The 257967-nt window shown below is 47.4% G+C and overlaps 7 protein-coding genes and 2 pseudogenes across 15 annotated transcripts; 5 read left to right on the top strand and 4 right to left on the bottom strand.

Moving 5' to 3' along the window:
• Nucleotides 1-6765: 6765 nt before the first annotated feature.
• CCM2L (CCM2 like scaffold protein) lies at nt 6766-28012 on the top strand. The gene is made up of 10 exons (XM_035298158.3): nt 6766-6842; nt 11516-11683; nt 14378-14461; nt 14557-14740; nt 15419-15891; nt 18959-19094; nt 21267-21330; nt 24586-24715; nt 25266-25404; nt 26824-28012. The coding sequence occupies exons 1-10, from the start codon at nt 6813-6815 to the stop codon at nt 27126-27128; spliced, it is 1713 nt and encodes a 570-aa protein (XP_035154049.2). The 5' UTR covers nt 6766-6812; the 3' UTR covers nt 27129-28012.
• A 19641-nt stretch (nt 28013-47653) lies between these two features.
• Nucleotides 47654-96767, top strand: HCK (HCK proto-oncogene, Src family tyrosine kinase). 4 transcript variants are annotated; one of them, XM_035298138.3, is made up of 14 exons: nt 47654-47891; nt 67191-67311; nt 71256-71298; nt 71672-71771; nt 72542-72640; nt 76962-77065; nt 79988-80137; nt 80513-80665; nt 82437-82616; nt 84345-84421; nt 85956-86159; nt 89772-89925; nt 93279-93410; nt 96243-96767. In XM_035298138.3, exons 2-14 carry the CDS (start codon nt 67192-67194, stop codon nt 96443-96445), a joined length of 1719 nt encoding a protein of 572 aa, XP_035154029.3. In that variant the 5' UTR covers nt 47654-47891; nt 67191; the 3' UTR covers nt 96446-96767. The 4 variants fall into 4 exon arrangements, with proteins under 4 accessions (XP_035154029.3, XP_035154028.3, XP_008993809.3 ...); XM_035298137.3 differs by having other exon boundaries at nt 71669-71771; XM_008995561.5 differs by lacking the exon at nt 85956-86159.
• On the bottom strand, nt 49605-64709 carry LOC144582425 (uncharacterized protein C9orf85-like). The gene is made up of 4 exons (XM_078370939.1): nt 64686-64709; nt 57038-57094; nt 56544-56651; nt 49605-49706 (listed from the first exon to the last, which is right to left on the bottom strand). The coding sequence occupies exons 1-4, from the start codon at nt 64707-64709 to the stop codon at nt 49605-49607; spliced, it is 291 nt and encodes a 96-aa protein (XP_078227065.1).
• A 10879-nt stretch (nt 96768-107646) lies between the features above and the next one.
• TM9SF4 (transmembrane 9 superfamily member 4) lies at nt 107647-163081 on the top strand. Of its 3 annotated transcripts, XM_054255139.2 has the most exons (19): nt 107647-107677; nt 115475-115631; nt 130525-130638; nt 133580-133679; nt 138632-138800; nt 138900-139029; nt 140223-140346; nt 142300-142418; nt 142521-142632; nt 143978-144048; nt 146279-146411; nt 147238-147319; nt 147415-147490; nt 151155-151238; nt 153826-154001; nt 154472-154535; nt 156018-156137; nt 157541-157630; nt 161150-163081. In XM_054255139.2, exons 3-19 carry the CDS (start codon nt 130561-130563, stop codon nt 161297-161299), a joined length of 1878 nt encoding a protein of 625 aa, XP_054111114.1. In that variant the 5' UTR covers nt 107647-107677; nt 115475-115631; nt 130525-130560; the 3' UTR covers nt 161300-163081. The 3 variants fall into 3 exon arrangements, with proteins under 3 accessions (XP_054111114.1, XP_002747493.2, XP_008993807.1); XM_002747447.5 differs by lacking the exon at nt 115475-115631; XM_008995559.4 differs by lacking the exon at nt 115475-115631 and having other exon boundaries at nt 107652-107953.
• A 4148-nt stretch (nt 163082-167229) lies between these two features.
• LOC118153529 (putative ribosome biogenesis protein RLP24 pseudogene) lies at nt 167230-168017 on the bottom strand (annotated as a pseudogene).
• Nucleotides 168018-182215: 14198 nt separating this feature from the next.
• Nucleotides 182216-182332, top strand: LOC118154186 (5S ribosomal RNA; annotated as a pseudogene).
• Nucleotides 182333-182553: 221 nt separating this feature from the next.
• LOC100388905 (putative testis-specific Y-encoded-like protein 3) lies at nt 182554-186639 on the bottom strand. The gene has a single exon (XM_008995558.5). It carries the CDS (start codon nt 186588-186590, stop codon nt 185508-185510), a length of 1083 nt encoding a protein of 360 aa, XP_008993806.4. The 5' UTR covers nt 186591-186639; the 3' UTR covers nt 182554-185507.
• A 2219-nt stretch (nt 186640-188858) lies between these two features.
• PLAGL2 (PLAG1 like zinc finger 2) lies at nt 188859-204170 on the bottom strand. Of its 3 annotated transcripts, none has more exons than XM_035298131.3 (3): nt 204073-204170; nt 198099-198489; nt 188859-194012 (listed from the first exon to the last, which is right to left on the bottom strand). In XM_035298131.3, the coding sequence occupies exons 2-3, from the start codon at nt 198356-198358 to the stop codon at nt 192782-192784; spliced, it is 1491 nt and encodes a 496-aa protein (XP_035154022.1). In that variant the 5' UTR covers nt 198359-198489; nt 204073-204170; the 3' UTR covers nt 188859-192781. The 3 variants fall into 3 exon arrangements, with proteins under 3 accessions (XP_035154022.1, XP_002747459.1, XP_054111115.1); XM_002747413.5 differs by having other exon boundaries at nt 198099-198472; XM_054255140.2 differs by lacking the exon at nt 198099-198489.
• A 109-nt stretch (nt 204171-204279) lies between these two features.
• On the top strand, nt 204280-235487 carry POFUT1 (protein O-fucosyltransferase 1). 2 transcript variants are annotated; one of them, XM_035298132.3, is made up of 8 exons: nt 204280-204495; nt 206472-206593; nt 211941-212123; nt 213164-213276; nt 225206-225398; nt 227549-227791; nt 229139-229221; nt 231177-235487. In XM_035298132.3, the coding sequence occupies exons 1-8, from the start codon at nt 204372-204374 to the stop codon at nt 231178-231180; spliced, it is 1065 nt and encodes a 354-aa protein (XP_035154023.1). In that variant the 5' UTR covers nt 204280-204371; the 3' UTR covers nt 231181-235487. The 2 variants fall into 2 exon arrangements, with proteins under 2 accessions (XP_035154023.1, XP_008993805.3); XM_008995557.5 differs by lacking the exon at nt 229139-229221.
• The last annotated feature ends 22480 nt before the right edge of the window (nt 235488-257967 follow it).

Here is a 257967-nt window from a genome sequence, read left to right as displayed (position 1 = left end):
CCTACTCCATGCCAGACAGTTCTAGGCACAGTGAACAAGAAAGATATAAAACAGAAAAGGTCCCTGCCCTCAAGGAGCTTACATCCTATCATAGCGGGTATTGCCTCTAAAATGGCCTCTGTCTCCAGGGCTTCCATCCTGATCCAGTGGTCCTCAAAGTGCATCAGAATCACTTGGGGAAGAGAGGGTATGTTTCCAACACATATTTCTGTCTGCATAACCAGGGAGTAGATTTCCCATGCCTGGAAATCTGCATTTTTAAAGTTCTTCAGGCATGCTTAAAGAACAGCCTGGGAATTCTGCATTCTGGTGCAAGCAGGTCTGAGGACCTGACCTTGAGGATTTTTTTTTTTTTTTTTTTTTTTTTTTCAGAGACAGAGTCTCACTCTGTCACCCAGGCTGGAGTGCAGTAATGCAATCATAGCTCACTGCAGCCTTGAACTCCTAGGTTCAAGCAATCCTTTTGCCTCAGCCTCCAGAGTAGCTGGGACTGCAGGCACATACCACCATGCTCAGCTAATCTTAAAAACATTGTCATAGAAATGAGGGTCTCCCTATGTTGCCCGGGCTGGTCTCGAACTCATAGCCTCAAGCAATCTTCCATCCTCAGCCTCCCAAAGTGGTGGGATTACAGACATGAGCCACTGTACCCAGCCAAGGACCACTACTTTAATGTAACCTCCACAAATATGATCATGGCATTTCCTTGCTTTAGAACCTCCCATGGCTCCCCAGTGACTTCATGATAAAGGTCAAACTCTTCTGCCAGACTCTGGCTTTTTAGAAACTGGGCCTACAACACCTGGAGTCTGGTCTCTGACGTAGCCCACCTGGCCCCCATAGCTTCTCCAAACCACCCATCTTCCTGTTTCTGTGAGACTCTCCTGATTGCCATCCACAGGCTTTCTCACCATGCTTTCATGCAGGTGGAGCCCCAGTTTCCCGAGGGTCCCCCTCCAAAGTGCCCAGGGAATGTAACCCTGACCAGGAGGCATATCATGGTTGACCAAAGACAGTGGTTCCCAAACTGGTCTCCAGGCTAGTAGCACCAGGGAACTTATTATAAATACAGATTCTCAGGCCTCAGACTTGCTAAATCAGCCACCGTGTGGACGGGGCACAGTAATTTGTTTGACAGGTCATCTGGGGGATTCTGATGTATGCCCATGTTTGAGGACCATTGGTCTAAGATAACTCCCCTTACAAGGAATTGATGGGGGCAGGGGCATGTGACCCAATTCTGGTGAGGTAGGGACTGCTAAGTGTTCCCCAGTATCCATGTTCCTCCTTTCCTATAAAGAGTTTTTAGCTAGGCACATAGCCACTCAGAATAAAAGACTACATTTCCCAGCCTCCTTTGCAGCTAGGCCCTGCTTTGAACCAAGTTCTGGCCAAGAAGAAATTTGTGCTACTTACATCATTTTAAAGAGACAGATCATGTTCTCAGCTTTGTTGACCCTGCTGGCTGGACTGCAGCTGGGCAGAGAGAGCCATCTTGCAGTTGACAGCAGAACCAGTGCTTGGTGGAGCAACAGAATAGGAGACATCAAGGTCTGGGACCGAGGGAGCTGCCATACCTGCCCTTGACTGTTATGAGAAGAGAAAAACTCTCCTGTTGAGGTCACTGTTATTTGGTCTTTGACACAGCCAAAATATGTCCTGGTGAATGCATCTGGCCCTTAGGTTCTTAAGGGAGGTCCTCTGAAGATTTCTGGGAAAGATGTTTCTCCACAAAAAAAGGACACACGGCCTTATCCTGGGATGGCATCATGTGCCACTCCCAAGGCTGCTGCAGCATCTCGCTAGCTGTGTGAGTCTGCTCCGGCTGCCATAACAAAATACCACAGACCGGCTGGCTTAAACAAAAGACATCTATTTCCTGACAGTTCCGGAGGCTGGAAGTCCAAGATCAAGCCATTGGCAGAGTTGATTTTGTTATAGGAAAAGGGTCCCGATCCAGACCCCAAGAGAGGGTTCTTGTATCTCACACAAGAAAAACTTCAGGGTGAGTCCATACAGTAAAGTGAAAGCAAGTTTATTAAGAAAGCAGAGGAATAAAAGAATGACTACTCCACATACAGAGCAGCCCCGAGGGCTGCTGGTTGCCCATTTTTATGGTTATATCTTGATGATATGCTAAACAAGGGAGGATTATTCATGCCTCCCCCTTTTAGACCATATAGGGTAGCTTCCTGATGTTGCCATGGCATTTGTAAACTGTCATGGCGCTGGTGGGAGCATAGCAGTGAGGACAACGGAGGTCAGTCTCATGGCTGTCTTGATTTTGGTGGGATTTAGCTGGTTATTTACTGCAACTGTTTTATCAGCAAGGTCTTTATGACCTGTACCTTGTGCTGACCTCCTGTCTCATCCCGTGACTTAGAATGCCTTGACTGTCAGGAAATGCAGCCCAGTAGGTCTCAGCCTCATTCTACTGAGCTTGTATTCAAGATGGAGTTGCTCTAGTTCAAACGCCTCTGACAGTTTCTCCTGAGGGCTCTCTCCATGGCTTGCAGACAGCCGTCTTCCCACCATGTCCTCACATGGCCTTTCCCTGTGCACAAGTGACCCTGCTGTTCTGTGTGTCCAAATTTCCTCTTGTTATAAGGACACCGGGGGGACTGGATTAAGGCCCATCCTAACTACCTTGTTTTAACTTTATCACCCCTTTAAAGACCCTATCTTCAAGGCCGGGCGCGGTGGCTCACGCCTGTAATCCCAGCACTTTGGGAGGCCAAGGCGGGCGGATCATGAGGTCAGGAGATCGACACCATCCTGGCTAACACGGTGAAACACTGTCTCTACTAAAAATTTAGCCAGGCATGGTGGCATGCGCCTGTAGTACCAGCTACTTGGGAGGCTGAGGCAGGATAATGGCTTGAACCCGGGAGATGGAGGTTGTAGTGAGCCGAGATTACATCACTGCACTCCAGCCTGGGTGACAGAGCAAGACTCTGTCTCAAAAAAAAAAAACACCCTATCTTCAAACACTGTTATATTCTGAGGTACTGGGGGTTACAACAAATACATTGGAGGGACACAATAACACCAGCAAAGTAGAAAATATAAAGGAATTTGATGCCAGTGCTGAGCTGCTCAAATAACCTGAAAGCACTCATTATTGGACTTGTTTTAGGAGGAAATAAATTTTCCTTCTTGTCTAAGCTTTACCTTGGCAGGGTTATCTGTTTCTTGCAGCCAGAATGCTGGCGCTATGTTTGCTCAAGCTGTTCCCTCTGCCCAGGGTGACCTTCCTTCCATTCACCCTTCAAGGTTTGGCTTGAATGCCACCGGCTCGGGGAATGGCTCCTGATTCTGCCTTCCCCAAACAAGTTGCTGGCCTGTTATCAGAGTTCTTGGCTTGTATGTCTTTGTCTCTAACCAGATCACAGTCAGTGAGTGCACTGACCACCTGCTGCTACTTTCCCCACTCCTGCCTGTGGCAGGCATTGATAATCAATCCCTTCTTCCCGCTGGGAGTACATCCAGTTTTTATAATCCTCTACGCAGCCCTCCAGGCAGCCCCTGCCAATCAGCTGGAGGTGGCTCCAAAGAGATGAATCCTATCTGCCACAATCATTAAGTCTTTGAGAGCAGGGACTTTGTTTTGCTCATCTCTTCTTTGATTCACAAGCTAATTTTAATAACATATTATCATTGTGCATTTCTGTTCCCATTCAATCCCTGCAGCAGCCTTCCAAGGCAGGTACCGCCATTATCCTGCTTTTGACACATGAGGGCTCTGAGGCTATAAGAGATGAGGTCATGTGTTCAAGGTCATAGACGTCTGAACCTACATCCACCATCTCCAACCACTTCTGCTGCCCTTTACTAAGCACTTCATCTGTTAAGGCCCTGCAGTGAGCACTGCAGGGAATACAGAGACAGTTTTCTAGTTTTAGTCGCATTCAAAACACTTATTGTCCTATTTGAGATTCCCAGCAGTTCAGTGATGTTTGGAGCTAGTCCAGGAATAACGTAAGCTCCCATTTTATAGACAAGGAAATTGAGGCCGACAGAGAGGTGAAGGCTTGCAAAAGCCAGTCATGGAGATCCCAGAGCAAGAGACTTCACCTTTCATGCCCTGCTGCTGCTCTAAGGGTGGGAATTCTGGGCTGGCTCAAGGGGTTAACTTGGAGCTTTCATGTCCAGAGCAGAGTCAGGAATTGGCTAGCACGCCCTGGCCTCTTCCTGTTCGCCTGGCAGGCTGAGTGGAGATCTCACTTCCTGCTGCCCGGAGGTGACCAGCAGGATGCAGGAGAGGGAGCGGCTGTGAGAGTCAGCTCTGAGCAGCCTGGGCTATTTCTCCTCCAAGGGACGGGGAGGAAGAGGAAGGGCTAGTGGCTAGGAGTCTCCTATAGCTTTCGCGCTGAGGAGCTCTGACCCTCCCACCAGGCTTTCAGAAAAAGCCTTTCAGTAGAATCTAATGCACTGGTACCTGTACTTTACAGTTTCCAACTGCTCTCCCATCCATGGCCTGTGACTTTCTGGCCACAGCTCTGACGAGCAGAGCAGGGCTTTGGGGATTTATTGTTCCCTTCAGAAAGATAAGAAAGCTGAGGCCAAGAGAATTTACAATAAGCAACCTGGACCAGGACATATACAGCAAATCAGTTCCAGAGCTTAGGTCTCCAGAACCCAAGTGTCATGGCAAGGTATGGATGGGCCACCTAGAACTTTTCCATCTGTCCTAGATGGGGCATGCAGAATGCATAGGTGGGGCCTATAGAATGCATAGGTCCTAGAGGTAAAGAATGCTAGGCTCAGCTCTAGACCAGCCAGAAATTCCAGGTCCTCCTCTTTTTCACTGACCTCCTTGAACCAGGCTCTACACTTGAGCGTCACTTTAAAAAATCCGTATAATAGCTGGGTGTGATGGCTCACGCCTGTAATCCCAGTACTTTGGGAAGCCGAGGTGGGCAGATCATCTGAGGTCAGGAGTTCAAGACCAGCCTGACCAACATGGTGAAACCCCATCTCTACTAAAAATTAGCTGGGCATGGTGGTGCACGCCTGTAATCCCAGCTACTCGGGAGGCTGAGGCAGGAGAATCACTTGAACCTGGGAGGTAGAGGTTGCAGTGAGCTGAGATGTCGCCATTGCACTCCAGCCTGGGCAACAAGAGCGAAGAAAAAAAAAAGAAAAGAAAACAAAAGTCTGTATAATGGGTACAATCATGGTACTCAACACTTCGAGGAGTGAGAAAAAATATGTAAAGTGCTCATCACAGAGCCACAAAGGGGACATTGCTTCCCTAATACACTCCCAAGAGAGTAAAACAGCTCAAGTCCCTATGAAAGTGGTCAGAATAAAAATGGAGTCACTAATGTTAAGAAAATCTTGACAAATAGAGCTGGGGAAAGCCATAGAGGGTTTTCATGCTTGTATAACAAATAAGACTGATAACAAAACAGATAACAAAAAAGACTGCAAAAATCCCAACCTTGCACAAAGGCCATCGAACCTTGCGCAAGAAATACTTCTGCAAGGACATCTGCCCACCAACTGCTGTCCAACTTTAGCCTGGCATCACTCTTGCTATTGATCTTTGTAGCCAAGGATAATTATTTCAAAAACAATAGCGTAATCCTTATTTTTTTTTTTTGCTTTAAAATTCTTTGTCTTCCTTCACCTCCCTGAGAATGCAGTGTTCCTAAGGGAAATATCTTTTCTTTCAGAGAGTCTCTGTTTGTTCTTTAAGTTGACAACCACTAGGCAGGTTAAACAGTTAATGTTTACTGAGCACTTATTTTTTATACTTTTTGAGACAAAGTCTTGCTCTGTCACCCAGACTGTAGTGCAATGGCGCAATCTCAGCTCACCACAATCTCCACCTCCCAGGTTCAAGCGATTCTCCTGCCTCAGCCTCCTGAATAGCTGGGACTACAGGCATGTGCCACCATGTCCAGCTAATTTTTGTATTTTTAGCAGAGACGGGGTTTCACCATGTTGACCAGGCTGGTCTTGAACTCCTGACCTCAGGTGATCTGCCTGCCTTGGCCTCCCTAAGTACTGGGATTACAGGCATGAGCCACCATGCCCGGCCTTACTGAGTACTTAATATGTGCCAGAAGTTCTTCTAGGTGCATTTAATCCTTCCAGGCTCCCTATGAAGTTAAACTAGTATCATACTCATTTTAAAGATGGGAAAACTGAGGCTCTGGTGGTAAAGAGAACCCTAGTAAGTGCCAAAGCTAGGATTCAAACTCAAGCAGGCTGTCTTCAAAGCCCACACATACTGCCTCCCTTAATAGTAATGATTATTATTTTTAAATCATAACTTGCTTAGCTACAGTATTCTATAGTTTTTAAGGCACTTTCCACCCACTCTTTAATTTCTCACCACAGCAGCCTAGGGAGGGAGAAAAAGTTTACTCCCAATTTATAGAGGGGAGGGGGAAACAGGCTGTGAAAGGGGGAGCTGACTGGCCTTGTCAAGGTCACACAACGAGGTCAGTAGCAGAAGTAGGGCTGGAACTTGGAATTTTCCAAATTAGGACTTCAAATTTGGGGGGCCCTTCTCCAGTCTTGGCCAATTCCCAAGCTCCCCTAGTAACATGCCTTCTGGCTAGAGGCCTTGAGCCTCCCTCCCCAGGTCAGCTGTGCCTGGACTTCCACCCTTCAGCCGCAGGGTCCCAAGGCTGTGTCCTCCATACCACCACCCCCCACCCCCACCCTCCCCATCAGATGGGAGGGGCAGGAACTCCAGGGCTGGTGGAGTTTCCGACTAGGCAGGAAAAAGAACAAAGGAACTGAGGGGGGGTTGGAAGAGATGGCCAGGAGGGTGGCAGGAGTAGAGGGGACACTTCACCATGGAATATGAAGTCAAGAAAGGGAAGAAGGTAGGTGGGAGGTTGGGAGGGACGCAGGGAGAGGAATGTCCCCAAAGCTGGGGAAGGGGGCAGACTGGGGTGGGCGAGGGATCGGTAGTGAGGGCCCTAAGAGGGACCTTCCTTCTCATTTGGAAGTAACTTCCTTCCCACTCTTGGGCAGCCAGACCTTCAGGCTCTAAACTCCCTGTTTCTCCACTCTCAGTGGGCTCTGGCATCCCTAAAATGGACAGACAGGGACCTTCCCAGGAAACCTGGCCAGACAGACTTGCTTTGGGAGATTCTCCACACCTGCTTCCCTGCTATTTCTGGTGGCTCCCTCCTGCAGCCTCCCAGACAGACAGACAGACACCCAGCAGATCCATTCTTCTGCTCACCACAGCCCCAGACAGAAGGACCCAGCCGGGGCAATTCCGGTAGGAGGTCGCCTACCTAGGCTTGAGTCTCCCGCCTGCTTCCCTGCTCCTCCCCACCTTTATAGAAGGGCCTATGCGTAAGGCGTCAGCCAGGAGCCATTCCCCCACCCCCAGATCCTCACCCCTTCTGACTCTGAAAAGATTTCTGGTATGCTTCCCTGGGTGTCTCACCTGGTTGTCTTTGGAGTTCAGGGAGCCACTCTAATTTCAACTTCTATCTCACCCCCATTTCCACACTCCCCTCTCCCCTTCCCACCAGAAATGTGGGTCTGGGCTATTGTGAAAGGTGCCCACATGAACCACAGAGGGCTCAGAAGGGAGCCAACACATATGCGCATGTTTTCTCTTGGTTTGTTCTTTTAACAGATATTTATTGAGTGCCTATTATGCACCAAGCACTTCAGTTTTTAGAAGGCAATGAATAAATTAATGGAAAATTGCATAGGAGGGCTGGATGCAGTGGTTCACACCTGTAATCCCAGCACTTTGGGAGGCCCAGGCAGGCAGATCACCTGAAGTCAGGGTTTGAGACCAGCCTGGCCCACATGGTGAAACCCTGTCTCTACTAAAAATACAAAAATTAGCTGGCTGTGGTGGCACATACCTGTAATCCCAGCGACTAGGGAGGTTAAGGCAGGAGAATCACTTGAATCCAGGAGGCAGAGGTTGCAGTGACCTGAGATCGTGTCACTGCACTCCAGCCTGGGTGACAGAATGAGACTCTGTCTCGAAATAAATAAATAAATAAAAATTTACAGAAAGTCCTATACTCAGTGCTGAAGGACAGAATATTAGGGTACCCAGCCTTAGACTGGTCAGTTTGAGTTGAGAGCTGATGGGTGGAAGGAAAGGGGGTAGGGAAGAGTGTTTGGGGCAGAGGAACAGCATATGCAAAAGCCCCACAGTGGGAAGGAACATAGCACGCTGGAGGGACTGAAGGAGGACTGTAGTGGGGGCCCGGGGGACAAGAGTGAGACAAATGGGACTGGACAGGTGGGCAGAGCTGAGCCATTCAGGGCCACCAACAAAAATACCAACTCCACCCGATCCCCACCACACACACATATGCAAGACAAAGTCCCAGCTCCATAGCTGGCATTGAAGGCCTCTATATATTCATCTCATAATCTAGCCACGCAGACTGACTGCACATGGCTTCTCCAGGCTCACCCTCAACCAGCCTTTGAGGCATCCAGATTTCTGCATATGCCATGCCCTCTGCTTGGCATGTTCTCTCCCAAATAGTTTCCTCTCATTCCTCAGTTTCTACATACCCCATCCAGGTTCTATGATATTGGTTCTACTCTAAGTTAAGCACCCATTAGAATCACCTGAGGGCTTGTTAAAATACAGATCACTGGGTTTTACCCCCAGTTTCTGGGCCAATAGGTCTGGGGTGGGGTTCAAGGAATTGCATTTTTGGCCAGGCACAGTGGCTCATGCCTGTAATCACAACAGTTTGGGAGGCTGAGGCAGGAGGATTGCATGAGCCTAGGAGTTCAAGACCAGACTGGGCAACAGAATGAGACCTCATCTCTTAAAAATATATATATTAGCTAGGTGTGGTGGTGGTGCATGTCTGTGGTCCCAGCTACTGTGAGGCAGAGGGGGGAGGATCGCCTGAGCCAGAAAGAATTTGCAATTCTAACAGCCCCACAGGTTATGCTGATGGTTGTGGGGCTACACTTTGAGAACCACCAGTTTAGATCCTGGCTACTCAAAGTGTGGCGCACAGACCAGTAACATCAGCAACAAATGGGAGCTCGGGAGAAATGCAGAGTCTCAGGCCCCAACCCAATCCTGCTGAATCAAAACTGGAGGGCACATAAAGTTGGAAACTTACTAGTCTAGGTCATTTCTCACAAGCCCTGGAGGCAAGGATGGGGTCCAGGTCTCCACTGAATCCTCAGCACCCAGCACAGGGTCCAGCCATACAGGTGTGAATAAATGTTTACTGAATGAATAAGTAAATGAACAGATGTATGTGTGGACTTGTGTTCTGTTTACCCGAACAAGAATGTGAGCTCCTTGTGGGTGGGGGCGGGGAGGGGAGGGAGGGTTGTCTTACCTTACTCACACCTGACTAGTTACAAGAATTAAGTAATCACACCACACATTGACTCAGCGGTTTTCAGTTGAGCTGCCTTTTGAAATTCCCTAAGGAGGCTTTAAAAAACTTAACAGATTTAAGATTAAGTCCATTAAACCCAATGGCTCACACCTGTAATCCCAGCACTTTGGGAGGCCAAGGTAGGAGAATCATTTGAGCTCAGGAGTTCAAGACCAGCCTGGGCAACACACCAAGACCTCATCTCTACTAAAAATTTTAAAAATTAGCAGGACATGGTGGCACACACCTGTAGTCCCAATTACTTGGAAGGCTGAGGCAGAGGGATTGCTTGAGCCTAAGAGATCGAGGCTGCAGTGAGCTGTGATTGTGCCACTGCACCCCAACCTGGGCAACAGAGCAATACCCTATCTCTGGGTCTTAGTCCAGAATTCTGATTCCATTGGTCTGGAGTGTAACCTGGACATCTGAAGTTCTAGAAGCTCCCCAGGTAGTGTGGGTTTGTTTGCTTGTTTTTTTCGACAAGGTCTCACTCTGTCACCCAGGCTGGAGTGCACTGTTGCAATCTCAGCTCACAGCAGCCTCGACCTCCCAGGCTCAGGTGATCCTCCCACATTAGCCTCCCAAGTAGCTGGGATTACAGGGGCATACCACCACACCACACCTGGCTAATTTTTTTTTTTTGTATATACCTATATCATACATATGTATATATATATTTTTGAGACGGAGTTTTGCTCTTGTTACCCAGGCTGGAGTGCAGTGGCACGATCTTGGCTGACCACAACCTCCGCCTCCCAGGTTCAAGCAACCCTCCTGCCTCAGCCTCCTGAGTAGCTGAGATTACAGGCATACGCCACCACACCCTGCTAATTTTTGTATTTTTAGTAGAGACAGGGTTTCGGCATGTTGGTCAAGCTGGACTCGAACTCCTGACCTCATAATCCTCCCACCTCGGCCTCCCAAAGTGCTGGGATTACAGGCATGAGCTACTGTGTCTGGCTGGTATATTTTTTGTAGAGACAGTTTCACCATGTTGCCAAGGCTGGTCTCGAATTCCTGGGCTCACAGCTCTCCTCCCGCCTCAGCCTCCCAAACTGCTAGGATTACAGGCATGAGCCACCGCACCTGGCCTTCCCCAGGTAGTTCTAAAGGGTATCCAGGGCTGGGAACGGCTGCTCTGAAGTGCAGTCTCACACTTCAGCTTGCATCAGAAGCACCTGGAGAAACCCTAATTGCTGGGCCCTGCTCCCAGAGTTTCTGATTCAGTGGGTCTGGGATGGGACTCGAGAATCTGCATTTCTCTCACTTCCTAGCTGGTGATGTGGCTGCTACTGGTCCAGGAATCTCATATTGAGAAATGCTGTTCTAGATGGAACTCAAACTTTCTTTTGAGATTCGGATGGTTCATCTGGGCTGAGCCCCAGAATTTGCACCTTTAACCTTGATTCAGGCCATTGTTATGCAGGTGTCCCTGAATTCTACTTAAATGTATTTATTGATAATTTCTAACTTTTAGGAAAGCACAGAGACTAGCATAAGAAATAGCTATGCACCCACTACATTGAATCCTAATATATATTATACATACACACACACACACACACACACACACACACACACACACACACATATACCTCTGCCTCTGCCTCTGTCTCCTGGGTTCAAGTGATTCTCCCGCCTCAGCCTCCCAAGTAGCTGGGATTACAGGCTCCTGCCACAATGCCTGGCTAATTTTTGTATTTTTAGTAGAGATGGGTTTCACCGTGTTGGCCAGGCTGGTCTCCAACTCCTGACCTCAAGTGATCCATCCGCCTCGGCCTCCCAAAGGGCTGGGATTACAGGCGTGAGCCACCACGTCCGGCCTTGAATCCTAATATTTTTCTGCATTTGCCTCAGCCTAGACTCATTCCTCGAACCTGGTTGGCAGGAGCTACATTCTCACCTGGGGGTTCAGAAAGAAGGTTTTTGGACCCAGAACGCCCAAGTTGAACTGTTGGTTCCACCACTACTAGCTGGTGACTTTAGCAGCTAGGTCCTCTCTAGGATTTAGTTTCTCCATCTGTCAAATGGGACTTACAGAGGTAGAGGTACCCCTTCTGCAGAGTTTTAGTGAGAGGTAATGTAAGTTAAAGTGAGTACAGTAGGTGCTCAATAAAAGCAGCCACTGTTAGCACTCTCATTCCTCCTCTCCTCCCCAGGGCTTTGTATCCCCCATCCGAAGGCTGGTGTTCCCCAAGGCCGGGCGCCGAGCAGCCTGTAGGAGCAGCGTGAGCCGCCGGCCCTTGCACTCGATGCCCCTTTATCCCCCCGACTACCTCATCGACCCCCAGATTCTGCTGTGTGACTACCTGGAGAAAGAGGTCAAGGTAGGTGCAGAATGAGAAGGGGTGGGAAAAACCTTGGGGTGAGGAGACCCTCCCCTCTCCTTGACACCAAGTTCTGATCAGCCCTGTCTCATACAGGGGAAGTTTCGACTCCTGGGAAAGAGACCTGGGTTCAGGTCAGCCTTGCCCCTGCCCTCGGCAAGTGACTTCCATCTGCTGAGCCTCCTCCAGGTTCCCATCCCCAGGGGAGAGTGGATAGGAGAGTGTTTTATGCACAGAAAAGTCCTGTCTTTGTTAATTGAAATAACAGAAGGGGAGACTCACTAAAAGAAAGTGATGTTTACTCAGGAATAGGCATTGCAGTGGGAATATGGCTGGCATGGTAAACTGTGTGTATGCAGGAGGTAAAGGAAGGCAAAGATTTTTAAAGGAAAAGTGAGGAGGATTACATAATTGTTTTGACATCATTATCCCTGGCTGCAAGGACCAATAACAAGGAAGGCAAGTTGGACAAGCAGTTGCTGTCCTTGCAGGAATCTGTGTGTGGGGTGTGTATGTGTGTGTGTGTGTGTGTGTGTGTGTAAGGTTTCGATGGCCTTTGTGCAAAGCTGTAGTTTTTCCAGTCTTTTTGATAGTTCTTGTTATCAGGCATTCATGCATGGGAATCCTCCCTTCTATTTGTCAGGGCTTTTAACACAAGTGACTCTATTTTGATTGACTTTCACATTTCCCATGAGATTTTACTTCAAAGACCTTGCTGTTACTCAGACAGTGTCCAGATTAACAGCAAGGCACAAAGGGCTTCCACCACTTAGGAGCTGTACTTCTTTTTTTTTTGGTGATGAAATCTTGTTCTGTTACCCAGGCTGGAGTGCAGTGGCACTATCTCGGCTCACTGTAACCTCTGCCTTCTGGGTTCAAGAGATGCTCCTGCCTCAGGCCTCCTGAGCAGCCGGACCACAGATGCACACTACCACATCCAGCTAATTTTTGTTGTTGTTGTTTAGACGGAGTTTCGCTCTTGTTACCCAGACTGGAGTGCAATGGCGTGATCTCGGCTCACCACAACCTCCACTTCCTGGGTTCAGGCAATTCTCCTGCCTCAGCCTCCTGAGTAGCTGGGATTACAGGCACGTGCCACCATGCCCAGCTAATTTTTTGTATTTTTAGTAGAGATGGGGTTTCACCATGTTGACCAGGATGGTCTCGATCTGTTGACCTCGTGATCCACCCGCCTCAGCCTCCCAAAGTGCTGGGATAACAGGCGTGATAATGCAGATGGGAGTTTCACCATGTTGGCCAGGCTGGTCTTGAACTCCTGACCTCAGGTGATCTTCCCACCTTGGCCTCCCAAAGTGCTGGGATTACAGGTGTGAGCCACTGTGCCTGGCCAGGAGCTATACTTCTATTTCATGAACACCATGAAGAGGCAATGATGGGTCTTCATTTAGCCTAAGAAGATTGATATGGGGGTAGAGTTGTCCAAATTGGCAAACAACAAGCCACCTAGTAAAATCTGAATTTCAGATAAGCAAGGAATAGTTTCTTAGCATAAATATGTCCAAAATATTGCAAGGGAGTAAAAATACTAAAAAGAAAAAACTTAAAAATTATTGATTTGAAGTTCAAATTTAACTGGCATCCTATATTTTATCTGGCAACCCTATATAGAGGGAAAACAAATAAATCCACTTAAAAATTGGGGACTGAAATTTCATACAGAATAAAAGAAGAGAAAAGTTTGATTGGTGGTGGATTCACCTAGAAGAATACAACTAAAAATAATGTTTTAAAAGTTGGCTGGGAGTGGTGCCATCCCGGCCCCACCCGCTTGATCCCAGCACTTTGGGAGGCCGAGGCAAGTGTATTACTTGAGACCAGGAGTTTGAGACCAGCCTGGCCAACATGGTGAAACCTGTCTCCACCAAAAATATAAAAATTCACCAGGCATGGTGGCCTGTGCCTGTAATTCCATCTACCCAGAAGGCTGAGGGAGGAGAATCGCTTGAACCCAGGAGGTGGAGCTTGCAGTGAGCCGAGATCTTGCCACTGCACTCCAGCCTGGGTGACAGAGTGAGACTCCATCTCAAAAAAAAAAAAGTTAATTATTATATTGAATACATTTAAGTGCTAACATTAGGCTATAACTAAGAGTGAATGAAAAATTTACTGATTTAGAGCATCATTCATTTTTCTGACAAAATGATATACTAATTCGATCCGACATTTTCCTTTTCCATTTGACTTTTGCAACATGACCATAAGGAAGGCAAGTGATTTGCAATTTGTTTGACAATGACTCTTGGGGTGCAGGCTAGAGGAAATTCACAGGTGGTCAGTTCTTTCAAGCTATTATAATGACTTTTGCTTCTCTGTGGAATCTTATAGCTACATAACTATGTGCTAAGGCAGTATAGGCCAGTAGCTGAGAATGTGGGCTCTGGCATGTGAAGCCCAGTTTGGTCCTCTCTAGCTATCTGATCCTGGGCAAGTTGTTTAGTCAGCCATACCCTGCCTTGGTTTTTTTCATCCTTAGAAAAGATGAATGACCGAATATACAGAGAGTGCTCAGAACTGTGCCTGGCTTCTCTTATGGGCGCAGTAAAAGTTATTATCAGGTTTTATTAATTCAGGTATTTCTATCTCTATCCGCACTGCATCAGTGAGCAGGCCAGGGTTCTTCAAGGCTTCAGGGTGACCTCTCTGTGTTCCTCTCTCACTCCGATTTCCATCCAGTTCCTGGGCCACCTTACTTGGGTGACTTCCTCACTGAACCCCTCCAGTCGGGACGAGCTCCTGCAGCTGCTAGACACCGCCAGGGTGAGACTCTGGGGAGGGAGGAGGGCAGGATCTCGTCCCCTTCTCCGTCTTCTCCCTGCGGACCCCGGGAACTCGAGATCTGCCCCTCCCTGCAGCAGCTGAAGGAGCTGCCGCTGAAGACCACGGCGGAGCAGGACAGCATCCTGAGCCTGTCTGCCCGCTGCCTGCTGCTCACCTGGCGCGACAATGAAGAGCTCATCTTGCGCATCCCTACGCACGAGATCGCCGCCGCCTCCTACCTGCAGGACGACGCGCTGCACCTGCTAGTGCTCAAGACCGGTGCGGCGGGCGGGGGCGGGGCAGGGGCAGAAGGTTTGCGGGTAGAGGAGCGGGACCTGCGGCGGGGCGGGGGCGATGGAAAAGGCCTGTCCATAGTACGCTGAGACTAGGGGCAGGCCAAAGAGGCCCTGGGCAAGCAGACCGGGCCTGAGGTTGAGGATGAAGGTGGGTGACCTGAGCCACTACACCGAGGCTAGGTGGTGGAGCACCGAGAGGGTGGAGAAGCCCAAGACCCGAGGCCAGTGCTAGGCCCGCAGTTACCACCTGGCTCAGAGGCTAGGGTGGACCCTGGGGCTTGGGGCGGGGCCTGAGGAGAGGCGGAGGGTTGGAATCCAAAGGGCCGGTCCCTGAAACCCGGGACTGGTCCCCAGTTAAGGCTCCCTAGGGAGAGGACAGCCTGACCACCACCCTCAGCTTAGAGGGTAGGTCTGAGGCCAGGGGCGCGGGCCGCGTGGGGAGCGTGGAAGCCACCTGGCCACACCAACCCTAGCCCAGGGGTGGAGACTAAGGCCGAGCCGGGCCCGAAAGTGTGGAAGCGGAATGGGCCGGGAACGCGCTAAGTTAAAGCCGGGGGCGAGGCGGCGGTGGGACCCCAGAATCGCGAGGTGCTCCAGCTGGCCTCAGAGGGGGTCTCTGAGCCCCGATCCCCGAGGCTGATGGCCCCCTGGGCTCTCCTAGGTCTGGGCGTGGACCCGGTGCCTGCCGGCGTGGACGCCAGCCCCGGCGGCGCGGGACGCGACCCCGGCCCTCCAGGCGCGGCGCCCGAGAAGCGGCGGGTGGGCAGCGCGGAGCGGCGCCACACCATCTGCAGCCTGGACTGGCGGATGGGGTGGGGCGGGGGCGCCGCGGAGGCCCGGGCCGGGGGAGGCGGCGGCGGCAGCCTGGAGCGCCAGCGCGCAGGGGCGCGGGCGTCGGGCAGCTGGGAGCGGCGGCAGACTTTCAGCGGCAGCTGGGAGCGGCGGCACGGAGGCGGTGGCGGTGGCGGCGGCGGCGGCGCGGGCAAGCCGGGCGGCAGCTGGGAGCGGAGGCAGGCGGGCGGCGGAGGCGGCGGCAGCTGGGAGCGGCGACACCCGGGCCCCAACCCGCTGGACCCGCAGGACCCCAGCCCCGACGCCTACTGCAACCTGGTCATCCTGGCTGTGGCCAACAGGGTGAGCCCGAGGGCAGCCCGGGCGCAAAGCCCGGCTTTCCCCCACCCTGCCCCGCCCCACCCAGCAGGTTCCTGGGCTCTGCCCCTGCCTTTTCCCTGCACCCACCCCGCCTAATCGCTCCTAAACTCCGGACCTGGGCACCTCCGGGGCGCCTCCTCCTGACTCCCTCAATGGGACGAACTCTCACAGTGGCCAAAACAAACTAGATCTCATCTCCAGCCGCGTTCCTTCCTCAACGTTGTCAGTGTTGTCCCCACCACGGTAACATTCACGACGACACGAATCACCAGCATGAATTGAGGGCCCGCTCATGGCAGACACAGGGCTGCATCGACTCATTTAATTGTCACAGCAGCCTCTGAGGGCAAATATTACAACGACTGTATCACCATTCTATAGAGAAGGAAACCGAGATCCATAGGTTCGGTAACATAGGCGAGATCACACGGGAAGCCTCGGTGGTTTTAAGATTCAAATCCAGGAAGTTCAGAGTCAGTACTCTTGATAACTAAGGTGGTCAGCCAAGGCAGAAACCTTCTTGCCATTCTTCCTTCCCCCTCCATCTTCCCCTTTCCCTCCCCCATCCTCTACATTTCCCCTTGCTTTTATTCATCCAACCATGTTTATTGAGTGCCAGCTCTGTGCTAGGCAATGGGCTAGGTGCTATGGATACAGACGTGAAAAAGACATCTGGTGTCCTCCCTCAGGGAGCTCACAGTCTGGCAGACACCTTCAAGTTCTGAGCATTCTAAGCTTTTCCTCTGATCTTGGACCACCAAATCCTTCTGTATAAAAACAGTGGTGAACAAAACATAGTTTCTGTCTAAAGGGCAAGGCATTAATCACCAGTAAACTCAGACACCACAGCTGTCTCTCTCCCCTTGAAACACTTCCTGGCTTGGCTTCCAGCTCTCCACCTTCTCCAGGCTTTTCTCCTACCAAGCTGGTTCCTCCTCTTCTCTCCAGAGGTTGGAGTGCCCCAGACTTCGCCCTTGGTCCTCTTCCCTCCTCCGTCTATCCTACGTCTACCCATTTCTAGGTGATCTCTCGTCTCACGGCTTTTAGAACACTGAACATTCCTCAGGTTTTATTTCTCACCAAATCTCGATGCAGTCTCTCCATCTGAAGATCTAACAGTGGTTTCAAACCAAACACGTCCAAAGCTGAGCTCCAATCTCCTCCCCTAAACCTGCTACTCCCTTGGTTTCCCTGTCACAGTGAATAGCAGCTGCATCCTTACATTGCTCAGGCCAAAACCTTGCAGTGGCCCTTGGCTAGCTCTCACAGTCTCTATCTTTCTCACACACACCCCATATCCACTCTGTCAATAAATTTTGTTGGCTCTTATTTTTAAAACATAATCAAGCTTGTAATCTCAGTACTTTGGGCGGCTGAGGCTGGTGGATTACCTGAGGTCAGGAGTTCAAGACCAGCCTGGACAACATGGTGAAACTCCGCCTCTACTAAAAATACAAAAATTATCCAGGTGTGGCAACAGGTGCCTGTAATCTCAGCTACTCAGGAGGCTGAGGCATGAGAATCGCTTGAACCCAGGAAGTGGAGGTTGCAGTGAGCCAAGATCAAGCCACTGCACTCCAGCCTCAGTGACAGAGCAAGACTCTGTCTCAAAACAACAACAATGAGAACATAATCAAAACCCATTTACTTCTGCTCACCCTCCCCTGTACCCAGCCAGGTCCATGCCTCATTTTCTTTCACCTGAATCGTGTGGTCACCCTCTGACTGGTTCAGCTCTTGCTGACAGTCTCTTCCCCCACACAGAGTGGTTCTGTTAGCATGTAAGTCACATCATGTCACTACTCTACATCTTCCAGTGGCTTCCCATTTCACTCCAAATAAAAGCTAACATCCTTACAGTTGCTTACAAGGCCATTTGTACTCTGGCTACCATGCCTACTTCCTCTGTGGCTGGAAATAGGATTCCAGACAAAGCCAACAGTGTGCCCTGTTCATCCCACTGATCTGTGAGGGCTTTGGGATGCTGAACCCGGCCCAGTGCTGGCCACACAATAGGACCAAATGGGAATTTGCAGAGTGAGTAAATAAATGTAATCCTGACACTTTGGGAGGCTGAGGCAGGCAGATCACTAGAGCCCAGGAGTTCCAGACCAGGCTTGGCAAATGGCAAAACCCCATATCCACTAAAGTTACAAAAAATTGGCTGGGCATGGCGGTGTGTGCCTGTCACCACTCAGGAGGCTGAGGTGGAAGAGTGAAACTCCGTCTTGGAAAAAAAAAAAAAAGAATCCTCTTTGCCTTTATTTATCCTGCCTTCATTTTCTTTTCTTTTTTTCTTAGAGTTTTGCTCTTGTTGCCCAGGCTGGAGTGCAATGGTGTGATCTTGGCTGTCCATAACCTCTGCCTCCCAGGTTCTCCTGCCTCAGCCTCCTGAGTAGCTGGGATTACAGGCATGTTGCCACCACGCCCGGCTAATTTTATATTTTCAGTAGAGACACCGTTTCATCATGTTGGCCAAGCTGGTCTAGAACTCCTGACTTCATGATCTGTCTGCCTCGGCCTCCCAAAGTGCTGGGATTACAGGTGTGAGCCACTGTGCCCGGCCCCTGCTTCCATTTTCACACTGAATGCCAGGAAGCTCATATCTAAAGATGGCTTCCAGTTTTAGTAACTATATTGAGGCTAAAATTCTGATACATTTAATCATCTCTTCTCCCGCTAGGCATTAGGATAACTGGATTCTAATCCTGACTAATCACTTCTTCTCTCTGGGTCTCAGTTTCCATACCTATATATTAAACTAAATCAGGATTTATCTTAGATGGGCATCAAGAAGGCTGATGAATCCTCTAGAAATCTGGGGTACATTTTTCATGGCACAAGAGTCAGATTTGTCACTGAATTCTATAAAGGGGTCCCAAGATCCAGAAAGTAGCCATAAAATTTTGATGGAAAAAGTCTTGAGACCCAGTTTAAAGGGCTCTACAGGTGTGTATCTTTGTGTGCATCTTCACACTGTTTTAGGAAGCAGGGTAACATCCTGGTGGTTGGTGAGGACCTGAACTCTCTCTCCTCCTCTCTGGGCCAGGACGCTGCAGAGGAGTCCTGTGCACTCATCTGTCAGGTCTTCCAGATCATCTACGGGGACCAGAGTATTGAGTGCGTGGACCGGGCTGGCTACCACTACACATCCACGCCCGAACGGCCATGGCTTTGCAGCCGCAGTGAGTACTAGAACTCCTGACCTCCTCTCCTGTGAAACATCCCAAAAAGGCCAGAGGAGGGAAGATGTCCAGAACTCGGGGCTGACGAAGGCATTAGTGTTCCTGATCTCTGCCGTAATTATAGTGTGCCCCCCATTTGTGGGTGAAATGTCAATTTTCATGACAATGTCAAACTTAGCTTCTTCAAAGACATTTGGGCTGCCAAATTCAGAACAAGCCCCCTAGAGTTGAACTCCTCTCTCTCCCTTTTGTTTTTGTGTCCCTGTATTGCAGAAACCTAAGCACATGTACTGTCTGTTTACTGAGCCAGTGGTCTCACTAGGACCCTAAGGCAAAACCAAGATTTCCAGATGGATCCTTGGATACACTCAAGGACTAGAATGAGAATGAGACTAATAGAGGCATTTGTTGAGCACCAATTGTGTGCCAAGCACAGTACCAATGTGCCATGTCCTCATAGCAACCTTGCCTGTCCTCTTCCTCTGTCACTGTATCCCCCGTGGCTACCATGGGACTGGGTACATCAGACACGAAGTATTCTTTGAATGAATGAAAGAACTCTCTGAGGCCTTAGGATTCCAGTTTTACAGATGAGGACATGGAGGCTCAGAGTAGTCAATACATTACTCAAGGTCACACAGCTGGTAAGTAGCAGAGGCAGTGTTCAAACTTAGGTCTGTCTGATTCTGAAGCTCTCTCAGCAACAACCTCACTCCCCGTGCTGCCTTCAGGCCAGGGAGTGAATTCCCACAGCCACTCTCTCCCACAGCATGGTCCCAGCAACAGAGTGCTGGCTCTTTTCTTCCAAAGGCCCTCCCATCTGTGGGAGCTGTGCTTGTTGGGAAGCTGGATTACTTCAACTCTCACAAGGATGATGGGCAAATAAATGAGATAATTCAACAAATATTCCAACAAATTCATTCATTTAGCAAATATTTATTGAGCACCTACCATGTCAGATCCAGTGCTGACCACTAGGTTATTCTGGTGAGCAGAACCAAAGGTGGCCCTGTCTTCATGAAGTTTACTTAGTGGAGGCAGGCTGACGGTAATTGAATAAGGACACAAATAAATATATAACCACAGGCCAGGCACAGTGGCTTATGCCTGTAATCCCACCACGTGGGGAGGTAAAGGCAGGTGGATCACCTGACGTCAGGAGTTTAAGACCAGCCTGGCCAAATGGTGAAACCCCATCTCTACTACAAATGCAACAATTAGCTGGGTGTGGTGGCAGGTACTTGTAATCTCAGCTACTCGGGAGGCTGAGGCAGGAGGGAATCAATCAAACTTGGAGGCAGAGGTTGTAGTGAGCCAAGATCAAGCGCTGCTCTCCAGCCTGGGCAATAAGAGCCAAAATTCCGTCTCAAAATAAATAGATAAATACATAACCACAGACTGTGCTAGGAGAATGTATAATGAGGAACTGGCCCCATCTGGAGGGTAAGGAAGCAACACTGAGTGATTAGAAAGGGTGAGGCTAATACCCAGATAAATGAAACGACAGGACTAGGAAGACAGCAAGTTCTTCGTACATGGTGTTTCTTTGCTCTGAGGGTTTCCTTCACAACTTTCTTTTTTTTTTTTTTTTTTTTTTTTTTTTTCTGAGACAGGGTCTTGCTCTGTCACCCAGCTGGGACTGCAGTGGTGCAATCACAGCTCATTGCAGCCATGACCTCCCAGGCCCAAATAATCCTCCAATGTCAACCTCAAAAGTAGCTGGGACCATGGGCATGCACAACCACACCCAGCTAATTTTTTTGTTGTTGTAGAAATGGGGTCTCTTTAAGTTGTCTAGGCTGGTCTTGAACTCCTGGGCTCAAGCAATCCTCCGGCCTCAGCCTCCCAAAGTGCTGGGATTACAGGCAATGAGCCACTGCATTCAGCTGACACTTTTTTTTTCTTGCCTGAAACCCATAGTTGACAAAATATCCTCTCACATCTTTCCTCATCTGCTGTTCTCAGGGCCCTCATGAGGAAGGCAGGGAGGTGGTATTGTCCCCATGTCAGGGAAGTGGAGGATCAGGAGAGGAGAGGGGAGTTCCCCAGGGTCTGCTGTGTGTTGGTGTCAGAGGCAGGACCAGACTGAGACTGAGGGTGGTGCCTCAGGGAGGAGGGGATGCTGATCCCTGCTTTGCTGCCTCTGACATCGCCTCTGTCTGCTGGTCCCAGGTGAGAGCTGCCGCACAGATGGGACGTACGCCTATGATGCTGACTTCAGCTGCTGCAGTTCCTTGTGAGTACTGCCTGTGTCAGGGACTCCACCCTCCTCCCCTACCCGTGCACAAACAGGGTCACTAGTCTCGACAGGGTGGGAGAAGGTGACTCAACCTTGATGTGTGCTGAGACACTGGGCACTAAGAGGGGGAGGTAAACTGAGCTCCCTGACTCGGGAAACTCACAGGATCCAGACCCCTGAGAGACACAGGAGACACCAGAACTCAGACCTGGGTCTACACAGGCCTGTGTGGTTCTCTCCCAGTCATCCAGGCATAGTGGCCTGCAGAGACCAAAATCACAGCTAAAGGCCAAAAGATAATTTTGGTTTACTTTGATTTTGGTTTCACGTAATAGAAAACCCCAAAAAGAGTATCTTAAACAAAATAGAACTTTTTTCTTATCTCTGACATAAAATAGAGCAATTCAACGTTTCATGGTCATTAGGAGTTTGGGCTTCTCTTTCCTCCCCTACCCTCTTCAGGACTTGCAGCCAAACTCAAGGTCACCTCATGGACCAAGATGGTGGTTGTAGCTCCAGCCATCACAGTAGCATGCCAGGGGCCTCTCTAAAGAGTTTTGCCAGATTCCCACCTGATGACTTCTGCTTATATCTCATAGGCAGGACTTGGTCACATAGCGATCACTAGCTGCAAGCAAAGCTGGAAAATTTAGGATTAAAAATATATATATATATTTCAGGCTGGATGTGGTGGCTCAGACCTGTAATCCCAACACTTTGGGAGGCTGAGGCAGGTGGATTGCTTGAGCCCAGGAGTTCCAAACCACCCTGGGCAACATGGTGAAATCCCATCTCCACCAAAAATACAAAAATTTAGCCAGTCTCATAACCAAGTCTCAAATAAATAATTAATTAAACATTTTTCAGGCCAGTAGCGGTGGCTCATGCCTGTAACCCCAACACTTTGGGAGGTCAAGGCAGGAGGATCACTTGAGCCCACAAGTTTGAGACCAGCTGGGCAGCATAGGGAGACCCTGTCTCTATTTAAATAAATAAATAAACAAATAGGCCGGGTGGGGTGGCTCACGCCTGTAATCCCAGCACTTCGGGAGGCTGAGGCGGGCAGATCACTAGGTCAAGAGATAGAGACCATCCTGGCCAACATGGTGAAACCCTGTCTACTGAAAGTATAAAAAAATTAGCTGGGCGTGGCGGTGCATGCCTGTAGTCCCAGCTACTCAGGAAGCTGAGGCAAGAGAATTGCTTGAAACTGGAAAACGGAAGTTGCAGTGAGCCGGGATTGCACCACTGCACTCCAGCCTGGCGATAGAGCGAGGCTCTGTCTCTAAATAAATAAATAAACAAATAAAATTTTAAACAGTTCAGTTGGGAATATTCCCCAGGGTTCTGTTTAGGGTGACCAGCCATCCCAGTTTGCTCAGGGATGAGAGGTTTCCCAGGATATGAGATTTTCGGCGCTAAAACCAAGAAAGTCCTGGGTAGCCTGCTATGAATTGATCGCCTAGTCGTGTCACTAAGGGCTTGGCTTTGGCATGTAGCAGTCTCTGCCAGTGATACCTGCCTTACTGTTTTTTTCCTTTTTAGTGGCGATAGATTTGCCTTCCTCATACTGTGTGCCCTTAGGCCAATCTTTAAACAACCAGATATCTAGTGGAGAGGGAAAATAATAATAGTGTTTGAACACTGAGCTTGCTGTGTTCTAAGTGCCATTCTATAAAGCACTTTATTTTTTTCATCGACATAGCAACATTACAGCAGCTACTGTTTACTTATTGCCTGTAGTCCATGATTCTGAGTGTTTTACAAATATTAACTCCTCTCATTCTCGTGATCCCACCAATTATTATTATCTCAGATGGAAAAACTGAGAAATAAAATTTAGCTTTCTCAAGGTCAAGCAGCTAGTAAGTTGTAGGTCTGGGATTTGAACACAAGAAGGCTGGCTCCGGAGTCCAGTCCCTTAACCACAAAGCTACACTGCTTCTTTGTAGGTAACAATGGAGGATGGTTCCGGAATAATTTTTAGAGACAAGGAGGCAGGAGCCCAAAGTTGAGTTTTTATTGAGCAATATTTCTTGAGTACCTTCTATGTGCCAGGCACTGTGCTGTGTGCTGGGGATACAGATGGACAAAAGACAGGGGTCAAAACCTGGGCCTGGCACATAGTAGGTGTTCAGCAAATGAAGAAAACCAAGGTTCCCTCCTCTCGTCACGTTTACAATCTAGCATGGGAGGCAACGAAATCATCATTTCACAATAACAATCACTGATGGGGATAAGTGCTAAAGGGAGGCTCGGGGTGCTAAGAGAGGCTGAGGGGGACCCTGACTCAGCTGGGGAGTCAGGAGAACCTCTCAGAGGTGATGGCGCATGAACTGAGGCCTGGAGGATGAAAGGGGGAAGAGTGTTCCAGGTAGAGGGAACAGCAAATGTAAGAATTCTGAATTGGCCCAGCCTGGTGGCTCACTGCTGTAATCCCAGCACTGTGGGAGGCTGAGGTGGGCAGATTGCTTGAGGTGAGGAGTTCGAGAGGAACCTGGGCAACACGGTGAAACCCTGCTCTACTAAAAATACAAAAATTAGCCAGGCATGGTGGCACATGCCTGTAGTCCCAGCCACTGGGGAGGCTGAGGCATGAAAATCACCTGAACCTGGGAGGCGGAGGCTACAGTGAGCTGAGATCTCAGCACTGCATTCCAGCCTAGTGACAGAGTAAGACTCTGTCTCAAAAAAAATTTTTTTTTAAAAAGACTTCTGAACAGGAAAACAGGATAGAGCTTAGTGGGTTTGAGGAGCAGCAGGCGGCCACTGTAGCTGTGGCAGAGGGTGTGAGGGAGAGAGTGGTCACAGAGGATGCTTGGGGGACCTGGAAAGGCCAAGCGTGTCACGAATGAGGCAGCACGTTCGACAGAGTTTCTAACCCAACCTAGGGGAATTAGGGAACACTCTCCTAAGGAGATGACATTTAAGACCATGGGAAGAGTTAGCTGAGCAAAAGGGAGGGGAAATGAGGCATGCCAGGCAGAGGGGACAGCAGGTGCAAACTCCCAGAGGTGAGGAGATAGTAGAGGAAGAAGGAGAAGATGGGTGGGGCACAAAGAGCAAAGGCAAGCACAGTGAGATGAGGCTTGAGAGGTGCCGGGGCCAGGGTACTCGAGGCCTTGGAAGCCAGCGTGTAGTCTAGGATGCGGCCTCAGAACATCAGCAGCTGAGCCCTGCCACCTTCAGCCTGCCTGAGAGCAACGAGCTGGAGGGAGATGAATGAAGGCCCCTTTCTTCCCGCACCTGCAGCAATGGCTCCCAGGACACCTTTGAAGCATGTTACAGTGGCACGTCCACACCTTCTTTCCATGGCTCCCACTGCAGCGGCAGCGACCACAGTGGCCTGGGCTTCGAGCAGTTACAGGATTACTTGGTCACGGTGAGCTGGGGCAGGCGGTGGGAACGGCACAAGCAAAAGCCTGGAGCCTGGAGTCAACATTTTGGGAATTGCACATCATCCTGGATGAAACCAAATCAGAGCTCAGGGCAGGAGATGAGGTTAGGGGAGTAAACTGAGGCCCACTTGTGAAAGACCTTAACTAATGTCAGCTGGCATTAATTGGTGCCTGCTGCATACCAGGCACCATTCTAAGTACCTTCTTTCAATCTTTTCAACAACCCCAAGAGGAAGATTCCATCATTAGCCTCACTTTGCAGATGAGAAAAGCAAGCATCATGGAGGTTGTCACCTACCCAAGATCACGGAGCTGATCCAGTGAAGGGACCAAGATTTGCACTCAGGCAGCTTGAGTCCATATCCTATTCTTAGATGCAGCCTATGGGGTCTGGATGTCCCCAGAGTAGCCCATGGGAGGGTTTTCAGAGGAGAGCTGAGCCAACATGTCCTTAGCGAAGGCTCTGGGCCTTTTGGGCAGGGGTTGGGTGGGGCTGCTCCCTGGGATTGATCTCGAATGGTGTCCCCCACATAGTTGCGGAGTAAGCTGGGGCCGCTGGAGATCCAGCAGTTTGCGCTGCTGCTGCGGGAGTACCGGCTGGGGCTGCCCATCCAGGACTATTGCGCAGGCCTGCTGAAGCTCTACGGAGACCGGCGCAAGTTCCTCCTCCTCGGTGAGCCCCGCCGCACCCCAGAGGTCAGCTAGGGCCCCGACTTGGTCCATGCCATCCCAGTCAGGCACTGCGCTGCAAGTGTTTTCTTATCCTTCAGCCTCTGATCAAGCCCAGATCATGAGATTCGCAGGGCAGATGAGGAGCCCAAGGTGTAGAGTAGGAAGGAACTTGTCAGAGCTGTTGATAAGAAGAAGTAAGCAGTGGTGTGGCCATTTCATCTTCACAGCAAAGCTGGGAGAGGGACTGATTCTTCCCATCTCACCCCACGAGGAAGCTGAGGCTCAGAAAGGCTAAGGCACGTGTCCAAGGTCACACAGCTAGTAAGGAGGACTAATCATAACATGAGGAATAATACGAATAAACTGAGGTGCTTGGTAGTTATCATGTGCTAAGCATCATCTCATTGAATGCCCCCAGTTCTGAGAAGTAGATACTATTATTGGTCCCCATTTTGCAGCAGGTGAGGAAAGTGAGACTCAGAGAAGCAAAGTAGAGGACTGAGGTCGCATAGCCAGTAAGACTGTTTACAAGGTGCTCAGTGTGCGCTGAGTACCTTGCTATTTAATCCTCACATCCCTGCCCAGAAAACAGGTGCAATGATCTCAATTTCTCAGATGAGGAAAATGAAGTTCAACATAATTAATCAATGGGACTGGCCAGGCGCGGTAGCTCACGCCTGTAATCCCAGCAATTTGGGAAGCCGAGGTGGGCGGATCACGAGGTCAGGAGTTCAAGATCAGCCTGACCAACATAGTGAAAACCCCGTCTCTACTAAAAATACAAAAATTAGCCGGGCATGGTGATGGGTGCCTGCAGTCCCAGCTACTTGGGAGGCTGAGGCAGGAGAATGGCTTGAACCTGGGAGGTGGAGGGTGCAGTGAGCTGAGATCGCGCCATTGCACTCCAGCCTGGGCAACACAGTGAGACTCTCTCAAAAATAAATAAATAGGAATACAATGATGGTACTAATAATAAAAACAAAAATAAGCCTGGTGAGGTGGCTCACACCTGTAATCCCAGCACTTTGGGAGGCTGCGGCTGGGGTTTCACTTGAGGTCAGGAGTTCAAGCCCAGCCTGACCAAACCTTGTCTCTACAAAGAATACAAAAATTAGCAGGGCATGGTGTGTGCACCTAGAATCCAAGCTACTTGAGAGGCTGAGGCATGAGAGCCACTTGAACCTGGGAGGCAGAGGTTATCATAATATAAAGTATGGTAACCTAGCATGTAGCAAGCATTCACTGTGTGCTGAGCGCTGTGTCGTTATTCACTGGCTTGGAGAGTTAAGGACTTTGGGCAAGGCCACACAGCCAGTGAGTGACAGCAGGGATTTGAACCCAGATCTGCAGAAAGGACTCTTCCCCTGTGGGAGGGAAAGGGGCTGCGCCCCCGGGACTCACCCCGACCCTCGGCTCACAGGGATGCGGCCCTTCATCCCGGACCAGGACATCGGCTACTTCGAGGGCTTCTTGGAGGGTGTGGGCATCCGCGAGGGCGGCATCCTCACTGACAGCTTCGGCCGCATCAAGCGCAGCATGAGCTCCACATCGGCCTCCGCGGTGCGCAGCTACGACGGCGCGGCCCAGCGGCCCGAGGCACAGGCCTTCCACCGGCTGCTGGCCAACATCACGCACGACATCGAGGCGCTGGCCCCCGACGACGACGACGAGGATGAGGATGAGCCCAGGGGCGAGGACGCCGCTGCTGAAGACAACTACCTGTAGCCTCTGCCCCTGAGGATGGTGTGGCCCCGCAGCCCAACTGAGTCTCAGCCTTACCTGGGGGACCCTATCCCGGGGGTCCCTATCCCCAGGGCCCTCTCATCACACGTGGCGGGGGCGGGGGCATCTTCACTTCAGGGTCTCGGTCCCTGCCCTCGGGGCCCGGCGCCCCGCAGTACCGAGAGTGTCCTGCAGGGGGCGAACGAAGCCGGGCCATAAAGTCCGAGCAGTCACCCGGGGCTCCCGGGCTGCTCTGTCGGGCTGGGGCTGGGCAGCGATCCTGGTTTGTCCCAGAAGCCCAGAGCGCTTGACCCCAGAACACACCCTTCTCCCCGGAACGCCGCAACTTTCTGGAAGCTGAGGAAGGCCCGAAGGGTGGGCTCCACCTGCTGGCAGACAGAGAAAAGAATTTCCGGAACTCTGTCCTATTTTTACAGATTGGGAAAGTGCGGTTCAAAAAGAGAGAAAGAGGCTTGAGGGAAACTCCCAATTCTCCTTATATGACCTCGAACTGAGCATATAAAGTAGCGTGGAAGGTCTTTTTCAGGCTGTAAATGTCAGGGTCCCCCGTCCCCTGATGCCTGACTTGTACAGTCAGTGTGGAGTAAATGGTATCCACTACCCAGGTTTGACTCAGTGGGGTGATCTGGACCCCTTTCTGGCCTTAAGACCCTGAACAAGTTATTTGTTCAGCTCTTGGATTTGGAGCTAGGCCGACATGGGGCCCCTTTCTGGTTCGTGTCTGAACCTCTGTGTCCCTCCATCTGTCCAGTGAGCTCAGCCCCATCTAACTAACCCTGTGGCCACGGGGATTACTGAGAGCTAAGACCTTAGTGCTGGGTCTAGCACATAAGTGCTCAATAAATGTTGTTCCTCTCTACATCAAACATTTTGTGGCTCAGTTTACCTTTCTTGCCTAGTAATGAGCAAAAGATGCCTGGGTGCATCTTACCCCAATTGAGGTGGGGGTGAGATATTCAGAAGACCCTCTGGAGAGCTCACTGTTTGGGATGAAGAAACAGGATTTCTCCTCTTGCGCCCTTATTACAGCCTAGCTCTGTGCTCAATCCCACGTGAGAAATAGCCAAGACTCCATAGGCAGCCATCTGGGAGTCTGGGGTAGTCGAAGAAAGGTGAAGGCAAGGCTGGAGAGGCAGAGAAGTCAGGGTAAGGACAGCACTCAGCACAGCCTGAGTAAAGGCTGGAAAGCTGAAAGGAATGAGGTCTGAGAGGAGGCACTCACATAGGAGAGCCAAAATGTGTTTGTGAAACCTTGCAAAGCCTTCCATGGCCAGACGCATGGTACACACCATAAAATAGGTACTGTTAGCAATTTTCAAGCAATATTATTAGGACTCCAGGTCCAAAGAATTCCATAATTCATACTTGGTTTGTGGTCAATGATCATCCCAACATTGCTGGTCCATGCGGGGCCCTTCTGATGTTTCACTTTATCCCTCTCCCAATCCACATGTTCCCCACACTCCTTCTCCCTCTTTACCATGAGCACCTCACCCTACATGCTGATATATGTCCCTGGGCCTAAACTACACAGTGCTGTGTGTGTGTTTGCATAAATGGTATTATATAAGAGTTTCATTCTATTGCTTCTTTTACTCTGTAATGCTTTCCTAATTTTTTTTTTTTTTTTTGAAACGGAGTCTTGCTCTGTCACCCAGGCTGGAGTGTAGTGGCACAAGGTGGACTTACTGCAACCTCTGTGCCTCAGCCTCCTGAGTAGCTGGGATTACAGGCATGCGCCACCATGCCTGGCTAATTTTTGTATTTTCAGTAGAGATGGGGTTTCACCGTGTTGGCCAGGATGGTCTTGAACTCCTGATCTCGGGTGATCCATCCTCCTCGGTCACCCAAAGTGCTGGGATTACAGGCATGAGCCATCATCCCTGGCCAATACTTTGCATTTCTAACAAGTACCCAGGTGGTGCTGATGGTCCACAGACCTCTCTGAGAATGACTGATCTGTGATAACTTCCACTGAGCAAATTCATTCGATTGAGCCATTCCTTAATTTTGAGGTTGTTGATTTTATTTATTTTCATTTTATGAATGAAGGAACTGGAGCTCAAGAGGTGAAGTGAATACCCCAAGGTCACACAGTGAGCTGGGCTTTGGACTCATGTCTGGCTCACCCAGAGCTCATACCCCTAGCCTCTCTACTGTCCCGTCTCTGAGACTTTGGGATGTAGTGGCCATAGCCTGAGGCCACAGGGAACCTTAGTAAGTTCCTGAGTGAGGCAGATGGAGAGAGAGAAGTTGTTTGGGTAGGGATGGGGCCAAAGATATAGGAGTCCCCTTAAAGGCCTTGGGGCTTTGCAAGAAAAGCTCAGAAACTGCCCAAAGTCCTAGCCAGAGCACAGTGACAGGGGAGCTGAGAGGCACTGGGACAAGCGGTTCTTACCCCACAGCTCCGGGGATGGGGCAACTTCCCTCACACCCCAAGGAAGTCCCCACCCACCCCGGAACTACCTTCTTACAAAAACTGCGTAACCCCTTTGTTCCTGGGGTCTAACGGGCACGGGCTGGGGCAGCCCCGACACTAAGCATGGAGACTCTGACCACACTTCCTCATGTAGCATCCAGAGACCATTACAAGAATTGCTTCCCTTCTTGGTTCAGTTCCTGACATCACAAGAGGGGAAAACCCCCCTAGGGCTGGGCTAGCTGGTTCCCAAGGACTTCCAGGGGTAGTGCAAGTATGGAACTTCCCCACCAGCTGGATCCCCTGGGGATGGTCTTGGCCCAAAGGCAAGTGGTAAAATTGTCTCCAGCTGCCCCTAGATGGATGTCTCTCCCAGGGTGGGGCCCTGAAACTTCCTACCCCCTCGAAACTTCCGCTGGCAACTGCCAGAAGTCCTTCCCAACCATGTGCCAGGGAGAAGAAATCCTGGGGCCATTGTCATTCAGCTGCCAAGCATTTAGAGGGCACTCACCCTGTGCCAGGCATTGCACAAGACACTAGAGAGAGATAAGGCACAGTCTGCCCACTGAGGGGCACACTGATGGGGAAGACAGGTCCCCAGATAATCAGAGCACAAAGTTCTCAATTGTAAAGTCAACAAGTGAGACGCCAGCTCTTTCTGGGGAAGCTGGAAAAGGCTTCACAGGGGAGGTGACCCATGAGTGAGAGCTTGAAGGACAAGGTTTTTGGCAAGTGGACAATAGAAAGGAGAGCCCTCCAGATGGGGACCCAGCATGAGCAAAGGCAGGCGAGCTTGAAGGAACATGGTGCGCTCCAGGACTGGTAACTGGTTAGCAGTGGCGAAGCACTTAGCCTCCCTGGACAGAGAGTCAGAGGGTTTTGAATCTGAACGCTGCCATCTGCTTGTTGGATGACCTTGGGAAAGCCCCTAAAATGTCTCTGGGTCTTGGTTTCCTCATCCGTCAAGTGGGGTTGATAATAGGCTCACCCTCGTAGACCCCATAGATTGTTATGAGTCTTAAAGAATATATTTCACGTGAAAGTATTCGGAGAAAGTGCTCGAAAAGTGACCAGTACGATTGCTGGAGGAACATGGAGCGTGAGGTGGGAGAGAAGGTGGGTGGGCAGCAGTGGCAGGAGAGGAAACCAGGGAAGTGGGTGGATTAGAAGCCCCTGAAGGGCAGGCTAGGAGGTGTAGGCAATGGAGGCGATCTCATGTTTGTTGCTGTCTGAGTCACCTGGGCTGGAGTGCAGAGGCACCATCATAGCTCCCTGCAGCCTCCAACTCCTCAGCTCAAGCCATTCTCCCACGACTGTAATCCCAGCACTTTGGGAGGCCAAGGTGGGCGGATCACGAGGTCAAGACCAGCCTGACCAACGTAGTGAAAAGCCCGTCTCTACTAAAAATACAAAAATTAGCCAAGCATGGTGGCGTGTGCCTGTAATCCCAGCTCCTCAGGAGGCTGAGGCAGGAGAATCGCTTGAAGCTGGGAGACGGAGGTTGCAGTGAGCCAAGATCATGCCATTGTACTCCAGCCTGGGCAACAGAGTGAGACTCTGTCTCAAGAAAGAAAGAAAGAAGGAAAGAAGGAAGGAAGGAAGGGAGGGAGGAAGGGAGGGAAGAAGGGAAGGGAAGGGGAGGGGAGGGGAGGGAAGGGGAGGGGAGGGGAGGGGAGGGGAGGGGAGGGGAGGGGAGGGGAGGGAAGGGAAGGGAAGGGAAGGGAAGGGAAGGGAAGGGAAGGGAAGGGAAGGGAAGAGGTAAGGAGGGTGGAAGGGAGGGAAGAAGGGAAGGGAAAGGGAGGGGAGGGGAGGGGGGAGGGAGGGAGAGGAGGGCAGGGGAGGGGAGGGGGGGAGAGGAGGGGAGAAGGGGAGGGAAGGGGAGGGGAGGGGAGGGTTGAGGGAGGGAGAGGAGGGCAGGGGAGGGGAAGGGGAGGGGGGAGAGGAGGGGAGAAGGGGAGGGGAGGGGAGGGAGGAGGTAGGGAGGGAGGAAGGAAGGAAGGAAATGAAGGAAGGGAGGGAGGAAGGGAGGGAAGAAGGAAAGGGGGGAGGGGAGGGGAGGGGTGAGGGAGGGAGAGGAGGGCAGGGGAGGGGAGGGGGAGGGGGGAGAGGAGGGGAGAAGGGGAGGGGAGGGGAGGGAAGGGAAGGGAGGAGGTAGGGAGGGAGGAAGGAAGGAAGGAAATGAAGGAAGGGAGGGAGGAAGGGAGGGAAGAAGGAAAGGGGAGGGGAGGGGAGGGGGAGGGGGACAGGAGGGGGAGGGGAGAGGAGGGGAGGGAAGGGGAGGGAAGGGAAGGGAAGGGGTAGGGAGGGAGGAAGGAAGGAAGGAAGGAAGGAAGGAAGGAAGGAAGGAAGGAAGGAAGGAAGGAAGGAAGGAAGGAAGGAAGGAATTAGTTCCTAGGAGCTTCCAGATGCAGTAACCACCCTATCAGGCCTACATGGCCAGAAATTGATGACCCTCTTGGTGGGTCCTCCCACTTGACTTGTTTATCCTCAGGTATTTCAGGGTGGGGGGCAGAGGGATCTTAAAGCCAGGCCACCCTGTCTGCCCACTTCCTGCACTAGAGGTCTCTTGTGGCAGCATCTTCCATCCATCACAAGAGCTGACATCCACCTCCTTGTCCTCCCACTCCCAGGGCCCCCTGTCTGGCTTCTAACCTCACCTTTAAGAGCCCTGCACAGTCTTCCTGATGCCTCAGCCACTGCACAGCCCTGCAGCAATGTGCAGAAAATGATGCGACCTGCAGAAACTTCTCATCTGTATCTAAAAGCAGCCTGTTCTCAAAAAAACATTTTTGAAGCCTATCGTGGAGACAAAGAGGTGGTGCATTTGATGTGTAAAGACCTCCAAGTAAATAAGACCAACAGCCTAATAGAAAAACAGGCAAATTATTTATACAGACAGTTCACAGAAAATACAAACGACTCTAAAAGGTATGAAAAGATGTTCAGCCTCACTCATAATAACATAATGCAGATTAACATGCCACCGAGCAACCATTTTTCAATTAAGGGATTGGCAAAATGTGGAAAGTGTGATCACTCACCATGTGGGTGTAGGTGTCAGGAAACAGGCACTCTTACAAGTTCCCGGTGGAAGAGCGAGTTGGTATAAACCCCACTGAGCAATATCTACCAGGATTTCAGATGCATGAGCCCTTTGATGCAACAATTCCACTGCCAAGAATTTCTCCGACATTTATACCCACGTGAGTGGAAACGAAAGTGCAAGGAAAATCACTGCTGCTTTGTCTCTAATAAGAGTTTGGAAATAAACCAAACGTTCAGTGATCGGGCTCTGGTTAAATGAACTGTGGCTCTTGCAGACAATAGAATACCATGCAGCCATAAATAAGAACAAGGTTGCCCTGTGCACTGATGCAGAATTATTTCCGAGATAGAGTAAGTGGGGGGGGGAGGCAAAATACAGAAGAATGCATTTTGAATAGTGCTGTTTTTTGTTTAAGAAGGTGGGAAATGTCTTATAGTGTAGAATAGTTTTGGAAGGTCCACAAAACAAGTTATGGTTGTATCTCTGAGCTGGAGGGGTGTGGCTGCAGAATGAGGAGGGAAGGAGACTTTCTCTACATGATGTGTCTTAAATGTTACGTCATGAATATGAATTACAGCAAAGCAAATTTTTCAAAAACCACTATTCCAGTATCGTGGTATTTACTGAACTCTATAGACACCAGCTGTTTCCATATCTGTCTGACCTCTCCAGCCCCACCCGTACTCCCAACACACACACACACATACATACACATACATACATACACATACACACATATACACACACACGTACACACACATACATACATACACACACACATACACACACGTACACACATACACACACATACATACACACATGCACACACATATACATGCATACACACACATACACATACACACATACACATACACGTACACACATGCATACACACATACACACACGTACACACATACACACATACATACACACATGCACATACATATACATACACACATGCACATACACACATGCATACACATACACACATGCATACACATACACACATACACACATACACATACACGTACACACATGCATACACACATACATACACACACACACACACACACACACACACAGATCGATCTTGGAAGGGGAGGCTGGTTCTGACTCATTCCTACACTCCCTGGAGCTCAGCACAGCACCCAGCTGAGAGCCTCCTGCCAACAGCCATGTGAGTGAACTATCTTGGAAACAGATAATTTCCAAGCCCCAGTCCAGCCTTCTGATGACGTCTCACCAAGCTGACATGTTGACTTCAGCCTCATAAGAGATCTCAAGCCAAAACCACTAAGCTAAGCTACTTCCACATTTCTGACCTACAGAAACTGTGAGATAATAAATGGTGGCCAGGTGCAGCGGCTCACACTTGTAATCTCAGCAATTTGGGAGGCTAAGGTGGGAGAAATGCCTCAGGCCAGGAGTTCGAGATCAGCCCGGGCAACATACTAAGACCCTGTTTCTATTTTTTAAATAGTTGTAATTTTTAAAGTCTCAGTCCCGCTCCTTCTGTATGTTTATACAATTTTAAGTTGCTGAATTTTGGGTCATCTGTTACATGGTGGTATATAACTAATGCAATCAGCACAGGTTTATTTTGTTGTTGTTGTTTTGTTTTTGTTGTTGTTTTGTTTTGAGATCACCTTGTGCTGTCGTCTAGGCTGGAGTGCAGTGGGGTGAACACAGCCCACTGTTACCTCAGCCTCCTGGGCTCATGCAATCCTCCTGCCTCAGCCTCCCATGTAGCTGGAACAATAGGCATGCACCACCATGCCTGGATAATTTTTTTTTTTTTTGGTACATATGGGATCTCACTTTGTTGTGTAGGCTCGCCTCAAACTCCTGGGCTCAAGCAATCCTTCCACCTCAGACTCCCAAAGTACTAGTATTACAGGTGAGAGCCACCCTGCCCAGCCACAATCAACAAGTCTTTATTAAGCATTTGATGTGTACCAATTCCATGGGGATTGCAAAAGAAAAAGACGTGGTCCTGTCCTTAGGTGAGAAGCCGCCTGCACATTCATTCCTAGACTCAGTCCTTCCTTCAACCAACATTATTGAACTCTCTGCTGAGTGTTGGCCCATAGGATGTCAGCAATTAAAATATACCATAGAGGCCTATGGTCCCAGCTACTTGGGAGGCTGAGGTGGGAGGATCACCTGAAACCAGGAATTCAAGGCCGGCCTGGGCAACATAGTGAGACCTGGTCATCAAAAAAAATAAGTGTGTTTATATTATATAGTGGGTCAAGAGGGAACTTTCCAGAGTGATAAAAAGGTATCTCTTAATGGGGTTTAAGTTACACAGATATATATGCTTATGCGTTTGTAAAAACTTAGCAAAAGAACACTTAATCTTTTGCCCTTTGCCTATAAATTTACATTAAAAGAAAACTACTGTAAACAAATATTGAAATTGAATTCGTCAATAATATGTGTGCTGAAGTAATTTTTTAAATGCATTTTAAAAGATGAATTGATGGACAGATAGATGGACAAACATGGTTAAAGCAAATAAACCGTGAATAGTAGAATGTAGGTGGTGAGAGTATGCACTTCGTTGTAAGTCCTTCGAATTTGCTGTCTATTTGGACATTTTCATGATAAATGTCCAGAAGAGGGAAACCTTGATAACCATATACACCAGTTCCCTCATTTATTATCATTATTTTAATTCCATAAATAAAAACAAATGCATTCTAGTTAAAAGAGAAAAAAACAGGGAGGGGAACATCACACACTGGGACCTGTTGGGGGTTGGGGGGCAAGGGGAGAGCATTAGGACAAACACCTAATGCATGTGGGACTTAAACCTAGACCACGGTTGACAGGTGCAGCAAACCACCATGGCGCATGTATACCTATGTAACAAACCTGCACGTTCTGCACACGTGTCCCAGAAATTAAAGTTAAAAAAACAAAAAGACCAGTCAGGCACAGTGGCTCACACCTGGAATCCCAGCACTTTGGGAGGCTGAGGCAGGTGGATCATGAGGTCAGGAGTCCAAGACCAGCCTGGCCAACATGGTGAAACCCCATCTCTACTAAAAAATACAAAAATTAGCAGAGCGTGGTGGCAGGTGCCTGTGATCCCAGCTGCTTGGGTGGCTGAGGCAGGAGAATTACTTGAACCCAGGAGGCAGAGGTTGTAGTGAGCCAAGATCACGCCACCGCACTCCAGCCAGGGTGACAGAGCGAGACTCCTGAAAACAAAAACAAAAAACATAGAAAAAGACCCCCCACCACCAGCAACATCAGTGTTCCCTTCCTCTTCAGTGACAACCTGTTTCGTGTTGACTGTTTAGCTTCCAGACTTTTCTCTATGCATTTACATACATGTATAGGAAAACACAAAACCATGTTATTATTTTTAAAAGGAACGTACTCTCTCTGTGATTCTGAAAGAATGTCTTGGGGATCTCTCCATGTGAATTCATGCACATCACCCCAGTTTCAAATTGCTGAGTAAGGATGTACCTTCCTCTTTGAGATACAGGCTCAGAGAATAGAGAACCTTTGACAGGCACACATGGAAAGTTAGAAAGCTGAGACTCCAACCCATTCTCCTAGTCCCAGGCCTGGGCACACCCTGTCGAATATGTCCACCACTGAATGAGGGGCAGGGCCACACCCAGGTCCTTTTTTTCTTTTCCTGGCAGAATGCAGTAGGCAGGTCCAGCCCCGACCCTGGGAGAAGAGCAGCCTGGGCTTGGGTGCACCCGGACCCAGGAGGAAGTCCGAAATGCGCTTCCTCTTTTCTTAGCCTCCAGAGACACTGGGGGAAGAGGAGAGGAGTGTTGTGAAACTGAACAGTCCCCCAACGCCCCTGGGGGGACCCATCAGCTGGGGGTGGCCATGCAGCTGGGGGCAGATAAACAATTTCATGGAGTCCCCCAGCACCACCCCCTGTCCCCACCCAGTCTCACCCTGCCCCTGAGCAGGAGGTCGGTTCCCTCTAGGATGGTACTTGGGGTAGGAAAGCTTGGAAGGCACCCATAGGCCAGCCCTGTGCAGTCTTGCCCGAGTGCCACATGAGTTAGCCCGGAGCCCACCAGTTGCTGCTGCCTCCTCCAGTCTCCTCTTCCAAAGGCAGTCTCTAGTCTCTGCCTGGGGCTTCAGGCGCCGACAACATGGAAGTGTTTGCAGTTCCTCAAACAGGACAGGCTGTTTCCCGCTCAAGCCTTTGTCAGGGTGTCCCTTTGTCTCGAACACCCTTTGCCCTGATCTTCCACTGGCACCCTTTAAACCTCAAGTCATATCACTTTTTCTCTCTTTTTTTTAAGACAGGGTCTCACTCCATTGCCCAGGCTGGAGTGCAGTGGCTCAATCTCAGCTTATTGCAAACTCTGCCTCCCAGGTTCAAGCAATTCTCCTGCCTCAGCCTCCTGTGTAGCTGGGACTACAGGTGCCCACCATCACCCCATCTCTATTTTTAGTAGAGATGGGATTTCGCCATGCTGGCCAGGCTGGTCTCGAACTCTTGACCTCAGGTGATCTGCCCACTTCAGCCTCCCAAAGTGCTGGGATTACAGGGATGAGCCACGCCCAGCCCATTTCACCTTTTTCAAGACGTCCTTGCTGCGGCCCAGGCTGCACTCAGTGTCCTTTCTACTTGGTCCCACAATATCATGGGCATATCTCTCTCCCTCTCGAGCAGCATTTTCCACTCTGTATCTAAGTTATTGGTTAAATGATTGTTCCCATAATTAGATTGAAAGTTGCTTGAGGGCCAAAGCCCTCTTGTCTATTTTTGTGCTCCCAGACCTCAGCAGAAACGCACATGGTAGGCCCTTAAAACATATTAATGGAATTAATCCAAGAATGAAGGGTTTGCATGCCGGCACTGGCACTGTCACTCACTCACTGTTCCTAAACTCTGAGCTTCACTTTTCCTCTGTAAAATGGGCATGTGAATAGTATCTGCATGAAGCTTGCAACATAGCGGAGGAGACAGAGAATCAACAGCAGCTGAGCATGCAAATATGTACCGTAGTGCCCGGTGGTGACAAATTCTCTGGAGAAAAATAAGGCTGAGTGGGAGTTGAAGATTGGAGGATGGAGGAGCTTTCTGAGGGTCCGGGACCTCCTAGGGGCTGTGGGGATTTCTCTAATTTTCATTTACCCCCTTTTGGAAAAGGTCGGGTAGCAGTGAGCTCCTGCCTGGGAGGGTGTAGCTATGAAATAAATGCTGGCTACTTTGCAAATGAAAGGGGAAATCATGATTGTGGCTCTCCCTCCCATCCCTCAACATGTTTTGAATATAAAACAATCAACAGTGGTCCCAAAGAATTTGAAATATAAAATGCAAATGCCCTCCGGAAATAGGAAAATACATTTTTGAAGGACTCAACCTCTGACCCCCTATAAAGCAAAGCTTACATTGTGTTCTAGCTCCTGACCTCCTTCCAGGAGGGAGCCCTTGGTCCCTTCCTGCACTCTGCATCTCTCTATATACTCCTCAACTTCCTGGGCACAATTACTGCATTTTCCATAATGGTAAAAACACAGCTGTCAGAGGCACACTGGAGGCACATGCACGTGTGTTCTTCAAATCCCAACTCCAGCGCTTATTGGCTGTGTGACCTCAGGCAAGTATCTTTACCTCTCTGAGCAAACCGTTTATAGTCATCCCTACTTATAAGACAGAAAATGAGATAATGGAAGTGAGGGCAACCACCTGGTGCAGGAGGTACTCTTATTCCACTATACAGGGGAGGAAACGGGCAGAGAGGACCTCCCAAATTCCCAGCTAGTTAGTGAGACGTGGTCAGTCCAGACTCTATGCCTTTGCTCCCACACTCTTCCACCTCTGGCCCCACAGTCAAGTGCACACCCAGAACACCTTTCTCGACTCTTCATCCCCTAAAAATCCTAGCCAGCGTCAATTCTATCTCATCCACAAAGTCTCTGATACTATTTTCAACTGACGTTATTTTATTTTGAATAGCTAATATATTCAAGTAGTTCAACATTCAAGAGTACAAAAGATACTATCCAGTTCCCTTCCCTGGAAGAAGCTGCAGGGGCTGTTTGCCATGTGTGCCCTTCTGGACTTGGTCCAGGCATATGCCAGCATGTTTGTTCTGTTGTTCTGCACAAATAGTGAGATACAATAGAAGCTGTCCGACCGACGCCTCCATTTTTTCCCCCCTATTTACAGCTATATTTTTGCATTGTTCTCTACTGATACATAAGGGGCTTCCTCCTTCTTTTGTAAAAAGTGTTTTTATTGCATTATGAATTTACATACTACATAATTCACCTGTTGAAGTTTTACAATGCAATGGTTTCTAGTATATTCAAAGTTTGTGCAACCATCACCACCATCAATTTTCGAACATTTTCATTACCCACCCACTAAAAACACGCCACACCTGTTAGCAGTCACCTCTCGTTTCTCCTCAACCCCCAGCCCAACGCAACCAGTAATCTCCTTTCTTTTTCTTTTTCTTTTTTTTTTAAGTAGAGATGTTGGGGGCGGGATCTCAGTACGATGCCCAGGCTGTTCTTAAATTCCTGGGCTCAAGTGATCCTCCATCTCAGCCTCCAGAGTGGCTGGGACTACAGGCATGTGTCACCGTGCCCAACCTCTTTTCTCTCTCTCTTTCTTTTTGAGATGGGATCTTGCTCTGTTGCCCAGGCTAGAGTACAGTGGCATGATCTCAGCTCACTGTAACCTCTGCCTCCTGGGTTCAAGTGATGCTTCTGCTTCAGCCTCCTGAGTAGCTAGGACTAGAGGCTAGCACCACTACGCCCAGCTAATTTTTGTATTTTCAGTAGAAAAAATTACTACTAAACAATTACAGGGTTTCACCATATTGGCCAGGCTGGTCTCAAACTCCTGACCTCATGATCCATCCACCTTGGCATCCCAAAGTGCTGGGATTACAGGTATGAGCCACTGCGCCCAGCTCCTCCTTTCTGTTTCTATGGATTTGCCTGTTCTGGACATTTCATATAAATTGGATTTTATAATGTGGTATTTTGTGATCAGCTTCTTTCATTTAGCATAAGGTTTTCAAGGTCCACCATATCATAGCCTGTATCTGTACTTCATACCTCCTTATTGCCAAATATTTCATTATTTGGATATGCCACATTTATCCATGGATGGACACTGAAGTTGTTTCCACCTTTTGGCTGTTATGAATAAGGCTGCTATGAAGATCTTGTGTGCAGATCTTTGTAGACATGTTTTCAATTTTCTTGGATATATACGTGGGCGTGGGATTGCTGGGTCATATGGTGATTCTATGTTTAACTTTTTGAGGAACTGCCAGGCTGTTTCCCAAAGCAGCTGCTCCTTTTACATTTCCACCATCATTGTATGAGGTGGAATCTCTCCATATTCTCACCAACAGTTGTGATTATTCATCTTTTTAAATTACAGCCATTCTAATGGATGTGAAGTGGAATCTCATTGTGGGGTTGATTTGCATTTTTCTCATAACTAATGATATCAAGCACCTTTTCTTGTGCTTATTGGCCATTCGTATAGCTTCTTTGGATAAATATCTATTCAGATCTCTCGCCCACTTTTAAATTACGTTTTCCTTTTAATTATTGAGCCATCCTATTTATATATTCAGGACCCCAGTCCCTTTCCAGGTCGGTGATTTGCGAATATTTCCTCTCGTTCTGTGGGTCGTCTTTTCACTTTCACGGTAGTACCACTTGCAGCACAAGTTCTTAATTTCAATGAAGTCCAATTTATCTATTGTTTCTTTTGTCGCTTGTGTCACCTCTGAGAAGAATTTGCCCAGCCCAAGGTCATGAAGATTTACTTCTATGTTTTTTTCTAAGAGTTTTACAGCCTGGGCAACATGGCGAAACCCCATCTTTACCAAAAATACAAAAAATTAGCCAGTGTGGTGGTGTGTGCCTGTGATTCCAACTGCTCAGGAGGCTGAGGTTGGAGGATCGCTTGAGCCTGGAAGGTGGAAGGTTGTAGTGGCCAAGATCGTGCCACTGCCCTCCAACCTGGGTGACAAAGTAAAACCCCATCTCAAAAAAAAAAAAAAAAGAGTTTTATGGTTTTGGTTCATACACCTAGATCTATGATTCAGTTTGGGATCCAACTTCATTCTTTTGCACACGAATATTGAGTTGGTCCAGCACCATTTGATGAAAATACTATTTTTTCCACTATTGAATTGTTTTGGCACTCTTGTTGAAAATCAATTGGCCATAAATGTGAGGGTTCATTTCTCAAGTCTCAGTTCTGTCCCATTGACCTATATTTCTATTCTTATGCCAATACCACACTGTCTTGATTACTGTAGCTTTGTAGTAAGTTTTGGAAATCAGGAAATGTGAGTTCTCCAATTTTCTTGTTCTTTTCAAGATTATTTTGGCTGTTCTAGGTTTCTTGCATTCCATATGAATTTTGGGACCACCTGGTTTATTTCTGCCAAAAAAAAAATGGCAACTGGGGTTCTGACAGGGATTGTGTTGATCAATTCGGGGAGTATTACCATCTTAACAATACTAAGTTTTCCAGTCCATGAACATGAGATGTCTTTCCCAACCCATAGCATGATTCTATTTAGGTCTTAAGTTTCTTTCAAGAATGTTTTCTTGCTTTCAAAGTATATTGTACTCCTTTTATTAAATTTATTCCTAAGTATTTTATTCTTTTGGTGATATTATAAATGAAATTGTTTTCTTAATTTCTTGTTCAGATTGTTTATTACTAGTGTACAGAGATACAATTGTGGTTTTGTTTGTTTTATTTGTTTATATGGAGTTTTGCTCTTGTCGCCCAGGCTGGAATGTAATGGTGCAATCTCAGCTCACTGCAAACTCCACCTCCCAGGTTAAAGCGATTCTCCTGCCTCAGCCTCCCGAGTAGCTGTGATTACGGGCATGCACCACCAAACCGGGCTAATTTTGTATTTTTAGAGATGGGGTTTCTCCATGTTGGTCAGGCTGATCTCAAACTCTCGACCTCACATGATCTGCCTGCCTCAGCCTCCCAAAGTGTTGGGATTATAGGCATGAGCCACCGCGCCAGACTTGCCCTCCCTAGTTTTCTTATAACCCATATCACTCCGAAACACGGAATGAATTTTCAGTATCTGTTTATTATCCATCTTCCCCTCCAGAATGTAAAATCTAAGCAAGCAGGAAGGAATTAATTTTGTCTATCACTGTATCCTCAGCATCAAAAACAGCACGTGGCACATAGTAGGTGCTCCATAAGTGTTTGTTGAGTGAATGAATGATCATGCCACTCCCCTGTTTATAACCATCCAATGGCTTCCCAAGGATGGTAGAATAAAACCTATGCTCCTCACAGAGGCCTACAAGGTCCCGAGTGGCCTGGCCAATTTTAAGGACCTCACCTTGGACCTCCCTCCTCTGCTAGACACAATGGGGTTCTTCAGACACACAAACACCTACCTTCTTTGAGGCCTTTGCATATTGTATTAGTTACCAACAGTGTTTAACAAACCACCCCGGAAGTTTAAAGGCTTAAGACAATAAGAATTTATTGGCTGAGCACAGTGGCTTATGCCTATAATCCCAGCACTTTGGGAGGCTGAGGCAGGTGGATCCCCTGAAGTCAGTTCAAGACCAGCCTGGCCAACACAATGAAACCCCGTCTCTACTAAAATACAAAAAATAGCCAGGCATGGTGGCTTGTGCCTGTAATCTCAGCTCCTTGGGCGGCTGAGGCAGGAAAATCATTTGAACCTGGGAGGTGGAGGTTGCAGTGAGCCCAGATCACGCCACCGCTTTCCAGCCTGGGTGACAAGAGCAAAACTCCATATAAACAACAACAACAACAAAAAAGATGTTGCCTGCTCTGGGGAGCCTTCCCTACCTTCCCCTGTTAACCCCCTGTACAGAGCCCCACCCCCTGATAGGGCTTGTTCCAATTCTAACCTGCCCTTATTGGTACGACCGTCTGTCGAATGCCCTCCAGTAAGTGGAAAACTGCAGGGATTTCAGCTGCCTCATTTTCTGTTGTGTTCCCTAACACTCAACTCAAGACTCATCATCCAGTATGTGCCCGTTATTATGTTTGTTGACCAAGTGAATCAGAGACATTGAATGGCTTGCTCAAGGCTACACATCTAGAAATGGAAGGAGCCCTGGAATCTGGGTCCAGTTACTCCTGATCCAGAATTGGCCTCCTGCCCCAGGACACACTGGGTTCTCCAGACTTTAGTCACCAGCAAAGTCCACCCTCATTCCAGAGTTCCTTTTATTCCATGTTCAAAAGGGTCCACTACCCACAGGGCAATATCTCCTTTTTAAAGTCATATGCTTTCTTTTATCTTTGGAACAAGGCAGAGTGGAACAAAGGTGATTTTCAAATTATGCTTGAATCAGTGCCTAAACAGCAGTTTGAAATCTTAATGATTGGGCTGCACTAACGAAATTAACAGTCTATATACAGCATACCTAAGCCCTGATATTTTATTCTCAAAATGACCCACTGAGGTAAGTAGTACCATTATTCCCATTTGACAGATGAGGAAACTGAGACTCCAAGGGCTGACAGTCAAGTCGCCTCTTTGTACAACATTACCCAGTTGGTAACGGCAGTATCAGGGTTTGAACACTCTAGTCTGACTCCGACAGAGCATTTAGCACCTTTTTTTTTTTTTTTTTTTTTTTTGAGAAGGTGTTTTGCTTTGTTGCCCAGGCTGGAGTGGGCCAATATTGCAGTGGTACAATCTTGGCTGACTGCACCCTCCATCTCCCAGGTTCGAGCAGTTCTGCCTCAGCCTCCGGAGTAGCTGGGATTACAGGCACCTGCTACCACGCCCAGCTAATTTTTATAATTTTAGTAGAGACAGGGTTTCACCATGTTGGCCAGTTTGGTCTCGAACTCCCAACCTCAGGTGGTCTGCCCACCTCAGCCTCCCAAAGTCCTGGGATTACAGGCATGAGCCACTGTGCCCAGCCCTTAGCACCGCTTTTATGGCCAGCTATAGTCTCCATGACAACAAACTAGTGAATAATTGAGTAGACGAAATGTTTGCCTCCCGCAAAGACTGGGAAGGGGATGTTTTAGGACACAATTTGTAATTGTATAAATGTTATTTGATGCAAATATGAGTTAGATGGGAACTTTTTTTAATTGAAAAGAATGACAATGCCAAATGTTGGCAAGTATGTGGAGCAACTGGAAATCATAACTTACCGGTGGGAATGCAAAATGGTGTCATCACTTTAAAAACCAATTTAGGCCAGGCTGGATGGCTCACACCTGTAATCCCAGCACTTTGGGAGGCTGAGGTCGACAAATGACTTGAGCCCAGGAGTTCGAGACCAGCCTGTGCAACATGGTAAGACTGTATCTCTATAAAAAACAAAAAAAAGTGGCTGGGCATGGTGGTGTACCTGTAATCCCCAGATACTCAGGAGGCTGAGGTGGAAGGATCACGTGAGCTCAGGAAGCACAAGTTAAAATGAGCCGAGATTGTGCCATTGCACTCCAGCCTGGATGACAGAGCAAGACCCTGTCTCAAAAAAAAAAAAAAAAAACCAAAAAAAGGAAAAAAGAAAAAGAAAAACAATTTAGCAATTTATGACAAAGTTAGACATACACTTATATAACTCAGCAATTCCAATCCTAAGTATTTACCCAAGAGAAATAAAAATATGTCTAACACAGGCCGGGCACAGTGGCTCATGCCTGTAATCCCAGCACTTTGGGAGGCTGAGGTGGGTGGATTACCTGAGGTAGGGAGTTCGAGACCCGCCTAATCAACATGGAGAAACCCCATCTCTACTAAAAATGCAAAATTAGCCAGATGTGGTGGCGAATGGCTGTGGTCCAAGCTGCTTGGGAGGCTGAGGCAGAAAAATCACTTGAACCCCAGAGGTGGAGATTGCGGTGAGCCGAGATCACGCCATTGTACTCCAGCCTGGGCAACAAGAGTGAAACTTCATCTAAAAAAAAAAAAATGCTTACACAAAAACTTGTAAGTGAATATAGCTTCAAATTGAAAACAACCCAAATGTCTCTCCACAAATAAATGGATAAACAAATCGTGGTACATCTACCATGGAGGACTACTCAGCTGTAAAAATGAACAAACTCCTAGAACGTGCAACAACATGGAAAATCTGAAAAGCAATGTGTGAACAAAAGAAGACAAACACAAAAGAAACATACTGTATGACTGCATTTATGAGAAATTCTAGAAAAGACAAAGCTAACGTATTATGGCCGAAAGCCAATGGGTAGTTACCTAAGGCTACTTAAGTTTGGGAGGAGTTGACTGCAGTAGGACTTAAGGGAACTTTTTGGGGTGATAGAAATGTTCTATATCTTGATTGGGGTTGTGGTTATACCAGTATATATATTTGCCAAAACTCATCAAGCTGAATATTTATGATGGTAGATTTTATTCATGAAATGATGCCACCATCAAGTTGACAGAAGCTCTGGGAACATGCACGAGGATTTTAATTGCAGTGTTAATGTAAGGGCAAAACATTTGGGAAACTGTCCGTGGACAGGAGCGTGTTTCAGCTCTCTGTGGTTCTTTACTATCAGAATGGCAAACTTTTGGAAGGAGATGTAGCTGATGCTAATGTGACCCTCTAATGTGCCCTGGGCCTTTAGTAAGAGCTGAACTTCTCTTCTTGGAGACCCTCTGGTGGCTGAAGCATAATGGTGGAGGCCAAAGTGCTGGAGGATCAGTACCCCTGAAGTACCCCTCATCCGGTGTCCGACAGGAGTTGGTGTGTAAGTGCCCCAGCTCCCTCTCCTGAAGTAACTCTGAAGTGGGTATGTCTCCAAAGATCCACTGCAGAATTGCACTCCATTACCCACAATGGTAACTGGCTTCGTAATTCTCATTTTAACTCGCTTTCCTCCCTTCCCTGTCTCATCCGCCTCCTCCCCTACCAGTGCCTTCTGCATCTCCTAAATAAACTATTTCACTTGAATCCATGTCCAGGGGCTGCTTCTGGCGAACTCAAATTAAGACCAGTGGATAATACCAAGGGTTGGTAAAGATAAGCGGAAATGATGGGAGAGAGAGTGGGGACAACGGTTATTCTGCAAGCATCTGTCATTCTTGGCAAAGCAAGTCCTTACAAAATTCTATTGTAGGACCATTGGGGATGTGTTCGAGGATGCCCACCGTGGCTCTATTTACAGTAGTGGGAAATTGTGTGCCATCTAGGTGTCCACAACTAGGAGGATGGATAAAGAAAATGTGAAGGATGTAAACAGTGACTACATGTTTGGCTGCTACCTTTGGCAACATGGCTGGATATTAACAACAGTGATGGGGTGGCAGGAGGGAATGTACAAAAATGAATAACATTAAACATACATTCAAAACATTATCTGTTTTTATAGAAAGCACATATAGGCTGGGTGCAATGGCTCGTACCTGTAATCCCAGCACTTTGAGAGGCCAAGGCAGTAGGTTCACTTGAGCCCAGGAGTTCAAGACTAGCCTGGGCAATATAGTAAGACTCCATCTCTATTTTTTTTTAAGTTATCTATGCCATAACACACTGAACACATCTCATCCTGTCTGATCTTAGAAGCTAAGCAGGATCAGGCCTGGTTAGTATTTGGATGGGAGACCCCTTTAAAATACTGAGCACTGTAGGCTAAAGAGGAGGGGGAAAGACCCATACAGGTATGTATACAAAAAACATGAGTAAGGTGGTTGTCTTTCTCATTCATAGTTCTTCCCCCCTTCCCCACCAGGAGACACTTTACAAATGTCTGGAGACATCTTGTTGTCATAACTAGGGAGGAGGATGCTATAGGCAACTGGCGGGTAGAGTCCAGGAATGCTGTTCAACATCCTGTCATTCACAGGACAGGCCCCGTGGCCCAAATGTCAATAGTGCCAAGAAGCCCTGCATTCCCCAGCCCCCAGCACAACATTGCTGAATGAATTATGAATGAATGAATAAATGAACGAATGAAGAAATGACGGTGGCCCTGATCAGCTGGTAGCAACTGGAATAGAGAGATGCAGTCGGATTCCTGTACATTTTGGAGGTGCGTTAGACAGAATTTAGGGTGATAGCCCCCGTCTTTTCCAGGAGAGGGTGCGTTTTGTCATTGCTTGGGGCTGGGCACAATTTCATCCATTTAGGGCCCCAGTCACCCTCCAGCCGGACTCCTCACTTCCCCGACCACCTCCCCCAGCTTGGGAGTCCTCTGAGCTGCCCAGAAGCCAGGGTGGTTCCTTCAAGAAAGGAACTTTGCATGGAGTCTGAATGGAGTAGGCCTGAGGAAGGGAAACCACTGACCACAGACGGGCCTAGAAGGCTCGGGCAGCGGCGTTGGGGAGGGCCAGGCCAGAAGGCAGGGGTTGGAGTGGTGGAAGAAAGGGATCATGATTATTTCCGGGGTAGGGTAAGACCTTTCCAGGGTGGGGCTGGAAGACTGTGGCAGGAATCCTTTGGTAGGATCTGGACGTCAGGGTTGGAATCTTTGGACCGGCAGGATAGACCCCTGGGCATTCAGACTCTCAGGCGGAGGGAGGTTGGGGTCGTGCAGGAGCAGGAGCCCTGGGGTTAGTGTTTTAAATCTTTAAGGCACGGTTAGAATCCATTGAAGAGAGAGTTCGAATCCTTTCGTTGGGCGGATTAGAATCTTTGGAGGGAAGTTTAAAATCCTTTGGCGGGCGGGGTTCGGATCTTAGGAGCATGCGAGCAGGTGTTGGGGTTTTTAGACAGGAGGATTCGAATCCCTGGGGGCGGGATTTGGATCCGTTGGAGACCGGGGTAGGACGCTGGGCAGTGGGATTACCTGCCTTGGGGGAGGTGTGAGGGAGAGTGGAGCGGGGAGGGGGCGTTAGCATCCTTGGTGGACGCGTTAGAAGCCTCCGATGGTTGGTGTTAATTTTATTTTATATTTTTCCTTGGTGGCAGGTTTGGGATCCTGCTTGCAGGAGGCGGAGGTTATGACCCTAGAGGAGAGGGTTAGGATCCCGGGTTGGCTTCTGAGTCTTCGGGGCGGCGTTAGGACACGCGGGGCGGGGTTAGCATAGCTCAGGGCGCGGCCAAGGCGCCCAGATGGCCTGCGGGCGCCACCGCGTCCCCGGTACCAGCCCGGGAGCACATCAGAGGCTTAGAGGCGAGTGGGAGGGGACCTAGACGGTGCAGGGCGAGAAAAGCCCGCGGGGGCACCAAAGCCCCTTGGAGCGCCGCCCCCCACCTCTAGTTCTAGAAAGTCAGTTTCCAGGCACTGACACCCAGGAACCCCGGGGACTGCCGAGCTGGGGGGGCGTTCGAGCTGCGAGGATCCGGGCTGCCCGCGAGAGGGGGAGCGGGCGCCCAGGTAAGTGCCACGCACAAGGGACCGGGGACACCCGGCCCTCGAGGGGTCCCAGCCGGCGGAGGGAGCCTAGGGTCCCGAACAGGGCTGGATGTGAGTGCTGCTGGGGGGCAGCAAGGGGAGACGGGGGCGTCGGGGGAGCCGCGGGTAGCCTGTGGCGTGAAGGGTCGACAGCAAGTGGAGGGTGCCCAGGTGAGGGGCGGCACTGCTGCGGACTGCTGGATGCCCGGGGGAGGGGACGCTCTGGCCGGTGCAGTGACTTTATCCACCACTTCTCTGTGTCGTCCAGGTTCCCCTTCTGAGGGGGGGAAAAAAAAATATATATATATATATATATATATATATATATATATATATATATATACATATTTATTTAAAAAAATAAAAAATTTTAAAAAACAAGAAGGAAGGGATGGGGTTTCACAGGGCCTGGGAGGGGAAGGCCCTTACGGTTCCCGGCGGGGGCCGGGTCACGCAGGGTTGGCAGCCAGCTTGGGGAAGGGGGCAGCTGGGCGGAGGCGTGACGTGCGAGCCACACCCAGGCCGGCTGCAGCTGGTCGGCTCTCTGCCCCTCCTCCCACAGCATGTCCAGGTCAAACCCCCAAACCTCCTGGCCAAAGCTGTCACTTTCCTCCTTGTTGGAGGAGTCATTCTCCCGCTCCGAATTCGTTTCCTCATCTGTAAAACGGGGCTATGAAGTCTTTCTTGCAAGGCTGCAAGAAACTGGAGTATGCGAGAGGTGGGGCGTGTGAGAGACAGGCTAGTGGTCAGGGGAGGCGGATTCTAGGCGCAAGCTGCCCGTCGGGCCTGGGGTGGAGGATTTGACCTTTGCCTCCGTTTTCACTACTGCAGGATGGGGAGAGTAATAGCACCTCCTTCACAGGGTTGTTTAGAGGATTAATTGGGTACTGAAGACCCCGGGCCGGGTGACCCATGTCTGCAACCCCAGCCTTTTGGGACTCTGAGGCAGATAGAGCTCCTCAGGTCAGGAGTTTGAGACCAGCCTGACCAACATGGTGAAATCCCGCCTCTACTAAAAGTATAAAAATTAGCCAGGCATGGTGGCGGGCAGCTGTAATCCCAACTACTCGGGAAGCTGAGGCATGAGAATCACTTGAACCTGGGAGGCAGAGGTTGCAGTGAGCCAAGATTGCACCATTGCACTCCACCCTGGGCAACAGAGAGAGATTATTTTAAAAAATAAAAGGTACTGGGCCGGGCGCGGTGGCTCATGCCTGTAGTCCCAGCACTTTGGGAGGCCGAAGCGGATGGATCATGAGGTCAAGAGATCGAGACCATCCTGGTCAACGTGGTGAAACCCCGTCTCTATTTAAAAATACAAAAAGTTAGCTGGGCATGGTGGTGCGTGCCTTATAATCCAAGCTACTCAGGAGGCTGAGGCAGGAGAATCGCTATCACTTAAACTAGGGAGTTGGAGTTTGCAGGGAGCCCAGATCCCACCACTGCATTCCAGCCTGGCAACAGAGGGAGACTGTCTCCAAAATAATAATAATAATAATTTACTAAAAGTAACAGAAAATATTGAAGTCTCCCCACTTCGTATGGCTCTCAGTCCTGTTTCCCTCCCTCCCTAGGGGTAACTGCTGTCATGAATTACAGTCCTTCCAGGTTGTGCTTTTAAAAGTGTATTGTGTAGGCCAGGCACAGTGGCTCATGCCTGTAATCCCAGCACTTTGGGAGGCTGAGGCCGGTGGATCACAAGGTCAGGAGTTCAAGACCAGCCTGGGCAACATGGTGAAACCCTGCCGCTACTAAAAATACAAAAATTAGCTGGGCATGGTGGCACACGCCTGTAATCCCAGCCACTCAGAGGCTGAGGCAAGAGAATCGCTTGAACCTGGGAGGCAAAAGTTGCAGTGAGCCAAGATCACACCATTGCTCTCCAGCCTGGGCGATGGAGTGAGACTCTGTTTGAAAAAAAAGGATTGTGTGTGTGTATGTATACATATAAACAACACGTAGGACTGTTTTGTGTACTTTAAAAATTCTATCTATGCAGTTGCTCATGCCTGTAATCCCAGCTACTTGGGAGGCTGAGGCAGTAGAATCGCTTATACCTGGGAAGCAGAGGTTGCAGTGAGCCGAGATTGAGCTATTGCACCCCAGCCTGAGCAAGAAGAGCAAAACTCCATCTCAAAAAAAAAAAAAAAAATGCTATCTAACTATGAGAGCTTTCTGCAATTCTAAGAGGATAGCAGAGGAGCATATTTCCCCCTTCTTATCATTAAGTTGTCAAAATCTATCCAGGATGAGAAATAGAAAATAGAGGCCTAATTCATTCCTTCCAGCTGCTGTGGAATATCCCAGCAGGTGACCACGCTATATTAATTCTCATTCCTCTGGATGAATACTGAGGTTGTTTCTAGGCGTGCACTACAGCAAGCAATATTGCCAGGAGTATCCTGGATGTGTAGCCTTCGGCCTACGTACAGATGTTTCTTGAGAAAAACATCAAAAGCCTGGATGGCTCCCCAGGGAGGGCACCTGTCACCCTCCCCTTTGTGTGAGAGGAGTACTGAAGCCTGGAAGGGTCACCCAGGGACTCTGGGGCAGAGAATAGAGAAGAATGTTGCTCTGCTGACCTCCCAGCTGTCTCTAAACCAATGGCCCTTCTTCCAGGCTCATGTTCTCTGCTGTAAGGCGCTTCATTTGCCTTACTCACTGTCCCTGGCACTTAGTAGGTGTTCAAAAAAATGGAAGCATGAATCTTTTGAGGGAACAATAACCAATATTTTCATATATCTTTATGTAGTCTTTTCTATGCACTTTTAAATTAACATAATTGGTATAATGCTGCACATAGATTATTTGTATCCTACTCATTTGCTTAGTATTACATTGTAGCATTTTCCAGGTTATTAGAATGTCCTTAAATTTTTAGTGGCTGCTTAGTATTCCACTGTTTGCATGTATTATAATTTGTTTACTCTTTCTAGCATAGCAATCTTTTATATAGTTTGAAATTTTGGAAATATTTTAATTGAGGTGAAATTCACATAACTTTATAAAATTATATGATTTTAAAATGAACCAGTCCACGGCATTTGGTATATTCACAGTGTTGTACAACCACTACCTCTCAGTAGCTCCTAAACATTTCCATCACCCCTGAAAAAGGAAACTTGGCACCCATTAAGCAATTATCCCCATTCACCCATCCCCCTAGCCCCTGGCAACCACCAATCTGCTCTTTGTCTCTATGGATTAATTTATTCAGAATATTTCATATAAATAGAAGCATACAAAACAGTATGTAACTTTTTGTGCCTGGCTTCTTAATTTTTTTTTTTTTTTTTTTTTGAGTCGGAGTCTTGTGTTTGTCACCCAGGCTGGAGTGCAGTGGCACAATCTCGGCTCACTGCAATCCCCTCCTCCCCGGTTCAAGAGATTCTCTTGCTTCAGCCTCACAAGTATCTGGGATTACAGGCACCCGCCACCATGCCCGGCTAATTTTTGTATTTTTAGTAGAGATGGGGTTTCGCCACATTGGCCAGGCTGGTCTCAAACTCCTGACCTCCGCTGATCCAACCACCTTGGCCTCCCAAAGGGCTGGGATTACAGGGTGAGCCACTGTGCCTGGCCATGTCTGGCTTCTTTTACTTAACATGATGTTTTCCAAGCTTCATCCACATGGTGGCAAATATTAGTACTTTATTCCTTTTGTGGCCAAATAATATTCCATTGTATGAATATTCCACAATGTATGTACCCATTTGTCTGTAGATGGAAATTTGGGTTGTTTCCTCATTTTGACTATTGCAAATAACACCGGGATGAACACGCATGTGCCTCCATGTATTTGTTTGAGCCTGTTTTCAATTCCCTTGGGTATAGACCTAGGAGTAGAATTACTGGGTCATATAAAAGTTCTATCTTTAACTTTTTGAGAAATTACTACGCTGTTTTCCACCATTTGACATTCCCACCAGTAATATAGAAGGGTCTCCATTGGTCTCACATCATTGCCAATGCCTACTCTGTTTATGTTTCATTATTATTATTGCCATTCTGATGGGTACGGAAAGCATGAATCTTAATCTCGTGCCAGGCTGCCCTCTTGGGACTCCTACCCCAGAAAGTAAGGAGAAAGGTGTACATATTCTAAGGACCGGCCAGGGCTTGGACTTAAACACTTCTAGAAAGTAAATTCTATAAGAGCACAAACATGTTTGTCTCATAAACCACTGTATCTTCTTACACCTGGCACCTGGCACATAGTAGGGCTTCAAAAAACACTTAATGGACAAATGTAATGAATGTTGGACAACCCCTTCCTTCCCTTGCCTGAGATATTTCAGCTGCCCTCCCCCAGCCTCCCCCACCCACAGTGATTATTTTTAATTAGTTGCTAACATTTAAACTCAGGAGAGCTCACATAATCTGGATTTCTGTCTCCTAAAAAATCAGAAGAGTTGGCAGCCCTGAGACTAGAACCTGCGACTCCAGTGCTCCTCAGACAACCTCAGTGGAGCTGTGGATTGCCCTAGGTGCTGGACCCGGGCTTCCCAGCTTGCATGGCCCTTGCCAGGCCCACTTTCCTCATGGGTAGAACCCTCCAGGTCCCTAGAGTCATTCGAGTTTTCATACCCCACCCTTCGGGTCGTGACAAGGCTTCCTTTTTTATAGAAAAGGAATATTGAAGGGCTGGGCACACTGGCTCACGCCTGTAATCCCAGCACTTTGGGAGGCCGAGGCAAGTGGATTACGTGAGCTCAGGAGTTCGAGACCAGCCTGGGTAACATGGCAAAACCCTATCTCTACAAAAAATACAAAAATTAGCTGGGCATTGTGGCACACGCCTGTGGTCCCAGCTACTTGGGAGGCTGAGGTAGGAGGATTGTCTGAGCCCAGAAGGTGAAGGTTGCAGTAAGCTGAGATTATACCACTGCATTCCAGCCTAGGTGACAGAGCAAGATCCAATCACCAAAATAAAAAGGAAGAAAAAAGAAAGAAAAAGAAAAGGAATGTGAAGCCTACAGAGGGTGACTTTTCCAAAGTCACACAGCAAGTTAGTGGCACAATCTCTCTCAGCTGCTATCTTTCTTTCTTAAATCTTTTTTTTAAGTTTAGTTTTCTTTGTATATACCACAAGTCATCAAACAATCAGCTTCTGCCTTTCTAAACAAACCCCCAGCACACGAGGGTCCCCATCCCATTTCTCCAGTTTCCTCCCCCACAGGACTGGGAATTTGGAGGTACTTTCAGAGGCATGGGTAATGAGGCAGAAGCAGCCCTGTTGAGTGTAAAATGTGCCTGGTCTCAGCCCATGGCTGTGGTCCTGTGTGCTGCATTCTCTGGATGCCACTGAGCTGGGACGTCCACCTCTGACTCTCCCCTCAAGCTGCCTGCCTGAGTTCCAGGCATCACCCTAAAATCCTTTGGCCCAGGAGTTATAAGTGCAGCCAAGAGAACAGGAGTCCCAGCTTCATCTCTACCAGAGAAATGAAGAACAGTAGACAGAGCACAGTAGACGACACTGAGTCTGAGCGCCAGCTCTGCCAAAGACAGGTTGTGATGCGATGGGCAAATCCCTTCCCTCTCTGAGCCTCAGTTTCCACATCCAAAAAATGGAACTGAGAAGGATACTACCTCATGATTCCTGCCACGCAGTTTCTTTTATGTCGACACACACACACACACACACACACACACACACACACACGCCCCATAGTTCATCATGGCATATATGTCCTAGTTTGAGTTTTTCCAGAAGCAGACCTAGGCATGGCTTCAAAAGCAAATAGTTTGTTTGAGAGCTGATTCCAGAGATCCTTCTAGGGGAGTAAGGAAGTGAGGCAGGGAACAGAAGGCAGACAGTAAAGGTGTCTTCTCAGTCCAGTTACCACTTCTCAGTCCAGTTACCACTGACTGAGTTCCAGGTGGAACTCAATCCCACTGAGGAGCTCTGGGAGCCAGGGTAGAACATGCTGCAGGGGTGAGAGAACCGGCGTGTTTGTCCACCCACTCCTGTCTTTGGTTGAAAACTACTCCTGGAGACGTGATAATTCTCTAGCACTTTTGGCTTGCCGAGCTCACAGGCCGGGCAGGCACCAGTAGTCACAGAGAAATCTCTCAGGCAAAGAGATGCAGGAGCCAGCCATTGGAAGTCCAGCCAGAATGTCGGAAACGGTAACGGGCAGAGTGGTACAGGCAGGGCACTGACAGCCTCTGCTTCAACATACATGTGTGTAAATGCAGAGGCAGAGGCCAGTAGCTGGGACCACGGGCATGTGCCACCACACCCAGCTAATTAAAAAAAAAAATCTTGTAGAGATGGGATCTCGCCATGTTGCCCAGGCTGGTCTTAAATTCCTGGGCTCAAATGATCCTCCTGCCTTGACCTCCCAAAGTGCTGGTATTACAGATGTGAGCCACCATGCCTGGACCATAATGGTTTAATTTTTAAAAAGAAGGATGTATTAATGTTTTATTAGGTGACAAAAGATCATTTTAAAAATAAAATACATACTCTTCAAAAAATAAAAGAAACTGAGACCTGGAGCTTTGTCGATTATAAAAAAAAAAAATGTAAAAGGACCAGAGTGTGTTTTACTGTGGCTTTGAGGATTCCATTTGTGGAGGACAGGTTTGGGGGCAGCTGGCCCCTCAGTATCGCAGCAGGTTAGAGTAAATGTTGCCCTGATGGTGAGCTGGCCACTGTGTTCTGTCTGCAGGGGGAACTTCCACTCAGCGGCAGCCAAGGAAAGACTGCTCCTCTCCCAGCAGAAGCCAGCAAAACGCACATCGCCCCTCTCAGTTTAAACATATATTTATAGCTACTGGGTTTTCTGTTTGTTTGCTTGTTTGTTTGTCTTGAGATAGGGTCTCACTCTGTCGCCCAGGCTGGAGTGCAGTGGTGCAATCTTGGCTCACTGCAAACCTCCACCTCCTGGGTTCAAGCAATTCTCCTGCCTCAGCCTCCTGAGTAGCTGGAATTACAGGTGCCCACTACCACACCCTGCTAATTTTTGTATTTCAGTAGAGACGGGGTTTCACCATGTTGGCCAGGCTGGTCTCAAATTCCTGACCTCAGGTGATCTCCCCGCCTGAGCCCCCCAAAGTGCTGGGATTACAGGCATGACTCACTGCACCTGGCCTATAACTGCTATTGTTTAGACAATCTGGGGGCATCCAGCAGGCTAAAGCAGACTTCATTCAATCAGAATTTATTGAGCACATGCAGTGTTCTAGTTTTACATGCTGAGGATAGGGGGACAGAGCAGTGAACACCACAAGTCCTCACTCTCATATATCTCACATCCTAATGGTCAGATAGATAATAAGCAAATCAATAGGTCATACATTAGATGTGCTAGTCCAGGTCCTTTTATGTTTTTTCTTTTCTTTTTCTTTTTCTACTTAACTTCAGCATACCCTGAATAGCTCAGGTCCTTTGAGAAGCAGACTCCCATAGCATTATATGTGGAAGAAATTTATTAGAGGAAACGGCTATGAGAGAAAATGGGGAGAAACCAGGAAAGGGCAGGTGAGTCATCAGATAGTCAGGCATCTCTGCCACTAATGAAGAAGAAAAGGAAGGAAGAAAAGTAAGAAGAAAGAAATAAAAGGAGGACATGCCTTGGGCTGCCATGCTGTTCCAAGGAAAGTCTGGCAAGGCTGTTAAGGAATCTTTGGCCAGGCGGGCAGATCACCCGAGATCGGGAGTTCGAGACCAGCCTGACCAACGTGGAGAAATCCCGTCTCTACTAAAAATACAAAATTAGCCAGGTGGTGGTGCATGCCTGTAATCCCAGCTACTCAGGAGGCTGAGGCAGGAGAATCGCTTGAACCCAGGAGGCAGAGGTTGCAGTGAGCCAAGATCACGCCATTGCACTCCAGCCTGGGCAACAAGAGTGAAACTTCATCTCAAAAAAAAAAAAAAGGTCAGTCTCTTGTCAGTCTCCCTGCCGTGCTCAGTCATTGGCTGGGAGCAGCCCATGAGAACAGTGATGGACTTCAGAGCACAGCAGCTGAGCCATTGATCAATCATCTCCAATCATACTCCTGCAGTTGGAGATCTGAGAGGTGCATCCTCATGACCACCACTTTGAAGAGGTGGTTAGGGGCTTGAAGACTATAACCGGGAACAGGCTAGACAGTGATGGGAGCTGGAGGCAGAGGTTCCTGTCTTCACCAGGATGATGAGGGAAGGTTGCTCTGGGATGGTCCAATCATTACAGAGATTGAAGGAAGTGATGGAGGCTTTCTGGGTGAAGAATATTCCAGAAACAGAACATGAGATGGCCCAGAGATGGAAGCACAGTTGGTGAGTTGAAGGAGAGCAAGGAGGGTGATGTGGCTGCAGTGGAATGATTAAGGGACAGCTGGAAGGAGACAGATCCAAGAGGCTGAGGAGGGGGTCAGATCATGGAGGTCTTACCCACCGTGGAGGGGACTTAGGCTTTTACTCCAAGTGAGGTGGAAACCCTGGGGGGTTTTGAGCAGCGGAGGAATGCAACCTGACTTACATTTTAAAAGGCTCACGCCTGTAATCCCAGCACTTTGGGAGGCCTAGGCGTGCAGATTACGAGGTCAGGAGATCGAGACCATCCTGGCTAACACGGTGACACCCCATCTCTATTGAAAATACAAAAATTAGCCGGGCATGGTGTCAACATCTTTAGTACCAGCCACTCGGGAGGCTGAGGCAGAACAATCACTTGAACCTGGGAGGCGGAGGTTGCAGTGAGCTGAGATCACACCACTGCACTCCAGCCTGAGCAACAGAGCACAAGACTCCATCTCAAACAGAAAAAAAGGCTCACTTATTTGTAAGAGGCAGAATGAGGATTCAAACCCAGGCCTATCTGACTTCAAATCTCATCCTATATTTTCCAAACTGCCCTGCCTCCTGCCTACCTTAGCGATAAAACCATTCCAAGGAAGTTCACAGCTGCTCTGGAATTCTGAAACTGACCAAGTACCCAAGAGTAACATTGAACATGCTATGAGTTTAATATGTGGTGGAACACATGGTCGGCTCTCACACGCATCTGAGAGCCATCCCTGTGGCTGAGCCAGGCAAACGACCAAAGGCCCCAAGTTCTCCTTCAGCGTGTTGCTCTGCTGCTGGCCATAGTTCGAGCCAGGGCCCACACAGCCTCTTGGGGCTGTTACTCCACCTGTACAGCGAAGACGTTGATCTCCCAAGTTTCTTCCTGTTTGCAAAATCGAAGTTTTGAGCTCTATGCAAAAGAAGCTGATGCTCAGAAAAGGGAAGAGGTGACAAGTCAGGAGTGACCCCAAAATGTCTATTAGGGACAAAAGTCACTCAGGGATAAGGACAGTTCATTCAGAAGGCAGTTGGAACCCAAGGAGAGGGAGCTGCTGGGCTCTGCGCCCTGCGCCCCCAAGGGACTGCTTAGGAATCGGTTTCTGTTGGAGAAAGACTTTTCCCCACCCCCATGGCTGAGCTGTTCTGAGAAGGGAAAGTTCCCGTAACTGAACAACCTTAAACCCCAGCGGTCTTCCTTCTCGACAGTTCTGTTTGGGTTCCTCATTCTCCCCTTCCTCTTCATCGCCCACAGCCTCTGGGGCTGACCTCAGTGGATGGCGAGAGGCAGGAGAGCTGGGTGCTAGTTGGACCTGCCACTGACTAGCTGGGGGTCCCACTCTTCCTCAGGCTTCCATTTCTCTATCTGAAAAAGAGCTTCTTAATTTTGGTCTGTTGACTTTAGCCAACCATGATGAGGCCCATAGAGAGTAGAATGTAATAATTCCATTCCACAAATGTGTATGGAGGGCCTGTTAGATGCCAGGAGCTTCTTTTTTGAGGCAGTCTGGCTCTGTAGCCCAGGCTGGAGTGCAGTGGCATGACTACAACTCACTGCAGCCTCAACCTCCCAGGCTCAAATGACCCTCCCACTTCAGTCTCCCAAGTAACTGGGACTACAGGCACTGCCACCAGGCCTGGCTAATTTTTTTTTTTTTTCTTTTTTGGTAGAGACAGGGTCTCGCGATGTTTTCAGGACAGGCCTCGGACTCCTGGGCTCAAAGCAATCCTCCCACATTAGCCTCCCAAAGTGCCGGGATTACAGGCATGAGCCCCTGCACCCAGCCTCTGTAACCAGGCTCTTTTAAGGCATGGCTTCAGTGCCATCAGCTTAATGAGGTCCGTATTCCTTCCATCCTCACCTACACTAATGGATCTAGGACCAACTTAACTTCTCTTCTATCAAAACCTGGTATCAGGGAGGTCTTTGCCATCAGCCATTTACACTTGAGTGTGAATCACAATCCCTTATAAGAATTCGCTCTGCACTGGGCAAGACTCTGTGATGTTTAAGAGGGAAGAAATCCAACTAAAAACTGCTCAAGCAGAAGGAGGTTACTGGAAAACCCCTGAGATACCAGCCTCACGTAAGGCTTAACCCAAGGCTGGGAGTCTGTATTTCCCTATTTCTTGGCTTTGTCTTGCTGCTGGTGGTCTTTTTTTTCCAGCCAGAAACCAAGGGCTGGCTCTCATTGGCCAGAATCAAATCACATGCCCATCTCTGCTGCTTCTTCCATTTTTTTTTTTTTTTTTTTTTTTTTGAGGCAGAGTCTCTGTCGTCCAGGCTGGAATGCAATAACACAATCTCAGCTCACTGCAACCTCCATCTCTCAGGTTTGAGCAATTCTCCTGCCTCAGCCTCCCAAGTAACCGGGGTTACAGACGACCGCCACCATGCCTGGCTAATTTTTTGTATATTTAATAGGGACGGGGTTTCGTCATGTTGGCCAGGCTGGTCTCTAACTCCTGACTTCAGGTGACCCACCTGCCTCCGCCTCCCAAAGTGCTGGGATTACAGGCATGAGCCACTGCATCCGGCCACCCATCTCTTGCTTCCATTACTGCAACTCTCATTGGCTAGACTTGATCACAGACTTACCTCTACAGCCGGGGGTTGGAGTCAATTCTATCCCAATCCACAAGCTGAGACCAGGGGAGGAGTAATTTCAAAGGAAAATTGCAGAACTGTTGTTAGAAGGGCGAGTGGATTCTACGCAGGAAAGAACTGCAGCTTCCCTGTCAGAGACATCTCATTTCACATTTGGAGAAACTGAGGCTCAGAGACAAGTTGAGACTTGCCTGGGGTCACATATGAGCTTATGGCAGAGATGGGACCACAGTTCAGGGCTTCACACCGCTAGTCCTTGCAGGCTTATGTGTAAGCATAGAAGCTCCCAGAAAACCATCCGCGGCCCACTGCATGGATGCTCAGGCAGGCCCCGGCCTCTGCTCCTTGAGCTTGGCCCTGAGAGCACAGGCTGAGTCTCTGGGGCCTCCACGGCCAGCATGGTGACTGTGGGAAGCAGCCAGGCACAAGCAAGCTGACTTCTCTCGTTTCCCTCAGCAGAGGTGAAGGAGGTTGAGGAGCAGGTTTCAGGTTCCCAGCATTGGCAGTGGCCTGAGGAAGTGTCTTTACCAGGGATCAGCAGTTCTGAGTGGGTGTGTGACCAGGCAAGCTACTTCTGCTCTCAGAGGCTGCTTCTGAAGCACATTAGATGAGAAATTCGTATGCAGAAGATTTACGAAGTCCTTCACATCCCTAGTCACACAGGGCCTCAGGCCAAACCTGAGAAGCAAGGCCTCCTATTTAGCAGGAAAAACAAAAAACAAGGCCGGGCTCGGTGGCTCAAGCCTGTAATCCCAGCACTTTGGGAGGCCAAGGTGGGTGGATCACGAGGGCAAGAGATCGAGACCATCCTGGTCAATATGGTGAAACCCCGTCTCTACTAAAAATACAAAAAATTAGCTGGGCATGGTGGCGTGTGCCTGTAATCCCAGCTACTCAGGAGGCAGGAGAATTGCCTGAACCCAGAAGGCGGAGGTTGCAGTGAGCGGAGATCACGCCATTGCACTCCAGCCAGGGTAACAAGAGCGAAACTCCGTCTCAAAAAAAAAAAAAAAAAAAAAACGCAATTCTCAAAAAGGGCAAATGACTTCCTCAGGGTCACATACCCAGTCAGCAGCAGAACTGCGATGCAAACTCAAATATTCTGACTCTCAAGTTCTGCTGCATTGGTGGATCTCAAATTTTAGTGTATATATGAATTTTCTGTAGAATTGTTAGAAATACAGATTCCAGGTCCTCACTCCCAGACACTGGTTCATTCAATCCAGAGTGTAACCCAAGAATATGCAAGATTCAGTGAAGACTTTTTGAGCTCAAATGGCAGAAACCCAACTCAAATTGGCTTAGGCAAAATTGAGAATTTATTTGCTCATGCACTGGAAAAATCCTGAGGTGCATGGGCTTCAGGCATAGCTGGATCCAGGTGCTCAATTTATCTTCAGAAATTACTTTATCTCCATCCCTCAGCTCTGTTGTCCTCTCTGGTGGCTTCCCTCTAAAGCAGCTTTTACCTTGCTGATGTTGAGATGGCTTCCAAGAACTCCAGGTTCCTACATCCCATCAACCCTTATAGAAAGAGAGTGCTTTTCCCTTAATTTTTCTATCAAAATACCAGGGCAGACTGCCTCAGTGAGGAGAACATATATGCCTATAGCTGAAGCAATCTCTGTACCCAGGGGGCCAGGAGATATGGATTCTCTGATTGGCCAGGCCTGTGTCAAGTTGCCAATCCCTGAAGGCAAGGGTGGGATGGGCCCTACCAAACGTCATGCACTACGTGGGAGAAGGCTGGTTCCCCAAAGGAAAATCCAGGTGCTATTATCTGAAGAGGGACAGATCTGAGGAGGCAAGAGCAAAAGAGGTTCTCTAGTCTTCTGGGCTGCAATGTTCACATGAATCATCTGGGAACCTTGTTAAAATGTACGTTCTGATTTGGGAAGTGGGGCCTGAGATTCTGCATTTCTTACAGCTTCCGTGTGAGGTTAAGCCTGCTGGTTCTCACGCTCGCCACACTCTGAGCACTGTATTGTATGTCTAAACTCACTCAAGCCACTTTGTCATAAGGCACTCTGCAGAGAGGCCCTGGGCTACATAAACCTCTTCCATCATTCTCTCCCCACCTTCACTCCATCCCCTGCTCCCAAACCCACCCGAATAATATCAGTGCCATCTGTTTGGGAACCACATGCCAACACACTGTAGATTCTGCTGACAAATCACAGTTGGAGGAATTGTCCATTGTGCCTTCCAGTGACCTTTTGTTTTTGTTTTTGTTTCTTTTTTTCTGTGACAGAGTCTCACTCTGTCACACAGGCTGGAGTGGCAACCTGGGAGGCAGAGGTTGCAGTGAACCAAGATTCTCCTGCCTCAGCCTCCCAAGTAGCTAAGATTACAGTTGCATGCCACCATACCTGGCTAATTTTTTATGTTTTTGGTAGAGTCAGAGTTTTACCATATTGGCCATGCTGGTCTCAAACTCCTGACCTCAAGTGATCCACCTGCCTAGGCCTCCTAAAGTGCTGGGATTACAGGCATGAGCCACTGCTCCCAGCCCCGGTGACCTTTTTATGAGGATCCACAGAACAAATTCTCCTTCAAATTTAGTACTTAAAAAATATCGTTTCTGTCAACAGACAAATTGCTGTGCTTCCTGGGATCTTATGGTGACATTGTACAAGTTTCCATTTTTATCTTGGCTACTAGGAAGCTCAGAGATAAATCTAGTACTCAATGGCAATAGCAGTCTGACCTTGGGCTTCTGGTTCAATAATCTTTCCCTTCTATATGGTGTAGAGTAACCCTTTTTGCAGTGCTCTGTATATGGTTTAACATCATAAGCTCCCTCAAATCCTTTTGGAAGTCGGTTCTTCTTTGGAATATTCTTGACTTTCCCCCAATCTTTATCCATTCAGATCCTCCCTCTTCTTCAAAACCCAACTCATTATCTTGCTGCTCAATTATTATTATAAGCAGGTTGTTATTTATACGAACACACTAACATACACATAGCCACATAAAGTCGTTTTACAAGAGTGGTTTGATGTTGTACGTTTGCAGTTTGTGTCTTTCACCCAGTAAGTTTTTCGGCAATCTTTGCATGGTCCCTACTATCTTTACCACTCCCTCGTAGCTTCTTTTTCTTTCCTTCTTAAAACTATGGCAAAATACACATAACAAATTTACCACCCCAATTATTTGTAAGTGTACACTTCAGTGGAATTCAATACATTCATAATGCTATGCGACCATCACCACCATCCGCCTCCATAACTCATTTCGTCTGAAATTCTATACTCATTGAACACTCACTCCTCATTCTCCTTCCCCCAGCCCCTGGCAGCCACCATTCTACTTTCTGTGTCTCCTAATAGCTTCTTCGTATGTGGTTTCGGAATGTAATTCGGTGTCCAGTCTCCCCTTCTCACCGGGTCATAGAGCAGGAACCATGTCCCGATGCTTTTACTTACTTTCTTTTTTTTCTACCCCGTCTTATGGTACTGACAGATGCTTTACTTCCTACTGCGTAAAGCATGGCACTCCAGGCATGCAGTCATTCACTCACTGTGCATGACACTCCTACTGTGTGCCAGGAGGCTCCAGGCTAAGCCCTGAGGAACACAGGCGTGAGCACCAGTCTTTACGGTACTGCACTGATGAAAACGTTCTGTCTCTGCATATTTGGATGCGGTAGCTCTGAGCCACAGATGAGCACCGAGGGAATCATAGCTGAGATGTGTTCTACAAGTAAAGTGCAAACCGAGATGTGAAGGCTTAGTGCAAAAATATATATATAAAGTATCGGCCGGGTGCAGTGGCTCACGCCTGTAATCCCAGCACTTTGGGAGGGCGAGGCGGGTGGATCACAAGGTCAAGAGATCGAGACCATCCTGGTTCAACATGGTGAAACCCCGTCTCTACTAAAAATACAAAAAATTAGCTGGGCACGGTGGCATGTGCCTGTAATCCCAGCTACTCAGGAGACTGAGGCAAGAGAATTGCCTGAACCCAGGAGGTGGAGGTAGCGGTGAGCCGAGATTGTGCCATTGCACTCCAGCCTGAGTAACAAGAGCGAAACTCTGTCTCAAAAAAAGAAAAAAGAAAAAAAAATGTAAAGTATCTCATTAATAATGTTTTTGTTTTGTTTTTCCCAAGACAGAGTTTTGCTCTTGTCACCCAGGCTGGAGTGCAGTGCCGCGATCTCAACTCGCAGCAACTTCTGCCTCCTGGGTTTAAGCGATTCTCCTGCCTCAGCCTCCAGAGTAGCTGGGATTACAAGTGCACGCCACCATGCCCAGCTAATTTTTGTATTTTTAGTAGAGATAGGGTTTCACCATGTTGGCCAGGCTGGTCTCAAACTCCTGACTTCAGGCAATCTGCCCACCTTGGCCTCCCAAAGTGCTGGGATTATAGGCGTGAGCCACTGCACCCGGCCAATAATTTTTATTTTTATTATACGTTAATAATTTTAATATATTGGATAAAATAAATACATCTTAAAATTAATTCACTTGTTTTTTTCTTTTAAAAACCTGACTGTAAAAATTTTTTTTAAATAAAAAATAGCCAGGCGCGGTGGCTCACACCTGTAATCCCAGCACTTTGGGAGGCCAAGATGGACAGATCATCTGAAGTCAGGAGTCTGAGATCAGCCTGACTAACATGGTAAAACCCCATCTAGTAAAAATACAAAAATTAGCCAGGTGTGGTGGCAGGTGCCTGTAATCCCAGCTACTTGGGAGGCTGATGCAGGAGAGTGGCTTGAACCTGGAAGATGGAGGTTGCGGTGAGCCAAGATCACACCATTGCACTCCAGCCTGGACAACAAGAGCGAAATTCCATCTCAAAAATAATAATAATAATAAAAATAAATTTAAAAGGAAAATAAAAATGAAACTTTTTTAAGAAAATAAAAAATAATATAAAATTTTAATTTTAAGAAACCTGGTTGTAAGAAAACTTTAACTTATATTTGTGGCCCACATGACATTTCTGGGCCTAGTGACCATGAAAATGGGCATTCCAAATGCCCAGTTCATACCAGGCAGTAGACATGGCTCTCTGGTTTAGGGGGATAATCACATTTTACACAAATTTGACTTCTGCCAGTGTATCACTTTTGGAAAAGTCACACTTTCAGCTGGGCATGGAGCCTCATATCTGTAATCCTAGCACTTTGGGAGGCCAAGTAGTAGGATCACTTGGGGCCAGGAGTTCGAGGCCAGCCTGAGCAACATTGTGAGCCCTGCCCCCTTCTCCAACCCCTGTCTCTACAGAAAATAAATTTTAAATTAGGCCGGGCACAGTGGCTCACGCCTGTAATCCCAGCACTTTGGGAGGTGAAGCCGACGGATCACAAGGTCAGGAGATCGAGACCAGCCTGGCCAACATGGCAAAAACCCTGTCTCTACTAAAAATACAAAAATTAGCTGGGCCTAATGGCGGGCACCTGTAATCCCAGCTACTCGGGAGGCTGAGGCAGGAGAATCGCTTGACTCCAGGAGGCAGAGGTTGTGGTGAGCCGAGGCCGCACCACTGCACTCCAGCCTGGTGACAGAGAAAGACTCCCTGTCTCAAAAATAAATAAAAAACAAACAAACAAAAGATGAGCCAGGCACGGTAGTTTGTGCCCGTAGTCCCAACTACTCAGAAGGCTGAGGTGGGAGGATCACTTGAGCCTGGGAGGTCAAGACTGCAGTCAACTGTGTTCGCACCACTGCACTCCAGCCTGGGTGACAGAGCGAGACCGTCTCTGAGAGAGCAAATCACACTTTATCGTGCGAAAATGGAACTCATGGGAATTCCCTGTTTTGAAAAGAGCGAACCTCTCCGGTATTGCAGTACCTCTAGGCTTGTGGGCCAAAGGAACTGCAAACTGGGCTTGCTTCCTGCCCCGGGCAGTGCCACGTCTGCCAGTACAGGGATGGTTGCGGTTACTTACCGCACGCTGGGCCTTGCGACTCATTCACTCGCTCAGTGCTCACGGCAACCCTGTGAGGCAGAACCTTCGCCATCCTTTCTCAGAGACGGCCTTGGCCTGTGAATGAACGGTCTTCCGAGACCCCTCCCCCAGGACCCTGTGGCCATCTTGAATGTGTACATTGATAATGAAAGTGATGCACGTGAGTTGCTCAGTGTGTGGATTGAGAATCAAAACACTCCCAGCCGCAGATCAGTGGGTGCCCAGAGAGGTGGAGGGAGCTGCCCTACCTCACACAGCACTGCTCCTCTCAGAACATCTTTATGCTGACCAAAACATAGGAAATGTGATGGAATTGTGTATCATACATGTTGCACAAGACGCCTGTTTAATTTCCCAGAACTGTGATACACATTGATTGCAAATTAAAGAGAGATGCTGGTTTCAGTTTTAAATGCATGCAAGTACATTATAAATCGGTGATTAATTGTGATAATTTTTCAAATGAATGATCCAGCACTCCAAGAGTCTGAATGTGTTCCTTTATTTCCAAAACACAAATAAAACGAAAACTGCTCAAGAAGTCTTGAGGTGGTAAATCTTTCCCAATTCCCACCAGGACAGGCAAATCCTTGTAAATAAAAGGAATCTTTTTTTGTTTTTAAAAGCAACTCATCAAAGCCTAGGAATTTGGGGGTTTTTTTCCCCCTTAAATCACAAACACGTGTTTATTTTTACAAGGTAAGTATAACAGTTCTAACTGACTCAGAAGAAAACGGCAATTTGTGCAGAGATGAGAAAAGCACACACCTCCTTATGTGGCTGTCACAGCCCGCCTTCTCAGCAAATGTGTGTGCACATTTTGAGAAAAGAAATGAAATATTTCTTCCATTTTTACAATTACATTTGGAGTCTACTCAGAGTAAATGTATTTTTTAAAAAGCATCTTTTAATTAATTGAATACAGCAGGAAAGTTTGCAAGCTCCACCTCCAAAATGTCCCCCAGATCTGTCCCATGCTTACCTCGTCTCTGGCCACCCCCTGGGCCAGGCCACCCTCATCGCATCCTTGAAGAATTGCAGCAGACTCCTCACAGGGTTCCCTCCCCTGTCCCTTACTGTCCACACCTCACTCAACCACCGGTGGGATTATTTAAAGTGCAAATTGAATCCCATCATTCTCTTGCCAGAAACTTTCTGTCATCCTTAGAATAAAATCCAAAGGCCTCACTGGCCCTACAAGATGTGGTGACCTCATCACAACCACCCTCCCCCTGCCCATGAGCTTCGCTCACTCTCCTGCTTTCAGCCCCTCCACATTCTCTCCAAGCATGTGCCAGGCTCAGGGCCTTTGCACTTGCTGTTCTCTCTGCCTGGGACATCTTCCCTCAGAGTGTCCCCTAATTGGCTCCTTTGTGTCATTTAGACCCCAGGTTCAACATCCCCTCCTCGGAGAGGCCTTTTCCAAACGCCCTGCCTAAGAGGGCCAGACCTGTTGTTCCCCCATAGCACCCGCTCTTATTGTCCTCACCCTTTTCACTAACTCCATTTGTCCTGCTATTTGTTCGTTGACCTGTTTATTGTCTGTGTCTCCCATTCAGCTGCAGTTGAGTTCCTGAGGGCATGAACTTGCTTCTCTTGTTCACAGTTTAGAAAGTACCCAGTAAATGTTGGCTGTGTAAATGGGTGAATGAATGGTCACATAAATCAGAGAGAGACAAAGAGAGGCAGAGGCGGAGGAGGAAGAGGAAGAAGAGGAGGAGGAAGGAGGGAAGGAAGGAAGGAAGGAAGGAAGGAAGGAAGGAAGGAAGGAAGGAAGGAAGGAAGGAAGGAAGCAAATGAGTTATATCCCATTTATAAAATGATACCAGAATACAGTGCCTTGACCATTATGAAACTAGATTCTTTGAGCCATGTTATGTGACCTTGTCTTATCATTTAATATAAAAATGGCAATTTATCATCTGACAATACTATAGTTTTTCTGTACTGTTTACTCTGAGCCTGACACTGTGCTGGAGTATTTCCCCATCGTAGGTTTTATTATTGTCCCCATTTTGCCAGTGAGGACCTGAGAGGTTGCTAGGGGGCAGGAAAGGGGTTAGTGAGGTGCTGGTGGGGTGGAGGGGCCAAGGATCAGCTGAGGCTTTCTGACTTGAGAGCTGGCAGTGCCCACCACCCACTCCCCACTCTGCCCCCCAACAGGTCTACTTGTTACATTTCTGTTATCCTCATGCCATCCTCTGAATAAACTCCCATCATGCTGGTCCTTGGTACCCATGACAATGACAGCTTGTCAGCTCTGGGCCAGTGCTGTGGCACATGGACATGGGGAAGCCTGGAGGTGGCAAGGATGAGTGGGCTCCATGTGGGGAGGGTGGGGTGCGTGGAGCTGGCAGGGGAGTTAAGAATGGGACAGCCAGTGGGAGCCAGCCTGGGGGCAGGGGACACGGAACACCAGCATCAGAAACTTCCCTGCATGGGGCTCTGGGTAACCGGGGCTCACCTCCCTTCTGTCTGCTGCAGGATGGGGTGCGTGAAGTCCAAGTTCCTCCGGGCCGGAGACAATACATTCTCAAAAACTGAACCCAGCGCCAATCCGCGCTGCCCTGTGTACGTGCCGGATCCCACATCTACCATCAAGCCGGTGAGTAGGGGAGGTCCCAGTTTCCCTGGGGGCTGCTAGATGCTGCCCCAACATTGCCCTGACTGCCTCCTGTCTTTCCAAGACTGGACAGGGTGAGCTTGGGGTGAAATGAAGCTGACTGGCCACCCACAGTGCTCTGACTCTCTGGATGCAGCGCCAGGATGCACAGGAGCAAGGAAGTCACCTCTCCTTGTCCTGCAGCCTGGGCTTGGCCCGACAGCCTGGGCTCCTCCAAACAGGTGTGCACGAGCATCTGAGGCCTCGGGCCTGGGCGGAAGCAAAAGCAGTGCTGAGGGTCGTGAGTGACCAGCAGTGACAACAGCAGCTGAAGTGAGGACGTAGTGGTAGTATCAGCAGCATTGCGAAAATAAGTAACAATTGTCAGAGTAATAGTACCAACCCTAACTGCACGAGGATAACAGCCAGAGCAGTAGCAGAAACCACAGCAGGAGTTGTAAAAAGAGAAGCAGTCATGCTCAGAGCAGTATTCCCAACTTATTTTATGCGTATACGGAGCTGACTAGGAACCAAGCACTGTTCTGAGCCTTTATGGCTGTTAGCACCCCAGTCCTCTCAGTAATCCTATCGTAGGTAACCGTTTTCATTATACCCATTTTATGGATGAGGCTGTAGGCCATTTTATAATTTGGGGTAATAATTCCTAAAATGGGGATGATAATAACCTCTGATGGGGAAATAGTGCAGTGTCAGCTCAGAGCAAACAGGACAGAGAAGCGATTCTATTGTTAGAGAAGGGGGTGGCCTCATTGTTCTGTTGTCGTTGTGGTTGTTGTTTTTAATTGAGATGGAGTCTCACTGCGTTGCCCAGGCTGGAGTGCAGTGGCGCCATCTCAGCTCACTGCAATCTTCGCTGCAAGGTTCAAGCAATTATTGTCTCAAGCTCCCGAGTAGCTGGGACTACAGGCACAAGCCACCATACCTGGCTAATTTTTTTTGTATTTTTAGTAGAGATAGTGTTTCACCATGTTGGCCAGGCTGGTCTCAAACTCCTGACCTCAGGCGATCCACCAGCCTTCTCCTCCCAGAGTGCTGGGATTACAGGCGTGAGCCACTGCACTGGCCCATTTTTATATTAAATGACGAAGATGAGGTCACATAACATGGCTCAAACAACATGTTAAATAACAGTCAAGGCACTGTATTCCTGGTGTTATTTTCTAATTGGCTCAACTTTTTTTTTTTTTTTTGAGACAGAGTCTCACTCTGTCACTAGGCTAGAGTGCAATGGTGCAATCTCGGCTCACTGCAACCTCCACCTCGGGTTCAAGTGATACTCCTGCCTAGCCTCCCAAGTAGCTGGGACTACAGGCACATGTCATTACACCCATCTAATTTTTGTGTTTTTAGTAGAGATGGAGTTTCACCATGTTGGTCAGGATGGTCTCGATCTCTTGACCTCGTGATCCACCTGCCTCAGTCTCCCAAAGTGCTGGGATTACAGGTGTGGGCCACTGTGCCCAGCAAGTTGGCTTAATATTTTACAGAGTTCAGATAATTTACCTAAAGCCACATGATAGTAAGCCGTGGAGCCAGTATTCAAACTTGGGCAGGGCAGGGCAAAGTAACAGGCAGAAGCCCAATGCAACCAAAGGGACAGCAGTAATGGTGATGGTGGCCGTGGTAATGGCGGCCGTGGTAATGGTGGCAGGAGCTGTAGTGGCAGCCATGGTCGTAGCTTCTCTAGCATTGGTGTTTGTGACAGTAAGGCCCATGGGAGCAGTAATAGTTAGTAATAAAGTAATAGTGCCAGCACTGGGACGGTGATGACAGCACTACCAGCAGCAGGATCAGCTGGAATGATCACTGCTGTTCTTTGAACACCTACTGTGTTCCAGGCACTGGACGGAGGTGTTCCTATTCATTAATCTTCACCAAAAGCTGAGGGGCAGGAGTTCTGCCACTGTACAGGATGACAAAGGCTCAAAGGGGTTAAATGGCCCCCAGGGTCCCCTGGCTGGAAAGTGGTAGAGTCAGGTCTCTCCGACCCTAAACCTGGAGTTCTCTCTCCTCTGTGGCTCTTGAGTCCATCTCTTATCTGTAGTTTTCTCTTGGAGCTCAGTCCGCGTTTGATGTTTCCTGAGGTGAGGTGCAGTCCTTCCTTGGGTGACCCCTTAGAAAGTTCTTCCTTATATTAAAGAAAGACCTATTACCCTCATAACACTCATTCCTTGATCAAAACACATCCACTCCCTTTGCCCCATAACAGCTTACAGAGATTGAAGGCAGAGATCATATCCCAACCCATGCATCCCTTCCAAACCATCTTTCATAGGACAAGGGTTCCTGGCCCCTTTCCATCCTGCTTGCCCTTCTCTAGGCATTATACCTAGAATAGGACTAATTCTGGAAATGGGAAAATGATGGAATAGTCACCTCCCTCCTTCTGACACTTGACCTCTATTAATACAGCCTGAAATTACACATTCTTCTCACTCTGGTGATGTCCTGAGCTGACCTCCGACTATAAAACCTAAGTCACTCCCATGTACACTTCTCTCCTGACCTGTGTGGCCCTGGGGCCTTTCTTGGTGAGGGCTCCAGGTTCTCAGGTTCTCTGAGGCCCTCCAGCTTGTCATCAGCAGGAAGTAGAGGGTTTCCCACCAGTTTCTGGTTGTCCTGTTTGAGCATCAGATCTGAGCGATGCAGTTGCCAGGTGGCATTCATGGTTCTCCTGCAGCAGTTATCAAGGTATTTCCTACTCCCCTCCCGCAGGGCTTTAGTTCAGTGTAAATCAGTTAAGGATTAATTGTTACCTACACAGGATTATTTCAGGATAGGGTGTCAATAATCATCAGAGAAAGGGCTCTGGGGCCAAAGCAGTTTGGAAAACACTGAGTGAAACAGGCTCCCTCCCTGCCAGACTGCTCGGAGCCTTTGTGAATCTTCGTAATGGGCTTTGCAAAGCTCCCAAAAATAGGATGTAGTGTTCAGTGTTTCCCAAACTTGTTTCTGCATATTAATGTTTACTTACAGGTGCGACACACAAATATGTTCCTTTTGAAAATAAAAACACAGGCTAGGTGCAGTGGCTCACACCTATACTCCCAGCATTTTGGGAGGCTGAGGCGGGAGGACTGCTTGAACCCAGGAGTTCGAGACTGCGTGAGCTATGATCACACCACTGCACTCCAGCCTGGCAACACAGGGAGACCCTGTCTCTTAAAAAAAAAAAAAGCCTGCTTAGAACACCACAGTTTAGGTGCCACTTCGCCTTTGGATGGACATTTAGATTGTTTCACATACATAATGGAGCCTCTATTTATGGAATATAAATCATTGGTGGACCTATGATTTCTTCAAACTTAGTCAGAAAACACCGGTCTGGACCAACCCCCTCACTGTGTGTTGAGGGGAAGGGTCAAGCAGTATCCCTGGTATGTCTGAGACCGAAGGCCGAGGCCACAACTCAAGAAACCTGGATCCTGGCTGGGCACAGGGGCTCACGCCTGTAATCCTAGCACTTTGGGAGGCCGAGGTGGGCAGATCACCTGAGGTCAGGAATTTAAGACCAGCCTGGCCAGCATGGTGAAAACCCATCTCTACTAAAAGTACAAAATTAGCTAGGCATGCAGGCGTGTGCCTGTAACCCCAGATACTCAGGGGGCTGAGACAGGAGAATCACTTGAACCCAGGAGGCAGAGGTTGCAGTGAGCTGAGATCGTGCTACTGCACTCCAGCCTGGCTGACAGAGTGAGACACCATGTCAAAAAACAAAACAACAAAAAAAAACCTTGGATCATTTTGCTAGCTCTGCCCCTAATGTGCTGTGTGGTGCCAGGCATGTCCCCTGCCCTATATGGGCCTCCTCCCGTGACGTGGAGGACTAGGGTAAGATGCTCTTGGGTATCCTTCTCAACACAGACCTTCCACAGATCCCCGCACACTGGTCGGATTCATTCCCTTCCCCCATTTCTTCCCCACAGGGGCCTAATAGCAACAACAGCAGCCCACCAGGAATCGGGGAGGGTAAGTATCTCTGAGCAGATGCAGTGGAGTCACGTGTCCTGCAGAGAATTCCGCTAGGTTCCCACTCAGAGCTTGAGTCAAAAATCTCAAACAGCCAAACCCCTCTTGAGAATACCAGAAATTTCCTCTGAGGTACTTTGCATGGGCTATTGTGTTTCTAGAATGCTGTTTAGTACCATGAACAAAACACGTTTAGCTTTAAACCTGAGAATCATACCCAGCTTATTCTGGAATAAGCTGGTGAGACACCCGCTTATACTAGGAGCCACCAAGCAATGGGCCCGGAGCTGTGCCAGGTGCTGGGTGAGGGTCACCCAGGGCTGTGGATGCACTTAGACGAAACCCCACCTTCCTGTGTCTCCCTTCCCAGCAGGCTCAGAGGACATCGTCGTGGTTGCCCTGTATGATTACGAGGCCATTCACCACGAAGACCTCAGCTTCCAGAAGGGGGACCAGATGGTGGTCCTGGAGGAGTGAGTCCCCATCCCACTCCCCCTAAGACAGACCTGCCTCTTCTACCCAACTATGTGCTCTTCTGTGGCCCCATAAAGAAGCTGATAGAGGGGCTATCTTGTCCTGGGTATACATGGCTAACGAGGAGCTGATCACAACAGTCAAGTGTTTGCTGCCAACCTGGATGAAGGGGACTGTGCATTTACTAAGAGTGCACGTCCAGCCTGGGGTGAACAGGTGACACTTTCTTGTGATTAAGCTACCGGCTTACCTGTGGACCAGGCTCATCGAGGTGACCTTGCATTTGGAAATCCTCGGATCTCTGAGTTTGCCACACCTGATCCCCTACAGCCGTCACCGTCCGTGGGTATAGTGTCCAGGAGGTGCTGAAGCCTGAGGATGGGAGTGGTCGTGCCTGGTCAGACCCCCAAGCCCACTCTCCCCTATTCAGCCCCAGCTGAACCGTCCTGAGTCTCTCATGGGCACAGGGCCCTGCCATGGGAATGGGTAATAAGGCCAAAGCTGCAAGTCCAGGGAACAGGAGTGGAGCCAGAGACCCAGGGCTGTGGGCTGTGGACAGGATGATTCCAGACCCTCAGATGCCCAGCGGGAACCGTTGTAAGGATCCCTGCCCTAATCATGGGCACATGCTGACATAGTCACAGCCCTGTCCCTCACCCTACTGGCTTTCTGGAGGCAGGGGGTTTTCTAGGTCAAGGCTGGAGAGCTTGAGGGGACTGGAGAATGATCCTTCTGCCCCCTAACACCTTCACTCCCTCCTGTCCCTCAGATCTGGGGAGTGGTGGAAGGCTCAATCCCTGGCCACCCGGAAAGAGGGCTACATCCCAAGCAACTATGTCGCCCGTGTTGACTCTCTGGAGACAGAGGAGTAAGTATTCCATTTCCTGCCTTCCAGAAGGGGCGTGAGCAAAGCCAGCCTCTTTCACATCTCAAGACCTCTGCACGCACCGTCCCCTGCCTGGCACACACTCTTCCCAGGGCTCATGGGTTTGGCTGGCTCCTTCTCTTTCTTCGGGGTTCATCCTCCTGCCAGGGAAGAGACACTAAAGTGGGTCCCTGCTGTGACTCTGTCTTGTGGAAATCTTGTTTTATTCCCTTCTGACCATGTCATACTAGCGAAAGGACCTTGTTTCTTTGGTTGGTCACGTGTGCATTTTCGGCCTGCCCTGCAAGGAAGAGAGCTGGTGAGAGTGGGAACTTGGTCTGCGGCTGCATCCTCAGCACAGGCTGGCATGCAGTTGGTGCTCAGTAAATATTGTTGAATGAAGCACATGGTCATGCCAAGAAGGGTCTCTGGAGAGGCGAGACAGCTCACATCTGGCCAGTCATCCCTCATCTGTTTTGTTTTCAGAGAAGGTCTCAGGCTGTAATCCAGGCTGGAATGCAGTAGCACCATCACAGCTCACTGCAGCCTCAACCTCCCCAGGCTCAGGTGATCCTCTCATCTCAGCCTCCCGAATAGCTGGGACTGCAGGTGCGCACCACCATGCCCAGCTAATTTTTTTTCTTTTTTGTATATTCTGTAGAGATAGGGGTTCTCCCTATGTTGCCCAGGATGGTCTTGAACTCCTGGGCTTAAGTGATCCTCTCGCCTCAGCCTCCCAAAGTGCTGGGATCACAGGCCTGAGCCACTGCACTTGGCTCATTTGATTCATTTGACAAACACATGCGCATGACTCTTTGAGTCCCGTGCCAGGCTACGGGACTGTGAGAACAAATAAGACATATCCCTATCCTCAAGGAGCTCCCTGTAACCCTTCATCCTTGGCTGTGGGTTCTTCGTGTCTAGCTTGACTCTGAAAGTATATTTCGATCATCCCTCCCTCTCTCCCTCCATCCCTCCGTCCCTCCAACCATCCATCCATCATCCAGCAGATACCTGTTGATTCCCTACTGTATATGTGGCCCCATTCCAGGGATACAAGATGACTCAGATAGGGCTGCCTGCTGGAGATGTTCCCTGTATGGTGGGTGAGGCTGATGAGTAAAAATAAGACTACACTGTGGGGTGACAGTACATCCAATTAAAAACCAGACAAAAAGTTGAAAGATGACAGTCCCCACTGTGTTGTCTCTTCTGTCTCCTCTTTCTAGCTAGATGGTACCATGCGTTTGGGATGCTTGCCTGTTGAAAATGAAAACATTTAAGCTTTTCCCATCACCCCCTTCTGGCTGGGCATGGTGGCTCACACCTGTAATCCCAGCACTTTGGAAGGCCAAGGCGGGAGGATCACCTGAGGTCAGGAGTTTGAGACCAGCCTGACCAACATGGTGAAACCCCATCTCTACTAAAAATACAAAAAAATTAGCCGAGCGTGGTGGTGCACACCTGTAGTCTCAGCTACTCAGGGGGCTGAGGCAGAAGAATCACTTGAACCCGGGAGCAGAGGTTGCAGTGAGCCGAGATCATGCCACTGCACTCCAGCCTGGGGGACAAAAGCAATATTTGTCTTAAAACAAACAAACAAAAAATAAGGCCACCCTATTTTAATGTTCATGGAACTGGGGGCTCTTAGCAGCTTCTCTGTCCTGCTTCTGGGCTTTTCCCTGGGTCATCTCATGCTCTGTTTCTGCACTCCAAAACCTGAATGTTTACAGAATCCCTCATGCAGTCCTTGCAGCAATCTTGGAGGAGGCATGGCTGGTATTACTTCTCAAAGGCAACACAATTGCTGAGTGGAAAAGGCAGGGTGTAGACAACATGATTGGGGGTTGTCATTGCAAACCAAGGCAATAACCTCAGACCTGAGCCACACAAGCATCACCTGGATTGGGGCTAACAAGTGATTTCTGAGCCCCACTGTCTGATTCCAAATGTGCATTTCTAACAGGTTCTCGGGTGAGGCGGCAGCAGCTGCTGCTGCTCCAGGGACCCATCTTGGGAACCACTGATCTAAATACATATATCTGGCCGGCGGTGGTGGTTCACACCTGTAGTCCCAGCACTTTGGGAGGCTAAGGCGGGCGAATCACTTGGGGTCAGGAGTTCCAGACCAGCCTGGCCAACATGGTGAAACCCCGTCTCTACTAAAAATACAAAATTAGCTAGGTGTGATGGCAGGTGCCTGTAGTCCCAGCTACTCAGGAGGCTGAGACGAGATTCTCTTGAGCTGGAAGGCAGAGGTTGCAGTGAGCCGAGATCACGCCACTGCGCTCCAGCCTGGACAACAGAGCGAGACTCTGTCTCAAAAATAAATACACTTATCTGTCCCTTTCAGTGCACTCAGGGGCCCTCGTGTCTAAATCAAGAAAATCCCAACAGATGTTGCCTCTAGGGAGCGCAACTGGGACCTTGGGAATGGGGCAGGTTGGAATCTTAGTTTCTCTCACTCCCCCTTGAAATAGGAAAGAGGCAATACTTCCAAATGATTCAAATACAAATGTGGGGAAGCCTGCAGAAGAGAGCGTGAAAAGTCTTCCTCCCACCCTGTCTCCAACCAGCCACTTCCCCTCCTCAAAAGCAACCAGTTTCTCACAAGTCCTCACAGATGCTTCCTCCTTGTATAAGAAAAGACAGCTCTTTGCGCTTATCTCACCCAAGTGGTAGACACCACACACACTGTTCCGTACTCTTGTTTGGACCGTCCACTGCACACCTCCTTCCTTTTTATACCAGAGGGCATCTGTCCTGTAGATGTCCAACAACCATTTAACCTCTGTCCGATGCAGTGGACACAAGTCATTTCCAGTCATGTACTGGAGCCAATCTCCTGGGGGATACGTCACTTCTTCCTTGTGCAAGGTCTATGGGATAACTTCCTAGGAGCAGAATTGTCAGGGATACAGTTCTTACTCTTACATTGTTGAATATTTTACCGTGGCACAAGTCACTTTACAACATAAAAGCACAGAAGGTAGACGGGCCACATAGGATGGTGATTAAGAGCTTTGGTTCTGGAGTTAGGCTGCCTAGCTTCAAATCCTGCCTCTACAACTTCCCAGCTGTGTGACTCTGGGCAAGTTACTTGCCCTCTCTGTTCCTCAATTTCATCATCTATCAAATGGGGCCGGGTGCAGTGGCTTATGCCTGTAACCCCAGTACTTAGGGAGGCTGAGGCTGGGGGATCACTTGAGGTCAGGAGTTCGAGACCAGCCTGGCCAACATGGTAAAATCCCGTGTCTACTAAAAATTCAAAAATTAGCTGGGTGCAGTGGTGCGTGCCTGTAATTCCAGCTACCCAGGAGGCTGAGGCAGGAGAATTGCTTGAACCCGAGAGGCAGAGGTTGCAGTGAGCCAAGATCACACCACTGCACTACAGCCTGGGTAACAGAGCGAGACTCTGTCTCAAAGAAAAAGAAAAAACGGGAATAGTAAAGGTGACAACTCCATAGAGTAGTTGGATGGATTACCAGATAGATGTTCACTTCCTTGCCAGTCAATAACAGAAGAACCAAAGGCCCAAAGAGGAAGGCCGCTTGCTCAAAGTCACACTGCAGGTCTGTGGCAGGGTCAGGGCAGGCTCAGCTCAGGTCTGCGGCTTTTTTCCAACTGCTCCTCACCCTAGTGAAGGTGGGAGTGGATTCGGCTAATGCTGCTTGAACTTTTCCACCCAATACCTCCAATATTCAGGAAGAATGAAGACAAGATCCCAGGGCATGATCCTAAGTATAAAGTTCTTTCCGATCTCACCTTGTAGCTTAGAAGTTCATGCCAATTTTACTTAGATTCAACTCAGTATATGCAGAGGAGGATCCATTGCAAAGCTAACGAAACCCAGGCCCTTCACAGGCTTCCAAGGCCCCAAGAGAGATCTTCAAGAGGTCTTATATGCTTGTGAAATCTGCAAAAGTAAGACATGGACCACAGTTGGTTAAGACTCCTGTCTCTTTCCCCTCTGTCTTCCTGTCCATCTCCCTGTCCTTCACAGCTAGAGGCACTAGAATGACCCATCAGCTCTTTGTACTTGTAATGCGGTATTATTTTTCCTAAAGCAAGTTCCCCCAAATTGCATAGGCTTCAGTCTCAGCAGACAGGATTCACCTCTGGTAAAATGTCTATTTTGATATCAAAAGAATGGCTCCTTTCCCCTCTCTCCCAAAAAAATCCTTGAGTAAAACTGATGCTGCGGGAAGCCAGGCCCTCTGTATCCTAACTTCCCCTGGGTCCCGCATGGCCACAGGCACCCTGTGTAGGCAGGACAGGACTGCCTGTCCTCACGTTCACATCTGTGTCCTCCCTTTTCCGTCAGGTGGTTCTTCAAGGGCATCAGCCGGAAGGACGCAGAGCGCCAGCTCCTGGCTCCCGGCAACATGCTTGGCTCCTTCATGATCCGGGATAGCGAGACCACGAAAGGTGACTTCAGCCTTCCCCGCCTTGTCCTCCCTGCAGAGGTGTGCCAGGTGGGATTGGCCACCACCCTTCCCTTGGAAGATGCCCTGGGAAAGGCTGAACAACCCAGCCGGGTGCTGCAGTGGCCAAGTTTCTCCTGCTCTTGGCTACCCGAGCCCGGAGGGTTGAGGCTCTGTGCCTGGCTTCACCTTTCTTATCCCCCATAGCTGCCAGCTTAAGTCAGTGGAATGAGTGCCATGTGGCTTAGGCCCCGAAAACAAAGAAACATCTGGCTGAAGCTTGATCTTCACTAACTTATTTCTCATTTGTTTTTGTTCTTGTTTTGTTTTGCTTCCTTTGAGACAGGGTCTCACTCTGTTGCCCAGGCTGGAGTGCAGTGGTGCAGTCCCAGCTCACGGCAGCTCTGCATCCTGGGCTCAAACGGTCCTCCCATCTCAGTCTCCCAAGTAGCTGGGACTACAGGCACATGCCACCATGCTGGCTAATCCTTCCTTCCCTCCTTTCTTTCTTTCTTTCTTTTTTTCTTTCTCCTTTCCTTTCTTTTTTGTAGAGATGGGTTTTTGCCATATTGCCTAGGCTAGTCTTGAACTCCTGGGCTCAAGCAATCTGCCTGCCTCAGCCTTCCAAAGGGTTAGGATTACAGGTATGAGCCACCACACCTGGCCTTGTTTTTTTTTGTTTGTTTGTTTTTTTGGGTTTTCTTAATACCCATAATAGATCAAGTGTGGGAGGCCAAGGCAGGAGGATCACTTAAGCCCAGAAGTTCGAGACCAGCCTGGGCAACACAGTGAGACCCATCACTACAAAAAATTTTAAAAATTAGCCAAGCGTGGTGGCTCATACATGTACTCCCCAATACTCGGAAGGGTGAGGCCAGAGGATCGCTTGAGTCCGGTAGTTCAAGGGCCATAAAGGAGCCGCTGCACTCCAGTCTGGGCACCAGAGCAAGACCCTGTCTCTAAAAAAATGAAATAAAATGTCCATTACAATATATCTTATCCACAAGCCTCATTCCTCCTTCCCTCCCTCCATAAGGAAATGAGGTAGGATGAGGTCACCAGAAGAGACTCAAGCCAGCCTTCTCTGGGACCCTGCTGAAAATGCTCCTGGGAAGCTTTTGGAAGTTTTGATGTCAGGTGATCTGCTTCCTGGAACATCTGTGCTGCAAGGGTGGATTCATGCTGGTTGGACGCACAGATGGCAAGACCAGAGCTGGAAAACATCACGTAGCTCAGACTGGCGTCGATTGAGGCTCATTGCCCCAAAGAAATGAACATCAGTAGGATTCTTGTGATATCGGGTTTCATGCTCTGACTGCAACTTTACTAATCATTTAGCTTCACAACTGCTTGACTCAAATAAACCAAGTACATTGTATAAAGTGTGACCTCAGGCCAGGCGCGGTGGCTCACACCTGTAATCCCTGCACTTCGGGAGGCCGAGGCGGGTGGATCACCTGAGATCAGGAGTTGGAGATCAGTCTGGCCAACGTGGCAAAACCCCATCTCTACTAAAAATACAAAAATTAGCTGGGCATGGTGGCAGGCACCTATAATCCCAGCTACTTGGGAGGCTAAGGTAGGAGAAACCCTTGAACCTGGGAGGCAGCGGTTGCAGTGAGTCAAGATTTCATCACTGCACGCCAACCTGGGTGACAGAGTGAGACTCTGCCCCACCCCCCAAAAAAACCAGTTCAACCCCTACCAAATCCTATGACTTTGTACTATTATGGTAGAGAAAACTGAGACAGAGGGGCTAATAACTTGCCCAAGGGCACATAGCTCACAAATGGCAAAACGGTGGTCATGAACTGAAAGACTTAACGTTTTCCTGCTCTGTGATAGTATAGGGTGGTGCAAAAGTAATCTCAGTTTTTGCCACTACTTTCTATGGCAAAAACTGCAATTATTTTGCACCAGCCTAATACGAATGTTAGGGTCCTATTGCTGCTGTAACAAATTAACACAAATTTACGGCTTAAAGCAACACACGTCTGTTCTCAGAATTGTTAGTTCTGGGGTCAGTAGTCTGACCTCACTGGTCTCAAGACGGCAGCAGGGCTGGCTGGTTCCTTCTGGAGGCTTCAGGGGAGAATTCATTTTCTTGCTTTTTTTAGCTTCCAGGAGGCTACAGCATTCCTTGGCTCATGGCCCCTTCCTGGCATCTCTCCAAGCTCTTGTTTCCATCTTCACCTCTCCCACTTTGACCTTCCTACCTCCCTCTAACAAGGATGCAAGTGATTACATTGAGTCTACCTGGATCATCTGGGATAATCCCCCCATCTCCAGACCCTTATCTGAATCACATCTCTAAAGTCCCTTTTACCATGTAAGGTGTCATATTCCCAGGTTCCAGGGTTTAGGGCATGGACATCTCGAGAGACCATTATTCAGCCTACAACAGCACGTTCACATTTCAATAAGGGAACTGGACCTCTGGATTTTTTTCCAGAAAAGTCATAGCCTGAGTTTTTAAGAAAAAGTAAAAAGTATAGTATAGTCTCTTGGCATTTGTGGGATAGATGATAGAAAGATAGACTGATAGAGCAGGAATAATGAAGATGACGATGACAGCCAACATCTGCCGAGTGTTCCAATTCCAACTTGTTTACAGACACGACTTCTTTTAATCCCCAGGCAACGGGATCAGGTAGGGAGGCATGAGAACTATTCCCATTTGACAGATAAGGAAACAGAGGCATAGAGAGGTGACATAGTCACGTGGCCAAGGTCTCACAGGTGAATGAGGTAATGCCTGGATGCGAACCCAGGATGCCTGGCTGCCACAGCCCACTCAGACCCTCGTGCACTTCTGCCCAGGTGACAGGACGGCACCAGCAGTAGCCTTATGAGGTGTCAGAATGCTGACATGAGGTGGCAGGCCCCCAAGATGCCATTCTGAGGGGTTTCTCTTTGGCCAATTCAGGAAGCTACTCTTTGTCCGTGCGAGACTACGACCCTCGGCAGGGAGATACCGTGAAACATTACAAGATCCGGACCCTGGACAATGGGGGCTTCTACATATCCCCCCGAAGCACCTTCACCACCCTACAGGAGCTGGTGGTCCACTACAAGAGTGAGTCCCACCCCAGGGGTTGCATCCACCCCCCACCCCGAGATGGGCCCAGAGGCCCCTAGTTGCAGATGCACTGCGGCCCGAGACCTGCTGTGCCCTTCCTGGCCCTCCCCCAGACAGATAGTTGCTTTGGATGCTTCTGAAGGCTTAGGACTGTTGAGCAGGAGAGTGGGGTGGCCAGGATGTCGAGGTGGCACCCTGTCACACTCTGCTTGCTTGGGAATGTCTCCGATGGTGGCAACCAGGTGGAACTCTGGACAGATACAGGGGGCCGGGCATGGAGGGCTCCGAGGGACAAGTCAAGGGGGCTCTGAGGGGCAACCTCTGGCTGGCTCGGAGCTTGTTGCCCTCAGCTGACCGAGGACTCTCTTCCAGAGGGGAGCGATGGGCTCTGCCAGAAACTGTCGGTGCCCTGCGTGTCTTCCAAGCCCCAGAAGCCTTGGGAGAAAGATGCCTGGGAGATCCCCCGGGAATCCCTCAAGCTGGAGAAGAAACTTGGAGCTGGGCAGTTTGGGGAAGTCTGGATGGGTAAGAACTCAGGGCCAGAGCCCACAGGGCCAGAGGGTGGAGGAGCAGGGAGAGGGAGGTCACTTGCTTCCAGGAACACCTTATGGCAAAGTGGAAATGCTACCCAAGACAGAAGGGGAGACTTAAATCATAACCGGAAAGAGGGAGTTCCCTGATAACAAACCAAATTGTCTTGTTGTGCAAACACTGATTTGCCTTTGAGACCAGTCCTGTAGGGGTCAAAAACTTCCTTATGGGAAGCAGGTGTCATGGATGAGGAGGCCCGCCCTCATATAGAGTGGGGACTGTCCAGCAGTTTGGGATTGAGATAACCAGAGACCTCTTTGGATGATGAAAAGTAAAAATGGGGAAACGAAGCTTGGAGATTTCCAGGCGACTGATGAACAGGATATTCTGAGCACCTACTATGTGCCCAGCACTATGTTAAGATCTTGTGGGAAAACCAGAAAGGCATATCTCACCCCTCCTGATTTTCCCCAAGAACTTAAGAACAACATTGCCTGCTTTGCAGGGGTGTGGGGTAGATGCAGTGCCCAGCCCGGTGTGGGGCACCCTGCTGTGTGAATACTTCACTGCATTCCAAATGGGAGCGAAGACAGCTTACAGGGATGCAAACAATGCAGCCAGATAAAAATTAGTTTAAAAACCATGTATTTCAACTGTATTTACTGAGATACTGCTATGTGCAAGGCTGGGCAATCCCCTCCGGTGGCTCATGCCTGTAATCCCAGCACTTTGGGAAGCCGAAGGGAGTGGATCACTTGAGGTCAGCTGTTCAAGACAAACCTGGCCAATATGGTGAAGTCCTGTCTCTACTAAAAATACAAAAATTAGCTGGGTGTGGTGGCGGGAACCTGTTATCCCAGGTACTTGGGAGGCTGAGGCAGGAGAATCGCTTGAACCCGGGAGATGGAGGTTGCAAGCAGCTGAGATCACATCACTGCACTCCAGCCTGGGGGATAGAGTGAGACTCTATCTGAGAAATAATAATAACATCAAAAAGAATTTGGCAAAAGGGGAAATATGGAGAGGAAGGTAAGACAGATCTGAGTGCTGAGATTAGAAAGCCAAAAATATCATATAAGGCCCTAGACTCCTACTACCGGAAGCCCACAGTTCTGGATTGGAGCTTCCTGGAAGCCAAGGCAAAATGGAAAGCCAAGCCATTATGAAATTGACAAGACCCACCAAATGAAGCAGGGTGGGATGAGGTGAGGGAACAGCATGTGCCAAATCCCTGTGGTGGGAGGGGACTTGGGTGCTTGAGGGACTGGGTGACCTGGAGGGTGACTGGCACATAAAAGGCAAGTCGAGCTTAGTGGCTGATGAGGCTGGGGAGGTGGATGAGGCTGGGCCATGCAGGGCCGGGGGATCATCGTAAGTCTGGCATTTATTTAAGAGCAGTGTTAAGATGAAAGTGGGTAGTGTATGTGTGTGACATAACCTGAGTGGCATTGTAAAGTTATTTTTAAATCCTTGCAAAAGCACTTCAAAGGCAGGGCTTACCATTTCCACTTTGCAGATGAGGAAGCCACAGCTCAGAGAGGTTAAGTGACTTGCCCTAGTGTGCACAGCTGGGAAGTGGTGAACCTGCCTTTCAACCCACATTTGTCTGAGGCCTAAGCGCATGCATGACTTCACTTCCCTCTCTGAGAGTTGAGATGAGCAGGAAAGGCTTTCTGGAGGAGGCGGGTCTGCAGCTGGGCCTTCTCGGATGGTACGGGAGACCAGTGAGCTCTGACCACCTTCCCTGCTCTCTGTTCCCCTCCAGCCATCTACAACAAGCACACCAAGGTGGCAGTGAAGACGATGAAGCCAGGGAGCATGTCGGTGGAGGCCTTCCTGGCAGAGGCCAATGTGATGAAAACTCTGCAGCATGACAAGCTGGTCAAACTTCATGCGGTGGTCACCACGGAGCCCATCTACATCATCACGGAGTTCATGGCCAAAGGTGCTGCATGCTGGGGCTGCGGGTGCAGGCTATGGCCTATACTGGTCAATTCTGTGAGTTCAAGGGCTGCTTGGACATGGTTCTTGCCCTTGAGATGGCCCCACTCTGGCCAGGAGTACTCAAGTACTCATTGAGATTCTATGTGCAACCATCCAGCCCTCCTGGTTAGTGGGGTGAGATCATGTTAAGGGGCCACCAAGGGGAACGGGGAACATGGGGCTCCCAGGAAAAGGGAATGGGGCCAGAATACTCCTGGGTGATGGGAGAGGGGGCTTGTGGTTCACAATGAGCCTTAGAGGCCTGGGTGGCACTCTCCCACATCAGCCACCTTCCCCATACGTGCCAACGCCCTGGGAGAGGGAAGCTGGCAAAGCAGCAGTTCTGCCCCCACCCCGCCCTGCCACAACTCAGGATTTCTTGAGGAATTTTTTTAGGCCACCGTTTCACAACCGTTTTCAAACCCTGACCATTTTTTGTTTGTTTTTTAGGGACAGGGTCTTGCTCTGTCACTCAGGCTGGAGTGCAATGGCGCAATCATAACTCCCGGGTTCAAGTGATCCTCCCATCCCAACCCCCCAAGCAGCTGGGACCACAGGCCCATGCCACCACACCCGGCTAATTTTATTTATTTATTTACTTATTTATTCTTAGAGAGAGGGTTGCCCTCTGCCTGCCCAGGCTGGAGTGCAGTGGCGTGATCATAGTTCACTGCAGCCTCAAACTCTGAGGCTCCAGGGATCCTCCTGACTTAGTCTCCCCAGTAGCTGGGACTACAGGCATGCACTACCGCACCTAGCTAATTTCTAAAATTTTTTTCTGGAGACAGGGTCTTGCCATCTTACCCCAGTTGGTCTCAAACTCCTGGGCTCAAGTAATCCTCCCAAAGCTCTGGGATTACAAGCATGAACCACTGAGCCTGGCCTAACATACGTATTTATAAATTTCTTCTAGTGATTTGGTCTTGCTATGTTGCCCAGGCTGGCCTCAAACTCTTGGCCTCAGGTGATCCTCTCACCTCAGCCTCTTAAAGTACTGGGATTACAGGCATGAGCCCCATGCCTAGCCACTCTGCCCATTTTTGGATAAACAGAATCATCTCATACAATCCCATTTAGTCTGATTTGAAACCTCCAGCCTTTATCATTTCAACTATGCAATTATGCCAGTCCTGTGAAGCATGATCCCAGCCATCCAGGCTCAGGGGCTGTCTCAGTCACAGAACCCATCTAGCAATCAAAAACTCAAATTCTCTTTCTCAAACACTAGAAATTGCAAACAAAAAAAAATTTTTTTTTTTTTTTTTGAGACAGAGTTTTGCTCTTGTTGCCCAGGCTGGAGTGCAGTGGTGCAGTCTCAGCTCACTGTAACCTCCATCTCCTGGGTTCAGGTGATTCTCCCGCCTCAGCCTCCCGAGTAGCTGGGTTTACAGGCATGCGCCATGATACCTGGCTAATTTTGTATTTTTAGTAGAGATGTGGCTTCTCCATACTGGTCAGGCTGGTCTCGAACTCCCAACTTCAGGTGATCGACCCGCCTCATCCTCCCAAAATGCTGGGATTACAAGCATGAGCCACTGCACCCGGCCACAAACAAATAATTTTTATTTAAATCTACTACTATGAAAAATCTTGACCACTCGCTAAAGTATTAGATTGGTGCAAAAGTAATTGTGTCTTTTGCCATTAAATAATAAGAGTAGCAAACCTTCCTCCTCTCTCCCCCATATAGGAAGCCTGCTGGATTTTCTGAAAAGTGATGAGGGCAGCAAGCAGCCCTTGCCAAAACTCATTGACTTCTCAGCCCAGGTGAGAGCCTCATGAGGAAACGGGGAAGGGAGACAGGGATTCAAGTTTTTATTTGCCAAATGTTTACTGACCATGTGCTATGATGATAGCAGTAATCATAATGGGTAAAATGTATTGAGTGCTCAGTATTAAACTATGCTTTCTGCATGTATATAATTACACGTGCACTCATTCATTTAATCACCATGTAAGCTTTATAGGCTGGGATTCTTGTTATCTATTTTGGTGTAACAAACCATCCCAAGTCCTACTAGCTTGAAACAACAGCAATTATTATTTTTCATGATCCTGTGGGTTGCCTGGGTTCAGCTGGTCGGTTCTTCTGCTCGTTGTTGTAAAGTGAGGTGCGGATGCATCCTGTTGGCACTTGCCCAGGCTAGAATGTCCAAGACATGGCTCAGCCTCCACATGGCCCCTCACCACCCAATCACCCAGGCTGAGCTTCTTCATGGCGCAGCAGCTTGGTTCCAAAATGAAGCGGGACAAGGGCCAAGCCCTCATGAGCAGATTCTCATTAAGCCTCTGGCTGCATCAGGCTTGCTAATGGCCCATTGGCCAAGTCACATGGCTATGCCCAGAATCAGTGTGGGAGGGGAATGACCAAGAGCACAAATCCCAGGGACCCCCCCCCCAATGTAACAGTCTGATCATAGGGAGGTAATTATCATCCCATTTTACAGAATAGAAAATTGAGGCATAGAGCAGAAGTAAAGTACAGATGAGGAAACTGAGGCCCAGTGTGGTTAAGTGGCTTGCATAAGTTACTGTGCTAATTATGGGGGATATAGCAGGGAACAAAATGAAAATGTTCCTGTCCTAATAGAATTCACAGTCCAGATGGGAAGAAAGGTATTAAATAACCGAATCTCTTAGGGAGCATGACCTGAGGGGCCTTGACTGAGTCAGACAATTACAGTATCCAACACAGTAAATAATGTTTGCAAATCGCAGAAACACTGCTCAAAACCTCATTTTCTTTCTCATGTTTCCCTCGCCCCTTGCAGCTCCTCTCATCCCCAGCCTGAGCAGATTTTTTGACTTCTGTCCTCTCTCATGTTCTCTCCAATGTGTGGGAAAACAGAGTGTGAGGACGGGGTGTTATTGGAGTGCATAGTTAGAGCATTTAGCAATCACAGAATGCTTCCTGGAGGAAGTGGCCTTTAGGCTGAGTCTGAGGGATGAGTAGAAGTTCAGTAGATGAAGAGAAAAGGGAAGGGTCTTCTAGACAAAAGAAACAGCCTATGCAAAAGTAGGTAAAGGAGTTTAGCCTACTTGGCAGGAGCCCAGGGGGTGGTGGGAGTTGAGTGAGACCCAGCCTGGGCCTTAGCTGGGCCTCCTGCAGATGCCAAGGGCAGGGCTCATTTGAGTATGTAAATTCCAGGGGCCCAGAGGACACCACAAGGTGTAACAAAAGACTACTTTCAGAGCCTGGAATGCCAGAGGGATATGGAAATATGTTTTCACTCCAGTGGGCCCAGTCTCCTGGGAGACAATAGACTGATCTGTTGCTAAATTATCATCTCCAAACTCGCAGAAACCCTGCTGGGCAGCAGTCACGGACCAGGGCAAGAGCCACTCTCCCTGTTTCACAAAAGGGAAACAAACCAAGGAAGGAAAGAGGTTCTGGGCCTTCATCTGTCCAGAAGCAGAGGTAGACTCAGAGCCCAGGGGAAGAAAGGAGCCCACCTGGGGCCTTGGTCCTCACCTCCAGACTCGGAGAGGCAGCTTGGAGCAGCAGGTGGGTTCCCCAGCCTGTCACCACCAACTGGCTATTGACGTCCAACCCACTTTGGGTCTCAGTCTCCCCATTTGTCAAATGAGGGAACTGGACCACAATGTGGGTTTTTTGTTTTTTTTTTTTTTTGGTAGTCACAGCTGCGTTGGCCAAATGAAATGGTGTGCAGTAACTGAGTAAATACAAACAGGCCAAAACAGGGCTGCTCTGACCAAAGCAGGGTGAGGGGCTTATCTGTGGCCTTTCTTTTGTCTCCCCCGCCCCCATATAACCTTGAGGCATCCATAGGATTCATTTTGAAGAGCTCTACAGGTCTTTCCAGGTCTGATGCTGTGACACCCCGATACTCTTGGAAGCAAACCCAGTTCCAATGCCCAACCTCATGGCACCCTGTCTGGGGATCATTAAAATCTCACCACCTTATCAACCCCCAGTGCTGACACCTGGGCTCAATAAACCTACTCATTACTCATTCAGTCAGCAAACCCTTGAGAGGCAGCACTACTAACATCTGGGCTTAGGAGTCACATTGAGTTTTGTTTTGATCTCAGCTCTGCCTGTGTAGCTTCGAGCAAGTAGCTTAACCTCTCTGAGTGCCACTTTCCCCCACTGAGAGCACCAGGAGCCACTATTGAAATATATACTTCACTATGTGCTAGACACTCCACTAAGCCCTTGATGTAGGCTTAGGGGATTAATCTTCACTTGACCCCTTGGAACCGGGTGCTATTACAGAGAAGAAAGTGAGGTACAGAGAGATGACACAATTTGCTTGACATCACAGAGCTGCAGCACGCAAGCTGAGCTGGTCCAGCTCCAGAGCCATTTAGTCAATACCCTCTGCTGTCTCCTGAGTGGGGTGTCAGCCCCAGTCCATTGAGCTCCTGTGAAAATCAGTGGTATGAGCATCTGCCAGTGGGGATCAAACAGCGGTAACTCCTGGCATTAGAGCTTGTTCCAGAAGAAAAGCCAGGCAAAAGGGTTGGGCAGAGTAACAGGCCAGTGCACAGACCCCAGGCGGCGCTTTTGGAGTTTCAGCCCGGGCTCCGCAACTTGCAAGCTGTGTAAGCTGGGGCCACTTACCTATTTCTCTGGGCTTCAGTTTTCTTATCTGTGGAAAGGGGGCTGACAGCAAAAGTGCCTCCTCCAAAGCACAAGGTACATGTCACTTAAGTATTTAAGTATCATCCTGTAAACAAGCTATGATGTCTGTTAATCGTTCGTCTAAGGACTCATAAATTTCCCACACTCCCAGGATCAAGATTCTGTCTCTCACTTCCTCCTGGCAACCTCATCCCTATCTCGTCCCTACCTCCTACGACTCCAAACAAAATCAGTCTCTTCCAAGCTTTTACTGAAAAGTCTGGGTCTCCCTTAGAGACCCAGGGAGGCTCAGGCCTGTAATCCCAGCGCTTCGGGAGGCTGCGGTGAGAGGACCGTTTGAGCTCAGCCTGGGCAACACAGGGGCCCAGGAGGCAGAGATTGCAATGAGCTGTGATCCCACCACTGCACTCCAACCTAGGTGACAGAGCAAGAGCCAGTCAAAAAAAAAAAAAAAAAAAGCCTGGATCTCCATTCTAACTGCCTCAGGTGCCCCCTGCTGTCCACTCCCTGCAAGTGCGCCACTCACTTGACTCAGTCGCTGGGAGGCCAGCTGGTGGTGCTTTGATTGGTCTGTCTAGTCTAGTCAGACGCTCTCGCTTCCAGAGTAATTTCATCAAACTGCACCCAGCTGCAGTCCGACTGGAGTGCTGGGTTATTTAGAGGCAACAGGAAGCACTAGATTGGGAATGCTCAGACTGGCTTGAGCCTGACATTCAGAATGTTTCTGGTGGTGTGAGCTGGAACGAGTGTTTCCATGTCTGTAAAACAGAGATCAGATCATGATCATTCCTGCCTCAAATTGCTTGTCGCCCAGTTTGTCAGCCAAAAGTGCTGCTTTCTGGGCATCTGAGGGTTCATCTTCAACCTCTTTTGTCCACACCCTTGTAAGTAAAAATGACTGTGAGATATAATCCCTGTGTTTTCATCAAAGGCTTCTAGGGCCCCCAGTGTGAATAAGAATCCTCCATGCAGTCTGTTTCACTCGGCAGCCATGGTGATCTTTAAATGTACATCAGAACATGTCACACTCCTGCCTGAAGGCCTCGAATATCTCCCCATCACGCTCAGAATAAAATCCACCCTCCTGTCCTGGCCGACAAGGCTGTTCATGATTATGGCCTCCCTTCCAACTTCAGCTCTCCCCACTTTCTCTGTGGCATCTTCTGCTCGCCACACTGGCCTCTGTGCTGTTCCACAAACACCCAAGCTCTTTCCTACCTCTAGGCCTTTGCACCTGATGTTCTCTCTGCCTAGAATATTCTTATGTGACACACTTATTATTATCATCATTCCTATCTTTGCTAAAATCTCACCCCCTCAAAGCAGGTTTCCCTGAACACCCAATCTGAAAAAGCCCTCTACGGGTCATCTTTTGTTACTCTGTTTTATCTTTTTTTTTTTCTTTTTTGAGACAGAGTCTTGTTCTGTCACCCAAGCTGCAGTGGCATGATCTCGGCTCACTGCAGCCTCTGCCTCCCAGGTTCAAGCAATTCTCATGCCTCCACCTCCTGAGCAGCTGGGATTAGAGGCGTGCACCACCACGCTCATCTTCCTTTTGAATTTTTAGTAGAGACAGGTTTTGTCATATTAGCCAGGCTGGTCTTGAACTCCCGGCCTCAAGTGGTCTACCCACTTCGTCCTCCCAAAGTGCTGGGATTACAGGTGTGAGCCACCACGCCCGGCCTGTTTTATCTTTTCTTTATGGGACTTTCTACCTGCAGCAGTTTTGCCTGGCTCACCACCTGTTCAAGCAACATGTCTGGCACCCACAAGACAATCAGTAGATTTCTGTTGAGTAAATAAGTGAATTTTCCCTACCCAGGGCTGGGGCATGAGAAAGATATAAGAGGTATAGCAGAATATGACATGAGCCTAGATAGTCCCCAGAAAGAGGGTTGAAGATGAAAGCTCTTCATAGTGTTCTAGAATTTGTGTGTGTGTGTCTGTGTGTGTGCGTGTGTGTGTGTCTGTGTGTGTGTCTGTGTGTGTGTGCGTGTGTGTGTGTCTGTGTGTGTGTCTGTGTGTGTGCGTGTGTGCGTGTGTCTGTGTGTGTGCGTGTGTGTGCGTGTGTCTGTGTGTGTGCGCGTGTGTGCGCGCGTGTGTGTCTGTGTGTGTGTCTGTGAGTGTGTGTGTCTGTGTGTGTGTGTCTGTGTGCGTGTGTGTGTCTGTGTGTGTGTGCATGTGTGTGTGTGTGTGTGTGTGTGTGTGTGTGTGTGTTCCTGGAGGAATAGGTCCTGGAGAAATAGTCCCATTGCTTTTTCCTTGAGAACACTTCAAAGTGCTCTCTGGAAGTCTTGGAAATCTAGGGAATCCCCCAAAGTGACCCAGGCCTTAGGGATCCCCACAACCTGAATGCCAGCCTGAGCCCCAGGGCCCTCCCAACAAAAGAGTGAGGGCTGGTGCAGACATTTCCCATTTTCTTCCACTTGAACACCTCTCTGCTGCTTTTGGGTGGGGCCCTCTTGGCATAGGCGAGGTCTGAGGACAAAAGAGTCTCTGTTTGGGGTGCAGATTGCAGAAGGCATGGCCTTCATCGAGCAGAGGAACTACATCCACCGAGACCTCCGAGCCGCCAACATCTTGGTGTCTGCCTCCCTGGTGTGTAAGATTGCCGACTTTGGCCTGGCCCGGATCATCGAGGACAATGAGTACACGGCTCGGGAAGGTAGGGACGCTGCCAAGCAGGCCCACATTGCCCATTTGGATGGTTGTGACTGTTGAGAGTTGATATGTGTGAGAGTGATTGGCAAAACGCAAGGGTCTGCCCCAGTCTTAGCTGTGCGTTCTTGAGCTCGGTGGATACTTCTGGATAGTGTCCTGGACTTCAGAGTCTCACCCAGAGACTTTGAGAAGGAGATTTTAGATCAGATGGAGAAGTACTGAGAGATTTTAGAGGGAGTTAGGCAATATATGTTGAAATTAAGGGTAAGAGCAGCTTTGTGCATAACAGACAAAAATAGGGCCGATATCCAAATGTCCATAGCGGGAGGATGGATGTATACATTGTGGTTTATTCACAAAATATAATACCATGCAGTGATGCAAAAGTACAAACCGGCCAGGCTCAGTGACTCGTGCCTGTAATCCCAGCCCTTTAGGAGGCAGGAGGATTGCTTGAGCCCAGGAGCTCAAAACCAGCCTGGGCAACACAGGAGACCTAGTCTCTACAAAAATTTTAAAAATTAGCCAGGCATGGTGGCACGTGCCTATGGTCATAGCTACTCAGGGGGTTAGGGTGAGAGAGTTATTTGAGTCTAGAAAGTTGAGGCTGCAGTAAGCTGTGATTGTGCCACTGTACCCAGCTTGGTGGACAGAGCAAGACATTGTCTTAAAAAAAAAAAAAAAAGAGACTGGGCACGGTGGCTCACGCCTGTAATCCCAGCACTTTGGGAGGTCAAGGCAGGCAGATCATGAGGTCAGGAGTTCCAGACTAGCCTGACCAACATAGTGAAACTCTGTCTCTACTAAAAATACAAAAATTAGCCTGGTGCCTTAAAGAAAGAAACAAAAAAAAAGCACAAACCAATGCTAAATGCACCAAAATGGGTAATTCTCACCGGTATATCAAAATGAAAGAAATTAGACCAAAAAAGAGAAGATGCCAATTGGTTTCATTTTTGTAAAATTCAAAAAGAGACAAAACTTGTATATGGACGTTCATGGAAGCATTCTTCCTAATAGCCAAAAGATGGAAACAACCCTCTTTAATGTCCACAGACTGATGGATGAACAGATAAACAAAATGTGGTATATTCATACAATAGAATATTATCTGGCCACAAAATAGAATGAAATGCTATGTCAGGCTGGCACACAGATGACCCTTGAAAACATTATGTTAAGGGAAAGCCAACATGAAGACCACATACTGTTTAATTCCTCTTCTGTGAAATGTCCAGAACAGGCCATCTTTTTTTTTTTTTTTTTTTTTTTGAGACATAGTCTTGATCTGTCACCCAGGCTGGAGTGTATTAGCATGATCTCAGCTCACTATAACCTCTGCCTCCCAGGTTCAATTCTTGTGCCTCAACCTCCTGAGTAGTTGGGATTACAGGCACATATCACCACACCTAGCTAATTTTTGTATTTTTAGTAGAGACGAGGTTTCACCACGTTGGCCAGGCTGGCCTCAAACTCCTGACGTCAAGCCTCCCAAAGTGCTAGGATTACAGGCGTGAGCCACCACGCCCAGCCCAAAACAGACAAATCTAAAGAGAGAGAAAGTAGACGAGTGGTGGCTACAGCTGGTGGTGGGGAATAAGGAGAAATGGGGAGTGACTTCTGTGGGATTTTTGCAGGGAAATGTGATGAAAATATTCTGAAATCCATAACTTTGTGACTATTCTAAAAGCCATGGAATTATGCACTTTAAATGGGTGAAATGTATGGTCTGTGAATTCTAGCTCAATCACGCTGTTAAAGAAACGGGCAAAATGTATTTATAGCACAGAGGTCAGAATCGCAGTCACCTTTATTTTCTGTTAGCTTACTTTTTATTTACTTATTTTTTTGAGACAGTCTTGCTCTGTTTCCCAGGCTGGAGTGCATTGGCTTGATCTCGGCTCACTGCAAACTCCACCTCCTGGGTTCAAGCAACTGTCCTGCCTCAGCCTCCTAAGCAGGTGGGATCATAATCACACTCCATTATGCCTGGCTAGTTTTTATTTCTAGCAGAGAGGGGTTTTCACTATGTTGGCCAGGCTGGTCTCAAACTCCTGACCTCAAGTGATCCACCTGCTTGGGCCTCCTGAAGTGCTGGGATTACAGGCATGAGCCACCACACCAGGCCTATTTATTTTTTGAAGAGACAGGTGCTTGCTCTGTGCCCAGGCTGTAGTGGAGGAGTATGATCATAGCTCACTGAAGCCTCTGACTCCTGGTCTCAAGCAATCCTCCAGCCTCAGCCTCCTGTGTGCCTGAAACTACACCCACCTCGGTCTCCCAAAGTGCTGGGATTACAGGTAAGAGCCAGGGTGCCCAGCCCTTCATATTCCTTTTCTATAAAAAAGGAAGTCCTTGGCTCATGCCTGTAATCCCAGCACTTTGGGAGGCCGAAGTGGGTGGATCACGAGGTCAAGAGATCGAGACCATCCTGGTCAACATGGTGAAACCCCGTCTCTACTAAAAATACAAAAAATTAGCTGGACATGGTGGCGCGTGCCTGTAATCCCAGCTACTCAAGAGGCTGAGGCAGGAGAATTGCCTGAACCCAGGAGGCGGAGGTTACGGTGAGCCGAGATCGTTCCATTGCACTGCAGCCTGGGTAACAAGAGTGAAACTCCGTCTCAAAAAAAAAAAAAGGAAGCCTTGTCATGACCCACTGGTCAAAAAAGCCTGGCCAGGTTTTTTGTTTGTTTTTGTTTTGAAATTAGCTGGGCATAGTGGTGCACACCTCTAGCCCCAGCTGCTTGAGAGGCTGAGGCAGGAGGATAGCTTGAGGCCAGGAATTCAAGGCTGTAGTGACCTATGATTGTGCCACTGTGCTCCAGCCTGGGCAATAGAGTAAGACCCTGTCTCTAAAAGAAAAAAAAATTGAAAAGGCTAACTAAACCCGTGTCAGATTATGTGGGAGGAGGGAAGTGGGAGACACACAGTGACTGGTGGGAACCTCATGGGCTGAAAGTCAGAATCCTCCTTCCCCTATCGCCCGGGGTCAGAGGACTGAGGCATTGGACTCAGGATCCCCTGAAGTCCTTCTGTCCACTAAGATCTGTGACCTCTGGGACTCCACTCTTCGGAGTTGTAGTTTCCTGGGGTATCAGCTGATCAACAAGGAGGGCTCTAGAGAGTGAACTTCCACGCCACACCCCAGATCCCTCTCGCACTCCTCCTTGTCTAGCCATCTGTCCTCAGGATGGATGTCCCTTGCTTCCAGGGAGGCCACCTAACAGGGAAATTGCAGTTTTGCAGGGGCAGATGTTGGCAGCTGTTGCCTTTGCCTGTTCCCCCACCTTAGCAGGGTCCCAAACCTCACTGCTCCCCAGCCTTCCCCTGACTCGGCTCTGCTCCATCCTACAGGGGCCAAGTTCCCCATCAAATGGACAGCTCCTGAGGCCATCAACTTTGGCTCCTTCACCATCAAGTCAGACGTCTGGTCCTTTGGTGTCCTGCTGATGGAGATTGTCACCTATGGCCGGATCCCTTACCCAGGTAGGGAAGGGGCATCAGCTCGGGGCTGCTTTCAGGGCCCAGCCTGGCAATGGGTTCATCTCATCAATGTGCCCATTCAAATTGAGTTCTTGATCCTCACCCACAACTTTACCTCACCTTTCCTGTCTTAGTTAAAGGCACCACCATCCATTCAGTGTCTTAAGCCTGAAATCTGGGGGCTTCCTTGGCCCTTCCTTCTCTCTCACCCCTGTTACTTTTCTTTTTTTTTTCTTTTTTGAGACAGAGTCTCACCCTTGTTGCCCAGGCTGGAATGCAATGGCACAATCTCAGCTCACTGCAACCTCTGCCTTCTTGGTTCAAACGACTCTCCTGCCTCAGCCTCCTGAGTAACTGGGATTATAGGTGCCCACCACCATGCCCAGCTAATTTTTCTGTTTTTAGTAGAGACAGGGTTTCACCATGTTGGCCAGGCTGGTCTCGAACTCCTGACCTCAGGTGATCCACCTGCCTCAGCCTCCCAAAGTGCTGGGATTACAGGCATGAGCCACCATGCCTGGCTTCACCCCTATGACATCTGAGCAGCCACGAGGTTTTGGCTACTTGACTCCAAAACATATCCCAAGTCTCACCACTTTGAACCCCGAGTCTCCACTGCATCCAGGCCAGCATCGTCTCCCATGGATGGCACAGCGGCCTCCTCATCAGTCTCACTGCTTTCTCCCCACTCATCCTACAGCCTATTCTCCACTTGCAGCCAGAAGGATAATTCTAAACTGTGAATCAGATCTTGTCCTTTCTCCACGCTCTTTTTTCTTTCTTTCTTTTTCAGACAAGGTCTCACTCTGTCGCCCAGGCTGGAGTGCAGCAGTGCAATCATAGCTCACTGCAGCCTCAACTTCCTAGGCTCAAGTGATCCTCCCTCTTCAGCCTCCCGAGTATCTGGGACCACTGGCACAAGCCACCATGCCTGGCTATTTGTTTTATATGTATTTTTTGTAAAGACTTGGTCTCACTATGTTGCCCAGCCTGGTCTCAAACTTCCAGGCTCAAACAATCCTCCAGCCTTGGCCTCCCAAAATGCTGGGATTATACACAGACACACACCCCACCATGCCCAGCTAATTTTTTAAATTTTTTGAGAGACGAGGTGTTGCTATTTTGCTGGGCTGGTGATTTCCATTTTTAAGTGATGCTTTAGCTCAGCGTGAAGCGTGAATGGGAAGGAAGGGGAACAGGGTGGCAGCCCATGAGGAGGCCACAGCAGCGGCCCAGGCATAGGATGGTGGATTCGTGACAAGCATACATTGAAGAACTGGTGCTACGTTTCAAAAGAAGGAAAGATCTGATTTGCTGACTTAGGAGGTGAGGGAGAGAGAATCAAAGATGATTACCCTGGCTTTGCACCACAGGGTGGGTGATGGTCTAGGGATAGAAATTTGGGAGATCTGGCAGGGTGCGGTGGCTGATGTCTATAATCCCAGCACTTTGGGAGGCCGAGGCGGGTGGATCACGAAGTCAGAAGTTCAAGACCAGACTGGCCAACATGGTGAAACCCCGACTCTACTTTAAAAAAAACACAAAAATTAGCTGGGCATGGTGGCTCGTGCCTGTAATTCCAGCTACTTGGGAGGCTGAGATAGGAGAATTGCTTGAACCAGGACCCGGGAGGCGGATGTTGCAGTGAGCCGAGATTGCACCACTGCACTCCAGCCTGGGCTACAGAGCAAGATTCCATCTCAAAAAAATAAAAGAAAAGAAAGAAATTGGAGAGCTCCATTTTAACCCTCTTAAATTTGAGATGACTTAAGTATAGAGACATACAAGTAAAGGAAGCACTTGAGTTCATTTATTTACAGCAGTAGGGGTCAGAATTGCAGTCACCTTTATTTTCTGATGCTTTGCTTTTTATTTATTTATTTATTTGAGATGGAGTCTTGCTCTGTTGCCCAGGCTGGAGTATACTGGCATGATCTCAGCTCATTGCAACCTCCACCTCCTGGGTTCAAGTGACTGTCCTGCCTCAGCCTCCGGAGCAGCTGGGATTACAAGTGTGCACCATCACACGTGGCTAGTTTTTGTATTTTTAGTAGAGAGGGGGTTTCACTATGTTGGCCAGGCTGGTCTTGAACTCCTGATCTCAAGTGATCCACACAGCTGGGCCTCCTGAGTTTGGAGTTTGAAACTAATAATATAAAATTGGGGATCATGGACATTGAATAGCTATTCTTATGAATAATAAAAACTTAAATTGAACAAGAAAATGGTCCCACCCACAGGGTGACACTGAATCTGGCCACCTGACTGCTTTGTCCTGAGAGGGCACTAGGCAGAACCAGACAACACACTGTAGATGCCAAATCCAGAAGGATGTGTTCTGCTACAAGCCACAAAATGACAGACTAAGAGTAACTGAAACAGAGCAAGCTATTACTCCCCCTCTGGCACTGGTGACTGGTTAGTTCAGCGGCTCAGCAGGACTGAGTCGGGACTCTGGGTTCCTGTCTCTGTGTTGATGTTCTCCGTGTGGTAAGATGGTGGTTGCAGCTCCGAGTATCATAAGTATCTCACAGTGTCCAAAGGAAGAGACGAAGGGTGTGTTCTCTAAAGACTGTCCTCTAAGTGGGAGGAAAACCTTTCCTGGCCTCTCCCAGCAGACCTCCCTGTCAGCTCCCATTGGCCAAAACCATGTCCCGGGCCCATGTCCTAGCTGCAAGTGAAGCTGGAGGAGGAAGTCTCTGGCTTCACAGTGGGAGGGGCTCAGCTTGCAAGGTGAGGTGGGGAGTGACAGCTGCTGGCGAGGCCACAGGGCCTGGCACCTCTGGGATCTCGTTTCCAAACTGCTTCCTTTTTACTTCCATGTCTCCTTTTCAGGGATGTCAAACCCTGAAGTGATCCGAGCTCTGGAGCGTGGATACCGGATGCCCCGCCCAGAGCACTGCCCAGAGGAGCTCTACAGCATCATGACGCGCTGCTGGAAGAACCGTCCGGAGGAGCGGCCGACCTTTGAATACATCCAGAGTGTGCTGGATGACTTCTACACGGCCACAGAGAGCCAGTACCAACAGCAGCCATGATGGGCAGGACCAGGGCAGGGCCAGGCACCCAGGTGGTGGCTGCAAGGTGGCTCCAGCACCACCCACCAGGGCCCAGGCTCCCTTCCTACTCCCAGACACCCACCCTTGCTTCAGCCACAGTTTCCTCATCTGTCCAGTGGGTAGGTTGGACTGGAAAATCTCTTCTTGACTCTAGCAATCCATAATCTGACATTGTCAGGAAGCCCCACACTTGATATTTCTGTTTCCTGGAATGGTTGGATTTCAGTTACAGCTGTGGTTTGGATGGGAAACTTTCAAAATAGTGAAATGAATATTTAAATAAAAGATATAAATGCCAAAATCTTTACCCAAAGGTTGGTTTTCCTGTCCTTCCAATTCCTAAATATCTATGTGCCTTCTTGCTGTATGACAAGTCAGAAAGTGTGAAGGACTCTCCCAGGGACCAGAAGTACAAAGGCAAGTGGGGTTCAGGCTGGGTGCTGTGGCTCTGACCTGTAACACCAGTGCTTTGGGACACCGAGTTGCTGGGGGGTGCTTGAGCCCAGGAGGTCGAGGCTGCAGTGAACTCTGATCGTGCCACTGCACTCCAGCCTGAGTGACAGAGTGAGACCCTGTTTCAAAAACAAAAAAAAGAAAGAAAGAGAAAAAGGAGAGAAAACTGGGGTTCAATGTGTGAAGTTTTCTAACTGCCCTAAAATAGTTGCTGGCTGGTATTAGTTTCCTCTTGTTCCTGTAACGAATTACCACACACTTGGTAGCTTAAGGCAACACAAATGTATAACCTTACTGGGCCGGGCACAGTGGCTCATGCCTGTAATACCAGCACGTTGGGAGACTGAGGCAGGCGGATTATTTGAGGTCAGGAGTTCGAGACCAGCCTGGTCAACATGGTGAAACCCAGTCTTTACTAAAAATACAAAAATTAGCCAGGCATGTTGGTAGGTGACTGTAATCCCAGCTACTGGGTAGGCGGAGGCACAAGAATTGCTTGAACCTGGGAGGTGGAGGTTGCAGTGAGCCGAGATTGTGCCACTGCACTGCAGCCTAGGTGACAGAGCAAGACGCTGTCTCAATAGATGAATGAATGAATGGATGAATGGATGGATGGATGGATGGATGGCTGGATGGATGGATGGATGAATGGATGGATGGATGGATGGATGGATGGATAACCTTACTGTTCCAGAAGTCAGAGGGACTGAATGGGTTGGCAGGGCTGCATTTCTTTTGGAGCCTCTAGGGCAGAATTTGTTTCCTTGCCTTTCCCAGCTTCTAGTGGTTGCTCCCATCCCTTCACTCATCAGTCTGTTTCATTCATTCCTCCAAACTTTGCTTTCGTCCTCATTTCTTCTCTGACTCTGAGTCTTCTTCCCCTCTTTAATTTGTAAGAACCCCTTAGATCCACCTGGATGATTCAGAATAATCTTTTCATCTCAGGATTCTTAATCAGCTTTGCAAAGTCCCTTTTGCCATGCAAGGTAACATTTTCACAGGCTCTGAGGGTCAGGACGTGAACATCTTTCAGTAGAAGGAGCATTATTCTGCCTTCTCCGCTGGTCTCCAGATGCTGGATGGGTTTTGCCTCCAAGGAGCTGGGTCTTCCAGGATGGTTTCTCATGATCTGGGATCCTGACTTTCCTGTTAGGCCACATTGCTACAAGAGCTGGTCAGTTGTCAGCTCCCCAGAGCTGGGGATTGCCCCCAGACCTAATATTTCCCATGGCCAAGCAGCCATCATACTTGTTGAGATGGTATTTACTGTTGCAGGAATCCTGGTCTGGAGATATGGCTGCTGAGAAGTGTTTAGTACCCTACAGGGGAAGCTCTCAGCAGAAGGGTGGGAGCCCTGTGTAGGAAGCAGAGAAGACCAAGTGCTGGGGGCTTCTTGAATATTGCCTCAGCTGAAAGTCCCTGGCAGCTAGGTTTTTAGTTTTTTTATCATAGAGAGAAAGACAAAAAGAAGTGGACAATGAGTGAAAAGCAAACATTGCCTTTCTATATTATTGCACCCCCCGAAGGTTCTACATCACATCACCCTCCAGGGTCCCACGAAATCCTACACAAACTTGATTCTGTACCCCTGAGTAGTGTGGGGTTCTGACCTTGGGAACTGAATATAAGAACAGTGGAAAATAAATCTAGTAGTATTTCAACTTACCTAGTTGCTCATTTAATTACTTTCTTGCTTTCTAGTTTGTGTCTTGGGTACCTGAAAGCAGAGCCCAGGGTCTTATGATGGAAATTTGCCCTTATGATATGTGATAATAATCCAAGGGGAGGAGAACACTTCCCTGCTCTGTCAGTGTTGAACTTGACCATGAGACTTGCTTTAGCCAATGGGATGTTAGCAGATGTGATGCAAGCAGAGGCTTGAGACGTGCTTGTGGGGCTGGGCTTGCCTTCCAGCCTTCTGCCCTGAAAAGAACATGGTCCAAGAAGATGACTGACAGATGGAGCAGACCTAGATGAACCTGCAGGCCTGAGCCCAGCCGAGATCAACTGAACTCCATCTCAGCTGCAGACATGTGAGAGGGAAATAGATGCTTATTCTGACAAGCCTTTGCATTCCAAGGTTGTTTTGTTTCATTGAAGTATGATAGCCACAGCGACTAAGGCACGGTATCAGGAGTTGGAATCTATCGCTTCCAACAACAAGGTCAAGGGATCAATTTCTGCACTCCTGCACTTTCAGTTTATATTGCCCAAACCAACACTGATTTGTCTCTCTGGTCACCAAAAAGGTAAAAACATGGGGAGAGATACAACACCAAAAGCATGATCCACAAAAGAAAAAAAAGATAAATTGTACTTCTTTAAAATTAAAAACTCTGCTCTGCATCTGACCCTATTAAGAAAATAAAAACATGGCCGAGCATGGTGGCTCATGTCTGTAATTCCAGAACTTTGGGAGGTCAGGGCAGGTGAATCACTTGACCCCAGGAGTTTGAGACCAGCCTGGCCAACATGGCAAAATCCTGTCTTAACTAAAAATACAAAAATTAGCTGGGTGTGGTGGCAGGTGCCTGTAATCCCAGCTACTCAGGAGGCTGAGGCAGGAGAATTGCTTGAACCCAGGAGGTGGAGGTTGCAGTGAGGCAAGATCACACCATTATACTCCAGCCTGGGCAACAATATGGAAACAAGAATGAGAGAGAGAAAGAAAGAGGGAAAGAGAAAGAGAGAAGGAAAGAAAGAGGGAAAGAGAGAACGAAAGAGAGAGAGGGAGGAAGAAGGACAGAGAAAAGAAAAACATGAGTCCCAAGCATGGAGAAAATATTTGCAAAAGGTATATCTGATGAAGGACTGGTATCCGCAATATATAAAGAACTTTTAAAACCCAACAATAAAAGAAAAACTCAATTTAAAAACATATGAAAGATCTAAGCAGACGCCTTACCAGGGAAGACATACAGATAGCAAATAAGCATGTGAAACAATGCTCCATATCATATGTTATTAGGGAAATGCAAATAAAATAATAAGACACCACTGCACATCTGCTAAAATGGCTGAGATTCAAAACACTGATGACACCAAATGCTGATGAGGATGTGGAGCAACAGGAACTCTCATTCTTTGCTGGTGGGAATGCACAATGGTCCAGCCACTTTGGAAGGTATTTACCAAACTAAGTATATACTACCACACAATCCAGCAATCGTGCTCCCATGTGAGTTGAAAATTTATGTCTATACACACACACACACACACGCAAGCACACATGCACATGGATTTTTATAGCAGCTTTATTCATAAATGCCAAAACTTGGAAACAATCAAGATGTCCTTCAATAGGTGAATGGATAAACAAATTTCAGTATATTCATATAATGGGATATTATTCAGCACTAAGAAAATAATCCCAGCACTTCGGGAGGCTAAGGTGGGAGGACTGTTTGAACCCAGAAGTTTGAGACTAGCTTGGGCAACAAGTGGGACCCCGATCTCTGCATAGAGTTTAAAATGTATCTGGCTGTGGTGGCATGCAACTGTGGTTCCAGCTCTACACAGAATGCTGAAGCAGGAGGATTGAGGCACGATAATCACTTGAACCTGGGAGGCAGAAGTTGCAGTCAGCCGAGATGGCGCTACTGCACTCCAGCCTGGGCGACAGAGTGAAACTCTGTCTCAAAAGGAACATTTAAAAATAGGCCGCATGCCGGGCGCAGTGGCTCACACCTGTAATCCTAGCACTTTGGAGGCCAAGATAGGCGGATCATGAGGTCAGGAGTTCAAGACGAGCCTGGCCAACATGGTGAAACCCCGTCTCAAAAAAAAAAAAAAGGCCGGGCACAGTGGCTCACACCTGTAATCCCAGCACTTTGGGAGGCCACGGAGGGTGGATCAACTGAGGTCAGGAGTTCGAAACCAGCTTGGCCAACATGGCAAAACTCTGTGTCTACTAAAAATACAATACTGGGTGCCTGTAATTCCAGCTGCTCGGGAGGCTGAGGCAGGAGAATCACTTGAATCTGGGAGGTGGAGGTTGCAGTGAACCGAGATTGTGCCATTGTACTCCAGCCTGGGTAAAAGAGTGAGACTCCATCTCAAAAATAAATAAATAAATAAATCTTTCTTTAAAAGTGCTGTCAAACCATAAAAAGACATGAAGGAAGCTTAAATATAGATTGCTAAGAAAGAATCCAATCTGAAAAGGCTTCATGCTGTACGATTCCAACTATATGACATTCTGGAAAAGCAAAACTATGGAGGCAGCAGCAAAGTCGGTGGTTACCAGGGGTTTGGTGTGGCGGGGAGGGAGAGAGGAATAGGTGGAACACAGGGTTTTTAGGGCCTTGAAACTATTCTACATGAAACTGTGATGGCGTATACATGTCACTATACATCTGCCCAAACTCACAGAGTTGCAACATGAGAAATGATCCCATATGTACGGGGTGGACTTTAGTTAATAATGTATCAACGCCAGATCATTGATTGTAACAAATGTATCACACTAACACAAGATGTTAATAATGAGGGAAACTGGGGGCAAGCTGAAGGGGCATACGAGAACTCTGTGCTTTCTAATCATTTTTCTGTATACCTAAATCTGCTTTTAAAATTTTGTCAGCTGGGCACAGTGCCTCACACCTGTAATCCCTGTATTTTGGGAAGTTGAGGTGGGAGTATCACATGAGCCCACGAGTATCAGACTGTAGGCACTCCAGCCTAGGCAAGAGTGAGACTCTGTCTCTAGGGGGTAAAAAAGTCTATTAATTAGTGTGCTATGATCACGTCACTGCACCCCAGCCTAGGCAGCAGAGTGAGATTCTGTCTCTAGGGAAAAAAAAACTTTATTAATTAAACAAACAAAAACATGGGGATGAATTTTGTGACACCAATTCTGCATGCAGTCTTCCCCCAGAAGGTGACAAAAGAAGGCAAGGGTAACATGCTCCTTTCTAAGGCACTAATGACTTGTTTCAGTCTAGCCACTAGTTGTGGCTTGAGTTCAAATATATATAAAGCTTTTGTTTCATTTTCCCCCTGTAATATGGAAGAAAGCTACTGCCTCATTCCCCTAATTGGACCCTTGATTTGATCATGTATCTGTCCCCATCACATTATATTCTGACCATAAGACTATATTAATTTGCACTCCATTTGTAGCCTTTCCTTTTTTTTGAGACAGAATTTCTCTCTTGTCCCCAAGGCTGGAGTGCAGTGGCGCAATCTCGGCTCACTGCAACCTCCGCCTCCTAGGTTCAAGTGATTCTCCTGCCTCAGTCTCCCAAGTAGCTGGGATTACAGGTGCCCACCACTACGCCCAGATAATTTTTGTATTTTTAATAGAGACAGGTTTTTGCCATGTTGGCCAGGCTGGTCTCAAACTCCTGACCTCAGGCAATCCACCTGTCTCGGGCTCCCACCTCGCTGGGATTACAGGCATGAACAACCATGCTCGGCCCAACCCTTCCACTGTAGAGGCTGGCAATGACTGCTAGTTGTCCCCATAGCCATGCTCCCCCTTCTTCTTTTACCCACCCCCCAGATCTGATGAGAGCTCCTCCTTCTTCTAGAGAAACAGAATTTTTATCAGGAACATATGACCACACAGAATGAAGGCCACACTCTACCTCCCCCTTGTAACAAAGTGGGACTAAGTCCTGATCAACGGGTTGTAGGTGGAGAGTGGAAGTATGGTGTAGCAGCTTCCGGGGACCTTTTGTTTTTTGTGTTTATTTGTTTGTTTGTTTTGAGACAGGGTCTCACTCTGTTGCCCAGGCTGGAGTGCAGTGGTGCAATAGTGGCTCAGTGCAGCCTCGAACTCCCAGGCTTCATCCAGTGGATTCTCCTGCCTCAGCCTCCTGAGTAGCTGGGACCACAGGTGCATGCTCGAATAATTTTTAAATTTTTTGTAGAGACAGTGTCTCACCATGTTGGCCAGCTCATCTCAAACTCCTCTAGGTTCAAGCGATCCTCCCACCTTGGCCCCCCAAAGTGCTGGGATTACAGGCATGAACCTCGGCACCTGGCCCAGGGACCTTTCTTAAAAGACAAGTGGTATAGGATCTTTGCCCCTTCAGATAGATAGATAAATGATAGATAGATAAGACAGATAGAGATTAGATATAGATATATGTATAGTTATATTAGCCAGGTGTGGTGGTGTGTGACACAGTATACGTGTGTGTGTTAAGGGGGTTACCTGCAGTTCCATGTAGTGTCCATTATTTTTTATCTCTTCCCCTATCTTGCTGCCTAGAATGTACATGTGAAGGCTGGAGCTGTAGCTGCCATCTTGGACCCTGAGGAAGATAAACAAACTCTAAAGATGGCAACGCTGGATGAAACCTGGATCCCTGGGGACACTTTACAGCACGACCACCACATTGACCAGGACAATCATCCTCCAGACTCTCACCTCCAAGGGTGCAGCACTGCCAGTGCCCGGCTCGTATCTCTTAGAGTGGGCTGGACTTTTCAGGGGCCATTATCCTGCATCACTGTTTCTGAGGATTTTTTTTCCTAAAACTGCAAAAAGCCCCAGCTGTCAGTGTTCCCAGAAGGCTGACAGTGCCAAGGAATTAACACCCCCTGGGAACAGTACTCAACTAAAGACTTCTGGGAGTTGGTGTATAAATAGCCTTGCTTCCTTGCCCCGGGGTAGGGTAACTCTAAGGTGTGTGGTTTGCATCATTTCCCAGAGCTTCTCCACGGGATTAAGCTTCAGTTGCTCACAGTGCTAACTTCCTTGACAACGTACCCTTTCCCAGCATAGTGCCAACATGAATGTGGGTTGATAGTTTTGGTCATATTCATGAATACGGTGAAAGTGAAATAAAGAAGACATGTATCAGAACTTGACCTAGTCAATGATATGAGCAAATTCTTTGTTCAACAGGGAGTTTCAAATAAAGTCACATTTTTGTGCCAGTCACAATGTAACAGCTATAGACACTACACACTGTTAAAGTTAATCTGAAATGTTAGCATTTTTCTCCATCACTTTTAAGTCTAGACCAGGGTTTGGCAAACTACACTTTATTGGAACACAGCCATGTTTATGACTTACGTAACATTTGTGGATGCTTTGGCGCTAAGATGGCAGAGTTGAGTAGTTGTAACACAACCATATGGTTGGCAAAGCCCCAAATATTTACTAATCTGGCCCGTCACAGAAAAAAAATGTTGCTAGCAGAACAAAAATTCAAGCCCTGATTAGTAGCACTTCCTGATTTTTGTCCTGTAAACATTCCCACCATGGCCAATTTCAAGCTACCAGCCAGAGCTGCATGGTGACTTTCATGGGCACTTCTGCCTTTGTGGAACTTTTCCTCCAGAACATATATACTTTTTATATTTATAAATAGAAATAATATATAGTTATAAACATATTTCTATTAAATAGAAATTATAGTTTACAGCTATAATTTGTAACAGTGTGCGGTGTCTATAGTGTTACATTGTGACTAGCACAAAAACTATATATATTACCGCACCCTCTGAGGTGAAAGTCTAGAGGAAGATTGTCCCGTTCTATAGGGCACTGCATGGAACTGCAGTGTTTCCCTATCTTGGCAATGATGAATAATGCTGTAATAAACTTGGGGCGCAGGCATTGATATCATTCCCTTTTGGATACACTCAGAAGTGGGATTGCTGCATCACATGGTAGTTCTATTTTTCATTTTAATTTTGATGAACATCCACACTGTTTTCTGTAGTGACCATACCAATTTACACTCTACCAACTGCACACAAGAGTCCCCTTTCTCTGAATCCTCGTCAATACTTGCTCTTATGTTTCGTTTCAGTATAACGATTCTAAGAGATGTGAGATGATTTCTCATTGTGATTTCAATTTACATTTCCCTGATGATCAAGGATGTTGAGCACCTTTCCATTTACCTGCTGGCCATTTGTCTATCTCCTGAGAAATGTCTATTTAGATCTCTTGCCCGTTTTTAAACCTGGTTATTTGGGATTTTTTTGCTATTGAGTTGTTTGAGCTCCTTATATATTTTGGATATTAGCCCCCTATCAGGTTGTATTCGATGGGTAAATGTTTTCTTCGGTTCTGGCATTCGCCTTTTTACTCTGTTGTTTCTTTTGCTGTGCAGAGCTTTTTAGTTTGATACAATCCCACCTGTGTATTTTTGCTTTTGTTTCCTGTGCTTTTGGTGTCATATCCAAAAAAAAACATTGCCCAGGCCAGTGTCAAGTTTTCTGTATGTCTTCCATTTTGAATTGATTTTTGTATATGATGTGAGATAAAGGTCCAGTTTCATTCTTTTGCATGTGGATATCCGGCTTGGGGGATCATGAAAATGTTCTGGAGATGGATGATAATGATTGACAACATTGTGAATGTAGTTGCTGACACTGAATTGTGCACTTAAGAACCATTAAAATAGTCAATATGTTGTCATCCATATTTTACAACAATGAAGAAAATTTAGGCTGGGTTCAGTGGCTCATATCTGTAATCCCAGCACCTTGGGAGGCCAAGGTGGGCAGATCACTTGAGGTCAGTAATTCTAGACCAACCTGGCCAACACGGCAAAACCCCACCTCTACTAAAAATACAAAAACTTAGCCGGGCTTGGTGGCGTGCACCTGTAATCCAAGCTACTCAGTAGGCTGAGGCAAGAGATTCATTTGAAACCGGGAGTCAGAGGTTGCAGTGAGCTGAGATCATGCCACTGCACTGTATCCTGGGAAACAGAGTGAGACTCCATCTAAAAAAAAAAAAAAAATGCAAGAAAACAAAAAAGAAACTTCCCCATTTATGGAGCTAGTGGTGGAAATGGGCTCTGAACCCAGGCAGTCGAGTCCTAGGATTCTGGCTTATGTCACCAAAAGAGATTTGGGATATGAAAGCCCTTTATGGAAAAATACAAAGCATGAGAAGAAAAAAAAAGTAAATACTAAACATAATAGACTATTTATGGAGCTTTGCTCCTTACCGTTATCCTTCTTCAGGCTAGAAATGGTGGGAAACACCCAGGATTGAAGCTCCAGGAAAACTGGTTTCAAGTCTGGAATCTAGTCTTACAATCTGTGAGACTGCAGCAAATCTATCCTAGTCTCTCAAGCTTCTTCCTCCTTGGGGTTAATAGCCAACCTACCAATCTTCAGGATGATTGTGCAGGCCACAAGAGTTAATAGGTGTGTGTTTCAATAATCAATTACTGAAATGACCTATAATAAACCACCCCAATCTAAAACAGCTGGGCTCAGCCGGGCAGTTCTTTTGGTCCACATGGTGTTCATGAGGTTATTCATGTAGCTGCATTCTGCTAGTAGCTCAGTGGGGATGGGAATGTCCAAGATGCCTTCAATCACATATTATAGTGCTCAGCTGGAGTTTCTAGAATGTCTTGAGAGGTTGGTTGGGCCTTTCTCTCTCTCCAGGTACCTTTCCAGTGGAGTAGCTACACTTCCTCATACCCAAGAAGGTAGAATCAGACGTTTTCAATACTCTTAAGGCCTAGATTCAGTACTGACAAAATCACTTGTGGCACATCTTATTGGTCAAAGCAACTGACATGACCAGCCAGATTCAACAGGAGGTAAAATAGAGTCTATGTCTTGAGGAGAGAAACCATATGCTCATCATGCAAGGATGGACAGAACTAGATGGCCACTATCTTTGCAGAAAATCCACCATAGTGGTGCCCATAGGTGGGGAATCACAGTTCAACTGCCTCTTGCCCCCTAGAATTAGATAAAAAAGAGTCTTAGAAATTGTTTTAGCATAATGCTAAGTGCTGCAGCACACCCCAAATGCTCAGTAAATGCTGATTATTATTAATCATTGTTATGATTTTTAAATCATGTTTTAATAGCTTTTTGAAACAGTCTAAGATAGCACTGGTACTCTATTCAGTTTAAAGTGTTATACGTGGACCAAATGAACTTTGAGTTCATTTTCTAATCTTAATACCATGATTCTTTGAGTCTCTTTACAGATTTGGAAACTGAGGCGTAGGAAGATTAGGTAACTTGTCTCGAGTCACACACTAAGCTAGTGCATGACATCCACATTCAAAGATGTCTCCCCCCACTGAATATGCTGCTTTTCATTCATTCATTTAAAAAATTATGTATTGGGCACCTACCACAAGCCAAAGGAGTATACTTAAGTATATACTGACAATTATTTATCGAATACATCCTATGTAATATCGGGTCACTGAATCCTCATCACAAGCCTATGATGAAGGTATAAAATCCCCCTCCCATTTTACAGATGGGAATGTGGCAGAACAAGCTTCAAAAAAAAAAAGAAAAACCAGGGTCTACCCTCATAGGCATTACAGTTTACTACAGAGGCTATGGGCTAGTCAAACAAATAATTAAATATATAATTACAAATTATTCTTGGAGACGGACTGCTCTTGGATCCCGAGTGTCCACCCTTTCCCTTAAATCAAGATCTCAGATAACCCTGGCAATGGGTCGTCCTGCCAGTAGTAAAGATGGCACCGAGAACACGAGCGCATTTTCACACACCCCTATTACCCACAATGCAGCGGGGGTGGGGGGGCTAAGTTTCTGCCAGGAGCTAATATGGCTTCCAGAGTGACACCGTTCTGTCTTTTCACCTAATCAGCGACCTGACTTTCCTAGACCAGACTGCCGAGCAGAAGCTAAGACTCCTTTTCCCCCCTCCGCTGACTGCCACTACAGGAGCGGTTGAAGCCAGGCGACCACCTTGCGGAGTTAAATTCCGTTATGAGGACCACCACTTCCGCTGACGTCATCACGGCGACACGTGGATCCAAGATGGCGACGGCGATGGTGAGTGAAGGAGACTCCGGGAGCGGGAGCAGGAGCGGGGCCGTCCGGGGTATCCCAGTCTTCCAGCACCCCATGCCTGGCCCTGAGCCACCTCCGGGACCCCTGACTCAGGCCTGAGGGCTACGTCTGACTGGGCTCGTCTCCCCCGAAATCCATCTCCCCGGCCTTGCACCTGCAGTCAGGCTTGTCAGGCCCCGAATTTAAGGCGCCGTTTCGGAGGGAGACCTCGGCTGCTGCCTTCGCCGGTTCCCATTCTACTTTTGGTCTCCGCCCACTGTGAGCCCCATTTTCCAGTTTTCACCTCCCAGCCCTGACTCCTCTGAAGAGCCCCCCTTATTCTCATTCTTGCTTCTCCCCGTTATTTCCAGACCCTGCTCTCCCCGCCTCCCCACCATCCTAACCGGTCCGCAGATGCGACCTCTCCTCTGACCACCCTCCCAGCCCAAACCCTGCCTCAGATCCTTTTCAGAGTCCTGTCTTCGCTTACACTCTTAGCTGTCCCCATCGCGCACCCCTGTTGACTGCTGCTACCCCAGAGCATGCCTTCACCTATTCCACACCCATCTTTCATCCCTAGACGCTTCCCTACCCATCCTGTCTTCTCAGTCAACTCCCTGCTTCTCTCCTAGGGACCTTTTACCCTGTTGGTTCTCAAACTTTACTGTGCATAAGAATCTCGGGGTGTATAGGGGGAGGCGTGTTAAAAATGCAGTTTCCTGAGCAACCCCACTCCCAAAGATTCTAATTCCATAGGGCTAGGTGATGCCCAAGAATCTGCCCTTTTATAAGCACTCCAGTGATTATGGTGGAGGTGGTCTGTGAACTTCGTTTTGAAAAACACTGATAGCTTCACCTCACTGCTCCCCTTCTCATTCCCCAGCATGGCCACACAGCTCGTTAGGGATGAAGGCTCATTATGATGAAGCTATATGTTAGGAGGAAGTCTCTGTGTGGATGAGGGTGGAGGTAAAAGAGCCATGCTTGGAAGTTGGGTCAGAGCTTGCTGGCTCCTGGTGCAGAACCCTGGAAGTAGATCTTTGAAGGACTGGCCCTTCTTCCAAAAGTTTAGATCAAATTCTGCTTTTCAAGATACCAGAACTAAAATTGGAGTCACTTAGTCCAGAATGTTTTTCTGGATCTTCCTGCATACTGACTGCTTCCTCAGCAGATAATTTCATCCTGGGAGTGAATGACAAGGAACACAAAGAGAAAAAGAAATAATTTGACTTTAACAAAGGAAGATTCTGGCTTAAATAATTTGATGTTGGTTTTCTCCAAACGGGTATATTACCGACTTGTAGTTTTCCCTCCTTCTGTTAGCTGACTGAGAACTTACCTTTTGTTGAATGAGGGATTCCTTATTTAGAACTTCAGAGGGAAGGTAAAAAGATTTTAGGGACTTAACTGGTTTCTGTGGTCTCAGACCAGTCTGAACCACGAATGGGGCAAATCCTAAAAGTAATATGTTGAAACCTATACATACGTATATTCCAGTACCACATTCAGAACAAAGATGGTATAAGAACGTAACAGGAACTCACACCCTCTCTTGCTATAAGGAAAACATTGAATAAAGTGGTATTTCCAGCAGCACTGTAAATCCCTACCTTGTTTAGAGACTTTTTTTAAGAGATTATAAGCTAGCAATACATATATGTGGCACACATCTATTTAGTCAACAAATATTTGAGTACCTATTTTGTGCCAGTAACTAGGGGTGTAGTTGTGAATTAGAGGGTCAAGGTCCCTACACTTATGGAGCCTTTCTGGATTGAGGAGACAGGCAGTGAACAAGTAAATACGTGAACAAAATAATGTCGCCGGTAAATGCTGTGAAGACAGCAAAATGAAGTGATAGCAACTAGGGGTGACTGGTGACTACTTTGGATTGAGTGGTCAGAAAGAAGTCTTCTCAGAGGAGGTGACTTGAGTTGAAATGTAATTAACAAGAAGGAACCAGCCAGACAAAGAATGTTTCAAGCAAAGGAAATGGCAAGTGTAAGGGACCGAGGTGGGAGGGAGCTTGGTGTTTTTGAGGAACACACAGAAGGCTGGAGGGGCTGAAGCATGGTGAGGGTTGGGGTAAGAGAGAATGATACAGAGATGAAACTGGAGGGAAGCAAGAGAACCTGTTTTGAGAAGCATGCCTGGAATTGGGATGGACTGCAGTCTACATTTTGTCGTCTTTGGATTGCATTTTGAATTCGACTGTTGTATTAGACTGCTTCTCCTTCCCATCCCATTCAGGTCAGTACTTGAAGGGAGCCAGCTTGTTCTCAGTTGGCCCAGAGGCTGTGGAAAGGAGCTTGGATTTTTAGTCTGAGCACAGTGGAAAGGACAGTGATTTTGCCCAGCATGGTAACTCACACCTGTAATCCCAGCACTCAGGGAGACCGAAGTGGGCAGGTCACTTGAGCTCAGGAGTTTGAGACCAGCTTGGGCAAAATGACAAAACCCTATCTCTACAAAAAAATACAAAAAGAAAAAATTAGCTGGGCTTGGTGGTGTGCAACTGTAGTATTAGCTACTCGGGAAGGTGAGGTGGGAGGATCACTTGAACCTGGGAGATTGATACCAAGGATATAGTGAGCCCTGATCACAGTTCTCCACTCCAGCCTTGGCAACAGAGCGAGACCCTGTCTTGAGAAACAACAGGCCAGTGGCTCACACCTGTAATCTCAGCACTGTAGGAGGGCAAAGCAGGCGGATCAGTCAAGGCCAGGAGTTCGACATCAGCCTGGCCAAAATGACAAAACCCTGTCTCTACTAAAAATATAAAAATTAGCCGGGTGTGGTGGCACACACCTGTAATCCTAGCTATTTGGGAGGCTGGGGCACAAGAATCACTTGAACCCGGGAGGCAGAGGGTACAGTGAGCCAAGATCGTGCCACTGCACTCCAGCCTGGGCGACAGAGTGAGACCGTGTCTCAAGAAAAACCAAAACAAAACTAAAAACACCACCACCAACAAAACCCTGAAAGTACGGTGATTTAGTGTCTGTTGTGCCACCTGGGAGTATTGTACTGAAAACAGTAACTGATTTAAAGTAACTCAGTTACTGAGTATTTAACATACGCAGTGACCCACAGAGGTCAGTTTTTAAAGGGTGCATATGGAGAAACTTCACATCTGGTGCAATAGTGAAAAGGTGTGGAAGCAAATTTATTACAGGGGTATGTGAGTAAGGGGCAAAATGGAGTCACAGACTTGAGTTTCATTGTGTCAGCACTTCATTACACGGAAGTCAATAGTCCCCACACCCTCATACACACCCTCATTTCATAACCATGGGGAGGATGCAGTAGATCTACTTTATGGTGTATGGGTTTCTGAGGTGAGTCATACAGCCAAAGAGGAACTGAACTAGTGGATTCAGGGGTCATGGGAACAGCTGGGTTTTTGGTTTGTCCTTTGTTTTGAAAGTTAGGGTTGTGGGTGCAAGTTTCAAGTGTCGCGTGAGCATTTCCCTTTCTCTCTTTCCTTGGCGGATGGCTCTTCTTCCCCAAGGGTTGGGCTGCCATCTCCCACAACAATGTTAGTATAGTGGGTGTTTCCTGAACCTGCAGGGCAAGACTTAGAAGACAGCTGGTGTAAACTGAAGTTCTCTTCGATTTTCCCGTCTGCTTCCATCCTTAGATGTAGAGTACTCTGTGAAGTTACAGGATACAGAGTTGATTTAGCTAGGTCTGAATTTAGAGGCAGGCTCATGTCTCACTCTTTATGGAAAACGGTTCTTGGGAATATTATTTCATTGGAACTTGGGAAATGTCCATTGAGTACATTTCTGGACGTCACAGGAGTCTGGAAACTTCAGTTTGGAGAATAAAACTCTGTACTTCTCTCACATCATTCATTCATACCGTTTTGGTTTTTATTATAATCTTTTTTATGGATGTAATTCATATGCCATAAAATTTGCCCTTTTCAAGTGTACAATTGAGTGGGTTTTGGTGTATTCCCAGGTTGTGCATACACTAAATGTGATGGTTGTCACCACTGTGTAATTCGGAACATTTCATCACCCCAAAAGGAGAGTCACTCCCTACTCTTGCCTCCCCACAGTCCTAGGCAACTACTAATTTACCTTCTGTCCCTATGGATTTGCCTATCCTGGACATTTCATATAAAGAGAATTCTATATGTGATCTTTTGTGTCTGGCTTCTTAGCATACTGTTTTCCAAGTTGTCCATGTTGTATCATGTATCAGTAGTATCGCATCCCTTTTTATGGCTGAATATTATTCCCTTTTGTGGGTGTACCGCAGCTTGTTTATCCAGTCATCAGTTGATGGACAATGAGATTGCTTTCATTTAATGCTGCTGTGAACGTTCAGGGTCAGTTTTTGTGTGAACATATGTTTTCAGTTTCCTTCGGTGTATAGGAGTGTAATCACTGTGTCAGTTCACACTGTTCTGAAGCTACTTGGGTTTGATCCAGTACAGAAACAGAGGAATGGAATGAATGACATCAAGCTTCCTTTGTGCTAATGGAGGCAATGTTAGTATTCCCTTCAGCCCCAGTCAAAGGCACAGAAACTGGTTTTGTTGTTTGTTATTATTAACTCTGTCGTCCAGGCTGGAGTGCAGTGGTATGATCATAATTCACTGCAGCTTCTACTTCCCAGGCTCAGTTGATCATCCTGCCTTAGCCGTCTGAGTAGCTAGGACTACAAGCAAGCACCACATCCAGCTAATTTTTAATTATATTTTTCCTAGAGATGGGGTTTCGCTATGTTGCCCGGGCTGGTCTTGAACTCCTGGCCTCAAGCAGTCCTCCCGTCTTGACCTCCCAAAGTGCTGGTATTACAGGCATTATTCACCATGCCCAGCCAAAGCTGTTTTTAACAGTGGAATATGGTGCTAATCAAGTTGGATGGTGGAGTCCTGGAACAGAAGGCCAGAGGCCTGAACTCTGCCATCAGTCTTATATGCAGGAAGTTGCTGTCTCTTCTGGACCCCATGTGCAGGTAGACATCAGCTGATTGAAGAAGGAATAGTGGAGCAGGAGTCAGCAGCCTGGGCTTGGTCCCAGCACTGCCACTGATGCATTGTGTGGCTCGGGGCAAATTACTTTGGCTTTGTTAGTTTGCCGTCCACCTACGTCATATGTGAAATTCAGGTTTGGACTTGATGATTTCTAAATTTCAAGTTAAAAATTTTGTAGTTTCGAATACTTGCATTTAAGGTGAGTTTTGCTAATATGCTGTAAAATCAGACTTATTTTGTTTTTTCCATGTTGATGGTCCCTGTGATCTCTCCAGGCTGTTGTGTTGGTTGTATCGACTGTCTCATCGTTCAGGTTTCCCACCTGGCTCGTGTTCTGCAGGAGCTACTGTGTCCTTGAAGCTGAGGTACTGACATCAGGCCTTGGTTAAATGTGCTTCTCTGAGGGGGTCGCTTTAAAGGATTGCCCTTCATCCCCCTCAGGAAGTACAGAGGAGGTCGGGATCACATTAATATTGCCTCTTGGGTTTCTATTTTACAACTTGGACAAACGTCTCCCTTTGATCTTGGCATTAATGAAGCAGGTCACAGAATGTTGGAGAGTGTTGAGTTTTGATCTCTGGGGACTGACAAGAAGGTGGGAAGGACCCAGGATGAGCAGGGCCATCTGGCCACAAATGAATAATGGGAGCCACCTACCACCTCCCAAGTCTGCTTTGATCCCTGAACCATTTGCTGACACTAGAGTTTTCCAAATGGGGCACGGATAGGGATACCCAGGACTTCTCAGCTCCATCTCATTCCTCTTCATTGCTTCCTTCTCTCCCTTCCTAACATGGTTTCTCACCTATGCCTGTTGCATTAAACCGACAGACCTCCCAGGGTTTGAAATCCTGATCTTATGCTTGGTCTGAGAATCTAGGCTAGACTCCCAGCTCTGACACTGTAATTACTTTTGTGACTTTAGACTGGTTATGTGATTTTGGAAAAACTGTTTGCCCTTTTAAGCCTCAACTACCCTATGTTAAAATTTTTTATTGTGGTAAAATATACGTAAGAAAATCTACCACTTTAAGCATTTTCAAGTGTGTGGTTCAGTGGCATTAAGGACATTCCCACGGATGGTGCAGCTGTTAGCACCATTTGTCTCCAGAACTTTTTCATAGTCTCAGTTTTTAAACAAGGATGATACTCTCCTCAAGGGATTGTTGTGATGATTAAATGAAGCATGAGATGAAAGTGCCTAGTACAGAGAGGGCGCTCTGTAACTTTACTCCAAGGTTTGAAGTCCTCCTGAGGTGAGCTGTCTAAGCCTGCTGCTTGGGCTAGCTGAGTTCTTTTATAAATACCCAAGGTGGGGACAGAAGAGCAGTACATTTCTTCACTTTCTGGCCTCAAGTTTGAAGTCCAGTTGCCTTTTGCTTTTTGAGGGTGGTTATTAGTTTCACCTGGACTTCCGCAGCCTGCTGTGCTTTTTTTCCCTAGTCCCAAATTCCAGCTTTGAGTCTTCCATGTCTCTGCTCAACAGCTACGTGTCTGTGGGCTCTGAAATAAAGGCTATATTTTCAGTTTCCTGTGGCTAATTCATTTTTTGTTTTGTTTTGGGTTTTTTCTTTTTTTTTTCTTTTTTTTTTTTCTTGCTCTGTGAGTTCCTTGGTTCCATGGCCCTGCTTGTCAAGTAGTCTCTAGCTGTCATAAGTCTTCATTCACATGCGGTTGGATTCTTGTTAAACTTTAACTGATTGGGTACTTGATTTCAGTTAACTGTTGGCAAACTCTGCCCAAAGCCTTTTGCTTTCTTTCTTTCTCTCTCTTTCTCTCTCTCTTTTTTTTTTTTTTTTTTTTGCTTAATCTGAGGGAACAGTTATTGACATGGTCTTAAATTGGTGACTGTTGCTGGGTGCGGTGCTCACATCTGTAATTCCAACATTTTGGGATGCTGAGGTGGGCAGGTCACTTGAGGTCAGAAGTTCAAGACCAGTCTGGACAACATGGTGAAACCCCATCTCTACAAAATATACAAAAAAAATTTGCTGGGTGTGGTGTCAGGCACCTATCATCCCAGCTACTCAGGAGGCTGAGGCAGGAGAATCACTTGAACCCAGGAGGTGGAGGTTGCAGTGAGCTGAGATCCCACCACTGCACTCCAGCCTAGGTAGCAGAGTGAAGCTTTGTTTCAAAAAAAAATGGTGACTGTCTTTTAGAAAGAGAAGAATGTAGTCTATTAAGGAAAATGCTGCTTTTGCAGTAGGAAAGGCATGGAACAGGAACCAAAAAGGCTCTTCAGATTGGCCAGATGTATTGTTGCTAGTTGATGCTATTTATGGGAAAGGAGATTGCAAGACAGAGGGCTTCAGAAAAGGTCGACTTCTGCTTACAGAGAAATGTGAGTCAATGAAATAATTTTTAGTTCTCAGGGAAACTTCCAATTTTCTGTGGAAGATGTTAATTGTTCACACCTTTTAAACTGGGTGGGGTGAATTTGGAGTGGTTAGGGGTACTTTTTAGTCCTAGCAGCCCTTCATTAGACAGCTGTTTGGGGCAGATGTTTCTGAGAGCCCAACCCTCCCCACCTCCAAGAATACAACAGGGAGGGAAAGACCTTGATTCTTGGTTCTCTTGAGCTTTATAATGTTGCAGGTCACCTGTATCTTTGCCAGTGATGGAGTGTTAGATTACAGCACAAAAGGCTTCTAGATTGCCATCACCTTGTTCCTTTGCGGTCTCATGACTTGCAAATCAAGAAGCAAAAGCAAAATGATGTTGAATGGGCTGGTTCACATCTCTTAGGACTCCTTGCATGGCGGGGAACATGCAGAAGATCATTACTAAATTTTTAATTGACTTTTCAGACTGAACCTCACATGGGAGTTAATGAGACGGAGATGATCAATTAAAAATTAAAAGAAGATTTAAAGGAATTTCCTAAGAAGCAGGTACTTTGCTGCTACTTTGCAGAAAAGAACTGCAGACCAAACATCCTCTGTCAGGCTGTCAGGAATATAGAAGGTGAGGAAGTCGGAATCATAAAAAGTTGGAAGGGTATCCAGGGGTTTTACCAGAGGCCCATGAACTTCTAGTCCTTGATTCTCTCTGTATTGGAATATTTTTTCTGAGAGCAATATCTGTAGCTTTATTAAGTTTCTCAGAGGGATTTGTGACACCCTCTCCAAGATTAAAAATCGCTGATCTATCTGCTTACCCACAATCCTGGTGCCAGAACCCCCCCTCATAATTCTTACCTTAGATATCCCGCTCTCTGCACATCTTCAGTGGAACTCATCCAGGTATTTTCAGAGGCAACTCATTTCCTTCGCTTCTTAAAATACAAATGAATAGATATCTTTATTTTTATTTTTTTAATTTTTTTAGAGACAGGGTCTCACCCTGTCCTCCAGGCTGGAGTGCAGTGGTAGAATCATAGCTAACTCTAATTGCAGCCTCAGACTGGTGGACTCAAGTGATTCTCCCACTTACAGACATTAGCTACTATGCCCAGCCTAAATGTTTTTTTTTTTTAATTTTATTTATTTATTTATTCATTATTTTGAGACAAGGTCTCACTCTGTTGCCCAGGCTGGAGTGCAGTGGCGTGATCTCTGCTCACTGCAGCCTCTGCCTCCCCAGCTCAAGTGAACCTCCCATCTCAGCCTCCAGAGTAGCTGGGACTACAGGCGAGCACCACTGTTCCTCACTAATTTTTTGTATTTTTTTGTAGATACGAGGTTTTGCCATGTTGCTCAGGCTGGTCTCAAACTCTTGGGCTCAAGTAATCCACCTGCCTTAGCCTCACAGAATGCTGGGATTACAGTCGTGAGCTACTGTGCCCGTAAATGTATTTATTTTTAATAAGGTGTATCCATGTACATAGAAAAAAGTATTAAAAAGCCATAAAAGTATTAAAACATTAATGGTGTACGCCATAAATATATTCAGTTTTTATTTGTCAGTCTTTTAAAAGCTATAAAATGGACCAGACACAGTGGCTCATACTTGTAATCCCAGCACTTTGGGAGACTGTATTGCTATAAAGGAGTACTTGAGGCTGGGTAATTTATAAAGAAAAAAGGTTTATTTGGCCGGGTGTGGTGGCTCATGCTTGTAATGCCAGCACTTTGGGAAGCTGAGGCGGGTGGATTACTTGAGCCCAGGAGTTCAAGACCAGCCTGAGCAACATCACGAAACTCACTCTCTACTAAAAGTACAAAAATTTGCTGGGCATGGTGGTACACACCTGTAGTCCCAGCTTCTTGGGAGGCTGAGATGGGAAGGTCACTTGAGCCTGGGAAGTTGAGATTGCAGTGAGCATCACTGTACTTCAACCTGGGTGAGACCCTGTCTCAAAAAAAAAAGACCCTGTCTCAAGTAAAAAGAGGTTTATTTGGTTCATGCTTCGTCAGGGTGTGCACAAAGCATAGTGCTGGCCTCTGCTTCTGGTGGCAGAAGGCAAAGGGGAGCTAGCATGTCACATGGCAGTGGGGTGGCCAATGGAGAATATGAGCACATGTGGATGTTCGCCAGGCTCTTTTAGACAATCAGCTCTTACATGAACTCAGTGAGTGAGAACTCACTCAATACTGAGAGGGCAATACCAAGCCATTCATGAGGGATCTACCCCTGTGACCCAGGCACCTCCCACCGGGCCCTACCTCCAACATTGGGGATTACGTTACAACATGAGATTTGGAAGGGACAAACATCCAAACTATATCAGTGACTACCATTTTATATCCCTGCCAACGATATATGAGAGTTTCCTTTTTCTCCACATTCTGGTCCACACTTCTCTGTGTTTTGAGTTTAGCCATTCTAGCAGGTATGTGGTGGTACCCCACTGTGGTTTTGGTTTATATTTCCCTATTGACAAATTATATTAAATATCTCATATGCTTATTAGCCATTCATATATCTTCTTTGGTGAATGTCTATACAAATCTCTTGTCCATTTTTTAATTAGATTGTCCTTTTTTTGTTAAGTTTTAAGTGTTCTTTGTATATTCTGGATACAAATTCCTTATCAGATAATGTGATTTGCAGAGAATTTTCCCCTAATCTCTAGCGCCTCTTTTCATTTTCTTAGTGGTATCTTTGGAAGTGTAAAAGTTTTTAATGTAATTTTATTTTTTTTACCTATCAAATCTCAATTTTCCTATTTATTTTTGCATTTTAGGTTTTGGGGTACATGAGAAGAACATGCAAGGTAGTTGCATAGGTACACATGTGGCAGTGTGATTTGCTGCCTTCCTCCCCTTCACCTATATCTGGCATTTCTCCCCATGCTATCTCTCCCCAACTCCCCACTCCCCCCGCTGTCCCCCACTATTCTCCCCAACCGACCCCTGTGTGTGATGCTCCCCTCCATGTGTCCATGTGTTCTCATTGTTCAACATCCGCCTATGAGTGAGAATATGCGGTATTTCATTTTCTGTTCTTGTGTCAGTTTGCTGAGAATGATGTTCTCCAGGTTCATCCATGTCCCTACAAAGGACACGAACTCGTCGCTTTTGATTGCTGCATAATATTCCATGGTGTATATGTGCCACATTTTCCCTGTCCAGTCTATCATCAATGGGCATTTGGGTTGGTTCCAGGTCTTTGCTATTGTAAACAGTGCTGCAGTGAACATTCGTGTGCATGTGTCCTTATAGTAGAATGATTTATAGTCCTTTGGATATATACCCAGTAATGGGATTGCTGGGTCAAATGGAATTTCTATTTCTAGGTCCTTGAGGAATCACCACACTGTCTTCCACAATGGTTGAACTAATTTGCACTCCCACCAGCAGTGTAAAAGTGTTCCTATTTCTCCACATCCTCTCCAGCATCTGTTGTCTCCAGATTTTTTAATAGTCATCATTCTAATTGGCGTGAGATAGTATCTCAATGTAGTTTTGATTTGCATTTCTCTAATGACCAGTGATTATGAGCAAAGTTTTTTAATTTTTATGAAATCTAATTTATTTTATATATCTGCTCACCGCAACCTCCGCCTCCTGGGTTCAGGCAATTCTCCTGCCTCAGCCTCTCCAGTAGCTGGGATTACAGGCACGCGCCACCATGCGCAGCTAATTTTTTGTATTTTTAGTAGAGACGGGGTTTCACCATGTTGACCAGGACGGTCTCGATCTCTTGACCTCGTGATCCACCTGCCTCGGCCTCCCAAAGTGCTGGGATTACAGGCGTGAGCCACCGCGCCTGGCCTATTATAATTTTTTAATGGATTCTGGTTTTGGTGTTGTATCTAAGACATCTTTGCATAACCCAAGATCACAATGATTTCTTATTTTTCCTTCTAGAGGTTTTTTAGTTTTAGCTTTTTTGTTTAGTTCTGTGATCCATTTTGACTTAATTTTTGGGTGTATGTTCTGAGATTCCATGTGCATATGGCTACCCAATTGTCCAAGCATTATTTTTTGAAAAGACTTATTGTTTTTCTATTGAATTTGCTTTGGCAGCGTTGTTGAAAATCAATTTACAGCTGGGCGCGATGGCTCACGTCTGTAATCACAGCACTTTGGGAGGCCAAAGTGGGTGGATCACCTGAAATTGGGAGTTCGAGACTAGCCTGACCAACATGGAGAAACCCCATCTCTACTAAAAAATACAAAATAAACCAGGTGTGGTAGCCCATGCCTATAATCCCAGCTACTTGGGAGGCTGAGGTGGGAGAATTGCTTAAATCTGGGAGGCAGAGGTTGCCGTGAGCTTAGATCAAGCCATTGCACTTCAGCCTGGGCAGTAAGAGTGAAACTCCATCTCAAAAAGAAAGAAAGAAAATCAATTTACTACAAATGTGAAGATTTATTTCTAGACTTTTAATTCTGTTCCACTGAGCTATATGCATATTCTTACCACACTGTCTTGATATTTTAGCTTTATAATAAGTTTAGAAATTATGAGTGTAAGTCCTCCAATTATGTTTTTAAGGTTGTTTTAGATGTTCTGGGTCCTTTGTATTTTTATATAAATTTTAGGATCAGCTTGTCAGTTTCTACAGAAAAACCTGCTGGAATTTTGGTAAGGATTGCATTGAATCTATAGATCAATCTGGGGAGAACTGACATCCTAACAATACTGAGTCTTCCGGTCTATGAACATGGAATATCTCCCCGATTATCTTCTTTCATTTCTCTTGGCAATTTCAGAATTTTCAATATGCAAGTCCTTTTAAAATATATATTCCTAAATATTTTATTCTCTTTGATACTAAACGGAGATTTGTTTTTAGTTTTATTTTTGGATTGTTGTTGCTAGTATGTGGAAATACAATTAATTTTTATATATTGATCTTGTGTCTGTCCTTGCTCAACTTGCTCCCCTCCCCTCCCCTCCCCTCCCCTCCCTTCTTTTCCCTTCCTTTTATTAGATCTAGTAGTTGTTTTGTGTAGTCCTTCTGATTTTCTAGATACACGATCATGTGATCTGAAATTAAAAGCACTTTTTGCTTATTTCTTTTAATTTTTTTTCCCCTATGCTTCTTCAGGGAGGCCCTTCATTATTAATATATTTGTTTTAGTGCACTGGCTTGTATATAGTGTTGAATGGAAATGGCAAGAGTAGGCATCCTTGCCTTGTTCCTGATCTTAGGGGAAATAATTCAGCTTTTCACTACTGAGTGTGATGTTGGCTGTGGATTTTCATAGCTGCCCTTTATCTGATTGAGGAAGTTCCTTTCTAGTCCTAATTTGTTGAGAGTTTTAATGATGAATATGTTGGATTTTGTCGAGGGCTTTTTCTGCATCTATTATAATGATCATATGGTTTTTGTCCTTTATTCTATTTAGCTGGTATATTACATTAATTGATTTTCAAATATTAAGCCAACCTGGGATAAACACCACTTGGTCATGATATATAAACCTGGATTCAATCTTCTAATATTTTGTTAACAATTTTTTCATCTGTTCATCATAGTCATGAACACACAGGATAGGTGTCTGTAGTTTTGTTTTCTTGTGATGTCTTTGCCTGGCTTTGGTACATGGTTCTTAAAAATTTATTTAGACTCTTCAGGGACCAGGAGAAGCCTGGAGAAAAAAAATAATAGAAAAAAAAAATCTTTAGCCAAGTGAGACAAGGCTATACACAAACCATAACCCTACTGTGCCTCTTTTTTTCCTACGTAATAGCTTATGGTGGCAGTCCCTCAGTAACAGTTCGACCTTCTGTTTAAGTATGTGTTGCTAAATTACCCTCCCTAAAGACTGTACCAGTTTACCTACATCTAGAGCAATCATGCTTTTTGAAGCTTTATAATGTTGATAAGCAAAAAATGAGATGTCATTAATTTGACTGACAGTTCTTAAATTATGAATGATGCTGAGCTTCTTTTTGTGTTTGGCCATTTGAAGTTTTTTTTTTTAACTGTCCATTCATATTTCTTTTGGATTATTTGTCCTGTATCAGTTTCTAAGTGCTCTTATGTATTGAAGAAAGTATTTCCTGGTCAAGTGTGTTAAATGTTTTTACCTAAACTGTCTTTTTCTTTCTCTTTGGTGTATTTTTAAAATTTTCCTTATATATTTATATATCCTTTTTTTTACATAGCTTCTGGATTTTGCTTCATTCTTAGGAAACTTTCCACAAGATTATTGAAAAACATATCCATATTTTCTTCTAATACTTCTATTTTAATTATACTTGTAAGTCTTTATGTTCTTTCTACTGGTATCAAACAGTCTGGATAGCTCTTTAGCTCATGCCTTTTCTCTCTCTGTGTGTGTGTGTGTGTGTTTTTAAGAGAGGGTCTCCCTCTGTCATCTAGGCTAGAGTGCAGTGGCACGATCATAGCTCACTGCAACCTCAAACTCCTGGACTCAAGCAATCCTCCTGCCTCAGCCTCCCAAGTAGCTAGGTCTGCAAGCACACTTCACTGTACTCGACTTTTAAATATTTTGTAGACAGGGTCTCACTATTTTGTCCAGGCTGTTCTCAAACTCCTGTCCTCAAGTGATTCTCCTGGCAAAGTGCTGGGATTGCAGGTGTGAGCCACCATGCCTGGCCTGTAAGCTCTATATTTTAATGTGTAGTAGAACTAGTCTGCCTTCATTATTCCTCTTTTCAAAATCATCCCAAAGTATAGGGCAAATACCAGATTGACTACAATGGTTTGTTAAAAGAAAGGCATTGAATTCGGGGAGAGACAAGGGAGATGAACAATCAGGGAGGAAAAGAATTGGAGAGGGATGGTCAAAGGAGAAAAGTAAACAGTTCATCTGTGGCAGTACAGTTCTTCTTGAACACCACAAATCGTGACCCCAAACTGTCTCTAAGCATGGCTCCCAGCCTGGTGACAGACCTCTGATCACTTGGCTATGCCAATTTGGGTACAGCTGGACTTACTTCACTCTGCAGATAACTTGCTGTGTGACTGTGGGTCTGTCACTTTCCCTCTCTGGTCTCCTGGATTATATGACTCCTGAAGTTCTTTTAAAAACTTTTTTTTTTTTTTTTGAGACAAAAAATCTCTGTCACCCATGCTGGAGTGCAATGGTATGATCTCGGCTCACTGCAACCTCTGCCTGTCAGGTTCAAGCAATTCTCCTGCCTCAGCCACCCCAGTAGCTGGGATTACAGGTGCTTACTACCACACCCAACTAATTTTTGTATTTTTAATAGAGATGGGGTTTCACCATGTTGGCCAGACTGGTCTCGAACTCCTGACCTCAGGTGATCCACCCACCTCAGCTCCCAAAGTGCTGGGATTACAGGCATAAGCCACCACACCTGGACCTAAAAATTGTCTTTTTGACTCTATCAAACCCAATTTGGAATGGAACTTTGCCCTGTTTGTTCTACTTTTGAGTTACTTGGGTTGATAAAATGTTGAATATTTCCGAGGAAATTGTGAACTTCTTGAGCTTCAAGGGAGGTCATGAGACTTCTGATTCACTCTGTTAATCAGGGCAGAGACCTCCTCTGCCACCTCCTCCCATGGTCACTCAGCTCTCAGTGACAGCTTTTCGCTGGCTACATGGCTCTCCTGTTAGAAGAGCCCTTAGAGCAGACCTGCATCTCCCTTGCAGTGTCCTCCTCGATTCTGCTTTCTTATACAACCCAAAACAAGGCCGCCCTACCTTAGCAAGCATCTACTATGGGCCAAGTGCTCTGTGAACTTTATTTAATCTTTACCACCATCACCCTACCATGAGGTTCGTAGTATTTTCCTGTTTTACAGATCAAAAACCAAGACTCAAAAGAGTTTTTAAAACTTACCCAAAGTCACGCAGCTAGAAAGTGCTAGGTGTGGGATTTGAAGTCATACCTGTATGGCCCTCAAAGCTTGTGCTTCTTCCAGTACACCAGTGGTTTTCAAAGTGTGATTTCGAGAGCAGCAGGATCTCCTGGGAACTTGGTAGAAGTGCACATTCTCAGGTCCTGCCCCGATTCAGGTGTGTTAGTAAGCCCTTCTGGTAATTTCCAGGTATGCTCAAGTTTCACCACTGCATGCCATGGCATTCTGCTTCTGCACCTGGCTGCTGCTTCTCTTCACATATGACCAAGAATTTATAAGCAATTTCTCTTTTCTTTTCCTTTCTTTTCTTTCTTTCTCATTCTTTCTTTTCTTTCTCTTCCTTTCTCTTTCCTTCCTTCCTTTCTCTTTTCTTTTTTTTTTTGAGACAGAGTTTTACTCTGTCACCCAGGCTGGAGGGCAGTAGTGTGATCATGGCTTACTAACTCAGGTGATTCTCCCACCTCAGCCTCCCTAGTGGCTGAGACTACAAGCACGTGCCACCACGCCCAGCTAACTTTTTGTATTGTTGGTAGAGATGGGGTTTCAGCATGTTGCCAAGGCTGGTCTCAAACTCCTGGGCTCAAGCAGTCCATTCACCTCTGCCTCCCAAGGTGCTGGGATTATAGGCATGAGTCAGCCTCCGCACTGGGCTAGATGATTTCATTTATCCTCATTAGGTATCAGATCTAGGACTGGACATTACTATGTCTCCAGAGCGGAAGCGTGCTCTGCAGCACCCTTACACACACACACAGTAGTCAGAGTGATCTTTGAAACTGCAGATGTGATTTATTCCTTTTCTACTTAAAATTCCTCAGAGTCTCCTCACTGCACTGAGAACAAAGCCCAACACTTGCTACTCATAGGATGGTCCGTGAACCAAAAGTGTCATCATCACCTAGGAGCTTGTTAGAAATGCAGAGTCTCAGGCCACGCACAGACCTGCTGAATCAGAATCTTCATTTTAACAAGGTCACCTAGTGATTTAAATGTATATTAAACTTTGAGAAGCACCAGCCTATACATTATCTGTCAAAAGCTCATAGTTGCCACCAGGCCTGAGAGCCTGTGTTTTGCTCTTCCTGGAACCCTTCTCTCCCCACCCTTCAGGTCTCAGGGTAGACTTGAGTTCTTAGATTTGCACTCCTTCCCTGCCCCAAGACTGGGTATATTGCTGCTCCCATGTACTCCCCAATATACTGTTCTTAGCCAACCTGCTGAGAGCATCTGGGACCTAGTGTTGTGATTGGCTGATGGCTCGTCTTGTGTCCTCCCACCTAGATAAAAAGCCTGAAAGTTCCATGTGGGCATGTATTCTTTGAGGCTGGCACAGTGTTTGACACATAATAGGTGCTCAGTAGATAGTTGGTGAACTAATTTCTGTACTGGTTTGAACATGGGCTTTGGGCTTTGCTGGAGTATGAACCCTGACCCAGATACTAAATCCTGGTTAATCTTAATACTAATCAGTGGTCAATGCTAATCCAGAGAACCTGTCTGACTCTCAGTTTCCTCATCTGTGAAATGGGAATAAGAGTCCTTACCTCAGAGGATTGTTTTCATTGAGTTATTCCATGGAAAGGACTAGAACTGTGCTTAGCACATATCAGCATTCAGTAAATGTTAACTGCCGTCGTTGCAGTCTCATCATTTGTAATGCAAGTCATCTGCCTGAAAAGAGCATCCTTGTTCCCCCACATTCTGGCTGGATGTCCTTGGGCAAGTTACTTAATCTCTGGGTCTTAGATTAACACCATCTACTAAATGGTGACCAGAATCTCCAGGTAGCTGTAGTTGTGAGGATAGCATAAATCAGTGTTTGTCAGTGCTTAGCAGGGTGCAGGGACTTGTGCAGTGAGTTACCCTTAGCAGGGTAAGTGGAAAGAAGGGACCAGGTTTGTCACAATGCCTTGGACTCAGGAGGTGCTCAGTGACTCTGGCTTCTTGTTTTTTTGGTGGTGTTTTCCTGCTAGGGTATTCTCGTTGTGCCTTTTTGGTTTTGTTTTTTCTGTGTGGACTTGCTCCATTGGTTCGAGACTGAAACAAAAGTGTACTAAGTCTTTCAGGATTTGCTTTTCATTCCTCTGCAACCTGAGCTTCGCGGAGAGCCCTTGAGTTCCCTAGGGTGGTGTCTCTCAACCAAACCTGGAGGATTCTGTTTCGAAAGAAGGTAGAACTGCTTAGACTTAATTGGCTTGATAACCAGAGGAGATTGTGATCCCCTGCACTGGTTTCAAATCGCATATCAGATGAGACAAAAAGGTCTGGTGTCCAGCTTCTAAGGAGAAGGCATTCAGAACACAGGTTATTGATGAACAAGAAGTAATGATAATCATACCTTACATATAAGGGTTGTGGTTACTGGTTATTAAATGCTTTCAAATCCATGTTCTTTTTTGAACTCCACTTCTACATGAATGAATCCATTCTACATGAATCCATCCTAGTAAATGAGGACACAGCCTAGCAAAGTTGAAGTTCATTGCCCAGTGCTGCACAGCTGAGGGGAGGATATAACTCCCTGTCTTTATTTTGGGGCTCCAGGCTCAGTGCTTTCCCTAGCATATGACAGCCACCCTATTATTGGTTGTCAAGATGCAGGGGTTTGGTTTTGGTTTTTGTTTTTCATTTTTTGTTTTTTTGTTTTGTTTTGTTTTTTTGAGATGGAGTCTCACTCTGTCACCAGGCTGGAGTGCAGTGGCACAATTTTGGCACACTGCAACCTCCACCTCCCAGGTTGAAGCAATTCTCCTGCCTCAGCCTCCTGAGTAGCTGGGATTACAGGCGCCCGCCACCATGTCAGGCTAATTTTTATTTTTATTTTTGTATTTTAAGTAGAGACAGGGTTTCACCATGTTGGTCAGGCTGGTCTCGAACTCCTGAACTCGTGATCCACCTGCCTTGGCCTCCCAAAGTGCTGGGATTATGGGCATGAGCCACTGCACCTGGCCTAATGCAGTTTTAAATCTAGTCAAAGAGAAATACCGCTACATCCCTTCTAAGAGGTTTATATCATCTGGGATAGACACTTCTACCTAAGCAGTGGTTTTTGGCCCTGACTGCACTTTAGGATGACCTAGAGCAGTGCTGCTTAAACTTTAACTTGGGAACTTGCGAAATGCAGATTCTTATTCATTAGTTCTAGGGTAGGGCCTGAGATTCTACATTTCTTTTCTTTTTTTAAATAAAATTTAGGGGGTACCAAGTGCAGCTTTGTTACATGGGTAGATTGGGTAGTGGTGAAGTCTGGGCTTTTAGGTAACCATCACCTGAATAATGTACATTGTATCCAGTAAGTAATTTCTCATCTCTCACCACCCCCACCCTTCAGAGTCTCCAATGTCTATTCCATACTGTATGTCAATGTGTACACATTATTTAGCTCCCACTTATAAGTGAGAACTCACAGTATTTGACTTCCTGTTTCTGAGTTGTTTCACTTAATGGTCTCCAGTTTCAACCATGTTAATGCAAAAGACATGATTTTATTCTTTTTTATGGCTAAAGAGTATTCCAGTGTGTGTGTGTGTGTGTGTGTGTACATATATATAGTATCCCAAGCCCTAGGTCTCCCTGGAGACTCAGAAAAAGTGGGAGGTGCTGCTGGAAAGGCACTGGGGCCGGCAATTGCAAGTTCCTCCATACCAAGCTAGGATTACTCTAACCTCAGTGTTCAGAACAGTGATGTTTTCTTTCCCCTCATTTATTATTTAAGTGGTATAAATACTATATAATCGTCTCAGAAAATTAGAAAATATAGATACACAAAAAAGGAAAAAAGTTTATCACTAAGATAATACATTTTGCCTTCTATTTTTCCAAAGATAACTTTAAAAAAGGAATCCTGCCATATACTGTTATAGCCCCTGCTTTTACTATGTAAATTTAAAGTTTGAACATTCTTACTCAAGAAACTTATTGGCTGGGTACAGTATATCCCAGCACTTTGGGAGGTCGAGGCAGGATTGCTTGAGCCCAGGAATTTGAGACAAGCCTGGGTAATATAGGGAGATGCCATCTTTACAAAAAATTAAAACATTTGTAAATTTTTGGTGGCATGTGCCTGTGGGCCCAGCTACTTGGGAGGTTGAGATGGGAGGATCCCTTGAGCACAAGAGGTCAAGCCTGCAATGAGCGGTGATTGCACCACCGCCCTTCACCCTGGGCAACAGAATGAGACCCTGTCTTAAAAAAAAGAAACATATCATTTTCAGGGACTATGTAAACGGACATATAATAATTTAACCTCTTCCACTAACATTTCTTATTTTACTATTGTTAAGTAATGAACTTTTTTTTTTTTTTTTTGAGATCGAATCTCACTTGGTCACCCAGGATGGAGTACAGTGGTGTGATCTCAGCACACAGCAACTTCTGCCTCCTGGGTTTAAGCAATTCTGCCTTAGCCTCCTGAGCTGGGGTTACTGGCATGTGCCACCACACCTGGCTAATTTTGTATTTTTGGTAGAGATGAGGTTTCACCATGTTGTCCAGGCTGGTCTCAAACTCCTGACTGAGCTCAGGTGATTTGCCCACTTTGGCCTCTCAAAGTGCTGGGATTACAGGCGTGAGTCACTGCACCCAGTCAGTAGTGAACTATTTTAAAGAATACTGTTGGTGAACACCCTTTCATGTACACATTTTGGCATACTTAACATATTTTTCTTGACATGCCTAGAAGCAGAATTACAGAGTCACAGAGTATGTACTTGGGGGACGTTTAGATACAGAGTGCCAGATAAACCCGCTGAAGCGTTCCAGTTTATAATCCCTACAGCTATGTGAAAATGCCAAGACACTGACATTTTAGTACCTAAAACAGTGTCATTGGATACAGTCGTTAGTTCTAAGTTGACCTTCTGAATTGCTTTTGGTTGCCAACTTAAGCATTATATTCAGATTCTACCATGTTACAAAACATGTTTTTCATCTCTTGATCACTGTAAGATAAATTGGTTTGTGGTTTGTTGATACTATCTTTGTGTAAGGATTGTCTTTCTACGTTGTTTTTCAAAAGTTCAAGGTTGAGGTTTTTGTTTTGTTTTGTTTTTTAGCAACTTTTGGGTGGCAGTTTATGCCCACAATACAGGATTTGCCTTCTTTATATTTTGGTTAACTGGAATTCAGGCACAGGGGAATTAGAGGAAAAAAGAGGGCAGGGTTTCTTTCAATCACATGACACACATGCATTCTAACCAATGACACATGAGGGCTGGCAGAGGGTTTCAACGAGGAAAGGCCAGAATCTTCATAAGGCTGGTCAGGTGGAGGAGATCCTCTGACACAGAGGAAATCAGGTGCTGTACCCGGCCTGCAGTTGGTAGGCTCTCCATCACTACTCAGAGAAAGAAGAAAGATCGATTTGTTTTTGTATTCAAGCCAATCCATACTATGAAACCCTCCCTTTGTATTTGCATAAAATGTCTCTAGAGGGATTTTCAAGGAACTGGTGATAGCAGTTGTCCGTCGGGACATGGAGTGGGAGGAAGATTTACTTTTCATGGCATACCCATTTGTACTGCTCGAATTATTTACTGTAATTTACTTTTTCAAAAAAATATTCACACTAGTGGCTTTTAAAAATCCTTATTCATTTATGGTTCTGCAAGATGTTAGCATTAGGGGAAACTGGGTGAAGAATGTATGGGAACTCTCCATAGCATCTCTGTGACTCTTCTGTTCATCTAAATTTACTTAAAAATAAAAAGCTTTTTTTAAAAAAGGACGGGGGAAAAAATACTGTCTTCCTATCCAGAATCCTGCCCCATGAGGCAATTTACCTACTAGTCTTGTCATTTAAAGATTTTCCTGCTCTCCAATTCATCTGGCCTCCTGATTGCCAAATATAATACACGTGTCTTAACCTCGGCACTGTGTTTATTGGGGTCAGACTTTCATAATGAACGTCGTCTGGCAGATACTTGTAAACATTCACAACAAATCAGAGGAAGAACTCCATGAATATATTGCTTAAAAGACTGACCAAGCTGTGTGTCTACAAAAAGTGTACTGAATTCAGAACCTTGTACAAATTCAGAAACTCGTAAAGCCATTTTTTTCCTCAACTTGTAGTTCAGGTAAAAGTACAGGTCAGTGTACATTTTTGGCAAGCCCCCGCCCTCAGTGATTGTGATTTCCTATAAAGCTGAGTTTCACAGAGTCATCAGAGAGAGAGAGTGAGTGTGTGTGTGTGTGTGTGTGTGTGTGTGTGTGTGTAGACAGGTGATCAAGAGGCTGTGGCCAGTGTCCAGGTGGGAGGAAATAAGCATCTGAAATGCAGCAGCAGTGAAAGGCTGGGGAGAGCCTTTCACAGTCAAATGCAGAAACTGACTTGAGTTGGTGATTCAGACATGTGGAAGACAAAAGTTCCTTGTTCAGACCAGAGAGAGGGAAGAAAGTCCGGCAGCTCTTCTAGTTCCTTGCAGGGGTGAAGCACTATTATTAAGGGAAAGAGATGCAATGGACCTTTCTTGCCTATGATTCCCAGGTGCCTATGCTGCATGCAGATATTTCCTGAGTGCCCATGCTGTGCCAGGCACTGTTCATGGTGCTGCTCCCACAGAGATCACATTAAAGTGGAGGGGACATGCAATACACAAACAAACAAATAGATATAGTTCATATCAAATAGATAAGTCCATGAGGAGAAATAGATAAGGGGCTAGAGAAATGGATAATGGGAGCCCTGAGGTTATCCTTTAGATAGAATGGTCAGTGCAGACTTCTCTGAGGAAGTGATATTTGAGAGAGACCTGAATAAAATAAGAAGGAGATGTGCCGTTTGGCATGGTGGCTCACACTTGTAATCCCAGCACTTTGGGAGGCTGAGGTGGGCAGATTACCTTAGGTCAGGAGTTCAAGACCAGCCTGGCAAACATGGTGAAACCCCATCTCTTCTAAAAGCACAAAAATTAGCTAAGTGTGGTGGCAGGCACCTGTAGTCCCAGCTACTCGGTAGGCTGAGGCAGGAGAATCACTTGAACCTGGGAGGTAGAGGTTGCAGTGACCCAAGATCATGCCATTGCATTCCAACCTGGGTGACAAGAGCAAAACTCTGTCTCAAAAAAAAAAAAAAGAAAGAAAAAGATGTGCCATGTAGGTGCCTATGGGAAGGGCATTTCAGCAGAAGCACAGTAAAGGCGAAGGCCCTGAGGGGTGCAGAAGGATTTGTGTCAGGACAACAAGGAGCCCCATGTGGCAGAGGAGGGTGGTAGGTGACAGAGGCCAGCATGGTTTTGAAGAAGCTTGTACAAACATCTCTTGGTAACGTAGGAGCTTTTTGACAACTTGAGCCAGTTGCTATACAGAGAAATGGGAATTAGTTAAATGTCCTGGAGCTTTATTTCCTGCTAGCTATCCTGAGAGTTACACACTGCAAATGGTTAAAAGAACATTGATCCAGAAGTGGGGAGATGTGGCTCCTGTGTGACAGTCTTCCCTTTTACCCAGATGTTAATTACTCTGTGGCTCACTCCTGGAAGTGCAGAGTCATTGTCTTGTGGCACTCTTGGGGGCACTTGGGAGAAACATTTACAAGGTCTTCAGGCTTCATGGGCCAGGGGTGGTGACCCAGGGTCAGTTAAAGAAAGATGAAGGTGGTATGACTTGATTTGCCTCAGGATGTTCTTCACTTCTCCCCAATCCAACCGTGGCCTCTCTTCTGAGCAGGACTGGTTGCCGTGGTCTTTACTGCTTCTCTCCCTGATGTGTGAAACAAGCGCCTTCTATGTCCCTGGGGTTGCACCAATCAACTTCCACCAGAACGATCCTGTAGAAATTAAGGTAAGTGTGTTCCTGGGTTTTTAGAGCCTCTGTGCTAGAAAGCCTGGCTGAACCATGGTGAGCTGTTCATGCCCATCCTGTGGCTGCAGAGAACAAAGAATAGTGCAGTTACCTCGGGAAGAAAAGGGTTCACTGCATACTGCACTGCACAGCCCTACAGTTCCAGGAACTCTGCCTCTCCCTCTCCCTGCACGGTTCTTTCTGTGTCTCTGTCACTGTGTATGCTTACGTATATATGCATCTCTGTCTCTTTCGCACTCTCACTTTTGCTCTCAAGCATTCTGTCTCTGTCATGTGTGTGTCCATCTCTTTTTACGCCTTGGGCTTGCTCCACCTGCCTCTTTGGCATCTCTGCCTTCTTGTCTCACCTGCTCCATCATCTCTGTTACCAGCTTTGTCTGCAGACTCCTAGCATCTGCTCATATTGTTCATATATTGTGAGCATCTCTCTTCCTTGGCAGTCAGACTTGTAACTTGCAGGAACAGTCATTAAAATAACATTTATTGGGGGTTATTTACATGCCAGGCATTATGCATGGCTTAGCTCGTGATGCCCCTCAAGAACCCACTGGGGCTAAGTCCATATGTTACACAGATTTCCTATTCATTTTACAGATGGGGAAACTGAGGCCTGGGGAGGAAAATTAACATGCTCAAGGTCACTTAGTGAGGAAGACATAGGGTTAGTTCAAACCTCATCTCTTGTTGGAGGAGGCATGGTCTTTCTCTGTTGCCTGTGCTGGAGTGCACTGACATGAGCATAGCTCACTGCAGCCTTGACCTCTCAGGCTAAAACGATCCTCCCGCCTCAGCCTGCCAAATAGTAAAATTTTATTTTTTATAACATGGGACTACGGGTATATACCACCGTGCCTGGCTAACTTTTTTTTTTTTTTTAAATTAGAGATGAGGTCTCACTATGTTACACAGGCTGCTCTTGAACTCCTGGGCTCAAACAGTCCTCATGCCTCAGCCTCATGCTGGGATTATCAGGCATAAGCCGCCACACCCAGCCCCAGACTCTATCTCTTAACTCCTGCAGTACCTTCTTCCCACTACCTCTGCCAAAAGCTCCCTCCAGAGCAGAGTAGTGGCCTGGGGGTACCAGGGCTGCTCTGGCTTCCATTCCCATATAGCTGCGTACATGAGGGTGGACACCTTGGGTGGGAAGAGAGGGAGTGGGAGACAACATAAAGGGGGACGAATTGCTCTGTAATGTGCATTCTAGAGTGCTAAGAAACGCAAAATTGTTGCAACAGGCAGTAATTTTTTGTCCATTTTTCCTTAAGCAATTTGTGAAGTGCTTAATAGAGGTCCTTAATCCCTGTGGTCTCACATCCAGAAAGCTCTGAAACTCAGTTTTTCCAAACTCATTGAAGGCAAGAACTGACGAGAACTGAACACGAAGCTGTTGATTGACTTTATCCCATTTAATACGAGTATTTTTGCATTTCTCTGCACAAATAGTCATTGAATATGAGGTACTGGTCAGATCCAGCTTGGAGGTGTTAGGAAACCTATGGTTTGTACACCGCATTGCCTTCTAAAATCTGGAAATTTTTCTTTTTCTTTCTTTTTTTGTTTTTTGAGATGGAGTCTTGCTCCGTCACCCAGACTGGAGTGCAATCTCAGCTCACTGCAACCTCTGCCTCCTGGGTTCAAGCAATTCTCCTGCCTCAGCCTCCCGAGTAGCTGGGATTATAGGTGTGCACCACCACGCCTGACTGATTTTTGTATTTCTGTTAGAGAAGGGGTTTCATCATGTTGGCCAGGCTGGTCTCAAACTCCTGACTTCAGGTGATCTGACCACATTGGCCTCCCAAAGTGCTGGGATTACAGGGAATCCAGAAAGTTTCTGATCCCAAAAAAGAGTTGAAAAAAGATTATACACCTGTATTCCAAAAATCCTTTATACTTTTAGATGGTATATGAGGAATGGTCAAGAGTTCCTAAATAGTAAAGGTAATTTTAATTACATTTGGATTAAAATTTTATTTTCTGTAACATTTTGATGGGTTCTGTTTTGTCTGTGGTTTCCAGAGCTATATTCTGTGTGCTTGTAGCATTTCCTAAACATTCTCCCTCATTGTCTTAAACCTTATTTTTTATGGCTTTACCATATTTAATTGAAAGAATATATCATGGTTTATTGATCAGTTTCCCATTGCAGGAGCTTTTAGTTGAAGTTGTTGTTCATTTTTCCTCTCTTCTCTCATTCAGCAAACATTTAGTGAGCACCTACTTTGTGCCTAGCTCTAAAGCACTGGCGTTACAGAGGTGACCAAGGCACAGGTGGTCCTTGTCCTTAAAGAGCTTAAATCTTAGATGCTAGTGGGAGAAACTGATTTTTAAAAAAATAGGGAAACAAAATAATTAACATTTTATCAGCCATGCTGTGAAGTAAACAGAATACTGGCAGCCAGTGGATGTTGGGGAGTTCCTTTAGATATCTTGGTGAGGGAAGGACTCACAGGCAAGGGGAGAGCTGAGACATAAAAATGAGGAGAGGCCAGGCATGCACAGACTGGAGAGCATGAGGCCAGAGTGTGCTCGACTGACTTGAGGAGCTGAAGGAAGAAGATCACTATGGTTATGAATGAGGAGTGGACTTCTTTGCTCCTAAAGGCTTTTTTTCCTTATTTGAAGTTATTTCCTTAGGAAAGAGGTCCAAAAGTATAGCATATTCAAGACTCTCACTACATATTAAACTTGGTTGTGATTTTCAACTAAATCTGTAACGTAGCCTAAAATGAATGAAATGTGAAATAATTCAGAATTGTGGACAGTACATTGTATAGTGTACTGCTGTCTTTTCTGCTAATTCATCTGCCTATTGGATAATATTACCAAGTGTACTAAAGGTATATGGGTACCAGGGAGAATCATTGGCCATCGTGGTTACTGCTGGATTGCAGAACAGCAGCTTCTCTTTTCCCATCAGGCCGTGAAGCTCACCAGCTCTCGAACCCAGCTACCTTATGAATACTATTCACTGCCCTTCTGCCAGCCCCGCAAGATAACCTACAAGGCAGAGAACCTGGGTAAGTTCTTCTCCCTCACTGCTGTCAGCTTGTCCCCAGGTGGAACCCGTCATGATTTTTATAATGATAACAATAGTTCACTTTGATATATGCTAGACACTGGTCTACACTGTTTGCATACCTATTAGCTTAAACCTCATAACATTAAAAAAGGAAAACAAACAAACAAAAGAACCTCATAACAGCCCCAGGGAAACAGTTGCTGTGTTTATTCCCATTTTGCAGGTTAAGTGACATGTCTTTGCTTATACTGTGGACCAAGGCCTCTGTTTTCTTCACAAAACAGCCAAAGTGATCTTTGCTTTGGATCCGTAGTCAGTCTGCAGACGTGGAGCACTCGACTTTTACTTACACCGCCTCTTCTTGATTTCTAGATACCTCCTCTCTCGTGGCTTCATCACCTCCTCTGCTTTAAATGGAAAGAGAGAGTGAGTGCCTCTGTCCTGAAAGCAATCAGAGATGCCACCACAGTTCTTGCTAAGCTCTGCAAGACTCACCTCAAATAATGTGTGAAGCACCCAGTGCAGTGTCTGACACAAGTATTCCATAACTAGTAGCCATTTTATTCTAATTTAAATAATTCTCCATTTGGCAGAATTTCAGGTGTAGAGGCATCTATTCATGATACAGTTATTAGTGCTTCCTCTATGACTGTGTTAGGTCCTGGAGATAAGAGCATGCAAAGATGCTCTCCCTGACCTCAGGGAACTTAAGAGACTTTCTTTTCTTACACCTTAGAACTGGTTCTTGAGCAGAACCCTGAAAGGGCCGCCTTCTCCATCAGGGCTACCCATGGCTCAGATGCTTCTGGAACCCCTAGCTGACAAATTTATCTACTGCCAGGTATTGGGGGTCCCAGACCAGCTGGAGGCAAGCCTTGGAGCCAGTTTAACCAAAATTGGGTATTACCACCTCCCCCTAATACCAACTGTGCCTAGTCTTGCCTTGTAGCATTGAACAGAGGTTGGCCTCAGAGCCTGAGCTGGCCTCCACTGACTGACTGCAGTGGTGTAGCTCATAGCCCTGCCACTTACCATCTGTGGACCAGTGCCTGCCTGCTATTGCCCTTCTTTCTTCTCTACACCATGCCATTCTCCAGCCACCTAGCCTGTGTCCAGGAAGCCTGACCCACTTGGTCCTCCAGGGTCCTGATATCAGGCCCCTCCCAACTGTACCTCCCTTCTCCTGGGAGCTGCTGTGGACCCTTTGGCAGCCCAAGGCTCCCCACTGAGGCACTCTTAGTGTGATCCTGGGTGACGTTCACTTCTCTGAACCTCCGCCACATCTTTGTGAAGCTGGGGAAAGTTTGTGCTTCATAGCAATGGAGATTTCTGTATGCAAAGGTTTTCTTGCCATATTACATCTCATTCTGTCTTTGTATAGTGCCTGCCTTCATGGCCTAGGGTCTCTTTGCCTGGAGGAATTGTGTCTCACATTCCCATCTCTTCTCAGCTTCTACCCCAATGCCTGTCACAGAGTAGGCATTCGGTAAATGTTAGTGTCCTGCCTGAGTGCAGCAAAACATTGCTCCATTGTTGATTGCGTGCCTGTCAGATTGTAGGCTGTTGACATCATCATCCTCATCCTTATTATCATCATTAATACTTGGAGGGCTCATCCTATGAGCTGGGCACTGTTCTAAGCATTCCTGTGCCTTAACTTAATTCTCACAACAACTCTGACTTATTAATTCTCACAGTAAGGCGTAGATTCTCTTACTCTCTTCTTATTATAAATAAGGGAAGTGAGGCACAAGGAGGTGAAGTCACTCACCTAGTAAGTAGCAGAACTCCAGGAACTCTGGCTCCAGAATCCGTGCCCATAAGCCCCACACTCTGTACAGCAGGTTCCGTGACTGATAGTAACTCTGTAAGCTGAATATTTTGTAATAAGAGGGAACAGCAGTCTCAAGGGTTTGAAAGACTTATTCAGAGTCACATGGCCAATAGGTAGAGAAATTGAAATTTTTAACTCAGGTTTTTTTACTCTAAAGCCAGAGTTCTTTCTGCTGTCCCAGGCTGCCTTCTCCAGAAAGGCCCGTAGGGCTGTCTGAGGGCCATACCCTTGGCTGTCACATTGATGGAGATCCATGGCATGGTGTATGCATTGGAGCAGCTTTGGCAGGTGTTCCAGATAGAACCTTGGACTCTTTGGGAAGCTCCATGTTCATGGCTTACTGCTCCTTGCTAAAAGGAGTACTTCAGTGTTAGAAATGAACCATTTCCTGGCCTGGCACGGTGACTCATGCCTGTAATCCCACCACTTTGGGAGGCCAAGGCAGGCAGATCACCTGAGGTCTGGAGTTTGAGACCAGCCTGGACAACATACCAAAATACAAAATTATTTAAAAAATTGTAAATCTCTACTAAAAATACAAAAATTAGCCAGGCGTGGTAGTGCCTATAATCCCAGCTACTTGAGAGGTTGAGGCAGGAGAATCGCTTAAACCCAGGAGGCAGAGGTTACAGTGAGCCGAGATTGCAACATTGCACTCCAGCCTGGGCGACAGAGCAAGACTCTTTCCAAAAAAAAAGAGCCATTTCCTGACCATTATGTCCTCTTTCCTGGCTTAAACTTAATTTTTAAATTTCAAGAAGCGATTCCACCTTAATTGGTCTGCAGCCCTGTTCTCTCTATAGCTCTTTCTCTCCTCAAGCAAGATCCTCGTTGACAGAAGAAATAGGCAGTAGGAAATGATATAGAGGAAAGAGCCCAGGGGTTTAGCATTACCACCAACCCCTCGTATCACCATGAGCGGGTTACTGTCCCTCTCTGATCCTCAGCTTATTGTCTATAAAATGCCACTTCAGCAGTGGGCTCTGCAGATGTCTTACTATGTCCTCGCTCCTCACTGGCCAGTCTGTCCCTGGGTTTTGCAGGTTCACCTGCATTGCCAGCCTTCCAGAACAGGGTGGAGGGGGTGAGGTCTTCATCCAGGCCCCTCCGCACCCTCTCCCTCTCCTGGGTGCCTCCTCCACACTCAAAGCATTGCTTGCCAGAGCCGCTGCTTTGCACAGCAGAGTGCTGCCCTCTGCAGCGGTGTAGCTCACGGCCCTGCCATTTACCATCTGGGCTGATAACCCCCAGTTTCCATCTGTGTCCTGACCTTTCCTCTGTGCCTGAGATCTTGATATTTAAGTGCCCACTTGATATATCCAAACTGAAAATGCCTTTGATGTAAATTTGCTGTTTTCCCACCTAGAACCTGGTTGTAGAAACCTCAGAGTCTTCCTAATATGCACCACGCCACACGCATGCCTGTATACAGTCAGCACCAGTTCCCCTGGATTTCACCTTCTCAGGAGCTCTTGAATCTGTATACTCTTCTCCACCCTGACCAGCGCCTGTTCCAGCCACCAGTGTCACTCATGTATGGCTGAGTGCCATTGCCTCCCCGCTCCCGCTGCAATCCTCTGTTTTCTTCACAAAACAGCCAGAGTGATGTTTCTGGAACCAGACTCAGATAACGTCTTTCTCTACCCTGTTAGAAACCCTTCACTGGATTTTGTTACTTTCTAGATAAAGATCAAACTGTGTGTGGCCCACAGCCCTGCTGGGGTCTAGCTCTGGCCCATCTCTGCAGCTCCTCCAAGCTTTCTGCATTGTAGCCACACAGGCCTCTCATGTTCACTGCTTCACCCCAAAGGGGCCTTTGCACATGCTGTCCTGTCTGGAATATTCTTCCCCGATTTCTTTGCTTAGTTAACTTCTCTCTTCCTTTCAAGTACCACTTCCTTGGGGAAGCTGTCCTAGACCCACTCCCCCGTGTCTGCAGCAAGTATATTCTCATTTTGCTGATTATTCAGCAAAGTCTAGCTTCCTGCTAGGCCGTACTCCCTGTGAGTACGTCTATTCAACTTGGTATCTTTAGGGCCTGGCACGTAGCCAGTACCCAGTACACATGGATGAATGAATGAATGACTAAATGACTGGGCAGGGTGCCCTATCAAGCACATCCGCACTGGTGGGAAAGTGCTAGACCAAGTGCATGTGGATGTGTTAGTCTTCATCTTATTCGTTTCACATCCTCACAGTAGAATCAATTGTTAACCACTAGAATGAAAGCATCATGGGATTTGCTTGACGGTTGCTAACTTCTCAGTGCCTGTTAGGGTGACATCTGGCAGCAGGTTCCTCTGAGGCAAAAGGCACACAAGGGGTGCCACTTCATTGTGTCAAAAGATGTTTTGGCTAAAAATCTCAGGTATCAGTACGTTGTGTGAAGTAAATCCTTGACATAGGAATTGGCGCTGATGATAAAAGAGCATTTGGAGCCTACCTTCTCTGTGCCTGGTACTCTATTGGATTGACTTCCTTTAATTCTCACTGTAACACTGTGAGGTGAGTGCTGTTCCTATCCCATTTCTGGTACTTTGTTGGATTAACTCCTTTATTTCTCACTGTGACCTTGTGAGGTGGCTACTATTATTATCCCATTTTATGGATGAGGACATTGAGGCTCAGTGAGGTGGAGTGACTTACCAAGACTGCTAAGGCAGGCAGCCTGGAGTCAGAGCCATCTCTCCACTCCACAATGCTGCCTCCACACGGAGGGCAATCAGGGAAGAGAGTGACGAGCTTGTCCTGAAGGTTAGGAAGGGCTTCCCAGAGAGAGTGAAATGGAAACAGGGCTCCTGGGAAGGCCAGGAGCATGGTGCAGGGAACGCACTCCAGGTAAAGGAAGCAACTGAGGTCCAGAGGCATGGAACAATATGATGCTTGATGAGTGCTAAGGGATCTGGTGGCGCTAGAGCCCTAAGGATGACGGTGGTGGGTGGGGGTTAGCTGGGCCAGCGAGTCATGAACCGATAGGGAAGGGCCTTGCTGCCAGCCTGTGGCACTGCTGAAGTCCTTAGAAGCCCATTTTTTGCAGTCCTATGTCTCTGTGACTCTGCTGACCTCAGCAACCTCAGGGCTGAAGCTCTGAGCTCGATCTGTCTCTCTTACGGCAGGAGAGGTGCTGAGAGGGGACCGGATTGTCAACACCCCTTTCCAGGTTCTCATGAACAGCGAGAAGAAGTGTGAGGTTCTGTGCAGCCAGTCCAACAAGCCAGTGACCCTGACAGTGGAGCAGAGCCGGCTCGTGGCTGAACGGATCACAGAAGACTACTACGTCCACCTGTAAGTCGTCCTCAGCTCCCTGCTGCTCAGGCTCACACCAGGGAGGGCACGGATGGGAGAGGCAGTCGAGAGGGACTGAGCAGGGCCTTCGCTTTTCAGCATTGCTGACAACCTGCCTGTGGCCACCCGGCTGGAGCTCTACTCCAACCGAGACAGCGATGACAAGAGGAAGGAAAAAGACGTGCAGTTTGAACATGGCTATCGGCTTGGCTTCACAGATGTCAACAAGGTAGAGTGTCTTAGGTGTGTTCACAGGGCCGGGAGACACACCTTAGGAGTCTCGAGCACTTGGGGCCACAGAAAAGGTGGGGCTCAGCCACAGCAAGTTTCCCCGGGTTCCTTGGGCATGACGGTCTATCAGCGGTCCGAGGGCTCCGGGCAAGGCCCTGGGAGATGCTAGGGAGGTGAAAGCACAGTTCTTAAGAAGTTAGCTTCCATTTTCATAAGATTAAAACAACAACAACAACAAAACGTGGAACTTCATGAGTATGCAGGAGAGAGGGCTAAGTAAGTAGTGGCCAAGCACGTGTGGGCTTCCTCAGTCTGAATCCTGCCTCCCTCACTTAGTCTCAGTGACCATGAGTCTGGTTCTTGGCTGTGAAATGTATGCAGCAGCAGTGACGGGGTAAATTAGCACATTTGTATGAGCACTTTCCAGCATGGCCCCTGAGAATAAGCTAATAATGGAATGATTATAGTCATGATTCTCTTTCTTTCTAAACTGAAAGATAGTCAGGGAATAAATGACAAAAACATTTCTTTTGAGGTGCAGCCGTGTCCCCAAAGGGCGTCTATCCTAACTGAGAAAAGAACCGACAGTTGGAGGCTCTAGGCCTCAAGTCCCAGCTGCCTTTCACTGACTGTTCGTGGCAAGGAAGGTTAGAGGGAGTTCGTTTAACACCCAGGTTGTTACAGAGGAGGTGCACCATGATTAGTAGGTGGGCTTTTGTTGAGTGAAGTTGGGGGTGACATTGTGATTGGAGTGAATGAATGCCACGAACAGAGATGCAGGGTTCATGAGGCAGTGGGCACAGGGGAGACCAGGTGAACTGATGTGACTTAGATGATCACAGCCAGTTGTATCGGGGTCAGATGAGAGAAGGCCTTGAATGCCAAGCAGAGAGAATTGGGCTTTTGTCTGATAAGCCCCAGGGAGCCCTTGGAGAGCTTCTGAGTAGGGGATGATGAGAATAGTGTTTTAGGAAGGCTGGTACAGTCAGGCACGCTGGGCCAGACGAGAGGCCTAGTGCCTGGGGAGCGCCCCTGAGCGCTGTTCTGTCTGGCTCTCTCCCCTGAGCGCTGTTCTGTCTGGCTCTCTCCCCTGAGCGCTGTTCTGTCTGGCTCTCTCCCCTGAGCGCTGTTCTGTCTGGCTCTCTCCCCTGAGCGCTGTTCTGTCTGGCTCTCTCCGTCGCTGCGTTTCAGATCTACCTGCACAACCACCTCTCGTTCATCCTTTACTACCACCGGGAGGACATGGAAGAGGACCAGGAGCACACGTACCGTGTCGTCCGCTTCGAGGTGATTCCCCAGAGCATCAGGCTGGAGGGTGAGTGGGGAGGTGTGGCCGGAAGGGCAGGGCTGGATGGGCCTGGGCTTCTCCACCCAGGGTCTTCGCACTCTTCTCCCTCCTGAGCTGGCTGATGGGCTCAGGTGTGGCGTGTGGCTCCAGCCAAGGTAGGGTCATGGTTTTCCCATTGGAGAAGGTGGGGTTGGGGGAGAGCTGACAGCTGTGGGCTGACACCTCACTAGTTTGCCCCTTCCCAGCAACCTCAGGAGGTACTGGTGATTACAGATGAGGAACTAGAGGCTCAAAAGGGGCTAGTGACTTGGCCAAAACCAAACAGTAAGATGGGGCTTTCTTGGGCTTCCTCACAAGAACCAGCTAGCTCATCTTGGGTTGAGAACAAGGGGCCAGGATATAGACAAAGCTGGCAGGCAGCGGGTTTCTTCATTCCTCTCCCTCTGTGTGAGTGATTGGCATAGACTAAACTTTGCTCAGTATCCACAGGTGTGCGGGAGTTTGCGAGCCCAGCACAGTCCTGATGGGCCTCATAGGAGCTGGTTCAGCTTTGGCTCACCTCTTGGCCCTTGATCACCATAGTATGCTTTTCAGTTAAGCAGCATGCCCAGCCTTTTGACCATGTTGGTGGTATTTGGATTTTTTTTTTTTAAACTACGGAACTTAGTGTTTAAACAAAATTAGACACAGAAGTCCCAAACATAGGCTAGGCACAGTGGCTCATGCCTGTGATTTCAGCACTTTGGGAGGCCAAGGTGGGTGGCTTACCTGAGGTCAGAAGTTTGTGACCAGCCTGACCAACGTGGAGAAACCCCATCTCTGCTAAAAATACAAAATTAGCCAGGTGTGGTGGTACATGCCTGTAGTCCCAGCTACTCGGGAGGCTAAGGCAGGAGAATCACTTGAACCTGGGAGGTAGAGGCTGTAGTGAGCCAAGATCACGCCATTGCACTCCAGCCTGGGCAATAAGAGTGAAACTCCATCTCAAAAAAAAAAAAAAAAAAAGCCCCATATAGATCTTGCCCTTCAAGAGCTCCGTAGCACATCTCCTGCTGGGAGCGTCCCAAGTGCAGTTCTGTGTTTGTGTATGTGATAGTTTTGAGGCCATCTGCTCCCCTACTGGCTCTTCAAGCTTAAGAGTCTCCTTGTCCCCTTTTCTATTTTATCTTATGCACCCAGCACAGTACCTGGCCCATAGTTGGTGCTTATTGTAAGTTTGTTGGTTGAATGAGTGGATGGATAACAGGATGAACAAATGAGCAAAGGGATGGAGGAAACATCTGAATGATTGATTACAAAAGCGCCAGGACTTCAGAGATAGACTGAATGAATGACTAGGCACTATGGAATGAATCAAGGTTTGTGTTGAATGGGACTGGCTGAATAGTAGGTGAATGTTTGAGTGAAGGAACACTGACTCAGGGAGGAACTCCAAACTTGGACCCTCTCACCCCCATGCACAGGCCTCTCTGCAGCCCCTAAGGACCTTTGAAAAGTCAGGGCTCTGAGGAATAATTTTCAAAAACCATCGTTGGCCAGGCATGGTGGCTAATACCTGATCCCAGTGCTTTGGGAGGCCAAGACAGAAGGATTGCATCAGGCCAGGGGTTCGAGACCAGCCTGGGAAACATAGCAGGACCTTTTTCCTATAAAAAATTAGCCAGGTGTGGTGATACATGCCTGTAGTCCCAGCTACTCAGGAGGCTGAGGCAGAAGGATCGCTTGAGCCTGGGAAGTTGAGGCTGCAGTGAGCTATGATTGCCATTGCCTGCGTGACAGAACAAGACACTGTCTCTAAAAAAATAAGGTTTAAAAATAAAAAATTTTAAAACCCATTTTTGCCCATTGTGCTTCCAATCTCCACTCAGACCCTGGTGGCTGGGTCCCCACAACAGGCAGCCTCAAGGGCTGCCCCTGGAATAGCCTCTGGGCAGTGGCACTGGCCACCGCAGGAACAAACTGAGTCTCTGTGTCTCTCAGACCTCAAAGCAGATGAGAAGAGCTCATGCACTCTACCCGAGGGTACCAACTCCTCACCCCAAGAAATTGACCCTACCAAGGAGAATCAGCTGTACTTCACCTACTCTGTCCACTGGGAGGTGAGAAGGGGCTGGAGCTCATGGGCAGGGGAGGAGGGCTCTGGTCTGTGCCAGGTTCTCCAGCAGGATGCCTGACTCTGAGTGCTTCCTCCCACCTGCCAGGAAAGTGACATCAAGTGGGCCTCTCGCTGGGACACTTACCTGACCATGAGCGATGTCCAGATCCACTGGTTCTCTATCATTAACTCCGTTGTTGTGGTCTTCTTCCTGTCAGGTGAGAGATCTGTGGGTTGAAGGAAAGGGGACAGGGGTTGGGGTTGAGGGACTGACATAACATCATGTATGGTGGACTTACATGGTGTTCTCAGGGCCAAGTATAGGTCAAAAACAGATATCAGGGCTCTGCTAAGCATCAGGTGTACCTAGGTGAACAAGACTCAACTCTAAAGAGCCCTAGAACTCTGGAGAGCTCATTCGTGAAGGACAGACACACCAGATCCTCCACACATTCATTGATTCATTCAATAAGACGTTGCTGCTCATTCTGTGCCAGGCACTTTCCCAGATGCTGGGGATAATGGTGTGAACAAGCCCGACCCAGTCTCTGCTCTGACAGTGTATATTCTAGTGGTGAGAGAGAAACAAAAAGCAAATAAGTGGTGGAATTCCAGATAATGATACATTCTATGAAGCAAATAAACAGGGTGGCCAAATACACAACAGCTGAGGAAAGTATGAAGGCTCTTTGGGGAAGACCTGTCTTTACGAAGAAAAGGAGCCAGTCAGAGACCCAGGAAAAGTCTGTGCCAGCAAGGATCATTGTCCTGCAGTGAGAGAGAAGCTTAGCAAGAAGCCGGGTGGTGAGAGGGTGGCAGGCAGGGTAGAGTGACACTGATGGTTTTGCTATAATGAGAAGCACAGATAATGCTAAGTACTGTTTATTAAACATTTACTAAAGGGCCAACTGCTGAACCAAGCACTTTATAAACATTTCAATCCCTGAAGCCCTGTGAACGAGCCTGAAGATGTTAAGTGAACTCAAGGTCATATGGTTTGTTCTTTTAACCACTCCAGTGCTGCCTAGACGGGGAAACAGGAAAGTACAAGTGAGGCCGGGGTAGCTGTCTACTGATCAGGGTGCTGGGAGGGGAAAATGCCCAGGGTGAGTCTTGAAGCATGAGTAGGAGTCAGTCAGGGCAGGCCGGGCCATTCTGGGCAAAGAGGATAGCCTGAAGAAAGGCACGCAGGTGAGGTTACAGTGAGACTGGGAACCATAACTGAAGCAGCAGATAGCTAGAGGTGGAGCCACAGGTGGGCCTGGGAGAGACAAGCTGAGAAGTTGGTAGGACCACACCATGGAAGAGCTGGGATGCTTCTCTCCCCAGGATGTCCCTACCCATCCCAGCAGCCCTTTCCTCCCCACCTCCGCGCTCTATGCTGTCCTCCCCCGGTAGCTGGAGTGGAGCTCCCGAGAAGAGGCCCTGAGGTGGCTGCATAGCCAGTTCATAATGGAGCAAGCCATGCATGCCAGCTGTGGCATAGTAAAACACCATGTCCAGGAGGCATAGAGCATGGGTTTGCTGGCAGCACCTACTTCTCATCATACCCGTCTGTTTCAGGTATCCTGAGCATGATAATCATTCGAACTCTCCGGAAGGACATCGCCAACTACAACAAGGAGGATGACATTGTACGAGGTCTTGGCTGGGGCGGGATGAAGTTGGACAGGGAGGGCAGTCTAGCAAGAGGACCGTGTGTGTGCATGGGTGCATGCGTGTGCATATGTATTATCACTCATAGCGGAAACCTCAAAATACTAAAAGTTTAGTATACAATTTAATACTAAAAAAGTAAGGAAAAAAGTTTTACTCACCCAAAGTGATAGGAATGCCCTTTCTAATTTTGAAGCATAAAAACAGTGGAAGAAATCACAGAAAGAATAGTTGATTGATTTGACATTAAAAATTGTGAAACTATTCTACATGTCAGATACATAAACAAAACAGAAGGCCACAGCAGCAAAACAGTATCTGCAACAAACTTGAAAAAGTGGCTCAGTTCAACATTTTAAAGAATTGATTCTTTAAAATCATAAAATAATTCTTTATATGATTTTAAAGAATTCACATAAAATCTCTTCATTTAAAAAAAAACTAGGTCAGGGCCGGGCGTGGTGGCTCACACCTGTAATCCTAGCACTTTGAGGGGCTGAGGCAGGTGGATCACCTGAGGTCAGGAATTCAAGACCCACCTGGCCAACATGGGGAAACCCCATCTCTAATAAAAATACAAAAGTTAGATGGGTGTGGTGGCGTGCACCTATAATCCCAGCTACTCGGGAAACTGAGGCAGGAGAATCACTTGAACCTGGAAGGCGGAGGTTGCAGTGAGCCAAGAACGCCCCACTGTACCACTATACTCCAGCCTGGGCAACAAAGTAAGACTCTGTCTCAAAAAAAAAACTAGGTCGAGCACAGTAGATAACTTGAGGTTAGGAGTTCTAGACCAGCCTGACCAATATGGTGAAAACCTATGTCTACTAAAAATAAAAATATTAGCTGGGCATGGTGGCGGGAGCCTGTAATCCCAGCTACTTGGATTACAATTCTCCTGCTGAGGCGAATTTTTTTTTCTTTTGTTAGATAGTACTAATTGTTGCAGGGTTAACATGAGGCAAGCACCTTCCAATACCACCCATGGAAGTGTAAGTTGGTAGTTTTCTGAAAAGTAATTAACAGTGAATATCAAGAACTGGAAAATAGGCTGAGCATGGTGGCTCACACCTGTAATCTCAGCACTTCGAGAGGCCAAGGCAGGAGGATTACTTGAGCCCAGGAGTTCAAGACCAGCTGGGCAGCATAGGGAGACCCTGTCTCAACAAAAACAAAAAAGAACTAAAACAGGCAACTTGCTTTGCACAGCAGTTATTTTATAATTTTTCTAAGGCAAGATTCAAAACACCAATACTTGGTCTAGAAATAAAATGTCAAAGAGCATTTACTGACATGAGGAAATGTTCACAAATACCATCTGAAAATAAAGTACATAGTATCCCAGTGTTACTGTTTAAAACATACATGTACACATTATATATACATAAGAGAATAAGGAAATTATATCAAAACAGTGTTACTGAGTGAGAGTATCAATCATTTTATTTTGATACCTTTCTGTTTAAATTTTCTATAATATGTATTACTTTTTATTCATTTGAATTTCATGCTACATAACAAATTTTTACTTTTTTTATTACACAAATAAGAGTATATATTTCTTTCTTTTTTTATTTGAGACAAGAGTCTTGCTCTGTTGCCCAGGCTGGAGTACAGAGGCTCAATCTCAGCTCACTGCAACCTCCGCCTCCCAGACTGAAGAGATTCCCCTGCCTCAGCCTCCTGAATAGCTGGGACTGCAGGCATGCACCACCATGCCCAGCTAATTTTTTGTATTTTAGTAGGGATGGGGTTTCACCATGTTGGCCAGGATGGTCTCAATCTCCTGACCTTGTGATCTACCCACCTCGGCCTCCCAAAGTGCTGGGATTACAGGTGTGAGCCACCATGCCCGACCAAGAGTATATATTTCTTTTATAATCAGAAAAAAAAATAAATAAATTGATTCCAAATCTCACCACCCAAGACCTATTACAGTTAACATTTTAAAGAGTTGAAGTATTTACATTATTTTCCCACAAGCAAGGTTTGTGGAATTTGGGGAGCTTTTCCTTTTATGCAGCTACAGGCATCAGGTTTGTGGCCTCCTTTTCATGTGACAGTTTCAGATAAGCACTTTCTCCTATCACTTACTCTCCTGTGTCAGAGCAGTGCTGGTTGACACTAAGGGTGTCAGGTGTCACCCTGGCGGTGGTCCCTGCAAGAGCTGCCTGCGACAACCAGCCTCATTCTGGCCCTTCACTACAGGAAGACACCATGGAGGAGTCTGGGTGGAAGCTGGTACATGGTGACGTCTTCAGGCCCCCCCAGTACCCCATGATCCTCAGCTCCCTGCTGGGCTCAGGAATTCAGCTCTTCTGTATGATCCTCATCGTTATCTGTGAGTGGGCCCAGCAGGGCTGGGCATGGGTGGCATGGCCTCCTCTTCCATGTGCCTCAAGGAGAGAAGGGTGGGCTTCCCTCCCTGGAGAAAGGGAGCCAACCTCTTGTTACCAAGTGGGCATGTCAGTATCTCTGGGCCAGAAGGGCCATCTGTTTCAGCAACAGCCTCAGCCCAGGACTGGTGATTCACCTCACAGCCATTTACAGAACTCACCATGTCTCTTCCTCAGTGAAGCCACACATCCCTGCTATCAAATTGGCTTCCTTTTGTAGTTAGAGGCTGAGTGACTTACCCAAAATCAGTACCAGGATCAAGATTGAAATCAAGTATTTTTTTCTTTAACAAGAAACCTCACTAATATATAGTAGTTTCAGACAGCTTTGGAGTCAGTCAGCCTAGACTTGCATCTCAGCCTCATGCCTGTAAGCTTTGTGACCTTGGACAGGCCACGTGACCTCTGTGAGCCTCAGTTTCCTTATCTGAGAAATGGGGAAAGTAATCACCCTGCAGAGTTGACAAGCTACGTTCAGAGAACTGGCATTTGTGGTGCCCTCAGCCCAGCACCTGACTCACTGCAAGTGCTCTATGGACTGGAAGCTGCAGTTAAGATTTGGCCAACCAAGGCCCAGCAGCTGCTGCACCCCTCTGAACCCCAGCTAAGACCCAGTCCTGTAGAGGGCAGGGGAATATGCTGTTGAGAAGACAAGGGAGAGGAGCCTCATCTGCTCAGGGGTCCTCCTGTCAGCCTGTCCAAGATGGGGCTGGGGCTAGGGGGCCTGGTGATCAGCCACCCTGCCTTTTTCTGCCCTCCCTCCCTCCACAGTCGTGGCCATGCTTGGGATGCTGTCGCCCTCCAGCCGGGGAGCTCTCATGACCACAGCCTGCTTCCTCTTCATGTTCATGGGGTAGGTGTGTCTGAGTGGGCTCCCAGGGCAGCACAGGCCTCCTCCACGCCAGCTGATGGGTCCCCTCGGTGTGGATTCTTGCCATTTTCCCACAGGGTGTTTGGCGGATTTTCTGCAGGCCGTTTGTACCGTACTCTAAAAGGCCATCGGTGGAAGAAAGGAGCCTTCTGTGTGAGTGTCCTAAACCTTCTCTGGTGGTTGGTGGGAAGCTGAGAAGCTTCTTCCTGGGCTCCTCAGGAGGAGGTAGGCAGGCCCTGGTGGGGATTTTTTGGGCAGAAGCTGAGCAGCAGCAAGAGGTAGCAGAAGGAGCGTAGACCCAGGGGCAGGAATCCTGGGCTCTTCCCCACAGGCTCGCAGCAGCACCTCCTAGGGCCTCCACTGCCCCATCTGTAATATGAGGGATTTGAACTTAGATAATTTTTAGCCTACATTGTCTGATGGCTCAAGCAAGAGAAGAAACAGGATTTAGAATAGCAGGGCAGCCGAGAGAACACCCTGGCCAGCAGAGTAAAGAGGGAGTTAACAATCTAGGCCAGAAGAGGCCAGGCCCAAGTTCCTGTCAGCCTGTTTTCCAGACCGCTGCCTGTGTTTCTCTTCAGTGAGGGCTCCTGCTTTTCTCTGGCCTCCTGGAGGTGAGGAGAGTTCTTGGCAGCAGAAAAGACCATAGAAACCAGAGGGGGTCTGGAGATTGACCTTGCCTCCCAGAAGCCCCAAGCCCCTTCTCCCAGAGCGGGTGAGTCCCTTAGAGGACTGAGAAGACTCTTGGGTGCCCACACTCGGAGAAGTCTCTGGGCCCAGCATTCTGAAACCACTCTCACCGCTGTCAAAAGCTAAAGGAGAGTTCAGGCTGTATCAGCTCTGGCTGCCACACCTCTGTACAAAGTAAGCCCTCAGTAAAGAAAAGCTGTGACTGTGACTATTTGGGAAGGATCAGAGAAAGCTTCCTGAATTCTTGATGATTGGAGCATTTTTCTCTGGCCACCGTATGCCAAGAGCCAGGGATCTAGAAAGGAGTAAAACCCATCACTCCCTCCTGGCAAGATTCTTCCCTAGTGAGGTTTCTAGATACTCTCCAGGATTTCCCTCGATGGGTCCCACACCAAACCCAGTCTTTTTCCCCAAACCACCCCTTGCATCTAATGACCCCGTCATTCATCCAGGCCCCCCAAGCCAGAAACCTGGAGCTGCCTGTCCTCCTCCCTCATGCGGGCAGTTCCTTCTCAGACATCAAGTGCTAAAGGTCTTCCTAACAAATGTTCCATGAATGTTCTGTGAATTCCACCCCCCGCCCACCCTCATCTCTGCATCTTCAAGGCTCTGGCCTGGATTCAGACATCTTTGCCTCCCACTTGGCCCTCTGTGGTCTCCCTGCAAGATTCTGACACTTCCCTGGTGCCTCTCCACAGGGATCGTCTCCGACAACCCGAGGCAGTGTACTCTCCTATGGCCTTGCTTGTACCATCCCCTCTGCCTGGGCCACACCACCCTTTCTTCTTACCTGGCTCATCCTTTAAGTTTTAGCTCCTACATCAGTCCTTGGAAGCTGCCACCTCCCCCACCTCCTACCCTGAGTCTGGCAGAGCCCTCATGAAACCAAAGTAGCACTTGACAGAGCTAAGTAGGGGCAGGTGTGGTGTTCTCCACATAGGGGTCTGCGTTTCTCCCTGGAGTTTTTTTTCCTATTCTTACCCTTGGTACCTAGCACCATGCCCAGTCCGTAAATTTCAGCCAGGAAAGCAAATGAGGAATTCTCAGCTACACAACAGAGTCATGCAGGAACACAAAGGAAGGGAGGAAGTGACCTTTGAGCCAGGCCTTGAGGAGGATTTCAGATGAAGGGACGCAGCGAGCAGAGGGGTCTAAGGTTCTGGAATGGCCTAGATCCTAGTCTGACTCTATTCTTTTATTGGATGATAACTTTCAACAGCCCTCTGAGCTTCAGTTTTCCCATCTCTCCAATGAGGATTGTTAGAGTTACCTGTTCCTAAGGACCTTGGCACAGCATCAGCTCTCAGGAAATGGGTCCTCTGAGGTGTTGATGACCTATGCAGAAAGGCCCAGAGACAGGAAAGTGCAGGAGCAGTGACCAGTTGTTGAGTACAGGGCGATAAGCCAAAGATGGAACTGGTAATGGAGGTTGAGGATCAGGTAACAGAGGGCCTTGATCATTGTGGTCAGTGACCCACCTGGATGCTCAGGCCACCACAGCAGTCCCTGGCCTGGTGATCACAGTGTGGCAGGAAGGTTCATGCCAGTTGTGGCTTGCACCTGTGATCAGTCCAGTGCTTTGGGAGGTCAAGGCAGGAGGATCACTTGAACCCAGGAATTCGAGACCAGCCTGGGCAACACAGTGAGACCCTGTCTCTACAAAAAATAAACTAGTTGGATGTGGTGGCATGTGCCTCTTAGCTACTCAGGCAGATGAGGTGGAAGGAACACTTGAGCCCAGGAGTTGAAGGCTGCAGTGAGCTGCACTCCAGCCTGGGTGGCAGAGTGAGACCCTGTCTCTGAAGAAAACAGAAGAAAAAGGCTCAACAGTAACTCTGGGGCATTGAGTAGACTAAAATCCCTATGCCTCAACCCCACCCAAGAGATTCTGATGCTAGAATACGGTGCAGTAGGAGCGTGGGCTCTGGGGTCAGACTGCCTGGGTTTATACCTCTGCTGCACCTTCAGGAGACTGGGTATAAAGGAATAATGGCAGACTTTCCTTCCAGACTTGCAGGGAAGGTTAGGTGAGACGAGGTACCCAGGACCCAGCATTTGCTGCTCCTAAGACTCAGAGCATCACCGTCTTCTAAGCAATTTGGGTTGGGGCCCAGACGTGTTTTGTTAAGGTTGTTTTTTGTTTTTTGTGTGTGTGAGACAGAGTCTCGCTCTATTACCCATGCTGGAGTGCAGTGGTGTGACTCAGCTCACTACAGCCTCTGCCTCCCGGGCTCAAGCGATCCAAAGTAGCTGGGACCACAGGTGCGTACTACTACACCTGGCTAATTTTTTGTAAAGACAGGGTTTCACGATGTTGCCCAGGCTGTTCTCAAACACCTGAGCTCAAGCAATTCTGGAAATCGCAAAAAAATATGTATATGTATGTATATACACACACACACATATATATACACATACATATATATATGTATATACACACACATATGTATATACTACTCAATATATATATTTCTTGAGTAGTTACCATTTCTTTTTTTGTGTTTTTTTTTGAGACAGAATCTCACTGTCACCCAGGCTGGAGTGCAATGGTGCCATCTCGGCTCACTGCAACCTCCGCCTCCCAGGTTCAAGCAATTCTCCACCCTCGGCCTTCCGAGTAGCTGGGACTACAGGCATGTACTACCATGCCCAGCTAATTTTTGTATTTTTAGTAGAGATGGAGTTTCACCATTTTGGCTAGGCTTGTCTCAAACTCCTGAGCTCAGGTGATCTGCCCACCTTGGCCTCCCAAAGTGCTGGTGAGCCACCGTGACCAACCAGAGTAGTTGCTGGGTCCTTAGCGATGAGACTACATCAGAGAACCAGGTAGATACACTTCTCCCAAGGAGCTCACAGTCTTTTGGGGATAGATGGATATGATCAGGTAGCCAAAATATATAATTTCAAACTGGGATGAGAGCAACAAGGGGCAGTTTAGGGACCTGAGAGGGCATAGAACAGAGTCCTGCCCAGTCTGAGGGTCAGGGAATACTTTCTGGAAGGAACGATGCCTGAGCTGAGTCTGAAAGACACGGAGGGCTCAAGAGCTTCTGGTCTGGGGGCCCCACTGGGACAGGTTGGGGAGCTCCCTGGATGCTGCTCCTCAGCCTGGCTTCTCTTGCTCCAGACAGCAACTCTGTACCCTGGTGTGGTTTTTGGCATCTGCTTCGTGTTGAATTGCTTCATCTGGGGAAAGCACTCATCAGGAGCGGTAAGTGCCTCCACTACCCTCTCAGCCCCTCCCCACCAAGCGAGGACCAGCCACACTCAGCCACAGTCCCAAAGGCCACTTCCTGCCATTCTCTTCCCTTTTCTGAGTCCCCAAAGTTATGTTCCCAGCCATGAGGGCCGACAACCAGCTGGGGTTTCCCCAGCCTTGCCCTTGGTCTGCCATGCCCTGGTCCGGGTCTTCCTGTGAGTTCTTTCAGACAGCGGCCCAAGCCCACTTCTCTAAAGGAGGTTTCCACAGTCCAGGGGCCAACTGGGGAATTTCCCTTTGTCTTAACCAAGAGTGAACTGCCCAGTGTGGGTTGATTAGGTCAGCATCCCGAAGCAAGCCTGTCCTCAGTGTCCCTGCCCTCCAGCACCAGCCCCTGGAGGTAGAGGAGAGAGGAAATGAAGGATCAGGTTGTGTAATCCTTAGAGTGAGGATCCTGCCAGCCCAATCCGGTATGTTACTAGTAGCTGCCCAAGACTCAGAGTAGGATTTTGAACTCAGTTGCAGGGAGGGGAAATGGGGTCTTGGTCAATTAGCAGGACTGCAGTTGAGATGGGGCAGACATGTGCCGCCCTAGCCTTAGCAGGTAGAGCCACTTGCCCTCCACCTGGGGGTGGCGGTAAAGGTCCTTGCATGAGGTCCAGGCAGCCAGAGGAGGGGGTCTTTCCCAGCAACTTAGGAAGCCACTCTCAAGATGGAGTCATGCCCTTCCTCTCACTTCCTCTTTTTTATACCTTTAAAATGCTCTCTTTGAGCATTTTCCTCTCAGTTACCAACTGCTCATTATAAACACTCATTGTAGAAATTTCGGAAAGTACAGAAAGGTTAAAGAAGAAATTTAACCCCAAATTTACTCACCCAGAGATAAATGCTATATAGATCTTTAATACATATGTTCTTTCTTTTTTCCTTTTTATAGATATACTTAAAAAAGAATTACATTATTTAAAATTTATAAAATAACAGCAAATATTTATATATATTTATATGGTACTTGCTGTGTAATAAGTACTATTCTAAACACTTTATATATAATATATAAATAATATATATTCTTCCCTTTTATTTGATTCTTATAGAAACATAATACGTGTAAAGAAGAGGATAAGGAAGAAAATGAAAAATTAGTTCTAATTCTCCATATCCCATCTAAGGAAATATTATTACCTCTTTGGTATAAGCCTTTCCAGGCACAAATATAAATAAATAGTTTTCCCTTGGTATCCATAGGGGATTGGTTCTAGGACCCCTGAAAATACCAAAATTCAAGGATGCTTGATTCCCATATATAAAGTGGCATAGTGTTTATATATAACCTACACTCATCCTGTATATTCTAAATCTTCTCTAGATTATTTAAAATACCTAACACAATGTAAATAATTGTTACACTGTATTTTTTTAATTTATATTTTATTTTATTGTTTTTTTGTTTGTTTGTGTTTTGAGACAGGGTCTCACTCTGTTGCTCAGGCTGGAGTGTAGTGGTGTGATCTCATCTCACTGCAACCTCTTGCGTCCTGTGCTCAAGTGATTCTCCCACCTCAGCCCCACTGAGTAGCTGGGAAAAAGGTGCCACCACCACACCCAGCTATTTAAAAACAAAAATTGAAGTGATACAGTCTCACTGTGTTGCGTAGTCTGGTCTCAAGTGATCCGCCCACCTAGGCCTCCCAGAGTGCTGGGATCACAGGAGTGAGCCACTGTGCCCAGCTTATTTTGTTGGTTTTTTTGTTGTTGTTGTTTCTTTCCCCCTGGATATTTTCTTTAACTTTTTTTTTTTTTTTTTTGAGACAAAGTCTCACTCTCTCACTCTGTCACCTAGGCTGGAGTGCAGTGGTGCGGCCTCAGCTCACTGCAACCTCTACCTCCTGGGTTCCAATGATTCTCCTGCCTCAGCCTCCTGAGTAACTGGGATTACAGGTGCCTGCCACTGTGCCTGGCTAAATTTTTTTTTTTCTAATTTTAGAAGAGACTGGGTTTTATCATGTTGAACTCCTAACCTCAAGTGATCTACCTCCCTTGGCCTCCCCAAGTTCTGGGATTACAAGCGTGAGCTACTGCACCCACTTGTGGGACATTTTTATGTTTACAGTTGATTAAATATATGGATGCAGAGGCCCAACAATGTTGTATTTTTATTAAAATGGAATCCTTCTATACACATAGTTTTATAGCCTGCTTTTTTCACTTAATAGTATATCATGGAGTTTTATTCTAACAAGATTGGGAGCACTTTGTACAATTTGGTTTTTCTCTTCTTTTCTTCATATAATGTATCGCATGCAATTTCTTCATTTTGACCCCTTCATCTCTTCTTCACATTCTCAGTCCCTGCCTTCCTGTTCCTCCCCCACTTCCTCCCTGGATGGCAAGATCCTCTGGGATGCTGAGGTGCCTTCTTCACAGGGAGTCAACCCCAAGAGATTCTGGTCAGGAGCCCTGTGGTCGGGCCAGGGAGTTTAGCTTTGCTGCACAAGTTGCTTCTCCTTCCATGGAGCCCAGAAGCTCCCCTCCCCCTTGCGCAGCCCCATCTTGGGCATCAGGGCCTTGTGGGGGCCTCATGGCGCTGTGTCCACAGGTGCCCTTTCCCACCATGGTGGCTCTGCTGTGCATGTGGTTCGGGATCTCCCTACCCCTCGTCTACTTGGGCTACTACTTCGGCTTCCGAAAGCAGCCATATGACAACCCTGTGCGCACCAACCAGATTCCCCGGCAGATCCCTGAGCAGCGGTGGTACATGAACCGATTTGTGGGGTGAGTCCTCCGGCGGGGGCAAGAGCAAGGGGACATGGAAGAGGGTACCCTCCCCGGAAGGGCGCAGCAACCAGAGTCCCTGCTGCTGCAGCTGGCTCTAACAAAGTTCATGAAAGCTTAGCTTCACTCCAAGATCAAGAAGACCAGGTTAGGCAGACATAGTGTCATCCGAGGAACCAGGACAAGGAAGGGGAAGGACAGATGGGTATGGTGACACAAGCTAGGACCATCACTTGGACCTTGGGCAAGTCACCCCACTTTTCTGCACACCAGTTTCTGATCTATAAAATGGGGAGAATAATGCCCGCCCTGCCTACCTCTCAAGAGATTCTAATAGTACAGAAACATGCCAGAAGAATTAGCACCACCACCCTCATGCAGGCGCTCTCTCTTCATGCTGGCTTGGGAGGAAGCTCGGGGCTTCCTGATGGGCTGGTCTCTAACACTGTCAACCTCTCGTTCTGCGGCAGCATCCTCATGGCTGGGATCCTGCCCTTCGGCGCCATGTTCATCGAGCTCTTCTTCATCTTCAGTGTGAGTACTCGTGCCTCCTCCGCCCCTCCACCCATGCTAGCCGGGTCACTCGCACTCCACTCGGGTGCTCTGCCACCGACTGCCTGAGAAATTTCAGATGGGCCACTTCACCTCTCTGAGCCCCATTCTTCACTCTGAAATCAGATAACAGGCTCCCCTCTCAGGGCAGCAGTGAAAGTTAAATGCGGCCGGATGCAGTGGCTCACATCTGTAATTCCAGCATTTTGGGAGCTGAGGCAGGTGGATCACAGGGTCAGGAGTTCGAGACCAGCCTGTCCAATATGGTGATACCCTGTCTCTACTAAAAAATACAAAAATTATCCAGGCGTGATGGCACATGCCTGTCGTCCCAGCTACTGGGGAGGCTGAGGCAGGAGAATCGCTTGAACCCGGGAGGCAGAGGCTGCAATGAGCGGAGATAGTGCCACTGCACTCCAGCCTGGGCAACAGAGTGAGACTCTTATCTCAAAAAAAAAAAAAAAAAAAGGACAGTTAAATGAGATATGCAGCGTACATGGGGCCTGGTGTGTGGAAAGGGCTCGGTAAACAGAAGCTGCCTCAATAACACTTCAGTCATTCACCACCATGACTAATGGCATCGTTGCATCTGCTTTCATTTCTGGGTTCTTGCACATCTTTACCTCTCTGTGTTACTCACAGCTCCTAGGAGAGTGGACGGAATGATTCCTGCTTGTCAGGGTCATTGTGAAGTTGGAATGAGTCACTGTAAAAGTGCTTGGCATTCAGGAAATGCTATTGTAGTGGTGATGATGATTCCTCACTAAGAGCGCCAAGGTGAAAGTTGGTAGGAAGACCTTTCAGAGCCATGTAAGCGTGGCTGACCCAGCTCAGGGCCCAGCACAGAGGGTACCTTGTACCAAGTCAGTACCAGAGATGTATCTGCTATTCTAGAGTAGTGTCCAGCCCCTCCCTGCCGAGACCATCTCACCCACACAGGTTTGCCTGGGAGAAGAGTCAGAGGAGGTGTTGGCTGCCCATGGTGCCCCCAAGACCATGTGCACCTCCCAGGGAGGCCCCCTCTGTTTCATCTGTGTGATTCTGGGCCAGTTACCAGCTTCTCTGATTCTTGACTTCCTTAATTCTCCCAGGCCACACCTTCATAGACACACATGTAGCAATTGTATATGAGGCATGTGGCACAAGGCCTTGCACTTGGTAAGCTGCTTACATGGTGGTGGCTGCTCTATAATTTTGATTTGGATGAGAATCATTATTTTCTATAAGCTGCTGAGTTCAGGCTGGGGTCCACCCAGAGCAGGGTCAGTCAAGCCCAGCCATTCCCTAAGGACAGGGTGGCCCACCCTCTGCTCTGGGAAGGAGAGACCAGAGCCACCTGCCAGGCCCACAGGCCCTGATGGTGTCATGATGATGTCTCCACTCCTGCCCTGGGGATAGGTTGGTATGCCAGGGAAAGAGGAGCAGGGTGGGCAAGCCAGCTGAAGGCCCACTGTGTGTCCGCAGGCAATCTGGGAGAATCAGTTCTATTACCTCTTTGGCTTCCTGTTCCTTGTTTTCATCATCCTGGTGGTGTCCTGTTCACAAATCAGCATCGTCATGGTGTACTTCCAGCTGTGTGCAGAGGTGAGGAGAGTGGGGCCAGGAGGTGGGGGAAGGGAGACTGGATCCAGCACTGAATGGGTTAGTAAGGCTCTGCAGAGAAGCTGGGTCTGGGCTCTTCATGTGGCCCCTGCTTCTGGCTCTGAGCTCTTGGGCTAGTACATTGCTGTGCCTCTCTCAGCCTCCGTTTATTTGGTTGTACCCTGGGGCTAATGAGATACCTTCCAGCTTAGTTGTGTGGGGCACTCACCAGAGCTAGATGAACGCACAGTACATTTGCCAGTGCTAGGTCCACTGCAGTAGTAGTTTCTCCAACAGGCACATTGGGTGGTCTGGCCTCCCTCTGGTAACTAGCCATTGGCACAATGGGTGAAGCCAGGGTTTGGGATGAACAGCCTGGGCTGGAACCCTGGCTCCTCCATGAGTAGCTCTGGGTCTTGGGCGGGTTGCTTAACTTCGTGCCATCTGTTCCTCCTCCACGTGATGGGGTGAGTGAGAGGACCTAACTTAGAGGGCTACTCTCAAGATTAAGTGAGTGGATTTATCTATAGCACTTAGCATGGTGCCTGCCAGCCGGGCGCAGTGGCTCATGCCTGTAATCCCAGCACTTTGGAAGGCTGAGGCAGGCAGATCACAAGGTCAGGAGATTGAGATCATCCTGGCTAACATGGCGAAACCCTGTCTCTACTAAAAATACAAAAAGTTAGCCGGACATGGTGGCATGCACCTGTAGTCCCAGCTACTCAGGAAGAGGCTGAGGCAGCAGAATCACTTGAACCCAGGAGGCGGAAGTTGCAGTGGTCCTAGATCGCACCACTGCCCTCCAGCCTGGGGGACAGAGCCAGACTCTGTCTCAAAAAAAAAAAAAAGGCTGGACAAGGTGGCTTACGCCTGTAATCCCAACACTTTGGGAGGCCAAGGCAGGCAGATCGCCTGAGGTCAGGAATTTGAGACCAGCCTGGCCAGCATGGTGAAACCCTGTTTCTACTAAAAATACAAAAAGTTAGCCAGGTGTGGTGGCACGCATCTGTAATTCCAGCTACTCGGGAAGCTAAGGCAGGAGAATCACTTGAACCTGGTGGTGGAGGTTGCAGTGAGCTGAGATTGCACCATTGCACTCTAGCCTGGGCAACAGAACAAGACTGTCTAACATGCTAAGCATTTGCTTGAGAAATGTTACTTTTTTTTGTTGATTTTTTTTAATGAGGTATAAACAGTAAAATTCACCCTTCTTTGTCCATAGTTACATAGTTTTTAGAAATGCTTACAGTTGTGAAACCACCATCACAGTCAAGCTGTGAAACATTTCCATCTCCCCGTATGTTACTGCTCTTGCCAGGGTCTTCGGCCCCTCAAGCAACTGTGCAATTTGGCAGGAAGGGATTCTGCCACAGGACAGAAGTGACCTTCCTCTGTTTCCTCCTCAGGATTACCGCTGGTGGTGGAGAAATTTCCTCGTTTCCGGGGGCTCTGCATTCTACGTCCTGGTTTATGCCATGTTTTATTTCGTTAACAAGGTACTGCCCTCCTTGAAGGGTCCTCTTAGTCCTCGTAGGATAGGCAGGTCAGGAGGAGGATACTGGCAGAAAACCCCAAGGGCCTGAATCTTCCTTTTCTACCCAGAATGGGGAGGACCAAAGCCACCTAAAACTTTCTGCTCTAGAAGATGGATCCTTTTAGGAAAGAAAGAATCTGTATTCTATGTTTGGGAGACAAAGGCCATCAGGATATGTGACAATGAGAATAATGCTTATAAAGCTTATGAGGTATAGCCGTAGCCAAAGCAGGACTTGAAAGCAGTATGTCACCTGCAGCGCTCTTCACAGGAAGTAAGAGGGACTAAGAACACCTTGACAAAAAGGACAAGATAAGGGTAGCAGGAAAGAAGAAAAGGAGAAAGGAGTTAGTAAAGGTCAACGCAGAAAAAGCTGAAATGGTCTCAACAGTAGAACCCAAGCTTAGCGCCGCAGGCATCCCGTCTGCAGGTGTCCTCTTCACACAAGCACTGTTCAGTCCTGCAGTAAGGAGGGGAAGGGGTTTCACAGGCATTTCGGAGCCCTCCTTGCTCTGTGACCCCACATAGGTAAAGTGTGGTTCATTAATAAGAGGGAGCCAGGCTTACCTGATTAGGGCAAACTCACAGAGCTCATTGTCCCCAGAGAGAGGCGCTGGCAAGAATGCAGATGCCCCACAACAGTTTTGCTAGATTCATGCATGATACACAAGCCAGATGAGCCATTGAGAGGAATTTGAAGGAGCCCTGTTGGACCCCTGACCTTCAAAACTAACACTTAAGACATATTCTCACCTGCTGTACTTTGAGTCTCCAGAGCCCAGAGCAAGCAGTCCTCTGCTAGTACCCAGGGTTATTTGCAAGATAGAGTTGTAGATCAGTTGATTGAAGCTTAGAATTCCCTTTCCCCAAAACAATCAAGTTGGAAAAGACTGGAAGGATCATTTTGTGTAGAGCTGCACCCCTGCCTCCGGTCTGGTGACCGTGCCCCTCTTCTCTAACAGTCTCAACAGATGATTCTCTAGCTCAGGGGTCAGAAAACTGCAGCCCCCCAGGCCAGCAGGTCTGTTTCTAAAACTTTTTATTGGAACACAGCCATGGTCATTCGTTAACATATGTCTATGGCTGCTTTCACGCTACAATGGCAGATTTGAGTAGTTGTTACAGGGACCATATGGCCTACAGAAACTAAAATACTCACAATCTGGCCCTTTAAGTAAAAGATACAGACCGCTGCTCTGCTACATCCAGCAACAGAGAAGACACTTGCTCCTAACACTCCCATTCTTTCTGGACAGCTCCTGTCCATATCAGGGTCTTGATTCACACTGCAGTCTCCCTGCTGTGACTTCCATCTTTAGACCTTAGTCTTAGTTCTGAGATCATCTAGAACAAATCTCCCTCCTCTATAGCCCATATTAATCAGAACTCTTGTAAGTGGCAGGTGACTAAAACTCCATTCAAAGTAGCTTAAGCAAAAAGAATTTATTTGCTGATATAACTGGAAAGATTAAGAAATTGGAGTTCTAGCCTCAACCATAGTAGATCCAGGCTCTCAAAAATATCAGAGCTCTGTGGCCACACCTTAGTCCTGTGTGTCCTTTTTTTTGGCCTTAGTCTGCAGGCAAGGTCTTTTCACAAAGTAGAAAGATGGCCAATGCCAGCCCTAGTGTCTACTCTTCTTAGCTTTGCAGCCCTAGCACTAAAAGAATGTCTTTCATCTACCCTCATATGCTGCTTGGCTCAGGTGATATGCCCAGTGCTCACTGTTTCCCAGGTCCACATTTAGGCAGACTGGCCTAAGTCTTGTGCTAAGATTTTTTTTTTTTTTTTTTTTTTTTTTTGAGTTGGAGTCTCGCTCTATAGCCCAGGCTGGAGTGCAGTGGTGCAGTCTTGGCTCACTGCAGCATCCACCTTCCAGGTTCAAGCGATTCTCCTGCCTCAGCCTCCTGAGGAGCTGGGGTTACAGCTGCGCCACACCATGCCTAATTTTGTATTTTTTAGTAGAGACGGGTTTTCACCATGTTGGGCAGGCTGGTCTCGAAATCCTGACCTCATGTGATCTGCCCGCCTCGACCTCCCAAAGTGCTGGGATTATAGGTGTGAACCACTGCACCCAGCCTGTTTTGTGCTAGGTTTGAGGGCCCCAACAGGACCAGGTGTTTTGAGTGTGTTTCTCAAAACATCGGGAAGATAAGAAACAAGGTTAGACAGACAAAAACTAGAGATCACATTGCAGCCTCCTGTCCTTCCTCCCTTCTGCTCCAGTCTTCTTGCTCTGCTCAAAAAAATCTCTTCCTCCAGCCCCAGTGCCTTATGTATAAAAAGAGGAACTTTCCAGCTCTTCCTCTTTATTCTGTCCCTTGCCTCCTTTTACCATTGTTCTGTTCCTTGTCCCTATTCCACCCCTCCCCCCACCTCCAGCCACAAGAATGTGTATAAGGAGAAATGGAGGCTGGGTGCAAGTGGTTCACACCTATAATCCCAGCGCTTTCAGAGGTGGAGGTGAGAGAGAGGATTACGTAAGGCCAAGAGTTTGAGACCACCCTGGGCAACAGAGCAAGACACCATCTCTAGAAAAAATAAAAATTAGCTGCGTGTGGTGGCGCACATCTGTAGTCTGAGCTACTTCGGAGGCTGAGGCAGGAGGATCCCTTGAGCCCAGGAGGGTGAAGATGTGAGCTGTGATCATGCCACTGCACTCTAGTCTGGGTAATAGAGGGAGACCCTGTCCCTTCAAAGAAAAGGGGTCGCGGGAGAGTTGGGGGGCTGAACCTGAAAACGTGACCCTTACCCCTTAGGCTTAGGAAAGGGCTTCAAACGGTGACTATATTGTTTTCTTTGTTTCTTTACTGTTTTCTTCTGGACTGCTGGCATTCTGTGACCATGTGTCTGCCTGTGAGTCCTGGGACAGGCTCCACTCGGGTCCTGGGCATATCTTGATACCAAGGTTCCACATTAGCTCCATTTGTAAATAACACAACATAGATCCCCAACATTCCTGCCCAGCCTCTAAACTCTACCCAATTTAAAGGAGTCCAGAATGCTTCACGATCAGAATCTCTGTGAGATGCTAACAGAAGTGACAAGCATTCTGGGGAAGAGAGGAACGGAGGCTGAGGCAGGCTGATGGGGCTCCTGGTCCTGAAGCTGGGCATCTGGACATCCTGTCCCTCCACTCTACCACCCACTCCCTGACTGCTGCTTCAGCCAACCAGCAGTGTTGCCATACTGATCTAGGGACTGTGGGGGACCAGGAATGACCACAGCTGTGGCCATTCTCCCTGTGGCATTGTGGCCTTAGCCTCTGAGGCTATGGGCATCAGGGCAATACACAGGCCTGGTCCAGATTAAGCAGAGCTGTGCCTGTGAGCTCTGCCTGCTCCTCGCTGCCCACTGGAACACGCCCCTTCCCCTGGCCAGGCCTCAGCTTCCCTATGATATCAGTGAGGGTGGGGCCCCAGTTTGCCATGCAACCTGGCACTAAGCACCCACCCTGTCTTCTTTCCGCTCGCGGCCTCAGCTGGACATCGTGGAGTTCATCCCCTCTCTCCTCTACTTTGGCTACACGGCCCTCATGGTCTTGTCCTTCTGGCTGCTCACGGGCACCATTGGCTTCTATGCAGCCTACATGTTTGTCCGTAAGATCTATGCTGCCGTGAAGATAGACTGATTGGAGTGGACCACAGCCAGGCCCGCTCCGTCCTCTGACTGGAAGCCACCCTGCGTGGGGGACCGCAGGCACGCAAAATAAAATAACTCCTGCTCATTTGGAATGTAACTCCTGGCACAGTGTTCCTGGATCCTGGGGCTGCGTGGGGGGCGGGAGGGCCTGTAGATAATCTTGCATTTTTCTTCATCTTATTCCAGTTCTGCGGGGGATGAGTTTTTTTGTGGGTTGCTTTTCTTCAGTGCTAAGAAAGTTCCCTCCAACAGGAACTCTCTGACGTGTTTATTCAGGTATATTTGTGGTTTGGATTTTTTTCCTTCTTTGTTTTAGCAAATGGATCCAGGATGGATAAATCCACCGAGATAAGGTTTTGGTCACTGTCTCCACCTTAGTTCCTCAGGGCTGTTGGCCACCCTACGACTAACTGGAAGAGAACACGCCAGGGCTTCAGTGAGGTTTCCAAGCCTCTCCCTGCTCATCGTCACCACTGAGGCCACGACAAAGCACAGCTTCAGCCCGGACAGCACCCTCAGTGCCAGCAAGCCTCTGCCAGCCCTCTCTCTCCCTCTTCTCCCCAGGGCTGCCCAAGGCAGGGTTTCCAGCCAGGCCTCGGGGTCATCTTTTCACCAGGAGCAAACCCAAGTCTTAGTTGCTACAAGAAAATACCCTGGAAGTATTGGGGGCCAGGTTCCCCGGACAGTAGGAATCACCCCTGTTCAGAGCAGCTGGAGTTTGCAGGACCAACAAGGAGGAAGACAAGAGAATTGCAGTGAACTGTTTTTTGTGCCAAGAAACCCTGGATCTGGAGCCAAGTATTTCCCAAGCCATGCATCCACTTGTCTGTGTCTGGGAAGGGATGGCCAAGGCTGCTAGGGTCCTTACCCTCAGGATCGCTCCCTGGTCCTTTTCCTGGGAGGTGCCACTCTCCAAGGTGTGCTGGTATTGGGCCCTGCCCAACTTCAGACAGAACAGGAGGCCCAGAGATCACAGAGCCCCTCCTGTGAGTGGCTGGGCGTTCTCTCCCTGCCCTCTCTGGCCGCCGGGGTCATACTCAGTTCTTTAGCCAGCCCATGCCCTCCATCCCGCACCTGACTTCTTGTCTCCTCCTTCTGGGGACACCCAAAACACTGCTTGTGAGAAGGAAGATGGAAGGTAAGTTCTGTCATTCTTTCCCCAACCCCCAGGAATAGACAAGAAGCCAACTTAGAAGGGGCTCACATGGCTGACCGGGCTCCTCCGTAGAGCCCTGTTCTTCCCAACCTCTGCCCTGCTGTGCATGTCACAAACATTTGCTCTTAAGTTACAAGAGACCATATCCACCCAGGGATTGGAGTTCAAGTAGCAGCCGCTAACCCTTGCACCAACCCTTGTGAGGCTCTCAATATAAGACAAAGCTCAGGATGCTGGTGACGCTAGGAACGTGTCCCTCCCCTTACTGCCCCACGTCTCCCAGTGGCCCTACCAGCCTCACCCATCAAACCAGTGAAGTTCTCAATCTTGCCTCAGTGACTGCAGCGCCAAGCAGCATCCACCAAGCATCAGGTTGGAAAGAAGGGAACCCAAGCAATAGAGAGCGATTTTGGAATCTTTTGTTCATCAAATCTTGGATTTTTTTTTTTTCTCCTAAGAGATTCTCTTTTTAGGGGGAATGGGAAACGGACACCTCATAAAGAGTTCAAACATCATCAATTTTTCTGACTTTTTAAATCATCATTATTTTTAATTAAAAAAATGCCTGTATGCCTTTTTTTGGTCCAATTGTAAATAAATATGCCATTGTCCTACTGTTTTGTTTTCAATCTCGTGTAGGGGTTGGAGGTCTGAGGTGAGACACCTTCCCTAGTGGTTTGAATTACATAGTTTCCCTGGAGGCTCGTTGTCCTGTCACACTTCTCCAGGGCTCACGCGACTGCCCTTCCCTGCCTGGTACAAGTCCATTGCCTGGCCCCTCCGTACTAAATTGCAGTCCTTTGCTCTTCTGATCTCACAAGTGGGAAATGGCAGTCGACTGTTTTGGTAGCAGCAAAACCTGGTTTTGGATTCCCAGCTTCAGTATTTTACTGTCAGCTCACCTCATGCTAAGAAACCCAGTTCTTCAGTTGCAGGCATCAGAAGCATAGGTCAAACTGATTTCAGTCCAAAAATGAATTGCTTGGTTCTTAAGTCATCAAGGACTTTGTTGGTTTTGCTTCGGGTCTGGCTGGATCTGGAGGCTCAAAGGATAGCCTTAGGGCTCTTTCCCCTTCTCCACTGTGCTCCTCTCCAGCCTCGCTCTGTCCCGTTGTCCACAGTCTTCTTCCTGATGGGGGAGGCAGGGAGGGCAGGATGCCAATCACTCCAGGCTTACATGATCCACTGGGGTATGCCAGGGGGCTGGAGTAGGGGAACTTTCCTCACTACTTCAGTATATTCAATATATATTTATTCAATATAGAGACATCCCAGGAAACATTTCTGATTGGCCCAGCTTGGATTATTATTTGCACATCTTGGACCAATCACTATATCCAAGAGGATGGAGTATGATTTGAGGCCACTTTCTCCGAAGGTGGTGAATACGGTGAATTTCAGCCCCACCAGAATTACTTGGAATGGCTGATGAGGAAAGAACCATTTCCCATGGTAAGGGATGTGAAGCAGACCAAAACAGTGGCCTATTACCCCCCACCCTCTCTAACCACAAGCCTCAGTTCCTCATCTGTAGTGGGGAGGGTACTTATTATTTACGGAGTAATTCCTGTGTTACGATGTTCTAAACACTTGCCATGGATTAGCCCATTAAATCTGGGATATGATACAAGATAATAACCTGCCTCTGATGCAGGTCTGTTACTAGCCCTCATTTACAGAAGTGGTCACTGAGGCACCAAGCAGTTGAGGTAACCTGCTGGGGCAGGATGGGGGTGGTGTCCCATGATGGTTGAATAGTATTCAGATGGGACAGTCAGACTTCTGAATCTGTCCTTCCAACCTCTACACTGTAGCTGCCTTTTTAAAGGTGTGTGTGTGTGTGTGTGTGTAATTATATGTAATTGGTGTAAAATGAACTGCACAGTTTGATACGTTTTGACACATAGACCCATGAAATTATCACCACAATCATGATAGTAAGCACACCCAGGTTTCTTCATGCCCTTTTTTATAATCCTGCTTGTCCCCTCCAAACCTCGTGTTGAAATCTGATCCCCAGGTTGGAGGTGGAGCCTAAGGAAGTGTTTGGGTCTTGGGAGCAGATTCCTCCAGGATGGATTCGAGCACTGGGGGAGGTGGGAGCAGAGGAGGTGAGTGCTCTTGGCTCCTAAGGAAGCTGGTTGTTAAAAAGAGCCTGATACCTCCCTGCAACCCCCACTTCTCTCCCCATGTGATCTCTGCACATGCCAGCTCTCCTTCACCTTCCTCCATGAGCAGAAGTAGCCCAAGGACCTCACCAGAAGCAAATGCCCGATCTTGAACTTTCCAGCCATCAGAATCATGAGCCAGACCAGGCACAGTGGCTCCTGTCTGTAAGTCTAACACTCTGGGAGGCTGAAACAGGAGGATCACTTGAGTCCAGGAGAAGATCAGCCTGGGCAATAAAGCTAGACCTCATATCTAAAGTTAAGACAAATTTTTAAAAATGTTTAAAAACTCATGAGCTGGCTGAGCACAGTGGCTCACACCTGTAAGCCCAGCACTTTGGGAGGGTGAGACAGGTGGATCATGAGGTCAAGAGATCGAGACTATCCTGGCCAACTAGATGAAACCCCGTCTCTACTAAACATACAAAAGTTAGCTGGGTGTGGTGGCGCACACCTATAGTCCCAGCTACTTGAGAGACTGAGGCGGGAGAATTGCTTGAACCTGGGAAGTGGAGCTTCGCAGTGCAGTGAGCTGAAATCGTGCCTCTGCACTCCAGCCTGAGCAACGGAGGGAGACTCTGTCTCAAAAAAAAAAAAGTATGAGCCAAGTAAACTTTTTTTTTAAATAAATTACCCAGCCTCAGGTAGTCCTTTATACCAACATAAAACAGACTAAGACACCATCCCCAATAAGCCACTGGTCTTTCTGTCGCTATAGATTAATTTGCATCTTCCAGAGCTTTATAAAAGAAAAATCATACACTATATATTTTTTTGTCTTTTTTTTTTTTTTGAGATGGAGTTTCGCTCTTATTACCCAGGCTGGAGTGCAATGGTGCATTCTCGGCTCACCGCAACCTCCGCCTCCTGGGTTCAAACGATTCTCCTGTCTCAGCCTCCCAAGTAGCTGGGATTACAAGCATGTGCCACCATGCTCGGCTAAATTTTTTTGTATTTAGTAGAGACGGGGTTTCACTATGTTGGCCAGGATGGTCTCGATCTCTTGACCTCGTGATCCACCCGCCTCGGCCTCCCAAAGTGCTGGGATTACAGGCGTGAGCCACTGCGCCCGGCCTTTTTTTTTTTTTTTTTTTGAGTTGGAGTCTCACTCTGCTGCCCAGGCTGGAATACAATGGCACAATCTTGGCTCACTGCAGCCTCCACCTCCCAGGTTCAAACAATTCTCCTGCCTCAGCTTCCTGAGTACCTTGGATTACAGATGTGCACCACCACACCCAGCTAATTATTGTATTTTTAGTCGAGATGGGGTTTCACCATGTTGGCCAGACTGCTCTTGAACTCCTGACCTCAGGTGATCCGCCAGCCTCAGCCTCCCAAAGTGCTGGAGTTACAGGCGTGAGCCACCGTGCCCAACCTGTCTGACTTTTTCATTCATGCTACTTTGTAGTGATTCACCCATGTTCTTATGTGTGACTATGGTCCATTTCTTCTTTATTTCATTGTATGGAATTTGTTTATCCACTCATCTGTTGATGGACATTTGGGTTGTTTCAGTTTGGGCTATAATAAATAAAGTTGCTATGAGCAAGTGAAGTCAAATGGCTGTATCATATGGTAGGTATATGGTTTGGGATTTTTTAAAAGCGTTTTATGTGCAAATAACGAATAGATGTTGTACCCATAAATTCTCTCCAGAAACAATTAGGAGCTTCTTAAAAGAAAACCACATAATTTTTAAAGGCACTGCGATTCCTCTGCTTCTAGATCATTGCTAGGCTAGAAAGTTTGTTCTACTAGAAATCACAGTTATAACTGAGTATTCTCCAAAGTGGAAATTCTAGAATGTAATGTCACTCCAGGCAAAGATTATTCCGTTCTCATCCCCAACATCCACAGTTACCTATCAGAATAGTTAAACCAGGTCAAAACAGTCCAGCATAATTAGGCTCATCAAACAATGCCATTACGCTCTTCTAAGATGCAAATAAACCTAGACAGGAAATACTAAAAATAATATGTGATGCTGTCATACAAATTGTTAGTTCCTTGTCGTAGTCCCTCTTCTATACCTTTAATAAGGGGAATATTTTATTGCAAAGAATATTTTACACATCACTAGCCAGGAATTTTTGCCATTAGTTATTATACAAACGCTGCCTAATGCCATTATCCAAATGGTTTAACCATTTTACATCCACAATTCACTTCTATAGTTAAAGTAGAATTTTCATGATTTACGTACTTACATCTATCAGAGAAGATTTGGCACTGAGATGCAATCGAGCATCCTTAATATCTGATGCTTTAAAGTAGATAGTCATATAGGAAAGATATTTTAATCACTTTTCATTTAAGTGACCTGATGTAAAAAATAAACCAATAATTTAGCAGTTCCCAGTCTCCAAAGGACATTTTCAAATGTATATAAATGGTCACAGGGATTTTTAAGAAGCATCTTCCGTGTCTACATCCTGTTGTAACTGCTGTACCAGTTTCTCTTCCAGCTGCTTCCCTTTGCCTGCAAGAGTGGCTCAGATAAGATGGATGTTTTGCTCGACTTCTCTGATACCCTGAACTTTCTGGAGCTCTTTCTTTTTCTTTCTTTTTTTTTTTTTTTTTTTTTTTTTTTGTGTGTGTGTGTGTTTGTTTGTTTGTTTGAGATGGAGTTTTGTTCTTGTTACCCAGGCTGAAATGCAATGGCACGATCTTGGCTCACCTCTATCTCCGCCTGCTGGGTTCAGGCGATTCTCCTGCCTCAGCCTCCCAAGTAGCTGAGATTACAGGCATGTGCCACTGTGCCCAGCTCTTTATTTTTCTTTAATCTGTTCATTATAAATTTAGCTCGGTGTTTCTGTTTGATCTCTTCAACTCTCTTCTTTGCATCAATAGTTTTATTCCATAGCTCTCGCTGGTATTTGACAGGTTCATTTCTATGTTTTACAAATTCAAATGAATTACCCACTGTAAGCTCTTTACCAGCTGCTTTCCGGAATGCTTTGGTCCACCTACCTTTGTGAGAATTGTGCTTCTTTTTAAAGTTTTTATGGCTTTTAGATTTAGAAAATCTGAACACCTTGCGATCATTGCAGACGAATATCCTGCCGTGGCCAGGGTAGATGGGCCCCGAGCAGAAACAACACTTCCCGACACGCATGTTGAACCTGTGTGGGTCCCCACCCACCAAACGCCAACGACACGCATGTTGAACCTGTGTGGGTCCCCACCCACCAAACGCCAACGACACGCATGTTGAACCTGTGCGGGTCCCCACCCACCAAACGCCAACGACACGCATGTTGAACCTGTGTGGGTCCCCACCCACCAAACGCCAACGACACGCATGTTGAACCTGTGTGGGTCCCCACCCACCAAACGCCAAGTTGAGAGGAAGTCAGGTGTATGTTTAACCTAAACTGCCATGCTCTTTTCTAAGGTGGTGTATCATTTTATATTACCATCAGCAGTATACAACAGCTCCAGTTCCTTTACATCCTAATAACACTTGGTATGGTTAATATTCTTAATTTTAGTCATTCTTACAGGTGTATAACATTTCATGATTTTAATTTATATTTCCCTAATGACGTAATGCTCATCTCTTCATGTGCTTGTTATTGTTGTGATAAATATATCTTCTTTGGTGAAGTATATGTTCAAATTTTTGTTCATTTGTATTGGGTTTTGGGTTATTGTCAAGTTTTGAGAGTTATTTATGTATTCTGCCTACAAATCTTTTATCAGGTAAATGCTTCGAAAAGATTTTCTCTTAATCTGTGAATGGCTTGTGTTTTCATTGAAAACTGCGTGTTTTGAAGAGCAAAGGTTTTTTTATTTTGATGAAGTCCAATTTATAAACAAATAATTCAATTAAACAATTTGTTTAATTAAACAATTTAATTTGTTCTTTTTGAATTTTTGGTTTGTTTGATTTTTGAAACGAGTTTCACTATGTTGCCCAGGCTAGTCTCAAACTCCTGGGCTCAAGTGATCCTCTGGCCTCAGCCTCCTGAGTAGCTGGGATTACAGACACATATCACCATGGCCAGCTTCTTTTATGGACTTTGCTTTTTGGTGTTAGACATGTTTGCTTAACTCAAGGTCACAGTGAATTTCTCCTGTGTTTTCTTTTTTCTTTTTTGTTGTGACAGAGCCTCGTTCTGTTGCACAGGCTGGAGTGCAGTGGCATGATCATAGCTCACTGCAGTCACGGTCTCCTGGGCTCAAGTGATCCTCCCACCTCAGCCTCCCAAATAGTTGGAAACACAGACATGCTCCACCACAACTGATGAATTTTTTTTTTCTTTTTTTGCAGACACAGTGTCCCACCACGTTGCCCAGGCTAGTCTCAAATCCCTGGACTCAAGCAATCCTTTTGCCTCAGCCTCCCAAGTAGCTGGGATTACAGGCTCAAACCAATGCACCTGGCTCAAGCGTCACTATTTATCTTGATTTATTCTATTTTATTTATTTATTTATTTGAGACAGAATCTCACTCTGTCACTCAGGCTACAGTTCAGTGGCTGTGGCATGATCACAGCTCACTGCTGCCTTGACCTTCTGGGCTCAAGCAGTCCTCCCACCTCAGCCTCCCAGGCAGGTAGAACTATAGGCATGCACTGCAGTGCTCCCCTGGTTATTTTATAAGGAGACAGGTCTCCCTATGTTGCCTAGGCTAGTCTCAAACTTCTGGGCTCAAGCAATCCCCCTGCCTTGGCCTCCCAAATTGCTGGGATTCCAGGCATGAGCCACTGTGCCCAGCAGTGGCGTTGATATCTTAACAATATTAAATCTTCCAACCAATGAACAAATTATGCCTCTCAGTTTAGGTCATCTTCAAGTTCTCTCAGCAAAGTTTTATATTTTCAGTGTCTAGATCTTGCACTTCTTTTGTCAGTTTTATATTTTTGATGCTATTGTAAATGGTATGTTTTTAAATTTTTATTTATTTAGAGATGGAGTCTTGCTCTGTTGCCCAGGCTGGAGTGTAGTGGCAGGACCTCAGCTCACTCTGCCTCCTAGGTTTAAGCAGTTCTTGTGCCTCAGCCTCCCGAGTAGCTGGGACCACAGATGCATGCCACTACCTCCGGCTAACTTTTGTATTTTTTAGTAGATATGAGATTTCATCATGTTAACCAGGCTGGTCTGAACCTCCTGAGCTCAAATGATCTGCCTGCTTCAACTTCCAAAAGTGCTGGGATGACAGGCGTGAGTCACCGTGCCCAGCCTGTAAATGGCAGGTTTTCATTTATTTTTTTTTTATTGCTAGTGTTGTACAGAAATAACAGTTGCTTTTTAAAATATTGATCTTATGCTCTAAAGCCTTGCTAATGTATTACTTCTAGTAGCTTCTTTAGATCTCATCGGATTTTCTCCACAGAGGATCATGTTGTCTGTGAATAAAGATAGTTTTACTTCTTTCTTTCCAATCTGGATGCCTTTTATTTCTGTTGCTTGCCTGATTGCAACAGCTACAATATCCAGCATGATACTGAATGGTGAGAGTGGACATCCCTGTCTTTATTTTTTGGGTGTTTGTTTGTTTTTGAAATGGATTATTGCTCTATTGCCCAGGCTGGAGTGGAGTGGTGTGATCTTAGCTCATTGCAACCTCCACCTCCTGGGTTCAAGCAATTCTCCTGCCTCAGCCTCCCGAGTAGCTAAAATTACAGGTGCCAGCCACCAGACCCAGCTAGTTTTTGTATTTTTAGTAGAGACCATGTTGGTCAGGCAGGTCTCAAACTCCTGACCTCAGGTGATCCTGCCTCTGCCTCCCAAAGTGCTGGGATTACAGGCATGAGCCACTGCACCCATCCCATCCCTGTCTTTAATTTGCTCTTTTCTAGTGTTTTAAGGTAGAAGCTGAGGTCATTTACTTGAGGGCTTTCTTTTCTAATCTAAGTGTTTAGTGCTATAAACTTTTAGAGTCTTGCTGTAATGGCATCCCAGAAATTCCGACATGGTTCTGTTTTCATTGTCACTCCATTCAAAATACTTTCTAATTTTCATTTGATTTCTTTTTTGAGTCATGTCTTGTTTAGAAGTGTGTTACTTAGTTTCCAAATATTGTGGAATTTTTTTTTTTTTTTTTGAGAGGAGTCTGTCGCCCAGGCTGGAGTGAAATGCCACGAACTCGGCTCACTGCAACCTCCGCCTCCCGGGTTCAAGTGATTCTCCTGCCTCAGCCTCCCGAGTAGCTGGGACTACAGGCACCCACCACCACACCCGGCTAATTTTTGTATTTTCTGTAGAGACGGGGTTTCTCCATGTTGGTCAAGCTGGTCTCAAACTCAAGCTCAAGTGATCTGCCCACCGTGGCCTCCCATAGTGTTGGGAGTACATATGTGAGCCACTGTGCCTGTCCAGTTGCTCTTTTTGAACAGTTGTCTTTAAAGAATATAAATAATAAGAAAAAAAATGTTACATATGTACCCAGGTAGTTACCATTTTCAGTGGTCTTTAACCCTCTGTATATCCAGATTTCCACCGGGTACCATTTTCCATCTGCCTGAAAGATGTCCCTTAACATTTCTTGTAGTGGGGATCTAATGATGATGAATGCTGTCAGCTTCTGTACATCTAAAATTTTGCCTTCATTATTAAAATGTATTTTTGCTGGATAGAAAATTCTGGGTTGATAGTTTTCTGGTACTTTAAAGATGTTACTCCATTGTACTTTTGCTGGATAAAGACTTCTAGGTCAGGCCAGGCACAGTGGCTCACGCCTGTAATCCCAGCACTTTGGGAGGCCAAGGCGGGCAGATCACCTGAGGTTGGGAGTTCGAGACCAGCCTGACCAATATGGAGAAACCCATCTCTACTAAAAATACAAAAATTAGCCAGATGTGGTGGCACATGCCTGTAATCCCAGCTACTTGGGAGGTTGAGGCAGAAGAATCACTTAAAGCCGGGAGGCAGAGGTTTTGGTGAGCCGAGATTACACCATTACACTCCAGCCTGGGCAACAAGAGTGAATGAAACTCCATCTCAAAAAAAAAAAAAAAAAATTATAGGTCGGTAGTTTTCTTTTCTAGTACCTTAAAGATGTTACTCCACTGTCTTCTTCCATTGTTTCCAACAGCAAATTTAGTATTGTCCTTATCTTTGTGCCCTTCATATGTAAGTCTTTTTTTTTTTTTTTTTTTTGAGACAGAGTTTCGCTCTCGTTACCCAGGCTGGAGTGCAATGGCGCGATCTCAGCTCACCACAACCTCCGCCTCCTGGGTTCAGGCAATTCTCCTGCCTCGGCCTCCTGAGTAGCTGGGATTACAGGCACGCGCCACCATGCCCAGCTAATTTTTTGTATTTTTAGTAGAGACGGGGTTTCACCATGTTGACCAGGATGGTCTCGATCTCTTGACCTCATGATCCACCTGCCTCGGCCTCCCAAAGTGCTGGGATTACAGGCTTGAGCCACCGTGCCCAGCGTCGTATGTAAGTCTTTTCTCTCTGGTTGCTTCTAAGGTTTTCTCTGTTAATTGGTTTTAAGCCATTTGATCATGAGATGACTTGGTGTGGTTTTCTTAATTTCTTGTGGTTAAAATTTGTTGAGATTATTGGATATGTGCGTTTATAGTTTTCATTAAGCTTGGAAAGTTTCAGGCTATTTCTTCAAATATTTTTTCTATCCTTCGTTTCTCTTCTTTGCTTCAGCAATTCTGATGACTCGTATGTGAGACTGCTTGAAACTGACCCTGGAAGCCCTGCCCACAGGTGCACTCTTCCTTTGTTTTCGTTTTGATTCTTCCATCTGTTTTTTTCTTTTCTTCTCTTTCTTTTTGTGCAACCATCACCACTATCTATCTCCAGAACTTTTTCATCATCTCATATTGAAATGGGCTGGGCGTGGTGGCTCATGCCTGTAAACCCAGCACTTTGGGAGTCCAAGGCAGACAGATCAACTGAGGTCAGGAGTTCGAGACCAGCCTGGCCAACATGGTGAAACCCCATCTCTACTAAAAATACAAAAATTAGCTGGGTGTTGTGGCAGACACCTGTAATCCCAGCTACTCAGGAGGTTGAAGCAGGAGAAGCGCTTGAACCCCTGAGCGCAGAGGTTGCAGTGAGCTGAGATCGCATCACTGCACTCCAGCCTGGGAAACAGAGCAAGACTGTGTCTCAAAAAAAAAAAAAAAAAAAAAATGAAACCATATACCATTACACATTAACTCTCCATTCTCCCCTCCCCCAGCCCCTGGTAACCACCATTCTACTTTTCGTCTCTGAATTTGACTACTCTAGGTGGCTCATATAAGTGGAATCATACAATATTTGCCCCTTTTTGCCTGCCTTATTTTACTTAACATAACGTCTTCCAGGTTGTTCCATGATGTGGCACGTGTCAGAAACATACTCCAGCTGGGTGCAGCAGCTCACGCCTGTACTCCCAGCAGTTTGGTAGGCCAAAGTGGCTGGATCACCTGAGGTCAGAAGTTCGAGACCAGCCTTGCTAACAAGGAAGAGACCACCCCGTCTCAACCAAAAATACAGAAATTAGCCAAGTGTGGTGGCATGTGCCTGTAATCCCAGCTACTTGGGAGGCTGGGGCACAAGAATCACTTAAACCTGGGAGGCAGAGGTTGCAGTGAGCCAAGATCAAGCCATTGCATTTCAGCCTGGCTGAATTTAGCCAGGCACAGTGGCCAGAGCGAGACTCCATCTCAAAAACAAACAACAACAAAATAACCTCATTCCTTTTGTAAGGCTAAATGATATTCCTCCATATTTTGTTCATTCATCTATCAGTGGACATTCGGGTTACTTTCACTTTTCGGCTGTTGTGAATAATGTGCGTTGGTATGCAAATATCTACTTCAGCCCCTGATTTCAACTCTCTGGGGTACACACCCCGGTGTAGAATTGTTGGATCGTATCCTATTCTTTAATTCTTTGAGGAACTGCCATATTGTTTTCCACAGTGGCTGTTCCATTTTACATTCCCACCAGCAATACACAAAGCCTCCAATTTCTATGTAGCCTTGCCAGGACTTATGTTCTGTTTTTTAAAAATAATACCCATCCTTGTGTAGATGAAGTGGTGTCTCACTGTGGTTTTGATTTGAATTTATCTAGTTATTAGTGATATTGACCATCTTTTTTTTTTTGAGACAGAGTCTCACACTGTCACCCAGGCTGGAGTGCCGTGGTGCAATCTCGGCTCACTGCAACCCCCGCCTCCCAGGTTCAAGCAATTCTCTTGCCTCAGCCTCCCGAGTAGCTGGGACTACAGGTGCTCGCAACCACACCCCGCTAATTTTTTGTATTTTTTTAGTAGAGACAGGGTTTCACTATGTGGGTCAGGCTGGTCTCAAACTCCTAACCTTGTGATCCACCTGCCTTGGCCTCCCAAAGTGCTGGGATTACAGGCGTGAGCCACCACGCCTGGCCAATTAATGTATTTAGAGACAGGATCTTGCTATGTTGCCCAGACTGGAGTACAGTGGCTATTCACAGATGCAGTGATTGCACAGTGCAGCCTCAAACTCCTGAGATCCCATGATCCTCCCACCTCAGCCTCCCAAGTAGCTGCAACTGTAGACATAGGCCACTGAGCCCAGCCAAAAGTCTAATTTTGATGAATTCCAATTTATCTAGTTTTTCTTTTGTTTCCTGTGCTGTTGGTGTCATATCCAAAAGAACATCACCAGCCGGGTGCAGTGGCTCATGCCTATAATCCCAGCACTTTGGGAGGCTGGGGTAGGTGGATCATGAGGTCAAGAGTTTGAGACCAGCCTGACCAACATGGTGAAACCACATCTCTACTAAAAATATAAAAATTTAGCCAGGCATGGTGGCAGGCACCAGTAATCCCAGTTACTCAGGAGGCTGAGGCAGAAGAAGCACTTGAACTGAGGAGGCAGAGATTGTAGTGAGCCGAGATCAGGCCACTGCACTCTAGTCTGGGTGACAGAACGAGACTCTGTCTCAAAAAAAAAAAAAAAAAAAAAAAAAAGATAATCACCAAATCCACTGTTAGGAAACTTTTTCCCTATGTCTTCTTCTAAGAATTTATAGTTTTAGCTCTCACATTTAGGTCTTTGATCCATTTTGAGTTCATGTTTGCATGTGGTATGTGGTCCAAATTCATTCTTTTCCATGTGGATATTCAGTTCTCCCAACACCATTTGTTAAAAAGACAATCCTTTTTCCATTGAATGGTTTTGGCACCCGGGTCAGAAATCTTTTGACCATATGTATGAGGATCTATTTAATTTGTTGAACATGTGGAATAAAATTAGAATAACTTGTAATGTACTTACCTGCCTGTTCTGGCATCAGTTTCAGTCGTGGGTTGGTTTTGCTTGTTCCCTCATTATGGATTGCATTGCCTGCTGCTTTGTAGGAATGACCATCTTTGATCGGGTGCCAGACGTTGTGAGTTTCAGCTTGTTGGGTGATGGATGTATTCGTAATCCGTAAATCCTCTTGGGCTTTCTTCTGGGACATTTGAGTTACTTGGAAACGGTTTAATCCTTTTGAGTCTTGCTCACACAAGATTTTTTTTAGGCAAATACAACCAGTGCTCATTCTAAAGCTAATGATTTACCATTAGTGAGGCAAGACCTCCTGACTCCTCTCCCTAACACCCCACGATACTTAGCATAATACCGTGGCTGGTGGGAACAGACACAGTCCCCATCCAGTGAGCAGCGGGCACTGTTCCCTGAGTCCTTCCTGATGGGCCTTTCCTTGGCCTTGGGTCCTTCCCTCACACACACGTGCTCATCATGATCCTGCTGGGTTTCTGGGGTGCCTCGGCGGCTCTCCAGGGGTTTCTCTCTAGACAGCTCTCTCCCCTCTGGCATTCTGTCCTGTACACTTCAGTTACTTTGCCCTGACTTTTAGTTCCGTCTCCTCAACTCATGGTGTTCCCTGGCTCCACTTTTGGGGGCAATTACAGGGCTCACCTTTGTTTCCCATCTGTCTGTAATCTCTGTCCTTTATCATTCAACACCCAGAGCCTTGAAAACCACTATTTCGTGTATTTTGTCTAGTTTTACTTTTGTTTTAGGTGGGGAGATATATCTGACCCCTGTTACTCCACCTTGCCTAGAAACAGAAGTAGTCTCTGCACTTCCTTTTATTGTTTTTTAGACAGAGATTTGCTCTTGTCGCCCAGGCTGGAGTGCAATGGCATCATCTCAGCTCATTGAAACCTCTGCCTCCTGGGTTCAAGCAATTCTCCTGCCTCAGCCTCCGGAGTAGCTGGGATTACACGTGCCTGCCACCACACCCAGCTGTTTTTTGTTTTTTTGTTTTTGTTTGTTTTTTGTATTTTTTAGTAGAGATAGGGTTTCACCAAGTTGGCCAGGCTGGTCTTGAACTCCTGACTTCAGGTCATTCACCCACCTCAGCCTCCCAAAGTGCTGGGATTACAGGCATGAGCCACCATGCTCGGCCTGCACTGCCTTTTTTACCTGTAAGATCACAGGGCCTCTGCAAAGCACAGTATGAAGGTTTTTTGTTTGTTTAAGACAGAGTCTTGCCCTATAGGCGCCCATGACCACACCCAGCTAATTTTTATACGTTTTTTATAGAGATGGGGTTTCACAATGTTGCCCAGGCTGGTCTCAAACTCCTAGACTCAAGCAATCTGCCAGCCTTGGCCTCCCAAAGTGCAGGGATTACAGGTATGAGCCACCACACCCAGCCAAGTTCTTTGAAGTAAAAAAGCCACTCACACAATAGGTACTCAATCCCTCCTCACTCACCAAAGGAGAGTCTAAAGGGCCTGCCTCCTAGGAATCTTAGTTTGGCAGTGACTTAGCTCAACTTAAGGAACTTTCTAGGTCCAGAACCCTTGCAATTGGACCTGTGCTAGCCCAGATCAGCACCATCTAACCCTGAGGGCCATCATAAGGTGAAAGTGACATTTCGGGAGGTCTCACAGAAAAGCCAAATTGTGGCTGTGAACACCCAGAGACAGTGGTCTTAGCTTGCCTCTAGGCATTGGACATTATGAGCAGACATAATGGACTCCCTTTAAGGGGAGTCCATTCTCCGTGGATGCTTGGTCTACCACTACCCTGCTCCCCCTTGGCAATACCTAATTCAAGACTGGGCACATGACCTAGTTCTAGTCAGTAAGGTACAGGACCAGGAAAGTCTACAGGGGCTTCTGGGAAAGGTCTCCTCCATTTTTTTTTTTTTTTTTTTTTTGAGGTGAAGTTTCAGTTTGTCGCCCAGGCTGGAGTGCAGTGGCACAATCTCAGCTCACTGCAGCCTCCACCTCCCGGGTTTAAGTGACCCTCCCGCCTCAACCTCCCAAACAGCTAGGATTACAGGCACCCGCCACCACACCTGGCTAATTTTTTTTTTTTTTTTTTTGAGACGGAGTTTTGCTCTTGTTACCCAGGCTGGAGTGCAATGGCGCGATCTCGGCTCACTGCAACCTCCACCTCCTGGGTTCAGGCAATTCTCCTGCCTCAGCCTCCTGAGTAGCTGGGATTACAGGCACGCACCACCATGCCCAGCTAATTTTTGTATTTTTAGTAGAGACGGGGTTTCACCATGTTGACCAGGATGGTCTCGATCTTGACTTCATGATCCACCCGCCTCGGCCTCCCAAAGTGCTGGGATTACAGGCGTGAGCCACCGCGCTTGGCAATTTTTTTTTTTTTTTAGTAGAGATGGGGTTTCACCATACTGGCCAGGCTGGTCTTGAACTGCTGATCTCAGGCAATCCATCTGCCTTAGCCTCCCAAAGTGCTGGGACCACAGGTGTGAGCCACCTTGCCTGGCCCAGGCTTCCTCCATTTTAAGGGGAGTCACGGTAAGACACAGTCTACCTTCTCTGGAGTTGCCATACTCCAGTGTGGACACTTGGGGCTGCTGCCACCATCTTGGTACCTACCTGAAGATGAAACCAACAAGAAGGATGGCAGATCAGAGAAGGCCCGAGCCTGGAAGACATCATTGAGGTGATGAATCAAATAGCCCCAATGCCTCTCTCCCCTCTGAATATTCATATAAGAAAAAAAAAAAAAAAAAACTAGTGGTTCAGCTAGATGCCACCAAAAGCATTGTCACTGAGCTGGCCACCTGGAGGGCTGGAGGTACGTGTGGAGGGGAGCACCTTGAAGGTACTGTTACCTCCTGCTCAGGAGTTCTGACTTTCTCCTTCGGATAAGAAAAGGGCTGGTAGCTGTGAAAAGATGTGCCCAAGACCATGTGGTGGGCAGCAGCAAGAGCAGCCCCGTACAGACCTAGCAGCCTTCCAGCAGGTGCCTGATGCACCGCAGCCCTGTGCCCTGAGATCCTGAGTCAGCTTTGATGGTGGGGCCTATGGGTGCAGGCCTCAAAGTTCACCAACTCCAGTCAATATTTAGTTCTCCTGCTGGATGAGAGCAAGCAAGCGCCGGGCCTTGAAATTTTGTGCTGAAATGGTGTCCTTGGAGGAAAATATCAAAGTCCCCCAAGCTGTAATCAAGGCAGTTGCAGATTACAAGTAATTGCCATAGTTTCAGGACAGATTCTTCTCAGATTGAAAAGAGCCTGTCCAAAGTTCCTTCCCAGGCCAACAGAATAGAACAGGGCAGGCACCTGCAGCAGAGGGGAGCGGAACCCTGGGATCCAAGGCTTGTGTTGGCTCTCCACACCCGAGCAGGAAGCCCCCTCTGTACCCTGGCCTCCTTCCTCCATGCTTGGAGCATGTATAGGCCACGTGGCCATCTCTGTAGTAATGCTCAGGAACAGGCGTGGGGACATTTATTGCCTCAATTTCAAGACTGTCTGGAAAAGGGCAGTACTGCCCTGGGCAGTAGAGAGTTCATATCCCTAGAGATACAAGCCCTGGAAGGGCCTTCAGCAGGCATCCATGCCTTCATACGTGCTGTTCCCTCACCCACCAGGAAGAGCCTCCTGAACCTTAAAGATGTGATGCATGCATTCACTCATTTCACAAAGAACTACCTGTGCCAGGAGGTAAGGGGGATTTAGCAATAAATAAAGTCCCACTGGGTGCCGTGGCTCACACTTGTAATCCCAGCACTTTGGGAGGCCAAGACAGGTGGATCAACTGAGGTCAGGAGTTCAAGACCAGCCTGGCCAACATGGTGAAACCCCATCTCTACTAAAAATTAGCCAGGTATGATGGTGCATGCCTGTAATCCCAGCTACACGAGAGGCTGAGGCATGAGAATCGCTTAAACCCAGGAGGAAGAGATTGCAGTGAGTTGAGATTGTGCCAATGCACTTCAGCCTGGGCAACAGATCCAGATTCCATCTAAAAAAAAAAAAATCCCCAAGAGTGTAGAGAAAAAGGCAGATAAATAAAATGAATATACAATATGATATTAGGTGGCTGTAAGTGCTATAACAGAAAGGGGACAGAGGGTGACAGGCTGATTTTCAGAAAGGGTGGTCAGGGAAGGCTTCCCTTGAAAAGGTGTAACTAATGTTTGAACTGATAAACCTTAATGAAGGCAGAAGCTGGCCATGCAAACACCTGGAGAAGCAGCGTCTAGGCAGAGAAGAGGAAGCAAGGTCTTCAGCCAGGTTTGAAGACTAGCAAGAGGCTGGTGTAGGCTGGGCACGATGGCTCACACCTGAAATCCTAGCACTTTGGGAGGCCAAGGTGGGCAGATCGCTTGAGCCCGGGAGTTCAAGACCAACCTGGGCAACATGGTGAAACCCCATCTCTATAAAAAATACAAAAATTAGCTGGGCATGGTGGCACACACCTGTAGTCCCAGCTACTAAGGAGGCTGAGGTGGGAGGATCACCTGAGGTGGTAGGTTGAGGCTGCAGTGAGCCTTGATCATACCACCACTGCATTCCAGCTTGGGTAACAGAGTAAGACACTGTCTCAAAAAGAAAAAAAAAAGGGGCTGGTGGAGTTGCAGAGTGGTCCGGAGGTGGAGAAGCATATGAGATGAAGTTGGAGAGGTGACTGCAGGTCAGATCATGCGTGTCTTGCAGGCTGGGCAGAGCATGTTGGCTTTTCCTCTGTATATTGCAGACACTGGGTTTGGAGCAGGACATGGTCCGACTCAGGTTTAGAGAGCCACACTCTGCCTGCTGTACCCATAGAAAGCCCTGGCACGTGGCAGGTGCTTAATAAACATTGGTGGTTATTTTCAGCGTTATTCAGCTGCACCATTGGACCCTAGAGTTCACTGAGAGCAGGGACCAGAACAGTCATCTCATGCTTATTATAGTTGGTGCTGAGATGTGTGGATAAATCAGTGACTCAGGGCCTGAGTGAGTGAACAAGCTAGGAGTAGGTTCTGAGGAGGAGCCTCATGTCCCCGGGGCAGGTGGGACACACACTTGGTGCAGTGTGAAGGAAGCATGCCACAGAGAGAACAGGTAAGAGCCCATTTTAGAAAAGTCCCATTACCTGGGCCCTAAGGGAATACAGGATGCAGCTGGGCCCAAATTTGGGCTGCAGGAGCCAACACAGCCTGCAAACCATCGGGCATGAGTCAGGCAAACCACATGGGGCACTACCTCCTAGAATCACCAAGATGCTTATGGGCTCATCCCAATCCTCCTGGGAGCATCGGAGACAGGCATTTGGCACAAAACAGGCACCCAGAGGGTGCAGCCTAGATGGGCGCTGGTGCCCAGATGCGGGTTTTAGGCTGTACTTGGGAGGTGGCAGAGATTGTTGTGGGCTGGGGCAATCATGGAGGGCTTCCTAGAAGAGCTGCAGCCTAGATGGACAGATAAGGTTCAAACGGAAGCCACTAGGGGTCTGTAACTGTAGACACTTCTCCAAACATGTCCTGTGAAATCATCCCACCTCTGAGTCACATCTGATACCCCTCCCTACTATCCAAAGGATAATGCCTTGGCTTGGCATTTAAGAGCTCCTATTTTCTTTCTTTTTTTTTTTTCTGAGACAGAGTCTTGTTCTGTCACCCAGGCTGCAGTGCAGTGGCATGATCTCGGGTCACTGCAACCTCTGCCTCCCAGGTTCAAGCAATTCAGTTGCCTCAGCCTCTGGAGTAGCTGGGATTACAGGCACACGCCACCACACCAGGCTAATTTTTGTATTTTTCGCAGAAAGGGGATCTTTTCGCAGGCCGGTCTCAAGTCCAGCCACCTCAGCCTCCCAGAGTGCTGGGATTACAGGTGTGAGCCACTGAGCCCAGGCAAGAGTTTCTGTTTTCAGAAAGTGGCCTCTTCAGGTATTGCTCTTAAAAAAAATAACAAAAGATAAATAAAAGAAAAAAAAGTGGCCTCAGTCTACCCATTCAGTCTTGCCTCTCCCAAGTAACCAAACCCACGGCACGTGCTATACACCTTAACCACGCCACACATTTTCCCATCCAGTGCCTTCACTCCCACTGTTTGCCCTGCCAGGAATTCCCTTATCTGGCTCCACTTTCTAAACAATTGCCCATTCCTCAACACCCAGCTCAGGTCCCAACTTCAGAGAAGTCTCCGCCCTCTGATCCCACAACATCACAGACCTGGTGGACTATAGGCCACACTGGATGCAGTTGGGTTTTGTCTCTGTGGATGACCATTGGGTACGAGTTACGCTTCTTCCCCTGGTGTAATTATTAGTTGTGACCCTTTCACTCCCAAATATGTTCCAGCCAGATGGCAAATTAAACAGTCACCCTTCATCACCTGCACCTTTCTTCACCCAGCTACAATCCTTTGGGTAGGAATCATGCCTTTGTCAGAGCCCAGCATGGTACTCTGAACACTGGAATAGTCAGTCACTCACACCAGTAATCTCTGAGATGCTGGACACTGAACTATGTGAGGCAAAGCTGCAAAAAGATCTGTCCCTGTTCTCCTGCCACATGTGAAAGGAGGTGGAGGAAGGTAAGAAAAGATCATTTCAGGGCCGGGCGCAGTGGCTCACGCCTGTAATCCCAGCACTTTGGGAGGCCGAGGCGGGTGGATCACAAGGTCAAGAGATCGAGACCATCCTGGTCAACATGGTGAAACCCCGTCTCTACTAAAAATACAAAAAATTAGTTGGACATGGTGGCTCGTGCCTGTAATCCCAGCTACTCAGGAGGCTGAGGCAGGAGAATTGCCTGAACTCAGGAGGCGGAGGTTGCAGTGAGCCGAGATCACGCCATTGCACTCGAGCGAAACTCCGTCTCAAAAAAAAAAAAAAAAAAGAAAAGAAAAGATCATTTCAGAGAGGCTGGGCATGGTGGTTCACACCTGTAATCCCAGCACTTTGGGAAGCCAAGGTGGTTGGATCACTTGAGGTCAGGAGTTTGAGACCAGACGGGCCAACACAGTGACACCCTGTCTGTACTAAAAATACAAAATTAGCCGGATGTGGTGGCATGTGCCTGTAATCCCAGCTACTGGGGAGGCTGAGGCAGAAGAATTGCTTGAATCTGGGAGGCAGAGGCTGCAGTGAGCCAAGATCACACCACTGCACTCCAGCCTGAGTGACAGAGTGAGACCCTGTCTCAAAAGAGAAAAAAAAAATTCTTAAGAGAGTTACAAGTGACATGAAAAAAATCATGATGGGAATGGGGAAAGAGATGAGGAGGGGGAGAGGCTAATTTTGGACCGGCTTGGCAGAGAAGGCCTCTGGATTTGAAGTCTGAATGAATTTAGGGAGCCATGGGATGAGAGTATCTGCAGGAGGAACGTCCTTGCTAGGAAGTTGGGAAAAGCAAGTACTAAAATCCTGAGGCTTGTCTAAGGCCATACCACCCTGAACACACCCAATCTCATCAGATCTCGGAAGCAAAGCAGGGTCGGGCCTGGTTAGTACTTGGATGGGAGACCTCTTGGGTGCCGTTGGCTATAAAATATTAAAATAAAAAAATAAAATCCTGAGGCTAGAACATGCTTAGTGTGTTTAAATAACAGGGTAGGCCAGTGTGGGAGCAGAGAGCGTGAAGCAGGGGTGGATGGGAGATGCTGGCAGGGACCAGCAAAAGCAGGGCTTTGTCGCCTGCAAAAAGGAATTGATAGATGTATATTTTTAACCAGCGTAGGGTGTTGGATGGGGAAGTAACGTGATCTAAGTTATTTTTTCCCCAGACAGGAAAGTTTTTATTTTTTATCATGCATATAGAAGACAAAAATGCCACAGATCCCCTTGTGACTGGACAAAGCCACATCAGGAATATTTCTCTGCTTAAAAGAAGCGATGTCAGTTAGCATGATGTCAATTACAACCTGGCACAAAATCATCAGGACCATCACAGTCACAGATTTCTTTCTGGAGGTTACCCTTAGAGCACACGGTCACAACCTCCAGTCTTAAGTCTGACAAAACAAACTCTGCTTCTAAGTACAAGGTTATACTAAAGGCTCCCACAACTTGATAACAATTGTGATTAGTCACATAAGTTTACAAGTGGCATAAAAATGTGCATTGACAATCTTGCAAAAGTTCTCAACTAAAAGCAACAAGCAGGGCTTTACAGCATAGTGCCCCAATGGGCTGAAACACAGGAGAGATGCCTAGGGTCTCACTTAAAAGCAGCAGAATAAAAGCATACATGAACTTTCTACATACACAAGGTTAGACCAAGAGAGAAAACCTTTAAGTTGCAGTGTTCTATAATTCTTCTAGTCTACAAAACGTATTGGTGAATCAAAAGTGTTAGCAACGGCTGGGCACGGCAGCTTGTAATCCCAGCACTTTGGGAGGCCAAGGTGGGAGGATCCCTTGAGCCCAGGAGTTAACAGCAGCCTGGGCAACACAGCAAGACCTCCATCTCTACAAAAATGTTTAAAAAACATCTGGTCATGATGGCACACACCTATAATCCCAGCTACTTGGGAGGCTGAAATGGGAGAATTGCTTGAGCCCAGGAGTTCGAGGCTATGACTGCATCACTGCACTCCAGCCTGGGCAACAGAATGAGATCCTGCCTTGAAGAAAAAAAAAAATCGGGCAGGCACAGTGGTTCATGCCTGTAATTTTAGCACTTTGGGAGGCCAAGATGAGCAGATCATAGAACACAGGAGTTCAAGACCAGCCTGGGCAACACAATGAGACCCTGTTCCTATTTATTAACCAAAATCAAGGGCTCCCCTCCTTTTGCCATCTCTCAGCCATCCTGCCTTTTCAGCTGGCTCTGGCCCCTGTTGTACTTCCCTGCCAAAAGCACCCTCCACATTATTTTGTGATAAGGCCTCCCCAGGTCCTGGTGGACAGAAGATAATGCCTTCCAAGGAAGAGGCCTGGGTATGGTCACCACCACCCCTTTCCCAAAAATGAAATGGAGATAGACAGGTCTGCAAGCAGGGGAAGGAGGGGGTGGGCAGCTCAGCTCATACCTAGAGGGGTTTGGACTTGGTGGAGGAAGAAGAAAGAGTTGGGGTTAGTCTAAAAGAACACAGCATAAAATGGAATATTAGCTATCCCTGCCCTTGGGACTTCCTGGTCTCTCTGTTCAGCAGCCTTGCACTGTCCCCTTGCTAAAGAGGGTAAGGCATGGGGGGAGGGAATGCTGGCAGTCTACATCGCAAGCCCTCCCTCTCTGGAGACCAAGAGAGGCAAACAACACTAAAGTTTTTTTTTTTTGAGATGCAGTATTGCTTTTGTTGCCCAGGCCAGAGTGCAATGGCGCGATCTCAGCTTATCACAACTTCCACCTCCTGGGTTCAAGTGATTCTCCTGTCTCAGCCTCCCGAGTAGCTGGGATTACAGGCAACCACCACCACACCCGGCTAATTTTGTATTTTTTACTAGAGATGGGGTTTCTCCATGTTGGTCAGGCTGGTCTCAAACTCCCAACATCAGGTGATCCGCCCATTTCAGGTTCTCAAAGTGCTGGGGTTACTACAGGTGTGAGCCACTGCACCCGGCCCAAAGTCTTTCTTGTTGAGTTTAAGAAAAAATCTTTTTCTTCAGTTGTTATTGTTTGTTTCTAAGCCATCATTTAAACAAAAAATGGTGTGAGATCTGGGTATGGGTAGACAGGCCCCATGACCAGGAAGACCCCTCCCCAGTGCCCACAGCCTGGCAGCCTAACAGGTAGAGTCGGGGAGGCTGCCAGAGTACCTGGATTCCGTGGGGTCCAGTAACTGGGGCTGAGGAGAGGATCCCGTCCTCACTCCTGCCTCACTCACATGCCTAGATAGGCCAGTTTGGCAGAGTTTCTGGGGATTAGGGGCTCTCCTGTGCATTGGCAGGTGGCCCACCTGGGTCCACAGGCAGTTATGGAGGCTTCTGTAGACCTGGGAGCAGGCAACAGGGCTGACGGTGGCCTGGGCAAAATTCATGGGAAAGGTGATGGCCAGGCATTGGTGGAGCACAGAACAGACCCTCACAAGCTGTAACAGGCTGTGATGTCAACCACTGTGGGGCAGGAGGAGCAGTATGATCACAAAGAATGTGCTGTCCACTGCTTCATGCCCTTGACCTCACCCATGCCCAGCAGCCAGCTGTGTGCTCATCCTGCCAGATGCCCAAGAGTCCACGTGGTGGTAGCCTGGCCTGTGCTCTTGAGGCCATGGAATGTCCAAGTCTGGGTGGCACCCGGCATCAAAGGCACTCACTTCATGTTGGGTGATGAGACTTAGCTTGCCACAACCAGGGTGCAGAGCTACTGTGAGCACAACCAGCACTCATGTGAAGGCCACAGGCTGGGGGCTTGAAGCATAGGCCTCAAAGAGGCACTGTCCTCCAAGTAGTGACTTGCAGGTGTCCTTGTCAAAAATGGCTGCAATGGCCACAGTCACGGGTCCATACCATAAAGATGGTGGCAGTGCACATCCACAGCACTAGGTAGATGCAGCAGCATGTGACAGCCATGTGATGTTAACACAGAATAGCATGAGGCCATATGGAGACGGCAGAGACTGGCCACAAGGGCCACAATCTGAGAGCTGAGTCCACCGAACATGGGAGAGCCGGAGTGCACAGAACAGAAAGACAGCAGAGCGCCCCCGACTGGCCTGAGCCCAGATCCACCACCCACAGGAGGCCAGAGGGAGGGTTCTGTAGGCCCCACATCCCAGGGCAGCACTTAGCCAGACTGGAACCCGTAGGGCCTAGAAGGAGCCTCCGTGGGCCACCTTGCGAGGCCTCCCCTGGCTCTGCAGAGCCTATCCCCCAGCAGGTAGTACTGCAGGGGGTTGGCCCACAGGTCATCTTTAATAATCTGGGCAACGCTGTCGGCCTCTGGGAGGCTGTGCTGTGAAAACCAGCTGAAGAAGCTTCGGACAGTGTCCCGGTTCCTGTGTACGAGGGCCGGGGGTTCCTGGCCCCGGTGCCACCGGATGCGAGTCGCAACAGACACCACTCGGCCTGAGGGTCTGCATTCATACTCCTTTACTATCACCTTGTTCTGGAAGTAGGGGTTGCTCCAAAAGCGGAACTTGAATTTGCAACCCGTCCTGGAGTGCCTGAGCTCCCTCACCTCCAAATTCATCAGGTAGCAGAGCATGTCTTCATCTCGAGGGCTGATCATGGCTGACAGCTGCGGGTGGTTCAGAAAGGCAGTAACCCAGAAGCCCGGAATATTCTGGATGATGAAGCTCCTACGGGCGAGGTGCAACCTGTGCATCCGCCCAAATCTGCGCTCAAGCTGGGGGTAGGCCCTGTCGGCCTGGGCGCTCATGGCCTCCGCCTCCCACTGGATGGCCTCCAGAGGGTCCACAATTAGGACACCAAAGTTCAGTGGTCCCAGGCCCTCATGGGCCTCCGCTCCCACCTCCTGCTTCTCCTCCCCCTCCAGCTTCTCCCCCACCTGCTGCTTCTCCACCTCCTCTGCGGCCTCCTCCTTGAAGATGGCGCCCTCCTCCGTGGTTGCGTCCTCGGCCTTCTCGCCGGCTCCCGCCTGAGCCCCCGGGCCCTCTGAACCGCAGGTTTCTGGGGCTTCGTCCCGGACCCGACCGTTTTCCAGGCTCAGGGCAGTCGCCGCGGAGGTCGCTTCCCGGCGTCCGGGGGCAGGGAGGGCAGTCCCGAGGCCCGCTGCGGGGTGGAGGGACCCGCGCTCCATAGTTTCTCGGGTCCAGGCCGCGGCGGCCGTGCGCGCGTCCCCCTCCTGCTCAGGGCCTGGCGGCGGGCGCGCCGCGGCTTCCGGGATCCCTGCCCTCTCGTCCGCCATCGCCTGCGGGAGCCTCTGGCCTGGAAGGGCTCCGGGAGCGCGGGCGACTGCGGGCTGGGCAAGAGGGGCGGCAGTCGGCGGAAGGACAGTGGGCGGAAGGCTCCGCCCCGCGCGCCCCCTTCTCGGATGTGATTCGCTGGGGTCCCCCGCAGCCGGGCAAGCGGCCTGAAGCCCGGGAGGAGGGGTACGGGGCTGCTCGATGAGGACGCGATCGCGGGCGCCAGACAGAACTGGCCCCAGATTCGTTGGCACTGGCGATGGCGATAGAGGTGGAGGTGGGGAGAAGTATGTACCAAGCAAGGGTCAGCTCGGAGCAAACACCAGGGGACAAGCCCAGTCACTGGTCCTAGATAATTAAAACTTTTCCATCACAGCCACCACGCCAGCGGGCAGGCAGGAGTGGGCCGGCTCCCACACTCGAGTGTTGCTTTGGGGCAGCTGTAGGGCATTCGCAGCCTTGCATTGGATAAATTACTCAGGAACATGCAGAAGGCTTGAAGACGTATCCCCTGCAACTACTGACCAGATTCAAACCAGATAATGGTAATCTTCCCACACAAAGGTGTTCAACGCATTCATGTAGGGAAAGAAGGTGCTTGAAATATTCATGTGGGGAAAATAAGCAAGGTTGGAGTGGAAGGATCTGAGGCAAGAGAGGGTGTTAAATGCTATAAACAGGGAGTGAGTGGGCATCTGCCTGGTTTCTCCAACAGGAGTTGGTTCTTCCTGGGCTAGGTGGCAGAAGCCAGGCGGATCCTGCTTCACTTTGTCCTAGGCCCAAAGGCTACCCTTCCAAAGGTGGACTCTAGCCTTAAGTGCAGGGTCTGTACCTGGGCAGACTTTCCCTCCCCCACCTGCTGCTTCTCCACCTCCTCTGCTGCCTCCTCCTTGAAGATAGTGCTGTCCTCCATGGTGGCATCCTCAGTCTTCTTGAGCTGAATGAGCCAGCCCCAGAAGTCCTTGATCCTGCAAATCTGTGTTCCTGTGGTCTCAGCTCCCGAACTGTGACCCATGAAGGTCAGTACCCCCTACCTCTGCCCAAGTCCTTGCCACCTCTTCCAGAAAGCTTTCAGCGTTTTCCTGACCAACAGATACAACAGCTCCCTCATCTAAACCCTCTGACCCTACTGTGGTATACACTCCTTTGGGAGCAAGGTGGATTTCCTTAGGGTCCTAGCTAGAGTTTTAACCTACTGGGGTGGACACTGAACATTTGTCAAGCAGAAGGCCAAAGATGAAGGGTCAACCCACTGCCTTTGTACACAAAACACCTGCACTTGTTAATGCCCCCACAGGCTCTTGGGCTGGACTTCAAGTGACCTGCACTGCTTGGCCATGGACACTGGCTCCAGACCACAGAAGTCAGTTCAGTCTGAGCCCGATGGGAGGATCTCGGCACAAGGGTTGGCGCCCAGTATAGTGGTGATGACCTTCATTAGCAAGGTCAAGGTCAGACGAAGCCCTGTTAAGCCTCTCAGCAGTCTGCTTGAACCCAGTGGTTGGGCACAAGTGTAGGTAAGGTCAGGTCCTAGCTGTCACCAGCTGTCCACCTTGGGCAGTGATGAGCATGAACATTTTTGCTTTCTTGGACAACCAGCATCTATTCCTCATCCTAACAGTGCCCCAAATTTCCTTTGAGAAACCACTCCTCCTGTCTCAGCCTTGTTGTCACTGGCATATGGTGACTGGTTTGGGATGGTACAGAATCCCATCAAGGCCAATGAAACAGGATGCTTACTGGGGCTTCCGTGGCGAGTCCTCTCCTGAGAGCCCGTAGGATTGCTTCCTTTTGGTCGGCAACGTGTGAGAATGGCAGGTCTGGAACCCAGGTAGCATTCTGCTCATTCCCACACAAAGGGGAAATCTACTTTGTAGGGCCTGTGGATGAAGTTACAACTGCATGACAGCAGGGAGAAACAGGAATGCTGAGGCCAACGTGTGGAGCCACTAGATCAAAACTAGCCTAAAGACTGCTCTACGGCTGGCATTTTTCAGTTACACGCAATTTCACTGTGTGAAGCCAATTGGATTTTGGCGGTCTGACCCTTGCATCCAAGATAGAATTATGCCACTTACCTCAAAGACATACAAATAAGGTATTTAACGTCAAAGCACAAAGCTTGCAGGTGCTGATGGGAGGGGTTTTTACTGTCTGCCCTACACTCACCATCATCCTGGATGCTGAAGATGTCTGGAGATTCCAGTTCTTCCCAATTCCAGGCTCTCTCCAACCCTTTCCCAATCAGACAGGTTCACAACTCCCAAACACATCATTCAGAAGTTTTTAATAAACAACTTCATTATAAAAACCTTTTTTTGAAAATGTAATTCTGTAAAACATTGAAAAATCTACTTTAACAAAGATATGCCCTGTGCATTTTCTAATGGCACTTATACTTTACAATTAAAAACCTTGTTTTATATAAAGCCAAAAATACTCCAAGAGGTTATTCACTGTGTTTACAAAGTGCTAGAAGATTTTTGTCTTGTATTTTTCTCTCTTTAAATAATCTGGAGTTACAAAAGAGTGGCTCCAAAGCCTTGACCACTGGTAGGGAGGGAGAAGCATGAGAAGTGGTGTTTTAGGAGTTCTAGTGCCAAATATGCAGGGGTGGAGAGGTGTGAGCGGGAAGAATCAGCTAAGGAAGTCAGCTGACACACAAAGAAATTGAACTGGAATTTTTCCAAACCCCTCCATAGAGGCACTAGATTATTATGGAGAACACCCTTTTCCCTTGCCATAGACCCTACTCTCCAGAGGCAAAGGTCACGGCCAATTCCTTCCACAGCAGGTTCAGAGCTCCAGGAGAGGCCAGGGTGGGGTCCCAGAGGAATCTGGATTTTTCTGGCCAACACCTGCCTAAGGCAAAGTTTCTTATTACATAAATATCCTTGTTAAAAAGCAAAATATTGATCCTGTACAATATAACCTGTTAAAAAAAAAAATCGTGCTTACAAATAGCTCCTAGATAAGAGGGGAGGTGGAGACAGGATGGAGAAAACAGCTACCAAAAAGGGAAGGGGGAATTTAAAGGACTACTAGGGAAAGTTTTAGGGCAGTGGGAGAATTCCAACTTAGGACAATATCTATGAGCAAAAAAGTAATCACACCTGCTTCCCGGATTTCAATTAAGAAAATGCCATTTGTAAAAGGTTGGGGGAGGGGTAACCTCATTGGTGCTCCTTTCCCTGCCTCCCACCTCTTTAAGATGATGCAGAGATCCTTTGAGCTGACATCTGGGTATGCCATTCCCTTACTCCCAGGACTGGGCTCAGCCCTGACCAGCTACTGTGTAGGGTGGGAGGGGGACAGCTCATTGCCCACAGAGGCTGGAGGTGGCAGAGAAAGGGGACATCACCCCTTCTTTTCCTGGTTCCTCACTGGTCTTTGCCACACGGCATGGCTCCCAGGCTGGGCAGACGCACCTCAGGTTCTCATGGCCTCAGTAAGCATACTGAAGTGAGTTTGGGTACTGAGTGTAGGATAAAGCTATTCTTATCCTTTGAACCAGGCCACTAAGGCTTTTTTTCTTTTCCCTTCTCCCCCACCCCACCCCGATTTTAGGAAGGGAGGTTTAAGAAATGGCTGGCTAGCTATGGTCCAAAAAAAAAAGGTGAAGGCAGATATTATTCCTCTGTACCAGCAAAGTTCACAGTGATAGGAAAATTACTTGTGGGTGGTGAGGACACTGAGGGAGGAGGAAAGGAAAGACAAGATAGACTGGAAGACATAAAAGTGGGGAAGGCAAGGAGAAAAGACAAGAGGTGGGGGTTAAACAGTTGCTTTGCCAGTCCTATGACTTTCCCAGCATCACTTACAGGGAGAGAGAATTCGAGGGAGAGACAGGAAAGGGCAGGCAGAGAGGACAAGACTCCTCTAACAGCCCAGGACTTTGTATTCTGCAGCAGAGGCCCAATGGCCTCTGTAAACTGAGGGTGTAGGGAAGGTGGCAGTTAAGGGGAGAAGGGTTGCTGGGTCTAGTGATGAAGACCAGATACAACGAGGAGAATGGCAAAAGCGAGTCCCAACTGGATTCTCACATACTATTGCCTATAATACGAGTCCCAATAACATGCACAGCATGCAGGAGGTGGCTGCGTACCAAGGTAGACGCTTTTTAAAATAAACCTTAATTAGTCCCTGGGACTCACTGAAACTAATTTTTAGAAGCAAATCATCTAGTCTGATTCTAACCTTACCAGACATTTTAATATCTGGTTTTGTTTTTTTATTTAAAGTTATCCCAAGCTACCCTGCCTATATCGAAACACACTTCAAATTGCTTCCAATCAAGGGCTAGGGAGCTAAATTTTAAGGCTTTCACCTCAAACAAGGAGTACTGGCCTGGGCTGAAGCAGAAGCCTGAGTCCTGAACCTGCTCAGTTCCTCATGACAAACCAAGTGAGACTAGACAGAAGGTGGCTGAGGGGGGACTAGGAGGAGGCTGAGGCAGTACCTTGGTAGTTTGTCCTGAAATCCTAGTAGAGAAGTCAGCATCAGGCACCTCCTGAGAGAAGTGCCCAGAAACTGCTGACTGCATCTGTCAAGAGCTAACAGTAAAGAGGTAGAAGTGTGTTTCTGAATCAGAGTGGAGATGTCTCAAGGGTCCCACAGTGGAGGTCCCTGAGCTGCCTCCCTTCCATGAGTGGGAAGAGTGAAGCCCATGAAGAACTGAGATGAAGCAAGGATGGGGTTCCTGGGCTCTGGGCAAGGGCTGTGCTCTCTACAGCAGGAAGCCCCACAAGTCAGAAGAGAAGAACTAATCATTTGTTGCAAGAAACCTTGCTGGATACTGGAGCAAAACTGGAGACGGGGACGGCAGCACAAGAAGAAAGTGGAAGTTATTTGACAGAGAGCAAAGAAGCCTATGCACAGTGGCTGAGTCCACTGCAAAGTGGAAGGGACAGACGGGACATTGTGGATAAGGAAAATTTTGGTTTAGGACATAACAATGTACCCATAGATTAGGACTTAACTATGTGCCCATTCCTAACTTTCTGCAAACTCCTCTTCAACAATTCCACAACTTCCTGGAAAAAGGACAGGTGGGAGGAAGACAAATGAGGGGCTCAGACCTCCTCCTTTGCTATCCACACCAACCCAGAGTCTCTGCTTCCAAGACTGATAACAGCTCATGATGTTCAAGGTGGGGACTATGGGATGGGGAGGTGACAGATGTGGGTATGCCTTTCATTTCTTCCCCTCTCCAGTTCAAGAGGAGGATGAGGGGGGTCATAATGTACTTGGAGAAAAACAGAACTGCAGACCTGTGAGAAAACTGCTCCAATCTTCTTGTCTGTCTTCTGTGGATACCGCCGAGGAAGGCAGGAACAGATGCAGTCATGGAAGATGGCAGAGACTGAAGCAGTCCAAAGTCAGTTTATTTCCCCACGGGGGAAAAATGTGACCTCAAGTGAAGAGAAGTCAGCAAGACCCGACTCCGCCTTGTAAACAGGACTCCAGTTAACACCAGGTACCAAATGGTTCAGGCTGGTGCCAACTGGAATGGACTGATGGGAATGGATTCACGGTGTGTAAACAGTGTTCACTGCAATCATCCTAAGGCTAACAGCTTGGCAAGGGAGGTGAAATGGTGTGTCTGAGGCGACTGTGTAAACGGTACCGTTGCTGGACAACACTGACTGAAAACAGAGGCGCTGGTACAGTAGGCATAGGTGGGCAGGAAATAAAGGCCCTCTCTCCTGCCCATTGGTTGGAAGCAGGCGATGGAGCCAAGTGACCTTCTAGAGCAGGGCCTGACCAACTGACTGCTGTGGGGTCTGCAGGTTGGAACCAGAAGGCGGGCTTCTTGGGCAATTTCTCTTGAGGTCGTCCAAGATGAAACCCTCTGTGTCTCCAAGAGGCCTTCCCATTCTCCAAAGAGGAGGAGGTTCTGGCGCTTTGGAGAGGGAGAAGGCCAAGTGTGGCTCCCGATTCAGGTCAAAAAAATAAAAGCAAAAATACCTGAAGTCCTATGGTATGAGATCTTTTCACAGGGTTAGGGCTCAAGGCTCCTTCTGGAATTGATCCTGGAGCCTGAACCCCCAAACCAAGTGCTCCATACAGACACTGGAATTTTTTTTTTTAACCCAGCTCTGAAAGCTCAGCTGCCTTCATGGGGGACACGGACGGGGTGAGTACTAAGGCTCCCTAACAGAGCCAAAAACTGAGCTGAGGGCCTCTGTAGGGGCTACTGGAATGCTTGGTGGAAACGAGGCAGGGTGGTGCTACTCAGGCCAGATGTAAAGACTGGAGGCAAGGAGTGCAGAGGCCCAAAGTTCAGTGGTCCCCCAGCTCCTGGGGAATCTTGAGGCTGAGCTTGCAAAGTGGTGAGCAGGGGCTGTGCCTCGGCTTGGGAGTAGCCCATGACCAGGCCTCCTGTGGCCCCAGGTGGGTTACATGGGGGCAGGTTGAGTGGAAGAAAGCCCAATAGGTGGGAGAAGTCCACATTAGCAGCGCAGAGGGCCTCAGAGAGGTTGGCGGGGCTCTTGGCAAGCAGTGCTTCATCTAGGAGGGCCGCAGCTGCCGCCGGCTGAGGTGAGGCGGGCTGGGGTTCAGCGGATGAGAGAGACAGGCTTCCAGGAAGCTCCGCCAGAAAACTATCCACCTCCACTTTGGGCAATTTGTCGGGCAAGTATGAGGTAGATCCAAGCTGGTATTTTGGAGGGAGCTGAGCTGGGGAAGAGATAGGTGAGGATTCCAGAGGGTAGCTCATACCCATGGGCAGCGTGTTGTGCACCAGGGAGTGTGGCACACCTGTGCTGGGCATGGTAGGGATGTGGGCACCATACATGCCCATGGGCAACATGCCAGGGAAGGCCTTGGTCCCCATTACGTCCCGAGAGGCCATGCACAGCACAGGGCTCAGCTCTTCCTTCACACTGACTGTGGAGCTGCAGCTGAGTAGGCCTAACATGTCCACTGGCTCTGTCTTGATCTTGAGCAGCTCCTGCGAGTGGCTCTTCTTGACATGACGCGTCAGGTGGTCCTTACGGCCAAACCGCTGGGCACAGTACTGGCACAGGAAATCCTTACGGCCTGTGTGCACCACCAGGTGCCGCCGTACATCCTTACGAGTATAGAACCGCCGGTCGCAGTGGTCACAGGGGTGCTTCTTCTCCTTGGCACCGCCTGCTACCCGGCGTGAGTGGGCCTTCAGGTGCTCTAGCAGGGCCTGGGTACTCTCAAAGGTCTGCAGGCACACCTTGCAGCTGAGGTCACCGCTGCTGGCAGCGTGCATGGCCAGGTGGCGCCGGTAGCCCAGCTTCGTATTGTAATTCTTACCACACTCAGAGCAGTGGAGGGCCTCTTTGTTAGGGTCATGGGTCTGCAGATGATTCCGCAGATGGTCCTTGCGGTGAAACATCTTATCACAGTACATACACTGGTGGGGTTTCTGGGCTGAGTGGGTGGCCATGTGCCTGGGGTAGAGAAGGGGGAGAGGGGAGAGAGCAGAAAGAGGGGAGATCACAAGGGATGACTGGACAACCAAGGTGTCCATTAATAGGAAACTAGATACAAAAACTATAGCAAAGGCTTGCAATGCAATACCAAACCAATTCTATTCCACAGATATCCTTGCTTACCTGCAAAATAATGTGTACTGATATTCTTTGCAGCATTGCTGGAAGTAGCAAAAAAATCAGCAACAATCAGAACAACCAATCTTTCAATAGGTAACTGATTACAGAAATTATGATAAGTCCATAAAATGACTCAACTTTTCAAAAAATGAAGCTTTATATGTACTTACAGAGAATATGCTGCTAAGAGACAGGAAGTAGAAAAAATGAGGCAGAATAGTAGAAGTAGAATAGTATTCTATGTGAAAAGGGAAAAAAAATATGTTTGTTTGTTTGCATATGCCTAAAGTATTTCTGGAAGGATATACAAGAAACCGATACCAGTGGCTGCCTATGGGAAAAAGAACCAAACAGCTTATGGATGAGTGTGATGGAGAATTTTCATCATGTAAGTTTTTGTACCTTCTGAATTTTGAATTACATGAATGTATTTCCTTTTTTAAAAAATTACATTTAAATAATTTAAAATGATACAATAAAGAGAAAGTGAAATATATCTAAATTTTCAGTCTGAGCACAGTGGTGCATGCCTGTAATCCCAGCACTATGAGAGGGCAAGGCAGAAGGATCATTTGAGCCTAGGAATTCAAGAACAACATAGCGAGATCCTGTCTCTACAAAATATTAAAAATTAGGTGAGCATGGTAGCATGCACCTGTAGTCCTAGCCACTCAAGAGGCTAAGGCAGGATTACCTGAGCCCAGGAATTTGAAACTGCAGTGAGCTATGACTGCACCACTGCACTCCATCATGGGTGACAGAGTGAGACTCTGTCTCTAAATAAACTTCTTCGAGACTCCATCTCTAAATAAATAAATTAACTTCCTTATCTAGAACAAATTTCCAAGATATACAGGGCTAAGTCAAAACAGGAAGTTCAATACAGTGCATGTAATACATTCTTTTTTGAAAATAAAGAAGGGAATATATACGTTTGAATGTCTCAGGATACACAAAAACCAACCCCCAGCTGCCTTTGGGGAGCAAACACCCCCCTCTACATTACCACGTTGGTTACAACACAGGAGGTTGACAGTAACCCGCACAGGCATGCGCACTCTTAGGGCGCTCATGCTGGAGAGCCATTCATTCTTCACTGCATGCCTGTCGTAGCATTTGAATTGCTTGCCATGTTAACCAGTAACACTTCAAGAAATGTTTTAATGGTATGGCACTTCAGTGTCCCTTGGTTTACCTGATCCCATATGGTTGAAAAGTGGCTCAGAATCCAGGAACTGCAATTCAGAGCTCATCAACTCAGCATCCACTGTTTGCCAGGCTCTGCATAAATTGTGTCATTAACCTTGATCTCCAGACAAGGAGTCTGAAACACAGGGCTGCCCCCTCACCCACCAGTCAGTAAGTAGCAGGGGCTGGATTTAAACAGGCCTTCAGAACACCTATGTTCAGTCAGGTATGCAACAGCTGTCTCTCGTACAGCACCCAGGGATCCTTTCTCCCTGGAGGGTATCAAACAAATGCACTGCCAACATGCTACAAGTGTATGCTCAAGAGTGTTCAAGACTGTGTGGGTTACTGTCAACCTCCTGTGATGTAACTGAAAATGTAGAGAGGGAGGTGCTGAGTGATCCACTGTTCATTTCCCTCATTTTGCAGGTGAGGAAACTGAGGCCCAAAGTGGTTTAATACCTCACCTAAGATCACATAGTAAATTATATGTGGAGTCAGGGCTCCTGCCTCCTGACCCAGGACTTTTCCTGCAGCCTCCTACTGGGAACCAGACCCTCATTAAGAAAGTCTAAGAAGGCCAGGTGCAGTGGCTCATGCCAATAATCTCAATACTTCGGAAGGTTAAGGTAGGAGGACTGTTTGAGGCCAGGAGTTTGAGACCACCCTGCACAACTCAGGGAAGAGACTCTGTCTCTAAAAAGATACAAAAATTAGCGGGTTTGGTGGTGGTGCATGCCTGTAGTCTCAGCTACTCAGAAGGCTGAAGCAGGAGAATCACTTGAGCCAAGGAGTTTGAGGCTGCAGTTAGTTATGATCACTCCACTATACTCCAGCTTGGGCAAAAGTGAGACCCAGCAACAGGAGCTTTGGGAGCCGCTGTGGCTCAGGTCAGTTGTTCTGGTGCTTGAGGAGACAATTCTACACGTTCAAGGCCATCCTGTGCAACCCATTGAAAAAAAAAAAAAGAGACCCTGCTCAAAAAAAAAAGAAAACCTAAAAGTATGGCCTTGACTGGAGTTCCCTTAAGATAATAGGAGCACGCAGAGAATCAAAGCACTCCTGAGGACCACAGAACTATCAAGAGGACAATCCTGGCTACCATGCTACCCTATTGCCTATTTTAGTCCCTTCCTATTTATTAACTCTTTTCCAGATGAGGAACTGAGGTTTTTTTGGTCTGCTTGTTCATACATTTACTTGTTTACTGTCTATGCCCACTGCTAAGACCATGAAACAAAAGAAGGCCAGCACCCTCTTATGTCTGGCTCACTACTCCTCACACCAAGCACTGTGCCTGGTACAGAGCAAGAGCTCAATAACGTTGGGCAGATGAATAGATGATTGGATGACTGTGCATCAGGCCAATCTATCTCATTTCTAAAGGGCAAGTTCATGGTTCCTCTAATGGAAAGGATAAAATCAAAATTACCTTTGTTTTTTTTTTGTTTTGAGAGACAGTCTTACTCTGCCACCCAGGCTGGAGTGCAGTGGCACAATCTCAGTTCACTGCAACCTCCTTCTCCTGGGTTCAAGTGATTCTTCTGCCACAGCCTCCCAAGTAGCTGGGACTACAGGCATGTACCACCACACCCAGCTAATTTTTATTTTTAGTAGAGATAGGGTTTCACCATGTTGGTCAGGCTGGTCTCTAACTCTTGGCCTCAAGTGATCTACCCTCCTCAGCCTCCCAAGGTGCTGTGATTACAAGTGGGAGGTCAACATGCCTGGCCCAAAATGGCTTTTGGCCATGCCTCCCCATCCTCACCAAAGCAACCAAAGCTGTTCTTCTCTATCTGCCTTATGTCAGGGCTTTTATGTTTTAATTTCACTTTAAGTAAGGGTTCTTGGGCTTACAAGTTTCAGAAAAGCAGCTGACCCAGTGGGCAACAGGGAGACAGGCACAATTATCTGAGTAAGTGGCAGGCTGATTCAGTAGAAGAGGCACTGCAGGACCTCTGAAGCCATATGACCTTGGGTAAGTTATGTCCCTACTCTGAGCCTCTACTTTAAAATTTACAGACAAGACCAGAAGGTCTACTTTTCCTTCTAAAGTTCAAATACTGATTCCTAACTTCTAGCTAAAATTCAGACCATCACCTGACAAAGGTAAGGAAGGCAGTATTAAAAAAAAATGTTCAGGGCTAAGTGCAGTGGCTCAGGCCTGTAATCTCACTGCTTTGGGAAGTCAAGGTGGGAGGATCACTTGAGCCCAGGAGTTTGAGACCAGCATGGGTAACACAGCCAGACTCCCATCTCTGCAAAAAATTAAAAACATAGCCAGGTGCAGTGGTTCAAGCCTGTAATCATAGTTACCTGGAAGGATGAGGTGAGTGGATCACCTGGGCCCTGGAATTGGCGGCTGCAGTGAGCTGATTGTACCATTGCACTCTAGCCTGGATGACACAGCAAGACTCCCATCTCTTTCAAATTAAAAGAAAATGCTCAAGGCTGCCTGAACATTGGCACCCAGACCATCACTAAGAAGGTCTAAGAAGGCTGGCTGCAGTGGCTTAGGCCAGTAATCCCAATACTTTGGGAGGCAACCTATCAGATTCTAAGGTCTGAATCACTTTTTAGTGAGTGACTTCAACTGTTTGGCATTCAGGTTATACTTGCAGGACAAATTAACCTCCACTCTTCTGCCACAGATTAAAAACCCACACTAGGCAGGGTCTCTCTGCTTTTGTCCTCTGGGAACCTCAGGGCAGGAAGAGATACGAGAGTGTCACCTACCTATACAGCTTGTATTTGGAGGCAAAAGCCTTGCCACAGTGCAGCTGAGGGCAGCTATATGGTCTCTGCTCTGGTTGGGGGAGGCTGTGAGGCCTCAGCTTCTCCCCATTTGAGAAAGGTGTCCCCGAAATTTCACATTGGCACTTCACTTGACTCTCCGCCTCCCGGCCCCGAGGCCTGGGAACTAGTTTCCAGCCCACTTCCTCCTCCTGCTTTGCATCTTGAATCCAGGGGGGGACGCTGGTGAAAAATGTGGTCATGGCAAGGCTAATGGCAAAGGGCCATGTTATTCAGAAAGCCTCCCCATCCGCTCCACACGGGCTTTCAGCTCTGTCACAGCCTCGAACGCAGCTTTCAGAAAACAATCTCTTCACCTGAAACATCAGAACACCTGGTGTTAGGGAGCCCAGTCCCATGAGAACATGGGCTCTGGAGGCAGACAGATCCCATTCCAATCCCAGCCCTTCCACTTAGAAGCTGTGTGACTTTCAGCCAATTACTTCCCTGAGCTGTTTCCTCATTTATAAAATGGGCATAATAATCTCCTAAATTGTAAACATGTTTTAAGGATTAAATGAACTCATTAATATAAAGCATTCAGCAGAAGGGTGGGCATCCATTAAGTGCTTAGTGGTAGCTACTATTACTAGTACTGTCTAGGCTAATAAGAAACAAGATAAAGTGAGGAACCAAAACCCCAAAACTTCAAACTTTCTCTTCTGGACCTCACTTTTATATCCTTTCCATCAAACCTAGAGATAGTGGTTCCTCCATCTCATTACCCTGGCACCTCCTCGTCCATTACTTTTCACATTCTCCCCCTCATGGAGGTGCTAAGGAGCAATAAAATGCCCAAAAGGCAAGAGAGAAGGAAGGGGAAGCCTCTACTTAGGAAATTTACATCCCGGATGGTCAGCCCTGGTACCAGATGTGTTTCTTAGCAGTGCATCAGCATCAGGAGGGTCTGAGAAGGCAACAGCAGATTCTTAGTATTTTCCTTAAACCAGGACTGGTGTCATCCTAACCTTTACCACTTCTCTGGGTCTCTGTGTCTCAGGGCCCAGATCATCCCTCTTTCGCAAAGCCTGTCCAATACCCCCAGGTGCTGAGAAGCCCCTCCTACAGACCCTCAGAGTATATATGCGCATCTCCATTAGAAGCAGGTAACGGTCTGGCATTTAGGCCTCTCCAACAGCCTGATTCCTCGAGGGCTCAAATCATATCTCTTTCATCTCTATATACCTAATATCTAGAACAGGAATCTCAACTTTCTTTTTTTGTTTTTTTTTTTGAGATGGAGTTTCGCTCGTTACCCAGGCTGGAGTACAATGGCGCGATCTCGGCTCACCGCAACCTCCATCTCCTGGGTTCAGGCAATTCTCCTGCCTCAGCCTCCCGAGTAGCTGGGATTACAGGCACGCGCCACCATGCCCAGCTAATTTTTTGTATTTTTAGTAGAGACGGGGTTTCACCATGTTGACCAGGATGGTCTCGATCTGTTGACCTTGTGATCCACCCGCCTCGGCCTCCCAAAGTGCTGGGATTACAGACTTGAGCCACCGTGCCCGGCCTCAACTTTCTTTCAGATAGGTAAACTAGTCACTGAATGCAGGTTGATTTTCAGGGACTAACCTACACACAGGTAGTTCTGGTCTAAACTGGGTTCACAGCTATTCCCAACTGGGGAGCCAAAATCTTGAAGTCTGATTCTTTCTCTTGTTGAACAGAAGAGGGGATGTGCAAAGATGACACAGCTCCTTTCCGGATACCAATTCAGAGGAAGAGGATGGGAGTTACATTGACTCTCAAAAGGGGCCAAGAGACCCACTTTCATACTCCACAGATCACCAACCACAATGCAACCTGCTATAACAGGGGGATTCCCTTTGACAAGATCAGGCCAAAATTTGATCATGAGGCTTTTCCATGTGAAAAGGGGGTGTCAGGATTATTCATGAGAATCTGGGGAGGGCTCCAAACGCACAAACTAGCTGTGGGCCACAGAATGCTTGCTCAGCTCATTAGCACCTGCTGCTTACAGTGACCATTCATCCAACAGACTGGCCGTGAACAAGATGATGGGATCAGCGGGTTCATGCCCCAGAGAGCTTTGCTCATCATTAACATGAGCTACGTCCTGTTCAGGAACCATTCCTCTTGTTGAAGAAACACTGAGATGTAATATGATAAACACATCCCCATCACGAGTGGAGATTTGTCTAGAAAGATCTGTATAAAGGTGGCTGCATTTTGCATAAATCACATGCTGGGGAGGGGTAGGTAGCATTAAAAACCAGTCCCACTTAAGCCTTCGAGTCATTATGGCATATGTGCCTGCTTCTCTATAAACCTCAAAGGCCTGTGACCTTGGGCTTTCATTGTTTAAGTCCCCTCCTCCTTTGCAAGGGTGGAATTACCTGTTTATAATGCCAGCGATTACTATGCACCTTGGAATTGAGTAGAGTGTGCTCAGTATGCATGTTTAGATTGGAGGGAATTACTCTACCTTCAAAGTCAAATTCTGCTCCCCTTTCATTTAGAAATCATGCACCTCAGCCTCTGGAAAGTTGGGAATAGCAGCCAGAAGGAAACAAGTCACATCAGTTTGGCTGATGTGAGAGAGGATCCTAGCCCTGGAAACTCCACACAAACTCAGAAAGAGAACATTACGTCCCCACCTCCCACACGTCTACCTCATCTGTTCTCCTGAACAAGCACAAACAAGACACAGTAGTTTAGTAGGCTACTACTGAAAGAGTGAGTAATGGGCTTCTAGGAAACAGGCTGGTGGTGGCTAAGGAGCTTGTACTGATAGAACCAAAGGAGGAAAGTAGCAGCCATGTGCTTGCCTTGATCTGCTTTTAATAGGGCTATGTCTTCACAAAGAAAAGAGCCAACACCCTGATCCTGCTCTCCTATACTTTTCAAAAGGCACAGGGAAGTCCCCACCTACAATCACCAGCAGGCTCTTGGATAACCAAAGCTGCTAGGGTTACCTAGGAACCCTTTTGGGGATCTCGTCTGTCTGTCTTTCTTTCTCTCTCTCCACCCTTTCTCTGCAAACTCCTCTAATCCAGAAAGATTCCTGGGTTTGTCTCACATAATCGGAATGCCTGTTCCTTCAGACTTGTCCTTCCTCAGCAAAACTGTGAACGAATTCTACTTCTCTTTCAAAGCTGCTCTTCTGGTCTCACATTTTAACCTTAATGACTACAGAGAAGCTGACAGAACCTGTTTCCATAAAACAAACACAGTCCTTCCCAGTTACTGGTATCACTCAGTATATTTTCAGCCTAAGATTCTTTCTAGTACCTGATCTGAAAGGGGAGGTAGCACAGAAAGAACCTTGGACTTGCTATCAGAAAAGCTGCCACTTACTGGCTGGGAAACCATAAGCAGGTTACTTTATTTCTCTGAACCTCAGTTTCCTCACTTTCTAAAATAGGGGTTTATTTTCCTTACCTGTAAGATTCATATATAAGATTAAGTGAAATAATACTCTTGAAAGTGGCTGACATAAAATGTGTGCCAAATACATGCAGTGCCTTCTCTGAGGTCTAAGCCAGAAGGCCTGTCTCTTTTTCCACAGAAGGCCTGAGTAGTACTTCTTTTTTTCCTCTTTAATGTTACTTCTCAGGCCTCAGAACGAGTTTCCTTCCTTTCCCACTGTCTCCCACAGAATGCAATCTTCCCCCTTTCCCTCAAAACTAACCTTCGGCACATTCCCCTTTAAAGAGCCTCTTACTTTACCGCCCTCCAGGCACCATCTCCTGGGCCAGAGTTCTCTCTTGCGCAGATAGCCACTTTCCTATACCCTTTTCTATTATTAGGGCTCCATATCCCAAACAGGAATGCTTGCTAAAAACTCTGTACAGTCCTCTTTGGAACCTGAAACTGAGACATACTTCCCCCCAGTCTGTCCATCCCCTGTTATGTGCTATGATGCCTGCTGCCCTCTGATGAAACTATAGTTTTATGGTGTTACATCATCTCTATAGAAACTGCGTTCTTTCTCCATTATTAGCCTGTTTCCTCATCTGTAAAGCTAAAAATACTTACCTCACAGGCTTGCTGTAAGGATTATTTTAGTGAGGTATGCAAAGGGCTCAGCACAGGGCTTGGCCTGCTAGAAGCACCCAACAAAAGAGAACTATTATCTTTGTTTTTGTACTGAGTTGCATGTTCCCACCTTCTGCTGCCACACTCAAATTCTCCAACTCCCCGCTAAAAAACTGTTGAGAGATAACACTCTGCACAAGGAAAGGGTTAATCTTTGAGTGTTCTTAACTAAAGAGACCCACAGAGGATTAACAGCTCCACTTCAGTGACTACCCTAAAATAGCTTTTATCCTCCTGCCCAAGAGTTACTTGGGGATCTGAAGAACTCAATTCAACACCTGCCGGAGGAAATAGACCCGGAACGTTCCTTGGGGTAGAATCTTCCCTTAAGCAGAACCCAAAATAGCAACTGGGAAATTATAAATAGACTTAGAGGAAAGAAAGAAAAAAAACCCCAGATCCTGATCTGGGAATCAGAAACAAATCCTAAAGACACACTGGTTGGCTGAAAAACAGTGAGAAAAGGGGAAATGGGAATGCTGTCGCCCCCCTCCCCCACGTCGCCCACTCCAGAGTGGTGGGAGAATTAAATTACAGGGAGGCTGGAGAGTCTCAATGACTTGCATCATTCCAAGAAACATCAAACAGGATTAACAGGGGTTGGATTTACTCTCAGGCTGCTAATTCTTCTGTCAGTGTAGATGGGCCCTCTTTGGAGTCCCTTTGATTCACTATTTCCTCGGATTCCTGCTGCCTCCCACTCCTGGGGAGGCCTTGAACAAATGGCTGCAACTCACCACAACCCTATTTTCAGGGGGGAAAACCTGATTTGGCACCCCCGCCCCTCACCTTAGGAGAGAAGGGCTAGAAACCCAAGGCCAGACTAACAACAGTCCCAGGCTGACAGGTGGAAAAACACACAAGCCAGGAGACACGCTATGCTTGCAGGTGAAAGCACCAATTCCCCGACACTGTTGTCCCCGTATCCTCCACCTAACAGGGCCCTTTCTCCCCACCAAGGTGGGCCGCAGCCTGGATCCCAGGCCAGGTTTTAGACCACCCCACTGTGGTGTGAGAAAGGTTCTCTCCCGGGGCCTGGGAGGGATGGGAGTGGAGGGCTGGAGAAGCAAGGGAAATTCAGGGAGAAGTCTGGAGGGAGTCTCCGGGATGGGAAGGAAGAATGAGGATGGGAAGGAATCATGAGCAAGTTTCCTGGGTCTCTAAGGGAAACCCACAAGAATGAGATGGGGGATTCTAAGGGTTCGAGGGCTGTGAGGGTTGGAGATAGTCAGAAGTGAATCCTCTGAATTTCAAGAGGGTCTCAAAATGGGTAACGGGATGGAAGATGTTGAAAGCTTGGGAGTATGGTCACTGAGGAGGGAACCGCGGTGGGGCTTATCCGAGTTCTCCAGACCCAGATATTTAAGGGAAGCCTCAAAGGGGGTTATGTAAGTCTGGAAAATGAAACAGGGTACAGAGCGGGCTATCTGGGGCAGGAAAGGGGGTTATGTGGGTCTGGGTAGGCGTGTCGAAGGGAGGGAGCAGGTGCAGCTTATCTGCGTCCCCCAGACCCGGGTCCCTGGTAAGGTCAGCGCGTTATCTGGGTCTCCAGGGAGTCTGGGGGCCGGGAGTGGGAGACCCTCAGAACTGCGTCTTTAGGTCTCGGAAGGGAAGGGGCCAGTGGCTTCCTCGGGTCCCACAGACACAGGTATGGGTCCAAGGAGAGATTTCGTCGCCCCGGGGCCCATCTGGGCCGGGTTGGCGCAGACCGGGCCCCGGGTCGGGGATGTAGGCGACCGCGCTGAGGGGCCCAAGAGGAGGGGCGCCGCCGCTCCGGGTACAGGGCGCGCGGACGTAGCGAGACGGCCTCCCGCCCCGCTCCCCGCCGTCCCCTGAGGCCCTCGTCGGCACTCACCGCGCTCGGGGCCCCGCGCTGCGGGCCGGGCCGCGCTCGGGCTCCGCCAGGCCCGCTCAGGCCCCGGTAGTGGCGGCGGTCGGGCCATTGTGCGGTGCATTGTGGGAGCCGCGCGAGCGGGCGCTCGGGTCGTGGAGGGGGCGGTGCCGCGGGATCTCTATGGTCCCGCCCGCCTGCGGGCTAGAGCGGCCGGGGCGGTGCGCGGGCGGCGCTCAGGGACCGTCGGGAGCGGGGCGGACGCTCGCGTCCCTCCTTCCCTCCCCGACTCTGGGGTGGCTGGCTCCGGCTCCCCGGCCGACATGGGCGCCGCCGCGTGGGCACCGCTGCTGCGTGTGTCTCTCCTGCTGCTGCTTCTGCCGCTCCCGGGGATGCCTGCAGGCTCCTGGGACCCGGCCGGTTACCTGCTCTACTGCCCCTGCATGGGTAAGGCCTCCCGAGCCCTCTGCTCAAATGGAGGAACTGAGGCCAGGATAGGACAAGCCACTCCTCTGATGCGCCCAGAGACACCTTCACAGGTCCAGGAGAGAACTCAGAGAGGGTCAGAGCATGCTCTTCTCCTCTCTGCCCTAGTCGCAAGGGCACAGAGGGACCAACGTGTCCAACCTTCCATTTGACAGATGAGAAAACTGAGGCTGGGAGAGGTTACGTGACTTGCTCGAGGACTATGCCAGCCCAGGGTCCAGTACATGGAGTTAGTGGGGCAGAACTTGATGTCACTGACCCACGCTGGCTCCTGGTGTTTCCTTCATTCATTCAGCAAATATTTATGGGGCACCTGTTCTATGCCAGGCCCTGTTCTCTCTGCTGGGAATATGCCAGTGAATTAGACAGGCTTTCCCCGTGTCCGTGTAGAGCCTTCACTTTAGTTGGGGAAGACAAACAATAGAGAGTAAGTAGGCCAGGCGGGTGGCTCACTCCTGTAATCCCAGCACTTTGAAAGACCGAGACAGGAGGATCATTTGAAGCAAGTTTTCTAGATCAGCCTGGGCAACGTAGTGAAATCCAATCTAAAAAAAAAAAAAAAAGCTGAGTATGGTGTCATGTGCTTGTAGTCCCACCTGCTTGGGAGGCTGAGGTGGGAGGATCGCTTAAGCCCAGGAGTTCAAGGCTGCAGTGAGCTCTGACTGTGCCACTGCACTGCCAGCCTGGGCGACAGAGTGAGACCCTGTCTCAAAACAAGCAAAACCAAAAAGGGATAAACATTTAAAAAAAATAAGTACATAGTTTCATAGAGGATGATGAATACTAAGGAAATATAAAGAGAGTAGGGTAAGGAGAATCTAAAGGCCATGCCAGCTGTGTGGTGGAAATGGCTGTGGTGGATCATCATTGTAGATAGAAGTGGAGCATCATTCCTTCTTAAGGCCCCCAGTGGCTTTTACACTCCTGACCATGGCTTTCAGGGCCCTGCATGATGTGGCCCCCTCTGGCCATCTCCGTAACTCCCTTCTCTGTTGATCCTCCAGCTGCAGCCACACTTAATCTCCTTTGCATTCCTCACACCTGCTCAGGTCTTCAGCCTGTGCTGCTGCATGTGCCAGTCCCTATGCCTGGAACCCTCCCCTTCATTTCTGCCTGACCAGCTGTTTCCCATCCTTCAGGTCTCAACCTAAATGTCACTAGAAAGGACTTAACTGACCTCTACCCAAGTAATCTCATTACCCCATCACCAAAGTTTTTTCATCTCTTTCTGGCAATTGTCAGCATTTTTCGTGTCTTTGTTTACATATTTATTGTCTCCTCAGTGGACTGTGAGTACCTTGAGGGCAGAGGCCTTGTCCTTCTTGTTCATTCCTGTATCCCAGCACCTAGCACAGAGCCTGGCACATTGTGGCCTCTCAATCATATTTGCGAAATGAATGAACTGATGCCAGGTTGGGGTTAACAAAAGGAATCACACAGGCTTCTTGCCCCTGAGGCATTCATAGGCTGAGGAATCAGCCAGTACAAAGGCCACAAAGATATTTGAGGAAAATTGAAGAACTGAAGTAACTCAGAGCCAAGTAGGGGGTAGAGGAGGGAAAGGGAGTATGGCAAGGGATTGGTGAAAGGAGCCCAGTGAATGAGGCATTCAAGTTGCCACTCCATGTGCAGGTGAATGGAGATAGAGGTGGAAGGGCTCTTCTGGCTGAGGGACAAGAGCAGAGGCATGGGGTGGGGATGGGAATTGTAGAGCATGTTGGGGAAACAGCAAGGAACCTGGAGTGGTGGAAGCAGTTGTTGCAGGACCTGAAGATATCAGACTCAAGAGTCCAGACTTGTTCTCATGCTGCCGGCTCCCCTAGTTCTCCTTGGTATCCCTGACTTTCTACCCCTGGCTCCACAACTTTACTGAGCTCTGCATGCTCTATGCCCTCCCTGCCCCTGGCCTCACCTCACCCTCAATGTACCATTTCCAGGGCGTTTTGGGAACCAGGCCGATCACTTCCTGGGCTCTCTGGCATTTGCAAAGCTGCTAAACCGCACCTTGGCTGTCCCTCCTTGGATTGAGTACCAGCATCACAAGCCTCCCTTCACCAACGTGAGTACCGCTGACCTTGGCCCTTCTTCGCCCTTCCCTGGTCTTGCTTACTTAACCCTCCAAGTCATCTGGGCTTTACCTCCCATTCCTCTGAGATTGCCCTACCTCCAGCCAGAACTGTCTTCACTGAAATAACAATGTCTAACATTTATCCGGCACCTGCTGTGTGTGGCTGCATGAGAATTACCTGATTTCACCCTCCTCGCTTGCCTGTGAGGAAACTGGGGTTAGGTAACTTGCCCAAGATCACACAGCCTGTGAGTAGTAGAGCTGGAATTCAAAGCCATCTTTGTCTGATTCCAGAGCCTGTGACTTGAACCTAAAGCCTCTGTTTCCATCCCTGATTGGCCCTACCCTCGGTGCATTCCATTGGCCGAGAGTGGTGGATGCTATTATCAATTTTAAAGGAGACATGGAGGCACAGGTCATTTAATAACATGTCTGAGGCCACGACCCAGGCAGTCTGGCTTCGGTGCTGCTTCTCACCCCATCAAGGGGCTCCCTTGTCATGAGACGCTCAGTAGCCTCCAGTTCCTTGCTTATTCTTTGCATCTTCCAGTAAACTGGTGTCTGTTCATATTGTATCTCCGGAAACTTAATTAATATTTGATGAATTGACTTAATAATTCTTTAATAGACATCAGAAATTATACTTAGTATGAACAAAACACTTAATTTCATTCTTATAACCTTTTCTCTGCCTTTTATTTTTTCCTTTACATGTCAATATTTACAGAGATTTTTGAACAGAGGTTAAAAGCCAGAGTACCCGAAATCATAGTCTGACTTGGTCACTAGTTGCATAGCCTGGACAGGGTATTTTACCTCTTTGTGCCTCAGTTTCCTCATTTTTTAAATAAGCTGGTAATGATTCTTGTTACTATCTTGTGGTGAGAACTGAGTGAGTCAGTGACAGTAACATGCCTTCAGTGTTGTCGTATGCCACCTCCCTCTTAGAATCAACTGAGCTCATCAATGTACGAGCCTAAGACAGAGCAAGTCCTTACTGGAAACCAGTGATGTTCTGATAATTTCGCACTCATTTTTTTTTTTCTTTGACACAGATTCTTGCTCTGTCACCAGGCTGGAGTGCAGTGGCACGATCTTGGCTCACTGCAACCTCTGCCTCCCAAGTAGCCTCAGTGATTCCCCTGCCTCGGCCTCCCGAGTAGCTGGGACTACCGGCACATGTCACCATACCCAGCTAATTTTTGTATTTTTAATAGAGACGGGGTTTCGCCATGTTGGCCAGGATGGTTTTGATCGCTTGACCTCATGATCTGCCCGCCTCGGCCTCCCAAAGTGCTGGGATTACAAGTGTGAGCCACCGCGCCTGGCCTCATACTCACTATTGGAGTGTAGCCATCTCCCTCTGGCTTGCTTGCCTCTGTCTCCTTGCCTTCTCAAACAGTTGTCTTTCCAAGTCCCCACTTGCTTGCTTTCTACGGCTTACTAACCTGCCCCAGCAAAGCTCTCCTTCACCACTGTTAGCATTCTCACTGAGGTCAGCAGTGACCTCCAAATTGCCGGGGGTTATTTCTCAGTCTTTCTCTCACCTGACTTCCCAGTGGCACCTGATCCTGTGAGCCTGACCTTCCTGAACGTTCCTGTTCTAAGACACCACCTGTCCCTGCTGTAATCTAGCCTCTCAGCATTTTCCTCTTTGCCCTGTATCAGGGCTCCTTTCTTTCCACCCACTGTTTAGATGTTAGTGTTTCTCCTCTTTCTGTTTGCTTATTAGCTACGTGACCTCAGATGTTATCTAGATCCTGTATGCTTGGGTTTCTTCATAAGTAAACTGGAGATGGTTATATTCCTACCACTTAGGATTAAATGAGTAAATCTATGTAAAGTGATGAGTGCAGCACCTGGCACTGTGTCAACATGCAATAAATATTAGTTGCTATTATTACCATTACTTGCTTTGCTATAAATACCTGTTGACTCTGTGGCTTTTACTTTTCTCCATATACCTCCCAAATTTATCTGTGGCCCAGATTCAGATTCCCCTCTGATTACAGGCCTGTGGTTTTTTTCTCTTTTTTTTTTTTTAATTTTTATTTTGAGACAAGGTCTCACTGTCGCCCTGCTGAAGTGCAGTGGTATGATCATCACTCACTGCAGCCTCCATCTCCTGGGCTCAAGCAATCCTCCCACCTCAGCCTCCAAGTAGCTGGGACTATAGGCACCCGCTACCACACCCGGCTAATTCTTTGATTTTTAGTAGAGACAAGGTCTCACTGTTTCCCAGTTTGGTCTCAAACTCCTGAGCCTAAGCAGCCCTCCTGCCTCAGCCTCCCAAAATGCTAGGATTGCAGTGAGCCACTACACCCTGCAGAAATTTATTTTGTTTGTTTGTTTTTCATTTTTGATACATACACAGTCTCACTCTGTCACCCAGGCTGAAGTGCAGTGGTGCAATCTTGGCTCACTGCAGCCTCCACCTCCCAGGTTCAATTGATTTTTGTGTCTCCACTCCTGAGTAGCTGGGTCTACAGGCATGCGCCACTATACCTGGCTAATTTTTTGTATTTTTAGTAATGACAGGGTTTCACCATTTTGGCCAGGATGGTCTCGAACTCCTGGCCTCAAGTGATCTACCTGCCTTGACCTTGCAAAACGCTGATTACATGCGTGAGCCACTGCACCTGGCCAGAAATTTTTTTTTTCATGGTGGAGTCTTGCTTTTGTCATCCAAGGTAGAGATGTCATCCATCTCAGCTCACTGCAACCTCTGCCTCCCAGGTTCAAATGATTCTCCTGCCTCTGATTTCCCAAGTAGCTGGGATTACAGGCACATGCCACCATGCCTGGCTAATTTTTGTATTTTTAGTAGAGACGGGGTTTCACCATGTTGCCCAGACTGGTCTCCAACTCCTGCCCACCTCAGCCTCCCAAAATACTAAGATCATAGGCATGAGTGACCGCTCCCAGCCAGAAATTTTTTAAAGTCTAGAAAAATACACCAGGCGCAGTGGCTCACACCTATAATCCCAGCCCTTTGGGAGACTGAGGCAGGTGGATCAACTGAGGTCAAGAGTTCAGGACCAGCCTGGACAACATGGTGAAACCTCAGCTCTACTAAAAATATAAAAGTTAGCTGGGTGTGGTGGTACGTGCCTGTAATCCCAGCTCCTCAGGAGGCTGAGGCAGGAGAATCACTTGAACCCAGGAGGCAGAGGTTGCAGTGAGCAGAGATTGAACCACTACACTCCAGCCTGGGTGACAGAGCAAGACTCCATCTCAAAAAATGAAAAATGCAAAGATGAATACAACCACCAACCATGTACCTACTATTAGAGTGATAATCATTAATGCTTTCTTATCTTTGTTTCCTCTTCTCTTTTTGTTAATCAAATAAATAAAGCATTAAAGATAAAGTTGGTAAAAAATGAAGTCTCTTTTTGGCCCCTGGGGCTAGTCCTGGTCCCTGAACAATTATTGTGGATGTAGTGTATTTGGTGTGACTCCTTTAAAGTTCCTTCCTATACTTTCACTGTGGCACTGAGCATCCTGGTACCCATCTCCAGGTCCAAAGTGGAAGAACTTCTCTACTTCTCTACAGCATATAGTTAGGAGAAAAAGGTAATTTTGTTTGTTTGTTTGTTTTGTTTTTTGAGACAGAGTCTTGCTCTGTAACCAGGGTGGAGTGCAGTGGTGCAATTTCAGCTTACTGCAACCTCTGCCTCCTGGGTTCAAGCAGTTCTCCTGCCTTAGCCTCCTGAGTAGCTGGGACTACATGTGTGTACCACCATGCCCAGCTAATTTTTGTATTTTTAGTAGAGACGGGGTTTCACCATGTTGCCCAGGGAGGTCTCAGTCTCTTGACCTTGTGATCCGCCTGCCCCAACCTACCAAAGTGCTGGGATTACAGGCATGAGTCACCATGCCTGGCAAGAAAGGTACATTTTTGAGAGTCTCACTCTGTGGCCTAGGCTAGAGTACAGTGACACAATAATCATACTTCACTGAAGCCTCAACCTCTTGGATGCAAGGAATCCTTCCATCTCAGCCTCACTAGTAACTGGGATTACAGGTATGCACCACCACACCCAGCTAATTTTTAAATTTTTTGTAGAGACAGGGTCTTGCTATCTTGTCTAGGATGGTCTTGAACTCCTGGCCTCAAGTGATCCTTCTGCCTTGGCCTCCCAAAGTGCTGAGATTACAGACATGAGCTACCACACCTGGTCAAAAGGAGCATTTTAAATTCTATTAGCTATTCGCCAATTGCATCCCAAAATGGTTGTTCCAAAATGTAGACTTCTGCTACCAGCCGTGTACAAGAGTGCCCATTTCCCCACAAGTTAAGCTTTTCAGTTTTTGCCAGTCTCATGAGTGAGAAGTAACTGATGCCTTGTTATAATTGTAATTTGCTTTTTCCTGATTACTAGTGAGGTTACACGTCTTCTGAGCGTGCTTGCTATTTGGGTCTCCTTTGCCGTGAGTTGTTTACCCCTAACCTTTGCCCATATTTTCTCTTCGCATCATTTGTCTTTTTTTGATATCAGCAGGGTTGGTTTTTTTTTAAACACAAATATTGTTTAAAAAAAACACCTGCTGATACTGTTTGTTCTTTAGCTTGCACACTCTCCTCTTAGCCTATCTCTATCCTAACCTTGGTGTCCTTTGACGGAAACTTTTCATTGTCATGTTGTCTGAATTGTCTTGGTCTTGGAGTGTTTTTTTTTTTTTGAGATGGAGTTTCTCTCTGTCATCCAGGCTGGAGTACAATGGCACGATCCTGGCTCACTGCAACCTCTGCCTCCTGGGTTCAAGTGATTCTCCTGCCTCAGCCTCCCAAGTAGCTGGGACTACAAGTGCTCACTACTATGCCCAGCTAATTTTTTTGTATTTTTAGTAGAAACAGGGATTCACCATGTTGGCCAGACTGGTCTCGAACTCCTGACCTCAAGTGATCCACCCACCTTGGCCTCTCAAAGTGCTGGGATTATAGGTGTGAGTCACCGCGCCTGGCCTTGCATATTTTTTTGTTTTTTTTTTTTTTTGAGACGGAGTCTCACTGTGTCGCCCAGGCTGGAGTGCTGTGGCACAATGTTGGCTCACTGGAATCTCTGACCTCCAGGTTCAAGCAGTCTCCTGCCTCAGCCTCTTGAGTAGCTGAGGTGCCTGCCACCATGCCTGGCTAATATTTTTGTATTTTTAGTAAAGACATGGTTTCACCATCTTGGCCAGGCTGGTCTTGAACTCCTGACCTTGTGATCCACCCAAAGTGCTGGGATTACAGGCATGAGCCACCGTGCCCGGCAAGTGTATTGTTTTAATAAATGTCTAAAGTAGCCATTGGGACACTGAGGCGGGATCTCTGCTTCTCCTTTTCCTGTAGCTCCATGTGTCCTACCAGAAGTACTTCAAGCTGGAGCCCCTCCAAGCTTACCATCGAGTCATCAGCCTGGAGGATTTCATGGAGAAGCTGGCACCCACCCACTGGCCTCCTGAGAAGCGGGTGGCATACTGCTTTGAGGTGGCAGCCCAGCGAAGCCCAGATAAGAAGACGTGCCCCATGAAGGTGGGTCCTGTGGGTTCGGGGGCCCTTTCTTTCTGTTCCATGTCCTCTGGGCCCCCGAGACTATGTCATGGCAAAATGTGGGGAAAGGCACAAGAAGGACTTAGGGTAGAAAGATGGAGATTTAAGTCCTATTTCTGGTATTTATTAGTGGAGCGGCATCACCTTGGGCAGAAGACTTTGCTTCTCTGAACCTTCATTTCTACCTACAAAATAGTGATGCCAGTCCCTCCTCTGTCTCACTTGTAAAGTGTCATGAGGGCCAGGTGAAAGAGTGCTTGTAAACTGTAAAGTGTCAATCAGTAATAATAGCTAATATTTACACAGCACTTTATATGTCAGGTACCATGCTAAGAGCTTTACATGTATCAACTCATTTAATATTCACACTGTTCCATGAGGAAAATACTTAGAATATCCCCACTTCATAGATCGCTGAGGACAGCACAGGGAGGGTCAGTATCTTTCCCAGGATCACATAGCAAACAAGTGGTAGAGCTGGGATTCAACCTGGCACTTTAGAAATAAGGCAACCCCCACGTGTCTTTCGGTGTATGTGGTAAAGTCTGGGGAAAGTGGTTGGAAGAGGTATGAAATTTGAGAAAGGAGACCTACCTCACAGCCTCAACACTGCCCTTTACTTGCTGTCTAACCTTAGGCAAACATCTGACCCTCAGTGGGCCTTGGTTTCCATTTGGAAAATGAAAGCATTGAATTAGCCAATCTTGAATGTCTCTTGAAGCTCTAGTCCTTGGTTCCAAATCCAAAGTCTGCTTCTCCCAGCCCCTCATCAGTGCTGCAGGGTCAGCAGGATGTGATACATGAACAGGAAAGACTCCTGCTGGAAACCATAATTGAAGCCAAGGCACTCTCCTTAGCCCTTGGCCCAGGAATTACAGAGTGACATTCCTCCTAGGCCATCCTGTGAGAGTGTTTCGGTCTGAGTCAAACCACCCAGGTTCCCCCACCTACAGTTCCTTGGTCCCATCCCCAAATGGCTTTCCCTCCCTGTCAGTAAGCCTTCCACCACTCTCTTTCTGCAGGAAGGAAATCCCTTTGGCCCATTCTGGGATCAGTTTCATGTGAGTTTCAACAAGTCGGAGCTTTTCACAGGCATTTCCTTCAGTGCTTCCTACAGAGAACAATGGAGCCAGAGGTACTTGGAGGGGTAGCATTGCTGGGTTTAGGGGAGGGGCGTGGAGCTAATGGGCATTCAGCACCTTCCTGGCACTCCCCCTGTCTTCCCTACCCTGATGTATGAGACCAAAGGTACAGGTGCTCTGTCTGTTGAACTTGGAATCCTGTGTGATCTTTTACCATCTCCACGCCTGACACGGTGGAACGTTGACCTGCCATGGGATTGAGAAAGAGTTTATCAGTTGATAAGGAATGTCATAAAAAGAACATTCGGCAGTCATATGAGTCTCAATTTCCTCCTCTAGGCGTGAGAATCACTCCTGTGTTACCTTATTCTTCACAAGGTGAAATTGGAAGCAGCTTCTACAGAACAGTTTCAGGTGCAGACTGAGAAATGATGTCATCCTGATAATTACTGGATGTGTTTATTAATTGCACTCCATTAGGCCCTGTTTAAAAAAAAAAATAGGTTATCAGGGCATGGGCACAGGCCATGAAACATTTATAGGGCATCTGTCATGTGTGAGACATAATGCTCCGAGGCCAATGGTGATGTGTAAAAATGAGGCTGACCTGGCCCTGGTTTTCTAGAAGCTGTGGTCTCGTAATGACAATAATCAACGTAGTGTACTTGTCCTTAATGCTGTAGCATGGCAGGAAAGATCGTGCCCTTAGAAAGCGCACATTGGTGCGGAGATGACATTGGTTTGGAGATGCAAGGAACATATTAATTCATATGTGGTCAAAGCACTTGGCGTTTAATAGGCCAAAGGTAAACAGATGTAGAGAAATGAGGCTCACACCTGTAATCGCAACACTTTGGGAGACCAAGGTGGGTAGATCACTTGAGCCCAAGAGATCAAGGCTGCAGTGAGCCATGATCGCACCACTGCACTCCAGCAAAGGTGACAGAGCAAGGGCCTGTCTTAACAAAATGAAACAAAAGCAAATAAAACAAGCACATTCCAAGGAGTGAGACAGTCCTGAGCCTTGAGCCAGCACTGATGGTATCTGCCTTGTAGTACATGAGGTACATGTCACATACTAAGCAACCAGCCAGTATTGGCTGTCACTATTATTGCTCACATGTTTTATTTTATTTAAGCCTTTGAGATAGTTCGTGAAATGGGTATTATTATTAATTTCCATTTTACAGGTGAGGAAACTGTGCCCAGTGAAGTTAAATAACTTCCCAAGGTCATTGAGCTGTTGAGTGGACAGCTGGGATCTGTTAGTAAATCTTTAATGAATAATAACAGCTAAGATTCAAGCCAGGTGCAGTGGCTCACACCTGTAATCCCAGCACTTTGGAAGGCCGAGGTGGGCAGATAACAAGGTTAGGAGTTCGAGACCAGCCTGACCAACGCGGTGAAATCCTGTCTCTACTTAAAATACAAAATTAGCCAGGTGTGGTGGCAGGTCCCAGCTACTCGAGAGGCTGAGGCAGGAGAATCACTTGAACCCAGGAGGTGGAGGTTGCAGTGAGCCAAGAGTGTGCCACTGCACTCCAGCCTGGGCAATAGAACGAGAGTCTGTCTTAAAAAAAAAAAAAATTCATTTAATGCCTTCTATATGCCAGACACTGATCTAAGTATTCACATGTAGTGACTCACTTAATCTTTCCCTGAGTCAGTGGGTTGTTACTTTCGTCTATGCTTTTCACTTAGAGAAATTGAATTAGAAAGGAGTTAGATCCCTTGCCCAAGGTCATGAAGCTTGAAGTTGTAGAGCTTGGTTTTAAACCCAGGAAGTCCGAATTCAAAGCCCCACTTATTTTATATATTTATATTTTAAACAGGGTCTTGCTCATCTCCCAGGCTGGAGTATAGTAGTATAATCGTAGCTCACTGTAACCTCAAATTCCTACACTCAAGCAATCCTTCCCACTCAGCCTCTCAAGGAACTGGGACTGCAGTCATGTGCTACCACACCTGACTAATTTTTTGGTTTTGTTTTGTAGAGATGGGGTCTTGCTGTGTTGCCCAGGCTAGTCTTAAATTCCTGGCCTCTGGGCGCAGTGGCTCACGCCTGTAAACCCAGCACTTTGGGAGGCTGAGGCAACTGGATCACGAGGTCAAGAGATCGAGACCATCCTGGCCAACGTGGTGAAACCCCATCTCTACCAAAAATTACAAAAATTAGCTGGGCATGGTGGTACACGCCTGTAGTCCCAGCTACTTGGGAGGCTGAGGCAGGAGAATCACTTGAACCCGGGAGGCAGAGGTTGCAGTGAGCTGAGATTGGGCCGCTGCATTCCAGCCTGGCGACAAAGTGAGACTCCGTCTCCCAAAAAAAAAAAAAACTCCTGGCCTCAAATGATCCTCCCACCTCAGCCTCCCAAAGTGCTGGGATTATAGGCATGAGCCACTGTGCCCAGTCCCAAAGCACCTGTTCTTAATCACCGTGGATTAAATAGCTGTGCCCTTAACAGCTGCCATTTCCTTTCTGGGACTTGCCTTTGGACCTAGTTCATGTGCTACTGAGGATCCTCAGTTACAGCAGATTTAAATCCTCCTCATTGTTGATGCCAGAAAGCACACTCCCGTGTGTCTACCTGCATGGTTCTCCCACATTCACCTCTAAATGACCTGGAGCTATTGCCAGAAGGCAGACCTGCCCTCAAAGGATGGAGATTTGCCCCTATTGACAATATGCCAGGAAAAAAAATGCCACCAACTTTAAAAGCGGCTCCAAAAGCAAATTCAAAAAAGCCAGAAAAAGTACACAATCCTGGTAGGAAGAGAAAGGACAATGGTTGGGGGGAGTGTTGCTGAAACACTTGTTTATTGCCCCATAGCTTTGTTTGAGTTCATTGAGTTGTAAGAATTACAGGAGGGTTTGAGGAAGTCTGTGCCTTACAGCCAAGTTTTTGGGAAAGGAAAATGAGTAGGGAAGATGAGGTCCCTGGAGGGAGTTTGAGGGAGTTACAATCTCTGGGCAGCTGCCTGCCTTCCTTCAACACATATGTAAGAAACACTTCCTGAGTATCAAGGGTTGGTCTGGATGCAGAGGATACAGGCCAGAATAAGCCAGATAAGGTCCTTGCCCCCATGGAACTCATAGTCTGACAGGGGAGATAGTGAATAAACTTTTACATTGGATAGTTCCAGAGTGACATGGCTCTTAGAAGGATGTAAACAGGTGGTATATGATTGGCAGGGCTAAGACCAGAAGGCTGAGAAGGAGCCAACCTTGTCAGAGTTGAAGGGAAAGTAGTTCACGGCAGGAAGTCAGGAGCAAAGACTCTGAGGCAGGAACAAGCTTGGTGTAGTCAAGGGGCAGAAAGAAGGCAATGTGGCTGGTGCGGAGTGAGAGGAGAATGGTAAGATGTTGCTCTTATCTGTTGTTGCATAATAAATCATTGCAAAACTTAGTAGCATAACAACAATTTATTATTATTTCTCTTTTGGGTTTTCATTTTTCCATTTTCTTTATGGAATCCCTGCTGTATAAAGTTTAAATTCAGGTCAAACATCTTATTTCTTGGAATGAATTACGTTTATTTTTGCAATGAATAGCCTCAGACTGGGTGGGAGGTTTCTTTTTTTTTTGGAGACAGGATCTCACTCTTACCCAGGTTGGATTGCAGTGGCTCCATGAAAGCTCCCTGTAGCCTCAGCCTCCCATACCCAAGCGCTCCTCCCACCTCAACTCCCCAAGTAACTAGGACCACAGACACACACCACCATACTCATCTAATTTTATTTTTTTGTGTAGACAGGGTCTTGTCATCTTGCCCAAGCTGGTCTTAACTCCTGGATTGGAGTGAACCTCCTGCCTCGGCCTCCCAAAGTGCTGGATTACGAATGTGAGCCACTGTGCCTAGCCTAGAGATTTCTTTTTCAATAAAGAAGAAAAACTTACATGTAATTAATTACTCCTCCAAAAAAATTAACATTTTATGTGTATACCTGCATCCTCCACACATTTTTATACACACACACACACATCTACACGTATTAGCTTAAAATGAAATCAGTATATATATAGTAATCAAGTAATTAATTAAGTAATCAAGTAATTAATTTCTCTTTTTGGTTGGGCACAGTGGCTCATGCCTGTAATCCCAGCACTTTGGGAGGCCAAGGTAGGAGGATCACTTGAGGCTATGCTGGTCAATATACCAAGACCTTGTCCCTGCAAAAGAAAAATTTAAAAATTAGCCAGCATGGTGGCATGCACCTGTAGTCCCAGCTACTGGGGATGCTGAGGCAGGAGGATTGCTTGAACCCAGGAGTTCGAGGCTGCAGTGAGTGATGATTATGCCATTGAATTCCAGCCTGGATGACAGAGTGAGACCCTGTCTTAAAAAAGGAACACCCCAGGTGGGCACAGTGGCTCATGTCTGTAATCCCAGCACTTTGGGAGGCCAGGGCAGGTGGATCATAAGGTCAGGTATTTGAGGCCAGCCTGGCAAACGTGATGAAACCCTGTCTCTACTAAAAATATAGAAAAATAGCCAGACGTAGTGGCACACACCTGTAATCCCAGCTGCTCAGGAGATTGAGGCCTGAGAATCGCTTGAACCTGTGAGGTGAAGGTTGCAGTGAGCCAAGATTCTACCACTGCATTCCAGCCTGGGCAGCAGAGCAAGACTCTGTCTTAGAAAAAAAAAAGGCTTGACTGAGCTACATGTCCAGGAAGCCCCCCTCATGTCTGGCAGATGATGCCGCTATCATCTGGGAGCCAAGCTAGGGCCTCCAACAAGCATGTATACACATGACCTCTCCATGTGGCTTGGGCTTCTTACAGCATGGCACCTGTGTTCTGAGAGGGAGTATCCAGGGAGTGAGTGTTCCAAGAGACAGGAAATAGAAATTGCAGGCCCTCTAACAACTGAGCCTGGAAACCAGCACAGTGTCACTCCTGTCAGGTGCTATTGGGAGGGGGCAGAGCCCACCTAATTGGAAGAGCTTCAAAGACTGGATGATCACTTTTAATCTGCCACACAGGAAAGGAGATCAGAGAGGCGGACAGGGGTCAAACCATACAGGTTTGCAGGCCCTGTGGATGATTGGTAGGGATGAATTGGAATATGTATGAACATTTAACATTAAACGTTTCCTAAGATACAGGATACTTCCTTGCTCTGCAAATTTGTCCTGGGGTGAAGAGAAGAATGGAATTGGAGAGTGAAGCTCTTCCTGGGCTTACTATGCAATTAAGCAACTGCTTCCCTTCTTGGCTTCAATGCCCCATCTGTAAAATGAAAGGGATGGGCAAGAGAGTGGTTTTGAAACTATCTTCAGAGTTTTCAAGAAGTGCTTGTCAGGTATGGTGGCTCACACCTGTAATCCTAAGGGCTTACAGGGAGGCTGAGGCAGATGATTGCTTGAGCCCGGGAGTTCAAGATCAGCCTAGGCAATATAGGGAGACCCCATCTCTACAAAAAATAGAAAAAATGAGCCAGGCATGGTGGCACACACCTGTAGTTCCAGTTACTTGGGAGGCTGAGATGGGAGGATCAGTTGAGCCTGGGGAGGTCAAAGCTGCAGTGAGCCATGATCTGTCCACTGAACTACAGCCTGAGCAACAGACTGAGACCCTGTCTCAAAAAAATAAGAAATGCCTATAGGGCCTTTATGGGGGGGCAGCAGAGGACCAAGTTACAGGTGCTCAATTCCTCTTCCCTATTACCTTCAACCGATAACCCTCAAATCTAACAGGGATCCAAATTAGGCAAAAGAAGTTTGTAGGCCGCAAGTCTAGGTGTATCAGACTACAGGTGGCAGAAAGCCCCAAATAAGAGCAGATTGATACGATTTATTGTTTTCTTAAGTAAAAGAAGAAGTGGGTATGCAGTCCAGGGCTGGATGGCAGCTCCACAGTGTCATTAAGAATCAGGCTGGGCACAGTGGCTCATACCTGTAATCCCAGCACTTTGGGAGGCAGAGGCAGGCACATCCCTTGAGGTCAGGAGTTCAAGACCAGCCTGGCCAACATGGTGAAACCCTGTTTTTACCAAAAATACCAAAAAAAAAAAAAAAAAAAGTAGCTGGTGCAGTGGCATGTGCCTGTAGTCCTAGCTACTCAGGAGGCTAAGGTAGGAGAATTGCTTAAGCCTGGGAGGCAGAGGTTGCAGTGAGCTCTGCACTCCAGCCTGGGAAACAGACTTCATCTCAAAAAAAAAAAAAAAAAAAATCGGCCAGGCTCGGTGGCTCAAGCCTGTAATCCCAGCACTTTGGGAGGCAGAGGCTGGTGGATCACGAGGTCAAGATATCGAGACCATCCTGGTCAACATGGTGAAACCCCGTCTCTACTAAAAATATAAAAAATTAGCTGGGCGTGGTGGCACGTGCCTGTAATCCCAGCTACTCGGGAGGCTGAGGCAGGAGAATTGTCTGAACCCAGGAGGCGGAGGTTGCGGTGAGCCGAGATCACGCCATTGCACTCCAGCCTGGGTAACAAGAGCGAAACTCTGTCTCAAAAAAAAAAAAAAAGAAAGAAAAAAAAATCATGCTTCCATCTCTTTGTTCAGCCATCCAGTATTTAGCTTTTGCACCACTTCATGGGCCAAGATGGCAGATGAAGCTCCAGCCATCACATCCCAACTGGAGGGACAAAAGTTGCAAAAAGCACATCCTCCCTTTTTAAGAAGCCTTCCAGAAGTCCATTATAACCCTTCTGCTTACGTCTCACTAGCTATCACATGAACCATACCTAGCTACAGCAAGTACTTAGAAATGTCTTACTTCCCTCCCTCCCCCCCACCCCGGGGTATGTTTGGCTAGTAAGAAATATCTTTATTTTAGGCTGCCATGTATCCAGCTGAAAACTGGGTTCTAGGGGAATAGAATAAGAGGTATTTCTTCTTTACCATATGATTTCTGAGGATCCTTCCAGCTCTGCTAGTTCTGAGCCTGTGAACAGCCTGGCACAGCTCTTATTCAGCTGCCACGTCCTGCACGTTGACTGTCAGAGGCAACGGACCATCATGCCGGACCATTCTCATGTATAATGGTCCAGGTATTTGAGTGCAGAGCTTGTCATTCTCCCAGGCTGCCACCTCCCTGTGGGAACCAGAATGAGATCAGAAGCGTGAGAGGGAGCCAGCCATGCAGAGAGCTGGAGGGACATCAAGAACAAGGCAGGACCTTGTTCATGTCCCTGGGTCTTCTGCACTCAATTGGGTTCATCCACTGGTTGTCCCACAAATATACACTGGGCATATAAGTGGATTCTGTATACAGAGAAGTCCCAGTTTGATGGGGAATCTCAGAAGCACAGTCATGGAGGGAAGAACCCCAGAGGTTCACTGGGCCTGGCAGCAGGAAAGCCAGCCCTCTTCAGCTGGATAGCTGTAGGCAAAGGGCCTGACCCAGGGTGAGCAGTCACAGGGCAGGTGGAGCTAGTCAAGATTTTCCTTCCAGCCAAGATCCTTGTTCCCCTCGCTTTCTTTCCAGACCGAGTTGTCCTACCTCACCAAGAGTGAGTGAGCAGATCAGCCTTCACCTCTTGCTGCTTGTTGGGTCTGAGCTGATGTTGTCCCACTGGGACAGCTCTTTGCTGGTCCAGATCCAGGTAGAGGGTACACACATTCCAAGTCTGGAATTCACTGAAGGTTGGCTGCAGGTGCTTTCCAAGAGGTTGGGGGTTTGTGGGGGGCACAGATCCTGATTCTATCCTAATGTTCCAGCCCCCCGGGAGTTTTACTCTGCCTTTCCTTTGAAAATCCTTTGAGATGGCATCTGAAAGGAGATTAGCTGAAGACGTGGCCCATAGTAGGTACTCAAGTAATATGAGTTCTTCCTTCTCTAACTTCTGACAGCCTGATCTGGTCTCTGTGGCAAGGTCTCCAAATCATCTTCATTCATTCTAAAAATATTTATCATGCCTACCATGTGCTAGGGGCTGGGAATCAGAAGAATAAGCCACAGACACAGCTTTTGAGATGGGAGTGAGGGGTAGTAGTTAAGAACATAGGATCTGGAGCGCACTGCCTGAATTTAAATTCCAGCTCCACCAATTTCTAGCTGTGCAACCCTGAGCACATTACTTAACCTCTCTGTGCCTCAGTTTCCTTATCTGTAAAATGAGAATGACAGTAACTTCCCTCACAGAGCTCTTGTGACAATCAAATGATTTGATATCCATAAAGCAATCGGAGCATTGCCTGTCACATAATGAGGCTCAATAAACAATTCACAGGTATGTACATATAAACAGAAAATTGGAGTCTAGGCTGGGCATGGCGGCTCATGCCTGTAATGCTAGCATTTTGGGAGGCTGAGTCAGGTGGATCATCTGAGGTCAGGAGTTCGAGACCAGCCTGGGCAACATGGTGAAACCCCATATCTACTAAAAATACAAATATTAGCCAGGTGTGGTGGCAGACATCTGTAATCCCAGCTACTCAGAAGGCTGAGGTAAGAGAATTGCTTGAACTGGGGAGGCGGAGATTGCAGTTAGCCAAGATTGCGCCACTGCACTCTGGCCTGGAAGACAGAGCAAGATTCCACCTCAAAAAAAAAAAAAAAGGAAGAAAAGAAAACTGGAGTCTAGCAACACAAGTGTCACACAGCTGTACCATCAAGGAACACTTTCTTGTCACTCGTCCAAGGCTTGTGTAAGTGACACAGGCCTTGGATAGTGTATGTGGGAGCAATGGCAAACAGGTCGCTTGGGTCCCCAGCCTCACCAGCTGACAGTTCCATGGGCAGGGAAGATGGCTGCAGGGCACATCATTGTGCAGAAGGCAGCAAGAGAAGTGGGGCAGGGAACCCCCCTTAAGGAGGTGAGGCTTGGGATTTGCAGCTGACTTTGGAGGTATGGAAGATGTTTGCTGAGCAAACGGTCTGTGTTGGAGAACGAGCGGCACGTCTGTTGCAGCACTGTTGTGTGAGGGAAAGATTGGAGCCACCTCACTGTCCAGCAAGAGGGAAACAGGCAGATATAAATTGCAGTTTGTACACAATGGAAAACTTCTAGAGAAGCTAATACAACCACATCATCAACATGGTCAAGTCTCTAAAACATAAAGTTGATTAGATCTGTATGTAACTTTTAACTAGGTTACATGCAATATGATGATGATGAGAGCCAGCATTCTCTGAGAGCTTTGTGTGCCAAAGTACTGTTCTGAATGCTTTGCTTTGATTAATACATTAATCCTCTCAGTAGCCCTATAAATGGATGTATTAATTAGCTTGACTGTACTGATCATTTAACTACATACATGTATATCAAAATATCATATTATATATCTTAAGTATATACTTTTTTTTTTTTTTTTTTTTTTGAGGCAAGTCCTCACCCTGTCACCCTGGCTGGAGTGCAGTGGCATGATCATGGCTTACTGCAACCTTGACCTTCCAGGCTCAAGTGATTTTCCCACCTAGCCTCCTAAGTAGCTGAGACCACAGGTGGTATGTACCACCACACTTGGCTAATTAAAAAATTTTTTTGGATAGATGGAGTTTTGCCATGTTGCCCAGGCTGGTCTTGAACTCCTGGGCTCAAGTGATTTGCCCACATCACCCTCCCAAAGTACTGGGATTACAGGCGTGTCCACCGTACCCAACCACAATTTTAAAAAAAGAAAAAAAAAAGCAGCTTGATGAGGTAGGAACTGTTATCTTTGTTATATGGACAAGGAACTAAGGCATAGAGTGGTGAAGTCACCTGCCCAAGTTAGCTCGTGGCATAGTCAACATTAGAACAAGGCATTCTGGCTTAACCCACATTCTTCATCATTCCACTCCATAGAAAGCACTCAGAAGAATGCTCCCCTCCTTTTTGATGCCTATAGTAAAATTGTAATCATACGTTAAAACACATTACCCTCTGGGAAGTATGATGGCAGGATGAGCTCAGATTTAGGTGTGTGTGTGGTTTTTTAACCTGAAACAAAGCAAAGTTAGTATCTGCTAATTTGGGTCATAGGTATATAAATTATTAAATTCTTTTCTGAATTTGCCTGGATGGCTTGAAATATTTCATAATTTGAATATGAAATTTTTATTGAGGTCATTGTACATTTACTTGCAGTTGTAAGAAATAAGACAGCAAGCTCCCATGTACCCTTTACCCAATTTCCCCCAATGGGAACATTTTGCAAAACTATAGTGCGGTATCACAAGCAGGATATTGACATTGATACAATTTACCCATGTTACGCAGTTTTCTAGTACTTCTGAGTGTGTGTGTGTGTGTGTGTGTGTGTGTGTGTGTGTATTTAGTTCTGTGCAGTTTTATCATGTGTGGGTTTCTGTATCCACTACCATAGTTAAGACACTGAACGGTTCCATTATCACAAGGATCCTTGTGTTGCCGGTTTATAACCACACCCACCTCCCTAAACACATACGCACCATTCCTAACCTCTGCCAACCATTAATCCCTTCTCCATTTCTGTTCTCTTCTCCATATTATTGTTTATTGTTTATACAAATGGAACCGTACAATATATGACCTTTGAGATTTCCCACCCTCCCCAACCCAAGGATAATTCCCTTGACATCATTTGAATTGTTGCCTTTGTTGATAGCGTGTTCCTTTTTGGGGGGGTTCATATTCCGTGATATAGATGCACCACAGTTTAACTGTTTATTTGTTGAGTGACACCTGGGTTTCCAGTTTGGGGCTCTTATGAATAAAGCTGCACGGGACATTTGTGCATATGCTTGTGTGAACATAAGTTTTCATTTCTTGGATAAATGCCTAAGAGTACAATTGCTGGGTCATGTGGTAATTGCAGGCCTAACTGCCAAACTGTTTTCCGGAATGGCCGTTCCCATTTCATATTTTTAAGGAAAGGATTTTGGGTGGCAGAAGGCACTTCTCCTTCTCCAGGTGGAGGGAAGAAGTATACAGAGATCTAGAACTTGGAAGTGCATTGTGAACATGGCACAGCAAGGTGTTTCATGTTGCTGAGAGGTAGTCTGGGTTTAGCTGACGAGGGAACGCAAGTTTGCTCCTCATTTGTTCAGTCAAGAAATACTGAGCGGGTGCAGTGGCTCACACCTGCCATCCTAACGCTGGGAAGCCGAGCTGGGCAGATCACTTGAGTCCAAGAGTTCGAGACCAGCCTGGGCAACATGGCGAAACCCCATCTCTACAAAAAAATACCTGACTGGGCCTGGTGGCACATATCTGTAGTTCCAGCTACGCAGGAGGCTGAAGTGGGAGGGTCTTTTCTTGAGCCAGGAGGCGGATGTTGCAGTGAGCTGAGATCACGCCACTGCACTCCAGCCTGGGTGACAGCAAGACCCTGTATCAAAAAAGAAAAAGAAAAGAAAAGTATTGACCAAGCTCTTGGGTGTGCCAGACGCTATTCTACTCACACTGGAGCCACTGCCTTCCCGCAGAAAAGACAGATGTGAAATAAATATGAGGTGGACTCTGTGTGAAGGCAGAAGCGGGTTTGGAAGGTTATGACAGGGGCACCTGCAGACCTCTGCTCCCTTCCATAGGGCAGAGACCGTGCCTGTCTTGTTTTCCCCCAGACCCCAGTACATAGTAGGCAATCAATAAATGTGTTTTAAATGTTGAATGAATGATCCAAATCCAATGTACATACTCCCTGTGAGTGTGACTTGGCCGTTGCCTCTGTAAGCAGCTGCATGTCCCAGCCCTGCCATGTAGGTAAAAGGGCAAAGGCTTGGTCCAGACACCCCACCCTGGAGTGAATTACTGCACCACAGATTGGAAGCCACCGTGACATATAAAAGGTTGGAATGCTCTACTATAAAGTTTTAATTGTTAAACAAGCAAAGAGGGTTGTAAATTCCGAGTGGCGGGACAGTATTGCATATTGTGCCTGTTGCCACTGCCACCAAGGTTCCTTATCAGCCCGTTGGTATTTCACAACCTCTCGTGCTTCTTTCGTGTTACAGGGGCCCCTCCGCAGGGTCTCTGGGGAATGGTGCAACACCGTTCTTTTTTCTCTGGGGTTGGTAGCCGGGCTCTCTGTGTGTCCTCTGACTTCCCTCATTCCATCTCCTGTCTAGATTTTCTCCAAAAGAACATCCGGTGCTCGCCCTGCCAGGAGCCCCGGCCCAGTTCCCTGTCCTGGAGGAACACAGGCCACTTCAGAAGTACATGGTATGGTCAGACGAAATGGTGAGGACAGGAGAGGCCCAGATTCGTACCCACCTTGTCCGGCCCTATGTGGGCATTCATCTGCGCATCGGCTCTGACTGGGTAACTTCCCCTTCCTCTCACTGGCTAGATTGGATGTGTCCAGGAGCAGGGCCCAGGCCTGTAGGGATTGGCCCCCTTGTTCTAGTCAGAGCAGAGAGCTCTCACTTGGCCTGACTTGTGGGATTGTGTCCCATCATCCCACTGCAGCACACATCAAAATGTAACTCCAGAGTGCCTGCCAGCCAGCTCTCATATTAGCAGTTGCTGTTTTTATTCTCATTTTACAAATGGATAAACTGAGAAATTGAGCCAGACCCAAGGTCAGACAGCAAGCTGTAAAGAGGCCATGGTCCAGGAGCCCTCTGTCCTAACTAAGTGTCTGGCTAGTAGACTCTATGTTGAAAAACCAACTATGGAGACGAGGCATGGTTCCCAAGAAATGAAGATGTTTCCAGAATTTGGAGGCTGTTTAAATGTGCAGAATCCTCATATTCCAATGGGGTTTTCACCTCTGTGTGAAAATAACAGAATCAATGTAGACAGTTACCTTAATTTACTTAAGATACATAGAAGAAGATATATAGTTATGTTAGAAATGCTCATTGCAGAAATCTTGAAAAATAGTAAAATTAAAATTCACTCATAGTCAATTGATGAAGTAATCTTACATTTACCCACTAAACTCTCCCCTTCTCCCCCACCCCCACAAAGAAAGGGAGCCAGAACCAGGATTTTTTTTTTTTTGAGACAATGTCTTGCTCTGTCAACCAGGCTGGAGTGCAGTGGCACAGTCTCTGCTTGCTGCAGCCTCCCAGACCCAGGATATTTTTATGAGTGGCTCCAACCAAACATTCAAGGAATAGTACTTCCCATCTATACTTCTCTGCAACATCAAGAGATATAAGATGCTCTTTTTTATAAAGCTAGCATAACGCTAATGCCAAACTCAGATAAGGTCACCTCAGAAAATTCTAGCCTCTTCCTGCTTAGATCCTAAGTGAAATATTAACAGGTCAAACCCCATAACATATCAGCACACAACACAAACACAGAAAATCTATCACAAGAATGTAATGAAATTGACTATATTAATACCCAAAGAAGAAAAATCATATGATCATCTCAACAGGGGCCAAGAAAGCATTTGATAAAAGTCAATACCTGCTCATGATAAAAACTTGTAACCAACCAGAAATAGAATGGACCCACCTTAACTTGATAAAGGCTATCTCTTGAAACCACAGCAGATAGCATACCTCCTGGGGAGCTATTGGAAGTGTTCCCACTGTAGTCAGGAATCAGATAAGGCTGCCCGTTTGCACTACCACCTTTCAGACTTCTTCAGTGAATGTCCCAGATAATGTAGTAAGACCAAGAAAGGTAATTTTTGTTTCAAAAAGCCAGTGTCCCACCACCCACCACCCAGAAATAACCACCATTAACTCTTTTGATACATGTTCCTCCTCTCTCAATGCTTTTTTTTTTTTGGACACAGGGTCTTACTCCATCACCGAGGCTGGAGTGCAGTGGCAAAATCACAGCTCATGGCAGCCTCCACCTTATAGGCTCAGGTGGTCCTCCCACCTCAGCCTCCTGGGTAGCTGGGACCACAGGCGCACGTCACCACACCTGTCTAATTTTTGTATTTTTTGTGGAGAGGGGGTTTTGTCACGTTTCCCAGGCTGGTCTCCAACTCCTGAGCTCAAGCCATCAGCCTGCCTTGGCCTCCTGAAGATGCTGGGATTACAGGTGTGAGGCACTGTGCCTGGTCCTCAACGTTTTCTTAAAAAAATGTAGTTAGGATGCCAGGCATGGTGGTTCATGCCTGTAATCCCAGCACTTTGGGAGGCCTAGGCAGGTAGATCACCTGAGGTCAGGAGTTTGAGACCAGCCTGTCAACATGACAAAACCCCATTTCTACTAAAAATAGAAAAATGATCCAGGTGTGGTGGTGGATGCCTGTAGTCTCAGCTACTCGGGAGGCTGAGGCAGGAGAATTGCTTGAACCTGAGAGGCAGAGGTTGCCTTGTGTGGAGATAGTACCCTTGCATTCCAGCCTGGGTGACAGAGTGAGACTCGGTCTCAAACAAACAAACAAAAAATGTAGTTAGGGTCTTCCTGTATAGCCTGTCTTTTTCCACTTACCAGCTCTTGCTACTGGGGTTCCACGGCAGCTGCTGGTATTTAACCCTGTTCTCTGCTTCCCGTAGAAGAATGCCTGTGCCATGCTGAAGGACGGGACTGCAGGCTCGCACTTCATGGCCTCTCCACAGTGTGTGGGCTACAGCCGCAACACAGCGGCACCTCTCACGATGCCTATGTGCCTGCCTGACCTGAAGGAGATCCAGAGGGCTGTGAAGCTCTGGGTAAAGTCACTGGATGCCCAGTCAGTCTACGTTGCTACTGATTCTGAGAGTTACGTGCCTGAGCTCCAACAGCTATTCAAAGGGAAGGTATGTATGGGCCAAGTTGGGGTGCAGCAGGAAGGGAATGAAAGGAGGAGCCAGGGTGGTCCCACTGCCTACTGCATGCTTCACAGCCTCCCCCAGAAACCTTTTGCCTGAACCTACTATTCCTCTTCACTTTCTATCCCTCGTTCAAACCCTAGCTCAGAGGCTTCCTCCTCAGAGTCTTCCGGGTTCTTGTCCACTCCTGGAGCTCACGTGCCCCTGCTGGGACCTTCGTGGCCCAGTATCATTTCTTCTCTTGCACACTTTCTGAACTGTATGAAACTGGTGTAGAAATATGCCTTATTTCCTCCCTGGAGCTGTGGGCTCCTTGAAGGCAGGGTCCAAGGCTGAATCACTGCTATATTACTTGATGTCTAGGCTGGTGCTTCAACCTTTTTGGGACTAAAACCCTGTCTTACCATCACCAGTGTCTAGGACAGTGCCTGACACTTAGTAGGCAGTCAGTTTGTTGAATGAGGATGTAAAGAGTGGGCTCTGGGGAGAGATCCCAGTCTAGTGGAGGGGTTAACAGCAGAGACTCTGGAGTCAGAGAACTTGAATTTACCCACTGTGCAGCCTTGAAGAAGTTATTTGACCTCTCTGTGCTTCTGCTCCCTCATCTATAAAATGGGATTGAATAGTACCTATCTCATAGGGCAGTTGTGAAGGTCAAATGTAAAGAAATTGAAATAGGTCCTGCTACAAAATAAGTGCCCAGTAAAGTTAGCTATCATTAGCAGTAGAAATTGGTGGCTGATGAATGAAGGAAAGGAGCTTTGTGCTTAGTAAATGCTTAAAGAAGCCGTGAGTCGTAGGTATTCAGTACATGAGTAAATAGTAGAATGTTCTTGGTCAGTGCTTACTGTATCAGTAAAGAGTAATATTCAGATGATGAGTGAGTACGTATTGATAAAATGACTGAATTGGCATTAAGCATTCCATAGGACTTTGTAGAATGAGTGAAAACCATAAATGCTATGCAGGCCTTAAGAGGCAGACACTGGGTGCCGTTGGTGTTATGCCAAGGGGCTCCCCTTCTCTTTCACCCCAGACACACCGGAAGTTCCAGCGCAGAGAGGAAGTGCTAGGTCAGTGTATTCTAGTCTCCTCCCCACCCACTCAACAGAAAATTGGAGCTTTGGCTGGGCATGGTGGCACGTGCCTGTAATTGCAGGCCAAAGCAGGAAAACTGATTGAGGCCAGGAGTTCAAGACCACCCTGGCCTAACATAGTGAGACCCCATCTCTGTTTAAAAAAAAGAGAAAAAGAAAGAAAAGAAAAATATAATTAAGAGAAAATCAGAGTTGCGAGACATTAGGGGTCATCTAACCCAAACCCTCTGTTTTGTAGCTGAGGAAACCAAAGTCCCAAGAAAGGATAGAGTTTACTCAGGCAGTCCCAGAGCTAATTATAATGGGCATGACACAGAGTGGGTAAGTTTCAGAATGTGAGTGGAATTGTTTGGGGGATTTTGGCCATGATTGAACTGGTATTATTTCTTTGCTACAATCCAGATAGCAAGATGATGATTTTTGTTACATCAGAAATCTCTGTGGAACAGCAAAGCACTTTCAGCCCTAACGCTGCCCACACTCCCCCCACCTACCTACAACCCCCAACCACCTCTGTACTAAGTTGAAGCATTTGGAGAGTCCCAGGGAGTTTTTTTGTGAGTTTTTGGAGTCAATGTATCTGTTACACCTTGAACCTCTTGCCATTTTCTATTTCCTGTCCCTATGCCAGTCTTCTCATCTCTCCCAGCCGGCAACTCCCTTCTCCATGGGTTCAGAGGCCACCCTTATCCTGAACTAAGCCTTGCTCCTTCATTAAGCTGGTCCAGCGCTGAGTCAGAGTACCAATAAATCAGATGTGGTCCTGCCCTCCAGGGCTCACATTCTAGACCCAGGAAAAGAGACTGCAGAGAACTATAGCGTGTGCCACAAGGTGGGTTCAGGAGGTTGGTAGAAAGATGGGCAGGTCCATTCATTCATCTGTCCTCTCACCAGATTTTTACTGGGACAGGCTCTATGCTGGGCCTGGCCAGCAGTGGAAAGCAAACCAACACAGCTGTAGCCCCAGTCAGGTGCAGGAGACCATGCTAATCAGAGAATCACTAAAGAGTGAAAACTATAAGCAGAGATGTGTGCTTCTGAGTAGAGCAGCAGGGTTCTATGAGAGTGAAGAGCAGAGGACGCTGTCCTAGACTGGGAGGCCAGGGAGCACTTCCCCAAGGAGGCACCACTGAAAACGAAAACGGAAAGAGAGAACTAGGAGGTGTGCCCTGAACAGCACAGCACACGCAAAGGTCCTGAAGAGGCAGGAGCCTGGATAGGGGCTGGAGTTGAAGGGATGATGGGGGAGGGATGAGAAGAGACCCAACGAGGGCCTTGTAGGCCACGTTCACAATTTGTCACCCTTATCTGAAGGGCAATAGGGCATCATTAAAGGGTATTCCACTTAGAGGCCAGGAAGGATGGGGAGAAGTTATCTCAAAAAGTTTTTTCTGGCTACTCTGTGGTTAGCAGACCAGGAGAGGCAGTGAGGGACCAGGAGGGGCTATTGCAGTCCATCAGGGAAGAGTTTGTGATGATTGGGCCCAAGGAGTGGCAGGCCCTCAAGAGAAGTGTTCACCTTTGAGGACTATCTCGGGGGTAGATTGGATAGGACCTTGGGCTTTGATTTGGGATACATGGGAGACGCAGACATCCAGCCCAGAACTGGAAGGATGCCCTCTGCTCCCCTCTCTGGTTTGGTGGGGAAGCCCATCAGGCCAGGGCTTTAGGAAAAACAGAACTTGAGCTTAGCCTTAAGAGTCTGGTCAGGCCAGGCACAGTGGTTTACCCCTGTAATCCCAGCTATTTGGGAGGCTGAGGCAGAAAGATCACTTGAGTCTAGGAGTTCAAGACCAGCCTGAGCAACATAGCAAGACCCTACCTCTAAAAAAATTTTTTTTAATTAACCAGGTGTCATGGCACCCACCTGTAGTCCCAGCTGCTTGGGAGGCTGAGGTGGGAGATTGCTTGAGCCTTGGAGGTTGAGACCAGCCTGGGCGGTATAGCAAAAACCCATCTCAAAAAATAAGATAAAAGAGTCTGGTCGGTATTTTAACGGTGAAGAAACAGCACTCCAGGCAGAGGGAACAGTGCAAGCAAAGGCATGAAGGCGTGAATGGTGTGTTTGCAGCTGAGGCTCCTGGAGTGGGGAAGGATGGGGTGAGCCTAGGCAGCGGCTGGGCAATGCTTCCCTCAGACACTGAACCATATCTTCCTTCTCTCTGCCCCTCCTTTTGTGTCTGTAACTGCAGCCCAGGGAAGGAGGGTGGGAGTGTGGACAGCAGGCCTTGGCCTGCAGCCACCTCACTTTATATGTTCTGCCCTTCCTCCTGCAGGTGAAGGTGGTGAGCTTGAAGCCCGAGGTGGCCCAGGTCGACCTGTACATCCTTGGCCAAGCCGACCACTTTATTGGCAACTGTGTCTCCTCCTTCACTGCCTTTGTGAAGCGGGAGCGGGACCTCCAGGGGAGGCTGTCTTCTTTCTTCGGCATGGACAGGCCCCCTCAGCTGCGGGACGAGTTCTGATTCTGGTCGGAACACCAGGCCTTCTGATCCTGGAGGGACCAAAGTCTGAGCTGGTCCTTCCAGCCAGGCCTGGCAGCCAGAGGTGTTCCCAGCACTGCAAACTCCTCTTCTCACCTGCCAAAGATGGAGAAGAGTGCCAGGGACCCCTGAAGGAGGGAGGCATTCCATATCCCAGGGCATTGGACTTCTGGGTTCCTAGGAGCAGGAGCATCTCCCATCACACGTGCTTCCTGCTCTTCTGGGAATTTCTCACACCGGCAAAGCAGTCCAGCGTCCATCTTTCAATCCACTCTACTCTGAGCGGCCTGAGATACTGAACTCTTGAGAGATTTTTTTATAGAGAGATTTCTATATGCTTTTGATACAAGATCATGACTACTCTAGAACTCTCTGCGGTTTTTGAAAATCAGTGAATTCCATTAACGTAGGTACCTAAAGTGACCTTAACTGAATGGATGAGGCCATGGCTGGTGTGGGTCACTGCTTTTCAAGGTGTCCCCCAATGTGGCCCTCAAGAGCCATCCCCACTTCCTGGCCAGAGCCATTGTTGTCTCTGGCTTCCTAGGCCATTTCTGGGGTTTAGGGCATGAACACTGTCCTGCATTGTAAACACTTTGCAAATGGAAGTTATCTGTCATGGTGCTGTGCAGCGTTCTGTGGGCGACTAAGTGCCACTCATGTGGTATGTTCCTGGCAAGGAACACATACCATCATGCCATATCACGGTGTTCTCACAGTCTTTTGGTGGTTGGTGGCCACGGCAAACCTGGCACCTTCTGATCTCTTGCCCCAACGGGACTGGTTGGTAGATGGCTGGCATTAGGTTGATATCCAAAGCCTGTTCTCCAGGCCATCCTCCTGCAGCTGGAAACTTAAGGCTAGATTCTCACAAGGGAATGTTAGCCAAGGCTCTGACCACGTAGAAGATGCCCTCGGTCCAGAAGGCATCACAGTTCTCAGTGGAGAAGCACCTTTTGACCCTTCCTTTCTGATGTAATCTCTGCCAACACCATGAGGCTTAGGATGCTCTGAGTCATGAGTTTCGGTCTCTCGGATGCTGCAGTTTTAGTAATCCATGACTCCTGAGAGTCCATGGTGTTTTGACCTTGTGGTTCTAAAAGTCCATGTCTGACCCTCATAGATCTTGTCCCTGCCATGTCACCTCCCTCGGCCTTTATCCAGGAAAAGGGGCAGAGCCTCCACTGAGCCAGGCCCAGAGCTCCATGCTGGGCCATCTCCCTTCATTACCTGTGGGGGTAAACACTTTTTTGTCAGGAGCAGCCTGGGTCAGAGCTCAGAGGCCACAGTGTATCAGAGATCTCAAATCAAACACCAAAGTCAGCATTTGCTGCATAGAGCTGACACCCAGCTCTAAGCAGGAGAAACTGCAGAAAGGGCTTTGGCATCCTTCCCTCTTGGGAAAACAATGAAGTGCTTTAAGTCCTGGGTGGACTGAGAGATGGTTTGCCTGTCCAGACTTGCTCTCAGGCCTTATCCAGAGAAAGAACTGCAGATGAGAGAGCCCATGCACTCCCTGCCCCCACCAGGTTGTAAGCCTGTGGCTGGTTGGCTGATTTCATCTTGGAATTCATTTGCCATCTACATCCTTACATTGGGCACACACTTTAGAGTCTGAGACTCCAGTGGGGCCATCCCAATTTTTTTTCCCCCTGAGACAGGGCCTTGCTCTGTTTCCCAGACTGGAATGCAGTGGCATGATCATGGCTCACTGCAGCCTCAACCTCCCAGGCTTAAGCGATCCTCCACCTCAGCCTCTCTGGTAGCTGGGGCTGCACGCCCAGCTCTAAATCACCTTGATTCACATCAGCAGTAATAATTGCTTGTGTTCTAGAAGTTCTAGCAAGATTAAGTTATGTTCTGTGAGCTAGCACTTTTCCCTCTGACCCAGCTTTCTTACCTATAATATGGTGGGCAGATGCGGTGGCTCATGCTTGTAATCCCAGCACTTTGGGAGGCCGAGGTAGGTGGATCACCTGAGGTCAGGAGTTTGAGACCAGCCTGGCCAACATGGCGAAACCTCGTCTCTACTAAAAATACAAAAATTAGCCTGGCATGGTGGCACATGCCTGTAGTCCCAACTACTCGGGAGGCCACGGTGGGAGAACCAGTTGAACCTGGGAGGTGGAGGTTGCAGTGAGCCGAGAACGTACCACTGCACTCCAGCACGGGTGACAGAGCGAGACTCTGTTCCCTCATCAAAAAATAAATAAAATGGTGGTAAAAACTGACAGGTGTTCACAGGCCCAGATCAGCTAAAGCGTGTACATAAGAGCGCGTTGTAAACTTGAAAGAGACAAAGCCGCAAATGTGGCTGTTGATTAATTTGACTGCCTCTTGTTGCTTGTCACCTCCGTGCCAGGCAACTGTGCTTGCTAAGTGCTTTATGGACATTCTCTTATTTATTCCCTAGCCCTAAGAAATAGGAACTGTCATTATCCTTCTTCTGCACAAGAACAAATTAATGCCCAGAGAATTCTCGTAATTTTCCCAAGGCTGCCCAGCTGGTGGTGGTCAGCCAGAAGTTGACCTCCCAGAGCCAGTTCCATTAGCCGCCATGCTCTGCTGCCTCTAGCTCACAGAATGCACTTTCCACCCTGCGCGCCATGGAGGCCTCTGATCAAAAAATGGTCAGCCACCTTACCTTCTACTGGGCACCTGCTGTGAGTCTGCCTGTGCCAGAAGGGTTAAAGAGAGGAGGTTACCCAAGAAACAAAGCCCACATGCAGCTTACAGCCGCCATTGGAGAGTTTCTCAGTACAACATGCTTTCATTCAGTAGGTGTTTATTGATCACCTATTATGTGCCAGGCTCTATGCTAGGTACTAGGGATGCAGGAGAGAATCAAACATAAAGTCTTTGTTCTCAAGGAATTTGCATTCTAGAAAGTAGAAGACAATAAATATACCATGGGAGGTGTTGATAAGTGCTATGAAGAAATATAAAGGGCATGGGAGCAAAAAGAGGCAGTGGATCTATTTTAGATAAGGAGCCCAGGTGAGACCTCTGAAGAGCTACCATGAAGGAGGGAGGGAGCACATTCCCAGCAGAGAAAAACAGCACGTGCAAAGACCCTGAGGCTGGAAGAGCAGCAAGGAGGCCAGCATGGCTGGAGAGGCAGGCGTAGGCAGGGAACTGAGCAGCAGATAGAGCAGGCAAGCTGACATTCTGCAGCCTGGCCATGGTAGGCAGCTTTTAGTTGCAGAGATAAGGGAAGCCGCCTAGGGTTCTGGGCAGAAAAGGGCACAAGCTGATTCCCATTTCTGAAGAACCTCTCTAGCTGGCCATTGCCGAGGAGGTTGGAGAGAGAAGGGGTGAAAGCAGAGAGACCAGTGCGGGGTTGTTACAGGTATGAAGGCGAGAGGCTGGGGTGCTGGGCTCCCCTAGACTAGGACTCCAGTGCCCTCTTCTCCCAAGAGACAAAGGCCATTGCATTGAAGGAGGCGGGAAATGATTAGATTCTGAACATAGATAATTATTTTTCAATCTTTTTCAAAGATACAATTATTTGCATAGTTTTAACCATGCAATTTATATGGCTTAATGTACTAGTTTTTTACTTAATAGTATATCATTTCTTCCCTGTTGGTATGTAGCCTGGATAAATGCTCTTAATTATTACTAAGGGGTGTTCCATAGTTTATTGTTTTCCTGTTTTGAGAACTTAGGCCAGGGGTGGTGGCTCACGCCTGTAATCCCAGCACTTTGGGAGGCCAAGGCGGGCAGATCACTTGAAGTCAGGAGTTCGAGACCAGCCTGGCCAACATGGTGAAACCCCATCTCTACTAAAAATACAAAAATTAGCTGGGCATGGTGGCACATGCCTGTAGTCCCAGCTACTTAGGAGGCTGACGCAGGAGAATCGTTCGAACCCAAGATGTAGAGGTTGCAGTGAGCTGAGATCACACCACAGCACTCCAGCCTGGGTGACAAAGCGAGACTCCGTTTCAAAAAATAAAAAAATTGTTGGACAGGAAGCAAAAAAAAAGTTCATTAAGATAAAGTCCCAGAAGTAAATTTGTTGGATCAAACGCTTAAAACTTTTTGTTATGGAAGGATTCAAATATAAATAAAAAATTGTAAGTAATTCAGTTTCAACAATGACCCACATTTTACCAGTCTAGTTTCATTTACTCTCCCACACCCAAGTCCATTTGTTTGCTAGAGTCTTAAAGAAAACCTAAATGTGTTTTGAAAGGAGAGCCAACAGGATTTGCTGACATGCTGACTATGGGCTGGAAGGGAAAGAGGAGTCCAGGGTGCTCCAAGATTTAGGGCCTCGGCAACAGGAAGGAGTTATCCCTGACTTGCAGAGTGACCCAAGCAAATCCCTTCACCTCTGCATTCCTCACCTCAGCGTTACAGGTGCTAATAGTGGTCTAGGCAGTGCTTCTCAAAGGGTGGTCTTCAGAGGTTCCTTCCAGGGCAGGTTGATAAGGCAGATTCTCAGGAGCCACCCTGAACCTGAGAATCAGAATATCTGGGGGGTAGTGCCCAGGAATCTGCCTTTTCATAAGCACCTACAAGTGATTTGGATGCCCAGTGGCCCAAGACTTCAAACTGTGGTCATCAGACCAGCAGCAGCAGCATCACCTGGGGGAACTTGTTAGAAATGCAGAATCCCAGGCCCCCCCACCACTGGGTCAGGATATCTGGGGATGCAGCCCAGGAATCTCTTAAGCTCTCCTGGGGCTAAAATTTGAGCAACACTAATCTGAAGGAAGTGGGGATCTCACTGTATGGTCAGTCAGCCAACAGTAATGGAAGACCTCTGCAGCCCCTCCCTGGCAAGCCTCACAGGTCCCACAGGTGGCTTTAGGAGCCGCCTGCTGCCCAGTTGATATTGACCTACATCTCCTATTTTGAGTGTATTGGTAGGGACTTTACAACCAGATGATCATTGTTTTAGGATCAGACCAAACATATGAGAAAAGGAAGGGAAACCCGGGTGTGATGGCTCACACCTGTCATCCCAGCACTTTGAGAGGCTGAGGCAGGCAGATCGCTTGAGCCCAGGGGTTTGAGACCAGCCTGAGTAACATAGGGAAACCCTGTCTCTACAAAAAATACAAAAATTAGCCGGGCATGTGGTGTGCCCCTGTAGTCCCAGCTGCTCAGGAGGCTGAGGTAGGAGGATTGCTTGAGCCCAGGAGGAGGTCAAGGCTGCAATGAGCCATGATAGCACCACTGCACTCCAGCCTGGACATTGGAGTGAGACCCTGTCTCAAAAGAAAAAAAAGAAAAGGGAATTCAATTTTTCAAAATTAAGCAACCACTAGTAGTGACTGGATGCAGAAATGGAGAAGCTGGTGTTTAAAGGAACCAAAGCTGGGAAACACTGTCCTGAAACATCATAGATCTCCAGAATTAATGGCAGGCAGGGGAGAGAGAACAAGAAAAGAAAGAAAAGAAAGGACAGAGGGAGGAAAAAAGAAAGAGTTGAGTTTTCATTTCCATTTTCTATTCAAAGAAGCTCAGCGAATAATCTATTAATAGTGACAGTAACAATAATAATAAATTTTCACTGGCCAGAAAATAAAGATCCTTCCTCTCCTCAGTTCTCCTTCTGTCCCTAGTGAAACTGACAGATAAAAAACCATAGCCTGAAGGTAAATCCTGCGCTCTGGATTATGTTGTCAAAATGAATTCAAATTCTTGCTTGAAACCTGGTTTATTTCAGGGTTGAGACCTTTCCCTTGAAATAACATTATTTAAGGGCAAGCAGGTTTGGTTTGTTTTCACATCTAATCCTTTATTGATCATCAGCCCGGGACGCCAAGCATAACCAGGTAAACAGTGAGAATGGGAGAAACAAAAGGCATTTCCCAGAAACCTCATTCCCCAAGTGCAGTGACTCAGGAGAACAATGCTCACCTGGGGACGGTACCCCGGAGGAGGATACCCCACCCCTCTCTGAAAAATCCACCGGTTTAAAAAAAAAACCGGCGACACATTGAGCCATTTGACATTCGTCTCCTCTACATGGGGGATGTTTTCCCCTCTGTGACACTACACAAGCTGGTTTAGGAGGTCTTGGGCAGGCACTAGCAGAAAACAAGAATGATCTTTTCAGTTCTCAATCCTGCTAAGAATCTCAGAGAGAAAGTCTCACTTCAGCGCTATCACGTCATTAACTCCTATGGCTTCCTCTCAATCTGTCCTTGTAACAGAATAGACCTCAGAGTCAGACAGTCTTGGTTTGCTGGAATTTATAACACTGTTACTAAGTAATAAATGAATTATTTATTTATTTATTTTTAGACAGGGTCTCCCTCTGTTGCCCAGGCTGGAGCACAGTGTCTCAATCTTGGCTCACTGCAGCTTCAACCTCCCAGGCTCAAGCCATCCTCCTACCCCAGCCTCCCAAGCAGCTGGGATCACAAGCACGTGCCACCAAACCAGCTAATTTTTGTATTTTTAGTAGAGACTGAGTTTTGCTATGTTGCCCAGCCTGGTCTCAAACTCCTGGAATCAAGTGATCCTCCTGCTTTGGCCTCCCAAAGTGCTGGGATTACAGTGAGCCACTGCCCTGCCATTTTATTTATTTTTGATCTTTTGTACTTGTGTTTTTCTGTTTAAAGATGTGGTTTAAAGTTTCCTTATAAGAAACTTAGGTTACAAAAAGTGATTTTGTTCAGAGAAAAAGTAGTAAGTAAATGATGTGGCATGAATTATGAAGATAAAGTTTGGGAGATCCTTACCCAGCTGGCCCTGAAGATAGCTTAAAACAATACCCAAGGGGCTTTTGTGAGATAAAGTCTCATCACTCTTCACACCTCCACACTATTGTCTAAACTTTCCCTCTGCTTAAAACATAATTGTAGGTTGGGCACAGTGACTCAAGCCTGTAATCCCAACACTTTGGGAGGCCAAGGCCGGCAGATCACTTAAGGTCAGGAGTTCAAGACCAGCCTGGCCAACATACTGAAACCTTGTCTCTACTAAAAATACAAAAAATTAGCTGAGCTTGGTGGTGGACACCTGTAATCCCAGCTACTCAGGAGGGTGATGCACGAGAATCCCTTGAACCCAGGAGGCAGAGGTTACAGTAAGCCAAGATTGTGCCATTGCACTCCAGCCTGGGCAACAAGAGCAAGACTCCATCTCAAAACAACAGCAACAAAACCATAATCGTAAATGTTTCAAGATCTTATTCTATGAAATTCTCCTCTTCTTAGCTCCCATAGAACCTTGAAATTGTAATAAGTAACATGGGCTGGACGCAGTGGCCCACGCCTGTAATTTGGGAGACTGAGGCAGGTAGATTGCTTGAGCCCAGGAGTTTTGAGACCACCCTGAGCAACAAAGTGAGACCCCCCCCCCCATTTCTACCAAAAGTCAAAAAGTTAGCCAGGCATGGTGGCAAGTACCTATGGTTCCAGTTACTCAGGAGGCTGAGATGGGAGATCACTTGAGCCCAGAGGTGGCAATGAGCCATGTTTGTGCTACTGTACTCCAGCCTGGGACAGAGGGAAACCCTGTCTCAATAATAATAAGCAACATGTATTAAATAACTAACATGTATCATTTACCATGTGTTACGGTGTTCTAAGCACTTTACATCAGTTAACTCACCTCATTAGTGAACAACCCTAAGAGACTGCTTTTCTTATTATCTCCATGTTACAAATAAGGGCACTGAGAAACAGTGGGGAGAAGCACCTAGCTTGAGGTCGTAGAGCCTGTGAGTGGCAGAGCGGATTTGGGCCCGGAAGCATGGGGCACGGGTCAGTGCCCTGAAGCCATGGGTTGTTCTGCCTCTCATGTCACGTTACCCATCAGACTAAATTTGCTAATTTGTTTCCCCAGCTGGACCAGAAGTATCCCCCAAGAATAGGGACCATGCCTGATGCATTTCCCAACAGCAGCACCTAGCCCAGTGCTTGGTTTGTAAAAATGTCCTTTATATATGGGTTGAATGGGCCGGGCACAGTGACTGACACCTGTAATCCCAGCACTTCAGGAGGCAGAGGTGGGCAGATCACTTTGGATCAGGAGTTCAAGACCATGGCCAAAATGGTGAAACCCTGTCTCTACTAAAAATACAAAAATTATCCAGGCATGGAGGCTGGTGCGTGCTACTTGGGAGGCTGAGGCAGAATTGCTTGAACCTGGGAGGCCGAGGTTGCGATGAGTCAGGATCATGCCACTGCACTCCAGCCTGGGCAAGAGAGCAAGATTTTGCCTCAAAATATATATTATAAGTATATTATATATTTTACATATATTTTTTTTCTCATTCAACCCAGATATGTGTATATGTACATATAGGCCTGGCATCACAGAGGATTCGTAGAGGAGGTAGGTGTTGAGTCTCATGATGGGTATTATTTTAGCAACTACACATGGGAGATAAGAAAAGGAATTCTAGCCGGGCGCGGTGGCTCACGCCTGTAATCCTAGCACTCTGAGAGGCTGAGGTGGGTAGATCACCTGAGGTCAGGAGTTCAAGACCAGCCTGGCCATCATGGTGAAACCCCATCTTTGAAGAAAGAAAAGAAAGAAAGAGAGAAAGAGAGAGAGAGAGAAAAGAAAAAAAAAACAAAAGGAATTCTAGATGGAGGGCTTGCATGAACAAAGGTGCTGACCTAGGTGTCAAGAGCTAAGTTTGTGGGGAGCAGCGAGCAGCACTGGGCATAGGTTTAGGGAGGTGGAAACAGGAGATGAGGCAGCATCGGGAGGTTTGAGCCTTGTGAGAAGGTCCTGGAATGCCAAACTAAGAGGTTTGGTCCTTACCCTTGGGGATCTTAACCAGAGGTTGTCTCAGGATTAGGGGCAAACAAATAGGGTAAACATGTGAGCAGGGGCTTTGTAGGGCTCACTAAATGCCCTGAGGCATCTAGGAGTGAAAGGGTCCCCATAGTGCCTCTTGAAGGCAATGTCAAAAGGCAGGTCTTTGGCTGCGTAAATTAGTCAAAAATTTAATGACAATAAATTTATGCACAGGGTGAAAAATTAAGAAAGTACAAAATAATATAGCTGTAGTGTGAAAAATAAATGCCCCTTTACTAGCACCAACCCCACTCCAGAGGCAAACACTGCTTAAAGTTTGGAGTATAAGGGCATGGGTGCAAGGCCTAGCTTTAAAATTAATCCAGTGTATAATTATGAGACTCAGTGTTTCATCTGTAAAATAAGAATACCAATTAAGCCATTGAACCATTATGAATTAAGTCTTCCTCCCATAGTACTGGCATTCTAGTGGGGGGAAAACAGATAAGTAAATAATGAAAATTAGCTGGGGCCAGGCATGGTGGCTTGTGTCTGTAATCCCAGCGCTTTCGGAGGCCAAGGTGGAAGGGTCACTTGAACCCAGGAGTTGAGACCAGCCTGGCAATGTGACAAAACCCTGTCTCTACCAAAAAAAAAAAAACACAAAAAAACCAAAAATTAGCCAGGTGTAATGGCATGTGCCTGCAGTCCTGTAAAAAAGGTGAGGCCAGGTGCGGTGAGTCATGCCAGTAATCCCAGCACTTTTAGGAGTCTGAAGTGAGAGGATCACTTGAGCCCAGGAGGTAGAGGTTACAGTAAGCAGTGATGGCACCAGTGTATTCCAGTCTTGGGGACAGAACAAGACTCTGTCTCAAAAACAAAACTCACCCACACGCTCATCATCCAATAATTAACCACTTTTTTTTTTGAGACAGAGTCTCACTCCATCACCCAGGCTGGCGTGCAGTGACATGGCGGGATCTCAGTTCACCGCAATCTCTACCTCCCAGGTTCAAGCAATTCTCGTGCCTCAGCCTCCCAAGTAGCTGGAATTACAGGCATGTGCCACCACGCCCAGCTAATTTTTATATTTTTAGTAGAGATGGGGTCTCACCATGCTGGCCAGACTGGTCTGCAACTCCTGGCCTCATGTGATCTGCCCACCTTGGGCTCCCAAAGTGCGGGATTACAGGTGTGAGCCACTGTGCCCAGATCAATTAACCACTTTTATTTAAAAAAAAAAAAATTAGCTGGGGCTGGGCGTAGCTTATGCCGGTAATCCCAGCACTTTGGGAGGCCAAGGCAGGCAGATCACTTGAGGTTAGGAGCTTGAGACCAGCCTGGCCAACATGGTGAAACCCCATCTCTACTAAAATTACAAAAATTAGCCAGGCATGATGGTGTGCACCTGTAGTCCCAGATGCTTGGGAAGCTGAGGCAGTCGCGGAAATCTGGGAGGTGGAGGTTGCAGTGAGCAGATTGCGCCACTGCACTCCAGCCTAGGCAACAGAGCAAGACTCCATGTCTAAATAAATAAATACAAATTAAAAATTAGGCCAGGCGCGGTGACTCATACCTGTAATCCCAGCACTTTGGGAGACTGAGGCAGGTGGATTGCCTGAGCTCAGAAGTTCAAGACCAGCCTGGGCAACATGGTGAAACCCCATCTCTACTAAAATACAAATAAAAAGATTAGTTGGGCATGGCGGCGTGCGCCTGTAGTCCCAGCTACTTGGGAGGCTGAAGGAGGAGAATTGCTTGAACCCAGGAGGCAGAGGTTGCAATGAGTTGAGATTGTGCCACTGCCCTCCAGCCTCGGTGACAGATTGAGACTTTGTCTCCAAAAAAAAATTAGGCATAGTGGTGCACACTTGTGGTCCCAGCTACGTGGGAGGTAGAGCTGGGAGGATTGCTTGAGCTAGGAGGTCAAGGCTGCAGTGAGCCATGATTGCGCCACTGCACTCCAGCCTGGTGACAGAGCGAAACCACATTCTAAAAATAAAAGTGTATGAGGCGGTAACGAAGACTATGAATGAGAATGAAATAGGATAAAGAGAAAGAGAGTGACTGGGATGGTCAGGGGAGAGCTTTGTGTCCAGGTCACATTTGAGCAGAGGCCTGAAGGAGGTGAGTGAGTGAGCCATGTGGGTATCTGGGGAAGACGATTTCAGGTAGAAGGAACAGCAAGTGCAGAAGGCCTGGAAATGGAGTGAGTGTGGCCTCAGGGAGAGGGGCAGAAGGTGAGGTATGATAGCAAGAGAGGCCAGATCATAGTGAACCTCACCTTTGGTTTTTCATGGGTTTTGCTTTTGTTTTTGTTTTGAGACGGTTCTCCTCCGTCATCCAGGCTGGAGTGCAGGGTTACAATCATGGCTCACTGCAGCCTCAACCTCCAAGACTCACACAATCCTCCCACCTTAGTCTCCCAAGCAGCTGGGACTACAGGCATGCACCACCATGCCTAGCTAATTTTTCAATTTTTGTAGAGATGAGATCTCACTATGTTGCCCAGGTTGGTTTTGAACTCATGGGTTCAAGTGATCCTCCTGCCTCAGCCTCTCAAAGTGCTGGAATTATAGGCATGACTCACTATACCCAGCCTCGCCTTTGGTTTTACGTGAGTGACCTGAGAAACCATTTGAAGGTTTTGAGCCAAGAGGAGTGACATATCTGACTTCGGTTTTATATTAGTTATCCGTTGCTATATAACAACCCCCAAATGTAGTGTCTTAAAACAAGAATCATTTACTATCTTTCAGTTTCTGTGAGTCAGAAATTTGGAAGTAGGTTGGCTGAGCAGTTCTGACTCAGGATCTCTCGTGAGATTGTAGTCAGGTATTGACCAGGGCTACAGTCATCTGAAGGCTTGACTGTGTCTAGAGGTTTCGTTTTCAAGGTGGCTGAGTCCCAGGGCTGACAAGTTGGGGCTGAATATTGGCAGGAGGGCTGAGTTCCTCTCCATGGGGTTGCTTGAATGTCCTTGCAACATCGTGGCTGTCTTCCCCCAGAGAGGGATTCAAGACATCAAGACAGAAGCTGCAATGTCTTTTTTTTTTTTGATACACAGTCTCTGTTGCCCAGGCTAGGATGCAGTGGCATGATCACTGCAGCCTTGACCTCCTGGGCTCTAGCAGTCTTCCCACCTCGGCCTCCTGAGTAGCTGGGACTACAGGCATGTACCACCATGCCTGGCTAATTAAAAAAAAATTTTTTTTTGGCAGAGATGGGATCTCACTATGTAGTCCAGGGTAGTCTCAAACTCCTGACCTCAAGTGATCCTCCAGCCTCAGCTTCCCAAAGTACTGGGGTTATAGGCATGAGCCGCCATGCCTTGCCTACAGTGTCTTTTATGACCTACTCTCAGAAGTCACACCTTGTTCCTTCTGCCATTTTTCTTGGTCACACAGGCCAGTCCTATTCAGTATGAGAAGGGCATAAGTACAAAGACGAGGTGAGACTATTTGGACTATCTTAGAGACAGACTACCAAAAGTTTTTTATTTGTTTGTTTTAATTAACATACAATAAAATTTACCCTTTTCTTTCTTTCTTTCTTTCTTTTTTTTGATGTAAAGATGTATAGGTCTATGAATGGTAACGTATGAGTATATTTGCGTAACCACTATGACAAACAGGATGTAGAAGAACTCCATCACCCCTCAAAAAACCCTCGTGTTCCCCTTTGTAGTGACACACTCCTCCCACCTTCATCTGTGGTGACTGCAGATCCATCATTATAGTTTTGTCTTTGTTTGTGTGTCTGTGAGACAGAGTTTCCCTAGGGAGCCACGGTGGCTATGACCAGTTGTCACCTCGCTTGAGGAGGCGAGGCTATGAGTTCAAGGAAACATAACAAGCTGTCATTGATTAACAGAGACAGAGTTTCGCTCTTGTCACTGAGGCTGAAGTGCAGTCATGCAATCTCAGCTCACTGCAACCTCCGCCTCCCAGATTTAAGCGATTCTCCTGCCTCAGCCCCTCAAGTAGCTGGGATTACAGGTGTGTGCCACCACACCCAGCTAATTTTGTATTTTTAGTAGAGACGGGGTTTCACCATGTTGGTCAGGCTGGTCTTGAACTCCTGACTTCAGGTGATGTGCCTGCCTAGGCTTCCCAAAGTGCTGGGATTACAGGCATGAGCCACTGTGCACAGCTGATAATATTGTCTTTTAGAGAATATCAAAGCAATGAAGTCATATACTATGTAACCTTCTGAAACTGCCTTCTTTCATTCAGAGCGATGCCTTGGGATTCATCTAAACTGTTGCAGGAATCAGTAATTCATTTCTTTTTATTGCTGAATTATGTTCCAGTGTATGGCTAGGTCACAGTTGATCAATTTACCCGTTAAAAGGGTTGTTTCCAATCTGGGGAAACTGTTGAATAGAGCTGTGTCTCAGTCCATTTGGGCTGCTATAACAAAGCATCATGGATTAAGCGGCTTAGAAACAATAGAAATTTATTGTTTACAGCTCTTGAGAAGATCAAGCCGCCAGCACATTCGGTGTCTTGTGAAGCCTCACTTTCTGATCAGTGTCTTCTCACCGTGTTCTCCTCTGGTGAAAGGGACAAGGCACCTCTCTTGGGTCTCTTTTATCAGGGCACTAATCTCATTTTTGAAGGCCCTGCCTGCATACTCTAATCCCCTTCCAAAGGTCCCACCTCCTAATACCAATACCATCACCTCAGGGATTAGGATTTCAACAAATGATTTTTTTTTTTTAATTTCTTGTCACCCAGGCTGGAGTGCAGTGGCATGATCTCGGCTCACTGCAGCCTCCACCTCCCGGGTTCAAGCCATTCTCCTGTCTCAGCTTCCCAAATAGCTGGGATTACAGGCGCGTACCACCACACCCAGCTCATTTTTGTATTTTTACAAAATGGGGATTTTTTTTTTTTACAGATGGGGTATTTTACAGATGGGGTTTCACCATGTTGGCAGGCTGGTCTCAAACTCCTGACCCCAGGTGATCTGCCTGCCTCAGCTTCCCAAAGTGCTGGGATTACAGGTATGAACCACCTTGCCCAGCCAACAAATGAATTTCTTTTTTCTTTTTGAGACAGGATTTCACTCTGTCACCCAAGTTGGAGTGCAGTGGCTTGATCTCCAATCACTGCAACCTCCACATCCTGGGTTCAAGCAATTTTCCCACCTCAGCTTCCTGAGTAGCTGGGATTACAGGTATATGCCACCACACCTGGCTAATTTTTGTATTTTTAGTAGAGACGGGGTTTTGCCATGTTGGCTAGGCTGGTCTTGAACTCCTGGCTTCAAGTGATGCACCTGCCTTGACCTCCCAAAGTGCTGGAATTACAGGTGTGAGCCACTGCACCTGGCCTCAACAAATGAATTCTAGGGAGACACAGACATTCAGATCTCGGCAAGCTGCTCTAAACATTGATGTACTATGCTGTCTGCTACCCTTCTGATACTTTAATTATATGGATGTTAGACCTTTCAATCTTGTCCCACATGTCCCTTAAGCCCTGTTTATTTCTTTCCATCTTTTTCTTTTTTCTTTTGAGACAGAGTCTCACTCTATCACCCAGGCTGGAGTGCAGTGGAGTGATCTCGGCTCACTGACACTTTGTGCCACCATGCCCAGCTAATTTTTGTATTTTTTAGTAGAGACGGGGTTTTGCCATGTTGGCCAGGCTGATCTGAACTCCTGATCTCAAGTGAGCTATCCTCCTCAGCCTCCCAAAGTGCTGGGATTACAGATATGAGCCACTGTGCCTGGCCAATCTTTTTCTTTCTGTTGTTCAGATTGGGTAAATTCTATCGATCCAGGTCAGGCATGGTGGCTCACGCCTGTAGTCCCAGCACTTTGGGAGGCCAAGGCAGGTGGATCACCTGAGGCCAGGAGTTCAAGACCAGCCTGGCCAACATGGTGAAACCTCATCTCTACTAAAAATACAAAATTACCGGGCATGGTGGCGCATGTCTGTAATCCCAGCTACTTAGGAAGCTGAGGCAGAAGAATCACTTGAACCTGGGAGGTGGATGTTGCAGTGAGCTGAGATGGTACCATTGCACTCCAGCCTGGGCAGCAAAGCAAGATTCTGTGTCTAAAAAAAAAAAAAAAATTCTATCGATCTGTCTTCAAGTGCACAGACTTTTCTTGTGGCATCTCCATTCTGCTATTAGCCCATTCGTTGAGTTTTTTGTTTCACTTATTCTTCAGAACTAAAATTTCCGTTATATTTATACATCCATGTATACATAATACATATACATCAAAATATACATAATACATCTTGATGGAAAAGCTAAAGAAAGCAAAGAGTCTTCACCTTACTGCTTGGAGTATTTTTTTTTAATTGTGGTAAAATATGCATAACATGGCATGAACCATTTTAACTTTTAAGTGTACAGTTCAGTCTGCTCAGTGGTATTAATACATTCACATTGTTGTGCAACCCTCACCACTATCTACCTGTAGAACGTTTTCATCCTCCCAAACTGAGACTCTGGACCCGTTAAACAATAATTACCCCTTCTCTCCTTGGAGGTTTTGTTTGTTTGTTTGTTTTTTAGACACAGGGTCTTGCTCTCTCCCTTGGACTGGAGTGCAATGATGCGATCATAACTCACTGCAGACTCCTGGGCGCCAGGGATCCTGTCACCTCTCTCTGTAGCTAGGACTACAGGCATGCACCACCATGCCTGGCTAATTTTTAATATTTTTCATAGAGGCAGGGTCTTGCTATGTTGCCCAGGCTGGTCTTGAACTCATGGCCTCAAGCAATTCTCCCACCTCAGCCTCCTAAAGTGCTGCAGTTACAGGTATGTGCCACTGCATTCAGCCTCTTTTTGGAGTATTTTTATCACAGCTGTTTTAAAATCCTTTTTAGATAACTCCAATATCTTGATTAGCATCTTTTTATTGTCTTCTCCCACGTAAGCTGGAATTTTCCTGCTTTTCTGTATTGTAATTTATCCTGGACATTTTATTTATTTTATTTTTATGTATTTATTTTGAGACAGAGTTTCGCTCTTGTTACCCAGGCTGGAGCGCAATGGCACGATCTCGGCTCACCGCAACCTCCGTCTCCTGGGTTCAAGCAATTCTCCTGCCTCAGCCTCCCGAGTAGCTGGGATTACAGGCACGCACCACCATGCCCAGCTAATTTTTTGTAGTTTTAGTAGAGACGGGGTTTCACCATGTTGACCAGGATGGTCTCGATCTCTTGACCTCGTGATCCACCCACCTCGGCCTCCCAAAGTGCTGGGATTACAGGCGTGAGCCACCGTGCCCGACCTATTTTTTATTTTTTTTAAAGAGAGAAAAAAAGAAAAAGAAAGAGAGAAAGAAAGAAACAAAAAGAATGAAAGAGAGAAAGAGGAAGGGAAAGAGGGAGAGAGAACGGGAATCTTGCCCTATTGCCCAGGCTAGAATGCAGTCTAAAAATGGGTATTGGAAACCTCTTTTATACCAATAATTGTGCTTAACAATGGAGACGGGAAGGAATAAGGGAGGAAAATAACAAACAAGCAGCCAACCAATATTTCATTTAAACCTGTGAAATGCTATGCAATTGCTGAGGAGTGATTTACTTCCAGTTATGTAGTCACTTTTAGAGTAGGTGTGATGTGGTACTGATAAGAATGTATGGTTTGTGTATTTGGGGTGGAGAGTTCTATAATGTTTATTAGGTTTACTTGTTCTGGGTCTGAGTTCAAGCCCTGGATATCCTTGTTAATTTTCTGTCTTGTTGATCTGTCTAATACTGACGATGTGATATTAAAGTCTCCCACTATTATTGTGTGTGCGTCTAAGTCTCTTTATAAGTCATTAAGAACTTGTTATATATCCTGGACATTTTAAATATTGCATCATGAGGCCTGGTGCAGTGGCTCATGCTTATAATCCCAGCACTTTGGGAAGCTGAAGAGGGTGGATCACTTGAGGTCAGGAGTTTGAGACCAGCCTGGCCAACATGGCAAAACCCTGTCTCTACTAAAAATACAAAAAATCAGCTGGGCATGGTGGCACATGCCTGTAATCCCAGCTACTTGGGTGGCTGAGGCAGGAGAATCGCTTGAACACAGGAGAGGGAGGTTGCAGCGAACTGAGATCACGCCACTGCACTCCAGCCTGAACGACAGAGCGAGACTCTGTCTCAGAAAAAAGAAAAATAGGCCGGGCGCAGTGGCTCACACCTGTAATCCCGGTACTGTGGGAGGCCGAGGCAAGCAGATCACGAGGTCAGGAGATCCAGACCATCCTGGCTAACATAGTGAAACCCCATCTCTAGTAAAAATACAAAAAAAAAAAAAAAAAAAAAAAAAAAGCTAGGCACAGTGGCAGGCACCTGTAATCCCAGCTACTCGGGAGGCTGAGGTAGGAGAATGGATTGAACCTGGGAGGCAGAGGTTGCAGTGAGCTGAAAAAGAAAGAAAGATTAAATAAATAAATAAATGTTGCATTATGAGACTCTAGATCTCATTTAGTTCCCATGGAGAATGTTGCCATCGAAGCAGTTAGCCAAGTGGGCTCTGGATGCAAACTCCAACCTGCCTTCTGTGGGTTGTGGTTTTTTTTTTTTTTTTTTTTTTGAGACGGAGTTTCGCTCTTGTTACCCAGGCTGGAGTGCAATGGCGCAATCTCGGCTCACCGCAACCTCCGCCCCCTGGGTTCAGGCAATTCTCCTGCCTCAGCCTCCTGAGTAGCTGGGATTACAGGCACGCACCACCGTGCCCAGCTAATTTTTTGTAATTTTTAGTAGAGACGGGGTTTCACCATGTTGACCAGGATGGTCTCGATCTGTTGACCTCGTGATCCACCCGCCTCGGCCTCCCAAAGTGCTGGGATTACAGGCTTGAGCCACCGCGCCCGGCCCGGGTTGTGGTTTTAATGTCAGTCCTCTTTGGAACTCTTAGCATCACCATTTCAATCTCTCCCATGTGGCCAGTCCAGAATTTGGGCAGTGGCCTAGCCAATAATTCAGCTCTCAAAGTCTATGTTAGGCTGTTTAGGGTAGAGCCACTCGAGTACAGCTAGGGGATGAGCCCAGAAGTCCATAAAAATCACTTTGTGGGTTCATGTTACCACACTTCCTCTTGGTGATGTCCCTGGTACTACCTGGCTCCCTGGGGCTCCTCCAGGCAGAAAGCTGGGCTCTATTTACCTTCCCTGACACCTACTTCCCACAATTGCACCCATGTCTGTACCCAAGCACTTGGGGAACAGAAAGACCGAAGAAGCCATAAAATCTCACCCTGCACTTCTGGGACCTCAGCTCTTCATAGTTTCAGGATCCTGTAGGCACCTGCCACCACCTCTGCCACCATGGGATGGCCTGGGGGCTAGGACACAAGAGGATGGAGAATAGAAATGAGGATGACCCAGATTCCTCTAAGTATTAGGAGACCTCTTTCTGGTTTCTGGAGACAGACCAGAAGATTTCTCCTGACATACCCTGTGTTCACACAATGTTCACTTCTGGGTTTGGGGCTGCTCTAAGACCAACTCAGGAAATAGCGGGGGAAAAGAAAGTGTAAACTCCCTTCCGGATTGGTGGCAATTCAATTAGTGGTCTTCTGCCCCAGTTTGCCTGCTACTCCTTTTTTTTTTTTTTTTTTTTTGACTCCTTTTTGTTTTTGTTTTTGTTTTTGAGATAGAGTCTCGCTCTGTCACCCAGGCTAGAGTTCAATGGCACGCTCTCCACTCACTGCAACCTCCGCCTCCTGGGTTAAAACAATTCTCCTGCCTCAGCCTCTCAAGCAACTGGGATTATAGGTGTGCACCACCATGCCCAGCTAATTTTTGTAGTTTTAAGTAGAGACAGGGTTTTACCATGTTGATGAGGCTGGTCTCGAACCCCTGACCTCATGATCCACCTGCCTCAGCCTCCCAAAGTGCTGGGATTACAGGCGTGAGCCCCACGGCCAGCTCTGCCTGCTACTCTTGGCTCTTCAGAGCCCTCAGCTGGCTGTTCTCTGAGCTCTGTACAGGGTTTACAGGTGTCTTCAGCAGCAGAGGTTTTGAATCAGTCTCTCTGGCCATCCAGCAGACATTGGACTGCAGAGGGCAAGGATGGAAGTAAGGAGGCCTGCAAGGAGATCAGAGGAGGCTTCACAGAGGTGACCTCCGGATCGAATCTTAAAAGATAAGTGGCTATTTTCAGAAGGGCTAATTGTGGGTAGAGCATTCAGGACATAGAGATGGAGCTAAGTGATGTCTTTTTTTTTTTTTTTTTTTTGAGACGGAGTCTCTCTGTCTCCCAGGCTCGAGTGCAGTGATGCAATCTCGGCTCACTCAACCTCCGCCTCGCCTCCTGGGTTCAAGTGATTTTCGTGCTTCAGCCTCCCTAGTAGCTACGATTACAGGCATGTGACACCATCCCTGGCTAATTTTTGTATTTTTAGTAGAGACAGTGTTTTACCATGTTGACCAGGCTGGTCTTAAACTCCTGGCCTTGAGTTCAAGACCAGCCTGGCCAACATGGTGAAACCCTGTTTCTACCAAAAATAAAAAAATTAGGCATGTCAGTGAAACCCTGCAGTCCCAGCTAGTAAGGAGGCTGAGGCAGGAGAATTGCTTGAGCCCGGGAGGTCGAGGTTGCAGTGAGCCGAGATCATGCCACTGCACTCCAGCCTGGGTGACAGAATTAAACTCCATCTCAAAGGAAAAAAAAAAAAAACTCCTGGCCTCAGGTATTCCACCCACCTCGGCCTCCCAAAGGGCTGGGATTACAGGTGTGAGCCACCATGCCCAGGCCCCAAGTGACATCTTGAGGAGTGAAAGCCTGTGAAGCCTGGGAAGTATAACTCTGGGTTGTGTGAAGTGAAGAGGGCAAGGCTGGGCAGGATGAAGGGTGATGCCATGAGAAAGGGGCCGGGGGAGTGGGCTGGGACTAGATGTTGACAGGTAAGTGGTTGATTTCTGATTTCTATGGGTTGAAGAAAAAGACCAGATAACATTTTCCACTAGTGCACAAGGAGGGGGAAGCCCCCACCCCCAGACCTGAGACAGGATGTGGGGATGCTTGTAGGTGTCTAAGGCCTTGGCAAGGGAAGATGGCATCTAATCTGAAAAGGCCAATGGCACAGTTCCTATGGAGAAAGAAGGGTGTGTGATTTTGCATCTGCTGAAAGGGAATGTCATACTGCCGCAGCCTTTCTTGGGTTGGATGATCAGGGAGAGGGGGCAAGGGGATGTCTGCTTCTGTACCCAAGATAATAAATTGAACAATTCCCTAGGGCTTACCGTAAATGAGGTAGCAGAGGTGGGAGAGGATGGGAGATCAGGAGTTTAAAGGTAGAGTGACAAAGAGCTTGTGTTATATCCCTTTTTTGATTTTTGGTTTTTCTTTTCTTTTTTTTTTAACAGGGTCTCACTCTGTCACCCAGGTAGGAGTGCAGTGGTGTGGCGTGATCTTGACTCACTGCAGTCCCAACTCCCGGGGCTCAAGTGATCATCCTACCTCAATCTGCCAAGTAGCTGGGACTACAGGCACACACCACCATCCCCAGTTAATTTTTGTATTTTTTGTAGAGTTGGGGTTTTGCCATGTTGCCCAGGCTGGTCTCAAACTCCTGAATTCAAGAAATCTTCCTGCCTCAGCCTGCCAAAGTGTTGGGATTACAGGTGTGAGCCACCACACCCAGTTTGTCCCTTTTTACACTTTTAAAATTTAGTATTTTCGTCATACAAGTAGGAGTTAGAAAAAAAAGAAAAGAAATCTGGGCACGGTGGCTCATGCCTGTAATCCCAGCACTTTGGGAGGCTGAGGCAGGCAGATCGCCTGATGTCAGGAGTTTGAGACCAGACTGGCCAACATGGTAAAACCTCATCTCTATTAAAAATACAAAAAAATTAGCTGGGTGTGGTGGTGGGCACCTGTAATCCCAGCTACTTAGAAGGCTGAGGCAGGAGAATCACTTGAGCCCAGGCGGTGGAGGTTGCAGTCATGCTATCGCACTCCAGCCTGGGCGACAGAGTGAGACTCCATCTCAAAAAAAAAAAAAAAAGAAAAAGGAAAAAAAATTAGTATAGTTACCTATTGCTGCAAATAAATTATCTGTAAACTCAGCAGCTAAAGACATTTATTATCTCACACACTTTTTTAAGGATAAGGAATCTGGAATCTGCTTTGCTGGGTGATTCTGGCTCAGGGTCTTTCATGAGGTTACAGTGAAAATGTCAGCCAGGGCTGCCATCATCTGAAGGCTTGACTGGGGCTGGAGGGTGCACTGTCAAGATGGCTCCCTGATGTGGCTGTTGGCTAGAGGTCTCAGTTCCTCCCTGGCTTCAGTTATTCTCCTTGTGGGCCTCTTCACAGAGATGCTCTCAATATGGGAGCTGGCTTTGCCCACAACAAAGGATCCAAGATAAAGATCTAAGACACAAGCTACTGTGTCTTTTATAACCTAATCTCAGAAGTGTCATATAATATCATTTCAGCCATATTCTATTGGTCACCCAGGCCAGTGCTGGTTCAGTGCAGGAAGGAACTACACAAGGATTTGAATACAAGGAGGTGGGGGTCGTTGAAGGCCATCTTCGAGGCTGGTTATCACAGCATGTATTACCAATTCAGATTCTTTTTTGAATGTAAAGAGATCACTGAGACATATTATTAATAGAAAGGAGGCAGGTTGCCTTTTTATATAATCTTGCTTTAAAAAGAAGCATGAGGCCGGGCACGTGGCTCAAGCCTGTAATCCCAGCACTTGGGGAGGCCGAGGCGGGTGGATCACGAGGTCAAGAGATGGAGACCATCCTGGTCAACATGGTGAAACCCCGTCTCTACTAAACATATTTAAAAAATTAGCTGGGCATGGTGGCGCGTGCCTGTAATCCCAGCTACTCAGGAGGCTGAGGCAGGAGAATTGCCGGAACCCAGGAGGCGGAGGTTGCGGTGAGCCGAGATCGCGCCATTGCACTCCAGCCTGGGTAACAAGAGCGAAACTCCGTCTCAAAAAAAAAAAAGAAGCATGAAACCCACATATTTCTATTACATACACATATAAATGTATAGAAAAAGATTGAGAAGGATACACTTAAAACTGGTAACAGTGTCACCCTTGTGGAGGGAGATGAAATGGTAGGCATTATTATGAAAAGGAAACCTATCTTTTAGTTGTTGTTTTTTTTTTTTTGAGACAGGGTCTCACTCTGTCACCTAGGCTGGAGTGCAGTGGTGCAATCTCAGCTCATACAACGGCTGCCTCCCAGGCTCAAGTAATCCTCCCAGCTCAGCCTCCCGATAGCTGAGAATACAGGCACCATCACAGCCAGCTAAGTTTTGTATTTTTTGTAGAGATGGGGTTTTGCCATGTTTCCCAGGTTGTTCACAAACGCCTGAGCTCAAGGGATCCGCCCACCTCAGCCTCCTGAAGTGTTGGGATTACAGGCATGAGCCACTGTGCGTGGCCAGGGCTTTTTTTTTTTTTTTTTTTTTTTTTTTTTGAGACAGAGTCCTGCTCATGGCTGGAGTGGAATCCTGCTCACTCCACTCCAGGCTGGAGTGTAGTGGCGCAATCTCGGCTCACTGCAACCTCCACCTCCTGGGTTCAAGCAATTCTCCTGCCTCAGCCTCCCTGAGTAGCTGGGATTACAAGTGTGTGCCACCATACCCAGCTAATTTTTGTGTTTTTAGTAGAGACGGGATTTCACCATGTTGGTCTGGCTTGTCTTGAACTCCTGACCTCATGACCCTGCCCACCTCGGTCTCCCAAAGTGCTGGGATTACAGGCATGAGCCACTATGTCCCACTGGACTTATCATTTTTCTACTGTATATTTTTCTTGACGGTTTGAATCATTTGCAATAACAGTGTGTTCCCGAGTTACTGGTCTAATTTTCTGTTGCTAGATAGCAAACCACCCCAAACTCAGTGGCATGAAACAACAATCCTTTTATTCCACTCACAGATTCTGTGGGTCAGGAATTTGCAAAATGCACAACAGCATTGGTTTGTGTCTGCTCCATGATATGTGGAGCCTGAGCTGGGAGATGAGAATGGCTGGTGAAGACTCACGTTTCTGGTGCCTAGGCTTGGATGACTAGCATGCTGGGCTTAGCTACAGCCACTGACTAGAACACCTACAAATGGCCTCTCAGTGTGGCCTAGGGCTCCTAGCAGCATGGAAGCTGTGTTCCGAGAGGAACTATGCCAGGAAGAAGCATTTGGAGAGAGACTGTTCCAAGAGAACCAGGCAGAGCTGCAAGTTTATTTCTGACCCAACCTCAGAAGTCACACAGCATCACTTCTGCCATACTCTATTGGTGAAATCAGCCATGAGCCACCCAGATTCAAAGAAAGAGGACATAGATTTCCCCTCCAATGGAAGGAGTGTCAAGGAATTTGCAGCCATTCCTTTAAAAACTGCCACATTTAGCTTTAGAATTTGTTGCATTATTTTATTTTTATAGAGACAGGGTCTCACTATGTTGCCCAGGCTGATCTTAAACTCCTGACCTCGAGTGATCCTCCTGCCTCAGACTCCTAAAGTGCTGAAACTCCAGAACCACCATGCCTAGCCATGGAATTTAAAACTCTATTTTAGGCTGGGCACAGTGGCTCACGCCTGTAATCCCAGCACTTTGGGAGGCAGAGGCAGGTGGATCACCTGAGGTCAGGGGTTCGAGACCAGCCTGGCCAACATGGTGAAACCTTGTCTCTACTATAAATACAAAAATTAGCCAGGAGTGGTGGCACTTGCCTGTAATCCCAGTTACTTGGGAAGCTGAGGTGTGAGAATCGCTTTGTTGGAAGTAGATGCTCAGTGCCGCAATGAAAAATTAGCATTGAGACAAAGGATCTTTCTTCAGCAATGCAATTTTTACTTCCTGGACTGCAGAAAGAGTACCCTTGCTAGCCATCGTGCCACGAGAGTACCCATCCTGCAGACCAGGAAGTAAAAATTGTGTTGCTAAAAGATCCTTTTGCTAATTTTTCTTTGTGGCACCAAGACTCTCTTTCCAACAGCTTGAACCTGGGAAGCAAAGGTTGCAGTGAGCAGAGATCATGCCATTGCACTTCAGCTTGGGTGACAGAGTGAGACCCAGTCTCAAAAAAAGAAACAATTCTATTTTAAACAAAGAGTGAGAAATAAAACGTTGAGGCTGCCTTTCCTGAGATAGTGGGTCAGGAGCACCTAGACACATGCTCACATCCCAGACGCTTAGCTCTTTCCGTGTGGTTGCCTTTATTGCTTTGAGTCTGATAATCTCGGAGAGACCTGAGATAACTTGGCAGTTGCAACTTACAATTCTTTTTTTGTTTCTTTTGGTTTTACCTGAAACCAAACCCTTTAGGTAAACATTTATGTATAGATTTATTTGTTCCCCTTATTCCAGAAAGGATTTGAGGAAGCTTATAAGAATTCATACAGTATAATCATATGATTAAAAATATACAAATAGATCAAGAAACTAAGGGAAAGGGAAAGGAAAGATTAAAACGGTAAGTTAAAACCAGAGGGGAAGTTAGTTCTTAAAAATATATGCTGAAAGTCTTAAGTAAATATTTGGCATTGCAAGGCTGGAAAGCATTATGTATGTTATCTGATCTAATTACCTAACTGGCTCTTGAAATTGCTCTCTGACATCTCTATAATAGCCATCTAGCCTCAGTTTGCACATTTCCAGTGACCAGGAGCTCAGTACATTAGAAGGCAATTGCAACTGTTAGAAAGTATGGACCCAGGAGTCACAGATTGAAATGCTTCCAAGGGCCGGGTGTGGTGGCTCATACCGGTAATGCCAGCACTTTGGGAAGCTGAGGCAGGCGAATCTCCTGCGGTCAGGAGTTCAAGACCAGCCTGGCCAACATGATGAAACCCTGTCTCTACTAAAAATACAAAAACTAGCCGGGTATGGTCATGTGCATCTCTAATCCCAGCTACTCAGAAGGCTGAGGCAGGAGAATCACTTGAACCCAGGACGTGGAGGTTGCAATGAGCTGAGTGAGATCATGCTACTGCACTCCAGTCCGGGCAATGGAGCAAGACTCTGTCTCAAAAACAGAGAGGGCTAACCAAGAATGATCCCAGTTTCCAAGTCACTCACTGAATGTGCTTCCAAAAGGCACATTTGAGAATGTGCTTCTCAAATCAGTTATATATTGTGCCTCTTCTCCAGAGTCTGGGAGCCTCCAGGGAGGAGGGGAATAGGATATTTCTTATCTCTCTGTTCTAGAAACACACCCAATATTTGCAGAGGACTTGAGAGAAGGGGAGGAACTGATCTAGGGTCATCTGATAATAGGCAGAGGAGAGAGTGTGGGCTTTGGGTTACAACCTGACTCTGCCTTGTGGTAGCTACACAACCTTGGCTAGTTACCGAACTGAGCCTCAGTCTTCCCATCTGTAAGGTGGGGTTAATAATAGTACCTTCATGATAGAATGATTATAAAGACTGACCTGCTTAACTCATCATAAGTGTTCAATAAATGTCCTTTTGGGGATTTTCAGCTCCCCCAGCAGCCCTCCTCTTGGTCTCCTTGCCTTAGGCCCCCATATTGTGTCTGTGGATTATCGTCTCCCACCAGCCTCCACTCCTTGCGCTCTCACCCTTTCATCCCCCGATGGGATGAAAGGTCAAATGTGTACCTTTGCGTGTATTTACTTCTGATGCTCCTTAGGAAAAGTCAAACAGTCACACCCAGCTGAAAATGAAAGAATTTGGTCTTGAATCCAGCCAGGTCAAGTTCATGAACTCTTATACCACCCTGTGCTCTTTGGGTCCATTACGTACCAGCTGTGAGAAATCAGTTTCTAGGCAGGGCAAAGTGGCTCACGCCTGCAATCTCAGCACTTTGGGAGGCTGAGGTGGGAGGATCACTTTGAGTCCAGGAGTTTGAGACTAGCCTGGAAAACAAAGTGAGATCCCATTTCTACAGAAAAATTGAAAATTAGCCGGATGTGGCTGTGTGCACCTATAGTCCCAGCTACTGGGGTGGCTGAGGTGGGAGGATTGCTTAAGCCCTGGAGGTTGAGGCTGTAGGGATCTGTGATCATGTCACGGTACTCCAGCCTGGGCAACAGAGTGAGACCCTGTGAGAAAAAAAAAAGTAGTTTCTGTCCATCTCCACAGCTGTCAATGGCAGACCTGAGAGCCACATTTGGCTCTGCCTGGCTCCAAGTCTGGTGATTCTCCCACACCCCATGCTCCCCAGTCTCCATGTGGAATCTTTTTTTTTTTTTTTTCCCTGAAACAGAGTTTCACTCTTGTTGCCCAGGCTGGAGTGCAATGGCACAATCTTGGCTCACTGCAAATTCTACCTCCAGGTTTCTAGTGATTCTCCTACCTCAGCCTCTCAAGTAGCTGGGACTACAGGTGCCTGCCACCACACCCAGCTAACTTTTGTATTTTTAGTAGAGATGAGGTTTCGCCATGTTGGCAAGGCCAGGCTAGTCTTGAAATCCTGACCTCAGATGATCCACTCGCCTCAGCCTCCCAAAGTGGTGGGATTACAGGCGTGAGCCACCACACCTGGCAAGAATCTTTAGTGGCCATTTAGAGGAATCACCATGCCTCTCCCATATGGTCATTAAATACTGGAGCATTTCACTACAGCACTTGATTATCAACTCTCTCACAGAAATTCTGTGAGGTCATCCAGCAGGAGTCATGCCCATTTGTGGATGAAGAAACTGAGGCTCAGAGAGGGAAAGTGACTTGTCCAAGTCCACATTGATTTTATATAGTCAATATTATCCACATTTCCAGGGTCCTAGCCCAGTGTAAACTCTACATCTTAGCCACTTTAAGGGGTCACATACTTCCTAAAGCAATGTCCTTCACACAATTGCTTCATTAAATGTTTCCTGATGGATTGGCCACCCCTGTGTCAGATGCCAGTTTTGTGCAGAGCCTGAGTCATGTGGCCAAGGCACAGGGAATGGCCTTGCTGCTCAG

Source organism: Callithrix jacchus, chromosome 5, assembly GCF_049354715.1.
Source record: "Callithrix jacchus isolate 240 chromosome 5, calJac240_pri, whole genome shotgun sequence".
NCBI classification, from domain to species: domain Eukaryota; kingdom Metazoa; phylum Chordata; class Mammalia; order Primates; family Cebidae; genus Callithrix; species Callithrix jacchus.
The sequence above is the reverse complement of the archived record's forward strand: the minus strand, read 5'-3'. Positions and strand labels throughout refer to the sequence as shown.

Bases quoted from the DNA above. Each gene is read 5' to 3' on its own strand.
- CCM2L (XM_035298158.3), top strand. From the start codon at position 6,813: ATGGAATATGAAGTCAAGAAAGGGAAGAAG. The intron at 15,892-18,958 runs GTGAGCCCGAGG...TCTCTGGGCCAG, and splicing joins TCCTGGCTGTGGCCAACAGG to GACGCTGCAGAGGAGTCCTG. The intron at 21,331-24,585 runs GTGAGTACTGCC...CCGCACCTGCAG, and splicing joins TTCAGCTGCTGCAGTTCCTT to CAATGGCTCCCAGGACACCT.
- LOC144582425 (XM_078370939.1), bottom strand. From the start codon at position 64,709: ATGAGTCGCAAGGCCCAGCGTGCG. The intron at 57,095-64,685 runs GTAAGTAACCGC...TCTTTTGCATAG, and splicing joins GTCGCAAGGCCCAGCGTGCG to AGCTCAAAACTTCGATTTTG. The intron at 49,707-56,543 runs GTGGCTGGTACT...TGAGTGGCTGGG, and splicing joins GTTCTGCCTCAGCCTCCCGA to ATTACAGGCGTGTGCCACCA.
- HCK (XM_035298137.3), top strand. From the start codon at position 67,192: ATGGGGTGCGTGAAGTCCAAGTTCCTCCGGGCCGGAGACAATACATTC. The intron at 80,138-80,512 runs GTGAGTCCCACC...ACTCTCTTCCAG, and splicing joins GCTGGTGGTCCACTACAAGA to AGGGGAGCGATGGGCTCTGC. The intron at 86,160-89,771 runs GTGGGTTCCCCA...TTTGGGGTGCAG, and splicing joins GAGGCAGCTTGGAGCAGCAG to ATTGCAGAAGGCATGGCCTT.
- TM9SF4 (XM_002747447.5), top strand. The intron at 142,419-142,520 runs GTGAGAAGGGGC...CCCACCTGCCAG, and splicing joins CCTACTCTGTCCACTGGGAG to GAAAGTGACATCAAGTGGGC. The intron at 154,536-156,017 runs GTGAGTACTCGT...GTGTGTCCGCAG, and splicing joins AGCTCTTCTTCATCTTCAGT to GCAATCTGGGAGAATCAGTT.
- LOC100388905 (XM_008995558.5), bottom strand. From the start codon at position 186,590: ATGGCGGACGAGAGGGCAGGGATCCCGGAAGCCGCGGCGCGCCCGCCG.
- PLAGL2 (XM_035298131.3), bottom strand. From the start codon at position 198,358: ATGACCACATTTTTCACCAGCGTCCCCCCCTGGATTCAAGATGCAAAG. The intron at 194,013-198,098 runs GTAGGTGACACT...TCTCTACCCCAG, and splicing joins TCCAAATACAAGCTGTATAG to GCACATGGCCACCCACTCAG.
- POFUT1 (XM_008995557.5), top strand. From the start codon at position 204,372: ATGGGCGCCGCCGCGTGGGCACCGCTGCTGCGTGTGTCTCTCCTGCTG. The intron at 212,124-213,163 runs GTGGGTCCTGTG...CTCTTTCTGCAG, and splicing joins AGAAGACGTGCCCCATGAAG to GAAGGAAATCCCTTTGGCCC. The intron at 225,399-227,548 runs GTAACTTCCCCT...TGCTTCCCGTAG, and splicing joins TGCGCATCGGCTCTGACTGG to AAGAATGCCTGTGCCATGCT.